The 243,270-nt window shown below is 48.2% G+C and overlaps 3 protein-coding genes and 1 non-coding gene across 14 annotated transcripts; all 4 read right to left on the reverse strand.

Annotated features, from left to right (window-relative positions):
* Nucleotides 1-5,564: 5,564 nt before the first annotated feature.
* LOC122456337 (meckelin-like) lies at nt 5,565-65,840 on the reverse strand. Its single transcript, XM_043495248.1, is given in 28 exon segments — nt 5,565-7,097; nt 7,571-7,713; nt 9,098-9,200; nt 10,753-10,848; nt 12,259-12,375; nt 12,701-12,817; nt 13,791-13,871; nt 14,397-14,537; nt 15,594-15,724; nt 18,699-18,801; nt 19,480-19,578; nt 20,459-20,557; nt 21,817-21,915; nt 22,482-22,538; nt 24,325-24,415; nt 25,578-25,695; nt 30,382-30,523; nt 31,202-31,267; nt 32,944-33,021; nt 33,458-33,530; nt 33,664-33,764; nt 36,805-36,870; nt 37,991-38,076; nt 38,660-38,898; nt 61,943-62,073; nt 62,950-63,053; nt 63,056-63,149; nt 65,556-65,840. Coding segments are annotated over 28 exon segments (3,141 nt in total). The 3' UTR covers nt 5,565-7,016.
* A 3,641-nt stretch (nt 65,841-69,481) lies between these two features.
* KIAA0513 (KIAA0513 ortholog) lies at nt 69,482-162,087 on the reverse strand. Of its 8 annotated transcripts, none has more exons than XM_043494888.1 (14): nt 161,974-162,049; nt 136,109-136,228; nt 101,741-102,272; nt 95,402-95,501; nt 94,867-94,940; nt 94,201-94,271; nt 91,547-91,754; nt 90,072-90,112; nt 89,392-89,479; nt 88,825-88,902; nt 80,954-80,983; nt 76,664-76,744; nt 75,577-75,671; nt 69,482-74,829 (listed from the first exon to the last, which is right to left on the reverse strand). In XM_043494888.1, exons 3-14 carry the CDS (start codon nt 102,082-102,084, stop codon nt 74,780-74,782), a joined length of 1,260 nt encoding a protein of 419 aa, XP_043350823.1. In that variant the 5' UTR covers nt 102,085-102,272; nt 136,109-136,228; nt 161,974-162,049; the 3' UTR covers nt 69,482-74,779. The 8 variants fall into 8 exon arrangements, with proteins under 8 accessions (XP_043350823.1, XP_043350820.1, XP_043350821.1 ...); XM_043494885.1 differs by lacking the exon at nt 161,974-162,049 and adding an exon at nt 157,102-157,150; XM_043494886.1 differs by lacking the exon at nt 136,109-136,228 and having other exon boundaries at nt 161,974-162,083.
* An 11,790-nt stretch (nt 162,088-173,877) lies between these two features.
* On the reverse strand, nt 173,878-220,607 carry FBXO31 (F-box protein 31). 4 transcript variants are annotated; one of them, XM_038368328.2, is made up of 10 exons: nt 220,250-220,606; nt 206,524-206,595; nt 202,617-202,703; nt 195,819-195,895; nt 194,134-194,301; nt 192,874-192,948; nt 190,816-190,925; nt 184,680-184,833; nt 183,188-183,561; nt 173,878-181,811 (listed from the first exon to the last, which is right to left on the reverse strand). In XM_038368328.2, exons 1-10 carry the CDS (start codon nt 220,581-220,583, stop codon nt 181,589-181,591), a joined length of 1,674 nt encoding a protein of 557 aa, XP_038224256.1. In that variant the 5' UTR covers nt 220,584-220,606; the 3' UTR covers nt 173,878-181,588. The 4 variants fall into 4 exon arrangements, with proteins under 4 accessions (XP_038224256.1, XP_043350818.1, XP_038224257.1 ...); XM_043494883.1 differs by lacking the exon at nt 194,134-194,301 and having other exon boundaries at nt 220,250-220,607; XM_038368329.2 differs by lacking the exon at nt 202,617-202,703 and having other exon boundaries at nt 220,250-220,605.
* Nucleotides 220,608-222,814: 2,207 nt separating this feature from the next.
* Nucleotides 222,815-222,887, reverse strand: TRNAM-CAU. The gene has a single exon. It is a non-coding gene; the product is annotated as a tRNA-Met (tRNA).
* Nucleotides 222,888-243,270: the final 20,383 nt, after the last annotated feature.

Genomic DNA, 243,270 nt, shown 5'->3' on the forward strand with positions numbered 1-243,270 from the left:
ACAACGTTAGACTTTACGGCAGGAAGTAAAATTGAAACTAGAGGAGAACGGGGGGTCAGCAGAAAATGGCTCCTTGACCCCAGTTCAGGACCTTGCTTAACTTTCAGCATGTGCCTAATTCCCATAGAGGTCAATGTAAAGGGGTAGATTTAAGCATTGTGCTAAAGTGCTTTCTCAAATCAGGGTCTCAAATTGGAATTTACCAACTACCCCTAATTTTCCAGAGTACGAGGGGGATCTTGACCTAGCGGATACTATCAGCACACTCAGTTTAACACCTCTTCTGGCAGGGTGGGGCACACTATCTAAACTGAACACAATGCATCTATGTGGAATTATCCCCTCCTCTCTCCGAATCACCACTCTCCCTTTTCTGTGGCTAGTCTGAAACAGTCTACAGGGTGCTAAGGGGAGTCAGAGCACTTAAAGCAGACCTCATCATGGTCCTTCACAAATCTTCTGTGCACTTCTGCTCCAGTATTTATGACACAGGAGAGTTCCATGCAGCGCTAAAGGATTCTGCTGCCCTGTGAACAGCTCTTCCTTGTGCAGAGCGTCTGACCCTGTGTCCTTGCTTGTTCTTCAGCTGGTTTTGGAGTGTCGGGTTTTAAATTTGTTTCCAACAGAGCCAGCTCACAGCAGAGCCCAGCGGTGGGCCGCTCCAGCAATAGTCACACAGTGAATCGGTGCACTGCAATTAAACTGGCCATTCCCTGCTCAACAGTTTTATGGTACAATAATTGCAAAATAATTCAGATAACAGAGGGAGATTAATCCCTATTTTACCTGCGCCTCAGTCACAAAATTCTCAGTGTTGTGTGCTGTATACTGAGCATAGCTATATTTAGGTATCAGTTTGTATGAGCTCAGCACCAGCCTGATTATTTGCCCTTTGTATTACAGCACCACCTAGAGGGCCCCCAATCAGGATCTGGGCCCATTGTGCTAGGTGCTGTATGTACAAATAGTAAGAGAATACCTGCCCTAAGGAGTTTACAATCTAAGTAGAGAGACAGACAGACACAGGGTGGGAGGGAAACTGAGGCACAGAGGACCTGTTTTGCTCAAGGTCATCTAGCAAGTCAGCAGCAAAGCTAGGAATAGGAATAGCTCAGTCTCCTGGTTCCCAGTCCAGTGCCCTTCCCAACAGAGACACAGCCTCCAAAGGGGGCCTTTGGGCAATACTTCAATACAACAATGAAGCAACACACTGAGAAGAAGAGAGGAGCCTGCAAAAGGAACAATCTAGCCTACACACTCCAATGGCATTTGACTAACTTAGGTCCTCAAGCAGCTTAAGTATCTTCTAGCACCAGGTATAATCCAAAGAGAAGAACACAGGACTCGAAGTAAGGGACATGAATGGATACGGCTTCAGACAGGTCTCTCAAGCTCTGTGATTCGATAGCCTCCCATGTGGCAGGGTGAAATCCAAGCTCCACGGATGTCAACAGGCGTTTTGAGCTAGCTAAGGTGCTCAGATACCAGGGTGAGGGGAAGAATAATGAGCGCAATGGACCCTGCTATAGTGATAATGCTATTGCTACCTGCCTCACAGAGGAGTTGGGAAGGTTAATTAGTGTTGAGAAGGTACTTTGACAAGAAAAAGTGCTAAATAAATGATAGTGTTCTTACCCTCATAGGCAACAGGCCACGTCCTATGGTTTTCTCAGTCCAATAATCTCACTAGGTATTTGCCTATATAAAACCCTCCACATTGAGCCAAGCATCAGTAAAGACATATCAGAGCAGCAAACCCTACCCTTCTCGGCACATGACTGGGGGCAGCATGTAATGGAGGCTCGGAGAGGCCCTCCCAAAACCTCATGCTGCCAGGGGGGGACTGTGGCAGATTTGGGGGCCCCAGAAAAATCTCCCCCCCACCACCATGGCCCCAGGGCACAGAGCTTTTCCAGCCTAGGGGCTGCAGACGGAAGGGGCTGTGGGCAGAACAGGGAAGGGGCAGAGGAGGGGTGGGGCTCCAGGTGCAGAGCTCCAGCCAGGGCCTCCACCACAGTCCTAGCTGAGAGCTCAACCCTGGCTGGGACCAAGCTCTCAGCCCCGCTTCATGGCCCTGACCAAGCTCTCAGCTGTCCCCTACTAGGACCATGAGGGGAGGGGCTGAGCTTTTAGGGTCCCCCCCCGCAGCTGGGCCCATGGGGGGCGGGGCTGAGAGCAGGGGTGGCCGCAGCTGGAAGAGGAAGGGCAGGGGCTAACTTCCCCAAGGGAGATCTTCACCCACCCCCCTGTGACTGGGCCCTACAATCTATGCTCCAATGCTTTGCCAAGCCTTAGAGAGCGCACATCATGCCACTTTCCTGACTGGGACATTGCTACTCTTACAGCACCTTGGGCGAGCCCTGAGCTGCTGAGTCATTTAGAATGAAGTAGAATACAGCTAGTGTCGTGTGCTAGCCCGTGGGCGCCAAGAATGGTAAGAGCTGACTGCACACAACAGCTAGGACCCTTAACACACAAACAACACACCAAAAAGACTTAACTAGGATCTAAGGAAACAGGTTAGAGAGTCACCCTCCACGTTACCTAAGCTTGCAAGAGTAACACTACGGGTCCTCCACCCAGTAAAAGGGGCCTGCATTATAGAGGGTCTTAGACCACACGCTTGCCCAATTAGCTTGGGAACCGCCCAGAGAAAGGTGGAGTCTCCTGTACGCTGCATGGCAAATACAATCCTCAGAATGCACGGACGACAACTCCCAGCATCTCCTGGGAGCGAGTAATATAAAAAGAGTGCAGGATAGTAGTAAGAAGGGTGAAGGCCTCAACTTGGCCATCCTCATGTGTGCCGCTGACCTGCTTTGTCTAATCTTCCCCTGCCCCAAGCAGTAGGGTTGGGGGTCACAGGACACTGAGCCGTTTGTAGCAGGCTGGCTGTGTGTCTGCATCAGTGGCATTTCCCTGCTGTTACTGTGCTGAAGTTTAGCCCTACTTTCCCTCTTTTAATATGTCCTCCCTGGTAATAAATCCCAGTTGTCATTAGTTACGCACCTCCACCCACGCTGAGCATGGTCTGGCATGAGATCCCTGCCCCAGGATAAAATTCAGGCTGTTCCCTTCAGCACCCCCCCAACCCACGCCTGCCAAGTGAGAACAGCTGCTATTTGATAGGAGAGCAAGAGTTCTGTTTGCAGCAGCTCTGATTGGTTGTTCAGCCCCAGGAGGCAGGGAGCTGGGGCAGACAGCCAATCAGAGGGCTTAATTTTCCAGTGGGCTGGAGCGTTCTTAGGAGCCCCTTTCAGAACCCAGGCACGTGGAACGGCCTCCCGGAGCACTGGCAGCACAATAAGCGATGCCCAAGGTGCCAGTGTGGCCAAGTGGCTAGAGCACTAGACTAGGACTCGGGAGACCTGGCTTCTATTCCTGGCCCTGCCACTGGTTTGCTGAGCGACCTCGGGCAAATCACAGCCCTACTCTGTGCCTCAGTTTCCCCATCTGTAAAACTGGGATAAGGCTTTCCTTTGTAAAGCCCTTTGAGATTCACAGACAAAAAGCAGGGCGGGCTGTGCCCAACTGACATCTGAGCAACCTTCAGAGGGGCGTTAAGTGCTGTGACTATCTCCTGTCATTCATTGCATTAGCCTTTTGTGCTGGATTCTGTGTCTGTCTGTCTGTCTATAATGGGGAGTCCCCTTTCTCCACTTGCTGGATGGGTGTTTGTTTTCCCCTGCTTTGTTAGTTGTGGCCAAACAGCCTTTTCGTCATGTGGGAGCCAGACTCAGCCAGCTGGGGGGTTTATGCATCTTACGAAATCTGTTATCCAGAGCACAGCGCTGTGTAGTGCAATGGGCTTCCTGAGCAACTGGAAGCAGGAATTCTGACCGGGGTGCTGCTCTGCACAGCCACTAAGCTTTATGGAGTACATCAGAATGGCCTCGTTGGGTCAGAGCAACGGTCCATCTAATCCAGGATCCTGTCTTGTGACTATGGCCAGTGCCAGATGCTTCAGAGGGAATGAATAGAACAGGACAATTATCGGTGAGCCATCCCCATCACCCAGTCCCAACTTCTGGCAGTCAGAGGTTTAGGGACACCCGGATCATGGGATTGTGTCCCTGATGATCGTGGCTAACAGCCATTGATAGATCTATCCTCCATCAATTTACGTAGTTTTTTTTTTTTTTTAACCCAGTTATACGTTTGGCCATCACAACATCCTATGGCAAGAAGCATGGGCGGCGCGTGAACCCCCCATGTGGGGAGGCTAGTCCTCCATCCCCACCCCTTCTGTCCAAGGCCCTGCCTTACCCTGCCCCTTCTCCCTCCCTTGCCTGCCAGAGCCCTGAGGGCCCCCCCCACAATAGCTAGAGGAGCCCTAGCCAAGCCACCCCGAGAACCGGCCCATCTCAGCCCTAGCCAACCCACCGGCCCGAGCTGAGCCCCTGCCAGCTTCAGGTGGTGAGGGGGAGCGAGGGTGTGGTCTCAAGGTGGAGCATGGGTGGGACCACAGCCTGGGTTAGGGGAGGCTTAGCCTTCCCTGGCCTATTGTATTCATCACCCATGGCAACAAGTTCCACAGGTTGCTATGCAATGGGTGAAGATTTACTTCCTTAGGTTTGTTTTCAACCTGCTTTGTTTTAAAATGTTGCCAATCTCCCTGGAAGTGGACAGGGGACATGGGGCTACACACATAGCCCATTTATTTACTGAATGTTATTTGCTTGTTTAGACCGCATTAGCAATAGAAAGCACCAGAACAGGTTTGAGAAGACCTGGGAGTGATCCTCAGCTCTGCCACTGACTCACTGAATGGCCTTGAGCACATCACCACTCCTATCCGTCTCCATTTCCCCATGTAAAATGGAAGGCAACTAGGCTCCCTATACAATGCATGGGGCGAGATGGGTGCTTAAGAACAGGATCCACCATATTTACATCTCGGGGGCGTATCTGAGGGGCTTTCACATGCTTGGGTGGAAGGTGACAGACATGCACAGCACTGGAGTATGGTTCTGTAATTAATGGGTTCTCCCTAGAATGACTGTTGGAAAGAATAAAGCAACCTTGAGAGGAAAACTCTGAAGTCATATTATGAAATCAAGTGATTTGAATGAGGTGAGCAGACTGGTGTTGGTTTACTCCTTCAGGAGCCTAGGATTGTCTACACAGGGCCATCCAGGAAAGTTAATCTGAATTAACTAAAGAGGTGAATTTGAAGTGAATTAGTTATACCTCACTAAACCCCATAATGAACACCCTGTTTCAGAATTAGCGTGTCCTTAATGCAGCATAGCTGAATTCACTGCCAGAGTGATTTAAATTAAACTGCATTAAAGCCACTTTAAATCTGAACAGAATCCATAAAGGGATTTAATGCAGTTTAATTAATCCACTTCAGATTCACCCCTTTAGTTAATTCAGATTAATTTTCCTAGATGTCCCTGTGTAGACAAGCCCATATTAGTAAGAGCTCTAATGTGGAGACCTGCTGAGCTTTTACTCTGTTGATGTAACCTTCACAAATTGGGGACTGTCTCATTCTGTACTCGTGAAATGGTGGTAGTGTTTTGAGACCATCAGTGAGGTTGTTAGTTTTTGTATTTTTTATTAAATGTAGTCACTGATTTAGAGAAATTTACAAGAGGCTTAAACCCAACATGTGGTTGTTTTAAAAAAATAAATGTTCCCAACAGCAAACACACTAAATCTTCATGTATTCAAACCAAAACAAAGTGAAACAAGCACAGATCCTTTGCAGGAGGCTGTTTGCTATAGCCGTGGGAATCACTGCCAATTTCAGCACTTGGTCTCTCTTCCAGTTCTCTTTGTCCTATAAACAGACAACACTTGCATCACAGCCCACATTGCTCTGGGATGGGCTGTTTCCTTCAGAAGTTTGGCTCCAGTGTAGGAAAGTGTCCCTATTCAGAAAAACACCTAAGCCTGTGTTTAATTTTAAGTGTGCCAGACTGTATCCCTCTGAACTTGGGCCTGTTGATGGGTTGGCACTGGAATCCACGTTGTCAGTGCAAAACCAGCTGGAATTCCTGCATTTTGGCTGTGAATCCTGAGACTTGGTCCAACCCTGGAATCAGAGCATGCGCTCCAGGTGGATCCCAAAGACAATGGCTGTGTGAAGTGAAATCAAAGCCCCGGCTTTAGCCTCAATCCTGCCCTGGAGGAATACAGGCTGTGTAACATAGCTGCTCTGTCTAATGCAGCTGCCCCTCTTTGTTTAAAGAAACAGCACTATGTAGAATACAAATGAAAGGAATAGAAAAGCCCAGAATGATGCTAGACACACATCTGCCTGCCTCCATTGGAGGTCAATAAACTATATTCTGCATAAGACTCGTGCCTACTGAAGGAAAGGACTGAGCTGGTGTTTGAATTAAGGTGGGGAGAGAGGATGTATGAGGTGGTCTGCAGTCCTGCGGTATATCAGACCCCATTGAGCCCGGCTTGTAAATTACATTTGGATTACCCTGCAGATTGCATCCATCGCCTGAGCTAAACAGAACCCACCAGAGAGCTGTGCAGCTTGGATGCATTGTGGAGACAGCACATGGATTACCATTCCCCTGCTCCTTTCAGATGTTTTCTGCTTCCTATTAAGAAACAAACAAAGCTGCTCCGTAAAACCAGGGTCAGCGTCAGAGGGTGGCCTTTTGTCTCCCAATTAAAAATATACAAGCACCAAAAATCCCGTGGGCGTGGGTGTCTTATTCTGATGGCTAAATAATAGAGCAGGGTTTGTTCAGCAGAAAGGAATCCTTCGGCTGTGAAATCAAAATACTCCTGGGAAACAACAAAGTGAGAAATAACAACAGTAGGGCTGCATGTTTCCTGGGCTGGTAGGAAGCACAGAGCTTTACTCACAGTAACTAGAGTGGAAAACTGCAGTGATCGCTCCATTCTCCCTTCACAGGCCAAGGACCAAGAAGGATCAAGGACTGCAAAGTCCTCGCTTCTAAAATTAGTTGTAGGGTCCTGGCATTCTTGCTTTGATGCTGGTACTGGGAAGAGGGGGGTAAGCGGCCACGGCATCCTATTCACCTCTAGATCAGAAACTGCTTCTCCACCAGCGTTTTTGCCGTCAGATTTCTCCTTCCAAGTGCATGCTGCAGCATCTTCACCAACTGAAAGCAAAACAGAGCATGTGGACAGCTGCAGACTCGGGCTAGCCAGAACCTGCCATGGCAGCACCATACAACTCCCACAGGCAGACCAAGCACTTTGAAGGATGCTGTTACACTGCAGCCCTCACAGAAATGAACAATCTGATCAGAAGCTATGTTTTGCCATCGATTCCCAGTGTGAAGTGATTCTGACAATTTAACATGGCTGAAATCAGCCCAGCAGGGGATACACAGCAATTGTGGAGGGGGGTTTCAGCTGGGATGGGTTTCTGAGCCACTTTTAGAGACGGGTCAAAAAACGGAGGTGCATAAATGCCCATGATGTAATTATCTTGATTGCCAGCACTTGTTGGATCACTGTGCAGGCAAATCACTAGCTGTGATTAGCCTATTTGCAAATAAGGGCAACATTTGGCCACCTACTCGTTGTAGAAAACCTAGCGCTTGGCAGTAGCACCTGCCGCAGGCTTTACCTTCTGAGCAACAAAGGTGATGACTGCAGCCAGCACAAAATTCTGCATTCCCAGGTCGACGACAGAGAAGAGCAGGGTGTGGAAGAGAAGCAAGGCCAGCTCGTTGTTGTAGAAGAGAGTCCTGCTGAACAAGGCACTGGCATCTGGGGGCAGGAAGAAGCTGCTTACAGCATGGACGACCGACGTCATGCCCACAGGCGGGTGCGTGACAGACCACGGTAGAGCCGTTAAACTCTGCTGAAGATACTGCTGAGGAGGACACCACGGGCATGGCCCTATACACAGAGCCTGCAGGCATGATCCCAGCCCTAGTAACAGCACAGGGCTAAATCCGCCCCACCGTGCTGCTCCTTCTGGACTGGGGAATACTTGATTTTTCCTGGGTGCATCTGGGGTGAAAGGAAGGCGGGGCAGGGTGGGAAGCACAGCTCCTGTGGTAAAAACAGGCTTGGTGCTGTCCATGGCTCTCCTTCCCCTCAGCTGGGGCAGAGGAGAGTGCCCCCTCTTGTCTCAATGCGATGGGAGCCCCCAGCTCCTGCCAGGACAGCACCCATTCCAGCAGGAGGTGAGAATGTTACGAAAGCTCTTGCTGTGTCTGAAACCACTGGCAGCTGGGGCAGGTCCTCCTCAAGCTGGGCCGCCCTTGGGCATAGCTGGGGGTCATGGCCTCATGCATGGAAGACAGGGCAGGTGGCTGAGTCAGCGAAAGTGGGCTCTGGAACTGCACAAAGGGAGCAGAATCCGACCAAGAGAGCCCAGCCCCTGTGTCGGCAGGAAGGTTTAAAGGCCCCTGTACTTTTGCAGGGCTCAAGTCCTACCTCTCAGATACAGCTAGTAGAGAGCAGAGGACTCAGTCCAGTAGAATGAGAGATGCTCAGACCTGGCAGCTGCAGGAGGAAGGGGGAGCTGAGTGACCCTGGGTAGTGAGGTCTTGGAGATCTTAGGAGCCATTTTCGTCCCTCCACTTGGGAATGAACATTTGAAGTCTACAGTGGGGCACGCTCTGCTCACCCCTTCCCAACAGGTGGAGGTCTGTCACCACATCTCCACCCAGGGCCAGCACTACCTGAATCAGCATGTGATGGATCCCAGTAGCAGCACAAAGTGCTGTGACCGAACAGCACGAGTGACTGGAAGGCCTAGGTCAGGGGTTCTCAAACTGGAGTTTTGGACCCCTCAGGGGGTCATGAGGTGATTACGTGGGGGGTTGCGAGCTCTCAAACTCCACCCCAAACTGTGCTTGCCTCCAGCATTTATAATGGTGTTAAATATATGAAAAAGGGTGTTTAATTTATTGGGGGGGGGGTCGCACTCAGAGGCTTGTTATGTGAAAGGGGTTGCCAGTAAATAAGTTTGAGACCCGCTGCCCTAGGTGATGAAATCAGGACATTTCCAGTTTGCATGGAGCAGCTAACCCCTGAGCATCCCAGCCTGCAGTCAGACCTTGCTGATGTCTGTCAGCAATTAGAGGACCAGGAGGATTCACATCTGAGTAAATAAGCTCCCAAGAAGAGCGCAGTGAGCTACCTGTATACAGAATGGACATGTCTACCGCTTCCTGGAACTCCATGTTCATGATGCGCTCTAGGAAGAACTTGTCCTTCACGATGTAGTCCATATCTCTGTATGACTGGGAGAGAAATGCTGGTGCTGTCAGTGGGGTTAGGAGAAGTAGTGATGCACATGGCAGCCTCACCATGGTGTCCAAATAGCTCAGTGGGCCAGAGAGAAGAACATAAGTATGGCCATACTGGGTCAGACCAATGGTCCATCTAGCTCAGAGCTCACCATCTTCCCAGAGAGCAGGGTTCCATTATGCTAGGCGCTGTACATGCAAACACACAGCAAGAGAAACAGTTCTGGCCCCCCGAAAGGTTACAGTCTCCCTAGACAGGGCAACAGGAGCATTCACCCCATTTTACAGGTGGGCAACTGGGACCATCGATCAAAGGTATTTAGGCTCCTAACCGCCTTTGAAATCAAAGGGAGTTAGGAGCCTAAACATCTTGGAGGATCTGACCCTAAGTGACTTGGCCAAGGTCACACAGGGAGTTCGTGACAAAGCTGGGAACTGAACCCCAGAACTCCTGGTCAATGCCTGATCGCTGACAGCATCCTCCCTCCCCCATTCAGGAAGTAGTGGTTCTGGGTAGATACCATGAGGGGATTCTTTGTCATTCCAAGAGTGACTGGGATCAGGAATGACAGGTTTCAGAGTAGCAGCCGTGTTAGTCTGTATTCGCAAAAAGAAAAGGAGGACTTGAGGCACCTTAGAGACTAACATTTATTTGAGCATAAGCTTTCGTGAGTAACAGCTCACTTCATGCATCCGATGAAGTGAGCTGTAGCTCACGAAAGCTTATGCTCAAATAAATTTGTTAGTCTCTAAGGTGCCACAAGTACTCCTTTTCTTTTTGGGATCAGGAACCATCTGCAGGGAAGGCAGCAGGGTGCTAGGGAATGGGCACTCCGACGTGTTTGGAGTTATTGTGTACAAAGTACACTGGGGCAGTTCCTACCATCAGGTCCATGCACACAATGCCCATGGGCTGCAGTGGGAGGCATAGTTGAGGGTGGGGTTTGGTCCCTGAACTGCAAATTTGATCAGATACTACCTACAAATCTAGTGGCTGCACCCCCGATCTGCTGCATGTGACTTGCTTCACAGCCTGCTGGGGGGCGGGGTCAGCTGAGCAAGAGGTTCCTTGGAGAGGTAGGCCCAGACTGGAGGCATTTAACCAACCCCCACCCCAGCTCTTTGGGCATTGGGACCTAAATTGGAGCCATGACCTCCAATTCCACCTTTGTTGGGGATGAGCAATCTGCTGGACTCAGTATCAGACACCAGACCTGGTGCTATGCCTGGTGTCCACAGCACCTATAAAACTTTTTGCTTTCATAAAGCACCGTTTATCGGATAATCTCAAAGCCCTTCATGAATATCAATTAATTAAGCCTCAGAACTCGCCTGTGAGAAAGGGACGATCATCCTCATTTTACAGCTGGGGAAACTGAGGCACAGAGCAGGGCAGCGACCTACCTAAGGTCACACAGTGAGTCAGCGACAGAGACTAAATGAACCCAGGAGTCCCAGTTCCCAGTCTCTTACTCCAACCACTAGTTCCCACTAAAATCTTAGGGTGGACATAACCACCTTTGGAAAAGGCAAATAATGGGCTCACGTGTTCAATGAATGAGCTGAGAAATCGATTCAAGGTATAATAACTCCTTAGTCTTTGCTCATGTAGGTCGACCCTGACTCTCTCGCCTCTCGGGCCCTGCAAAGAAAGTTCCCAGAAGCACTTTCAACTCACAGTGGGAGCCCAGGGAGCTCAGCTCTCTGCTTCTGAGGAAAAATAATTTGTTTTCATTCAAATTTTCACTTTGGCAGCAGGGATATTGGCTCAATTTTCACCTGCTGCTTTGGAGCCTTTGCTTTGCATGGCAGACACCCACAACTGAGGAGTTTTCAATTATGAACCACATATGCCAAGATGTAGTTACAAGCAGCTGGGCAGCCTGTAGTCCTTAAAGAAATGAAATCAAAGGGACTTTGTAAGCATGCACTTCAACTCAGGTGAGAGTGAGTGATGCTGGTGACAGGTGGAGCTGTGCAAAACTCATCCAATTGGGATCACAGAAGTTTGGGCAACTGTATTTGCTCATTTGATTGGATTCAAATGAACACAAACCTCAGCTAGCTAGCCAAGTTTTAGTGGTTTTGAGCATCAGAACCTGACTTGGGCAAGAACTTATCTGTCCCAAAGGTTCCTGCATCTGTGCACACTTTCAGTGTGTAACAAAGCATGACACCAGTGACACTTGCCTCGTTTGGGGTTTCCTTTAGAAAGGGTCCCAAGTCACAATTGTCGAGTCTGGAATGGATGGCTTTGGATAAGGGGCGTTTTTGGTTCAGATCATTACAGAGAGATGGGTCAGCTGCAAAATTCAGATCTGAACCATGGTTTGGATTTCAGCCTCCACCTAGGAAGTTCAGCTGTGTTTGGATCTGGCTGTAATGAACCATGGACGAATCCGGGACCTCCAGCACCAAAATCACAAAACCTTACACCACTTGGATTAAAGGAATAAGGCCCGGATCCTCAAAGGTATTTAGGCTCTTAATTTCCATTGAAATCAATTGGATGTGAAGAAGGGTTCCGCCATAAGGAAGATATGACCAGTTACTAATGCAGTGGCCAGTTATTAATGTGTTACAAAGTGTTTAGGTTTAGACCATCTCCAGTTGTGCTTTGAAAGTTGTGCACTGTTCTCTGTTAGGGTGTCTCCTGGAGCAGGGAGTTCAGAAATGAGGATGGAGAGATGAAGAGCAGTAAGAAGGTAAGATGCATTTGACAGCTGGAGACACAGTTAGGGTTCCAGGCCACTCCAACTATTCTCTAGCATCATGACTAACGAAGGGCTGGATTTATCATCCCCCCCCCCCCCTTTTTTTTTTTTTTTTTTAAAGGTGTGACTATACTGGAAAGGGTTCTGATTTTTTTTCCAACACCAGCCTTCACAATGGATCTGGTGATAACACTCACAGAACTCAACATCACTGCAGGTTTCTTCTGCTCCTGTCTGAGAAATCTCGAGAGCAGAGGATTGAAAACCAACCCGTGTAAAGAAAAGCATGAAAAAGCCAATAGTAAGGAGCCTAGCTAGCCCTGCAAAGGGAAAAATACCTCTGTCAAGGGCTGCATTATCTTGTCATACAGCTGCCTGGCTCTGTCTGTGAGAAGCACCTCGAAGGTCTGAATGTCAGAGTTGGCCTCCAGACCTCTTAGAGGACACAGGTTCTCTTGCCAAGGGAGACAACTGAAGTGTAATCAGGGAAAGGCAATAATACTGACTGGCATCTCCATAGGGACGTAGGTCCCAAGATCCCACAGTCCTCTACAGAGTGATTCCAGAATCTGTGCACAAGGATCACGTCACCCACCACTAAAGGCAAAGACGAAGGCCTCTGCATTACAGAAAACATAAATGAGGCAAGTACTGCCTCCTCTGGCCTTATGGTAAACCCTGCACTGGCCCCCCCAAGGATGGCAACCCTCCAGATGCAGAGACCAGCAGGGTCAAGAAGGAGTGACTAGGAAGTAAGGCCGAACAAGGCGGCTGGATTACCTCCTCTTTCCTGAGGCAGGCATGCATGGCATCCATGCCCACATCCGCCCGGCCGTGCACTCTCCGCCCATGGATGTAGAAGCTGTAGCATCCGTGCATCAGGATGAAGACAGACACCTGCAGGGATGGAGAATAGGACGTGGAGGATGAGAGGCTCATTACGTTTCTGGAGGTCAAGTGCAGAAATGTGCAGTGTGCACCAGACTCCTATGCTTCATGATGCCATGTCCCCCCTCTTCCAAACATGCATTGTCTGCGGTGCACACACTGAGCTGCTGGCAATCTATAGAGCAGACTTGGGTTACAGCCAATGCTTATACACTCAGAGCAGCTATTCATGGTAGTAAGTCAACCTGGAGCATGGGGAGTTGTGGCAGCAAAGGGAAGGAGAGCAGTTACTCACTCATTTCCTCCTCAACCTCAGATCTGTTCCAAATCGCTCGTTTTCATAGACCATTAGTATAAAGAAACCAAAAAGGCTTTCTGGGCGCATGGCAAATCCAAGAGTGAATGAAGATGCAGAGTGGGTTCCTAGCCATGCCACCAGTGCAGGGAGGAAGCACAGTGACCAGGCATAAGAAGAAAGCTGATACGTAGTATAGAGTACCTGGTGGGTGGGAGTCTTTACCCTGCACTACCCCCAGCCCTTTAGGGCCAGGCTGTCAGCTGGCCTCTGCTTTGTGCCAGCGTGAAATTTGTATGCACACCGAGCATGCACACCTGCATCCACAGGCATAACTGCCCAATGTGTGTGCACAGTGCAGGTTGCAAGGTGTGCAAATGTAAGGTCTGTGTGCACAGAGTGGTGCATACCCAGATTTTGCACACACACCCAAGGGAAGCCTGGCTGGAAATTGAGCCCTTTCCTAGTCGGGTGGAAAGTAAATTAGAATCTTAGAGTTCCTCTGTTTTAGTTAACGAGGGTGTTATTAGGGAGACAAAGAAACAACATTGTTTTACAATATAATTTGCATCTTAAACAGCTCCTCTTTAAATGTTCAGTTGGTGTAAATTTGGTGCAGCTCCATTGACTTTAGTGCAGGGGCTGGCTCAGCGCATATGATCTGTCACTAACCCAGGCAAGACTCACGTTGCTCATGGAACAGAGATCAAAGAACTGATGAATCTTGTCCTCCACAAACCGCTCGTAGATGCCTATGAAAACCACCACCTTCAGAAACAGCAACACACAGCTGCACTGTTGTGACTTAGCAGACATTTCACATAACACGTCCCGGGAAGCAAGACAATACAAAGTTTCCTTTCCTCTCTTCCTCCCACCTTTTCGGGAGCACTCATTTTTGTCCTTCACCGTGGCCCACGGGGGGTAACACTTTTGCTACCAGGCCACAAGTTCAAGTCCCACACTAATACATAGGCTCAAAGCCAGTGCTGACAGATGTTCCAGGGTTTTAGGCATTAATGCTAGATTGGATGATGACCCAATAAATCTTTTCCATTACTAATCTCCATCATTCGTGCCGTAGTGGAGGAGTGAAAGGATGAAATGCTAAACTCTTTTTCTGCCCATCTTTGGGCTGCCGAGGTGGAGATTAAACCCACACCCTTAGGAGAACTTTGATATCTGGCTGAGCCTCCCCTATCTCAAAAAGGGTCTGATCCTGAGTGCTCTTGGCTTCTTTCACACTCTAAATTTCCCCAAAACACTTTACCAACATGACAGGCAGAGCGTAACCTGTGCAATCCCCAGTGCCAGCCAGAGAGAAGCAGCAATCCCAAATCTAAGGATTGGGCTCCAGGCAGCCAGGTAAGTGTCAGCGCCAGGGTGCAGATCCAGGTTCAGGTCTTGTGTTGTGATGTTCTTTAAGCCCACAACCTGGAATAAAAATAGGTGAAGTAAATCAGAACCCCTACGTGAGATGAGTTCTCCAGGGGCTGCGAGGCCCCTAAACCCGTTGTAGGCATGAATAAACAATTGACCATGGCAAATCCTGAAAGGTTACAGTAAACCTGGACTGTTCCCTGAATTCCTAACCCTTCTGCAAAAGTCTCTAGCATATAAGGCATTCAGGTTCCAGGGTGATGGACAGGGCATAGAAAGGTTCCTGCTTCCTAAGCTCTTGGGACCAAATTTTCAACCAGCCTCTAAATCAGTGCCCACAATCTCATGCCCACAATTTTTTTCCCCCACATACAGAAACTCCCACATTGCTCTGCACAAATGGTGTGCATAATTAACTGCCCAATTTGCAAGTGTAAATGCTGTTTGGGTGCACAAATACAAGTCACTGCAGAGGCAAGAAATTGGAGGTGCAAAGGTAGAGATTGCTTCTGGAAAAGGACTTAACCAAGAAACGGGATTCTTCTCTCCCTTCCCAAATTTTGCCAGGCTCTGAACGGTCCATACCCAGAGTACCATGCTAGATAGAATCACAGTCCTTAAAAGGAGGCATTTAATAAACGACTATACACAACAGACACAATTAACCAGGCTTCCACAAAGCCTAAATTCTGGCTTTGTCTCCTTTCTACACCAGTGACCATAACCTGGTTGAATCTCTCTCTCTCCACAGCACACAGAGACATCTGGTGGCTGCATGCTATAATTGCAAGCCCATCTCATTCCACAGAGGGCCAGTCACGGAGATGCCGCATCATTACAGATGCTCAGACTGGCTGGGATTAAAATACAAAACATGTCTTATCCTCCCTGAACCCTTGCCCAAAGCTCAGTCGAAACCTCAAACGAGCCTCTAGTTCCCCTCCGTGATCAGAGCTGCAGACTGACACACAGAATGGTGGCAGTGCTTTTCCATGGTGTCACGTCCAGAATTATATCTGCAGAGCAGGCCAGGGACTATGGATGGGTCGGTGCCAGATCCCAGAGGTTACTTACTTCCTCCAGGTGTCTCTCTCCCCACCTCCCACGTACCTCCAGGAGCAGTAACACTGCGAACAGCTGAAGCGATGGATTCAATTTCCTATGAGTCTGGATCTCATTCCACTCATTGGCTATCAGGAAAGTTCTCCAAATACTCACAGAGGAAGTGGCCCTTTGCCCTCCTAAGGGGAAAACACCACACTGATTTCAATTTGCTTTATTTTAAAAACCGGCAGAGGCTCCTAGGACACAAAGCTCCGCACAGTTGGGTTTCCCTGAGCCTCACTTCCATTAATTTACCACTCTCGATATGAAATCGTTACAATCAGAGGTGAGCTAGCTCCCAAAATAGCCGCCTGCCAAGCTGCCACTGATTTCCCAGAAGTGCAGAGGATCTGGAAGTGCTTTATAAACACTAATTAGTCAAGTCAGCAGCAATGCAGCCCTGTGCTGTACAGCAGGGATTATCATGTTCTTCAAAAAATGGCCTCTCTTTCTGGGCTTTCGACACCTCGGGTGGGGAGGATTTTCAAAAGTTCCCAAGTCACTTGGGCACAAGTCAGTGGGATTGTGCTTCTAAATCCCTTCTGCCCAGATATTAAAAAGTATTTAGCCATTGCTGCAGTCAGGGCTGCACAGCCCCACAGAGGAACCAGGCTCCTTAATCTCTTTAGAAAATGAGACTTCAACATTGCAATGCTGAGTACAGCTTAGCATGGGGAGAGGGGGCTGAAATCCTGGCTGTGGAAGTCAATGGAAAAATTCTCATCGATTTTGGTAGGGTCAAGGTTTCACCCATGCTGAAACTGAGCACCTAAAAATGGAGGTAACCCCAAAGCAATTTCTGAAAATCTGACCCTAAGGGGTTGTCCACACTGCAGTCAGATGTGTAGCTAGCTTTGCTCTAGCTAGCTCGAGTAACACTGGCCATGAAGCTGTAGCAGCATGGGCAAGCTGCTCAGCACATACGTGGGGTCATAGAATATCAGGGTTGGAAGGGACCTCAGGAGGTCATCTAGTCCAATCCCCTGCTCAAAGCAGGACCAATCCCCAACTAAATCATCCCAGCCAGGGCTTTGTCAAGCCTGACCTTAAAAACCTCAAAGGAAGGAGATTCCACCACCTCCCTAGGTAACCCATTCCAGTGCTTCACCACCCTCCTAGTGAAAAAGTTTTTCCTAATATCCAACCTAAACCTCCCCCACTGCAACTTGAGACCATTACTCCTTGTTCTGTTATCTGCTACCACTGAGAACAGTCTAGATCCAGCCTCTTTGGAACCCCCTTTCAGGTAGTTGAAAGCAGCTATCAAATCCCCCCTCATTCTTCTCTTCCGCAGTTCCCTCAGCCTCTTCTCATAAATCATGTGTTCCAGTCCCCTAATCATTTTTGTTGCCTTCCGCTGGACGTTTTCCAAATCCTTCTTGTAGTGTGGGGCCCAAAACTGGACACAGTACTCCAGATGAGGCCTCACCAATGTCAAATAGAGGGGAAGGATCACATCCCTCAATCTGCTGGCAATGTCCCTACTTATACAGCCCAAAATGCCGTTAGCCTTCTTGGCAACAAGGGCACACTGTTGACTCATATCCAGCTTCTCGTCCACTGTAACCCTAGGTCCTTTTCTGCAGAACTGCTGCCGAGCCATTCGGTCCCTAGTCTGTAGCGGTGCACGGGATTCTTCCATCCTAAGTGCAGGATTCTGCACTTCTCCTTGTTGAATCTCATCAGATTTCTTTTGGCCCAATCCTCTAATTTGTCTAGGTCCCTCTGTATCCTATCCCTACCCTCCAGCGTATCTACCTCTCCTCCCAGGTTAGTGTCATCTGCAAACTTGCTGAGGGTGTAATCCACACCATCCTCCAGATGATTAATGACGATATCGAACAAAACCGGCCCCAGGACCAACCCTTGGGGCGCTCCACTTGATACCGGCTGCCAACTAGACATGGAGCCATTGGTCCAGGCGGGCTTGGACAGCCCGTGCTGCCAGGCTGTGATGCCGCAGCTTCACTGCTATTGTTTTTGGAGCTATTTAAATCAAAGCTGTACCTCTGACTGCAGTGTAGACACACCCTGAGTGACTTCACTTAGATGGCACAGTCACCCACCCAATCAGGAATCGAACCCAGGAGTCCTGACCCCTCTCCCCCAAGTCTCACTAGACCACTCCCCTCCCCTGCTTGCTAAGTGAAGAGGAGCCAATGAGCATTCCATTGATATTTCTGCAATGCTGATGTGTTATAAAATCCTTGAGCACTGAATCCTCAAGAGAGGAGCGGAAACGGCACACGTGCAGGGCTAGCCCTCTGTGTGCACGCGTCAGGGTAGCTGGTCCCTGTGCCAGCCCGTGCCAGAACAGATGCTCCCAATTTGGTCAGTTAAGAGGTGGGGCAGCACCTGGGGGGGTTATAAAGGAGCAGGGGAATCAGAGAGGGGAAGTCCTGATGAGAATCAGCGAGGAAAGGTCAGGGGACTGCAGGGGGTCTCTGGGGAAAGCTGCCGGGAGCTCTCTGCAGGCCCCCTCTGAAAGGAGGAGGAATGATCAGGAAGCCAGTGGAGGGGCTAGCCAGCTGTCCGTCCTGAGCCGGAGAGCCAAGGCCAGAGAAGGCCGAAGGCGGCAGAGAGGGATAGCGATGACTGCCGGCTCTCAGAGTGTGAGAGGGGTGAGCGAGGGGTGCCAGGGACGCTTGGTGGAGCCTGGACGCCAGGGGGCTGTAGTTGGTGTATTGCCTGGGTTATTATGGTGTTGGGACTTCTTATGTGCCTGCGGCTTTTTTCTATCATAATTAACCCCACAAGGGCCATTTGCACAAAGAAAGACTGTATGGACTATTTCCAGGGACTCAGTAGGAGAGAAACGGAGGCAGGTTTTCAACTGAACACCTGGTTGAAAAAGGACCCTCTCCAGCCCAGTGAAAATGAGGGAGTGAGTGAGGGTGGGGGAGAGCGAACGACAGAGGGAGGGGGGATGGAGTGAAAGGGGCGGGGCCTTGGAGACGGGCGGGGCAAGGGTGTTCGGTTTCATTTGGTCAGAAAATTAGCAACCCTAATTTATGCCATGGCCTGCTGCAGGAGGTAGCTCCAGTCAAGGCTGCTCTATGACAGGGTGGTTTATAAACACAGAGGGCACAGAGAGTGAAAGGTTGAATTGACCTGCCGGTGCTTTAAATGCTGGTTTCTCCTTTGGCTTTTCCCAGTCTATCAGGAAGATGGAGATTGTTAGCTGGCTGATCAGGAGATGAAGCAAGTCCACAGCCTGAAATGAGAGCAACCAGAAAGGTTTAGCTCATTACCGCACAGCCAGTCAGGATCGCAGTCTCACTCTAGCCAGGGCCGGTTCAGCCAAACCTGGGGACCCTCTGTGAAGCCATTTCTTTGGGGGGATGGGCTGCAAAATCCCAGGCCTTCTCCCACCTGCCCCAAACTGCTCATGAAAGAGAGGCAATCCATGGGGCAGACAGAGGTGCAGGCAACACAGACTAGGCAGGTAACTACTACAATGCTGTGGGAGGGTGTGTGGGGATGGAGCTCTGCATGCGCTGACTCGTGCACCAAAACGCAAGCCACCGGAGCACCAGAACTTCAACCAGCTGCGAAGCTCTGTGGCTGCAGGGCCAATAGCCTGTCTGAGCTGGCCCTGGCTTTAGCAAAGGGACCCCAGGAGCTGCCCAGAATCCCAAGCCAAAGGCCACAGCTAACAAACAGATAAGCTATGAGAACCTATGAGATCTCCTGAGAAGAGGCTGTTTCCAAGACTGTGGGCTTCAGACAGGCTGGAACTGCAAAGAAAACGGCATTTCCCAGGTATTTTGGCTTCTGACCTACTCTTAGGCGGGTTTTGAAACTTTTGAGACACGCTGTCCCACTGTCCCAGGCCGACCCCTTGCCCCGCAGCAGCCAGTTCTGCCCTCTCTCCACACGCTCTCCTGCTTACCTTTAACACAAAAGCACAGGACAAGTAGATAATAAAGTTGGTTTCTATTTGACTGCCTGCCGGGGGCACCATAACCTCAACCGCTGAAGACTGCTGACCCTGGGGATGGATTAAATGGAATTTAGACAGAAGGAGAAAAAATCTTGTCATTTCCTGCAGATCAAGGAAAATCTGGGGTCACACTCCACCCACAGGCAGAGAACTGCTGCTCTAGCCCACTGTGTAGATTCCCCAGTGCTTTGTCTGTCAGGTTTTTAATATCCCAAGCAACTGGGCTTCCATCACTTGCTGCGGGGAACCTTTCCACAGTCCAATTGATCTCCCTGGAGGAATGAGATGTCCCATTGTCTCTTTATTCTGAGCCTGCTTCAACCTGCAGCAATCTGGCTGGGCTTGATCCTGTGCTTTGGCACAGACTCTCCGTATCTCTGAAGACAGGCATATAAAAAATTCAGACTCTGAAGATTTAAAAAAAAAAAAAAAACAACAACACAGGAGTACTTGTGGCACCTTAAAGACTAACAAATTTATTTGAGCATAAGCTTTCATGGGCTATGTGACTTGATACCAGATCTATCAAGCACCAAGCCAGCCAGATCACAGTGAGCCCCAGAAGTAAGCCAAGAGGCTGAGTAGCTAGGGCAGGGGTTCTCAAACTTCACTGCAGCGTGACCCCTTTCTGATAACAAAAATTACTACATGATCCAGGAGGGGGGACCAAAGCCTGAGCTCACCCGAGCCCCACTACCCCGGGTTGGGAGGCCAAAGCTGAGCCCCAGGCGGTGGGACGTGGACCCTGGGTGATGGGGCTCAAGCTTTGGCTTTGGCCCGGGCCCCAGCAAGTCTTAGTCAGCCCTGGCGACCCCATTAAAATGGGGTCGCAACCCACTTTGGGGTCCTGACCCACAGTTTGAGAACCGCTGAGCTAGGAACTCGGGAAGGAACCAGGCAAAATGCACAAAGAAACACAGCGACTCACCTTGAAAACAATGAGCCAATAAATTCCCATCCCCAGGGCGACCATGAAGAAGGTGTTAGCCAGGGCCCCAACAAAGAAGGCAAAGAGCTTGACTAAAATCTGGGGAAGGAAAAAGAAAATGGACAAATATTGGGAGGAGAAAAACCTGTTACGTGTGTTGGCTTGCCCCTTGACCTTTGCCTTGGGGTCAACTGCTGGAACTTAGAATCCTTTTTACATCCAGAAGGATCCCAAAGAGCTTTACAGACCATGGGCCAATTCCAGCATGGATGTCAATGGGCCCAGCCCCCACTGACTTCAGCAGGAGCTGCGCCTGTTTTTGCCAGGGATGAGTGTGGTCCTAAATGCAGCAGTCACTCCCTCCAGTAGGAAACATGTGTTAGATCAAGCAATTCCCCCACTGTGTATCTGAAACTCCTAATCAATAGCAGAGCAGCTTTCAGATGGCTTAATGACATCATCTCGGAAGCTGCTGGATCAGCGACGCTAATGCAGCTATAGAATGGCCGTGTGGAGGGTTAATGCAGGTGCCTCTGTCCCAGAGTAATAGGGAGAAATTTCCCCTCTCTCTGGTGCTTTCCATCCAAGGATCTCAGACACTTTATAGACATTAATGACTGAAACCTCCGTCTTTATTTGGGGCTGGTGTTGTTATTCCCATTTTACAGAGGGCAAAAATGAGGCAGGGACTGGTTAGAACCAGGAGTAGAACCCAGTGTTCTAGTCCCCAGGCTTCTATTATACCCACAGCTTTGTGTATGGAGCTCTTAGCCCTGCCTTTGTGTCCATATGCACTGACTTTTAATCCCAGACCAAAGAGCAGCTCGAGGTGAGGTTTAAAGAGATTGATTCAGAGGAGAGGGGGGGAACCACAGGAAAGGGTAACCCCCCCAAACCCCAGAGAGATGCATGGAAACAGGGTGTGGAGCAGACCAGGAATGGATGTACACAGTGGAGGCAGGGGAAACATAATAGATGGACCTGAGCTCATGGAGTCTGAATAGAACAAAATCAGTGGAGCAGGGAAGGAGTCAGAAAGTAGAGGCTACTTTGAACTGATTCAGACCTGGATAGGAAGCTGGTGGAGTTGACCAAGGACATGGGTGTGATCCTGCTTTCTAATGACATACCAGTTGGGCTGAAGCATTTTAGACCTCTTAAAATCTAGCAAGTAAGGACGAAGGCAAGTAAAAACCATGAGATAAGGAATTTGCAATAGGCCAGTTGGGAATTGGGGAGACACTCCTAAGTATATTTGCAGTCTCAGAGTTGGGGTATCACCACATTCTGTCAATGTTCAGAAGGCAGCAATATGCAGTGTACAGGCACATATCTAACATTTATGATTTCTTCCTTACTATAAAGCTTATATTCTGAAGTCTAGACCTCCTCACCCAACTGCTGGTCTTCAGCAAGGCGTACAAGGCTGCCAGAGAGCCCAGGATGGCAAGCGCTATCTGTCAGAGAAAGAAGTTGTCATTCTTTCCAGAATTCAGAGGAGAAGGCAATCCATTGGAGGGATAGAGTCACATCTTCACCTGCTTAGGCTGAACACCCACTCTTCAGGCGGTCAGGCCTCATGGTAGAACGGTCCCTGTTCTGGCCTTAAAATCTATACATCTGTAAACAGGGTGACTAGATGGATACAAATCCAACCTTCACTGACTCATTAGTATACATGAGTCCTGTGCACATGAGAGTCATCGTTCCATATGATGTTCTGGAGGCTAAAATCTCTTCTTATACTGAAACTACTGCATTTTCAGGTTCCTGGCTTTCCCTCGTTGCTTATCATGGAGTCCAACCCAGATCCCCGTGGGACCTCATTTGGTGTCCTAACTGGGTGTCATGGCAGCCTCCTTTTTTATTTCTTGAAGGCTGAACACATGCAGCTCCCCAAGTCTTTCCACATCCATCATTCTCTTCATGCTCCAGAACAGCCTGGCTGTCTCCTCCAGGCACTTTCCAGCATCTGGATGACCTGTGGCCCAGAGTGCAACGTGTGCGAATGATTACTACTCACATCTGTGTCTTGCTGAGACGTTCCAGGACTGTTTGTATATGACACTGCAAACGATACCTGGAAGGGAAAGAAAGTGAGCAAGGGAGGCAGCAGCAAGGCAGTGTAGGACTAGAGCTTGAATTGACAACGCTGGCTGGGATTTCCAAAAGTGACGTATGATTTTGAGGGGGCCTCAATGGTGCAATTTTCAGAAATTGTTGCACATCTGTCCTCTGAAAATCAGCTGTGTTTAAGGTTTCACACCCCAGAAGTCACTAGTCACTTTGGAAATCATGACCCGTATGGGCTTTAACAACAATGGTGAGCATCACGGATGGTCCAGACCTGGAAACCTCAATACATTTGTCTATCCAGACAATGAACTTGCCTGGCAAAGTCCTTGTGGAAACAGGCTGCTGCCATTGCTCACAAAGACCTTGTCTACAGTGGCAAAAACATTACGCATAATTCACCCTAGTATTAGCAGCGGAAGAAAAGTATAAGCAGGACACAGGGGCTTTTACCAACATGTTGGCAGTATCTGCTCAGAACAAGATTAGACGCCAGTGTGGTAAACATTTCAGATTCTGCTTCTGCCCTGCCCCCAATATTGCATTGGCTACTGTTTGGGGAGCTGCCCGCCGGGAAATTATTTATTGTGTGTGTTTATGGTAGTGCCTAGAGCCTCCGACAGAGATTGGCGTACCAGGCACTGTGCAACCCCTAGGGAGAGACAGGCCCTGCCCCAGGGAACTTACAGTGTAGCTGGACAAGACGGACCAAGGGTTGGAGGGGGAATAGAGGTAGAGAGAGAAGTGAGTCACCCAAGATCACTGGTAGAGCCAGAAATAGAAGGCAGGTCTCCTGACTCCCAGTCCAGGGCTCTACCCACTAGACCATGGTGCTGATAGTTGCCAGGGCAGATGCATGCAGCCTTTGAGAAAGCTGATGGGTACAGTGAAATGTGCATGCCCCAGAAGATGGAATCAGTTGGCTGGTTGCCAGGTGTTTTTTCCTCCGGCAGGGTTAGACCATATATTCCCTCCTCCCCATCCCAGGTTGGTTACAGGGGTTCCAGACCCACTAATGTCACCAGCTGACGATTCGATGCTATGGTGATAGGTGCCCCATCTGTGGGATTTGTCACACAGCACTGGCAGGAGCGTATAGCATGTGATAATAGCTAAGCTGTCCCATGAATGAGGCACTTAGATGTCCGAGTGACCTAAACTGCACTGCTAATGAGTGTGGGCACAAAGAGACAGGCCCCATTAAGGCAGGGCTGAGAACTTGGCCCTTCAGAAGCAGCTGACCTCACAGGGCAGGCATCTTTCTCTGGCTAAAAGAAATGAGCAGCCTCTTCCAAAAAGGATGCCAGTGCTGCTTCAGAGACTGGCATGTGGGAAGCCCATGAGTGGCTGGTGACCCATTCATGCAGTGCCCCAAACCTGTCCGACCAGGTCCAGGTACACGCAGGAGATCCCCCAGTCTGAACAGCTTCAGCGCAGGTCTCCCATGCCTGTCCCAGAGCCACCACTGGTCTTAGCCTCTTAATGCACAACTGCACACAGCCCCAGCCGCCAGCCTCCCACGTGGCACAGAGGGTGAGTTTGTTACATTTCCTACCTGGCTGGCAAAGCGTGGGCTCGGGGAGAGGAGGTAGAATTGAACTCAGTCTCAACCCAGACAACATCCGAGCTCATTCCCAGCTCTAATTATCACCTGCTGAAACAACAGCTGCCAAGTGCTGGGGAACTCAAAGGAAAGTCAACCAGATCTTGTTGTTTCAGCTGCTTCGTTTCACATTATTTCTCTCCCTCTCTCCAGCTCCCGCCAAGGGAATCCTAGGGTGCCACAAACTTGCCTGCGTTGTTGCAGTGCTATCTTGCTTGGCATACTTCACTGTCAACAGGAAAGCAGACTGGTCTCCTGGGCTACTGGTTGGCAAGTCAACACTGCACAAGCCAGCGTAAGAGGGGAAAAAACAGAGAGGGGTTATCTGGGGGACAGAGCAAATAATTGAAGAGGCGAACAATGAATTTTAATGAAACCTCTGTAGGAAACGAGTGGAGGGAGTTGAGTTAATTGTGCAGAGCAGGATGGGGAGATTAGAATTCTTTTTGCACAGAAGATGGCGAGTCTCAGCAGGAGGGGAGACGCATAGATCATGATCTCCTTGGGGAGGGTGATAAAGGAGGCGCTAGCTATAAGTGGCAAGGAATACGCTAGAGAGGGGCTGGCTGGTTATAAACACCATCTCCTCTGGGCAAACCAGGCTGTCTGGGAACCCAGGCTTTGGTCTCGCCGATGGGGCGGTCGGCGGGCATTGCTGCAGAGCTGTCTGTTTTGATGATGAGGTTACACATACAAAAAGCTCAGCTGCGTTCTGCCAGCACTCCTGGGCACTACATTAATGCCAGGGTTGCTAGCCCTGTGTGGGTTCAAAATGCAGGTAGCTGGTCTGGTAGCTTGTGGGCACCAGGCACGGAGCTGTGCAAAATCCCCAGGTTAGGTAGAAGCAAAGTGCACTGAGACTGCCACAGAGCAGGCTGGGACTGTGTCCTGGGAGCCTACTGGTTGGTGGATCTCACCCAGTGCTTGGCTAGGGGCACTAATCACATTGCATGGGAGCAAACCAAGGCCTGGACACACATTCCACAAAGATGCTTTTATTGGTCATTACGTAGTAAGTGGGTCATATATGGTAGGACAGGTCCTCGCCCCTTGCCTCAGGGCTCTCTGGCTCCACCTAGCCGTGTGTCTCTCTCTGCCCACTAGCTGCGGACTCCCCCCTTGGGCGTGGAGCTACAAGTCCCAGCATTCTAATTAAAGGGCCAGTCCTTATATTTTAACCCACGGGATTCTGACACACTGCAGGGTTCAATCTCTTCCCGATGCCAGAGAAGAAAGATTATTGAACCACCTACCCTCCATCAGTTTCTCAATTCTTTGTGCTCCGGGGATTGCCCTCCTACAGAGCCAGCCCCGCTGCACCTAATTTTCCTGGAGAAACTCCTGTAACATCCCTTCTTTGTGACAAACGTGGGGGAACAAAAATTGATGGCAGTCAAAGAGGCTGAGCCGGTGACTACCCCAGTGGCCTGCCCATCCCTTTACCTTAGGAGCAGCCTTGCTGCCAACGTGACAGATGCTGGTTGATTGGATAGGTTCCCTTGCCTGCCCGAGAGCCCATCAACTAGAAAGAATCTTCTTAGCCTCTGAGACCTCAGGGAAACTGAAAGAAACATGCAGAGAGGAGGGTTAGCTGCATACACAGATGCACCATTTCTGGTAGCCAGGGCATTCAACCAAGATGCAATCTCAGAGAAGGGCTGCAAATGTAATGAGCACTAAGCTACCTATTTACAGAGACACCATAAATGCCAGCTAGCTGCACACCCAACATATGAAGAACCAGAGATGAGAACACACGTCTGCTCCAAGACAACTTGCACACCCTTATAACCAGCCCTATCACATCCCGCCTATCAGCCTGTTCACTGGTAATAAGACAACCACCTAGCTCTCAGCTAGGGCTTTTCATCAGTTGATGTCAAAGTGCTTTACAAAGGAGGTCAGTGTCATTATCCCCATTTTACAGATGGGAACATTGAGGCACAGAGAAGTGAAGAGACTTCCCCAAGGTCACCCAGGAGGCTAGCACCAGAGCCAGGAATAGAAAATGCAGGTCTCCTGAGTTCCAGTAATAGCAGAATTCCAGTCTAGCCCTCAGATGAAATGAGAATGGCACAATGTCCTGCTCTTTGGTAGCAATAAATTCTCTCTCCCTCTGACATTGGGATTAGTTTTCCTGATCTGTGGCTTTCAGGCTCATTCTTCAGGCACTTTGCATGCCTGCATAGCCCCTAGAGCAATCCCATAGGAGTCAATATAGACTCGCTGGAGTAAAATTCTAAACATGCTTAAGAGTTTGCAGGACTGAATTTGCTTTGGTTCTTTTTGCAGAACTTCATAAGGACAAATCCAAACCAAAATAAATCTAGTGAGGAAGCTGGTAACCAACCCAGGTTCCTTACCAGATATAAGAGGTAGACAATATTTAACATTGTTTTTTAAAATAAAACGCGTCTGTTTTCAAGTTCACAAACTTCAGCACAAAAGGTCACATTTGGTATGAGAATTTCTGCATTGCAAAACCAAACCAAACAAACCCCACCATTTTGACAAGTGGAACCCAAAATGCATTGCATTTGCTTGAGCAAAGAGTAGGATCTCTACCACTAGCTGGCCTTAATGTTACTTTGCACTCACTTAGCCCCTTACAAATGTTGTTATAACTATGCCAGATAGCCTCACTAGAAGGCAGGTATACATATTATCATCCCCCATTTACAGATGGGCAGTCTCTGCTTCAGAGGTATTAAGGGCAAGAGTTTCAGACTCCTCCAGGCACAAAAACAGAATAAAAAATGCACACACATTTGTGTGCCTAAATTGTGCACACATTTACCAAAATTTGCAAGAGCAAATATGCTAATTGTGCATGCAAGTGACTAGAAAGGCTGGAATTGATAAGTATGCCCCCATTTTTGCACAATGATGGGTCTGAAAATCCAGACCCGAGGGACTTGCCCAAGTTCTCACAAGTCAGTCTGCAGTGTAGATGTACCTATGTCAGTTCCATGATATTAGAGAGACAAGATGGGTGAGGTAATACCTTTTATTGGACCAACCAAGTCAGTATCAGAACCAGGATTACAATCTAGGTCTTTTGACTCTCAGTCCCATGGGCAGTGGGTGAACGTGCCACTAGGGGAGGCTAGCCTCCGACACCTCCCCCTCTGCCTGAGGCCCCCCCTCCCCTGCTGCCCCCCCTTGGCCAGAGCACACTTCCCCCACAACTGCTGCCCCCCCCAGCGCCGGGCAGGCGGGTAGTGCAGCTGGAGTGGCCTGAGTCCCAGCACACCCAGCCCTGGGCCTTGTGCACATTGGCCCCAGCCTGCCTGCCCCAGCCTCTCGGCCACAGAAGAGCGGGAAGGGAACTGGAAGTAGACAGGAGTGGGCTTTGTGGCGGACTGTGGGCAGGGCTACGCCAGGCTGTTTGGGGAAGCACCGCCTTTCCCTGCCTATGCTATCCTCCACCCATGCTCAGTCCTCTGGCTGAGGCACTAAACTACAGTGTCTCCAGGAAAATCACTTCACAAAAGTTTCCTGTTTGCAAAATAACGATAGGAAAAAATGATCAAATTGAGAAGATAAATCCTAAACACACCAGCATTGACCTAATGTATGAGAATCAGGCGTGATCTGAGCATGCAGTACAAGGATTGCGTAAGCAACCTGTGTATTGGTTCAAATGGCCAGCTAGCTATTTGCATGCCAATACCTAATTGGCATATGGTAATTGTGCATGCAAATTAGGCACCCAATTGGACACACATTTTTGTGAGAATAAATTGCATTTTAAAGGTTCTCAATTTGAATAGAGAAAAGTTTCACTAATTACACAGGGATGGCCTTTTTCACTGAGCAGCATCAGTTTTACAGCCAGCAGGAGACGATCTTCCAGACAATGGAGGCCAGTTTCAAATTCCAGGGGCACAAAGTGGGTCTGAAAAGTCTTTCCTACATCTATTTCAAGCAGATAAAGGTCTTAAGATTCATGATTCTGTTTTAAAAACACTAAAGGCTAACGAGCTGGAACATACTGCTGCCTCTCAATCACTCAATACACAAAGAAATAGGAAAGCCCTGGCTGGGATGATTTAACTGGGACTTGGTCCTGCTTTGAGCAGGGGGTTGGACTAGGTGACCTTCTGGGGTCCCTTCCAACCCTGATATTCTATGATTCTATGATTTGACAGGGAATAATCGATACAACAACCAACGTGACATGTCATCTGTGCATGAGAATGAAGTGTAAGGTCACCGGGTCAAGGCACAAAAGCAAGGGCCAATAGCCTGTGTGCTTGGGCCAGACACAAGCCTATGGGGATGCCAGCTGTACAGCGATAGCAAAAGAGCTTGAACAGCGGACCGTTCACTGCTGTACGATAGATCAGCTGCACAAGACTTGGCCATGTGGTGGAAGCAGCCCAGAATTAACTTGCCATCAGCATGGTCAGTGAAAACAGGGAACATTTCAACACATGGCTAATGACTATTTGCATCGACCTAACTATGTTGGTTTAAGCGCTATGCCTCTTGCGGAGGTGGAGTCAAGTCGGCGTAGCAGGTGAGTTACATAGGGATCAATATTTTAGTGTAGATGCTTACAGCAGAGATCCCCAAACTGTGGGGCACGCCCCGCTAGGAACATTCGGGGGGATGTGGTGGGGCCTGGGCCAGCCCTGACAGGGGGCGGGGAGAGAGCATCACCCAGCCTTGCCCCCAGCTCTGCTCTGGCCACAGCTCTGCTCCAGGCCCCGGCCATGGCTCCGTTCCCGGCCCCTGCCTCAGCCCACTTACCCCTGTCTGCCCCCAGCTCTTAGCCCCGGCTCGGGGGAGGGGGGTGGCATGGACAAGGGTAAGAGTGGGTGCAACCATGAAAAGTTTAGGGACCACTGGCTTACAGAGTTAGGTCAACCTAACTCTGTAGTATAGAAAACAGCTCAGTGAACTTAATCCTGTGCTTGAGGGTTTTGCTGAATCACGGCAATAGAGAGCCTGTCTCCTCTCTGCATCCAGGAGGTCTTTGTACTATCCTCATGCCAAATCTGTGATTAACTGCCCCCCTGCCCCCCCAGCTCCATACCAGCATTACCACTGTGTCCCTTCCGTGATCTGTTCACTAATAATCACAGTTACCTCTATGCAGCTACCACAGTGCAAGGTTAGTTGCTCAGCCAGCATCAGGAATGGGAGGTGTGAGCACCAAAGCCTTGGGGCTAATATTGGCATTATGGGTGACTAAATATCCCTGAGTTTGGGAAGGCTCGGTCCTGTCGTTAGCCGGTAAAAAACAGATCACACACTGAACAGTGGCTGTTACATTCTGTTCCCTGGCTCTATCAACGCACTTTGCACCCTGCAGGTTACAATAAGGACACAGGACAATGTCTCTTTTCATCACAGGAACCGTGCAGCAAGTAGCACCAAAGGCCTATGGGCAGATGATCACCTGAACTGAGCATTCAATTGCTGAGCACCAGCAGGGGGAGGAGAGTGTTCCACCATCGCCTTTTACGTGCAAAGTGTTTTTTTTTTTAAATGATGCTTTGCAAACACTGACAAATTGAGCCTTGTGGGGAAATTACCTTGCCCCCCCCCGTTTGCTCATCTGAGAAATGGGAATAAGACCAGCATGGTCATCAATGACTTTCAGGTGCCCATCTTGAGACAATTAGGTGTTAAGCAGCAACAGCTCCTCTCATCTTGAGTAAAAAGACAGGGTTCTAGGCATCTCGAGTTGGGTGCCCAAAACTGGAGGTACCCAGAATTAGAGCATTTTGGTCTAAGTGACTTGCCCGAAGCTACAGGGAATCGGGGCAGTGCCAGGATTAGATCTGCTGACTCAGAGTCCCATGCACTAACCACTACACCACACCACCTGTTTGTGAACTACAGAGCCCTTTGGATGGCCAGCTAACAGACTGCCATGATTGGCTGCACACTCTGGTACTTTATAATGCAAAACAACATCTGTTCAGTCTTTTTCCTGCAGATTTGCTGGATCCCTGCTCATTAAGAGCAGGACCGTGGAGCGTAAATGTCAAAGCAAACCAGGCAGTCTGAGCTAGGCCCATTGCCTTACAAGGATTCATTAGTCCTGCCTGAGCACTTGGCAGAACAGGTACTCGGCTAATGAGCTCCAGCACCGCTTCTCACTGTGGTTGGGAGTATCTGGGGATCCTTCCCAGCTAAACAGAAATATTAGGAGTCACAGAGAAATATTCAAAGCTGAGAAGCAAAAGAAAATCAAGACAGGGAAACCAACACTCTCGCCAATAGAGAATCTCACCCGGGCTATTCAGCTGCAACTGGGGATTCACTATAGGGACCGGCCACAGCCAGTTCCCCTTGTCATTGGAGAACTGCAGGAACATCTCATAAAAGACGGGCTCAGGGACTCGTCTCAGCAGGTTGGACACCTGTACAGTGCACTGTAAAATAAAACCATGACGATGCTATAACAAAGATGCTGTGTAATTAGCCCTCCTTTGCCCAGATGCAGCTTTATCTGCACCGCAGAGACTTGTTCCGTTTTTAAGCAGAAAAAGACCCTGTGATTTCCACTAACATTTACTGCCTGGGATTTGGGGGATATTCATCCCCTTATATTATGCTCTGGTCTCTATTGAAAGTCTTGCCCTCAGAGCAAAATTCTCCTTTCCTATGCAGTTCGGCTTGACGAGACTCATTCCCGGCCTGGGGATTCCTGGGACATAGGGAATGTCAAAGCCAGTCAGATAAACCACTCACCCAAGGACCCAGAGGGAATCTGTGTCAGGGCAGAGACTAGATTCCCAGATCCCCAGTGCTGGCATACAGACACAGACGTATTAAACTGCAGTATCTGACTGTAAAGACCAGGAAAAGATTGAGCATTATTTCAAAATTCTTTAACCCCAGGGGGCAGAAGAGTCTTGGGCGCAAGGGAGGAAAATAAATCACTAGCTCTGGATCTGGGAACCCAGTGACTTATCATGTAGTTTCATTGCAACGCCTCCATGCAATTACTGCTGCAAACAACCAGCCTAGCCCTCCCCACTGCATTTAGTGCAAACACACGGGAGGCGGGGCGGGAGCGGGGATGGCAGGAAGATGCAAATGTAACTTACAGACTGTTCGTAAGATGTCCCAAAGGAGTAGGCAGCACCGAGTGTACTCCGACGGTCTGCACAGAGCTAGCAGAGGGACAAGGAAAGGCACTGAGACCAAGCGGTGGGGACGTGCACCAGGGATTTCCAACCCTGCTTCCTGGGACACCTCTGCGCTCCTGGGCCCGTTGCTATGAGACCACCAGCTGTGTGTAGGCTCAGTGCTGTCACCAGCTGAGGAGACACCCTGAGCCAGATCCTGCATGCCATAGGGTGATCAGTGGTAGGGGTGGAGCCTCCCAGAAGCAGAAAGAGGGGAATGTGGGTAGGTGACGCATGTTTCAGTTGGGGGTTCACTTTCTCCCCTCGCTCTGGCCTCTATTATCCGCTTGGTGCGGACACCCAACGTGGTCCCATGAACGTTAAGAGGTGGTATGGAGAGTGATCAAACAGCCATATCAGTTAGAGCTGGAGCCTTCCCCACATCTTCCGGCCAACACAGGATTGTTCCCTGCTGCCAACTTTCTACTGCTTTATCCCATTGTAGTTTTAAAGGTCCCAGGCGATGGCACTTCCACCACTTCCCTTGTGAGATTGCCACAAGGACTGCTCACAGAGAGTCAGCTCCCACTTTCAGCCCATTACCCCTTAGATAGCTATCTTACAGAGCTCCTATTCCTGTAGTACCCAGGCATCTCACAATCCTTTCACTAAATTTAGCCCCACAACTCCTCCTTGGGAGGTAGGGTGGGGCTGCAATTCCCCATTTCACAGGTGGGGAACTGAAACAGAGAGAAGATTGCACCGGCAGTCTATGACAGAGGAGAGACCTGAACCCAGGTCTCCCAAGTCCTAGGTTAATGCCCCACCCACCCGACTATCTTCCTCTCTAGTGCAACTTCAATTCTCTTCTAGTTAAACTCCATTGTCCCAGCCTAACTAACCCCCCTTTAGTGTGACACCATTCAGACGTTTGCACTTACATGCCCCTTCGCCAGGCTGGACGTACTTTGTACTTGTGATCTGTGCTCAGCAGTTAGACTTTCCAGCTCCTGGATTATTTTTGTTGCTTCTCCAATTTATCATCAGTAACTGGTAATTATCTCCACAAGGCTGTATGAAGACAGCCCGTTCCCCCTCCGGTCTGTGGTGTGCAGCCCCTGCCTGTGCAGCCCCCTAAAGCTCTGCTGGCCCTCGCCCCTACCACATTGGGAATTCCTGTCTAATTTACTGCCCACTGTCACCTCTGCTGCTACATCCCTGCTTTCTGAGTTTGTCCCTCCCATTAAATATCTGTACCATGCTCCTAACCTCTCCAGGCCCCTTTTAACATCTCTGTCCTGATTGTAGCTCCTCCTAATTTAATTTGAACAGCAGTTTTCATCATTGTGCTGGTAACTCCCCCTTCTAGGTCTTTAATGAAGCTGTTGAATAAGAAGACCTCTAACACTAGCCCTTGGGATAACCCTGGAACACCTCCCCTCAACTTGATATGCTGATTTTTATCATCCCCTTTTGTTTATGATTCTTCAGCCACCTCGTTCTCACTGTGTCCATGCTCATGCCCCAGCCAATTTGAATTAAGGTGGCGAGCAAGATATCATGTAGGAATTATTACATGGTTGCGGAGACCCAGTGGTTCAAAAGGGGGCCACAGTTCCGATAACGTTGGTGGATCAGACTAAATTTCAGCCCCTAGTTCTAGCAATTGAATCCCAGCACTGGTTACATGTCACAGCAAGGAGAAAACAAAATTAACTCACCTGCAAAGTGCCACCTGTCACGTCCTCCCAGCTTAAGAAGTTTCCTTGGGCATCGTTCTTTACAAGCTTAAAATTGATCTGGTCGGGTGGGGAAGACAAAGTACAATCATCAAGTACAAAACTTTGCAGAAGAGCTTGGCTAGTCTAAGGTTTTTCCATGCCCAAGTGCAAGCAGATTTCATTTAGAACACCCTTTGTTTTAGCTAAGTGAAGGTTTAACAAGGAGCCTGTTCTGATCTCCCAGTTCAGCAAGATAAGTTTAGAGGAGCAGTCTCTCCTACAAAGAGAGGCAACTTGAGCTGTCCAGGACCCTGTGTGGACACGAAACAAGACCAGGAAAGGGTACAATACCCCAACCACTGCAGTTGAGGTTGAAAGTGAAGACAGGGAGGTTCTGAGAGATGGCAGGAATGGGACTGGGATTAATTAATAAAGAACATATGTATTATTTCTCATCTTTTAATTCATACCCATGGCTCTATATATGTCTGTCTGTGCATCAGCCGTGATTTACCTTGGAGTTCTTTCCAAAGGAAAGTGGAGGCAGCCCTGTGTTGCTATAAAATAGCTTCGGAAGGTTCTGGCTTCTGAAAAGAAAATCAAATCCTATTTGTCCATTAGATAGATAGATAGATAGATAGATAGATAGATAGATAGATAATGAACAGTGATAATCAGTAACAGCTTGTCACCTAGTTTTGCAGGCACAGTGGGACTCACTTAGCCTTTACATACAGGTCGTAGGCCCGGGTTTCCAAGGAGAAAGCGTTCAGAACAACCATGTTGGTTAGGAGCTCGCAGGCAGTCAGGTTGCAAGAGTTCTAGGGAGAGTGCAAATAAGGCAAGGTCGTAGCAAGAGAACAACGTGTGAGTTATCCCAGCACAATCCCTAGCATGGGCACAGTTACAGCTTATTCCCCTTCCCCTACAGGAATAGCTATACCAGCCTGAGCACCTTTACGCCTGTAAAGCTCAAGCAATATAACTCTTGTGTGGAGATGAGGCCTTCAACCTGCAGTTTCAGTCTAGGTGACTTTGCTTTTAAATTAAAAACATAAGAACGGCCATACTGGGTCGGATCAAATGTCCAGCTAGCCCAGTGTCCTGTCTTCTGACAGTGGCCAATGCCAGTGCCCCAGAGGGAATGAACAGAACAGGTAATCACCAAGTGATCCATCCCCAGTCACCCATTCCCAGCTTCTGGCAAACAGAGACTAGGGACACCATCCCTGCCCACCCTGGCTAATAGACATTGATGGACCTATCCTTCATGAACTTACCTAGTTCTTTTTTGAACCCTGTGATAGTGTTGGCCTTCACAACATCCTCTGACAAGGAGTTCCACAGGTTGACTGTCTGTTGGGTGAAGAAATACTTCCTTTTGTTGTTTTAAACCTGCTGCCTATTCATTTCATTTGGTGACCCTTAATTCTTGTGTTATGAGTAAAAAACAACACTTATTTACTTTCTCCACAGCAGTCCTATGATTTTATAGGCCACAATCATATCTCCCCCCCCTCCAGTCATCTCTTTTCCAAGCTGAGAAGTCCCAGTCTTATTAATCTCTCCTCGTATGGAAGCTGTTCCAGACCCCTTATTATTTTTGTTGCCCTTTTCTGAACCTTTTCCAATTCCAATACATCTTTTTTGAGATGGGGCGACCACCTCTGCACAGTGTATTCAAGATGTGGGCATACCATGGATTTATATAGTGGCAATATGATATTTTCTGTCCTATTATCTATCACTTTCTTAATGATTCCCAGGGTTCTGTTTGCTTTTTTGACAGCCACTGCACATTGAGTGGGTGTTTTCAGAGAACTATCCGCAGTGACTCCAAGATCCCTTTCGTGAATGGTAACAGCTAATTTAGACTCCATCATTTTAAATGTATAGTTGGGATTATGTTTTCCAATGTGCACAAAAACAGACAAAAAAAATCTCCATGGGAGAAAGAGTGCACCTGCCCGTCTGAGCACCTCCATCTTGGATCGCTTCAATCCCAGCCTGTCCCCTCTGTGCGCAAACTTCCTACATGCAAAAGAGAGCGCTTGGACAATAGAACCCTAGCTACAAACACTATCTCAGGAACTTATACAGCCCCTCACTGTAGTATCTGAGTGCCTCACAACATTTACCCTCCTAACACACTGTGTGGCAGGGCTGATATTCCCATTTTACAGGGGGCAAAATGAGGCACAGAGCAACTAAGTGATTTGCCCAAAGTCACACAGAAAGTCTGTGGCAAAGCAGGGAACTGAAGCCCAGGTCTCCTGAGTCCCACGCTAGGTCCCTAACCAGTAGACCATCCTTCCTCTCTAAAGGAGGTGATTGCAGAGCCATTGGCCATTATCTTTGAAAACTCATGGTGATCGGGGGAGGTCCTGGACGACTGGAAAAAAGCTAATGTAGTGCCCATCTTTAAAAAAAGGGAAGGAGGAGGATCCTGGGAACTACAGGCCAGTCAGCCTCAGCTCAGTCCCTGGAAAAATCATGGAGCAGGCCCTCAAGGAGTCAATTCTGAATCACTTAGAGGAGAGGAAAGTGATCAGGAACAGTCAGCATGGATGCACCAAGGACAAGTCATGCCTGACTAATCTAATTGCCTTCTATGATGAGATAACTAGCTCTGTGGATGAGGGGAAAGCAGTGGACGTGTTGTTCCTTGACTTTAGCAAAGCTTTTGACACAGTCTCCCACAGTATTCTTGCCAGCAAGTTAAAGAAGTAGGGGCTGAATGAATGGACTATAAGGTGAATAGAAAGCTGGCTAGATTGTCGGGCTCAACAGGTAGTGATCAATGGCTCACTGTCTAGTTGGCAGCCGGTATCAAGCGGAGTGCCTCAAGGGTTGGTCCTCGGGCCGGTTTTGTTCAATATCTTCATTAATGATCTGGAGGATGGTGTGGACTGTACCCTCAGCAAGTTTGCAGATGACACTAACCTGGGAGGAGAAGTAGATACGCTGGAGGGGAGGGAATAGGATACAGAGGGACCTAGACAAATTAGAGGATTGGGCCAAAAGAAATCTGATGAGATTCAACAAGGACAAGTGCAGAGTCCTGCACTTAGGACGGAAGAATCCCATGCACCGCTACAGACTAGGGACCGAATGGCTCGGCAGCAGTTCTGAAGAAAAGGACCTAGGGGTTACAGTGGATGAGAAGCTGGATATGAGTCAGCAGTGTGCCCTTGTTGCCAAGAAGGCCAATGGCATTTTGGGCTGTATAAGTAGGGGCATTGTCAGCAGATCGAGGGATGTGATCGTTGCCCTCTATTTGACATTGGTGAGGCCTCATCTGGAATACTGTGTCCAGTTTTGGGCCCCACGCTACAAGAAGGATGTGGAAAAATTGGAAAGAGTCTAGCGGAGGGCAACAAAAATGATTAGGGGACTGGAACACATGACTTATGAGGAGAGGCTGAGGGAACTGGGATTGTTTAGTCTGCGGAAGAGAAGAATGAGGGGGGGTTTGATAGCTGCTTTCAACTACCTGAAAGGGGGTTCCAAAGAGGATGGATCTAGACTGTTCTCAGTGGTAGCAGATGACAGAACGAGGAGTAATGGTCTCAAGTTGCAGTGGGGGAGATTTAGGTTGGATATTAGGAAAAACTTTTTCACTAGGAGGGTGGTGAAACTCTGGAATGCGTTACCTAGGGAGGTGGTGGAATCTCTTTCCTTAAAAGTTTTTAAGGTCAGGCTTGACAAAGCCCTGGCTGGGATGATTTAGTTGGAGATTGGTCCTGCTTTGAGCAGGGGGTTGGACTAGATACCTCCTGAGGTCCCTTCCAACCCTGATATTCTATGATTCTATGAAAGGGAGAGGAAACAGCTGAAGAGGGTAGCAGCAACATTACTTACATTACAAGCCAGAAAACTGCCGTCAAGGAAGGTGGCCTCCCAGAGCGAGATGGGCTGCCGGGAACTCTGCATGGAAGAGGATGTTCTGGCTGCAGAAGGGTCTTGGTTACACTGAGGGTCTGTCTACATGGCAGTCAGAGCTGTGACATGTCAGTTACATGCACAAGCTAGCTTTAGTCTAGCTCAGGGGTGGGCAAACTTTTTGGCCTGAGGGCCATATCAGGTTCCAAAACTTTATGGGGGGGCCGCGAGGGAAGGCTGTGCCTCCCCAAACAGCCTGGCCCCACCCCCTCCCACTCCCTGACTGCCCCCCTCAGAACCCCTGACCTATCCAACCCCGCCGCTCCTTGTCCCCTGACTGCCCCATCCCAGGACCCCCCCACCCTTAACTGCCCCCCGGGACCCCACCCCCATCCAATCCCCCCCTGCTCCCTATCCCCTGACTGCCCTGACCCCATCCACACCCCCACCCTGACAGACCCCCCGGGTCTCCCATACCTATCCAACCCCCCTGTACCCCTGTCCCTGACAGGCTCCCCGATACCTCACCCCCTACCCAACCCTGCTTGCTCCCTGTCCCCTGACTACACCCCCCTGATAGGCCCCCCCGGGACTCCCACACCTATCCAACCCCCCCATTCCCACCCCCGAAACCTCCATCCCATCCAACTGCCCCCTGCTCCCTGTCCCGACTGCCCCCTGGAACCCCCTGCGCCTTATCCAACTCGCCCCCTTACCATGCCGCTCAGAGCACCAGGACTGGCCACTGTGCTGCCGGGCAGGCGCTTGCAGCCCCACCACCCAGAGCGCTGGCGGCGCAGCAAACTGAGGCTGCAGGGCGGGGGACAGCAGGGGAGGGGCCAGGGGCGAGCCTCCCCCACTGAGAGCTCACGGGCCAGGCAGGAGGGTCCCGCAGGCCGCCCCACCTCCGGTCTAGCTGGATCGAACAACAATAGTGGAGAAGCAGCAGTAGCAGAGGGGAGCCAGTGGAGCACCTACCCAGGTTTCCGGGTGGGACCCCACAGCCAGTGCGGACCCCGGGCTGCCATGGCGTCACTGAGATGGTTACTGGAGCTAGCTAGAGCCAAGTTAGCTCCGGTATGTTGTCTACATGCACTGCACATCTCTGACTGCAATGCAGGCATACCAAGACGGGGGGGAAGGGCAGGCTGGAATCCCGATTTGCACCTCTGCAAGCATTGCACTCCACCGCCCGGCCCGTCACGTCCCGGCCATCAGCACAGACGCGTCACAGGCCCGGAAAACAGAGAGCTGCGGAAGGCAGGAGCTGGAGTTGCCAGGTTACCATGCGATCAGCTCTGGGAGCACCCAACGTTGTCTAAAGCATCCAAAATTGGGGCCTGCCCCTGCTCAGGTCTTCACTGTGGTAGGCCACACGGGCCCAGAGCAAGACTGGCGAGTCACTGGAGCTGTGGGGAACTCTGCTCATGACTTCACACCACTCCAGCATGCAGCCTCCAGCTGGCAGAGTCAATACAGACTGACCAGCATTAGCCAGAAGAGACTAAGGAGCACTGGGCTGAGCTGGCTTCATTTCCTCTACGATTGAAGCTCTTGCACTAACGTATGGCAGAAACGCATAGCCAGGGACACAGACAGGCTTTCCATTGGGCATGTGCTTTTTAAAGCAGACAGGCTCAAGTCACTACATTTGGATCTAGGTTTCAAAACACTCTCCCCACTCCGACAGGTCAGAGCTGGAGTTTTGGTTTGGCCCATTACAGAGCTGTGGGCCAGCTGCAAAATTCAGCTCTGAAGTTCTGGGGTGTTTGGCTCAGGGCCACCCTTAAATCAACCAGTTTTCAAGCATTCGGCATAGCCAGCTCCCACTCACCTGCAGGGCTTTTCACCAGATGCTCCCCACACAGGCTGCACTGAAACACCTCTGTGCCAAGGAACTGGCTGGGGCCACAGTTCCCTGTTGGGGTGGTACTGCTCTCCGTTTGGGCAGAGCAGCAAAGAGGGTAAAGCAGCCTGGCAGAGAGTAAACAGTAGCCCGCTAAAAAGCGAGACATTTTTTCTGAGCTCCAGCAGACATCTGCTGATCTTCCTTCCAAAACCCTTCGCCTCTTGCTGGCTGTATGTGTAGATAACAGCATCCATGGTTACCAGCACTGGCCACTTGTGTTACACAACAGAAAAGCTGTTTCATTCAGCATGTACCTAGGGTAACTGAAAAGACAGATGAGACTTCCCTCTTCTGTGAGTGCAGACTTGGGGACGGGAGGCTGAGAGCTGGAACTACCAACTCAAGGACAATCAGATCTTTGGGCCGGGCAGGGAAGCAAATAGCGGCAGTGCAATTTGCACAGTTAAACAGGCATGCAACCAGCACAACTAGGCACTAGGTGTCTGGGACAGATAAACAATGCAACAGCAGACTGCTATTGTAAGGATCTTAACAGAGTGGGTTTTTTTGTTGTTGCTGTTTTTAAAAAAAAATTTTTTTATTTATTTATTTTACAGGAAATGGGTTTAGTAAAAAGGCAAATGTAAAATCTGTATCTGCCTTGCCCTTTCCTTAGAATCTTGCATTTGCTTGTAACGTAGAGGAGAAGAATATCTCCTCTCTAAACAGTCTGTTCTCTGGCTTTAACCATTCAGTTACTTCACAGGTAGGGGATTTGTGTTTATTATTCCTCTCTGTAGGAAGGAATGTTGGAGGCTGCTGGAATATGACTATTAGAGCTAGTAGGGGACGTCAGAGGAAGCTGGGGGTGAGAAGAATATGGGGTATTCAGCTTGAGAATGGGACGGTTGCCTCTTTAAGAAGTCTGCCAGTCTGCAGAGACAGCAGCCAGTTTGTTCTCTCAGCTGCAGCAGTTTGTTACAGAGGTGGGACACACACACTGTACTCTCTCCTGGAGACTTTACTTTTGTTCTTTCTTGTTTTTATTAATCTAAGACTCAGGCAGTTCTGAAGGAGGGTACATATTCTGCTCTCTGTGTATCGAAGCATGAGCAGAGAGGCAGGCGACAGTAGTGGAAGTGAAGCTTAAAGAACAGGGAAACAGGAGAGTAATACAGAGAGAAGGCCAGACAAAGAAAGAGAGAAATGCAGAGTGTTACCAAGAGAAAGTGAAGGATCTGGAATAAATGCACCGATTCAGATTTGTTCAGGTGTACTCTGCCTTTATTGATCTATTTCATGAAGCAATAGCATTTACCGTATTAACACATCCTCCTCGAGACTCTTAAATATGAAATATTTATAATCTAGAGAGGTTGAGACCACATCTGCCCCTCAAGGTTCTTCCCCTTGAAACCTCCCTTGGTTTTCAGTTAGACTCACTCAGCCTCACTGACTGAAGGTAGGCTTATGGTCAGTTTAGTATATAAAGGTCCCAAAGCCTCTCTCTTTACCAGATGCTGGGCCAAATTCACCTCTGCCATGACTCCGAATGAAGCCAGTGGCATGGTGCCAGATGTATAATTGGCCCATTTCATTCAGTGTTGTCACTGCTGAATCAAATGAGGCACATTTGATGAGGTCCCCGCATTTGCCCAAAGCTGGAACATAAGTGCATAGACATGCAATTCCCTCAGCAGACACGTGGTGGGGCTACAAACCTATTAATATAGGACTGCTGCAAGATTAAAAGAAAAGGAGGACTTGTGGCCCCTTAGAGACAAACAAATTTATTTGAGCATAAGCTTTCGTGAGCTACAGCTCACTTCATCGGATGCAGTCGGTGGAAATGCATTCAGTGGAGCTGTAGCTCACGAAAGCTTATGCTCAAATAAATTTGTTAGTCTCTAAGGGGCCACAAGTCCTCCTTTTCTTTTTTGCGAATACAGACTAACACGGCTGCTACTCTGAAACCTGTCATTATGCAAGGATTAAAAGAGCAGCTCCACTCTCCTGCCTTCTGCCAGTACATTGGCCAGCAGCACGGCAGTACTGTGAATGCTGGTTTTGCAGTTCAATATTTACCGATGTCTTTGTGCCGAGCAAGTATTTCACCAACAGGACACTGACAAAAAGGCTACCGGTGAAATAAAGGTGATGGCGCTAGCTCTCAGACATTGCTGTTGGGGGGTCACTGGAGGCCTACAGAGTCACCCCACTCCCACCCCAAACCTCAGTACAGTATAAGAGGAGTTTCCCCAAAACTCTAAGGAAAGAAAGTGTGGCCCAGTGCCCAGGGTACCCGAACGGGAGTCGGGAGATTTGGAATCTAGCCCTGGCTCTGCCCCGGATCCACTGGGGGGGTCACCCACATCACTGTAAAATGGGGATCATCATAATTTAATGTTGGGATTATGGTAGTGCCTAAAGGGCCTGTCTGAGATCAGGGCCCCATGGTGCCAGACACTGCGTGCACGCACCCTGAAAAGCTTGCAATCTAAATAGACAAGACAGATAACAGATAAGCGAAAGGGAGTCTTTTGATCCCCATTTTACAGCTGGGGAAACTGAGGCACAGAGCAATTTAGTGACATCCTCAAGGTCACACAGGGAGTCTGTGGCCGAGACAGGAACTGAACCCAGATCTTCTGACTCCCAGTCCAACGATCAGGATTTCCTACCTTTTGCAAAGTGCTTTGAAGATGTACAGATGAAACACCTTTTATAAAGTACAAAGTGTTGTAACAGGAGAGCGCTTTCCTGGAAAAGTGCCTTTTCCTGTTCACCACTGTGGGGAGCAGCAGGACTAGGAGAGAGTACTAATAGTGATTTCTTACCCTTCCCTTCCCCACCTTCCATGCAGTGCAGAAGAAGAGGGGGATATGGCAATCCCCTTAAATGCAGAGTCAAACACTTATTTGATAATTGCCAGATCCAAGGGGATTGACACAGTGGAACTCATCCTAAAAGAGAGAGCCTGCAGTGTCCCAGGAGTGAAAGTACTTGGAAAGGCATTCGAAGAACGCAAATGACTGCTGATGAGTTTGAGACATAGGTAACTGTTAGGGATATGGGGGCAAATTCACTTTTTAACCCCAGGGAAGAATTTGGGCCATAATTTGTACCAAGGATCTCGGAACACTTAAACACCACTTTGCGCTTTTAGTTAAGCGTCACTACACCCCGGGGCATGTTGAGTATTACTAAGCCTATTTTACAGAAGAAGAAACTGAGGCATGGGAAGGGTAACTGATTTGATCCTGGGCACAGAGTGAGTCAGTGGCAGAAATGGGAATAGAACCCAGGAGTTCCCAGCTCTTAATGCTTTGCTCTAAATCACTAGACTATACTTGGGATGGAGCAGAATTCCACTGCCCCCATCCGTGATCTAAGCCAATTAGGGACGGAGGAATGGGGAAGTCACTTGATAAACCATCTATCCAATGCTTTTTCATCATCACACATAGCTCATGGCCTCCTGTGGATTACATTTTCCGCATTGTCCCTTTGCAAGGCGAGCAGGAGGGGCTGGTTCAGGGTACAGACGTATCTACTGTGGCAATGCTGCCCTCCATCTGGATAGTGAGATTGGCCTTTTCAGCCATCTTCTGGCAGTACTTGTACATGGATTTCTTGATCCACTCGGCTGTGTTGCGTTTTGGCTGGAAAAGGATGACATAGCATTTGTAAAGGAACAAGGCGGCCAGGGAGGATATAGGCAGATAACAGGATAACAACACCTAGGACGACATTCGCCATCTTCCTTCTGCTGGAGTGCAGGATAGGGGTGACGGCGAGCCAGATGACGAAGAAAATCATCATGGCGTAAGCAATGCCTTAGGCACCGTTGAAGTTGGCTGGCAGGGACTAGCTTTTCATAGCACATGCCAGGGCACAAAGCAAGGAAACACAGGTACCTATTAACAAAAGAGGAGCCAAGACCTGCATCTCCGTGGCATTCCAGGAGTATATGGGGCTCCCCCACTGGGTAAACTCTCCTGCCATCCAGGGGGTCTAGATAGACCCAAAGCATGCAGATGAGATACTGAATAAAGGGCCCCACTGCCATGATAATGAGATAGAGTCTCATCTGGAGCTTGCTTGGCCTCCCTACAGGACTTTCAAAGGAGCAGAGGTTCTGGACGGTCTTGGCAAGCATGCTGGAGAGGCAGAGAGCAAAGCTTATCCCAAACACCGGTTTCTGGAGTTTGCATTTCAGGCTGGTGGGTTCTCCTATGACCAAGAGAGTGCTGGAGAAAGTGCACAGGAAGCCTGCCATGTTGCAGTAGAATATGAACTCACCAGCAGTCTTGACAATGGGTGTGTCGCTATGCTGAATGTACACGACCAGGACTGAGATGGTGAGCAGCATCCCCAGGGCAGCCAAGCTCGCCAGGGATATGCTGATGGGTTCCAACCAGGACAGGTAGACACAGCTCTTTGGCCAGCATGACGTGTTTCCCCTTTCTGACCATTCGCTCAAAGGACAGGGCCAACGGTTCTGAACGGCTGGAAAGACAAGACAAGTCTCTCTGACCGAGCAAGGGTTCCCTCTGTACTAGCTAAGAGATGGGGACACTGAAACAGGCCTGAAAAGGCTGAGACCCCAAAGTCTTCTGCCGTCAAAGCAAACTGATGACCCCCGCTCTCATGTCAGCAGGGATTGGCCCAAACCAAACTCTTTAGACAAGCGATGGGACCTTGATCCTTCATTGTGGCCCCAAGTATGACTCTATTCATCAAGAGAAGGCCTATGGCACTCTGACCTGGTGGTATGACTCCTCCCCATCCCCCAAACCTGGTGACCAGTATCCATCAGTGCACACCACCAGAGGCACTGTATGGGTAAGCACCACCTCACCTTTACTCCTTGTGATATTACTGCAGTCCCAATACCTGTCCTTTTCTCCCCAGAATAAGCACGGTGGACTCTGCCAGTGATTCTTTAACAGGGAATTCCAACCAGCAATTACCCTCTGAGAGGGAAAACATCCCAGCTCATCTACTTCTGGTGCTGTTCTTGACCCTCCTTACATTCTGACTTCTCCTTGGTGCAAGTGTCTTCTTCTCTGCAGCTTCTGCTTGCAGGAACCATCTCCCTATATCTCTTCTCCCCAGTAACGCTCCATCTTATTTCAAGGCACATCTGAGACCATATCTTTTCACCTTTTTCCGCACCTCTTAAATTTTTCTGCCCCTCTGTTCTTCTTTAACTCTAATTGCTCTGTTCAGCATTTTAAGATTACATTGGGGAAGAAAACTAGTAGAGCCTCCCCTATGATAGTGCTTGGGGTGTGCTATAGACCACTAGGATCTAATTTGGATATGGATAGAGCCCTTTTTAATGTTTTTAATAAAGTAAATACTAATGGAAACTGTGTGATCATGGGAGACTAACTTCCCAGATATAGTCTGGAGGACCAGAGCTAGTAATAATAATAGGGCTCAGATTTTCCTCCATGCGATAGCTGATAGATTCCTTCATCAAGTAGCTGCTGAAGCAACTAGAGGGGATGCCATTTTAGATTTGGTTTTGGTGAGTAGTGAGGACCTCATAGAAGAAATGGTTGTAGGGGATAATCTTGGTTCAAGTGATCATGAGCTAATTCAGTTCAAACTGAATGGAAGGATTAACAAAAATAAATCTGCAGCTAGGATTTTTGATTTCAAAAGGACTGACTTTCAAAAATTAAGGAAATTAGTTAGGGAAGTGGATTGGACTGAAGAACTTATGGATCTAAAGGTAGAGGAGGCCTGGGATTACTTTAAATCAAAGCTGCAGAAGCTATTGGGAGCCTGTATCCCAAGAAAGGGGAAAAAATTCATAGGCAGGAGAGAAGGGCTACTAGGATGATCCGAGGAATGGAAAACTTGTCTTATCAAAGGAGACTCAAGGAGCTTGGCTTGTTTAGCCTAACTAAAAGAAGGTTGAGGGGAGATATGATTGCTCTCTATAAATATATCAGAGGGATAAATACCGGAGAGGGAGAGGAATTATTTAAGATCAGTACCAATGTGGACACAAGAACAAATGGATATAAACTGGCCACCAGGAAGTTTAGACTTGAAATTAGACGAAGGTTTCTAACCATCAGAGGAGTGAAGTTTTGGAATAGCCTTCCAAGGGAAGCAGCGGGGGCAAAAGATCTATCTGGCTTTAAGATTAAACTCGACAAGTTTATGGAGGAGATGGTATGATGGGATAATGTGATTTTGGTAATTAATTGATCTTTAAATATTCAGGGTAAATAGGCCTAATGCCCTGAGACGGGATATTAGATGGGTGGGATCTGAGTTACCCAGGAAAGAATTTTCTGTAGTATCTGGCTGGTGAATCTTGCCCATATGCTCAGGGTTTAGCTGATCGCCATATTTGGGGTCGGGAAGGAATTTTCCTCCAGGGCAGACTGGAAGAGGCCCTGGAGGTTTTTCGCCTTCCTCTGTAGCATGGGCATGGGTCACTTGAGGGAGGATTCTCTGCTCCTTGAAGTCTTTAAACCACGATTTGAGGACTTCAATAGCTCAGACATAGGTGAGGTTTTTCATAGGAGTAGGTGGGTGAGATTCTGTGGCCTGTGTTGTGCAGGAGGTCAGACTAGATGATCAGAATGGTCCCTGCTGACCTTAGTATCTATGAAAGAGACAAGTGCAAAGAAGGTGCATTACAGAAAGTAAAATTCTATTGGATTTATATTAATGGTTTAAATGTGGCAGGAGAAAAATAGAGAGCCCATTAAAAATACAGGTGGGAAAAAGCTCATCTATTGGAAACACAAGAATTAAGTAGGTACTTTGTCAAATCTGCATGCCAAGAAACCTGGCCTTACCCGAGCCGTCCCTGCTTCACACTTGTCACAGTTGTAGCAGCAGTTCAGAGAGAGAAAGTCATGGGGTTTCTTCCTCTGGCCAGGCTGACAGCTGCACAGACAGGACGAGCTCAGCACCTGTGTGAGAAACAGATAGCCACGGGGCAGCCTGGGGCTCCTGTGATGGGCACAGAGCCCTGTTTCCACCCACCAATCCCAGGCAACCAGGGGGCAGCCCATTTCTCTGAAGGTTTAATTAAGCCATTGGAATCATTGCTATGATGGGGCATAGAACTGGGTGTTAACAGAGCTGAACGGTCACCTGACAAATGCATAATCAGAGTGCACAACACACAGGATGAAATGGAATTACGTGCATTCCTTGGCTTGTCCCTGCAGAGCCAAGCACTCGAGTCCCTTTTTGCCCAGAAGGCTACTCGCACACCCCCCCCATTTTAACTGGCGCTAACTAGACCCACCTGCCAGCATGACTCAGATGTCATCACCCTGCATCCCAAAGCTGGGGTTTAGCACCTGACTTAGCTGAAGAGCCCTTGGTTCCTATACAGGGTCTGATAGTCTGTCACCCAACACAGTGACCCGTGTGGCACCGGGCTGGAAAACAAACAGGCTTTCCTTGGCAGGTCTGGAGTAGAAAATAACACTGCCCCCTCACCTCCCTTTGGCTGGTGTGGCGCGAACTGGTAGCATTCACTACTTGGAGGGTCAGGACTCCATCTTCTGAGACAGTCCAGGAGAAAATGTATAAGAGGTTCCAACTGGGTGGGATTAGAGGAGTGTAGTTGGAAAGAACAAAAGCTTCAAACTAGAGTACAGAGGGGAAGGAAATCATAGAATCATAGAAGATTAGGGTCAGAAGAGACCTCAGGAGGTCATCTAGTCCAACCCACAATGATCAGACATGCCAGAACAGACCAGAACAATAGCAATATTCAGGAACCACAACTTCTGGGCAGGAAGGAAGGAAGAATTTTAAGCTTCAATCTGAGTTATGCATCTTGTTCCTCTGTAACACAGGGCAGGGCTTATGGGAATCACATTTTGGTAAAAAACTGGAGCATCAGTTTAGTGTGTGAGCTGCTATGATATCTCAGCAATGGACACAAATTCAGATGGATTAGAAAGAAGATCTGGCTGGAAAATAATTCCAAACTTGAGATTTCACCTTTTTTTTTTAAATGGAGTTTCAAAGAAAAGGTTTTCTTACTTCAACCCTTTCTTTGAGCAACTCCGATAGAAAGATTGATCTTTTACCAGTGAACCATGTCCTGCCCTTGTAAATAGATATACTTGATGAGGTAATTGATACAGGCTGGTCAAAAATGTTTAGTCCAAACCATTTTTCAATAAAAAATTCATTTTTGATACAAGAAAAATTTTCACGAAAGCCACTGCTTTTCATGGAAAATTGTAACTGTTCATTGAAAAACTGAGCACCTGAAAACTGAAAAGTTTTTGGGTTTGAGCTGAAAAATGAAAAATTTTGATTTGAAAATGTCACCAAAAGAACTCCATGGGAATCGGCTGCATCACAGCCAGGGGCTCCAATGATGCACTGGAATAGCTCAGCAAGAGGGGATACTGTGGTGCATCATGGGTGATTTAGTCCAACCAGCAAGCCTAGCCCAGCCCATAGATGGGAAAGAGAAATCCAGACAAACTCCCATGAGATATCATGGTAACATTTACAAACTGAAATTTTTAACTTTTGGCTGAAAAATTCTAATTTTGATTTTTTGCTGAAAAGTAAATTTTTCTGCGGAGAAAAAAAAATCCACCCAGCTCTATTAATAGAGTCTGGATACTCTGTGTTTCACCCTCTTCTGCTAATTTGAGTGGCTTTTTTCTGGCATGCTAGTCTGATTTATACATTGGTTTAGATCCCCATGGCTGAACAGACTTGTACTTATCCTAAGGGCTGGGCTTATGTATTTTTTTACTTCTTTATGCTGCTTAAAGAAAGCCTGAAAACTGTTCTACTTTAGAAATGCAGGTCTTGTTTAACCTTCTTTACCTGGAAGACTGTGGACAACTGGAGTGCAAGTAGGTTTATAACATTAGAGGCAGCCAGGTGAGGGAAACATGATTAAAGGAGATGGGAAGTGATTTTTATCCAGAGTATTTAAGCTCTAAAACGGTCAATGCCTTTTTAAACTGAAATGCTTGAGGGAAAAGTTCTCCTTGTTTAACAGCCAGTGCCCAGCCAACTGAAAAAGTCCCCAGTCCACATCCCTGACACATCCAAGGAACCATCAAGCAAAAACAAGGAAGACAGAACTAATATTTCTAAACAAAGAACAGAAAATAAAAACTCCTAGCAAAATAAAAAGTTTTTAAAACAACCCATTTAAGTATTCGCTCTAAACATAAACTAAACAAGGGGACACAATACACTTTTCCCATTGCAGGTCACCTGTAAACAATAACCTGTATTTACCTGGGATTTAAAAGCATTAGAGTTTCCTATGTGGGCACAGAGAATTTTGTTGTCTCTGCAAAAGGCATTAAAGGCCAGCTGCAACTTGCTGAAGAAAGTGGCCAGCTGGTAGATTACATCATCTGATGCCAACCTATGAAGGCATGTAGCACATGCATAGATAGGCTCCTGAGTGCAGTTCTTTTCTTCAGAAGGAAGATGTACTTCCAGGAAGGGTAGATAGTTAAAGCAGATCTGGTGCTGCAGAGAGCTATTGATTTCACAGTGATAGCAAAGTTGTCTAAACATGTACTCAAGTGACTCCTCTCCAGAGTCCTGATGACCTAGCATTTGCAGGTATTCCAGGAACCCAGGGATAGTCCTAGCTCTCTTGTGCAGGGACATAATGCCATCATAGTGGTGAGGTACAGTAAAGAGTAATGGAGCTTGGGACCAGAAGCAACACCAAATCACTTGCTTTCCAGGGATACTTTCCACGAGTGACATCTCGCGAAAGTTACCACTATAGTCAAAAATGACCGTCACATTCCCCTTTGTCTTCATGATACTGCTGTGCAAGGCCACTGCGTTTGCAGAGCCCTGCTCATGCATCTCAAGGCAGAACTCATCCTTGTCCTTCTGGGTGAAATTTCTGGCTATGCCTAATATTTCCTTTTCATTGGTCTGGATGACACCGAGCACATTCCAGCCCAAGAACTGGGCGAGAGTCGTCTCAACAGCCCCTTCGCCATCCAACTCAACTTCCTTGCTGTAAATCATCAATTGGTCAAGAAGAACGAACACCTGCAACACAAGGTCCATTCTGCTTTAAGCGTGGCATATCCCTCACCTGGGTGTTCTTTCGTGACTAAAGCCAATAGGGGACCTGATCCTGGGAAGCACAGGAGGGCCAAGTTCTGCTTAGTTTATGAGATCTGATAAGATCGCCTGAGGTACAGTGGTATGGTTGCAAAGCCAAACATCCTTGGTGGATCAGCATTAAAGTCAATGGATTCCACCAGGGAAGTGGTCCAAGCATCACTGCTTTTTTTCCAGCCAGAACAAATTTATAAATTGTGACTGTGCACAAACAGCCGTGCACACACACACACACACACACACACCCTCGACACATAAACAGGAGTGCGTACATGCGGGCACACCCATCCACACACCCCGACACATACATGCACACACTGCCATGCGCATGCAAGCTTACCGTTGGCAAATACTCTGTAAAAGAGAAGACATTCCACTTATATCTCATGCTGTAAGTGGTGATGAGGGTGATGATTTGCTCCACTCCATTTTCATGGTTGGTCCAGATACGTTTGAGGTGGAAAAAGCTGCACGTGGGAGGCATTTCACAATGAGTAACAATTTTATAGCCCACACGGAGGTTGCTAACCAGAAACTGTGTCCTGGTTTGCAGAGCAAACCTTATTAACTGGGCCCAGATTAAGTCTTGCAAGCTGGGAAGAGAAAAAACAGTCAAGACAACATGGCACACTATGTACTATGTAGTAGATGCATCAGGATGGAATTGCATTGCACAGGTGCAAACAAATGGATCTGGGGCAAAAACTCGATCATGTGCTTCGCTATCTGCAGCCCATTCAGCATCATTACTAACCAGCTATGAACATCCAAGCACACAGGATCTGCACAATCCCATTTCTCTCCAGGCCATGGGGGGAGAATGATATGCTAACACTGGCATGAGAAGGCATGGAAAATTATCATTTATTATTTGTATTACAGTAGTACATAGGAGTTGCGGTCACAGACCAGGACTGCATTATGGTAGGGGCTGTACAAACAGAACAAAAAAACAATCCCTGCCCCAAAAGGCTTCCAATCTAAGGATTTAACAGGATTTCTGAGTTATAGCCATGATGTTGGTCTCTATTAGTCGTTCCATTATTAACCCTTGCTTGTGGGTGTTATGAGATCAGCTGCAAAAGGTCAATCCAAGACAAAGACACAGACTGTTTCCAGATGACATGTAGGAGCCATTGCTAAAATGTAAAGATTATTTAATCCTACTTATTTTGAATAAAAAGCTAGTAACAGTTTTGTTTAAAGGGCATCTGACACTATTCAGCAAGTCATTCTCCAGGGCTAAGAATGGGGGGAGTGCATTGGATTAAGATAGTACCGCTGTGGCTGGAACACATCCATTCCAACAGCATACAAATTGGATTCCCTCCTGCCTGTATGCGATTGGGATGTGCTGTAAAGCTAAGACAACCCTAGAGTAGCACTAAACTCATCAGCCAAAGAGAAAAATCTTGAAGATAAAACGGAGCTGGGAGACAAGCAAATGTAATGAATTAAACAACAACCTAACCGGCACTTGACCTGACATAGAAAGAGAAACAGACTTCAAATATCCCCAAGACATAGACGTTGCCCTCCTGTTCCCAGATTCCATCGCAATCTTGAACTGACTCTTGAGCAGAAACCAGGTGTGTGACAGCTAGCAGCAGAGCCCAGCCAGCGACGGACATCTTGCAAAGTGTCCTCTCCCAGATTCTCTCCTGGAGGCTACACAAATAGGGACCTCTGCCCCACAAGCCACAGAATTTAAATAAAGCACCTGACTCTTCCCACACGCTCTCGTCCGTCGCCCCCAGGTGGTCCCAGTGCTGGAGGCTTTAGTGGAAAAGATTTTTTAAAACTCCATAATGTTCTTAGTTTGGCGTAAATTCCCAACCTGCCCAGCTGGTGATTGTTGTGTGTTGAGGCATGAAAACATGTAGCAAGCTAGAATAGCTGCAGATTCATAGATTCTGAGGCCAACCCCCCCTCCCCTGCTGCAAACAGTCCACATCTGGGTTGCAGAAATCGAATCTGGGAAACCAAATTGGAAGCAAAACCTCGGTAGAAAACCCTGCTAGAAAATGCCTCTCTCGGCAGTCGAGGGGGTACAGTGCAGTGGTTGAGCCCCACTCACCCATAACAAACTCCCACCCCACCTTTACCCTGCATTCTGTGCATTTTGTAGTTTATGCAAACAGGAAACGTCCTGTTCCGGAGCTATCTCCTCCTGGTTCAAATGACCTGTAGCCTTCAGGCCATGCAAAAGAGTCGGGGAAGTGCTGGGAGAGCCATGATGAGGCCAGGGAGCGGAATAGCTCATCCCGAGCCATTTGCAAAAGGGCACAATTAGCAAAAAGGCAAATTCTGCGTTTAGCATTTTCAAAACAAAAATCTCTTCTCTGGATAGGTGCTGCTTCCAGAGAGGAACCTGCCGTCCCTGGTGCCTTCTTGCCCCAGATAGAGGGACCCCAGTGTATCTAAACCTTCCACCTCCTCAATGTGTGCATGGATCCTGCAGGATGATTCTGCCTGGCTCCTGTCTCCTTCCCCTGCCCAGCAGTGGCCGCATCTTATGCCTGAACACTTCACTCTCCCTCCCACCCAACGCACTGAGACTCATCTCCCTCGACCTGAGTGCCAAGCTAGAAGGCCTCATCTCCTCTCCCACCAAGCTGGGATCTTCATGTGCTCCGCTCACCTCTTCCTCACCACCAGCCCCACATCAGAGCATGGCACCTGTCCACCGGGGGCCTGACCCGAGAACCTCCTATCACGCCTTCAGAAGCTGGGCTTTCCTTAATGGGATTCACACCTTAGCACCTACCAGGACCTAAAGGGTTAATTGAAACATTCCTTGAATGAGGCAGACCGGACCAGGCATATAACTGAGACATGCTTATTGGGTTCTAATGCAAAGCCACCAGATTCATAGATATTAAGGTCAGAAGGGACCATTATGATCATCTAGTCTGACCTCCTGCACAATGCAGGCCACCGAATCTCACCCACCCACTCCTGCAATAAACCTCTCATCTATGTCTGAGCTACTGAAGTCCTCAAATCATGGTTTAAAGACTTCAAGGTGCAGAGAATCCTCCAGCAAGTGACCCGTGCCCCATGCTACAGAGGAAGGCGAAAAACGCCCAGAACCTCTTCCAATCTGCCCTGAAGGAAAATTCCTTCCTGACCCCAAATATGACGATCAGCTGAACCCTGAGCATGTGAGCTAGATTCACCAGCCAGATACTACAGAAAATTCTTTCCTGGGTAACTCAGATCCCACCCATCTAATATCCCATCTCAGGGCATTAGGCCTATTTACCCTGAATATTTAAAGATCAATTAATTACCAAAATCACATTATCCCATCATACCATCTCCTCCATAAACTTGTCGAGTTTAATCTTATAGATTCATAGATTCATAGATACTAAGGTCAGAAGGGACCATTCTGATCATCTAGTCCGACCTCCTGCACAGCGCAGGCCACAGAATCTCACCCACCCACTCCTATGAAAAACCTCACCCATGTCTGAGCTATTGAAGTCCTTAAATCATGGTTCAAAGACTTCAAGGAGCAGAGAAGCCTCCCTCAAGTCAACCATGCCCCATGCTACAGAGGAAGGCGAAAAACCTCCAGGGCCTCTCCAATCTGCCCTGGAGGAAAATTCCTTCCCGACCCCAAATATGGCAATCAGCTAAACCCTGAGCATATGGGCAAGATTCACCAGCCAGATACCCAGGAAAGAATTTTCTATAGTAACTCAGATCCCATCCATCTAATATCCCATCTCAGGGGATTTGGCCTATTTACCCTGAATATTTAAAGATCAATTACTTACCAAAATCCCATTATCCCATCATACCATCTCCTCCATAAACTTATCGAGTAGAATCTTAAAGCCAGATAGATCTTTTGCCCCCACTGCTTCCCTTGGAAGGCTATTCCAAAACTTCACTCCTCTGATGGTTAAAAACCTTAGTCTGATTTCAAGTCTAAACTTCCTGGTGGCCAGTTTATACCCATTTGTTCTTGTGTCCACATTGGTGCTGAGCTTAAATAATTCCTCTCCCTCTCCTATATTTATCCCTCTGATATATTTATAGAGAGCAATCATATCTCCCCTCAACCTTCTTTTAGTTAGGCTAAATAAGCCAAGCTCCTTAAGTCTCCTTTCATAAGACAAGTTTTCCATTCCTCGGATCATCCTAGTAGCTCTTCTCTGTACCTGCTCCAGTTTGAATTCATCCTTTTTAAACATGGGAGACCAGAACTGCACACAGTATTCTAGGTGAGGTCTCACCAGTGCCTTGTATAACGGTACTAAAACCTCCTTATCCCTACTGGAAATGCCTCTCCTGATGCATCCCAAAACCGCATTAGCTTTTTTCACAGCCGTATCACATTGGCAGCTCATAGTCATCCTATGATCAACCAATACTCCAAGGTCCTTCTCCTCTTCCGTTACTTCTAATTGATGCGTCCCCAACTTATAACTAAAATTCTTGTTATTAATCCCTAAATGCATAACCTTACACTTCTCACTATTAAATTTCATCCTATTACTATTACTCCAGTTTACAAGGTCATCCAGATCCTCCTGTATAATATCCCAATCCTTCTCCGAATTGGCAATACCTCCCAACTTTGTATCATCTGCAAACTTTATTAGCACACTCCCACTTTTTGTGCCAAGGTCAGTAATAAAAAGATTAAATAAGATTGGTGCCAAAACCGATCCCTGAGGAACTCCACTGGTAGCCTGCCTCCAGCCTGACAGTTCACCTTTCAGTAGGACCCGTTGCAGTCTCCCCTTTAACCAATTCCTTATTCACCTTTTGATGTTCATATTGATCCCCATCTTCTCCAATTTAACTAACAATTCCCCATGTGGCACGGTATCAAATGCCTTACTGAAATCTAGGTAAATTAGATCCACTTTTACAAAAAAGGAGATTAGGTTGGTTTGGCACAATCTACCTTTTGTAAAACCATGTTGTATTTTGTCCCATTTACCATTGACTTCAATGTCCTTAACTAATTTCTCCTTCAAAATTTTTTCCAAAGACCTTGCATACTACAGATGTCAAACTAACTGGCCTGTAGTTACCTGGATCACTTTTTTTTCCTTTCTTAAAAATAGGAACTATATTAGCAATTCTCCAATCATTCGGTACAATTCCTGAGTTTACAGATTCATTAAAAATTCTTGCTAATGGGCTTGCAATTTCAGGTGCAAATTCCTTTAATATTCTTGGATGGCGATTATCTGGGTCCCCCGATTTAGTCCCATTAAGATGTTTGAGTTTCGGTTCTACCTCAGATATGGTAATATCTACCTCCATATCCTCATTCCCATTTGTCATGCTACCATTATCCCTAAGATCCTCTTTAGCCTTATTAAAGACTGAGGCAAAGTATTTGTTTAGATATTGGGCCATGCCTAGATTATCTTTAACCTCCACTCCATTCTCAGTGTTTAGCGGCCCCACTTCTTTCTTAGTTTTCTTCTTATTTATATGGCTATAGAACCTTTTACTATTGGTTTTAATTTCCTTTGCAAGGTCCAACTCTACTCGACTTTTATCCTGTCTCACTTTATCCCTACATGTTCTGACCTCAATTAGGTAGCTTTCCTTGCTGATCCCCCCCCATCTTCCACTCCCTATATGCTTTCTGCTTCTTCTTAATCACCTCTCTAAGATGCTTGCTCATCCAGCTTGGTCTACAACTCCTTCCTATGAATTTTTTCCCCTTTCTTGGGATATAGGCTTCTGCAGCTTTGATTTAAAGTAATCCCAGGCCTCCTCTACCTTTAGATCCATAAGTTCTTCAGTCCAATCCACTTCCCTAACTAATTTCCTTAATTTTTGAAAGTCAGTCCTTTTGAAATCAAAAACTCTAGTTGCAGATTTATTTTTGTTAATCCTTCTGTTCAGTTTGAACTGAATTAGCTCATGATCACTTGAGCCAAGATTATCCCCTACAACCATTTCTTCTATGAGGTCCTCGCTACTCACCAAAATTAAATCTAAAATGGCATCCCCTCTAGTCGGTTCAGCAACTACTTGATGAAGGAATTCATCAGCTATCGCATCTAGGAAAATCTGAGCCCTATTATTATTACTAGCACTGGTCCTCCAGTCTATATCTGGGAAATTAAAGTCTCCCATGATTACGCAGTTTCCATTAGTATTTACTTTATTAAAAACATTAAAAAGGGCTCTATCCATATCCAAATTAGATCCCAGAGGTCTATAGCACACCCCAAGAACTATCGTAGGAGAGGCTTTACTAGTTATCTTCCCCAATGTAATTTTTGCCCAGACGGACTCTGTCTTATCCATTGCATCGCTTCTTATTTCTTTACATTTTACCTCATCATTGATATACAATGCTACTCCACCACCTTTACCTTTGTTTCTGTCTTTCCTAAACAGCACATTTGCTTCAATACCTGTAGTCCAGTCATGACTACTATTCCACCATGTTTCTGTTATCCCTATAATATCTGGTTTCACTTCCTGCACCAGTAGCTCTAGTTCGTCCACTTTGTTACCTAGGCTCCTTGCATTGGTGTACAAACATCTTAATTTTTGCTGTTTGGCCTCGCTCACATTTTGTACCCTATTAGGCACAGTCATTCTACAGCCAGTATAACCTATTAGGCTAGTATCCACACCGCCCTCGCTCCTTATATACATTCTCCTACCCACAGCTGTATCCTTTCTTACTTCGTCTTCTTCCCTCTCAATGCTAAAATCTGGCATGGAGATTACCTGGACATCTCCCATCCATCTCCCCCAAATTCCTAGTTTAAAGCTCTCTTTATCAGTTGTCATGTACGGTTTCATTGGCAAACTACCACCACTATTGGTCATTAATATTTTTGTGTGGCGTGTGTATGGGAACTGCCCAAGAGACCATACAAATGTGAAGAAAATGTGATGCTCAAATGTGTTTACCAGACAAAGGACAGGCCGTCGCCTCCAGCCAGGTGTCATCAAAGTCAACTAGCAATCACACGTCCAGTGGCCATTCAGTTGCATTTTAGCAAACACCAGCCAGGGAAGGAACTAGCATGGAATTTCCTTCACCAGCAGACTTCACGTCTCCAGTCTCATGGCCTCAATGAACTTTACTTTCAGGGGAAACCTTGAGAGGAATCTGTGAAAGGTTCCCCGCAGGGTGCCACTGAGCTCGCCTGATCCACCAGCCTGGGTTCTCTTTACGCTGTGTTGCTGTGACAGGTTCTCAAGCCCCCTTCCAGCACACACACAGGTAGGGACACACCCAGCGGCAATTTCACACAGAGGCTGAGATCAGCTCTGCATGGGAAAGCTCAGCTAGGGAACTGCCCAGCACTCAAGTGCACATCCCCTCTGGAGTGTAAGCCCAAAATTATATAGTCTTGCACTGCACAGAGAACTATACAGCATAAGCTCATAAAATTTGCTCCCTCCCTCAATGGGGAGGAAGTTATGCATAGCTTTTTGCCCCCCAGTTATGAATTCCACAAAATGGTTTAGAGAAAACAAAAACAAGTTTATTAACTAAAAAAAGATAGATTTTTAAGTGATTATAAGAGATAGCAAACAGATCAAAGCAGATTACCCAGCAAATAAAACAAACACAATATAAGCTTAAGATACTACAGAAACTGGTTACAAGTAGTAGTTTCTCACCCTAAAAGTTGTTTTAGGCAGATTGCAGAGGTTCTTGAAGGCAAGCTGCTCTTGCTTGCAGCTTAAACTCCACATATTTCCTTCACAGGCCAGACACCTTCCCAGCCTGGGCTCAGTCCTTCTCCCCCGCCAACCCCCTTGGTCTTTGTTTAGATGTTCACAACAGTCATCTTGGGCGGGGATTCAGTGAAGAACAAACCCTGATTATGTCACTCGCCTGCCTTAAATAGGTTTTACATATAGAAGGAATCTTGTTTTCCAGTGTGGTTCCCCTCCCCACAGTGGAAAAATACATGATCACATGACCCTGCAGTGTCAAAGCAGCCATGAATCCAAGGCCATTTATAGCATTCCAGGAAAGTGGGAGATTAGCATCTTCAAAGACCTATTGTTCTCCCTAATGGTCCACTGACTTGTTCCCAGCTAGCCAGCCAGACTGATTGCATTCTGTCTGATAGGTGTCTCCCAGGTGTAAACACTTTTGTAGTACAGCTGTATAGTCAATAGTCCTACCTTTAGATACAAAAATGATACATGGATATAAATAGGATAATCATATTCAGCAAATCATAACCTTTCCAATGATCTCACATGCCTTCTCTTGCATAAAACATACAAGTATGCTATAATCATATTATAACAATATTTCTATAAATAATATGGGGTGTAGAGTCACAGAATCAATTTCAAAGGTTCATTGGACTATAAAAGAGAGGGGCAAAGAATCCCAAGGTACCGTTCACCTAGAACAACAAAGGAACTGAGCACTTTGGACATAGTGGGAGGTCCCATCCAAGGAGGTGGGACGCCATCTTGCTGGAAGGCATGCAATAAGAATCTGCCCTTGAACCAAGACTGTAGTTTTGTAAAGCTTTGGTCTTTAGAAAAGTTTTGCACTTTGATTTGCTTGTAACCATTTCTAGCTCTATCCTTCATACCTGAACTCACTTAAAACCCTCTCTCTTTGTGCTAATAAACTTGTTTTACTTTTAATATAAACCAACCCAGTGCTGTGTTTGAACATTGAACCCCAGTTAAAGTGCTAAGCTGAGCAGCTGCTCTCTTTAGAGGAGCTATCAAACCTTATTGTTCCTCTGAATGATCCAGGAGAGGGCTGGACATTGCTGAGCACATGGTTTGGGGGGGAAATTCAGGGCTGGGAAGCACTGGGGGAGACCAGAGTGTGACTGTGGTGAAACAAGCAGGCTGCTGGATCCAGAGCTGTTGTCCAGGGTTGCTTATCACATAGCTACTCAGTGCAGGCTCGTATGGTGGATGGGAGCATCCAGGCAAGGGAGCTGCAGCAGCTGAGCATTTTAAGGCACCCAAGGGTACAGGGCAGGCATTGACCCCACCTCTCACTGGTCTGGACTGTACCCCAGAACGTGGCAGGGAGCTTGAAGCCTTGGCACTTATGGGGAAAAAACCCACTTCCCTTGTCAAGTGAGCACTTTTAATAATGAATCACTGAGACACAATAAATATGGAAGCCAGGATGCCAGTGATACAGTCACTTGGCAAGGTAGAGACACGTGTTAAGGAGCAAAATGGAGACCCCATTTCAGAACTGGCTCAGTTATAGTCAATATAAACAAACCCCTCGCGATTGTTCTGCAACCCAGTGAGCTTTCAGTTTGTCCCACACTCATGCGTACAATCCCCAGCCACAGAAATCAATGTTTTCTTGTCAGGGTAATCCAAAACACACTAGACTGCATCTGTGGAGAGCTCTTCTCTTTTGCCATTAAGTGAACTTTCCACTGCATCTCGCAGCCTGGTTTTCACCGTTGCTTCCCTCTTTAAGTTCCCTGCCTTTGTACAACAGATTTTCTCATAAGCAAAACGCCAAATAAGTGTCTATGCCCATGAGACTGCCCCACTGCAGGTCAGACCATAAAGGGCTAACGTGTGGCAAATCACTATGATTTAAATGAGCTGGTCCTATGAAGGATGCGTTTTAACCCGCGAGTGAATTTAGTGATCAGCTGGGAGCTTGCACTGGATTGTACAGCAGGGACTTAAACACTGAATTGTGACCCCAACCCCAGGGGTTCTCAATCAGGGGTATGTGTACCCCTAGGAGTACACAAAGATCTTCCAGGGGGCACATCAACTCATCTAGATATTTGCCTAGTTTTACAACTGGCTACATGAAAAGCATGAGCAAAGTGAGTACAAACTAAAATTTCATATAGACAAAATGAGAAAGTCAGCTATTTTTCAGTACTAGTGTGGCTGTGACACTTTTGTATTTTTGTGGCTGATTCTGTAAACAAGTAATTTTTAAGTGAGGTGAAACTTGGGGACAGGCAAGACAAATCAGACTCCTGAAAGGGGTACAGGAGTCTGGAAAGGTTGAGAATCACTGCACTACACTACACTACCAGTTCTCAACAAACGCCTCCTGTGACAAAGCGGGAAGTGTCTAATATGTTTCCGAGGCCTGTATGCGCCTCAGTTTCTCTCTGCACTTTGCTTTCTTAAAAGTGTTAAGTCTGCTCTTGGGGGCAGCACAAGTCACGAGGTGGAGGTGTTGTCTGGCTATCTGGGCCGCAGCGAGCAGGGTGATTAAGGAACCTACTGAAATCAACCCATATCAATGCAGAATCCCAGCGAGACAATGGAAAAGCCCCAGTGACCAAACATAGACACCTAAGAAACAACCAGGAAGGAGGTTCTCCTCCCGACCCCCAGCAGGGAAGCTGAGCAAAGACCACAGCTCAGGAACGAAGGACTGAGACGTCACCAGCAGAGGATAAAGGGTGGGTTTCCGGAGGAAGCAACTCTTTCCTGGGACTGACTAAGGATATCAAAGAGACAGAGCCTGAAATAGAGTTCGCTACAGCTTAGCTGGCGACTTGTCCATTCTGGCCAAGCCAGCACAAGGTCTGAACCTTTTATTTCTCTGCTAACCTAAGGACTTCCCGTGCTGTGTTCCATTTGACTAATAAACCCTCCTCTCTTTTGAAAAGGGTGTTTGGGGGCACTGCAAACACTGGCTGGGGTGCATTAGTCCCTGAAGAGTGGGCAAGTCTCTGCCAGGAGTCTATTCCAGTTGGACACGCTGGGCAGTGCTCAGGGCGTGAAGCAGGAGTGTTAGAGCTCAAGAGCTCAGCCTAGGAGGGGGTGAGGCTGTTGGGCCTACCCCAAAATTAGAGTGGGACTCCTTGGGGATCTGCACATGGCAGGGGTTCTCCAAGAGACTGTTTACAAGCTAGAGGGGGGTGGGTAGCACAGATCCTGCGGATCTGTGACACCACCCACCCCCAGACCTTCAACTATTTTCAGTAGCCATGGCACTGAATCAACCCCATGGACGCAAACAGCCCTGAACATGGGTGGATTTGTTACTATTTGCAACACCACCCACAGTCTCCAATGCAGGTAGGACCCCCACTGTGCTAGGTCCTGTACCCTGAGAGAGCCAACAAATCCCTGCCTCAGCACGCTGACAGTCTAACCAGGTAAGACAGACAAATGGCAAGAGAAAAGAAATACAGATGGGAAACTGAGGCACAGAGAAATGAACTTGCCCAAAGTCGCACAGCAAGAAGAAACCTGCATCAGCCAGTCACAGAGCCCAGGGCTCCAGTCTGAGCCCAAACAGCAAGGGTAGATTAAGGTAAGAGGCTGACCTGAGGGACAAGCTCTGAAGGGGTTGAATCCAAAATTTTCTATAGGAGCCTCCAAAATTTGTAAGCTCATTTTCCTCTCCCCCTCCCCTTGCTTTGGGGCTTGATGGATTTGTTTGGTTTGGACCAGGCTTTGCCTGAACCCAGCCCTGCAGGGGCCGTTATGCAGCAAAAGCAAGCAGAATTACAAACCATTTGAGCAATTAACACCCAGCATCCCCACATTCATTCCATCACCACCCCTTAGGCAGACATGTCCACGGTGGTGGTGCAGCGGTCCAGTTGGATGCTCAGATTGGCTTTACTAGCAATCTTTTGGCAGTACGCATACGTGGTTTTCTTGATCCACTCTGTAGTATTGTGATGCAGTCTGAACAACATAACGTAGCATCTCTGGAAAAACAGAAGGCCAGGACGCTGTAGGAAGACAGTGGGATAGACACGACGGCCACCATATCAACCATTCGCTCCTCTCCCGACTCCAGAGCTGGCATCATGCAGCAAAGAAAGTCACCATCATTAAGGAGATGCCCTGGGAGTTGCTGAAAATCATAGACAGGGAGTGGGTTTTGATGGCAGCTGTGAGGCAGCAGAAGGCCAGGGCACAGAGATACCCCATGCTGAAGGAGATGCCGATGCCTGTTTCATTGAAGCACTTGATAACCAAGTAATCTGTCTTCCTGGGGTAGGAACGCCTGACCCCAGGAGAGTCAAGGAGGAGCCACAGAAAGCAGATGATGCACTGTAGAGTGGGGAGGATGCCCAGAACAATCAGATAAAGGCTTGTCTGCAGCTTTGTCGGCCTTCCCACGGGAGTGGCGAAGGCAGCCAGAATCCGGACGCATTTGGCCAGGATGCTGGTGAGGCAGAGCGTGAAGCTCACCCTGAAGGCTGGCCGGCGAAGTTTGCCCTTCCAACCTGTTGGCTCCCCAATGAAGAGGAACACGCTGGCAAAGGAGCCCAGCAGGCGGGCCATATGGCAGTAAAATATAGGCCCCTCGGCAGCTTTGCCAGTTGGGGTGTCTATGTGCTTCACATAGAACGCCGTGACAGAAACAGTGAGGGCCATCCCCACTAGCGTTAGCATGATCAGCACAACGCTGGTGGGCTCGGACAAGAACAGCCTTCTTCCAGCAGCCTTCTTCTACACCACGGCCTTCTTCCAGGAGGAGGCCTGGCCCCCGTGAGACCTCTCATCCTGGGGACAAGACCAGCAGCTCTCCAAGGCTGGAATGCAAAACGACAAGCTGTTGAGGAGGCATGTTTTCCATGCACTACGTAGAGGACTCTTCCAGTTCATTATTACAATTACTGCCACTTATGCTCGCTCCCTGAGAGTCCTAGCCCCATCATCCTTCCAACTAGAAGGAATTCTCTCTGCAACCTGGTGGGGAAGCTCTAGAACAAAGGCTCCGAGACTTTTAAAACTAGAAGGCTCTTTAAGTCCATATTGAAATATCTAAATCAGTGGCCTGAGCTTAAGCCGACTAGATAGCAAGTGTGAAAAGTCGGGACAAAGGGTGGGGGGGTAATAGGAGCCTATATAAGAAAAAGGCCCAAATATCAGAACTGTCCCTATCAAATTGGAACATCTGGTCACCCTACCTGAGCTACTAAAAACTGCCGAGTCCCCAGCCACTCCCATTCGCCTCAGTTACACCAAGTCAATTGTGCAGTGCAATGAGTGAAAAGTGGCCTTCCAGACCCACGGAAAGGAGCAACTTGCATCCTGGAGCATGAGATCTGATCATCTGCACCTGCCAGTGTTTAGAATGGCTGTAGAATTACCCAGCCCTTTCACAAGCTAGCCAGCTTCTCAGCTTCTGGCAGGGCTCTAGGTTGCTCCTCAACTCAGGTAGGTGCCCACTGGGCCAGCAAGATAGACTTACCTGATCCATTGCTGTATGTCCCAGGGCTGCAAACCTCACATGCATAACAACAGTGCTGAGGCAAATCCGGGTGTAGCTTTTGCACTTCCCCTTGGCCACAGCCTCGGGAGCAATGAGAAGGCAGGATCTGCAATTCAAACACAGACAGGGTTGTGGGCAAAGGCTACTGGGAAACAACAGAGAGGCCTATTGCTGTATTGATGCAGGAGGATTTTCATCAGCAGTATCAGGAACTGTACATCCAAACCCACCAGCCCCTCTGGGGAACAGTTACCCCTTAGCCCGTCCAAGGAAGAGGTGGGAGCAACTGCCAGAGATGGGTCGGCGTCAGGAATCAGGATGTGTGGCAGAGCCAGTCTCCAGGAAGCCAGATGAGCGAAGCTGGCCTGTAGCAGGCTGCCTGATTGGTAAGAAGAGGCCGAAGACTAGCTCTTAAGCTCAGCAGCAGTTTGGCAGCTGCTCAAAGCATTTGCTCCCAGCTGAGAAAGTGTGTATGCTTGTTCCCTGCCCTGCCCCAGTCCAGCTCCTGCTCCGGACCCAGCCTTGTCTCCTGGATCCACTCTCTCCCTGCCCCAGGCCCCCTCACAGGGCTATATACCCAGCTGAGTCAGACGATTTCCCACACTTGCCTACCTGGCTCCTACAAGTTTCCTCCTTCCCCTCACTCCCTCTGTCTGAGTGGGACCTCCCAGGAGAAGGCCCAGTTCCAGTCTCTGGATCCAGTGCACGTTTCCTACCTCCCGTGTTTGCTCTCTGTGCGGAGGGAGCTGGGAGAGTGGGAGGCAGTGGCTAGGGGCTGGGATGTGGAGTCAGGATGGACGGGTTCCATCACGGGTCCTGTCACTTTGGTCAAGTCACTTGAAACTCTCTGGGCTGTAAGTTTCCCTGTCTGTGAAAGGTGGGCGAGGACCCTGACCCTCTCTTTGTGAGCAACATTGAAATCCTCCTACGAAAAGCTCAAGCAATGGCCTTTATTGCCACAGGTGAGAGCGGCTTCACTCACCCAGATGGCTCCCCCACCCCTCAGGCCCACAGTCCTTGCCACAGGGTCATAGCCGTCGGAGGCCGCTCTCTGCACATCTACCTCCAGCTGGGGGAGCTTCACTTATCAGTGACGTTCCAGTAGAAGACCTCAAAGGGGTTTGGATGGATGGGCGGGGGGGGGGGGGGGGGAGAATAGTGATCAAAGAGAAAATGCTCCAGCTGAAAAAGAGAGACAGAAACGAGAGCAGCTTGGACACCAGCTGCACAAAGCAAACAGAGCCAGAAGATACATCTGTGTGGACCAAAGATCCTACCGCAAGCAGAGGGAAACACGCTGGTTTGCTGCTCCTGCTAGTATTAGGGGATGTAAAGAATCAATGATCTTGAAGCATGGGCTTGGCCATTTAATTCCAGTGGCATCTTTGAGACTGTTTTGGTGGAAATACAGTCACAGCGGCACAATTCGTTGGACATTCTTGTTTGCCACATTCACAAATCTGACCAAAAAAAAAAAAAAAAAAAAATAAGTCAGCCAAATTAGTTTTACTGGGTTATATTTATAACAAGCATCATCATCTGCAATTTAGCACAGACGCTGCCAGGGGGCTCAGAATCAGCACTCTCAGTTGGCTGTTCCATGGCGTGGCTAAGAAACCAATTGTTAAAGGTTGTTTTGTAGTGTGAAATGGTACCTGTTCTCTATTGAAGTCAGAGCTGTTCTGTGGCTGGGATGGCGGGTAGTACTGAGATAGTTCTTCTATTGCTCTCGCTAGCTTTTGCATGAACAAATCCATGATGAAGATGACATCCAGATAGGCTAAGCAGTCCAGGCACAAATTGCACATGTTAATAGCTGGAGCTCCAAGGCAAATGTCTTGCTCATGGTGGCTTAAATTTGCAGCACTGGTGTTGACTGGCACAGGGTTATTGAAGTTCCTCCAGGGATGCTCTGAGCTGGGGTTGGCTGTGCACTGGTGACACACCTTGCAGAACAGATACCAGACGGTTGCATTTGCAGATCGGTGTGTATTCGTGTCCAGCAAATAGTCAAGAAACCCCAGGAACCAGGCAAGGCCTCTGGTGCAGAGACCACACTCCCTGGAAAACTTTATATTCTAACCCAACAAGTCCAAAAGTGACCCCATAGCAGCAGTGAATGATGTGTTTCTCCACAGTACGGTTTTCCTCTTGCCCTGCCCTTGACAGGTAATACAGAGCAGATTCGATTTGATTTTGAGGAGGAAATCTTATCGATCAGTTTCCGACCATCAAAGACCTCTGCTCTGTAAATTCGATGCATATCTCCCCTCGGTCGCTTTGTTCAAGGCCAGCAATGACATCCCTGAACTCTAACTCATACTGATGAATGAAGCCAACCACGTTCCACTGAAAAGCTTTCAGCAGTCCCAGGATGCTTGGCAAGGTGCCTCTGAAATTCATCTTTAGTGTGGAGCTGTAGATTTGAATCTGGGAAAGGTAAATTTCCACCTTAAAATAAAGTCTTGCATCAGTCGGACACTGAATTACAGCAACACTTCTGCTTCTCAAACTGGAGGCACCATGTCTGGCAAGAGGGGAGAGCAGAGAGGAGGGCTGTGACTACATAACCCACCATACACTGAAGGAGCCTAACTGTGGGGTATGATCCATGGCTCTGTATTGCACAGCACACTGCAGATGTGAACAGACCCGGACTTTTCACGCTGCCATCCATTGCTTAATTTGTAATGGAAGAGGTGCTAGGGCTCAAGCAAATTTTTTTTTTAAACTTTCATATGCCAAGCCAACAGGTGCCGGGGCTATGAGCTGCCAAGCCCTGGCACAAATTAAGCACTGCCACCATCAAACTTCCCACTTTTTCTCTTAAATTTACCAGTGCTGCCCTGGAGCAGCTGAGGGCTGGCAGAGCATGCTGGGTACTGCCTTGCAGACAAAGTCTCTCAGTGAGAGTAAAAGTCTCTCTGGCTTAAAAGGATGGGACTACAGAAATCATTAACTGGTCGATAGTGGAAACTGCCTCCCTTGTTCTCGGCAGAGTGGCAAAAGTTATGGTGACGGGACTTGATCATTGTGAAGTTATGGTGATTAATGGATAGAGAGATTGTGACAGAGAGGAGCAGGGCTGATCTAACAGCTATAAATCTGATGAGGTTTTTAAAGACAAAGCCATCTAGAATCACTTTCATTATTAATACTCAGGACCCCCCGACACAGGAGTACTGGGAAGCTCTTAATAGCTGTATTAGAGATGCAGTATAAACTCCACACAGCCCAGAGAAAGGGCATTCATTTTATCCCACAGGAGAGGAAAGCTGGGGCAGACCACAGTTCCCTGCTCTCAGGTTGTAAGTAATAGAGCTGGCATGTGCTCTGTAATTAATCTCTGGTGTTTAGTGGCTGAACATTAGAACTTGAGAACTTTATTGGCGCTCTTAAACTAATTACAGTAAAATCAGAATTAACACTGTGCAAGAGAGAAGCGGCAGTGGGCGGAAGACACTGCAGTAGGATTATCCGGGGGGGGGGGGGCGGGGTAGGGGGAAGGAGGGTACCATCCCTCCCAGTATCTGCTTGGCATACTTTCCTTCCTCTGCCTGCCGTTAATTGGCAGAGGCCACCACTCACCTGCAGCATGTTAACGAAGAGTGAGCGTGCTGGCTCCGTGCCTGCGAAGAAGATAGTCACAATGGTTTGTGCTCCTTCCCTGTGAGCCCTGTCCATTTCGTCGAGGATCTTCTCAGGGCAGCCCGGGGGCTGCTCGCAGTACGTAACCAGCTTATACCCCAAAGAGCCAGCCACATCTGGGCTGGCATGCTGCACGACAAACCTGAATGCCTGGGCAGGGACGCACAGCTGGAGACTGGGAATCAAAGCAAAACAGGCCACTGTGTAAGGCTGTGTAAAATCCATGCTGCGAATGACCTGGCAGATCTCATGGGGTGTGATTTCCACTGGTAAATACAGGCTTCCTAATATAGGACTCGTACTGATCTTTCCTTAAGAAGCTTTGCTTTTTCTTTCACAGGGCTGGTGTAACTGGGTCTTAGCTGCAATTTTAGGTCCTAATGAGGGTCTGGCCATGCTGGCTTCAGTGAAGACTAGCTGCCCCCGTACATGCCTGCCCGGGACCCTGGCTGAGTCCTCCAATTGCTAGGCCATGATGGGTCTAGCAGTGCGGGTGCAGCAGCATGTTGTTACCCGTTGCTAGTTAGTGTGGGTACGCCTGCCTGCATGGCAGCCAGACCTTCATCTGCAGGGTGGACATACCCTAGCAAGGGTTTGGCAGCATGGCTAGTCCAGTAAAACCAAATCATGGAGGCACAACTTATACTAGCAAAAGTTATTTTGCCGGTATGACTTATTACTAGTTCTCTGAACAAAATAATCAATAAGGAGGCAGGCTGGTTTAGTGGCTAGAACACCGGACTGGAATGCAGGAAATCTGGGTTCTATACCTGGCTCTTTCACTGGCCTGTTGGATAAGTCACATCTTTGCACCTGAGTTGCCCTATATTTATGGGGGTTAATGATACTGATCTTCTTTGTAAAGCACTAAGAGATCTACCAAAGACAAGTGCTGGAGGAGCCAGAGATTATTAACTGGCCAAAGGACTTTTTTCCGCAGCAAAACTAGAGCTTTTGCTGGCACAGCTACAGGAGATTTTTGCAAAAAGAAAAGGAGAACTTGTGGCACCTGAGAGACTAACAAATTTATTTGAGCATAAGCTTTCGTGAGCTACAGCTCACTTCATTGGATGCATTAAGTGAGCTGTAGCTCATGAAAGCTTATGCTCAAATAAATTTGTTAGTCTCTAAGGTGCCACCAGTTCTCCTTTTCTTTTTGCATATACAGACTAACACGGCTGCTACTCTGAAACCTGTCATTATGCAGGCGATTTTTGCACACTCCTAACAGACGTAGTTATGCCAGCAAAAACTTTTAAGTGTAAACCAGGCCTTTACGCACATATAAGAATGGCCATACTGGGTCAGGCCAAAGGTCCACCTAGCCCAGTATCCTGTTGTCCAACAGTGGCTAATGCCAGGTGCCCTAGAGGGAATGAACAGAACAGGTAATCATCAAGTGATCCATCCCACATTGCCCATTCCCAGCTTCTGGCAAACAGAGACTAGGGACACCATCCCTGCCCACTTTGGCTAATAGACATTGATGGACCTATCTTTCATGAACTTACCTAGTTCTTTTTTGAATCCTGTGATAGTCCTGGCCTTCACAACATCCTCTGACAAGGAGTTCCACAGGTTGACTCTGCGTTTGTGAAAAAAATACTTCCTTTTGTTTTAAACCTGCTGCCTATTAATTTCATTTGGTGACCCTTAGTTCTTGTGTTACGAGTAAAGAACACTTCCTTATTTACTTTCTCCACGCTGGTCATGATTTTATAGACCTTGATCATCTCCCCCCTTAGTCGTCTCTTTTCTAAGCTGAAAAGTCCCAGTCTTATTAATCTCTCCTCATACGGAAGCTGTTCCAGACCCCTTATTATTTTTGTTGCCCTTTTCTGAACCTTTTCCAATTCCAATACATCTTTTTTGAGATGGGGCAACCACATCTGCACAGAGTATTCAAGTGTAGGCGTACCATGGATTTATATAGTGGCAATATGATATTTTCTGTCCCAATATCTATCCCTTTCCTAATGATTCCCAACATCTGTTGGCTTTTTTGACGGCCGCTGCACATCGAGTGGATGTTTTCAGAGAACTATCCACGGTGAGTCTAAGTTCTCTTTCGTGAGTGGTAACAGCTAATTTAGACCCTATCATTTTATATGTATAGTTGAGTGGTGCCATTGACATCCTTGGTCAACGGCTGCGCTGATGTAGTCCTCAAATGCCTAAAATTAAGCATATGAGGAAGTTTTTTCACCACCATCACGCAGAACAGAGAGTATTGGGGGTCTGAGTTGAAAATGAGACATGATCCCCCACATTGTGTGGTTAAACTACCTCGCCTGACGCGTTACCAGTCAGCCCTGTCTACACTAGGAAGCTGACTCATTGCTGAGAATAATTAGCAGCAATAGTTCTTGAATACATGCTGAAATCTTTTTAATGTAAGATTCAGGGCAAGCCAGGTGCTAGCCCCTTGCAGGAAGCATTTTCCAAAATCTCACATCCTACACCAGTGGTGTGGGCAAGGGATTTTTCCCATTGACCCTAGCTCCAAACAGTTTTCAGCTCCAGTTCGATGAACATATTGCTGACATCTGTGATCACGTATGGGTAAGTCTCCTACTGGCTGAGGTGTTTAATGACACTAGCTCAAGTCACTTTCACTAACGTGCTACATTTTGCTCAGGTTCGCAGTGGGCAGATGCAATTCTAGTACTGGTGAAAGGAGCTGGCTTGATAACGCTGTTGTACACGTCGCCTATCCATGGAGCAGGGCTGCAGGCTTTTCCCTAGCCTGTCCTCCCAACACACCTTGGAGGAACCAATTCTAAGGGGAGAGGTTAGTTTTGTCTCAATAGCCCGTAACTCTCTGCAGAGACTGCCAGCAGCCCTGCGGTTGGTGTTGTGGACACCTATCTAGCAGGAAACAGTCCAAGAACAACTTGTTTCACACTAGACACTGAACAGTTGACAAAAAGGGAGGAGACTTGGCCAGCATGCACCCGTCAGGCTAGATTTGAACCAGTGACCTAGAAGTGCAGAACTTCTGTTCCCATTGGAAACCGTTTTCTTCCTGCCCACTCCCCCAGGAAATATTTTATAGCCCCACCATTCAGAGAAGAGGACAAGCTGCATCAGGTGTCTGGGCCCATGTGCACACACAGTGGTAGCTGGGGACTGTGGTGGGGACTTAAGCCTGGGGACTGAGATGGCTTACAAAGGAAAATCTTAAACTCAGTTTTGTTCTAGCCTATTGCATATGCAAAACATCATCTGGGAACTGATTTTACTGGCGAGGACAATTACCATTTTTACAGGCGGAGGGGGGGAGAGGTGGCAGATGTATGGAAACGATATGGAAATAGGTTTGCAAGGCTAGTTTTGCAGATTATTCCCCACATGGATACAGGAGTTTTAAATAAGCTTCCTGGGTTAGATTTGCTAAACGGCAGTGGGAATATGAAAGTTAAAGCCTATTATTCAAAGGAAATTATTTTTATATCTTAACATTGAATAATTGCTTTTTAAAATACAGCAAAGTGAAATGTCTTGGGGCTTCTACAGAATCCTGTCTCCATGGTGGGATCTTCAGGCCATTCTCATAAATATTCAGTGTAGGGAAAAAATAAAATCGGGCTTTGCTGCCTTTACAGCTCCAGGGCAAATGCTCATGCTTTAAAAAGGTCCAACAACATTATTGTTTGTAAAAAGTAGGTTAGCACAAGGAGAAGTGAGAAGGACTGAATGGAATGAGACATGGGGAAATATTGCAAATAATCAGATGGGGGAAAGATGGGGAGAATGGGAACATTGCTTCTGCATGCACTGATATTGCTACAAAAACTAAAACACTCATCACGCTTAATATACAGCGATGTGCTAAATGTAAAAGTTGATTGGGAACGGGGAGAAGGGGGGTTTAAAGACAATTTATTCTAATCCCTCACCACAGTCCAAAACAGGAATGCATTATTTAACCCCCTCAGTCTTCAGGCTTAAAATATTCTCAAACAAATCGTTAAACCAAGATCCCTTGGGAAATCAAGTCACATGATCCCAGTACAACACATCAATTGTCTAACCATCACCCTCAGCACATGATATGGCAGTAACAACGTTAAATACAGTGTCAAAGTCAAACTCAGACCAAATAAATAAATAAATATATATATATATATAATTATATTTATATAAAGAGTAAAATACAGCATTTGGAACCCCAATGGAAGCAAACATTTTGTAATGTGGGGCAATACATTTAAACATTTTCTTTGAATTTACATACAATTTTTTTAATTTTACATTTTTTAGAAAAAATACACGTGCATATAACATGTTTTCACTGCTAAACTTTTCTAGTGTTGGAAGAAAACAGCAGAATTCAGGAAAGAAAAAATAAGAGAGACGGACAGATTGAGATCAGACATACTGTACGCTACACTTTGGCGATCATCAGCTACCAACCAACTGCTGGAGCTGCCCCTGTGTCCATCAACCCACTAATAAGCAGAATAAAATTCTAAGTGCAGGCTACATTCCTATAGCAGTGATTTCTCCCCAAACAATGCAATTCTAGGCGAATACATCCCATACCAGCAATCCTTGGGAAAGCAAAACAATCACTGAATTTCAGTTAGGTGATGCAACCTTCAAATTCATCCCCTTTGGGAACCAGGACGGAGCAGTGCGCGTGCTCCCAATTCTCTTTGGCCTGGCTTTCCCCCAAGTTCAGTACCACATCTGCACAATTACAGATAAGCACATCCCACAAGAGTAATGCGTACAATTGAGATGCTTGGCCATGCTACACACTTCAGAACTAGGGGTTAAACCCCAGTGTATTTGCACAGATTGGAACCCTTCTCATTCCACCTCGGAGGTTTGCAATCATTCCTCGAGTGTCTCAAGAGATCTCAAAGGGCAAAAACAGGCCAATTTGTCAAACTCTCTCTCCCTGGGAAGGAAAAGCTCATTTCTGAAGCCTTAAGGCTGTCATAGTTTGTTTTTTTAAACAGGTGCTGCAGTTCCCAAGGCCAGTAATCACAGAGAGGGTTTGACTCAGCAGCTCCTTGCTATGGAGATGAGTCTCGCAACATTAAAATCCTCATCACTCCAACATGACCTTGCATGGTGCTGAGGGGCAGGATGTTACCCCCCAAGACATCGCTTTGAAGAAGAAAGGAGATAAAGTTCATAAACTAAAACAACGGATGGGAAAGGTCATTGGGGCTGGGGCTCCGAGCCAGCCAAGTGCTTTTATGTACAGTTTTAATCACGTGATGTCAGTAGGTCTAGTCATATGCTTAAAGTTTTGCCCTCGTATGGCTTGAGGGCGCCAGTGGCCCTGGCTAGTGGAATCAAGATCTCTCTCCAAACTGACTAGCTGGTCCACAGACAATGGTCTCCCAATTTAACTTCAGCAGGGAACCAAGCCTCTCTTCCAGCAGAGCACTCTGGAGATCCTGGAGCGGAGGTGTCCGCTCCCAATCTAACAACAAGCAAGGAGCTGACCTTTGTGTCCATATGCTGGACAGCCCCAGGAGAGGAGATACAGCCCCATGAGGCAGGCTGGCCATCTGTCATGGATGGCCACTGGATTGGGAGTGTCTACCTCTTTTCCAAGTGGGGACAAGGACCCTGCAAGGCTGGCATGACTCCCCTTTTACCTCCTCCTTAAGTGTCTCTGAAAGAGAGGGGTTACTGGGAAGCATCTGCAGGCTTTCTGGGAGCCTGACTGCCCCAGCTCTCCAGCATTCCACAGGGGAGGGAGTCTCAGGAGCCTCGCAAGAGAGCAGTGATCAGGGCCCTGTATTCCCCGGAGGTGTACTTGGCACAAAGCAGCTCTGACCTGAAAGGGCTGAGGTAGGGGATTGTGACAGTGGGCAAGTGCACTTGGAAACTGGGCTGTGGGTGTCAAGGGCATTAGCTAGATAGCATGGGCAAAGAGACGTGACTCTGGAAGGTGTGGGGAACACAGAGGGTTTTACTGCCTTGTGCTACTCAGCTGTTCCCACTTAATATTGCAAAAAAAACCCAAAAAACCCTAAAGCACATTCTCCTTAGACTGCTCTTGGATCTCTCTCATTTGCACATAGTCGTGGTTTCTGCCTTTTAACCCAGGACCAAAGCATGGACTTCTCCTATTAACACCATGACGAACAACAAGTCTTAGTAGTAAGTAACTGACGACAACATGGACACATCAAAACTGGCATGGATCGGAAGAAGCAGATCGACTGCATTTGCAACCTGCAGGAACAGGATCGCCCACCCCAGAGTTCATGAACACAATATTTGGTCTCATACCCAAAACCAAGTGCCACTGCTTCCGACACTCCAAGGAGACTTTAGCGCTTTTATAAACATCTATGTAGGATGTTTTTTTCATTTCCTGAGCATCAATCTATGATTACTGGCTTGCTTGGGGGCTAGGAATAATCACACAGCACACTTAAAAATCTCAACATGACTGGGAATATTCGCAGAGAGGTTACTCACGATGTTAAATACCATTCTATAGATTTAGGAAGTTACACTGCAGGGCCAACAAGTCAAGCGGCTGCATTAAAACAAACCTGCAACACTATGAATCTTACAGTACATAACTGACAGCACAGAGCAGCCCTGGACAAACATCCCTTGAAATGCAGGTTCATGTAAACACAGAAGTCAGCAACGGTAATACTTTTGAAGAGAGATGAAACACTGAACACACAGCAAGAGAGTCACCTGAACACCACAACGCAAGAAGCATTTCATTTTCTGGAGTAGACAACTGCACGATTTCTATTGGAAATTAGTGTGTGCTAGGCTATAAATTCTTATTTGACAGCCATAGAGCACGTGAAGGGGCTCACAGCTTGCCTGACTTTTGCATGTCTCTATGCCATGCTCCACAGCCTTTAACACGGGCTTCCAACATGCCTTATTTTCCCAAGGGAGAAGCAATCTCATTTCCCTTGCATAAGGCTTTTCTAGAAAAAATTCCAGTATTGATCTCTAAAGTCCCTGAGTTTTGCTACAAGTTTCCCATTTTTATCTAGCCATCTGCCCCTACCAAAAAAAAAAAGTTTGTATAATAAAGTCTGTGACCTCTTTTAAAGTCACTGGTATTATACCTGGATAATTCTAGTCACTCCATCCCTCTCTCAACACTTGACACCCAAGATTCACTGATGCACACTGCATGCCATACTGGTAACAAGGGACCCAGAAAGAAATGAAAGTCTGTGTACTCTGCTCTACTGATTACAATATATCCAGGGAGGCTGGAATCACTCAAGACCAGGAATAAAATGAGTATTTACACAAGGCCATTTCAGGATGGTTCATGAAGCTGATTGGTACGGGCGGGGTCAGGAAGGAGAACGGAGGATGATTAGATTGGTGGGAAAATAATAAGATTAATATTTCATTTCCACTTGGAACAAGAACAGCACAATCTGTATCATGGCACTGAGAAAGCCCAGAGGCCGAGTGACTCACTCGTATCCCGGAGGCGTACAGGTTGCACCTGAACGGGATGTGTTATTTAAAAGTACAGACAGACATGCAGCAGTCTGGTCCAGTATATCTGAAAGACTGGTGGCTGGAAGTGGTGGTTAACAGGAAAATTAACCCGGGTTTCTTTTGTATTAGGGAAAGTCACAAGGACATGCCATGCTCCAATCATTTTTGGGTTGCCTCCTGCCCCAGAGTTCCTCCCCTACCTGGGGGCCAGACTCTCACATCCCATATATTTCCATGTTCCAGCCTTGAACTACACTCCCCAGCTCCACCAAGCAAACTGACATGGCGTGAAGCTCTAGGGAAGAGGGCAGCTGCCATTGCGGAGCATCTCCCGGTGGGAAGGAGCCACCTGGAGGATTTTCAGAATTTAAAATCTGCAAGAGGAAAGGCAGAAGGGAGACAGTCGTCCTGCTGCTGCTTTACCATCTCTACTAACAGAACCCAAGCAAAGCAACCCCTCTCCTCCTCTCTCCAGCTAACGGCTGTGGACCACTACAGCTTCCCCTGAACAAGGCTGCCACCAGTCTATCCAGGGTACTAAGGAAGTTCCTTTATTTGCCCTCACACTGAAATGTACAAACGTCACCCGCATTCCTCTGAAACAAATACAGTAAAGTTCTCAAAGGGTCACCTTGGAAGAATTTTCGTATTAAAGGAGGGGGCTGGCTAGCCAGATACTGCATTTCTCTGACTGCAGCAAAAAGATCTGCATGAGTTTCTGTATGCCTGCTTATCACCCAGACCAAGAGGGACGTTTGCAGAGAGATAATGAAATGCACTTTGACACAAAATCAGACTACCGACATCAAAGATGCTGCAGCGGCTCCAAGATCAGTCTCCTACCCTTTACCAGAGTGGTCCCATCTGCCCAGATTTGGTCACTAAAGAATTCTCTCCCTCTCTAGCCCCAATAATGGAAGCAATCAACGTTTCCTTTTGAAAGGACTGTACAAACTGCAAGGGCATCAGCCCATCTCACTGCAGAACGGCAGGTCAAACCAGAAGAGGGGACAAATCGCTCTGATCTCAAGGCTGGTTCCTATTGCAGCAGCTGCTAATCTGCCAGAGCAAAAGGCATGGTGCAGCTGTCATGGATAAACTTTCAATGCATGATGCACCACAAGGAGGACACAGCTCTTGATCTCGGAGCTGGGGGCCTTAAAGTCCTGTTTTCACCTGGATTAGCCACTGGGTACCAACCTTCTAAAGTAACAAGCCCATAGCGCTACCATTTTACACCTTTACACCCAACCCCCCACCCTGCCTACAGTATCTTTTGACCTCATCTGCTGTTGGCTACTGCAGCAGTCACACACAGTTTTCAGCTGCATGGCCAGGGCAAGGCACCTCCTTGGAGCCTGGGATACAGCAATCCTGTCCTTCCCCCGAGCCCACACAGGGATCTTGAGCAGTTACTCCATATTACAGACAAAAACACCTCTTGGAATATTCAACTCGGACAATGTGACGGGGCTCTGGGATGAAGGAGCATCTGAAAAGGGTTGCTTTTGTTTGAGCTCCTATTTCTACAGGCTGCACGGCGCAGCACTAAGGTTTGCCGACAATCATGCAGGTTTATTGCGGTGGTTTTACGTAGCCCATCTTCAGTTGCAGGTGGTCTCCGAGGAGTCCTCCCACTACGCACCCACACCCACTGCCGCGCCTCTCCGCCTCTCTCGAAACGCCAGACACAGGCCAGATGGCTATTCGGCAGCCACTTGCTCAATGTGATCACTAAGCAGCTTGTTTTGCTCTGCAATCCAAAGAGAAAATGAGTTTGTGAGGACACGGTTTATTGTTCTGATAAGATGAAAGGAGAGGGAGAGTGGGTCACATATGTGGAGCAGATGCTGTCCTAAGGGCTCCGGGGACTCTTTAAATAAATCAAGGCAGTGACACAACTAGCAAGGTAGCAGCATTTTTGTTTTTTATTTGGTTTAGAAACTACTGGATGGTGAGTTTCCCCACATGAGTCTTGAACTGTAAACAAACCAATGATCCACACAGCTAGATTGGGAGCTGGTGTGAAGTGGCATCTCTCCACTGTAATCGCCTCGAGCTACATTAATAGACCCCAGCTGGGGCTCCAACCCCATTGAAATCAACAGCAACGTGCCCATTTGCACCAGCTGTGGATCTGGCCCTATTTACTCCAACAAAGCTGCAGCAGTTCACACCAGCAGGGAATCTGGGGCCATTAACTTCACTGGCGCTATAGCAATTGACCCCATCTGGGGGTCTGGCCCCATTGACTCCAATGGAGCGGCACTCCGAATCGGACCCATCTGGTATAGTAAGAAACGTGCCAAGCATTTCAGAAAGCGTCAGTGAAAATACGGTGAAATATTTGGAGTTTGCCATCGATTAGGAGGAGCCAGTGCTGGGAATGGAAGCCATCTTGGAATTCAATTACTTCCCCACCTCCTCCCCACCAGCCACGTTCCTTTCCTTCCAGGAGGTGGTGCTGGGCTCCAGCGCACAGCCCCCGTGCCTGCCCTACCTTCATCCAGGTTGCCGATCACGGCCTGCTTCTTCAGGAAGTCATTGCAGAGCTTCTTGCTTAGGCCGAATGCCAACATGTTGTGAGTGAAGGTGCTGGGGAAGAGGCGAGACACATGGCACGGGCACTGCAAAGAATCCCCTACCCTTCTCTCACGGGAAGCCCCGGCAGGACTGCACCACTCCCCATTCCTACTTCATTACATTAGCCAGCAGGGCCGGCCCCAACCGCAGAACTCAGCTTTGGGACTCCCCGCAAGGTAGTAGTGTTGTGATCGGACACCTGTACAGTCCAGGGGTTGGAACAGGCGTTGCGGGGGGAGGAGGGTTGGGTATACCCTGCCCTTCCCATATTGCTACATTGGGCAGGGGTCCTGGTCTGGAACAGGTGAAGCCCCCTGCTCTAGAGTCCAGCGTACAGCCCCTGATGGCTGCAAAGACCTCTCGTCTTCTCCACCAATCTGGGGGTGTCTGTTGAACTCTCCCTATTTCCCCCACCCGCCACAGCCATCAAGGTAACCCCTCGTTTCAGCCCCCAACTGACAAGAGTGACAAGGGCAAAGGGGAGGGTTCTTCCAATCCCAGCCTGAGCCACGCGCGAGAGGAACTTAGTGGATTTCTTCCCATCAAGGCTGGAGAATCCTCGTGTTTGCTCTTCGGAGGGGTTTGGCATGAGGAAGAGGGGCTGGAAAACCCTGGACACTAGAATCCTAGTTCTGAGTATCTTTATACAGATTTTAAAAAAAACACTACAGTGTTTTCCATGAATGGACAGTCTCAATACAGGAGCGACAGCATTCGGCTCCACCACCGAAGCTATTTAATCAAGGAAGGAAACACTAATGGCCCAGCAACCCCTTCACTTTGGCGTCAGTCTGTTCATCCCCTCGGGCAGACTGAATTTCCTGTCTTTGTTAGCAGAAAGAGACCCGACCCAAAGCCCTAAACCTGAATGCTCGGGCCCCGATCCAAGCTTCGCAGCTCCGTCCTCATCCATTTTTATTGAGATTTTGCCCATGACGACAACAGACAGGCTCCTTCTGGCCACCCAGATGCAGGTGTTATCAATCAATTAGCGCGTGCCTTACCCAAGCTGCCCAAAAGTGATGTTCTCGTTAAACCGTAGGCTGTCGTCACGCTCCTCTTGCGTCATATGACACCACTTCTCCCTGCAACCACAGGAAGAGATCTTATAGCGGGAAGTCACCGTGCAGCCTTCCCTCCCCACCCTCACATCCATCCATCTGCCGAGACCCTTGTAGGAACTGTGGAGCTGATGAAGAATAGATCACAGCAGCCTGGAGGAGATCACAGGTGCAGAACACCTGCCTCCTTGCCCTGCTCACCCTCTTCTGGGCAAACGGTTGAACCCTCCCCTAAGCTGGAGTTGGCAGATACTGTAGGTATTTACTGCAGTTGCGAGGGAAATCTGCACTACCTTGCTTTATTGTACACGAAAATGAGTCCCTACACTGATGGCAAAAGGGTGAGCTTGAGAGCAGGGACACATCAGCATGTGCCTTACACATGCAGCTCTGAAATCTGCCTTTAATGCCACTGTTATTGGGAATGGGTGGGTGGGTGGGAGGGGGTTTACCATCTGGGAGCTGCAGTCCCTGAAAGCAGGAGCCCAGAAGGTAAAGTATTTACCCACATCTCAGGACTGGTCTACATTCAAGCCTATGCTAGTTTAAAGGAGGCGGGGGGTTTCATGGATTTTGTTAATTTGGTGCAACATCTGTGTTTAGGCTGGGTTGGCTTCTAAAAATTAGATCCACTTAGCTACATGGCTCGGGGCTGTGAAAAATGTCATGCCCTGTGCGTCAGAGCTAGTTTGCCTTCACCCCCGCTGTTGATGTAGCTACCACCTCTTCTGGAGGTGGATTAACTACACTGATGGAAAAAACCCCTTCTGTGGACGTAGGAAGAGTCTACACTACAATGCCATGGCGGTGCTGCTGTGGCACAGACATGGGCTTAGAGCAGGACTCAATCAAAGTTCCCCCGCACTCTCCCACTAAAAAACAAGATGCAGAGAGATCTGGACTCCTGGATAACAAAAACAAGGGAAAAGGCGTCGGTTATGCCTCTTTTTCCATGGGCAGCAGTTACATGACTCAGTTGGGCAACTACTCGCTTTCGATGCTGCGCTCTGCGCTCCAGATCCGGCTGCATGGCATGTCACACTGGGCCATTGCGGGCGAGGTCCGATAGGCTTTGTGGACCGGCAATCATCAGATAGAAGGGAGCTGACGAATCAATGGAGTTTGATTCGAGGGCGTTTGACATAAGAGACGCAAGAGCCCTTCCCGTGAGGATTACCAAGGGCTCAGTATGCAATGCTAGCCATGTAGCCTGCATTTGCCAAGGAATATTTTGAGCTAGATGATGCATTCTCAGTTCGTCTCTGGCAATGTCACTGAAGTTTATTGCCATTGCAACTTCACTTTCAAAATAGTAAAGCTTTAAAACAGAATCTACACGTGTTGAATTCCCATTTGGGGGAACTGACAAAGCCTTGAAATAATGACAGATTTCAGAGTAGCAGCCGTGTTAGTCTGTATCCGCAAAAAGAACAGGAGTACTTGGGGCACCTTAGAGACTAACTAATGTATTTGATCATAAGCTTTCGTGAGCTACAGCCCACTTCATCGGATACATAAAATGGAACATATTCCTTTGAAGTGCAAGCGCCATGGGAGATGATACCCAACAGCACCGGCGGATCATCACCTTTTGGACTGTATTTTGAGCTCTTTACCCAACAAGTCTGCATCCACTCCCTTCTCTCATTAGTGAGAAGCGCAGAGAAAAACTGAGTGGATTGCCAGATTCAATTACCAAGAATACACACAGCATTTGTGTTCTTGCCGAGCATTTCATTATTGGAGAACGTTACATTATTCCCAGAAGCTAGCTGCAAGTCCATCTAGACATGTTTGATCAAATACAAATCAACCTATTGTATTTCGGTCATAGCCAGCACCTTTTTTATATGCTCCCTCTCACATATTGCCGTGAAAGATTACTGTGTGCATTCAAAACTAACGAACAGTAGGACATTGTGGGGCTCCCCATACAGATGTTTTACTAGTGGATCTTTCACAAAGCCACGATTATGCCAGGACACACTCATTCTAGGTATGTTAATTACACTCATGTAATACATGCATATGGGGAAGACCGGAGGTCAGGGTTTCAGACAGCCCTCTACTGAACAGAAGTCCGGTGGGGGTTTACATAAAAGGCTCAGAAGAGGATCAAGAAAAGGGAAGGAAAAAGGACCAGGAAGAAGAAATAACAGAGGAGAGACAAAAGGAGAATAAAAGGAACAGCACACAAATGTCCACTGCATGTTTAATTCTCCTGCACCCTACCTGGAGTTGGAGGTGCTGCTTCAATTGGAAATAGATGGTGGCCCCAGGGTATCTTTTCAGCAAATTCCATTGGGTCACCCTAACTAGAACAGGTGTCGATTCCTGCTAGGATTGGTGAATAGCCATAGTTATCTCAGACTGCTCCCAGGTAGGGCCCAATCCAGCAAGCCCTTCCTCATATGTTCACTTCTTGTTAGACAGCTTTGCAAGATTGGGCCTATAACCTGCAAGGGATTTAGCTGCTTCAGTGGAGTTTGTGTGGCCAAATTCTGTGCCATACTAGAATGTTTAGGTGTATGTTTAAAAGCACAGTCTGTCAGGGTCAGATTTTCACTATAGCAACCAAAATATGCACCTAAATCTGAAGGCTGCCAGGGGGTGGGGAGAGAAGAAAATCAGCAAGGTGCTTTGAACGCTGGAAGCAGAACTTGAAAGATCTCATTGTCCCAGTTACAGAGGAAGCGTATTTAGGTTTTTCTGCCCTCCTCGTATATTCTTGCTGAGAGAAAACAAGATCAAAGTGCCAAGAGAGATTCATGATACTTCTAGGTCTAGGGTTAGGAATAACATGTTTGCAAAGGAAAAAAATGTCTCTACTTAAGTACATGGATCTTTATACTGGCACAAAAGGCCACTGTAAAGATCCATTTGTTTCTTCACTTAATTCCTATTAGAAGGGCATATGGATTAGAGATTTGACTATATTAGTTAAAATGTACTAGGGAAAGGATATTTCTGCAAAATGAGCTTTGAATATTATAGCTCCTCAGCAGGGAAATGCACCAGCAAGCTCAGGATGTTGGACTACCGAGAACTCCAGGTCTCAGCAAGTGCACATCCAATTCTGGTCAGCAGTGTGATTTGTGATGCACGAGGGTTGAAGTTCACCCCACTCTGCATGCAACTGTGCATCAATAAAGTCCCCTTTAGTCTCGGCTCCGGGAATGGGTAAATTTCACAACAGGCAACTAATCTGAGCAGTGCTCTGCTTACACAAATCGAGTCGATTTCCTTCCCCTAACAGACACAAGCTGCGTTTTCAAGAAGTTATCTGTGAACTCCAAACAGTCCTTTTTTCAGTTAGGCTTTTTTTGTTGTCACTTAAAATGATTTGTTCCAGGATCAGACATCAAGATCTAAAATTTCTTTTTAAATCAAAATCTCTCCCCAGCCCCAAATTCCAGTCTCTTCTTGACTCTGATCCCCAATAGATCGTTTCTTGAACTTGTAAAGCTCAAGAACATAACTCTCAATGCAACTTACTAGCTTCCCCCCCATGGGCACTTTAAAAAACCAAACAAAAAAACCATTAATCACGATTTAAAGAAAAAATAAAAATAAATAAAAAGGCAAGATTTCAAACCAGCAAAACATCTTCACAACCTCAAAGCAACAGCAGTGTTGGAAACGCACTAAGGCAGGGGATCGAATATACCTTGATTCAGAACCACACAGCAGTCAGGAACTGAACGCGAAAAAAGCAACCCTCACCGGACCACACCATTTCACACAGTCAGTAGCAAAGGAAAAAATAAAATAAGGAAGAGAGGATAGAATGACATTCCCCATCTATGCTAGGAGACTCAGTTTGTGTCCAAAAACTGCCCATGAAACTGGAGCATCACACAGTTGCCAGTGTATGAAATGGCACCAAAGAACAGAAGTACAAACCATCAACTGCTCTATCCATCACGGACCTAATTCATTACCGAGACACCTCAATGCAGCGGCCTGTGATTAAGTTTTGTTTTAAAATCGACCAGATCTGAGGATTATGCATATAATTGTTTCCAGACAGTTTTCTTTTAGCTTCACTGATAGCTCGGTACCCATTTCCTGCAGGCAGAGCCAGATCTGAATTTGTGCCCATTTCTCATTTGAGCAGGTGGCATTTCTGAGCCCAACCTGCACCCGTGACATTTTACCATGGTGGCAAAGTTTGGACCTGAAGCGAGTCAATGCTACTGTAAAAATGCAACAAAGTAATGCGGACAGACACACCTCTTTTCCTCTTCCTCTCCAGTGTTCCCTCTGGAGTGGCAGCAGAAACAGGGTCAACAAAGGTTACATGTTAAAGATCATGCAAGATATATGGATGGAGAAAAAGAGAAGAACAGATGAAAGAAAGAAAAGTCATTATAGGCAGAGAGAAGAAAAAAGGATTTTTGTTATTTTTCTTTCCCCCTTGCAGGAAAATCGCCTTCCCGGTTATCTCAACTCTGCTCCTGCTCTTCCAAAGCAATTACCAAGTACAAAACCAAACATTCCTGCTACACGCCCCCAGCCGCCCTGGGGAAGGACTTTAGGAAGTTGTTGCTTTAGGGGTTTTCCTCCCCCAGAGGGCTGCGAAGTGAGAGATACAAACCCAACCTGGTGAGAAAAGGCGTTGACAAAAGCAGACTATCCCCTGGAGGCCTTTAAGAAAAGGAAGGACGGGGAAAGTGTCTCGCTACAGGGGCCCAGTGCGTCTTTCTTGCCTGGTCAGAGGGGATCAGTGACTACTGTGCCCATACAATGATCTCTCACTTCCATCTCAGGAGCAGGTGAACTGTGCATCAACAAAGTCCCATTTAGTCTCGGCCCTGGGAATGGGTTAATTTCACAACAGACAACTAATCTGAGCAGCGCTCTGCTTACACAAATTGAGTCGATTTCCTCGGGAAGCTCCCATCTATAAAGCAAGACTTTGGAGTCTAACACCGAAAGGAACCAGTATCTGGACACAAGATGTTTTTCTCCTCACCTTAAATCCCAAAGGGCCAAACGCCAAGGTCCTTAACTCAGACAAACTCCCATAAGCTTCAATGAGTCTGCTGCAGGGTACAACTACACTTGGAGGCGGAAGTGTGATTCCCAGCTTGAGGAGACAAACTCATGCTATCTGGATGTGTGGAGTTGCAGTGGCACGAGCTGCGGGATGAGCTAGCCGGCTTGAGTACGTACCTAGGGTCTCTGATGGGCACGTACTTGCGGTGGCTAACCCATTCCACTGCTCACGCTGCCATGGCTACCTTCTATTTTTAGCATGATGGCTCAGCGAGAGCTCGTGTGAGTTTATCTCCTCAAGCTGAGGATTGCAACCCCAGCTGCATGTATAGACACCCTCAGTCAGGACTTCAGAGTAGGCCAGACCCTAGGGAGTAACCAGGAGACCAGAACCCAGTCTGAACCAATGCCTGAGAAAATGAATGACATCAAGATAGCGCCTTTTCTTTGCCGAGCCAAACCTTAACTGAGTACTGACACTGTTGCTACCAAGGAATGCAATGGACTAGTTTAAACCATTTTCATGTTATGCACTGGAGACCATACAAAGAACTATATAATGTGGTGAGAGACTTGGTCTGAGCACTGGACTGGGAGCCAGGAGCTTGCAGGTTCTAATCCCATCCCTGACACAATCACTTCCCTCCACCTCAGTCTCCCAACCTGTACCACGGGGATGAGAATGCTTGCCTGCCTCCCAGGGATCTGCAAAGATTAATGTTTGTAAAATGCTTTGAGAATGAAGAGCCCAAGGTGTAATAAGAGGAATCTTGTCGTGCCTACAGAAATGCAGCTGTGATCTTTAAAGCACAGAGATCTTTAGAAACAGACCCCCACACCACAGGCCAGGCGAGAAGGGCTGTAAATCCTGAAGGGGTTTTACATCTGCATGTGACTTTTGCATGAAGTCCCTCCATAGCTCTGGGGAAAAGGACAGAAAGCCAGGGCCTGCTTTGATTGCTCAGATTCAATCGTCCATCACCATTATACGAAAGGAAGCTGCAGCATCACTGTGTCACGATTGCCTTTGCAATCCATTGCACACGTGAGATGCTGGAGGCATTCAATCCCGTAGGAGAAACCCTGAAATAGGTACATGCTCCTGCATTAATGATCACGGCTGGAAGACACTGCAGGTTCCTAGAACCAGTATTCAGATGGTATCAATCACTGGTTGCTATGATAAGAAGCTGCTGGTGAATCTCTTCTTGTGCCGTTCAGAGGTAATTCACCCTATTTTCATCTCATTTCTCTCTATGAAGCAGTGAGTGCCACGTCTGCATGCCACCTTACCTTGCATCCACATGGAGCAGGCAGAGCCGGAACCAAGCCTGTTGCTTCACCCCCTGATTTCTAACTTAAAAGGACTTGCAGTGGTTTTATTTTAGTTGCAGAGACTGTGCCGTCCCTGTCTGAAGGGCTGCAATCAGCAGATCTGACGGTTTCTGAGCTCTGCCAGGGCCAAGGTGTCTCAGCTGTTTGCATGCTAAATTTTGGAAACTGTGGCACGTGCAATGTGATCCTGGCAACCACTTGTTTTTGCATGGCATTCATCAGCCAACTGCACATCTGCAGCATGTTCACGGTCAACTACAGAAGTGCCTGGATAGAGAATGGGATCCAATTTAGGAACACACAATATTCTTTTCCAAGACAAAAAACTCACGTGCACTGTTCAGACTGCTTCATGTCTACAGAGTTCACCTGTTGGGGGATTTGGATCTCAAATGAATTTTTTTCCTTTTTGAAAAGAAGAAAACCCAGCTTGTCAGCTTTTTTATTTTAACTATATTCATGGACTCTCAGATTTTAAGTCCAGACAGGACAGGACAGGATCATCTAGCCTGATCTGCTTATATCACAGGCTATTCAATTTCACCCAGTTACACTTGCATTCTACCAAACAACTTGCATTTGGCTAAAGCTTATCCTCCGGAAAGGCATCCACTGTTCACTGGAAGACACCCAGAGATTCAGAAACCATCACTTCCCTTGGTAGTTTGTTCCCATAGTAAATCACCCTCACTGTTAAAAATTTGTGCCTAATTCCCATTTTGCATTGGTCTAGCTGCAGCTTCCTTAGGCCTTTCTCTACTGGATTAACGAGCCCTTTGGCACCCAGGAAGGCATTTATACACTGTAATCAAGTCATCTTTCAATCTTCTTTGTGATCAGCTTGACAGACTGACCTCTAAGTCTCTTACTGCAAGGCATTTGCTTCAGCTGTTGATTCTTTTTTGAGATGGTTCTCTGCACCCTCTCCAATTTTTTCAAACATCCTTTTTAAAATGCGATCATAATTGTGTGCCGTGTTCCAGTATCTGTCTCATCAGTGCCAGATACAGAGATAAAATCACGTCCCCAGAGCTACTCCCTACTCCCCTGTTTATACACTCATGGATAGCACCAGCCCTTTTTGCCAGAGCCTGGCACTGGGAACTCGTGTTCAGTTGCTTGTCCATTCTGACCCAGAAATCCTTCTGCGAGTCACTGCTTTCCGGGATACACTCCCCCATTCCGCAGGCCGACATTCCTTGTTCCTAGACTTTGCATTTGGCTGTATTAAAACACATTTTGTTTGAATGGGTCCAGTTTACCGACCGATCCAGATCTCTCTGTACAACTGCCCTCTCCTCATCCGTATTTGCCAATCTTTCCGTCATCTGAAAATTTTATCAAAAGCAATTTGATATTTACTGCTAGATCATTGACAAAAATATTCAATAGTGTCAAGCCTAATACTGCTGCCTGAGGAACCCCACTAGAAACACACCTTCTCAATGATTCATCACTGACAGCTGGTTTCTGAAATCTGTCAGTCAGTTCTTAATTTATTTAATGTGTGCTTCATTGATATTCTATAGTGCTAATTTATTAATCAGAATATCATGCAGTACCACATCAAACACCTTACAAAAGCCTAAATGTATTATCTACGCAATAATCTTTATCAACCAAATTTGTAATCTCAAAGAATTAAATCAGGCTTGTTTGACAAGATCTATTTCCCATGAAATCCTGCTGATTCGCATTAATTATATTCCTATCCTTTAATTCAATTCCATATCCACTTTTACATTATTTTGTCCAGGACTGATACCAGGTTAACTGGCCTGACCTGGGTCTTCGTGCTTGCCCTTTTTGAATACTACCACAACATTAGCATTCTCTCAATCTTTTGGAATTTCCCTGATATTACGTTTATTAAAAATCTAACAACAACAGTCCAGAAAATCTCCTCAGCCAACTCTTTTTAGGACTCTTGGGTGAAGTTATCTGGACCTGCTGATTGAAATATGTTTATGCCTCGTAGATGATGTTTAACATCCTCCTCAGGCACTAATGGAGTGGAAATAACTTTATCCTGCTGTCTGTCTGATTTGGGAATTTTCTTTGATCAGCCTAGGACTTATCTTGAAGTTTTCAGTGACAAAACTACTGCCCAGAGCTATAACCATAGGGTATGTTTACAGCATACCAAAGCTGCTTATGTCAGATACTATGTTCACCAGGGGAATCTCAGTCCCCAGGAGATGTGTGTAACACTAGAAGGTTCCTTACAGTAAAGTTTCAGTAGCAGAGTTTAGCATAGCATTTACAGAGCAGTAAGAATGAAGAGCTGGGTCTCCCAAGTGGTTACTAAGTTAATTCCAATAGGGGGATGACCTCTCTACTGGGGGAAAATTAACAAGGACTGCTGAGAAGCAACCGCTTTTAAAAAAAAAACTATGGGGACAAAGTAAGATGACTAAGCACAGCAGAGAAGAGTTTCCAAGAAGACTTAGATTCAAAATTCAATCCATTACCTCTGGATTCCTGTCTACAAACAGGAATGAGTGTCAAATGCACCTCTGGTGTAAGCAGGTGTAATGCATTCCCATCAAGTACCACATCTACAAACTTCAGGGCTCAATTTTGGCTTGAGTACTAGAAAAAGGGCCTTCACACTATCACTTATGTCTTGGACAGTCTCTAACCAATACCACAAACCAGGCTAAGTCATTCCTGCCTTACCCCGAGTTGGCAATGTACCCTGCTTTCACATACCCCATAGGAATCTCTGAATGACGCCCTAGCCCATGCTAGAAAGCACACATCCCTGCATAGCTGCTGAAACCCTGGAGACCCTTCATCAGAGCTGTGTGCGGGGAGAGCAAGATGGTAGTATTAACAGAACGCTACAAAGCTGTAGTGGGAATTAGCTCAGTTTGAGGCTTAATGACAGGTGCCATACATACCAAGAGTGCAACTTGTATCCTTCCCCATAACAGAAGGGGGGTGTGCGTGTGTGTGTGTGTGTGTGTGTGTGTGTCTCTCTCTCTCTCTCTCTCTCTCTCTCTCGGTACCAGTTACAGCACACATGCAAACACCCCACAGTACCCAGGCACTGACTGACTGGGAGCAGAGTTTATGTCTCACCTTCCAGCTGCCTTCTGACTAAGGTCAGTCACTAAAATACTGTGTCCATTTCTTAACATTTGACTTCTACAGTAGCCTGAGCCCTTCACCCCTCAGGAAGGGGAAACGCTTCGCAAACTACACGCGTGCACCAGAGAAACGCATGCAGCTCTGGGGTGGGCACCGCATGCTGCATAACAGCACGGGGAGATGTACCAGTAGGGGTCATTCGAGCTAAGACAGTAGGACAAGCCATTCCTCTCCCATGAATGAGCACCCTGCCTGTGGGGCGTGGACACGGGGGGTTAAGGTCTCACTCCCAATCAACACAGCATTCATTGTACATATGCCATGAAAGAATGAGGAGCTGAAACAAGAGTTGAAACTGCAGTTCCAGGGGGAATCTTGGAATTGCCAGCCTGAGGCTTAGATTCCCGAGCCTCCGCCCCTCCAGCCAGCATGACCATAGTTTGTCAAACACAGTAAGGTTTAGCCTTACGGGTCAGCTTGCTGCACAAGCAGCCACAGATGAAGATCCAGAAATGCCCTTGTGAACAACATCCTTGGGTCTAACTGGAATACTCAAAGCCTCTTTCGTAGAAACTTGACTCTACCATGGCCAATCACCCACTGGGTACCAGGTTTGAATGAAGGGATATTGATACAGAAGGGCTCAAACCAATGCAGAATGTTACTCTGAGTCTAGAGGGCTTCCCCTTGGCCTTCCTTGGAGCTGCTATAACAAAACCACACGATGCTTTCTGTTGATTTAGGACTGTCCTTTAATTAAAGCTAAAAGGTAAGCCACTGAACCTGATATTTTTACAGTGTCCCAAAGCAAGTTGCAGGACGTTGCTCATTTTAAATCTGCTCTCCCTGTTAGGATTTATATTTTCATTCAACAAGCCGTGCCCAGGCTCACATTACGCTGCTGGCCTTTCCTATCTTTCCAAAGGTGCCACATGAGACGCTGCAGCTTTTCACAACCTCAGCAATATTTGCAATACCCCAGTCACAGCTCAGAAAACGTATTAATTACAAATATGTTTTGTTTTTGGAGACAAGGAAAATCAGCCATCCGGTTAGCTCAGAATGGTATTCTCATCACAGAGCAGCTGCCAAAGGCACATGACCTTGCGAGACATTCGCTCCTGCTAATTTCATGCTTCATAAATGCAAGTTGTATTAATGTTCAGTAGGATCTTTTATTGGTCTGTGTTTAAAAAGTACTGAAAACATGCCAGTCTTTTCCAGTCCATCAGGGCACTTCATATCTGGTAAGTAGCTGAGTCCTAGATTGCAACACTTGGCATTTTTCAACCACAGATCTCAAAGCACTCTACAAAGGTAAGGAAGCATTGTCCCCGTTTCACAGGTATGGAAATTGTGGCAAAGAGCTGCTTCATCCAAGGTCACACACTGAGTCAGCGGAAGAGCAGGAACAGAAGACAGGTCTCCTGACTCCCAATCCAGTGCCTTATGCACATCACCATACTATCTTTCTTAAAGGGACACTGTCAGGTTAAAAAAAATTTCTTTTAAAGTAAGTGACCCCACCCTCTGTTATAAGCAACATTTCAGAAGACTAAGTCAGAGAGAATTTTAAAAAACAAAATTGATTCCTCGCCATTTATGAAGCTTATTTCAACATTTAATTGAGTAACTTGAAAGGTGAATTTCACTTCTCTTCTGAGTCGATTTCATTTCCACTTCTCCTCTGCCTGTACCATGCTGCCGCCACCCTTTCCCAACACTACAGAGGATTTTGCAATCCTAGCAATGAAACCTCCCATATAATTTTATCATTTCCCTCAAAGGTCTCTATTAACACAGCTCTCCCAAGACTTGCATTTAAAAGAGTAAATAAAACAGACAAAAAAACCTTACTAGATTTTGGACCCAAGCTCTGCGACTGTCTCTTTAAAAGCAATTAAAAACAAGAAAACCTCTGAGATCCCAAATCCTCAACAGGATAAATGTTTAGACTTAAATTACACATGCATCTATATTCAAAAAGAACACTGGAAAATGTATTATTTCCTTGGTTTAGCTGCCTAAACTCAAGCTCAGGGTTCTACTTCCGTAACACGCAAGGCAGAGCATTTCCCTGCAATCTGCTTCTGTTTCGGTAGATCAGGTCAACAGTGGCAGGGCGAAAGCAGGACCTTGGGTTCAGGTCTTGGCAGGTAAGTAAAAGGAGACTGATCATCATCTATTTGCTACACAAATGTAGCTGTTTCGGAGAGATGATTTCAATGGATTTCTCCTGTCCCAAAGGCACACGGCCTCTGTAACATCCATGGGAACTGCACAGCTGAACCCATCTAAGCCTATGGTAATCAAGCCCCTCTATGCGCTGCCAAGTGCAGAGAAAGGGCCTTCAGAGAGAACGCCTGGAGAAGGGGACAGGCTCCTTTCACTGTACTCCTCCCCCATAACGCTCCACCTGGGATTCCAAGCACCTCAGACCTTCACGCAGTTCATTTCTAGCATTAGCCATGGCAACTGCCTTCGCAGTGCAGCAGGATTTAAACTGCTATCCGTTGGGTGGACTTCTCAGCAAACAGCTGCAGTGGGAAGGGTCTAACCTGTCATCTCCACTGTTGGTGGGGCTGGGGAGTTTGAGAGAGTGAAGCATGGGCAGTTTTCCCCCTGCCTTCCAGCTCTCCCTTGCCAAGGGCAGCCAGGATTTAATGTTCACGCCCTACCTGGTGGTGGGAGATCTCTTCCTCCGCTCGCAATGGACAGCATCGAAAAAGGCTGCGTTCCAAAATCTCAGGGTGTGCCTACAAAACATGGAGAAGGCATTGGAGACCGCGTGTTGCATGGGAGAACAAGGCCGCCACCCCAGCAGCCCCTCCGAGCGACCGCGTTCGTTACGGGATCCTGCCGAAGTGCCTTCCACACAGATCCAGCCTTTGGCTTCTATGCACACAGCATGCAGCAAACAGAAGTCAGCTTTACTGAGCTGTTTTGGGGGGTTTTGGTCAATGGCTGCATTGACAGATCTCACTGGGGGGGTAAGGAGAAGGCAGAGTCAACTTTGCATGTGTAAAGAATAGAATACTTGGATCAGGTACATGGCTGAGTTATGGGGAACAGTAGCATGTCACTCAGCCAGCATGGCAGGACCAGCGCTGGGCACTGCTCTCCGAGCAGCACAGGGCCTCGGTTCCCCCTCATATTGCTGGTGCTGTGCAAGTGGATGCTAATGCCAGCTGACTCAGAGGCACCAGGCACAGCGTTCCAGCTGAAGGTGGATAACCAGTCTTTACCAGATAGGCTGCTGCTTCAGATGCATATATAAATAGATCTTCTCTCCCTTCTTCTCCTCTTCCTCCTCCTCGGGGCTGTACAAGGAAACTGTCGGGAAGCAGAGTTGCACATCAAGGCTGTGAGGCGGCTGATCTGTACGAACACAAACTTAGCACTGCTCAGCTACTCATCCCACCCCCCAAGCAGCCACCCCGAAGTATCGAGGAAAAAAAAGTCCACTCAGACCATCCCCAACGGTCTTTGTTTTTCGTCCTCATGGCTGCTACTTGAGCTAAAGGAGCAGGTCCATTAGCTCAGGGGTAGTAACAGACTCAAACCTCTATATGGGGAAGCACCACACTGTGTGCGTGTGCAGGTTATATTCAGCACCACAAAGCACCATACTGTGTGCGTGTGCAGGTTACATTCAGCATCCAAAAGATGCTACTGTGCAACAGGAGATGCTCCTGCGCTGAACAATGGATTGGAAAAAACTTCCTCTGGTTTCTCTGCAGCTTCCTGAAGTGCCTCTGCAAACCGCACTGAGAAGTTGTCAGTCATTCCCCATGGCAATTTCACATTCCCAGTCACTTTACATGATGCTGGCTGTGCCAGGGCATTTCACACCGTGTCTGTGCCCCATCCTAAGGTCCTGGGGATCCCTTTGCTAAAGCCATTGGTTTGCGGCCGCGCTGCTTACCTGTCTTCCGCAGCTTCTCCTTCGGTTTGTCTTCCCCCTCCCTACAGCAAAGAAACCGTGCCAGTCAGCTCCGCCCTCTCAGAAAGCGATGCCCTACAGCAGCCAGCTCCCGCTCCTATCAGCCCACATAACTAACCCATTCAGCCTGCTGGCATCCAACTCCCCCATCACAGCCACTAGGGCGAGACGCAGTGGTGAGACAAGAGGCTGACTGAGAGGTGCTAGCCATGGCCAAAGTACACTGGAGCCCTTGGGAGAGCTTCTCCCAGTAATTTCATGCCCAAGCAGGCTATTTCCCCAGAATGTCTCCCAGTGCTTTGCAGCCCCACTTGCCTCTCTGAAGTAGGCAAGCATATTATCCCCATTCTGCAGATTGGAAAAACAACCAAGGCTGGCTGATTTGCCCAACGTCACCCAGGGAGTCCGTGGCAGAGCCAAGAATGCAATCCAGCTCTCCTGACTTCCGGTCCCATGACTAACCATGGGAGAACACTCTGGCATCACCACCCTTGCAGAGTTGGGGCGATCAGTCAGGAAGCCCCTGGAGGGTTGTTACCCTTCTCTTTGTGTTGGGCGTTCTCACACTTTCATAGAATCATAGAATATCAGGGCTGGAAGGGACCTCAGGAGGTCACCTAGTCCAACCCCCTGCTCAAAGCAGGACCAATCCCCAGTTTTTGGCCCAGATCCCTAAATGGCCTCCTCAAGGATTGAACTCTCAACCCTGTGTTTAGCAGGCCAGTGCTCAAACCACTGAGCTATCCCTCCCCACACGGAGGGAGTCGCATCTAAATGGAGAGGGTGTCTTGGGGACACCTGCATGCCTATTCATGATCACATGGGCCTCCTTCCTTCGCTTCCATTGGTGGTCAAACATCACCTCCCTGGCGTTTAGTGCATTTGTAGTTTAAGGAACTTTACGGGCTGGAAATGAGGCGCAGCTGACAGCAGCATGTGGCCTGCCAAATCTCTTCCACACACTGGCACGTTCTCTCTGGGTTGTTGATGGTCTACAGAGCAGTTTGCGAACCACTGCTCTACGCCCAAAGAAATCCAGCTCCAGAGACCACCTGTCTCAGCACGCAGATAAGGACGGACATCCAGGTCTCACTCCAGAGAAGCCCACATAATGTTAAGAGCTACAACTGGGGAGCCTGAATTAGGAGCTCTCACAGATCTAGGGCCCTTGTGCTGGATGGAAGCATACCTATCCATGTGTCTGTCTTAGGCTCTAGTGACTGAAGAGCTGGGTGAACATGCTAGAGAGAAGATAAAGCCCTGACAGGTAATGGAGGTCCTCCTTTAGCCATCTGAATAGACGCACCTGATTTCAGGAGAGGAGGTCGTCTGTTCTATCCCAGATAGCACGCGCATGCATCTGGTTGACAGTCATGCGGTTGGCACGGCCTGTTTGTCCAGCCCACAGCACCCGTCCCCTACACAGGGCATTAGAACGCTGCTGCAGCAATACTCACTCGCTTTTTTTGCCCATGGGTCCCTTGAGCTTGGTTTCCAGCCCCCCGAAGAAGCCCTTCACATTCTCAGTCTTCGCTGATGTGTTCTTCAAGAGTCGCTCGGCAATGTCTTTTTTCTCAGCCAGCCAGCTGTTTGCTGACTTCAGGTACGAGTCGATACTCCCCATGGGCTTCTCCTTAGCCTCTGAGGGCAGCACCTGGGCTTTACCTACAAGAGAAATGGGAGGTTTCTAGAAATGGCTCTTTTAAGGGATCCCAGGATAACTAAATCTCGGCTGCTCCCTACTGCAAAGGTGGCTGCACAGCTTTAGCTACAAGCGCCTCAAGTCCTTAACTCCCAAAAAGGGGACAAAGACGCCAAGTTTTTAGCCACATGGAGACTAAACCAACACGGCAAATCCCCCGCGTCAGCATCTCTGCCTCGCCGGGATGAATCCTTCGCTTTAAAGCCAACAGCGTGTGCATGATGGCCAGCATCTCCTGAACCAATAGGTGGTGGCAGACAGACTGCCGAGGAGTTTGGCATCCTCATAGCTAGAGAGCAGAGAGATTCTCTTGGCTGCTACAAGAACAGTCAGAGGGGCAACAGTCACTCGATTTGCAGCGGAGGCTCTGGGGGTGCTGGGACGTCACTGGTCTGAGATCTAGAGCAGTGGTTCCAGATGACTGTGCCCCTTTCAGGAGTCTGATTTGTCTTGCGTACCCCCAAGTTCCACCACACATAAAATCTTGAGCTTCAGCCCTGAGTGGTGCGGCTCGGGCTTTGGCTTTCTGCCCTGGGCCCCAGCGAGTCTAACACTGGCCCTGGCGACCCCATTAAAAAACGAATTTGCCCACAGTTGGAGAACTGCTGATACAGTATATAGAGCAGTATAAACAAATCTTTGTCTGTAAGAAATTTTAGTTTGTGCTAACTTCACTACTGCTTTTTAGGTAGCCTGTTGTAAAGCTAGGCAAGTATCTAGATGAGTTGATGTGCCCCCTGGAAGATCTCTCTGTACTCCCGGGGCTACATGTACCCCTCTCGTTGAGAACCACTGATCTTGAGGAACATTCTTTTCAGCAACCCACCAGATATTTTATGAATGCCATTTCCCCTCTCCTCCACATTCTCCACTAAGAGATAAGCCCCTCACTCTCCAGCCCCTACATTGCTCAGGGTCTCCCAATAGGCTCCCCATCTATTTCCTTTAGTCCTTTGGGACAAACTAATCACCATCTCACTGTGCTACAAGGCCGCATCACTCCACTCTCTAAGACAGTTTAATAGTATTCTCTAGCTGGCAGAGAGACAGGAACAGCGATTCAGAGAAACTCAGCAATTAAAAGAAGCTGGCCCCAGTCATGGAAAGAAAGAAAGAAAAAAAAAAAAAAGCTGTCACTGGACATTGATATCTTATTTGAAAAGCTCCAAGCTCACCAGAATCAGAGGAGCCCGGGTTCCTAACAGGGGGAACCGTTGAGCCTCATGAGTCCATTTTAACCTGAGCTCGCAAACTTTGAAATGGAGCAAACTCAATCGTGCAGCACTGCCATGACCCCATCACGCTGCGCTGAGCTGATGACTCTGGCCTTAGAATGTGTGTGTTTCCTGGCCAAACACACAGGAACGGGGACACTCTAATAATAAAGGAGAGATGTTTACCGCAGCCAGATTCCCCTTCTACTGCGGGTAGAGAAAGCTTGCGCCGCAGACCCAGGTTTCAATATTTATCTATCATGGCTCTCAGTGTCCCAACAGCCAAGCACTACTGTAATACCAGATGACATCTCTTCTGTTGACTAGACAAGGACACACTGAAGTTTCTCCCCCCTTGGGCACTTGTGGTAAGACATTGAGCACCAAGGGGTTTAAAACAGCCGTGAGCTGCCAGACTGGGACATCTGGAGCACACATGATACACTGAGAAACATGCTCCCCTCTCTCTGCATATATATAACTCACAGTAGCATTAATGACAGTCATGCACAGGAAGAGAGGGAAGACCCCCTCAATGCCATAACAACGTCAGGCTCCCAAACACTGCTCTGCTCATGCCAGTGACTGCGATACCAACTCCACCTCTGCGCTGGGCATTTGGGGCAGGAGCAGCACACGCAGCCAGAGAAACATGGACAAGGAGAGAGAGAAGTGAGGAAGCTCCTGTTTTTTTAATGGACACAATTTTCTGTTGAAAATAGCTCCGAAGGCTGAAGAGTTCCCTGTTTAACAGTGCGTTGGATTTAGACCAAGATTTTCAGAAGTGACTAGTGATTGGGAGTGCCTCAGTTTCTGGGCATCCAGAGACCCAGGAAGGAGGCCTGATTTTAAGGAGGTCCTGAGGCCCCCCCACTCTGAAAAATCAAGCCGCTGAAGTGTCTCAAGTTTGCTACCCACAAATCACTAGTTAATTTTGAAAACTTTGACCTTTAGTTTTTTAAACTTTAGTTAGAAAATTCAGCAGATACCATTCTCAGTGACTGCTTCCCAATCTCAAATCAAGCAGATGTTTCCCCTTGGGATTAGGGACGTCATCCTAGAGCCAGCTGTGCCCCTCCGAGTGAATACACATCTGTTCTAACAACCCACCCTCACACTTATTCTGCGAGTCATTTCAAGACCCTCGCTCCTTCAGCCAAAATGAGAAAGGCACCCATGCGCACAAGCCGCTTACCGATGTGATAGTAAGTGAAACACATGGTCATTAGATTTTTGGCAGGACCAAAGTCATCCATCTGGTGACATCTGAAATGGGTGGGGGAAGAGACACATAGGGAATTAGCAGCCACATCTATAGCAGCATAGCAGAACTGGCAGATACCCAGAGGTACTAGATGTTTTGGTACCAGGCCACCTCTGCCATAGTGTCCGCTTAACCATACTCGCCATCCCCTTACTGTAGATCCCATTTGAGAAATGTCAGACTGACCCATCTGCTCAGAGCCCCACCCACCCCCGCATTACCTTCTCTAAATCCTCCTACCGACCAAGGACCAGCTCCCCACACTGCTTTACACTAAATCAGACACTCCACTTCCAAGCAGCACCATGCATTCACACTGGAGATGTTGCCAACTGACACGTGGCCTTCAAAGCAATTTTGGTGCAATACAGCTGGCTCAAAAGGTGCTTCCAGAGACGTTGCTCTGCAGTTCAAATGGGGACAGACAGCTGTTCAGTTAGCACCGATTGCTGACTTTCTACTTAGCTGAGGCTGGTCTCCTGGAACTAGGTGGCGTGGAAGCAAAGCATCCCTCTGATGGCTTGGTGAGTAGATTACAAGAGGGCTCAGTTGTAAAAAAGGAAAATCAACCCTGCTTTGATATCTGCTATTACTTACTCGAACAGCACCACCGCGAAGGACTGCACCAGCCGATAAAAAGTCTGCTCTGAGATGCACTTGGAGTTACAGCGCTGCAAAGACAAACAAAGCCGACACGCCAGTGTTAGAACTGCTTCCTCTCCATTGCTACTGAGAGCACAAGCTTCGAAGAACTGACATGAGTGCTCCCAGAGAATTCGCCACGGTGGTTGGTTTGACTGCATGGAATTTTACTTGGGAGCTGGGAGGGGTTTTGATGAGTTATTTTGATTTTTTTTTTTTTTTAAATGAAACTGACTGCTTCTCTCTAACATTCCACTGCCCGGTGATTGATACAGTCACATTTTTAATGCAATTCAAAACATACATCTCTTTGCCCCCAGCTCTCCCCACTGAGATTAGGCACATTCTCCAAACACACCACTATGCTGTTCTAACAGACGTCCCGGAGACCCACCCTCCTGCACAAACTGTCCCCATCACCAGAGCCAGGCACCCTCAACTGCTTTGACACAGAGGAGTTAGCATCTGGCAGCTGTTATCCCCTGCTCACCTGAGCACTGACATATCTTGCAAACCACTCCCTGCCTTTTCCGTTCTCTCCACTGCACAGCTCCCCAAACTTGGCCTTCTCTTCTTGGTCCAGGTCCTCCCTGGAACGGACAAGAAATCAAACACGCTTTAAATTCCCTTCCTGTGCTGAGCTGCTCAGAGAATCCCTGCAGCCTGTGAAAAAAGCAGAGGTATTCGGAGAGCCAGGAGCAGACCCTTGGAGGAAAGAATCCACGAGTTCTATCAAGGACACGATCAATCAATGACACAGTTGTATCAGCAGGACTACACGAACGGGACACATCTCTATTGTCACGCACATACCTGCTGCTCAGACTGCTTCTTGGCCTCTCCATTCTGCTCCTGGTCTTCACTAGATGCAATACGTCTTGGGGGCGGGGGGGTGGTGGCAATTTTTTTTCAGCGTATCACAAATCACCGAGGGTATGTCTACACTGCAACATGAGCCCAAGCTTAAGTCTAATCCTCCTTGAGAGTATTCTGCAATTGCTCTAACTCAGGGCTCAGACGCAGGGTCCCAGGACCCTGCAGGGCTGGAGGGTCCAAGCTCGAGTTAAGCCGGGACCCAGGGTTCGAGTCCTATTGCTTTGCAATGTAGACGTAGCCCCGCTTGACTCCGGTCCTGGGAGTCAGCCGGAAGTATCCCACAATTCCATGGGACAGATTCCTTAGTCCTCTCTATCCCAACAATCTGCAATGCACTCTATTGAAAACGGAAGCCACCCCCCACGCTTTGCACATGGCAGCAGCTCAGGTTGGCATCGACCCATTCTCTTCTGATCACCAATCTGCAAGCATGCTGCCAGAGAGCCGCCTGGGTTTGCAATGCGGAGCAAACCCATCAAGCCTTCTACTGCTTCCTGGTAACATGCAGGGTGGGCAGTGTCTTCCCACAGTGCACCACGTCCAAGGGCTAGGGCGGCCACATTTCGGTGGCTAGGGACTCAGACATGGTTACTTTAACTCAGGTCTGCGCACGTCAGTGTGGACACCAGAGCCCTAGGTTCAAGCACAGATTAGAAGAAATGTAGGGTTAAAATACAATGTCTATGTTCAAGCCCAGGGTTCCCTAACACAGGCCAGCTGACTTGAGTCCCACTAACCTGGGCTTACATTGCAGTGTAGACATACCCGGAGTTGCACATTTATCTTGCAGTAACCCCTAGATTACTGACTTTTTGCTAAACAAACAATGTACAAATACATGGTAAAGATACAGTCCCTGCTCCAAGGAGGTTACACTGGCAATACGGATTAATGAAAAGACACGAGCGGTGGATGAATATTTCTCACCAACGCAGGGAAAGGAGGTATCGTGTGATTATTACACTTATTGGTTTACCTGCTGACAGACACCATGACTATTAATATAGCATCAGAGGCAGTACGTGGCATTTTACGAGAGTCGCAAGACATGCTGTCTGGCCAAGAGCTCTTGGACAACTCCTAAATCATTTCAAATGGGCACATCACCTTCCTTAGCCAGGGAAGGGCTGAGAGAGGTACCAGAATTTCTTTACACACCGTAAGCAGAGTATAAAGTGCTCTGTGGTGGAAGTAAGAGGTGAGACACCCCCGCGCAATACAGCAGCTGAAACACAGGGAAGAAGCTGTTAATGAAAATCAGGCAGGGGATAACCAACACCAGCCATGCACAAGAGTCTCTCTGCTTGGAACCGAGATGGCTGCCTGGAAGGGGGAGTGGGCAAAGCAGCATTGCTTAGTGGGAGCGTGATGCATTTTAATTGGGGCCTCTTTGGAGAACAGTTTTAATTTAGTTTTAAAAAAACCCCAAAGCAAACAGTAATTGGGACTGTGAGAAGCTGAGGTTTCTGCTCCGGGTTTGGATGATAGAGCATTGCAGTTCGCAGGCAATAGCACTTGTAAACAAGATAGAAACATTACAGATCTCAGGGGCTTCTCTAGTGCCAAAAAAAAAAAGAGTGTTTCTTAGAGAAAAGAATAACCAGGACAGAGGCAGCCAAGTTGGTTTTCTCCTCTGCGAGTGCTCAGACTTGCCAGGAACCTTTTGAAAGCGAAACGAGAGCTCTGCTCTCAAGAGCTATTCACTCAGCAACTCAGCTAGGGCAAAACCTTCACCCAAAACAGAAAGGGAGCTTCTCCCTGCATCGCAGGGATGAGGAACACCTGCTCTCTCGGCCTCCCGGTTTGCGCTCTTCACACACACAGTGCCCGGGGAGACTAGTGCATTGACCAGTACTGCAGGAGTCGACTGGTTCACTGGAACCTCAGGGTAACCTCATGTGAGTGAGAGTGCAAGGTGGTAACTGACCCGCAAGCTAGCCGGAAACAGACTGACTGCACATTTAGAGTTCCTCCCCTCAGGAAGGGCAATGCACCCGACCTCCATTGCCAAGTGTTACCTAGAGAGTTTTAGCTGGACTGTAGACTCAGACTCAGACATTAAGGACAGAAGGGACCATTCTGATCATCTAGTCTGACCTCCTGCACAATGCAGGCCACCGAATCTCACCCACCCACTCCTGCAATAAACCTCTCACCTATGTCTGAGCTATTGAAGTCCACAAATCATGGTTTAAAGACTTCAAGGTGCAGAGAATCCTCCAGCAAGTGACCTGTCCCCACACTGCAGAGGAAGGGGAAAAACCCCCAGGGCCTCTGCCAATCTGCCCTGGAGGAAAATTCCTTCCCAACCCCAAACATGGCGATCAGCTGAACCCTGAGCATGTGGGCAAGATTCACCAGCCAGATACCCAGGAAAGAATTCTCTGTTGTAACTCCGATCCCACCCCATCTAACATCCTATTCACAGGCCATTGGGCCTATTTACCATGAATAGTTAAAGATCAATTAATTGCCAAAATCACGTTACCCCATCATATCATCTCCTCCATAAACTTATTGAGTTCTATCTGGCTTCAAGTTTAATCTTTTCCCCCACCGCTTCCCTTGGAAGGCTGTTCCAGAACTTCACTCCTCTGATGGATTCTGCCTCTGCTAGGTTCACAAAGTCATTCTGAGACCCTGGGTTTAGTAACCGCTGGTGCACTTTATTCTCAGGCTTGTTCCCACCACTATTTCACCACATACAAGTAACCCTTCACCATCTGCAGGCAGGAGGAAGGGGAGAGCTACCTCCCTGCTTCCATTCTCTCTCTGCCTTTTCCCTTTCCTCCTGCTCTCCCCTGGCTTCCTTCCCCTTAGACTTTTATGCAGCCCCAGGCTAATAAGGTAGCAGCTGTCTCTGCATCCCCAATTAGGGTCAGGTTATCTCAAGCCCACTCTAATTTGTTCACCTAAGGAGGAGCAGGCATGACAGAAGGCTGACTCTGCAACCCTTTGCCCTGCACCCTGTCACAAGGACTCAAACCTTCCCTAGCTCCCATCACTCTTAAATTTTTTCGACACTACAGAAGTGAGCTGGGCATGCCAGATGCAGCCTCAAGCTTTGGTTCAACAGGTAAAGGGGTCAATGTCCCTAGCCGCTAGACAGCTTCTAGGGCACAGTTACTGCACTGCTTGCTGCAATGGGCCTAGTCCCTCAACACCAGCAAGACAATCACGTTTAACCCGGTCCAAACTGGAGTTTATATTCCCCAGGCATATGTACTCCCAGGAGCCCTGGGTATTGGGGAAATGAAAAAAGATTCATGACATCAATACTAAAAATTCTGGTCAGTTTCCATTTGAGACAGACAGAGAGACAGAGTCCTCAGCTTGGATCTGGGACTCCTCTGCAAGGAGAGACAAGGAGAGGGACCAACTTCTGTTGGTGGAAGACAGAAGCTTCCGAGCTCCACAGAGCTCTTCTTCAGGTCTAGGAAAGGTAGTCCTAGCGACTCAGTTAATACAAGGTGGAACACCTTGCATCTGCCCCCAGTCTGTCTGTTGCATCCATCTGCTGTCTCTTGTCTTAAGCTACGGCTACACTAGCCCTTTTGTCGGTAAAACGTATATCGTTCAGGAGTGTGAAAAAACACCTCCGACTGACAGAAGTACTGGTGTGGACAGGGCTATGTAGGGAGGTGGTTAAATTATGCAGACGGGAGAGCTCTTCCCTGTCGGCATAGAGTGGCTACCCAGGAAGCCTTACAGTGGTGCAGCTCCATCAGGATAGCTGTGCCGCTGTAAGGTCTCTAGTGTAGACACTGCCTTTTTGTCCTGTGTTTGTACAGCACCTAGCACAATGGGGCCTGGTCTAGGATTGGGGCTGCTAGATACTACAGTAATGTAAACAAATAATAAAATGCTCGCTTCGGCCACTTTATTACCTATCACCTTCAGGAAGCATCAGGTAGAAAGGACAGGCCTCTGTGACCCCTACAGTCTGGATCCCACACGCCCTGTCCCATACACCTTTCAGGATTTATCCGCACTGAACATTACCTCCCCAGCCCAGAGGGACACAGGAAGTGGGCCAGTTTCTCCTGTACAATTGACACGATGGAGGAGGCTCCATCTGCCACCCCTGATCCCTCCAGCAGCTCCAATCCCCTGTCCAAGGAGCATTTTGTCCCAGACAGCCCCCTAGCTGTGCTCTGAATCCTTCCAGCTGCCCTAGAGCAACTCCTCGCTCTCCCTTCCAGCCTGCATCCAGCTCAGCGGTTCAGCAAAGCTGCTTTGGCAGTCTCATGTTACCACGCACCCCGCATCCAGCACAATCCCCAGGTGTGGTAACCTCCGAGTTGGGCTGCTTTATGGTCGTGCTGACAGGCGGCCCTGTTCCCTTTCCCTGCTTCGAGCTGCTTTTTTGCTCTCAAGATGAAGGAAGGAGCAGAGTGCTGATTTCCAGAGCAGAAATTCCACAGCAACGACTGAATCACCCCGAGCAAAACAATCAGCTCTGCCTATTGCTTCCCACCAGACGATCTGCTCAATCACACTGGATGCACACACGTTAAACCGGAATATTACACAGACCGAAACAAGTATGCCTTGCTGTCGGGATCAAAGGGCCAGAGGCATCTGTCGCTGACAAACAGCAAACAGACCCCCACATGCGTTGTATCCCCTGACATTTGGATTAGTGAGAAAGCCTATATCAGAGCCTGGGCAGCGCGGAGATCTGCAGCAGGGCGAAAACGGAGTGCGGTACACAGCCCCTCCGGCTCCAGACACAGACTCATCATAACTAGATGCAGAAAGCTCCCCCCGGTCCTCTCTGCCAACCCCCTTCACTCCCGGATCCTACACCCGGCTAAGTAGAGTGATTGAATCTGGCAGCCGGGCCCGCAGTAAGTCAGCACCGTGGGCAGGCAATCAGAGGGGGACGTGCCATTCCAGGCATCGCCGGCCGAGGAAGAGCCGCACGCGGGGGACACGCTTGATGCCTCAGCGGCTCCAGCATATGGCAAGACACAATGTCAAAGGCCATTTCCCTGAAGCCACCCAAATCCAGGTATTTAGCACAGCTTCACTGGTCAGCCGCCTTCCTCTTCTACATGGCTCTATGCTACAGCGGCAGGTATAGGGGCTGCCTAGACAGCGTCAATACCAGACGTGTCAATTCCACCCTTCCTTTTCTGGGTACATGCAACACAGCCACATGCATATATGGCTAGAGCAGGACCGCGCACAGAGGCAATGCCTGAATTCGGACATGCTCTGGATGCCCCATACCATTCCCCGGCTGTCATCCCCCAACTCGTTCATTATCTCGCTTCATGACCCATTCTCTTTGTATGGGAGGAACAGAGCACTGGGAAGCATGTGTGAGGGCATGCACCCCTAGGCCATGCAGCACAGAAAAAGGCCAGCATGTGAAGGCAAGGAGGGGAAACAAGAAGTCAGGTTAATTTCAGCCCTGTTGGGAGGAGGACGGGAACTTGCAGAACCTGGTCTCCCTCTGCATGGCTACCGCCCTTTCCGTCGGAGGGTCTTCAAGCGCTTTACAAGCATGAGTGAATTTAGCCTCAACCTCTCATCCCCACTCATGAGATAAGGAACTATCCCATTTTACAGAAAGATGAAACGGAGGTACAGAGAAGGAAAGGGACTTGCCCCAGGTCACAGAGGGAGTCAGTGGCAGAAGCAGGAGTAAGTTGATCTTGGCCTCCTGAATCCCAGTCTCTAGTTCCTCTAACACTGTGTGGAGGGGAAAATCTACATTTGCCAAATGCAGAAGGGGGGAGAATTTAAGCTTTGAAAAAGGGCGAACAGAGAAAAGTCATGTCAGTGAAAGTTCCTCTGGAGGAGGGAGCAGCTTCATTATTCCACACAACCTCCCAGCATGCACCTCTGCACAGGGCAACCCCCACCCGGCCTGGCTCAGTCAACCCTGCCTATCCCAGCATGCACCTCTGCAGAGGGCAACCCCCACCAGGCCTGGCTCACTCACCCTCCACTGAAGATCTTCTCCACGTACTGCCTCATGAACTCCCGGCGCTCCACCATCACCTCATCCTTGGCCGACTCCGTGCTCTGGTTGGACGAGAAGGACTCATTGGACGAGGAGCGGCGGTAGTTGTTCCAGCTGCGGTGGCTGGGCGAATCCCCCATGTCGTTCTCACTGTCGGCCGACTCCGTGGTGTCACTCTCCTCTCCTACAGCTGCCGGGTCCTCCAGTACCCCATTGCCACTGGAGGGTTGAGGGGGTGAGGGAGGGGACTCAACGGGGACGAAGGCAGGGGGTTCGGAATCAAAGTCAATGAGGTTCCCCACCGGAACGTCGGTGGCCTCCATGGCTTGTAGAACGGGCGTGCAGGGGGCAGGTACCAGGGCGGGAGGCTGCTTTACTGTGACTCGATTTCCCTTTCGCCCGTCACTGAGATTTCAAGGCCATCTGCAGCTCAGTGTGTCAAAGACGCTCCTAGGAGAAGCCGGCTAGAGCTGGCAAGTCCCCTCAAGGTTCCAGGCTATCAAGAAGGCATCTGAAAGGCAAGATACAACCACCACTGAAAGGACAGCCCAGGGAATTGGCATCATGGAGCCACTCGGTGGGGTCATGACAGCCCCAGCCAGAGCAGCAGCAGGCCCAGAACCTTCCATCCCCATTTATCCTCTCAGTGACTGACACTTATTCAGCCACTTCCCACTCTCCTCCACCAACAATGATTGCTAGCAGGACAGGGAGACCATGACTGGCACCAGTGCTGGCTTTGCAGCATTTATTAATGACATTTAAACAAACAAACCAACCCACCTATCGGGCAGTTGCAGCTTTTCCCCCAATTAGCCCATTTCGCCTGTTAATTTAATGAGCTCAGGCGTTGCTGGCTTTTTGCCACCTTGCTTTATGCGTTAAATCATAGAATATCTGGGTTGGAAGAGACGTCAGGAGGTCATCTAGTCCAAGCCCCTGCTCAAAGCAGGGCCAACCCCAACTAAGTCACCCCAGCCAAGGCTTTGTCAAGCCAGGCCTCTAAGGATGGAGATTCCACCGCCTCCCTAGGTAACCCATTCCAGTGTTTCACCACCCTCCTAGTGAAACGGTGTTTCGTAATATCCAACTGAGACCTCCCGCACTGCAACTTGAGACCACTGCTCCTTGTTCTGTCATCTGCCACCACTGAGAACAGCTGAGCTCCAGCCTCTTTGGAACCCCCCTTCAGACAGCTGAAGCTGCTATCAAATCCCCCCTCACTCTTCTCTTCTGCAGACTAAACCCCCGTTCCCTCAGTCTCTCCTCACAAGTCATGTGCCCCAGCCCCCTGATCATTTTTGTTGCCCTCCGTTGGACTCTCTCCAATTTGTCCACATCCCTTTTGTAGTGGGGGGACCAAAACTGGCCATAATACTCCAGGTGTGGCCTCACCAGGGCCTCCACCCCCGGACTGTTTACTGGGTTGCGACAGGCCATAAACATTTACAAAGGGGTCATGAGCACAAAAAGGTTGAGAACCTGCAATAAAACGTATTACCCTGCCCACCTTGTCTCTCCAATATCTGGGAGCAACAACTACACTGCACAATAGCAAAGTAGACAGATTTTACTCTCAATTAGCTTTCTCAGAAATGTATTTAGGGCAGGGTGGGATCTGATCCTGGGAGGTGCTCAGCACCTGTGGTTCCCATTGACTCGTCTGAGAGCCAGGAGAGCTCAGCACCATACAAGACCAGACCTTCTTTTGATGAGTCCAGGAAACAAGTCACTAACTTTGATTTGCTAAGGGTAACAACGAAGCTGAGCGAAACCAGGCATGGCACAAGTGCCAGAAGGGAGCTGGGAAAGGACACACTGACCTCTGTGGTGGTACACGGGGATGGGGAAGGAATACTGAGTAACTCACGTCTCAGCGTGCAGCACAGACAGTGCCTGTTTCAGACACACAGGAACAGGGTCTGAACGATCAACTTCATGGACAGATTTATCAACGTAAGGTTAATTTTTAGCACTGACTGATACAAGCCGGGTTGTCTTTGATCTTCATGGCGTTTCGCAGACATTTAACCAGTCCTCAGCTCTGCAGCAGGTATTCTAATCCCTGCTTTCCAGCCAGTGAAACCAAGGCACAGAGAGGTCATTTGACATGCCCGAGGCTGGACAGTGAGTCAGCGTCAGAGCTGAATTCAGTAGGTGCTCATTCCCAGTCCTGCATCTGGCCTGCATACCTCTCCGTCCGCCATTGATTTCTGTCACAGGAACGGGGCGGGGGTGGGGGGGGGGGAAGAACAGGCTTTTAATTACCATGCTGGCTGATTCACTCACCTTAATTCTTAGACCCAAAGGGTTACAGCTAATTCTGATGGGCAGGGGGCTCTGGGGAGAAAGTTCAGGCAGCAGCAAAGGCTATTACAGCCAACCAGTACCTGTCCTGGGAGGAATGGAGCCCTCATCTAACCTAAACGGGGCTGGGCTGATCAGTGCCTGTCCCTCTTAGCAGACTGGGAAAAGCCTCTCACTGAAATCTAAGGCCAAGGTGGGAAGGAGCGTCAGAGAGCTCCCGTCTCTTTGTAACACTTCTGGGGAGGGGCGGATGTGCTGGCCACACAGCACTTTGCTTTTCAGTCTAAAAAGACAGAGGGGAGTGCTCCTCCTGGGTAAGGGGAGCTCCTGTACAAGGCCTCAGGAGCTCAGAAATACCCTGCTGGTGCTTGTCGCAGTTCCACTATCTACCAGCAGGCATCACTGCATGGGGGCGGAGGGGGCAGAGAGAAAGATAATCCTAATCTAAGCAATACAAGCTTTACCAGTGAACCAACAGACTGAAGTCTTGTCTACACAGGAATGTGGCAATGGTTCAATTTAAATCAGTTTTTAAACCAATTTAGTTAAACTGGTGCAGTTGATATGGACATTCCTATTTTGGTTTAAGAGTGGCTTATTTCAGTTTAGCTTCACCTGTTCCCAACTGATTTACGCTGACCTGGAAAAATTCACTTTCAAACCCAAACGAGAGTGCGTCTACATAGGGGTTTTAATCGGTTCAACTGAATCAGTGTAAATTCACATCTTAGGTTAAACTGGTGCAACCTTCTTCTGTAGACAAGGCCTAAGCCTCCTGGAGCATTTGTTTTGGGATATGGGTGCGTGGCACCTCTCTGCATTTCTCCCTGAAACTCTTGGTCAATCCAACTCTCACCAACTCTTGGGAGTGTCTTCCCACTGACTGCAGCAGGCATTGGAGCAGACCCTTAAGGAGTAGCAAGGAGTAATGGCCCCTTAGAAAGATGACAGGTGAGGGGAGAATCCCTCCTGATGGCAGAAATGTCACAGAGGCCTCAGCCCTTCCCTGGAGAGTCAGGGAGAAAGCAGGGCCATGTTATGCCTTCCTAGAGATGGATGAACCACACAGCCAACCTGCCATCACCCCCCTATTGCAGAGATGCAAGGAATCCCTCCTGAAAAATGAGGGAGACAAAGCTCTACCAGGGACTGAGATCTGAAAAGTTCTACAGTCTCCCCTCTTCAAAGTATTGGTTTCGGGCTCTCGCTGCCCTCCCAAACTGGGCACGTATGCACACGCTCTCTCTAAAACTCCATCAGACAGCGGATGCTGAATGGACTAAGCAGAGCTTGTTCCCAGCAGTGCACCAAGCGAAGGATTGCCCTGCAGAAAGACCTTCCGCATCAGAGACAAAGCAGCAGCTTCATTCCCAAGGAGCTAGTTTGACCCAAAGGAGAGAAACAGACAGCAGAGAATGCATTCTGACAAGCAAACCAAGTACGAACAGAAAAGCTGCAGCAGCGAGAGAGACAGACCCCGCAACCCAGATCAACAGGAGCAAGTACGACCCACCCATCCTGATATACATCATGCGCAACACCCCGCGGACCACGTGCAGAGCTAGAAAAGGCAATCACAGAAATCCCTGCAATCCGCCTTAGTCCAGACACCCCCCCCCAGTGCCCGCCAACCCCGAGAGAATAAAAGCATTTATTTTTAAAAGTACTGTTGTTACTAATCCTATGTATTGTGGGTAGCATTTAAGGATCAACCAAGAATGGGTCCCAGCACTGTGCTAGGCGCTGTACAGACCCAAACTACAAGACAATCCCAACCCCTGCCCTGAACAGTTTACAATTGAAATAGACAAGACAGAAGCAGCTAGGGGACTGGGGTATAACACAAGCAGAGTGAATGACACGATGGCAAATAGCATGTTGGTGTCACAATTGTTCTCCTGGGGGTAGGAACTAGTGGAGCCAGCGCATAACTAGAGCGCACATCACACTCTTTCACTGTTTTAACTCTGGCCTTACCACACTGTGCTTTTCCTCACCTCTGTTTATCAGAATTACTTGCTGCATCCATCTAATTTAGATTAATAAATCCAGAGTTGGACTGGGCTGGTTGAACAAGATGGTACCTTCCCCGGGGGATGAGTTTTGTATGCCAGAACCTCAGCTTTCACTATAATTATAATACATATAATTATGAGAGATTTTTCCGAAGATAACGAGAGGATTTAGCCACGCAACCCCTGTTAAAATAAATGGTTGTCTTTGAAAATCTCAACCTAAAGTCTCTAGCACGCATAGGTAATGCGATGCTCTTGGATGGGTCACCAGCAATGAGGATCAAACCTTGGATCTCAGGATCTAAATACATGAGCCACTACTGCCAGAGCTAAAGAACCAGGCTCCTCAGTTCAAAGGCTGGAGCAGACGTGAACAGCTGGTCCCGAACTAGCCCCTCAAGGTATGCGTGCACAGCAGCTGGGAGCATGCTGCGAAGCCCAGGCAGACAGACAGGTGCTAGCCCTGAAAATAGTGGTGTGGCCATGGCAGCGTGGGCAGCAATCCCTCCCGAACCCCTGGATATGTCCTTGGGCAGCTAGCCCAAACCACCCTGGACACGCTGCTATTTTTTAGCGTGCTTGCTCGAGCAGAGCCAGCCTGTCTGTCTTCCCGTGCTGTGAAGAACCCTCTTGAGAGTGGTACAGAAAGACCCTAAGGGGAGAGGGGAGCATGCTGCACTACGTTAGAGCCCAGACCCCAAGATCATAGAATCATAGAATATCAGGGTTGGAAGGGACCTCAGGAGGGTATCTAGTCCAACCCCCTGCTCAAAGCAGGACCAATCTCCAACTAAATCATCCCAGCCAGGGCTTTCTCAAGCCTGACCTTAAAAACGTCTAAGGAAGGAGATTCCATCACCTCCCTAGGTAACCCCTTCCAGTGCTTCACCATCCTCCTAGTGAAAAAGTGTTTCCTAATATCCAACCTAAACCTCCCCCACTGCAACTTGAGACCATTACTCCTTGTTCTGTTATCTGCTACCACTGAGAACAATCTAGATCCATCCTCTTTGGAACCCCCTTTCAAGTAGCTGAAAGCAGCTATCAAACCCCCCCTCATTCTTCTCTTCCACAGACTAAACAATCCCAGTTCCCTCAGCCTCTCCTCATAAGTCATGTGTTCCAGTCTCCTAATCATTTTTGTTGCCCTCCATTGGACTCTTTCCAATTTTTCCACGTCCTTCTTGTAGCGTGGGGCCCAAAACTGGACACAGTACTCCAGATGAGGCCTCACTAATGTCGGATAGAGGGTAACGATCACGTCCCTCGATCTGCTGGCAATGCCCCTACTTATACAGCCCAAAATGCCATTGGCCTTCTTGGCAACAAGGGCACACTGTTGACTCATATCCATATACATCGTCCACTGTAACCCCTATGTCCTTTTCTGCAGAACTGCTGCCGAGCCATTTGGTCCCTAGTCTGTAGCGGTGCATGGGATTCTTCCGTCCTAAGTGCAGGATTCTGCACTTCTCCTTGTTGAATCTCATCAGATTTCTTTTGGCCCAATCCTCTAATTTGTCTAGGTCCCTCTGTATCCTATTCCCTACCCTCCAGCGTATCTACCTCTCCTCCCAGGTTAGTGTCATCTGCAAACTTACTGAGGGTACAGTCCACACCATCCTCCAGATCATTAATGAAGATATTGAACAAAACCAGCCCGAGGACCGACCCTTGGGGCACTCCGCTTGATACTGGCTGCCAACTAGAGATGGAGCTATTGATCACTACCTGTTGAGCCCGACAATCTAGCCAACTTTCTATCCACCTTATAGTCCATTCATCCAGTCCATACTACTTTAACTTGCTGGCAAGAATACTGCGGGAGACTGTCACAAGCTTTGCTAAAGTCAAGGAACAACACGTCCACTGCTTTCCCCTCATCCACAGAGCCAGTTATGTCGTCATAGAAGGCAATTAGATTAGTCAGGCATGACTTGCCCTTGGTGAATCCATGCTGACTGTTCCTGATCACTTTCGTCTCCTGTAAGATGAGCTCTGTGGAGTTTGAAAGCTGTCATGGAACCGACTAATATCCTGGGATCGACACAGCTATAACAACACTGCAAACAACAACAAGGGGGTGTACATCTGTGCTGTTCCCCCCCACATTGGGCCCCAGGAGCAGGGATCTACCCTTTTAACTGTCTCTAAAGTCGGGTCTGGCATGTATAAATTAAACAAATTACAGTAAGCAGTGTTAGCATCTGTGATTAGTTTGCAGCTACTGCAAGACCTCTTGTGAAATGTCTGTCTGAGGTACTTATACGGTCCCCATTACAGCTCACAAACTTGAACGCATTTATCCTCATACACCTCTGTGAGGCAGGGGAGTGCTATTATCCCCCTTGCACAGATGGAAAATAGGCACAGAGGAGCTAAGTGACTTGTCCAAGGTCACACAGGGAGTCTGTGGCAAGAGCATGGAACTGAACAGCACCCTAACCACTGGACCATCCTTCCTCTCTGTCATGTTGATGTAAACTCCATTGAAGTTCCAGTAGCAGGAAGAACTTGCCGTTAAATATGCAGGAACTCTCACCGAGTCTTCCTGGCTCGGTTTTTCAGGGACCAGCTAACTCTGGGGAGCAGGTGCCATAAAATGCATTAGTGCCACTCCCAGTAACCACTAAACGCTTCCCAAGTGGCAGAGATACCTGTGTGAAGAGCCAATGTATTAAGAGCACTGATGATGCACCAGCAAGGTTACAGGCCAAAGCCCAGACTCTCTTACAAATGTGGGGGAGGGAGAGCACCACATTCCCAATGACACAACTAACAGCCTGTCCCTCCCCATGGGTCCAGGTCTGCCCACCTAGTCACCCGGAGTTGCACAGGAAAAACCGCGCCATTAAACGTTGTCGTCTCCCAAATCAGCAGAGCAAATTTTTTACCAAACTGCTGTGATTTGTTTTAGCTGATTGCCGGCAGGAATGTGGAGTGGGGACTCCTGCCTATTGGCTGGGCTTGGGTCCTTCTCTGATCTGCCTTCTCCTGCAGAGGAAAGGGGAAACCGCTTGCTGGCGTCCCATCCCCAGAGGGTCCCAGTCTCCAGGCGGTGGGAGAGAGAGCCATTAGCTGAATCCCTTTTCCTGCTGATCAGCCGCTGGCCAATCCCATTTCTTAACTGGGAAGAACAGGGACTTGCTCTTTTAAAGCTCCGGGGGGTGGGGGAAAGATTCTCATACCTCTTTGCCAACGAGTAACGTCAATCTGATCATCGTGATCAATTCCTGGCTCAAAGATGGCTGCCTCTCCCTTTCCGTCATTAACCCAACGCAGCAGGCCACCACCTTGGCCATGCATCTCATCCCGTCGGTCAAGGAGAAAGCTTCCAGACGTGGGGTTCTCTTCTGGCGTGCAGAACATCGCCATGACCGAGAGCAGTACAAAGGGCAGACGGCGCCATCTCCTGCCCTCCATTCTTAAAGGGCTCTCGTCATCGAGGTCACCAACTAACTCCAATCGCCTCCAGCACAGACACTGCTGTCCACATTGGTTAGGTTCCTCCAAAAGGCTCCCCACAAAGAGATTCCTCTCTGCCCCCCATGTGGCATTCCCTCCTCCTGCCTGCCCCATTCTACACACCCAAACACTTCCCTGATCCAATCCCCAGCCCTGCCCTGCCCTCGACATACACGGCATGTCTACACTGCAAGACGGGGGCATTCTTAACTCAGGTTAACAGCAGTGCAGACACGGCGGCAAATTAGCTTTTAACGCGGGTTAGCAGCTCGAGCTCAAGCCTATAGACTAGGCTGAGGTTGAATTTGAGTTGCTAACCTGAGTTAAAAGCTGAGTTGTCACATCTTCACTGTTATTTTAATCCACGCTACCTAACCCTAGTGAAAGGGTGGACATAACCCAAAAGCGAGAGAAGACTCCAGGGGCAAGTTTTCAATTGCCCTTCCCCCCAGTAGGATCCATCTGTGTACACACTGTTGCTATTAATCAGGAGCAACGAAAAACCACTGGGGAGGAGAGAATTTCTGTTTCTTGGGCACACAGACCCATCCAAGAAGCCCCAGCCAAAAGCAGAAGGGACAGGCTATGGGGGAAGAGACTGGCTACCTGTCCATTATAAACACCGTTCTGTACAGAGAGCCTTTGGTCCCACCCACTCAGCTACACCAGCTGCTCAGCAGCTACACCCAGTAATCTGCTAATTGCATGGCCCATAATAAGCGCCTTCACAGTGCTGCTGTTTCAGGGGGCATCAGACAGCAGCTGCTGGAGCCACCAAGATGGTCGTCCCCCGCACCCAATCCCTCTGCTTTAATGGTCTGCCCCAAACCCAGGACAGCTCCCCACCTGCTTCGACAAAGGCGGCTACAGCAGGCTCTCCTCTGAGCTAGGACAGCGCTGCTCCAACAGGCAGATTACCATCAGACACACACAAGGTCTCTCCACCAGCCTCAGAGACGCCGGGAGCGAGCCGCGGACTCAGACCTGGCCTTTCTGCATAGCAGTGTAGAGCTCGAGTTCTAGTCACACCATTGAGCACTTGGTTTACCGTGGACTATTCCACACAATCCCACACTGTATTTTAACAGGCTCGGAGCATGTAACACATTAACTAGAGACAGGCCAGGATACAAACTCTAAACAGCCCCAAGCGTTGCACCTGAGTTCTGTGACTTATGCCCGTCTCTCCCCACAGAGATGTGCCATAATTTTACATGCTCAGGTTACATTATCAAAACCGGCTGTTTTTAATTGCCCGCCCCCGCCCCAGTCACATGCAAACATTCCTACCAAAAAGGACACAGGAGGTAGCCCAGCGTAACACAAAGGACAATCTAAAGGCTGCGATTTGCTTTGCTTTATTAGATTTCTATTCCCCAGAACGGCACACTAGGAATTAAACTGACAAGGCAACCCGGCCATGAATAAAGCCAGGCTTCTTTCCCTCCGACATGCACAGCATCTCAAACCACAAGACAAGGGCAGCGTTCGGTTGAGAGACATCCCCCACTCTGCAAAAGGTTGTTTTACTTTGGAGATCCACTTTCCTGTACTGGGAGAAGCAAATATACCCTATTCACAGGTTAACTCTGCTCACCCGGCACACATTCCATAGGCTTTCCAGACCTCGTCTGCCAATTTCCAAAGACATTGGGCCAAGAGTTTCAGAAGCGACTACTGTTTTTGGGTGCCCAGCTTTAGACCCCTGAAAGGGGCCTGACATTCAATGAGCAGGCGTGCAGCCAAAATTGCTAGATACCCACCAAAAGCAGAGTTCAAGGGTCAGTTTCCCCACCTTCAGGAGTTAATGACTGAAAAGACCTACAATCAAGTGCAGAATCCAGGCAGAAGTTCTGCAGTAGGATGTTAACAGCATCAATTGTTCTGCGGAAAGACTGAATTCTGAAAACAAGACTTGGAAAAAGATTGGAAACGTGTGTGTCCAGAGTAACCACATTCAGCCACTGAGCTTGGATATTATGCTCTGTTTTAAAAATATGCTTTTTATTTCAATCTTTAATGGAATAAAAGCTCTTGGAGAGCAACAGCATCTCTCCCCCAGTAAAAATAGATGGGCATCGGGCCACTCAATGAAAGCCAGTAACTCACTAATTCAATTTAATATGTAGGAAACCTCCATGCAAAGGATCAACAAAAATGCATTGCAGAACGCTGAGCCAAAGACCAAATTTTATTCAGTATACATGCAAGCCTGAGACATGGCCTCTTAGAGAGGTAGCTGCTTAATGAGGATGAGGTTAGAAAAGGAAGATCACAGCTATTTATTTAGGTTTTTAAAACATCCATCCAACTCTGTTTTGCTCCCATTTAGCTGCACTTCCTGGAACACGACAGCTACACATTAAGAGCACTTTTCAATCTCAGCACAATTATTCTCAGACAGACTGATCAATAGGGTCTTCTGCACCAGCCTACACTCTGAGTCCTATCAATCCTGTACGATGCAGATCAGAAAGGCATGCAAAGATTCCTAGCATTGAGCAAGTACAGCTTAGGGACAGAGATAGTCATGTTTGGGAATTCTGAGCATTAAGAAAAAAAAAAAAAAAGCAAAGATCCCTCATTTTGACACTGTTCAGCTTTAAACCACTGAAAAGGTTCATACCACATGGCTGGAAATGCACAACCAGTAGCCTAGCACTATCCCAGTGCCATTCATCTCTCTCTCTCACACACACACACTAGCAGGACTCTCCTCTTAAACAGCTCCCTGTAACAAACAGCTGTGTAGAACACTTCCCTGAGAACTGGTTAATGCAAAATCTCACTACATTAGACATCATTATCTGCTTCTCAGCAGGATAAAGATCCTATGATAGTACCCAGGGCAGTGCCAGGCTTCTCCTTGGGAGAAGTCAGGCCTATAAAGAACCGAATGGATCATCTAGTGCAAGACGCTACATTTAATTCAAGTTTTCCTGCAAAACACTGTAACAGGCTAACAAACGTTCGTCTAGAACAGGGGTGGGCAAAATACAGTCGTGGGCCAGATCTGGCCCGTCTAACATTTCTGTCCAGCCCACCAGGCTCTTTGGCTGCCCCCTCGTGATCTTCAGGCTGCTAAAAGTCCTGTGGAGCAGCGGGACGCTCAGGCAGGCTGCCTGCCTACACCACTCCCAGAAGTGGCTGGCTGCTGCTGGCATGTCTCTGTGCACCCCTGGCCGGGGCGGGGGAGGGAGAAGAGGAGGGGGGTTCTGCGTGCTGCCATCACTCCCAGCACCGTCCTCACAGCTCCCTTTGGCTGGTTTGCTGCGGGGGCCGTGCTTGAGGACACGGGCAGCGCACAGAGACCTGCTGGCCCCCTCCCGCAAAGGGCGTCAGAGACGTCCCAGCAGCAGCCGGCCGCAGCTGCTTCCAGGAGCGGCATGGGGCCACAGCAGGCAGGCAGCTTCCCTGAGACCTGCTGTGCTCCCAGCAGGGAGCCGCCTGTGGTAAACGCCTCCCAGCCAGAACCTGCACCCCAATTCCCTGCCCCAGTCCAGAGCCCCTGCCTGCACCAAACTCCCTCCCAGAGCCCACACCCCTCACCTTCACCCCAACACTCTGCACCAGCCAGAGCTTCCTCCTGTACCCAAACTCCCTCCCAGACCCCGCACCCTCTCCATTAATATAGTAGAAATGTGCTGCCCGTGATAACTTACCACAATTCGTGGAATGGTCCCCCTGTGAAAATTATTGCCCACTCTTGGTCTAGAACATACTTCCACACACCTACTGTCAGATGGCGTTGATGTTATCTCCAGTGAATGGGCTAAGTTGGAATCTGCTGAATCAACTGAGGCAAGGTGGCTTGTTCCCCTGCCTGGACATAGAAGTGGAAGTGACCTTCTGGGGAGAAAGGATCTAGTGTGTGGGCTGGGCAGTCCTAAGGGAGGATCCATAGGAGCAATCAAGCCGGGAAAGCGGCCGGGAAAAAAGGTTTGAGCTGAATATTGTTAAAACTGTGCATTAAGAAAAACAAACTTGTGGAGGACGTGGTGAATTTCTACCGTACATGGCTTGAAGTCTCTGGGAGTAGGCTCAGAAAAGTACGTGCCCACAGAAAGCCAATAAAGATTTTTAATTGCTCACTGGGTATCTAACTACTGTTCTTTCATAAAATGTCATTAAGCAACAAAAGAAGTTTTTCTACATTTCTAGCTGCTCTGAATTTGTGCCTAAATCATGTTTTGAAAAAACAGGCCATCCCAAACACTCAGGAAAGGTCCCTTCCTAGCACTGCTCAGCACTTTCACTGTAGGATCTTGAAGGACTTTACAAACATGAATTAAACCTTAGCTCCCTCATAATGGAGGAGAGCACACCAGCTCCACAGATGAAAACAGAGGCAAAGAAGTGAATGAACTTGCTTCCATGAAGCACTGAAAGTCAGTAGCAGAACCAGGAATCAAAAGTCAAGAGTCTTGTCTTCTATTTCCCTGCTCCTACCTTTAGGGTATGTTTCCCTCCTTCCCCCCATCACCAATAATTCCATGGACAAATTTAGATCAAACCAGACACGTTCCACAACTTCCAAAATACATCTGGGAACAGCAGAGCCTGTGGATTCAGAGGCACATGGTTCTTTTCAACTGGATTATGATTCCCATTCCGAGTTCAGTAGTGAATGGAAATGGAAAGGGACTTCGCAACTGGCTCATTTACAGGAGTATGAAACAGATTCTTGGAGTTTATCATATCTGTTAGGGACTGCAATTTCAGGGCTACTTTCTAAACAAAAAAATTACACAATTCAACTAGCCAAACAAGGTCAGTGGTACATATAGCTGGCTGCAAACCTGCTTGGGGAGCAAGTGAACACCCAGGAGTACATCTGCCTCCTCAGAGGCAGAGGGAAGTTGAAACCCAAGAGTGAAATAGCAGCAGCAGAGAAATAGTTGGCTGGAGCAGACTGTAAATTCAGCTGCCTTGGGCCTGTGGGTTTCACCACATAAGAGGATTTTCTAATCGCAGCTGACATTCTAAAGCAGTTTGCTTTATTATTAGAGTACCCTGAAGGCGAAAGGAAATGGGCATCTTTTCCAAGTGCTTTCAGGTTCAGGTTGATGACTTTGCAATACAGCAGTGCATGGTGGGCCTGACCTAACCGCTGTTCTGAGTGGGCTAATGGAAGTTGCATCTTAAACCCTTACTATATAAATTAAAGTTAACAGGGAAGATGCAGCATTGACATTCATCCATTTCTAGTTTAAAGGGACCCTCACTGTCTTAACCACTTTTTTTTTAAACTGCCTTTGCTATGTTAATCACCCCAATTATCAAAACAAAAAAAAAAAAAAAAAAAAAAGGAAGTGGAATGACTTTTGATTGTTGACGCAGTTTATCTTTTTGCCCCTCTCAGCTTGGGCAATGGAAAGAGACAGGCTGTGGTCATTTACTGGACAATTACACTCCCTTTGGAGCATTGTGCCAGGGCAGGAGTACCAGGATAGCCAAGCTGCTTAAACACATTCCAAGGGGAACAATGTACTTTTAAATACACCGATGCCAACCTTAAGGTTTGGGAATGGCCTAGTTCCATTAATCAGGCTAAGTATGACCAGTGGTGGCCTTTTAAACCAAGTGGGATAAGTTAGCTCAAACCTTTACGTGCCCAGCTAACCACAGATGTAGCCTGCCCGTCTTTAAGACAACACCACATCCAGGGGGCCAATGAAAAGCAAGCCACTGGAGCTGTCCAGTGTGCTGTTTCTCCATTTCAGTTTCCAGCACTCCCTCCCTCATGAGCCCCAGTCCAGGTTCCAGTCCATATGTGAATCAGTGACTAGCGACCAGGCCCTCGTATTCTCTAGAGCTGAACATGCCCTGGAGAGCGAGATTACACCTGGCTCCCCCAACAGGGTCAATGGTGCACACTAACTGCAAGGCCAGCGTAAGGTGTATGGGAGAGGAGAAGGTGCAGGGCCTTCTTCTGTGGATTCTACTTTTCCCAGCATAGCTACTGGGAAGGCAGATGCAGTGCCACCTTCTCCACGTGATAGTGGGTCTCCCCCCATCCCCAGAAGGACCATCACTAAGGTAAGTGGGTAGCTCAGTATCCACCACCAGTGACCCCTCGGCCAAGATTGCAACAGCGGTGCAAATTCCGGTGTACGATACAATTCCCCCCCACACCCATTTTAAAGACAAAGAACAGCACATGAACCCTGGGACGTGAACCAAATTTCATCCCAACATCTGATACCAGGGATCCTTCTCCATCTAAAAGGGTGTCATAAATATAAAGGGAAGGGTAAACACCTTTAAATCCCTCCTGGCCAGAGGAAAAACTCTTTCACCTGTAAAAGGTTAAGAAGTTAAGATAACCTTGCTGGCACCTGACCAAAATGACCAATGAGGAGACAAGATACTTTCAAAGCTGGAGGAGTGGTGGGGGGGAACAAAGGGCTCTCTCTGTCTGTGTGATGCTTTTGCCTGGACCAGAGCAGGAATGGAGGTCAGAACTCCTGTAAAGAGTTAGTAAGCAATCTATTTAGATATGCGTTAGATTCTGTTTTGTTTAAATGGCTGATAAAATAAAGTTGTGCTGAATGGAATGTATATTCCTGTTTTTGTGTCTTTTTGTAACTTAAGGTTTTGCCTAGAGGGATTCTCTATGTTTTGAATCTGATTACCCTGTAAGGTATTTACCATCCTGATTTTACAGAGGTGATTCTTTTTACTTTTTCTTCTATTAAAATTCTTCTTTTAAGAACCTGATTGCTTTTCATTGTTCTTAAGATCCAAAGGTTTGGGTCTGTGTTCACCTATGCAAATTGGTGAGGATTTTTTAATCAAGCCTTCCCCAAGAAAGGGGGTGTAGTGCTTGGGAGGATGGGGGGGAAGAGACGTTTCCAAGTGGGCACTTCCCCTGTTATTATTGTTAGACACTTTGGTGGTGGCAGCTTTTAACTTAAGCTGGTAAGAATAAGCTTAGGGGGTCTTTCATGCAGGTCCCCACATCTGTACCCTAGAGTTCAGAGTGGGGAAGGAACCTTGACAAAGGGCATCAAAGCTGTTTAATTCAGGTTGTACCATTCCCCTCCCTAATGAGGGCTAACATTAAAACGGGGGGGAGGAATAGCTCAGTGGTTTGAGCATTGGTGTGCTAAACCCAGGGTTGTGAGTTCAATCCTTGAGGGGCCACTTAGGGATCTGGGGCAAAAATTGGGGATTGGTCCTGCTTTGAGCAGAGGGTTGGACTAGATGATCTCCTGAGGTCCCTTCCAACCCTGATATTCTATGATTCTACTGCTCCGAGCCACCATGCAATTAAAACTTCTGGTTGCCTCCCATCTGCAGGCAGAAAACAATACATCCAGAGGAGAATATGCTCCCTTTAGAAGCTAGTAAAATCTAGAGAGGGGATATTGCAATAAAACCATGGGAGAAGAACGGTTCTGAGTTATCCTGAAAGGCAGGCTTTGGGAGCAGAGAGCGCTTGAAAAGAATCCAAGTGAAGACAGACCAGGGAAGGAGACTCAGACTTCATAGATTCGTAGAGTGTAAAGCCAGAAAGCACCATTAAATCATTTAGTCTGACCTCCTCTATATCAAAGGCCATAGAATTTCAACCAGTACCCCTGTAAAACTTGTGTTTTATTCAAACGTCTCATCCAGAATTGGATACGAGTGGGAGCTTTTATATCCGTTCTAACAAGGCCTATGCTACTGATCAATTGCTTTTCTGGCATAAGAACTTTAAGATCAGAGTTTATGGAGTAAATCTTGGTCGTTGAGAGCACAGAAAGCCAGAAGAATGCCTGACAGCTCTTTAACGATGATGAAATTTCCGAAAGGCCAATGCTAGATCTGACTGCATCCATTTGTCTACTGATACACTGCTGGAGAGGAAATTGCATCAAAGAATGAAGAAAAAATGCCAACATCTGTGGATTTCCTAATCAAGCATGACATGAAATATACCCCAGCTCTCTCAGCAGCAGCTCATAATAAGACTTTTGCTAATCCAACACCGCAGCTCGGGGGGGGGGGGGTACAGTACAATGTAATGCATGGAAGTGATGATATAAATACAGGTGTTGCAATAACCCTGTGCATTTCGTGAGATTAAAGTATCGTCAGCTCTCAAATGCACAACGTTTGTCAAGTGCCTTATGCTGGAGTTGGTACCAAAAGATAAAAGCAAAGGTAGGTTTCTTAGTACAGTGCCTAGCACAATGAGGTCTTGCTCCGTGAGTGGGGGTCCCCTAGGTGCTACTGCTATACAAACAGCAACAGGCTTTGCCCCTGGCAAAGTAGAGCCTAACAGACACGGAGAAGGTCAGATGTATTGGGTGACCCAGAAGAAGGGGTTAAGAGAGAACATTACATTTGACCGATGAAGGGTTTGGCAGTGTGGGCCACATCAGAGAGGAGAGTCACTCTAGGAGGATCTGACAGAGGACAGGGTGGAGGCAGGCATGCTGGAGTTGGAGTGACTTCCCACGGCTAGTGGTTCCATGCAGGGATGCACAGAGGAGAGAGCTGGGAAGGAAACAAAGGAGGCCTGCAGGCTGGTATCATTGCTGGGAGGGGGGGGGAGCAGAGGCAGGGGGATGCAATGGGAAAGCAAATCTGAATGCAGCCCAGGCAGAGCTGTGCAGATCCTTGAGTGGCAGGCAAAGGGAGTGAGCGAGTGGATGGGTTCAAAGAGCACAGTGCTTAAATCAGAGCAACAGGCCAGAAGGTAATTTTATAAGTTCCACTTTGGATGATGGTGACTTGGAATTTCCCGGCTCCTAATTCTGTGCTCAGTACATACTTTTCCGACGTAGACATGGCCTTTTCTGTCAGACACTTTCACTCCCGCAGCTACACCAGACGCAATTACCCACTTTGAAACTTTACGGATTGTGACAATCGCTCTGCGACAGCTGTGAGCGGGAGGAGACTTCTGGGCCTGCATATGCAAATGAGCAGGACACAGCCCAGTACCCCAAATGAAGACCAAGTCATCCATGAAGTACAGAACCAACTTTAATGTTATAACAAAAGAGAAAAGGGAACTGAACAAAAACAAACTCATTCAGTAGCCCAGCAGGAAGACAAAGAAACCAGGATTTAAAACCACTGGCTGGAAAACCGTCAGAGGAGCAGGATTAGAGAGGAAAGTGATGCAGATGCCACGGTAATGCTAGCAACCAGGAGATTAAGTTCCTTTTAATTATCATTTTCCCCCCAATGGAAGGAAGTGTAGCTTAGAAACTCATTTACAAAAACAGCACAATCCATTTTTAAAAAGTTAAAGGACAAGGCTTCTTGGCCAATATATCAATTATAAAATGGAACCCAAGGCTCAGTCTCCACAGATTTTAAAAAAAGGAGATTATCTAGGGTGTTCAACTTAGTTACAGCAGCTTGGTTTGATCCGCGTAGGACAGGACACAACCTTAAAAAAGGATGCGTTTTAGACCAGCTAGAGACGACTGGGTTTAACATCCAGGGCTGAACTGTTTAGATTGCAGAGAGAGGAAACCGAGTCACCCTGCCAAGGTCACACAGATCAAGGACATAGGTAACACATGAGAAAGCCAAAGGAAATTCTGCATAACAAGTGTCGGCAGCAGAGAAGTGGGTCTCCTGAGAGGACCAACATCCGCTGCAAGGTTCTGAGAGTAAGGAAATAAAACAATCACTGACATGACCTTCACACTCAACAAGAGCCTTCATACCTGGCTTGCACACAGAAGGTCAGCACCAGGCCTATGCACCGATTATCATTGACAGCCACAGTCTTAAATGGTGCACAGGCCTCATGCAGGCCCTTTGCGCAGGGTAGATTTAAGAACGAATGACACTGAGGAGGTTTTTTCCTGAAGCCCTCAGGTAAATGGATTAAGCCGCTCCAGAACTGGGTTAGAGGCTTTAGGCCTAGCAGTACACACAGCCAACCCAGGCATCAGCAAGCAGAAGATAACTTCGTGTGTAAGACCCTCCTTGCAGCCAGTGGACCCAGAGAGAGTGGTCTGCACCTCTCAGCAACTTGCTGGTGGTGCTTTCCTAGCAATTGATCTCTCTCCCCGCTAGGAATTTCTTCAGGTCCCTGTTGAATACGGAGTCAAAACAAACAGCAGATCCATGTTAATATGCACCAGTGACAGCAGAAGTCCCTTTGCGAAGCCCTGAATTTTGTAAACCCACTACTGTATGTGATGCTGTCTAAGATGGAGATGGTTCCACTCCCAACTCTGCCAACAACTCGTTCTGCAACTTTGGGACAAATCCCTTATTCTCTGTGCTGCATTTTACTGTCGGTAAAATGAGGCTAAAGGCCCAAATATTCAAGAGAAATTATGGTCCGTGCACAGCCTTGACCCTTGTGCCCAAGTCAGGGCTGGTGTGCACTAACCTTAATTCTCTCAGCTTCACGGATTGCTTTTGAAGATGCAAGACAACACTTCTGTACCTCGCAGGAGAGTCTGTGTGGGTTAGTACAGCATTTTGCGATCCTCATATAAAGACGTTGCAGGAACTCAGAGTATATTATTCTGAAGAGCTCTGGTACTACAATGGAAATATGAAGAGCAGAGCAGGGCACTGGATGCTTCATGGCCCTGGAACCTGAAACACACACTGCGCTACAGGTCGGTGCGAGGCAAGGAGCTTGTGAAAGATTAGCGGGCAGATTAACGCAGCCCAGCTACAGAATTGTCAAACACAACTACAGCGAGGCTTCAGCATCAGACAAGAGAGAAAACTGCCCCCGTCTCATCACAATTAGCATCTGCGATTTAAGCAGCTGCTTTTGCTCCCCATCTGCGTTTGTTTAAAAGGCCACTTGACCCCGCCCACCAATGTCCCTTCTTATCACTGGAATTATAAACTTGAGTCATCCCTTCTGTGCGGGTGCAATTTGCATAATTATGACATTGGAACCCACACTTACATCTGCAAGCTCCATGGAGACCAAGTTCCAGCCCTGAAGTCAGAGGCTATTAAAAGTTGTAATTAAAATGAAGCAACTTTTTGCTGCTTTCTTCACACGTACAAAACAGCCACAATAGCAGCTTGGACCCATGCTCTCCCCAACCACTGATGCAGCCAGCTGGCAATCTCCTGGCGAGTAAATATTCCTTCAGATATCTGCAGCGCTCCTCACTTTGCATCTACAAGAAGAGAAACACTATCTTCTCCAGTTTACAGTGGATAGCAAGCAGATGCTCAATATGTAGGGATTTTCAGCCTTGGGCACATGCAAAAACATGCATGCCCTCATGACGCAATTCCTGCAACTGTGCTAACAACTGTGGTAGACGTGCAAACAAAGAAAACATAGCGCATCATCAGGCTGAGCCTATTCAGCCTTGGCAGAACTCTGAATCATTCTGTTGCAAGTTTTCAGCACTGACTGGAGAGATGTGTCTAAGCACGGAAAGGGGCAGCGTGGTCTAGTGCAGTGTTTCTCCACGCCCTGGCGCCGGTCCCTGAACTCTCCCTGACACAGATTAGGAAGGCAACAAGCCGGTCCCTGATATTAAAAAACATTGTCTAAGTAGACTAAAAGCATGGACTAGCAGTCTGAGTTCTACCACCAGCTCCGCCACTGATGCGTCACCTCCCTGTGCCTCAGTTTCCAAATTGTAAAATGGGGACATTTACTTGCTTCACGGGAGGGCAATCTACGCTGTGCCACTGATTTTCTGTACTCTTGTTGCTGGTTACAAAGATCGGCTCGGGCCAGCTTTCTCCCTTGAAACACGCCTTCCCCTCCTACTGGACCCGGCAGTGACATCCGAATCCTAGAATCGGAGCAATTCCCTCTGGAGGGCATCACGATGTCACAGGACTCGCTGACAGATCAGGCAAGAGGAGAACACAAACAGTTTAAGGCCCGATTCTCTACCTAAAACTTAGGTCTATCTAGCTAAGTCGCTTGGGGTTGTGAAAAATTTCATAGTCTGAGCACCACAGTTAGGTCGACCTAACTCCTCGCATAGAGATGGCTGGGTCAATGGACTCCTTCTGTCGACCTAGTTATCGCTTCTTGGAAAGCCGTATTACCTATGATGATGGAAAAACTCCTCGTGTCATTGTAGGAAGTGTCCACCTTGCAGTGGCACAGCTGCAGCATAGACATACCCATAGAATAAAGGGCCAAACAAAGGGAGGTCTTACACCGGGCAGCATTTCTCTGCCTGTCACACAACAACTTTTGGACGGAACTCTGCACCCGATCAGTTCCAAAATTCCAGGGAACGTTCTAGGCGTCCATGGGAGAATATTGGTGAAAATCAGAAAACTGGCAAGGGGGAAATGAGGGACACATGGAGCTCCTGGCATTCGGTTAGCAGGCTCAGTAGTTTCAACCGGGTCTGTAACTATCTACAGATCAAAGAACCGGTTGATGGCGCCATTCCAACCTGGCGCGCTTCCCAGGACACAGTTTAACATGTTGACACCCTAAATGACTTACCTCCCAGACAGACAGACAGAAAAGAAAGAAGAATGGTGGGGCAAGGGGGACACACAGAGCCCTGATACAGCGGGGAAATGGGAGACCAGGGTATGGGGGACAAGGATGCAGAACCCTTGCCATGGTAGGGAAGAAGGGAACAGGAGGCCCAGGAAATGGGAAGGGGGAATAAGGGGGCACAGAGAGCTCTTGGCATGGAGGTTCAGTGGGAGACAATGGTATTGGGGGAGAAGGACATGGGGGACACAGAGCTCGCTCCATGGCGGGAAAGAGCGGGATGGGGTACCCAGAGATCCTGCTATATAGGGGAGGAGGCACACTGAGCTCCTTGCAGGAGGAAGAAGGTGGGGGGGTTGCAGGGATTCCCTGACAGAGCGGGACTGGAGGTGGTGTCCAGAGAGCTTTAGAGAAGGGTGAGGAAGTGAGGGATTCAAGGAGCCCCAGGTGTGTACAATGGGCCCAACCAACGGAAGCAACAAAGCGTGGACCCTCTAGTAATGATATCATCTAACTCTGTGGGGCAAAGCAAGTCTTTATGCATGATGCCGACATGCAGGCAAAGCCAGGAGAGAGGGACATAAAAGGTTCACAATCCATTTAAACCCTGGTCTACATTTAAAAATCAGATTAGACCTAGCTTCTTTGCTCTCTGAGCACCGTACTTAGGTCGCTTAACCCCCTGGTTTAGACACGGCTAGGTCAACAGAAGCACCATTCTCTCAACCTAGCAACTGCCTCTCGGAGAGATGAATTAACTTCATCAACACAGCAGCATCTACACTGCGGCACTACCGCAGCACAACTGCAGAACCAGAACGGTGCTGCTATAGTGTAGACATGGCCTAAAAGGTCCCCGTGCAACCTCCCCAAATGGGTAGATCATCTTCAGGAAACCCAACATTTCCTTTCACTCTTGCTCTCATTAGCACCATCTGTGAATAAATCAGAGACATTAAACTGAATTCCTTTCTCCACAGGCACTCTCCCCTTCCCCACGTAATCGAATCTTCATTCCAAATTTACTGAACACACATTTTAATCATTTAAAATTAAAAGAAACAGTTCTGCTCATACCTAATACTCCTGGTGCCTCCTGTGTGACTTACAGTACCCCCAAGTCCAACCATTCACCTCCCAGCAAAGCCCAATGACAGCAGGAAGAGGGACCTTGTCAGAAGCTAAGGCCTGATCTACACTGAAGAATTAGGTCAACAAAGCTATGTTGGTCAGGGATGTGAAAAAGCTACACCCGACTGGCATAGTTATGCCGACCTAACCCCCAGTGCAGACAGCTGTGTCGATGGAAAAATGCTTCCACAGATGTAGCCACAGTCCTTTGGGGAGGTGGTGTTCCTACAGAGATAGGAAAGCCCCTTCCTCCATTCCAGACTGTCTCCTCCATGGGCTTATGCCAGCATAGCTATGCCTATATGGTCTCCACAGACCAGAGACAGCCTAAATAGTTGCAGAAAAGTCAGTACAGCATCTCCCCCAGCTGCGTCAGAACTACCCTGCCTCATTTCTCCTGCATCCCATCAACCCCTCTTCCTTTCCTGCAGTACACCCTCATTGCAAGTAATTGCACTCCTTAGAGTAAAGGGAGGAACAAACAGAGCCTGAGACCCAGAGGCAAGAGCCAATTATGTCAATGACCTGCCATCATTTACTTCTGACAAGTAAAACTCTCTGAATTGCAAAGGAAATCAACAGTCCATCACCAGTCAGTCTCAGGCCCTAGCAGCCATTAAAAGACACATATTTAGTCTTTCTGCCGTGATGAGCTATATCCCCATCTACGCCAGAAACGAAAATGTTTAAGGAATGTGATCAGGCTAAATACTGGGGACCAAATTCTGCTTGTACACCAGTGTAAATCTGGAGTAACTCCATTGGCTCCTGCAGGTTTATACTGGTGTGAGCACACAGAATTTGGCCCAATGCCCCAAAAACCTTGTCTATGTCACCAACAGCCCTCTAAATCATTAAAACTGGAAGGCTTCATACACTAACTTACTTGTCACTATTAATTCTGTTTGCGGATGCTTGCTCTCAGACAATAAAATAGAAATTCAATCAATTCCGGTTTGTTTTTTGGTCTATTTCCCACTACCAACATATGGCTGCAATGCTTGGGTTGCAGACACTACAGAGATCATTTACTGACTTAAAAAAAAAAATGTGCTTCCCCGGAGTTAAAAAAAAATTAATAAAATTATGAAGGTTTTATAAAACCCTTCCCTCAAAATTTTGGGGCTGAACCAAACCTGAAAGCAACTGTTTAAATAAATGTACCTACATAATATAATATACATACAAAACACCAAACAATTTTTCAAACAATGTTTAAAAATTACAGAACCTGTCACTATTTCATAACTGTGCTAGTAGGTCTGCAGGAAGATGCTCTTTTGATATTTCACAGGCCTGGGAAGTACAGGAAGACATTGGCAATCCAGCTCACCATTGGAAGGCAAAAGGAGAAGTGGCAATCGCAGTAAGAATTCCTAGCTCTTATCTCGCACTTTCCATGAGTAGACCTCAAAGCACTTCACAAAGAAGGTCAGTATCATTGTCTCCATTTCACAGATGGGGAAACTGAGGCACGGGTAGACTCATTACTGTTCACTGTAAACTCAACTCTGTTCCTTTTCTTTTTAAGGGTGACCCAGGCCACCTCTTTTAAAGACATAACTAATTCAACCTTGAAAATTAAAGCGGATTTGATTTTTTAAAGAAGAGAGCTATGCTGCAGTTCTGCAAGAATCTTGCTTTCCTTGTGCATCCCAACCACACCATTTCCATTATGTCAACACCAGATATCAGATGCCAGCTTATTTTATTATATTAAAAAAACCACAAATTAAACATCTCTTAAAGGGACAGGCTCTTCAAGAGCACCATTTAGACAACCTTTTCCACTGCACTGAAAGTTTTCCCTTTAAAATTCCATCCAGCAGGACACATTTTTCAGCATTCAGAGGAGCTATTAGATGAAGCCAGATATTTGTGGTACCTTTTTTTTTGGGGGGGGAGACAGAAGCCCAGATTGACCTCGCTAAGCCATTTGATGACCCAGCTACTTTAATAGTTACAGCCCCTCAAATGAAAATATTTTTAACAAGCTTTTAACGCATGAGAGCTCTCAGAAGTAAGCTCAGGCATTGACTAATTTGAACTGCTGCCTCCAGCCTTTTATTGAGTTACTGGGATATTACTCCAAGAAGAAGCTAATCAGCAAAGCTGGAAGCCTGTCACTGAAGCACAATTCTGCCAATGCCTCGGGATAAGATTTCAGATCACGAGTTTCCCACGCCTGGCCTGTCAGTGCACAAAAGTACCGCTCAACCAGGGAGAGGAGAGAGAGAGAGAGAAGCTGTAATGGACTGCTCCACACTGCACCAATGGGGTTTGAAGGGAGTGCAATCCAGCCATCTGCAGCCCACTGCATTAGTACAATGAGAAGATATTAAAGGGACAAGGATGTTTTGCAAGGGGGATCCCCAGTGGATAGAGAACAGAGGAAAATCTCACACATACCCTGAACCAAATAATTCAGACCACTCTGCAAATGCTGTGCTTCTCAAGTAAAAACCAAGATCTCTACAGTTCCAGGCTGTCCCCCATGTGACAGGCTCTAAGGCAGAGGCTGCCCCTGCTTTGGCACTCAGTCATTTCCCTTCCTTATCACCTCACCTAGATTTTACCTGTGGTGAATAAGTCTCAAAGCGCCTTTGTTCCCTGGGCTGTTCTGCTTGTTCAGTGACAGATTATCAGCGCTCAGAGAGGCTCTTATCTGACTTCACAGGAGCAAGGGGGACTGGGGAACAAGCAGTGGAACACCATGGATAATCTTGAAGAAGCTGCAATCCCTCTCTCAGGAGCTCACATGCACCTAATCCTGCCCCCCTCCCGCCCCCACGCACACCCCTCTCATCTCCTTTCCCCAGGCCTGCCCAGCACTCATTGCATGTCAGCTCAAAGAGGAAGGAAGGTGTATGGGGTGGGTGGGGAAGAACGGGGGGGGGGGGTTGTGCAATTTTGACATGGTTCACATCAGTGGGTTTCTGTTCCCAAGCACAGCACACTCCAGACAACAACACAACTCAACTCCCCAACAGCAAACCTCAAAGAGAACAAAACACAAAGCAGGGGCATTGCCTCTCTGCAAAACTAACCAAGCTACACTGGTCAGAATCGGCAGCGGTTTACCTCTTCCACTCAGGAATCTGAGAACCGAAGCAATATACTTATAGGGCATCATCTCGCATGCTGGGCTTAGATGGTGTACTGATGGACAGCATGCCAACCCTTTAACCAGACAGATAGTCCCACTATGAATAAAGCATTTCATGCATCTTTAAGTTTAGCAAAAGTTAAAATAAATATCTCCGGCTCTCTGGTGATCACATTTGAAAGCAATGCAATTACTGTAACTACCGCGGATCATAAATTACCTGCTTTGCCACTTGCCTGGTGATCCGCGTCAGGAAAATGAAGAGGAGACAGGGAGAAACGTCCAACTCTAAGCAGCTGTTGAGAGGGGAGGAGGGAACAATCCAACAGCAAGGGGTAGATACTCAGCGCAGTGCGCAAAGCAATTCAGCACGCACCAGCCTGCAGCCACCAGAGCTGCGTGTGTCTGTGAATCCTCGTGCATCTGTCTCCACATCAGCCACACGCGTGCACACCCACGCGCACCCTGCTGATCACGATAGGCTCTTGTCAGTTTCCCCACCCCCAGCGTTCCAATTAGCAAGTGGCACACAACATTCACTGACTCAGCTAATAATTTCTCTCTTTCACTTAAAGGTCAAACGCCGAGGGATTTTTTTTTAATAATGCTGTTTTCTGAGCAGAGAACAAGCAGCACATCCCAGAGTTACCAAAAGGCTTTGACATTTTAATTCCATCAAAGCAGTAAATGGGGGGACTTCAAGGGGTCTGAAAGCATTTCCCCACCCCCAGCAAGGGGCTATGTGAATTGTGCGTCACTAACAAGCCGAGAACCCACCCACCATCCTCCGCAAAGCACTAAAGTGAGAGATTAGCGGACAGAGAGTTTTATTCTTCCCTCTACAACAACATTTACACCTCCCTGTGGGGGGGTGGGGTAGGGTGGAGATGGAAATGTGGATTCAAAAGAACAAGTGAAAGGGTGGGACCCTTGAAACGAGCAGAAATGGCGCATCCAAAGTTTGAAATGTTGAGTTTTTTCTTTGAAAAATCACCACTCTTCCCAGCCCGCTGTAGAAACAATCGGTGCAGAGTAGTTCCACAGCAGGGGTATGTGACCACTCTGCCCTTCCTACCCCATGCAGCAGGGAAGAGGTCCTAGAAAGGAGAAGGCTGAGAATCTCTGCAACGTAGCAAACCCTGCATTGGACAGAAGTAACACTGCACCATCTAGGAGCCTGTTTTATTGTATTTATAAAGAAGCAGGATATCAGGGAGGCTTTACTGTTGAAGCACTATTTTGCTCCAATACAATAGCTAGCCCCTTCACTTCCATTTTTTCTTCTAGCATCTTCCTTCTCTTTCTATTGGTGTTCTTTGCTCTCTATTCCCACAGAACAGTACAGCAGCTGCACAGAGTTTTGTGGTCACTAGCAAGCAATAAACATGGCTACTGAACTGACTTCACAGATCTCCGCAAAAGCCCCACTCTGCCACCAGCTCCTATTACAAGGGAGAACCTCTTCTCTCGCCACAGGATTAGGACTTTGTACTAATTAGAGCTGCAGCCACTAGAGGGCGACACAAACACTATCCAATCGAGGGCAGTGAATCATGTAGCACTAACGAGTTCCATCCTTGCACTTGGAGAGCCGTCTCGAGCCCTGTCCTCATTGAGAGTAAAATCATGCTAGCTGTGCCTGTGTGTAAAGCTGTAGCTCACAAAAGCTTATGCTCTAATAAATTTGTTAGTCTCTAAGGTGCCACAAGTACTCCTTTTCTTTTTGCGAATACAGACTAACACGGCTGCTACTCTGAAACCTGTGTGTAAAGTAGTACCATTCTTCTCCCAGGGAAGAGACTGAGGACAGCACGTATTCCTCCACCCCAGCACTGGCAGCTGAATCCTAACACGGGAGCAGCTGGGACATTTGTAACTCTTCTTTCTAGAGTAAAATTCTTGAAGTCTCCCAAGAGGTAGGGAGTGAAAGCAGCACAACTCTCATCCCCCATCTCACTGGACAGGACACTATGCCAAATCCCAGATCTAAAGGCCATCTGATTGTCCACTCAACCAAGGGATCCGGAGGGAGAATTGTTCATGAGCTGTAAATACATTTGATCAAAATCACTGGGGGAGACACACGTAGGCCCTGTTGGTCCAGCTAGATTTCCTTAGAAATTTCCTACAGATCCTCAGCAACCAGCTGTGCTTTAAAGCACATTGCTCTCTTAGCAACCTGCTCAGCACGGCTGCTCTCAGCTGTCCTAGAGCTTAGCCTCGAGGAGCGAGAGATGACTCAGTATCAAGCCCAAGATCTTACATACACACTGATGTATGCAAGCCACTTATTAGGGCGCCTTACACTTCCCCCTCTCTGTATCTGATTCACAGAGGATGCCAGTCTGATACAGCCTCCAGGCTCTTCCGCTCAAGCGGTAGACATTCCTGCTTTCAGCTGTGGTGGCTCCCAGTGTCAAACAAGATGACAGCTGTTATGGAAGCGCTTCAAAAGGCCACAGCCCTGTTTAATACACCTTCTGCCAAAGCCTCATCCTTGATGTAGAGGGCATTCAGCACTGCAATTAGCATCACTCTCATGATGGAGGGCCTCTCACTGCCACCCAGCCCCACATCAAAGCAAACATGATCCTCTATAAGGCTTTCCAGTAATCCTGTGTATTGAACTCCAGCGTAAGGTAACCTCTGTTCTGAGAGCTCAGACACCCTTCTAATGCATGTTTTTAAAAGGCACCTTGCTACTGCACATGATGCGGCATGGGGCTTGAAGTTACTGATCCAGAGATGCATATTTTTTCCACCCTAAAATGCTTTTTTTAAAAAGAAATATCACGCATGTGAACTTGGCCAGTAGTTCCAAGCAAAAAACCAAATGTGTCAGTAATTTACTACGTTCCACTGATTAAAATGATCATAATTAACTTGTCCATTGCAAAGACCATTTAAAAAAATTATCTAAACCCAAAGCTTTTATATAACAAAGCTATACAACCACACCTTATCTTAGTTACGCCCCTCCCCCCCACATCCCACTTTTGTCTGTGATCACTTCTTTTCAGGTGTTAACTTTCATTGTAAGATATTTGATGCCCAGATAGCAGATCCCAGTTTAATCTCAGTTCTGCTGCTGTAAATCCACAGCAACTTCAAACCGAGTGACCCCAGATTTGCATCAGAGTCACACAGATCAGAGTCTGGCCCCATGTCTTATTTGTTCCGTGAACTGCTATTCATGTTCAAGGCACTGTATCAGTGCACACATCAATCCATCTGTGTTCTTTCTCCATGACACTGCAGAGCCACCAGCCAGTAGCAGAAGGAATAACGGTATTTATTTCAACAAAGGATATTTCAATCGCTTTCCCCCCCCCCCAACTTTGACATTTCATCCCTAAAATCATTAGTTTCTTCCAAAAAGGAAATAAAGAGCCAACAGCCCAGTCAACCTAATGTCCCATGCATACCTGCAGGAACAGGTGAGGAACCTGAGCTGTCCATCTCTACTGTGTATCAAGCTTGGTTATTAGTACAGAGATAGAAGAGATTCCATAGCGAGTTACAGAAATATATTTGCAGCCAGAAGTTCCCCTCCCAATTCCTTCTCACGTTAAGCCTTACCTTGAAAACAACTGCATGGAAAATAAAACAGACTTATCCGCCATTCGCTAATCCGTGGTGTATTTGAATCCAGAGGATTACTCAACATCTGACAGCCCCGGCAACTATAAACTCACTGGGGCATGTGGGAGATTATTTCTGGCAATGTTTTCTTCCCCCACCTCCTCCCCAAACTCTGAAGTAGGCTCAGGAAGGGGGCAGGCAGCAAAAGAGAAAAATCCCAAACCATACCAGATTACAAAAACTAAGATGTGATTCTGTGAGACAGCACAGCTAACATTTCAATTCTACAGCATTGCTGGATGTGCCAGAAGGAACTAGACAATGGAAGGAACACTAATTTCATACTAGACGTCCTTGGAAGGAACAACGTGGACCTATGATACCTTGAGATAAAAACAAGATGTATTTTTTTATTCCAGGCTTGTTACAACTTGTACACCCTTCCTGCTAAAAACACGTCACAGGAAGAGTGCCCTCAGGCCCTTTGCAGCATCTTGCAGGGTCACGTCATCTTTGTGATCTTATTTCCATATGAGGATCAGCTACTTTTCTGCTATTAAATAGGCTGCACCATGCAAACAAAATTCAAGGTTCACAGTGCCTGTCTGTCCAAAGTTACTGAACAAACTATACGCTTAGGAATCCCTTGCAGCCACTTCTAGGGTAGAACATTACAGCAGTTTCACAGCACAAAGGAACACTACATGAGTGTTTCAGGCTGGAAATGAAGGGTACTTTGGTTGAAAGCATAGGGAGACGGTAGATTGGCAGTTTGTATTTACCCACATTGGAATTTGGTCAAGGGCACTGGGGATAACCCCCGGTTCTTGCCAAAAAAGACCCTGGGGACTTCAGCTTCAACCAGCGTACAGGACTTTGGCTTTGATGACTCCTCCAAAACAGCAGCAGCAGCCCAGGTATCAGAGCTCCGAGAGAAAAGTAACACCTAGAGAATGAACCAGCTCCACTTCCCGAGTCTCCCATCCAAGTACCAGCCCAGCCTGATCAGGCTTAGTGTAGGAGATCTGATGAGGTCACCAGTGGCGAGGTGCAATTCTGCAGTGCAAGTCCTTTTCAATTAGGTGCAAGACAAGCCATTAAGTCGTCACAACAAGGCCCAATGAGCCAAGAAAAAGACAAGCTTTTCCTAAACTCTAAACTCAAACAATTATGGCACTGTCCTAATGAGTCCTGGTGGATTAGTGCAGCATTTGAGCCTACTCCATGGAACGGGGCACAACTGGATGACCATAGAAGACCCTTCCAACTCAATCATCTAGGAGCTGAAGAGCCCTCCAAATGGATCGGTAACGAGCTAAGCGATGGAGCTGATCACCTCTAGGTGACTCATTCAAATACAGCCTGTGTTAGTAATAACTAGACATCATTTGCTGGTCAATGGCCGGCCGGAGGACTTTGTGAAATGAATTAGTGATCTAAATTCATTGCCCAATGGGCAAATCTCACACGTCACCACGACCACCAGCGGGCACTTTCACTCACAACTCAACAAAGAGCACAACCGTTTGCATGGGCCTGGAGACCTCACCATTGTTAGAGCTGAGGCATGTCACAGTACGCTGCATGAGGAAGCTTGCACTGCTGCCATCGTCTGTGTGCACATTTTGGGGGGTTCACGGAAGGCTCCAGTTTCCAGGGCCAACAATACAGTGATTAATTAAGTTTGTTTTTCTGTGTGTTCACAATTAATACATAAGGAGTAAAAAAGAAAGTCCCCCTCTGCTACAACTATGCTTTTGACAGCAGAACAAGAGAGTCCTCAGCATTCAAACAGATTTGTGTGTATATTTTACACTTCATTTTGTTGCCTCTATAGGCTGCTCGCTAATGAAGATTCTGGGGGTGGGTTTAGTCTGTCATACTCAACAAGCAACCTACTTTTTTTGTACAATGACAGCAAGGAAGAGTTCCAAGAAAAGGCATGATCCACGTCTGCCTTCAATGGCCAAGTTCACATCTTTCAATGCTGGTTCAAGAGCACAGAGCGGGAGAGAAAGAGGAGGAACTGATTAAGAGCCGTCGGAACAGCCAGATGCACTTCAGTTGCAGAGGAGTCAGCTAGCAGGGGATCTGCACAGGACCTCTTCCATACAGGTTACCCTAAGCACTGCTAATTTAGGTCGCATGCCCCCTAGGAGAATGAGAAGCATATTTCCTTGCCGTGAGGCAGTGTGAGAGAGGCTTCGGGACAGCCTGCCCCACGAAACATCAGGATTTCCACATGAAAGATGTGACGCTAACCCCTGTTGCAACAAACCACAGGCGATACAAGAGGGCAAAATACCCATGAGTCTGCACCACTGGATTTAGTAAAATCCATACCCCCCTCTGCTCAATACTTCACCCGGCTCGACAGTGAACGACTGAGTGCTTCAATAAAGGACTGAAAAACGGGCCTTACCTGAAGAGGCCCATGTTGCCTGGGCTGACCTCAGCACATCTCCAAAGAGAAAGTCTAGCTACACCAAAGTGGAGCTGCTCTGAGTTCTGAACCCAGTTGTTTGCAGGTATGATGTGATTTTAGCACAGATAACCCCCTTAAGTGGCAAGGGCCCTGGACAGTTCCAAATCTGCACAGGGCTGAACACACCAATGGCATCCGAACATAATGCTGAGAACCTGCACATGCTGGCTGCTGCATCACTGCAGGACCCTTGACTCAACTTGGGTTCATTAGCTGACTGCTCAATACATAATTTGTAAAGTGACAGCATCAAGTTAAGCACCAAATTATACTCACCCTAAAGTCCAGGAGACTTTTTTAGAAGTAAAAGAGAAAGGAACATGTTAATCTTTCTACACATTCCACTTCATGGAGAGTTTTAAAGGAAACAAAATATAAAATATTTGGCAGTACCACCCTTATGGATTAAAACCAACTGGAGATGACAAGCCCTGACTCAACATTGGAAAGCCATTGGTCTCTAATGTGCCCATCCCTGTGGTATTCCGGATGCCAATTTAACATCTCCCAGGCTATATGCAAACATACATAAACACCCATTGCAATAGTGTGTTACAATGTGATTACACTGCCAGTCAGGAGGGGCACTCTTAAAAAAATAATCAAGATATGCCATTGTTCCACCATATCCCTCCAGAAAACTCTCCTAATACAAAGTATGTCTGTGGAATTAAGCTGGCATCTCCCTCACCAAATGACCCTAGTTACATAGACTCACTGGGAGGCCTTAGGAAAGTCCCTTAGCTTAGCTTCCTTCTATCGCTGTTTTGACATCTTTTAAGTGGGGTAACAGCACCTCCTTGTACCATAGGGAACTGTGGAGGCATTATTTAAAATTGCTAAAGCCCACAGATTCTTGGAAGAAGGTGTTACAGAAACGTTGCCATGCATGATAGTCAATTGCATTATCTTGCCAGCCGACTACAGTGTATTGCACTGCGGGTTCATGGGGTCTGAAATGAGAATGATGTGATACATGAACAGCAAGAGTAATACAAAAGGTGTTTTGGTACCTGTCATTCCTGGAAAGGCTCCCTATTTGGGTGGTAGGGAAGTAGTGAAAACTGCAAGCAGCAAACTGCTGATAGTCCTCTACTAGCATTTGTGAACACAGCCATATTGTATGCATGGCGCTTAGGAAAATGGCTAGCATCTTTCTGCCACTATCATGCTCCTCACCCATATTATGCCTGTATGTGTGGCACAGTTTATTTTTGAATTAGGATATGCAGAACAAAATTATAAATTAGATCCCACCTAGTGCATTGTTCCGTCAGTGCAACGTTCTTCTCTACTGTATGTTTTGACCAGAGTCTGGAATAATTTTAAAATGTGCCAAGCAATGGAGCTTCCATCATTTCTCATGGGAGGTTAGCCCACAAGCTAATAGATCTCACCACCAAGGAAGCTCTTCTTCATAGTTTGTAAATTTCCCTTTTCTTAAATGTACTCCTAGTTGTTCTTCCTTTTATCATGGCAAATTCCTCTCTCTCTGGGATTCACAGCCCTTTCAAGATTTTCATTCTTCTACCCTGAGATCTCTGCCCCCAGATTGCTGTCAGTTGTGCACACAACTACCAGATTGATGTGTAATTGCACACACAAATTAGGTATTGAGTATGCATGTGTGCACCTTAACTGTTTGAAAACCAGGCTCATGGTTCAGTGCTGGAACTAGGGGTGCTACCACATCGCCAACTTGAAGTGGTTTCCACCATACACAGGGTTTACAGTTTGGTTCAATGGCTCTCAGTACCCCCACTATACAAGTTGTTCCAGCATCCCTAGGCTCATGCTAGATAGTCAACTATGCAAAACCACCTCCAGCCTTTGCAAAGAAAAGTTTTACACACACACACACACACACACACACAATGCATATAAAGCTAGAAAGTGCACATATTTATTCAAGTGCTAGTATTCTTGTAATATTAACTGCTTTACAAAGGAGAACTTTCCCCATTCCCAAAGATTTTTCTCTATTATGAACAGCTGTCGTACAGCATACATGAAAAGATCAGCAAGTGACTCATCCGTCTTAATCAAGTTAGGATGAAAGCATTACATTTACCATCAGCCTCCACACAACCTGCAGAGTGCAAAGTTATAACAAACAAGAGGGAAATGGCTAATCCCATTCATAACACATTTTGGTACACATACGCAAACTTGCTTAGATGTCATCTAACACAATAACGTACTCATGGATTTTAATCAGCTGCCAAATTTAAGACACTCATCACATGTTGCATTTACATTGTAAAACAGATCACATCAATTCCTCTATCTAGGTTGCTTTTTTGTACATCAACATTACATTCCTCTCTATTTGCACAATGCAGAATCTGTAGACTGCCTTCATCCAAGTCAACAGCAGCCATTCCCACAGCCCAGAAGCAATTGCCCGGGCTAACTGAGTTGGAAAGATGCATCTCAGTGCTAAGAATTAAGCACACCTTGGAAGTCTGTGGTAATATTTAATATCAGGAGAAACACAAAAGCTGCTCTTCTTTCTCTTCTTTGCACTAACATATCAGTTACCTCTCCCAGAAGCTGTTCCATTTGCTAATGGACTCAGATGCTTCAACATGAATGAAAGACATCACAGTGAGGTTGGAAGGGGAAAGAGAATGTAACAAACAAGAAAGCTTGGGATAGGATCGTGACACAGGCAGACCTGGTGCCAGCTTATGCCAAGGCTCCTAGGGCTCACTGAAAACTGACAAATGCTCAGCTAGAAAGCAGTCTGGCTCCCCATGTGTTAGCATTGTTAAAATAGATATTAAGTTTATAAGAATGTGTTGAATGTTTAGACTTTATGAAATGCTTGTAAATTGCTGCATGCATTATTTCACTTACAATATCTGTATCTTATGTTATAATATAATATTTCAGTCTTTGCTCTGAAACTGGAAAACCCCCCCGCCCAGTCAGGAGAGAAGCATTACCAAGTGTGAAATACTAGTTTACGACAAGAGATGTCATCTTCTGCCCAACAAAACAAGGCCTATACACATCAGACAAGCTACTGTGGAACATCAGTAGGCAGAAGACTTTGATTGCTTTCCTCACACCATGAAGAGGGGACGTGCACAAAAGCTCATCCCATCACAGTTTGAACTCAAAAGGAAGGGAATAAAAATTCCTGTCAAGGAGAAATCATCATCACTGGGCCGCTTGGAATTTGGAGAGGGCAAAATTTTAAGCATAAGCAAGGGATCCCCAAGCTGTTTCGCTTTAGTTAGCTCTAAAGGACACATAGAGCTTGCGTATCATAGCAACTATTACATTTTTGGAACCTAAGACTGTAGCTCATTTTTGTGGATAGGTTTACCTGCTTTAACCTTGTAAATAATTCTTTTTCCTACTTCACAAATCTTTAGTTTATTACAGACTGGCTACAAGTGTTGTCTTGGGATCTAAGGCACAATTTCCTGGGGAAAGTGACTGGTGCTTTGGGACTGGAGTGACCTGAATCTTGCTGTGGTTTTTGGTGTAAGGGACAATGCATCACCAAGGCAAGCTTGCCTGGGTGGCAAGATAGATGGAGTGCCCAAGGGGACCGTCTGTGACTCCATGTTAAGGCTTGAGGAGTTCAGATTTGGTACTTGGTTATTGAAATCTAAGCCTAGACCACACAACCAGTTTGGAGATGGTGACCTGTTTCCTGACAGTCTGCCCTGAGGTTGGAACCCACAGTCGAGAGTCACTGCAGACGGTTTAACAAGGATCTCCCACCATCCTTAATTCATCCCTGTTTTTGCTGCAGGTATTCCAGGTATCTGAGAGAGCAGATAAGCTTGTATATCAATGTTCTCGACACGAGAGCATGCTGACAACTTACCGGCAGCGTTGAAATGACAAGACTAGAAGCTCTTTGGGGCAGGAACGATCTTTCTGTTCTGCGTTTGTACAGCATCTAGCACGATGAGTTCCTGGCCCACGACTGGCCTTCCTTGCAGTGCTACCACAATACAAAAAAAAGGATAAAAGCAGGGGATTTGAGTGTTTCTATTCTAGGAGAGCATGGGGGTGTAATTAATTCTCTTTTGCTGCGGAAGCAAATGATGCCACAATCAAAATTATGGCTTCAGGAGGCAAAAGCAGCAAGTGGGGTACAGGTATGTAGCAACAAACCTGGTTTCCATGCGTGGGGTCTCAGTGATATCACAACGGCAGAGAAATGCAGGAACAAGGAAACATTAGCAGGGCTGTTTCTCAGCAAAGCTTTCTTTAAAGCAATCTAAGAAGTATCAGTAGCTCCTTAGCAATAAGGAGCTTGCCTCTGAAAGCTTTAGACAGGGATATGCAGTGCAGTCGTAGCCATGTCAGTGAGGTCATATCTTTTATTGGAACAGCTACTGTTAGAGAGAGAGCGAGCGAGAGAGAGAGAAAAGCTTTTGAGGCACACCCAGATCTTTCTCTCTCACAACAGAAGCTGGTAAAGTAAAAGATAATACTTCACTCAACTTGTGCCTCTTATAGGCAGCAAACCATGCAGCAAATGTGCAAGGAGATTTAGTTACTGCGCATCAACAGCAAATTCAGGGAAAGAAATGAAGCCAACTTTGATCAATATAAAACTTCGACAGCTGAGATGGCCCTGCCAGTCAAAGAGATACCTAGAAAAGCAGGCAGCTTACTGCATAATTAAATGCATGGAGTAGCATGTGCTAAAGCATAAGGGTTGTACTGGCAAGTGACAACTTGTCCTTATCTTAGTGCTGCTTGTCACAGAGACAGGTCTCACTCCATTGGTTACAAAGACATTAATTGAGGTCTCTAGATGCTGTATCTTAGCCTTTCAACTGTCAAAAAAGGCCTCATTTAAACATAACTTTCCAGAGGGGTAGGTGAGTATGAGGTTTAAGTACAGCTTGTAAAGATCCTCCGAGTTCCTTGAATGAAGAGTGTTATATAAAGTATTATTAATCACCCTTTATCACTTATTATAAAGGCAGGAAAACATGGCCACAGCAAAGGGAAATACCCTCAGATTGTCTAACCTAGTGGCTCTCAACCAGGGGTATGTGTACCCCTGTGGGGTACACAGAAGTCTTCCAGGGGGTACATCAACTCATCGAGATATTTGCCTAGTTTTACAACAGGCTACATAAAAAGCACATGCAAAGTCAGTACAAACAAAAATTTCCTACAGATGACTTGTTTATACTGCTCTATACACCAAAATGTAAGTACAATATTTATAGTCCAATTGTTTTATTTTATAATTATATGGAAACATGAGAAAGTCAGCCATTTTTCAGTAATAGTACGCCGTGGCATTTTTATATCTGATTTTGTAAGCAAGTTGTTAAGTGAGGTGAGACTTGCGGGGACATGAGACAAATCAGACTCCTGAAAGGGACACAGTAATCTGGAGAGGTTGAGAGCCACTGGTTTAACCCACTATTTCTCAACCAGAGGGATGCAACGCTCAGGGATGAAGGGTCACATAAGATGGGGGGAGGATTTGCAAGGTTTTATTACACGCTAAAGCAAAGAGACTCACTCCCTGTACACCCTGACCTTTCCAGGTCAAGTATTCTCAGTCAACCTCTCCAAACACACATGCAAATAAATTACACTGTTAATATTGATAACATTTTTTACTCTTATAGTAAATGTAAGAGGATGACAAACATTTTACTTACAGAAAGGGTTACCACCTGAACAGGCTGAGAAACAGTGATCTACACTATGGCACTGATGCTATTCTTCCAAATAATATAGTGCTGGGGCTAAACTCTTTAACAGGCACATTAAAACGGAGCGAGACAGGCTAAGTAGTATATGACAGTGATGTCAAGGACCTGATTTTCAGAAGCGCTGAGCATCTATAGTTTCAATGGGGGTTGTGGGTGCTCAGCACCTATGAAAAATATCAGGCCTTGCATCATTACCTAAATGTTATACAACAGAAGCAGATGGTAGGAGCAGAATCTATCAGTGGGTTAGTATGCTAGGCTCCTTGGGGTAGAGAACTTCTACATCTGTAAAGCTAAACCACACAAAAATTAAGCTCTTCTTCATGAGTTACAGTATATGGCATATAAATATGTAGAAAAGGAAATTTAATTTACGATTTCCTTAAGCAATCTCTGTGCACAGACTGGAAGGAAAAAATCCCTTTTCCTTCCATAAATATGAAGACATTTCTGAAAATTATTAAGCAAGTTACTTTTGCTCATTTCATTCCATTTTTATTCAGTAAGGAGTTGTTTTGTTTTGGGCTTTTTTGGCCAAAACACAAAGCAAAACAAGGAAGTCGGACTTAATACTAAAAAGCTACACACTACTTATTAGGCACAGGCAATGGATCAATAATGTAATGCTGCACTTGGACGGTCTTAGAATGCTTTACAAAAATGGCTTGGAACTACCTCTATTTTATAAAGGTGAAGCAGAGAGTTTAAATGACTTTCCCAAGGTCACATGATGAGTCAGTGACAGAGCTTGGACTGGGACCCAGGTCTCATATCTTCAACCCCAAGACGATACTGCCTCTCTAGTGTATTACATCCTGGACTCAACTCCTGTTTAGGTCACAACGACAACACATACAAAAGTGAAAGTGAGATAGGTGGCACTAACCTGGTCTCTGTTCAGGCAAACTTCAGAAGCATCATACAATTTGAGGCAAGTAGGGTACATGCTCAGAAGTAGTCCAGGTCCCCAGTGGGGGAATGCAAGTTAAGACTGAAGGTCATGAGAAGACCAGGACCAAAGCAGAAGGGGATGCCGAGGGGCAGGATTGAAGAGCACTGGCAGAGCCAGTAGGCTAGGAAGCCTGGAAGGACCAGTAAGTGCTGCAGGTCAAAACCAAAGAAACTGACACACTGGATGAGACCAACCATCCATCTAGACCAGTGGTTCTCAACCAGGAGTCCAAGGCCCCCTGGGGGGCCGTGAGCTGGTTTGAGGGGGGTCCACCAAGCACAGCAGGCTTTAAGACTCGCTAGGGCCCAGGGCAGAAAGCTGAAGCCCCACCATGCCGGACTGCAGCCTGGGGCCCTGAGCTCCAGCACCTGGAGCTGAAGCCTGAGCAATTTAGTTTTGTGGTGCCCCCTGCGGCATGGGCCCCGGGCAATTATCCTGCTTCCTATCCTTAATGCCAGCTGTAGATTTTATATGGAGAAAAACAATTGTTGTGGTACAAGTGGGCTATGGAGTTTTTATAGCATGTTGGGGGGGGGTAGATGCTCAGAAAGAAAAAGATTGAAAAACCCTGATCTAGGCCATGCACCTCTGCCTTCAGACAGCCCCAGATGAACTACCCAACCCAGGACTGTCTAGAATCAGTGCAATTATTCCTTCATTCTTCTGGGCACAAAGTTCATTCACAGAGATCAAGGGCTTGAACCTCAGAAGGATTTTACAAAACCTAGCACAATTAAAATGTTTTCCTTCAGTTCCTAAAAAAAAATCCAGAGTTTGCTGTTCCGATTTGAACATCTTCCTGCAGACTCTGAAACCCATACCCAGGGGCCCTGTGCACAGGACAATCAGAAAGTGAAACTGACAAGTAAATAAATGAGGCTGTTTATTTTTGAACTGCCCAGCCTGAAGTACAGGTTAGGGGTTTGTAAGATTCTTTTCATACTCATAAGCTAAACTATGACGAGCAAAGGAAAGGCAATGCTTTGCATCTGTGCTTTTAAAATTGCCTCCCTTAAAAACCTGAATCACTGGCTAAAAAGTCTGATGGCGTTTTCAGAAGGATTGCATTGCACATTTTTATAAACTGAACTTTTCAGAGGTGCTAGGGTCTCACTGACTCCTGTGAACGATGCCAAGAGCTCAACCCTTTTGAAAATCAGACCATTTACTTCCCGACCTAAATATGGGCCTTAGAGTCTCATTTTTAAAGCATTGATCTAACAGAAAGCCAGCATTCGCCCCAGCTGTTCGAAACGCCTACTATTTATCTCACTGACGTCTAGTTTTGAATGTAATGGGGCTTCTGTTTCAGGATTCTTCCTAAACATTCTCTGGCTTGTTTTACATTCCAGACGAAGGCAGGCAGGGAGGCTGGAAGCAAGTAGCTCTGCTGTCCATCAGCTGCCTAGCCTGAGGGATGGGAATCATCAAGGAACATTATATCAGATTAACAATGAAGCAAGGGCAATTTCATGTTTAATAACAATGGGACTGAACAGTCTTTGCTCACAGGATTCAAGGCAAAAAAAAACAAACCACCTTTTAATCTGGGGTAAGTAATTAACCGCTAAGCAATGCCCAGAAGACAGGGTCTGGTGCTACAAAACACAGAGCACAACTCCTCCAGAAGTCAATAGGAGGCGAGCATGCTCACCGCTTTCCAGGATTGAGCTTTTACTGAGGATATGCTTTTAAAAGACCCACTCTGGAGCTACGGGCAGTGATACAAACTTTACCACTGGCCCAGTCAGCTGAGGCAAGTCAAAGACCAGAATCTAGTTTCACCCTGGTCCACCAGAAACGCACCAGTCATCTTGGATTAAATAAAAAGCAGCTTTAAGGACACATCTCACCCAACAATCTTGAGCCCTGCGAGCCTGAGTCAGCTGACCCACAGCCATGCCATGGCTCTCTGATTGCAGTGGAGTCTAAGAGTCTAACGCAGGGGGATCTAATTCAAGTCCCTTATTGCCCTAGGGCTGGCAGGGGACTGGGAATGCTACAGAGGTAGTGGCTGAAAAGGGAAGGAGAAAATGGAAACTTTGCATCATTCCTGCAACCCCCTCCTCTCAAGTGAATGGCCGGCTCTGGAAGCAGCTACGTTCACCTCTCCTGAGCCAAGACTGTGTAAAGCCAGGGTCTCTGTGAGCATAGGACCTAGGCAGAGTACAAATAGAGGAGGGAGTGGCCCCCAGCCCACTGGGAACTAGGCAGACCAGTGGTCCCCAACGCGGTGCCCGCGGGTGCCATGGCACCCATCGTGGCATTTATGTGCACCCGCTTACTGAGAAGGGAGCACTTCTGCCGGACCACCCGCCGCCGAGGAGCACGGCTGCCGGACAATCAGACGCCAAAGCTGGTCATCCGGCACCCGCCACACTCTCCTGGGAACATGAATATACTATAGCAACAGAAAAGTTGGGGACCACTGAGGTAGACCATCAAACAGCCATGGGATGGTGTTACTCTCAGGTCAGCACCACACTGATTTCCCCAGCACAAAGTATAATGCTCTCATCAGCTATTTATCTATTTTCCAATTATAACAGACAGCAATAGCTACCGTTTCTCTGGTTTTATAAAGCTGAATCACATGGAGGACAACAGCCCCAGCAAAGATTAGTAAAATATATTCCTCAAATCAGTAAGTGTCACTAGGCCCATGTGTTAGAATTAAGAGCTAGGCAAACAGCAGCAGAACATACGCATAAACGTACCAGGTAAAGTTTCCTAACAGCGACATCTGCCTGGCTAATGAACAGTCTGCCAAGGGAAGTGATGGAAATGCCAGACTTAAAATTGGGCTGGACAAAGCATTAGAAAAGGTCTTGTGGGGAACTATCCCACCCTGGCCAAGGAATGGACTAGATGGGACCTGATAGAGATTAAAAAGATTGATCCTCCATGGAAATCAGGATAAGTTTGCACCGGGTTTACAATGGTGCCACAGGTGCCCTGGCGCCAGGCCCACGCTCAACAGGGGCCTGTCAGCCGGCCAGGGGCTGCACTTCACTTGCACTGCCAGCCGAAGGGCCACCGCAGGCTGGCTCCTCTCCTCTCCAGTCCCTCCCCTGTGCTCCTCTTTGCTGTCCGGCCACCCCAGGTATCCCTGCCCCATCCTGTCCCATCTCCTCCGCCCACTCGGCTGGGGGGTTCTCGGGGGTCATCTCCCACCAGGGTCTGCCTGCCCCACTCCCCAGCGTGGCTCTGGGTGGTCTTGCTCCGCCCGCCACCTCCCGGGGCTGAGCCGCCCGGGACCAGTGCAGGGGCCGGGTCATTCTCAGCCAGCATGGAGGCCTGGGGGGGCTCGTCTGGGCCCCAGGCAAGGGGGTTCTGAGGAATCCAGGCCTGGGCAGGCCCCTCCCACTCTGATCCTTGACCGGCCCCAGCTGTGATGCTGGCTCAGCCCAGACAAGGCCAATAGCCCTCGCCCAGCAGGCCGGTGAGCGTGGCTGGGGGCAGACAGGGCGGGGGCAGTGGGTCTCTGGGGGTAGCACTGGGCAGTGGGGGTCTGTGTGAGATATTCCTGGGCCCCAGGGGGAATGAAAACAGCCCAGGTCCCCCTCCTGCAGCGTTCTTTGTTTCCCTGCAGAAAGTGAAGGAGGAACAGGGCGGTGCAATTGGGAATGTTCATGGCATAGTTTGGGGGCACTGCCCCCAAATAGAGGCAAGGGGTGTGGGCCACATAGGGTGCGAGGTCACATGCCACTCCCATCCCCCCAATTTCTGTGAACGCAGAGCTGCACAGCCTGGCTAAAAAGAGAAGATGCTGCCCAGCTCCCTGGACTGCAGCTGGTCACCACCCTCTGGGTCCTAGTGCTGCATGCCATCCTTCATTTTCTCCAGGAACTCCTCACTTAAAGCTGTAGCTCTGTTCCTGAAAAATGCGACTTTAAGTGAAAAGATGTTAAGCGAATCCAATTTCCCCATAAGAATGAATGTAAATGGGGCGGGGGGGTTAGGTACAGGGAAAAAAGGTTTTTGCCATACAGTCCAGTACTATAGTTGGGAGGTGCCCCCGCCTCACCCCACACAGGCACAGCCCACTGGCACAGGAGACAATGAGGCAGGCAAGGCGGCTGACGGTGCTGTAGGCTCGAAGCACATTGTGCAGCAGGAGCGGCAGCTTCCCCTACTCTGCAAGCACCAGGGGTGGGGGGGCTCAATCCTCAGCCTGCCCACTCCACCCTTTCCCCCAAACCCCCACCCTTAACCCGCCTCTTCTTCCTCCCCTCATCCCCCTTTATTCTACATGCCACATCCTGGTTCCTCCTCCCTCCCGCCCACGGCAATCAGCTGGTTTGCAACGTTCAGGGGGCAGGAGAATGGGGGAGGAGCGAGGACACAGCGCGCAGGCTCCCCCTCCCTCCCCTGCCTTCTGCCCGCGGCAGGATTGTGGTGTTCAGGAGGCAGGGGAGGGAGGGGAAGCCTGCGCGCCATGTCCTCACTCCTCCCTCCTGAACGCCGCAAGCCAACTGATTGCCGCAGGCAGGAGGCGGGGGAAGGAGTGGGAGGACGCTGATCCGCAGGGTCTGCCATTGGGGGGGAGCACTGGGAGGGACATGGCGGGGCGTAGGAGCTGATGGGGGACTGCCAGTTGTGGACAAAGCAGGCAGCCAAACGATGTTATAGCGAAGCATTGCACAACTTTAAATGGAGCATGTTCTGTAATGGAGCAGGGACGTAAAATCAAAACAACGTTAAGCGAGATGACATTAAGTGTGGAGTTACTGTACAACAGTGAGTGCCCGCTGTGGGGCAGGGCAGGGGGAAAGAGGCTGTGGGGAAAGAAGGGGGTGGGATGCAGAGGGGAAGGGGCATGGGACAGGGAAGAGAAGGGGACAAGGGAAGCGGAGGCAGGGGAGAAGGAAGGGGGTGGGATGGGGAGGAGATGGAGCAGTGGGGAAGGGGAAGAGAAGAGGTTAGGGGGCCCAGCATGCAGGTCCCTTGGCAGCAGCTGGGGCTCCCCGTTAAGCAGGCCCATCAAACCCTCATCCTGACATGTCCAACCTTCCCTGCATCTGTACCACCCCAATGAGCCCCCCCCAGACACCCTCAGCAGGTTGCGATGCAAAAGAGGAGCTGCAGGCCATGACAGAAGGTGAGTAAAGCCACATACTGACCAGCAGCTGCAGAACACACCTAATCAGGGCCATGGGCAAAGGACAGACAGGACAGGCTTTATCGGAACAAGGAGAATCCCAGAAGGGCAATTTCTCCTTGGGAGACGTGCCAGGGGTATTTTAACAGCAGCGCAATTCAGATGACAATCAGACTGTGCCCTGTATTGTCGAATTCACACTTGGCCACTGTGATATGAGCATCTGTGATCTTTAGGCTCAACGGCAGCAGCACACTGTATCTAGGAAGAGAAAACTGACTCAGAAATAGCTCGACACTTGATTCAAAACAGAGCAGCCACCCTGCTATTAACACAGGTTGGCAAATGCACACCCCAGTCCTTTGCTTATTACTTTGGCTCCCTGCTGAACACTGGGTTCAGTCCTCTAAAGCGCTCTGTGGGGTTGACTTGAGCTGTCTAAACACGATAGCCTCTCGACACCCCCACAAGCACCATCTCCCTCCCCATTTGTCTTATGGAAGCACTCAGAGACCCACCACAGTGCGCTCTATGCAGTCCCCAATACTCAGGGCCTAAGAAACCGTCAACCTCAAGGGTGAGAGTGGAGAGAGCTCTGGTCATCAGCTAGCCTAACGAGCGCAGAATTCTCTTTCATGGGGGATCGAAATGATCATGAATCTCGCCACTTTCAAGCAAAAGGCAAAAACTCCCTTTCTAGCCTTCCTACCACAAGACAGACAATCCCATGATGGAGGGACTGAAGGGAAAGAAGACAAAGATCCTCATTAAAATAGCTTTTGTAAGCCCACAATGATGAGCATGGTAGAAATGCCCTAAGCTTAAAATGAAAAAAGGATCAGTTCACAGTGACAAGACAGGAAAAGTTACCTTCTTTTATACAGTAATTTTGTTGGTCTGAAGTTAATACCCGCTGTATTAATTCTGTTGTGATGAAGCCGGTCAGGCATGCAGGATATCACACAGACAAATGCTGCTGCAAGGAATGTTTGGCTTTGGTGGAGTTATCACCTGTGCTCCAGGAGGAAATAGGTCACTTCCTGCCATGCAAATGAAAGCAGTTTTTTCTCCTTCCTTCCAATGTTCCCTCCCTGCACATATGTTTTTGTCTTGCAGGCTCTCTGGGTCATAGTCCATATCTACTGGTGTGTTCACACAGCACCTAGCCCAAAGAGTCCTCCATCCCAACTGGGGTCAGTGGATGCTACTGTAACATCAATGTTACAGAATGATTTAATAATACACTGGTCAAACACACGTCTCTGAAACTAATAACCTCCACACAATGGGAAACATCTAACGTTTGCCAAAGTTTATAGGCTGTTACTTTTACGATCAGCTATAAAGAGGCAACTCACTCAACAAAGAGAAAAGAGCAAATGCCACAGGAGAGGGATGCCTATTAACAGACACTGCTCAGCTCATTAATAGAAGAGAACAGCTGATAACTCCACAGACTGCAGCAGCTCAGACAGATGCTAAAAAGAACTCGGCAAGATCCCAGTGGTGCATTCGGGATAGAAGGGTTGCTTTCTCTACATGCACAAGATTACATCTTTGCTAGTTCTTTTCACTTCTTCTCACCACCCTGACACTTTCTGTAAGTGTGAAGTTCACATGAATCATGAAAAGGCTTTGCTCCTGCCTTTGCTGCCTGAAGTCTATGTAAGCAAGAAGGGGAACTTGCCAATGCTTTAACCACACCGACGGCAGGCACTGGATCAACGACTGTCGGGGTCACAATGAACTCCTCACTACACGTGTACATGCAAACTGTTGCAGGCTTTCCTGCATCTCCAACTGGCAGGAGACTGTCTCGGATGAGGGGACTGAGGCACCATGATCCAGTATCTCATTACCTCCAGATAAAAGTACTGCAAACCTCTTTCCGTGTGCAGCCATCACACAGCAACTGAAGTCGCTGGAGAGCACGGAAGCAATGACGGGCCAATGCAAACACTTCATACCCGCCCTCCGTGACATATCACTGACTCCCTGTTTGCTTCAGAAATGAACTCAATGGCTTGGCCTTTGAATCCTTGTTAATGAGACCATAAGCTCTTTAGGGCAGGGAATTTTTGTTCTGTGTTTCTACAGCACCTAGCACAAAGGGCGCCTGGCCCATGGCCAGGCTCCTAAGCGTAGGTGCCAATACAAATACACTACAACTGGTTCTACCCTGCTAAGTCCTTAGAATGGGACCTGGCTACTCGGAGACTCTCTCAACCTCCCCAACAACCATACACCATTGCGACAATCCTGTGGAGAGCAGAGATCCAGGTGTAGACCACCAGATACCCGGAGCACAGCCTCTGCGAGTGGACTCCTGGAGTGGAACTCCTCCCCAGATTTGATTGTGTTCAGCTGAATGCAGTCTAACCGCAGGAATGATGGTCATCAAAAGAACATTGCACATGCACATCCCTGAAGCTCCAGGGAACAGACAAAAGCACACCCTTTCATGGACTGTACCAAGCCCAATAATCTGTGTTGGGCTAACGTGTATCTTCCAGAAAGACATCCAGATCTTGATCTGAAGACATCAAGAGATGGAAAATTCACCACCTCCCTTGCTAGTTTGTTCCCTTGGTCTATCACCCTCCCTGCTAAAAAAACTGGACCTAATTTCTAATTTGAATTTGGCTGACTTCATGCCATTGATTCTTGTTCTGCCCTTCTCTGCTAGATTAAACATCCCTTTAATTTAGTACCTGGTATCTTCTTTCAGTGAAGGTACTTATATACTGTAATCATCTCTTCACTGGAATCTTTATATTCCCTCTTCCCCCATATGCATCGTTCCATGCTAAGGCCTGATCCTGGCAAGCTGCTTTGTACGTGGGCAGAAACCTGTGGAGTGGCCTGCAGGATTGGAACCTACTGAAATATCCTCAGCAAGAGATTTCCACTGCAGTTTTCATTACAGGTAACCCAACTCCCATAAGTATCAAACTCTGCCTTGTTCAACTTTCTCTGAACCTTTAGCTTCTTTCGGCAGTTCACAAGGGTTATTTGTCCCATCTACTGAACTGCCCATCTCGGAGGACAGCTAGCAGATTGTGTACAGCACATTGTGTCATCTGCAATTCATATGCGTGCTTTTAAAAAATCTACACACCAATAACCCCTCCACATAAACAGTTTACAGGGATCACTTTTGCTTCCCAACTAACCTTGAACAACAGAGCACCATGAATAATTCAAAAGACAGCTGTCAAAATAAACAATAAACAAAGTGAATGTATGATGCATTTCCTGCTTTTTTCATTGCTTGTTCAGTGACAGATTGCAAATTGCCATTAACTTGCAATAAAAGTCCCAGCTATTACAGAGAAGTCACTAATGTTGTATGATTAGTCCCTGCTGCAGAACTGCAGCCAGGGCTAACCCCATTATGGACCAGTGGCTAGGCTACCAGCTTAGAACTTGGAAGACTGCCCATGACCCCCATGTGATGGCAGAATGGGTACACGTTTTAGAAGCTCTTTGGGGACAGGGACTGTCAATATTTTTAAGGGGCCTATCCAGCACGCTGCTAGCACTAAACAAATACTAACCGCATCAACCAATTTGCAATGCTCCAGGATAGCTCAGAATTCCACTAGCTTGACTATGCTGTGGTAAACCTGCATCTTTAGGCGGAGCATTAACGAACAATACAGCAGATGCGAGGTCTATAGACTAATCTCTGCACAGCCTCCAGCGCAGGGCTTTCAAAAGAAATTATCCAGTGAAACAATGGGAACTTTATTTCTCTGACAGTTAGTGATCTTAATGCTTTCAACACAGGCAAGCTGCAGATTCACGATCAGGAGCCAGGACCCACCTGGTCTTGCGTCCGGAAAGGTTTTGTTCTACACAAATGGAGGGTTGTTTTTTCCTGCAGCGCAAAACAGCAAGAAGAACGTCCGACAGTTCAAAGGCACAGAACAGAAGAAACGCGGATAACCACCATTAGCTGGCGGAGGGTGGATGAGGCTCGCTCGGCAAAGCTTGCTACTGCATCGTTCTTACCTACTTCACCTCCTCTGTTCTTAAAATTTGCCCTGCAGCTCTAGATGGGCTGCCAGAGTATTTTTCAGTCCTGCTAGGAGTGCTGATCTCATTCAAAGGGTGACAGGCTGCAGCAATGTATTCCAACCATTGGATAGTCTAGTTACTAGGCTAGGATTTGATCCAGTGACAACTCACACGGGGGGGGGGGGGGGGGGGGGGTTGGTGGGAATATTAACAGAGCTGCTACTCCAAACGCCTACACTTTTTTTTTTTTTTAATTCAAGCGTCACAGCTCTTGCGTATAATGTATTTTTTTTAATAAATTTTATAACGGTTTGATATAAATCTGTTTCCCTACAATAAGGGGATGGGAATTAACCTGATGAAAACCTCTCTCTTTATCAGCAATGCCTCAGGGCACGCTAACCTAATCCAAAGAACATAATTTGACGCTGTTTCTATATTGAAAAAAAGCCTCCAGCATCTGCACAGTGATAGCAATGCTAGAAATTACAGGCCAAGGTAATAGACAGGTATACTGGGTTACATGCTTACAGTCAGACTATATGTATTTGAATAGCAAAACATCTTAACCCGCACATCCTTCAACATCCGAGACTTTTATTAGTCTTATATTGAGGGGTCGGGTAACCTTTCCACTATCCGTCACAAATACAAATACAAACTAGGTTAGTACCTGTTAAAAAGTCCTTACCATCTAATGGCTATCTGCTGGCCTGGGAGACATAAATTGGTGGGATTCAAAACAGAAGTTGCTGTCGCAAACGCCAGTATTGCCATCATCACCCTTCCTGGCATGGAAAGTGAATTATACAAGGTCAGGTTGATGGGGCAGCCTGAGGGAGGTTTGCACTGTCCTTTCTGCACCTGTTCTGTGCAGGAGGAAAGGAATTCAGATTCTAGAGCTGCCAAACAGGCTAGTAATGTCACTCAGTTTTAAAGTATTTGGGGAAGAGGAAAAAAAATCTTGGTAAACAATTTAATCTGCCTGTCCCTTGGCATCTGAAGCTATGTCAGTCCAGCAGAATTAATCTGACAGTTCTCTCTGTTGGTTTCATAGACAAGAAAAAAGAAACCATTTCATGCAAGATTTTGCACAGCGTGAAACTTGACTGGCCAAACCACTATACTGCTTCAAGAACAAACCGGTTTTTCTTCAGCAAATATCTCACTTCTCTTCAACAAGATCTCGTGCTGGCATTCCTGTCACTTCCTTCTTCTGGGAGAGATACACAACAGGCATTAAGAAAAGGAGGACTTGTGGCACCTTAGAGACTAAAATTTATTTGAGCATAAGCTTGCTGATACACTGCACTCTGCACGATTTAAAGCTTCCCTTTCCCTGCACGACACAATTGGCTTTCAAAATCAAGACTTGGCATCTTGCTTTAAAACTTCATATGCCCAATTAAATAACATTTCCAAATTAACAAGGCCAGATTCATCCCTAGGGTAAGCTCCATTGGCTGCAAGGGAGTTTAAACCAGACAGTGGACCAAACGCATCTCTACCAGCATGCCATGCCCACCATCAAATAATAGGTTTGTTATAAATTAAAAAGATGAGGGGCATACTGCCCAGTGACTAGGATTCTAGAGACCTGTGTTGTATTCCCAGCTGCCAGCCACCTACCGCGAGACAACAGGCAAGCCACTTCACCACTTTCTGCCTCCCTATGCCCTGCCAATCTTTGCCTGTCCCATCTATTTAGAACAGAGGTGGGTAAACTATGGCCCACGGGCCATATCCAGCCCACGGGACCCTCCTGCCCAGCCCCTGGCCCAGGAGGCTAGCCCCCGGGCCCTCCCCTGCTGTTCCCCCTCCCCCCACAGCCTCAGCACTCCATGCTGCCAGTGTAGCGTATTAAACTGCTCCGAGTAGGAAGGTGCTACTGGTAGCAGTTACGGAGAGTGATTTACTACACTACACCGGCGCAATGCTCTGGGCGGCTGGGCAACACTCCGGCCACCGGTGCTCTGTGCTGCACAGTTAGGGGGCAGGGAGGGTTGGATAGAGGGCAGGGGAGTTCAGGGTGGTGGTCAGGGGTGTGAACGGGGTCGGGGAGGTCAGAGGGCAGGGAACGGGGGGTTGAATGGGGGCAGTGGTCCCAGTGGGGGTCAGTCAGGAAGGAGAGGGGGGTTGGATGGGGCGGTGGGGGGCAGTCGGGGACAGGAGTTCCGGGGGCCGTCACGGAGCAGGGGTGGATGGTGTAGGAGTCCTGGGGGGGCAGTCAGGGAACGGGGGGGTTGGATGGGGCAGAAGTCCCGCCAAGGGGGGTGGCCATCAGGCGGTGAGAAGCAAGGGGGGGGTGGGGGCCCAGGCACAGCCTCCTCTAACCGGCCCTCCATATAATTTCCAAAACCCAATGTGGCCCTCAGGCCAAAAAATTTGCCTGCCCCTGATTTAGAGTGTAACCTCTTCGGGACAACAACCCTCTATCACAGGGGTGGTCAAACCGCTGCTCGTGGCTCTTTTGCAGTTGAAGTGCATCTCGGGGGGCTCCCCCTCCATCCTCCACCTACCAGACTGCGGGGGGGAGCTCAGGGCTTCTATCCTGCAGGGGGGTGATGAGGCTAGGAGGCTTCTGCCAGAGATGACTGGTGCCTGCTTGGGAGGGGGGGTTAAAGCCCCCTCCCCATTTGAGTCAAAGCCCCCCTCTTATCCTCAATGGCCGCTCCCTGTAACTTTCAGGTGTTAGCTCCACATGGAGAGGCAAACAGCTGGGAGATGAAGGGAGGAGCTGCTGCTTTAGCTCCAAGGGGAGAGGCAACAGCAAAAGCAGTGGCTCTCCCTTCAGCTCCCAGCTGTTGGCTGTCATGCAGGGAAGCAGCCCTGCAATACCATAAGACTGAGCAGGGCCAGCAAACCCTGGCAAAAATCTGGGGGAGGGAGGTCTTGGGGCTTCAGCCCCGGCAGGCGCACCCTACACGGCTGAAGCCCAGAGTCCCGGCAGGCACACTCCGGATCTCAAACTTCTGAAGATAGTCATATGCAGCTTGGAGGGTCAATAAGTTTGGCCACCCTTGGTCTATGGTGTCATTTCACATCATCCAGCACAAGGATGCCCCAATCACTGTTGGGGACAACCAGTGGTCTAGTTGCAGAGAACTGATAAAGTCCTGGGTTCAGCATGAAGCAAAGGACCTTTCAGTAGAGGGAAATAAGAGAAAGGATGCAGAAAATGTGTATAAACAACTAAAACAGAAGCCAAAAGGAATTGCTTTTCTTCAGATTAGTAGCTCCAAAGCGACTACACTTCTCTTAGGAAAAAAACCCACCCTATCTGCAGTCCTGCTTTACTCATTTTAACAATCTATTATTAATGCCCTTGTCTCTAATGAACCATGCTGCGGCACTCGGATTTAATATTTGAAAACCACTTGGCCCAGGAGCAAAGGGAGCAACCTCTCCAAAGAACATTTCCTTCCAGATTTGTCAAACTCTCATAAACAAACTCGGCAGGAAGAATTGTTTTATCATCACGATTTCACACAGGCAACAGTTTTCTAAATAATTGGGGAAAGTGACTTTTTTTTGTTGAGAACACTTCAGAACAAGGTGTTTCTATGTTCCCGTCACTTAGAAAAAGGTGAAATTCACCCACACAACTAAGTGTTCAAGAGAGACCGCCCAGGACTAGAACAATAAGAGAGCTGCAGGGCAGAATTCAGGTGCATTGGCAAAGCTGTGGGGTCCCATAGAATATCAGGGACCTCAGGAGGTCACCCAGTCCAACCCCCTGCTCAAAGCAGGACTAATCCCCAATTTTTGCCCCAGATCCCTAAATGGCCCCCTCAAGGATTGAACTCACAACCCTGGGTTTAGCAGGCCAATGCTCAAACCACCGAGCTATCCCTCCGGCAAAGCCAGTTCCTTCGAGCCGGAGTTGAAGCAACCTAAGGATTCCCAGGAGAATTAAGTCTATAGTCCTCCGCTCTACCATACATACTGCAAGGTGATAAGTTCCCTTGGCTCCCATATAGATTCAGTAAGAGTTGAGAGTGCCGATCGCCTGAGAGGAGGCACCCAGCTTCCCTAAGGATTAGCCATTGTGGGAATCAAAGACCAGAAGTGCAGAGATGCAACAAGTGGGAACTGAGGTGCATCCGCAGAGAGAGATGAAGACCTGCATAGCTCCTGCCCATGTTATACTTGTCCAAAGCCAACAACAGGGACCTCATTTCCATAAGCACTCATCCTGTGAGATGTTTTATAAAAACAACCTCAATACACTTTGAACAACATCAGTCTAAGCATCTGTGACACACTATCTCAGGGGAACATTCTGCACCCCCATGTTCATCCTTATAATATGGTTGTGTGGTATCCAATGCAAAAGTCTGTCACATCAGGTGTCTGACTGAGCATTGTTGTAATAGTAATGTTATAGGTTGTAATTTCATGTATATAGTTATGAGGCTGAAAATGTGTCCTCATGGCTTAAACACAAGACCGGGTACAAACTCTCCAAGAGCAGAGGGGCAGTTCACAACTCATCAGGGTATATATGGGACAAAGCCAGCCCAGCCTCACAGGAACAAAGGACACTGGCCTAGGCAGCAACAAAGGATCTGTTGGACTCTCGAGTCATCCCCTTCCTCCCCACCTTCCCTTGGTCAGTCAGGAACTCTGATGAGGTAATGCTCATCTGACTCTGAACAGGGGGAGGGCAAAGCCAAGAGGGTGGAAAGAACATGTTAAAAGGGAGAGACATTTGACATGCTCTTCCTCTCTCTTCCACCTCCATCTACAGACACCACCACCAAGCGACTGAAGTGCTGATCGAAGGGGAGAGCCTGGCTGAAGGGCAACCAGCCAACCTGTGGTGAGGAGCATCTAAGTTTGTAAGGGCACTGAAAGTGTTAAGATCAGCTTAGAATGAGTTTTGCTTTTATTTCATTTGACCAGATCCAACTTCTTGTGCTTTGATTTATAATCACTTAAAATCTATCTTTTGGAGTTAATAAATTTATTTGTTTATTCTACCTGAAGCAGCGTGTTTGGTTTGAAACATATCAGAGACTCCCCTTGGGATAACAAGCCTGGTGCATATCACTTTCTTTGTTAAACCGATGAACTCATATAAACTTACAGCGTCCTGCGAGCATAACTGGACACTGCAAGACAGCGGTTCTAGGGTTGTGTCTGGGACAGGCAATATTGGCTAGTGTCATTCAGTTGCACAATCCAAGCAGCTTACATGCCAGAGGCTGTGTGAACAGCCCAGGAGTGGGGGTTCTCACAGCAGAGCAGGGCAAGGCTGGCTCCCAGAGTCAAGGATTGGACACACCTAGCAGACCACCGGTCCAGATAACACCAGAGCAACGTCAGTGTTTCTAAATTATTCTGACCATACACAGATAAACAGTTGCGAAATGAAGTCACAGAACCTTAACATAAACAGCAATATTCTGATGTCAGAAACATTAACGAAGCATCATTTTATTTTTTCAGATAACTCCTGTTACTCTAATTATACAGCACAGTATGTGCAAACAGCATGTCTATACAGTTGTAACTGTATATGTATCTAAAATCCACATGACAGGTCTATTTCAGAGACATTCCCCCTGGCTCTGTGAAAGCACAAGTCACAATACAACTGTCTCGTGACACCACTGCAGGGCAAGGCACGGCACTTTCATGTCAGCATTCCAGAGCTTAAGAACATTCAACTAATCAAGCAATTTGCCCATCTGAGTCTCCCTTAACCACTTCCAAGTAAAGGCTTAACCAAGCTGAGAAGGAAGTATTTGTTATTGTCACTGTACATCACGCCTTAGGGCTTGATCCTGCAAGCTGTTCTACGGGGGAAACCCGTACACCTGCACTGAGTCCCAGTGGAGTCAATAGAACTCAGTACAGGCATTCAGGGATATCTCAGATTGCAGTGCCAAGGCTTAAGATATTAAATTCTCTAGAGCAGAAGCCCTGTTTCTTTCTGCAGACAACACTTAGCAGAATGGGTCCCCAATTCTGATCGATACTCCTGGGGGAACCATAAAATAAAAGAACCACCAACATGCATCAGTCCCTAACAGCTGTGGAGCCTAAATCCACCCCTTCTCTCTCTATCCCACCCTGCACAAACTGTACTCCTCTTCCCGCCCCTCCAGAACACTTCCACAAAATTCAACCCTGAAGAGCAGGCAAACTTTCCAACCAACGCTCCCTCCCCCTTTCCAGTCCACACTCACAGCAGTTGTAGGACTACCTATCAGTTCAATAGCAGCATCGCTGGCACGTATTACACTATTTTAAAAAAATGCAAGTTACAAGACTTTAACATGACAGCTTCTCCTGAAGTCATTTCCACAAGATTCAGACCTAGTCTACACTTAAGTTTTGCCACTCTAGCCAACCAGAAAGCCCCTGCTAGTGTAGATGTAGCTTAGACCTGAGGCGGGGGGAGAAGACGACCAAAAAAAAAAAAAAAAACAAAACACCACCACACACACGCAAAAAGTGCTCTTCCTGGTATAGCTTATACCAATTACCCAAGAAAACTAAAGCTATGTCTACACTAGGAGTGCTTTGCCAGCATAGGACTCTGGCATAGTGCATCAGCAAAGCATTACCTAGCGTAGGTGTTTTTGCATTTTTGGTGGTATCACTTATTCCAGATTCCCCCCACACACACTCCCCAAGTGAAATACACCATACAACAAAGGTGCAGTTTTGCCAATATATTTGCGTCTACACTAGGGCTTTTTCCAGTATAAGTGTCATAAAAAAAGCACTCAGCCCAGATTACTGCTAAATATTAGGGCTGTAGATTAATCACAGTTAACTCACACAATTAACTAAAAAAAACCTAACTGCAATTAAAAAAATGAATCGCAATTAATCGCACTGTTAAACAACAGAATACCAACTGAAATTTATTAAATATTTTGGACGTTTTTCAACATTTTCAAATATATTGATTTCTATTACAACACCGAATACAAAGTGTACAGTGCTCACTTTATATTTTTTTATTACAAATATTTGCACTGTGATAAAAAATACTATTTTTCAATTCACCTCATACAAGTAGTGTCGTGCAATCTCTATCATGAAAGTGTAAATTACAAATGTAGATTTTTTGTTACGTAACTGCACTCAAAAACAAAACAATGGAAAACTTTAGAGCCTACAAGTCCACTCAGTCCTACTTCTCGTTCAGCCAATTGCTACAACAAACAAGTTTGTTTACATTGATCGGAGATAATGCTGCCTGCTTATTTACAATGTCACCTGAAAGTGAGAACAGCTGTTCACATGGCACAGTTGTAGCTGGCACTGTAAGGTATTTACGTACCAGATATGCTAAACATTCATATGCCCCTTCATGTTTCGGCCACCATTCCAGAGGACATAGTTCCATACTGATGATGCTTGTTAAAAAAAAATTATGCACTAAATTTGTGACTGAACTCCTTGGAGGAGAATTGTGTGTCTCCAGTTCTGTTTTACCTGCATTCTGCCATATATTTCATGTTACAGCAGTCTCGGATGATGACCCAGCACATGTTCATTTTAAAAACACTTTCACAGCAGATTTGACAAAATGCAAAGAAGGTACCAATGTGAGATTTCTACAGATAGATACAGCACTCGATCCAAGGTTTAAGAATCTGAAGTGCCTTCGAAAATCTGAGAGGGACGAGGTATGGAATATGCTTTCAGAACTTTAAAAAGAGCAACACTCCAATGCGGAAACTACAGAACCTGAACCACCAAAAAAGAAAATCAATCTTCTGCTGGTGGCGTCTGACTCAGATGATGAACATGCATCAGTCAACTCTGTTTTGGATTGTTATCGAGCAGAACCTGTCATCAGCACAGAAGCATGTATCCTGGAGTGGTGGCTGAAGCATGAAGGGACATATGAATCTTTAGCATATCTCGCACATAAATACCTTGCAACACCAGCTACAACAGTCCCATAACACCTGTTCTCACTTTCAAGTGATATTGTAAACATGAAGCAGGCAGCATCATCTCCTGCAAATTGTAATCAAGTTTGTTTGTCTGAGTGATTGACTGAAGTAGGACTGAGTGGACTTCTAGGTTCTAAAGTTACACTGTTTTATTTTTGAATGCAGTTACTTTTTTGTACATAATTCTACATTTGTAAGTTCAACTTTCATTATAAAGAGATTACACTACAGTACTTGTATTACTGAATTGAAATATATTATTTCTTTTGTTTTTTTACAGTGCAAATATTTGTAATCAAAAACAAATATAAAGTGAGTACTGTACACTTTGTAGTCTGTGTTGTAACTGAAATCAATATATTTGAAAAAGTAGAAAACATCAAAAAATATTTAAATGATATTCTATTATTGTTTAATCACGCAATTGATTTTTTTTAATCGCATGACAGCCCTACTAAATATCTCAGAACTATAAGTTGTAGCATCTGGGATCCTCCCTTTACCGCCTCCTACAGAAAGTTGTCAGAGCATGGAACTAACAGAGAGAAGATCCGATCATCTGGACAGTCAGAGGTATTTTGTAAGAATTAAGAGTAATTAGGAATGAAAGGTCTTTGTGAAAACAAAGCCACAGTTGTGTGGTGCCAAAAGGCTAGTTATGGCTAATTTATTTTTTTAGAAAGCTTCTTACCTAAAAATAAATTGAATGTCACTGTGCTAAACCTGGAAACTCTTTGTCAAGGTTCCTTCCACACTCTGAACTCTAGGGTACAGATGTGGGGACCTGCATCAAAGACCCCCTAAGCTTATTCTTAGCAGTTTAGGTTAAAAACTTCTCCAAGGTATAAACTTTGCCTTGTCCTTAAACCCTATGCTGCCACCACCAAGCGTGTTAAACAAAGAACGGGGAAAGAGACCACTTGGAGACATCTTCCCCCAAAATATCCCCCCAAGCCCATCACCCCCTTTCCTGGGGAAGGCTTGATAAAAATCCTCACCAATTTGTACAGGTGAACACAGATCCAAACCCTTGGATCTTAAGAACAATGAAAAATCAATCAGATTCTTAAAACAAGAATTTTAATTGAAGAAAAGGTAAAAGAATCACCTCTGTAAAATCAGGATGGTAAATACCTTACAGGGTAGTCAGCTTCAAAACATAGTGAATCCCTTTAGGCAAAACCTGAAGTTACAAAGACACAAAAACAGGAATATACATTCCATTCAGCACAGCTTATTTTACCAGCCATTAAACAAAAGGAAATCAAACGCATTTCTAGCTAGCTTACTTACTAACTAACAGAAGTTCTGAGACTGCATTCCTGATCTGTTCCCGGCAAAAGCATCACGCAGACAGACGAACCCTTTGTTTCCCCCTCCCCACTCCCAATTTTAAAGTATCTTGTCTCCTCATTGGTCATTTTGGTCAGGTGCCAGCGAGCTTATTTTAGCTTCTTAACCCTCTAACAAGTGAAAGGGCTTTGCTTCTGGCCAGGAGGGATTTTTATAGTACTGTATACAGAAAGGTGGTTACCCTTCCCTTTATTTTTATGACACTCTTAAATATGAATCTGCCTCCAGTCTGGGTCTATTACATGAGAATCCAGTGACACACCGGATTTTACTGTATCAAATCAAGCACTGATTCATACGAGGAAACCGCATGCAAATCCCCTCTAGAAGAGAGTACACAGCTAAAGGTGTGTGTACATTGCAACTGGGATTGAGGCTCTCAGGGTGGGAAGACAGAACCCGACTGAGGCACAAGCGAGCATGCTAAAATGAGCAATATGGATGTGGCAACACGGGCTCTCAAGCCCACCCAACCGCCGGGATAGGAGCTCAAGTGAGCTAGTCAGAGTCTCCCCTGGAGCCAGGAGGCCCACACTATTTTTAGCGCACTGCCTCAAGCCCTACTGGTGCAAGTCTGTTCATCTGGGCTGGGAGAGTCACTCCCAGCTGCCACGCAAACATCCCCTAAGGGTACACCAACTTTGCATTCAAACCTTGTTTGAATTTAGCACTTGTACCCACCATTAAATTGCTGTAGTGCTGGTAGTCACTGGGGAAACCCACTTTCTGTGGCTTGCTACCCAGGAAGAAACCTCTCTCTCTAATAGAAGTGTCTAGCTATGAACAGCACCCGTTTCCATGGGGCTCTGTAATATTGTATGCCATGTTAGACCCCCCACCTCCGTTCCAGGGGACAGTCATCTCCAGCGCAGCTAACCGGGTGGAGAAGTGTGAAGAAACACAGAGACCCACAAGGTCCAGTTCCTGCTTTCCTAAATTTCAGAGTAGCAGCCGTGTTAGTCTGTATTCGCAAAAAGAAAAGGAGTACTTGTGGCACCTTAGAGACTAACAAATTTATTAGAGCATAAGCTTTCGTGAGCTACAGCTCACTTCATCGGATGCATTTGGTGGAAAAAACAGAGGAGAGATTTATATACACACACACAGAGAACATGAAACAATGGGTTTATCATACACACTGTAAGGAGAGTGATCACTTAAGATAAGCCATCACCAACAGCAGGGGGGGGAAGGAGGAAAACCTTTCATGGTGACAAGCAGGTAGGCTAATTCCAGCAGTTAACAAGAATATCAGAGGAACAGTGGGGGGTGGGGTGGGAGGGAGAAATACCATGGGGAAATAGTTTTACTTTGTGTAATGACTCATCCATTCCCAGTCTCTATTCAAGCCTAAGTTAATTGTATCCAGTTTGCAAATTAATTCCAATTCAGCAGTCTCTCGTTGGAGTCTGTTTTTGAAGCTTTTTTGTTGAAGTATAGCCACTCTTAGGTCTGTGATCGAGTGACCAGAGAGATTGAAGTGTTCTCCAACTGGTTTTTGAATGTTATAATTCTTGACGTCTGATTTGTGTCCATTCATTCTTTTACGTAGAGACTGTCCAGTTTGGCCAATGTACATGGCAGAGGGGCATTGCTGGCACATGATGGCATATATCACATTGGTAGATGTGCAGGTGAACGAGCCTCTGATAGTGTGGCTGATGTGATTAGGCCCTATGATGGTATCCCCTGAATAGATATGTGGACAGAGTTGGCAACGGGCTTTGTTGCAAGGATAGGTTCCTGGGTTAGTGGTTCTGTTGTGTGGTGTGTGCTTGCTGGTGAGTATTTGCTTCAGATTGGGGGGCTGTCTGTAAGCAAGGACTGGTCTGTCTCCCAAGATCTGAGAGAGCGATGGCTCGTCCTTCAGGATAGGTTGTAGATCCTTGATGATGCGTTGGAGAGGTTTTAGTTGGGGGCTGAAGGTGATGGCTAGTGGCGTTCTGTTGTTTTCTTTATTGGGCCTGTCCTGTAGTAGGTGACTTCTGGGTACTCTTCTGGCTCTGTCAATCTGTTTCTTCACTTCAGCAGGTGGGTATTGTAGTTGTAGGAATGCATGATAGAGATCTTGTAGGTGTTTGTCTCTGTCTGAGGGGTTGGAGCAAATGCGGTTATATCGTAGCGCTTGGCTGTAGACAATGGATCGAGTGGTATGACCAACATTCCACACAAAGATGGACTACAAGCCGTCAGGAACAGTATCCCCGATACTGTCACGGCTAACCTAGTGGCAGAACTTTGTGACTTTGTCCTGACCCATAACTATTTCACATTTGGTGACAATGTATACCTTCAAATCAGCGGCACTGCGATGGGTACCCGCATGGCCCCACAGTATGCCAACATTTTTATGGCTGACTTAGAACAACGCTTCCTCAGCTCTCGTCCCCTAATGCCCCTACTCTACTTGCGCTACATTGATGACATCTTCATCATCTGGACCCATGGAAAAGAAGCTCTTGAGGAATTCCACCATGATTTCAACAGTTTCCATCCCACCATCAACCTCAGCCTGGACCAGTCCACACAAGAGATCCACTTCCTGGACACTACGGTGCTAATAAGCGATGGTCACATAAATACCACCCTATATCGGAAACCTACTGACCGCTATTCCTACCTACATGCCTCTAGCTTTCATCCAGATCATACCACTCGATCCATTGTCTACAGCCAAGCGCTACGATATAACCGCATTTGCTCCAACCCCTCAGACAGAGACAAACACCTACAAGATCTCTATCATGCATTCCTACAACTACAATACCCACCTGCTGAAGTGAAGAAACAGATTGACAGAGCCAGAAGAGTACCCAGAAGTCACCTACTACAGGACAGGCCCAACAAAGAAAACAACAGAACGCCACTAGCCATCACCTTCAGCCCCCAACTAAAACCTCTCCAACGCATCATCAAGGATCTACAACCTATCCTGAAGGACGAGCCATCGCTCTCTCAGATCTTGGGAGACAGACCAGTCCTTGCTTACAGACAGCCCCCCAATCTGAAGCAAATACTCACCAGCAAGCACACACCACACAACAGAACCACTAACCCAGGAACCTATCCTTGCAACAAAGCCCGTTGCCAACTCTGTCCACATATCTATTCAGGGGATACCATCATAGGGCCTAATCACATCAGCCACACTATCAGAGGCTCGTTCACCTGCGCATCTACCAATGTGATATATGCCATCATGTGCCAGCAATGCCCCTCTGCCATGTACATTGGCCAAACTGGACAGTCTCTACGCAAAAGAATGAATGGACACAAATCAGACGTCAAGAATTATAACATTCAAAAACCAGTTGGAGAACACTTCAATCTCTCTGGTCACTCGATCACAGACCTAAGAGTGGCTATACTTCAACAAAAAAGCTTCAAAAACAGACTCCAACGAGAGACTGCTGAATTGGAATTAATTTGCAAACTGGATACAATTAACTTAGGCTTGAATAGAGACTGGGAATGGATGAGTCATTACACAAAGTAAAACTATTTCCCCATGGTATTTCTCCCTCCCACCCCACCCCCCACTGTTCCTCTGATATTCTTGTTAACTGCTGGAATTAGCCTACCTTGCTTGTCACCATGAAAGGTTTTCCTCCTTTCCCCCCCCGCTGCTGGTGATGGCTTATCTTAAGTGATCACTCTCCTTACAGTGTGTATGATAAACCCATTGTTTCATGTTCTCTGTGTGTGTGTATATAAATCTCTCCTCTGTTTTTTCCACCAAATGCATCCGATGAAGTGAGCTGTAGCTCACGAAAGCTTACGCTCTAATAAATTTGTTAGTCTCTAAGGTGCCACAAGTACTCCTTTTCTTTTTGCTTTCCTAAAGTTTGCCTAGACAACTACAGGGCACATCACCTGCACCCAGTGCCCCGCTCTCCCCAACCCAAGGGACTGGAGGCTACACACGCCTCTGGTTCCAACTGCAAGCTGGCCCTGCCCCCCCAACTCCGTGCAAGCCATTCCAGAGCAGGGACAAGGGGGCCACACCCCCACCTGCCCCCGGGACATGCTTCGGTCTGCCCCGCGGGGATGAGGGTGCACAAGCGTCCAACCACCCCGCAATCACCCTGCCCAGATTCCCCGGGTCGCCTGCCCATCACCTCCCGGCGGCATGATGCAGTCACCGGGGAGCCACCACACGGCCACCGGCACCGTGCAAAGGGCTCCCGCTGCCGGGGCCCGGCGCACAGCTCGACACCGGCGTCCAAGGCGCCTGCCCGGGGGGGGAGACCCTTGAAAATCCTCCCCACACCCTGCTACCGCCCCCCAGCTTCCCCCCCATGCACAGGACCCCCCCCGTGCACAGCGCCCCCAGCTTCCCCCCCGTGCACAGCGGCCCCCCGTGCACAGCGCCCCCAGCTTCCCCCCCGTGCACAGGACCCCCCCCGTGCACAGCGCCCCCAGCTTCCCCCCCGTGCACAGGACCCCCCCCCGTGCACAGCGCCCCCAGCTTCCCCCCCGTGCACAGGACCCCCCCGTGCACAGCGCCCCCAGCTTCCCCCCCGTGCACAGGACCCCCCGTGCACAGCGCCCCGGACTCCCCGCCGTGCACAGAGCTCCCCAGCTTCCCCCCGTGCACAGGACCCCCCCCCGTGCACAACGCCCCCGAGGTCCCTGCGCCCCTCGCTCGCTCACCCGTGCATCCACCTAGGCCCGGCCTCCGCGCGCCGCTCGCAGCGCCAGCACCGCGCAGCCTCCGAGCCTGGGGCCGCGGGCAGCGAATCAGCCGCCACGTGAGATGGGCGGGGCGGAGGAGGGCGCGCTCAGATGGAGGCGGGGCTTCCCCATGAGGGGCGGGGCTTCGGCTTCCCTCGTCTGCCCCCCGCCAGGCGGGAGCTGTTCGCTCGGGGCTCCCTGCTCCCCCCCCCCCCCGCGCAGGGTGCCCCACCCCCACCCCAGCTCCGCCCCACGGGCTCCCCCCACCCTCCTCTCAGCCCCACAAGGCTCCCCCCACCCCATCTGAGCCCTGCCTCACTCCAGGGCTCTCCACACCCCCCTCTCAGCCCCACAGTGCCCCACGGGCTCCCCCCCCCGCCGATATCAGCCCTGTCTCACCCTAGGGCTCCCCCCATCTCAGCCCCACAGGCTCTCCCGACCCCATCTCAGCCCCGCCTTGCCCCAGGGCTCCCCCCACCCTCATCTCAGCCCCACAGGCTCCCCCAACCCCATCTCAGCCCTTCCTTGCCCCAAGGCTCTCCCCACTTTCACCCCACAGGCTCCCCCTGTCTCAGCCCCGCCTTGCCCCAGGGCTCCCCCCACCCTCATCTCAGCCCCACAATGCCCCACAGGCTCCCCCAACCCCATCTCAGCCCTTCCTTGCCCCAAGGCTCTCCCCACTTTCACCCCACAGGCTCCCCCTATCTCAGCCCCGCCTTGCCCCAGGGCTCCCCCACCCTCATCTCAGCCCCACAATGCCCCACAGGCTCCCCCAACCCCATCTCAGCCCTTCCTTGCCCCAAGGCTCTCCCCACTTTCACCCCACAGGCTCCCCCTATCTCAGCCCTGCCTTGCCCCAGGGCTCCCCCCACCCTCATCTCAGCCCCACAATGCCCCACAGGCTCCCCCCACCCCATCTCAGCCCTTCCTTGCCCCAAGGCTCTCCCCACTTTCACCCCACAGGCTCCCCCTGTCTCAGCCCCGCCTTGCCCCAGGGCTCCCCCCACCCTCATCTCAGCCCCACAATGCCCCACAGGCTCCCCCAACCCCATCTCAGCCCTTCCTTGCCCCAAGGCTCTCCCCACTTTCACCCCACAGGCTCCCCCTATCTCAGCCCCGCCTTGCCCCAGGGCTCCCCCCACCCTCATCTCAGCCCCACAATGCCCCACAGGCTCCCCCAACCCCATCTCAGCCCTTCCTTGCCCCAAGGCTCTCCCCACTTTCACCCCACAGGCTCCCCCTGTCTCAGCCCCGCCTTGCCCCAGGGCTCCCCCCACCCTCATCTCAGCCCCACAATGCCCCACAGGCTCCCCCAACCCCATCTCAGCCCTTCCTTGCCCCAAGGCTCTCCCCACTTTCACCCCACAGGCTCCCCCTATCTCAGCCCCGCCTTGCCCCAGGGCTCCCCCCACCCTCATCTCAGCCCCACAATGCCCCACAGGCTCCCCCAACCCCATCTCAGCCCTTCCTTGCCCCAAGGCTCTCCCCACTTTCACCCCACAGGCTCCCCCTGTCTCAGCCCCGCCTTGCCCCAGGGCTCCCCCCACCCTCATCTCAGCCCCACAATGCCCCACAGGCTCCCCCAACCCCATCTCAGCCCTTCCTTGCCCCAAGGCTCTCCCCACTTTCACCCCACAGGCTCCCCCTGTCTCAGCCCCGCCTTGCCCCAGGGCGCCCCCCACCCTCATCTCAGCCCCACAATGCCCCACAGGCTCCCCCAACCCCATCTCAGCCCTTCCTTGCCCCAAGGCTCTCCCCACTTTCACCCCACAGGCTCCCCCTATCTCAGCCCCGCCTTGCCCCAGGGCTCCCCCCACCCTCCTCTCAGCCCCACAATGCCCCACAGGCTCCCCCAACCCCATCTCAGCCCTTCCTTGCCCCAAGGCTCTCCCCACTTTCACCCCACAGGCTCCCCCTGTCTCAGCCCCGCCTTGCCCCAGGGCTCCCCCCACCCTCATCTCAGCCCCACAATGCCCCACAGGCTCCCCCAACCCCATCTCAGCCCTTCCTTGCCCCAAGGCTCTCCCCACTTTCACCCCACAGGCTCCCCCTGTCTCAGCCCCGCCTTGCCCCAGGGCTCCCCCCACCCTCATCTCAGCCCCACAATGCCCCACAGGCTCCCCCAACCCCATCTCAGCCCTTCCTTGCCCCAAGGCTCTCCCCACTTTCACCCCACAGGCTCCCCCTATCTCAGCCCCGCCTTGCCCCAGGGCTCCCCCCACCCTCATCTCAGCCCCACAATGCCCCACAGGCTCCCCCAACCCCATCTCAGCCCTTCCTTGCCCCAAGGCTCTCCCCACTTTCACCCCACAGGCTCCCCCTGTCTCAGCCCCCCCGTGCCCCAGGGCTCCCCCCACCCGCATCTCAGCCCCACAATGCCCCACAGGCTCCTCCAACCCCATCTCAGCCCTTCCTTGCCCCAAGGCTCTCCCCACTTTCACCCCACAGGCTCCCCCGGTCTCAGCCCCGCCTTGCCCCAGGGCGCCCCCCACCCACATCTCAGCCCCACAATGCCCCACAGGCTCCCCCAACCCCATCTCAGCCCTTCCTTGCCCCAAGGCTCTCCCCACTTTCACCCCACAGGCTCCCCCTATCTCAGCCCCGCCTTGCCCCAGGGCTCCCCCCACCCTCATCTCAGCCCCACAATGCCCCACAGGCTCCCCCAACCCCATCTCAGCCCTTCCTTGCCCCAAGGCTCTCCCCACTTTCACCCCACAGGCTCCCCCTATCTCAGCCCTGCCTTGCCCCAGGGCTCCCCCCATCCCCATCTCAGCACACCAGGGACTCCCCCCATCCCAGCTCTGCAGCACCTCAAGGGCTCCCCCATCCCCATCTCAGCCCTGCCTTGCTATGCCCCAGGGGTTCCCCTACTGCCCTGCAGCACTACAGGAGGTCCCTGCTTCCCTCCCCTTTCTGCCCCGGCATCAGACCCACGCTGATTACAAATACTGGTCTCCCCACTCTGCTCCCTGCTGTAGCTTTATCCACACCCGCGTCCCCGTCTCACTGGTTGGGGCCTATGCTGCAGTGTTACAGGCCTTACACTGCTCAGTTATAGAGTTTAGCTTCACCGGCTTATTGAAAATCTAGATTCAGGTGAAGTAAGATCAACATGCCAGCACTCCCTCCTCTTTTCTGTAATTCAGTACACCTTGCTGTAGCTTTTAAAGTGAGATAAGCAAAGGCCATTGGCACCGGAGAACTAGAAACAGGTTGTTCTGAGCTTTATTTATTTTATTAAGAACTCCTTTAGCAGATTCTGCTCAGAAAAGTGCTTCTTGCTTTTCCAAACAAAACCAGGCTTTGCTAGTTGGTCCCTGTGTTTAGAGAAGCATTCTGAGAGTTCAACCTGACAACTTGTTCATCAGTGGATCGCAAATGTAGTCCCTAGAATTTCTTCTTCCCTGCGTAGTAAACATTTTTCTAAATGTTCACTATTTTAATTAAGGGATGGCTGGCTGCTTAAAAAGCAGAGAACTAAAGTTTCTTACCCATCATTAATACCTGAGATGATCAGATTTTTATTGAAACAACTACTTTTTTGTGTAGATTACAAAGTTGTCTTAAAAAAAATAAGCAGGATGCATGCCTATGGAGCACTATATAAATAAATATCTAATTTACTGTTCCCCCATTGATACTGGGGGTGGGGCACTACTCTTCCTACTGCATTCATCTTGGACACTAAAAATAGATGTCAGTTTCACTTTCTGGATCTGATGGTCTAATAGCTCAGTGTAACGTTTGGGTTGCAAGCACACGTGGGGAAATTTAAACCACCAAAAAACATTTCATGGAAACATTTTTGGTAATTGGATTTTGTAAGAGCTCTTATATCAGCTACATTTTAGAGCTAAATTACCTTCCAATGTCCATTTAAAGTATTGAACATAGCATGACGTTTGTTCAGTTTTACTCTTGTGCAAGCTATTCTGGTTTAGTCAGTTTGCTCTCTCTATGCAGCTGGATACATTTGATTATATCATTTCTCCTTCAAATTGGTAAACATTAAGACCAAGTCTGCAAAAGGTATGTACAGCAGTGCTCAACCTGCCCCATTTTCTGAATCCTCTACATTGGCAGTTTGTAGAGAGAGCTACAGGCAGATTCCACAGCTTCTCTTTTGATTTACCAGTATGGGTTTTGATGCTTATAAGCCAATAGAAATGGCGATGAAGCAATTCAGCGTACAGCCCTAGGTGCATTCGTCTTGCTTAAAGTCTCTACCACACAGTGTTCTCTGTATTTTAGGAGTGCAATAATAAATATATTGCGCATGCAGGAAAGATTAGATTAAGCCTGTGTCTATAATCCTGTAATTCCATCCTGCTGCTCAGAGTCTGACACTCATTTTCTAGCCGTGAAATGGAAAACTGTAAAATGGAATTGCCCAAGAAGTGGCGTCTACCACCCACCCATGGCATTAAAAAAAAATATCCACCCCAGTAACTGGCCTGTGTACTAAACCCAAACACTAACCCAGGTATGACACTTCTTGGAATACCCAGAAGTGTGAGTCACCTTGTTACCACCTGCCTTCAACATGAGGGAGGCTGGCCTGTACCAGCTGGTTGTTAGCTCCCTAATTCAACCAGCCCATCCACCTCTTTAAACACTCTCCTCTGGGCTATGCCATCCCTGCCTTGCAGCTTGACAATAGATGCACCCCAGCTCTCAAGTCCCTTCAAAAAGAATCCCCCTGTGGTGTCCAACTCCTGATAACTGGATACGCACAGAAATCCCACATCCTCTTGTTCCCAAAGGAGCAGTGTCCCGCAGTTTACCAGTTTTACCTTAGCCCACCACTCCTGTATTGCACACAGCGCCCAAGTTCAATGATAGTAAAACAAAACAAAATTTATTGAAGAATTTTGGGGCCCAGCCCCATGGGACAGAAGCCACCCACAGGGCCTCCCTTCAGCGTGGGGTGGAGTGTGGGGAGGGCTTGTTCTCCAAAAGACACCCACCCACAGGGCCTGCCTTCAGTGGTTTTCACCCTTAGTTTCATGCTACTTGCAAAAAGAAAAGGAGTACTTGTGGCACCTTAGAGACTAACAAATTTATTAGAGCATAAGCTTTCGTGAGCTACAGCTCACTGCATTCGATGAAGTGAGCTGTAGCTCACGAAAACTTATGCTCTAATAAATTTGTTAGTCTCCAAGGTGCCACAAGTCCTCCTTTTCTTTTTGCGAATACAGACTAACACGGCTGCTACTCTGAAACCTTTCATGCTACTTGTGAGCGTTCTTAAACTCGTCTCCAAGGTAATATTTTTGGAGGGGGGGGGGATCAGTTCCAGATTTTGCCCCAAGCCTGCCAAAACCTTGATTCGTTATCGGTCAGGAGGCAGGTTGGTTGGGGAGAAGGCGCAGCTTGAGCATCCTGCTCTGTTGGAGTCTGCTTAGGCTCCTAGAAATATTTAGTTTACATGCTGCATGCTCAGACACTTATTGCGATCTAGTGTTTTGTAACACGTTAGCTAATGATCTAATAAGCAACACGCTCAATACACAGGCACTGGCAGAGTCCTTACTGTATTGTCTCATAAGCCTCATCACAAGTAGTGCGCTCTCTCGTTGGCGGAAAGCTCTAGGTCCCTGTGGCACGGCTTCCTGCACAAGACCAGCATGCTATGCTCCCAGAAGCACTGAATTCATGCTGTGGGCCTCAGTCTTGGAGCACCTGTTGTTGCAGCTGGAGCACGGGGAGTCTGCAAAAGCCAGTTGTTGAGGATATCGGTCTTTGTCAGGGTTGATTCTGGAATGACATTCAGATCAGGGCTTTGAGACAGACTGGAGTAGCCTGGGGAACAGCACAGCTGCCACCTGGGTCAACTTGGGCTCAGAAGCCAACTCAAGATCCCCGTCTACCCGTCCCCACAAAGAACCTGGAGGTTATTGCTGTGAGCAGGGAGCTGGCTGTGCTGATCTCAGAGCGCCCCCTGCTGGTTTATCTGAACAATTATTGCAACAGCTGCCTCTGGAAGCCTTCCAAGGCCAAATTCTTACTCTGTTACACAGGATTAAATTTGAACCAACTACATTAACATCAATGAAGTCACTCTGGATTTACACAAGTGGAACAAAAAGGCAGTTGGTCCTCACGCCCTAGTAGAGCCATTGGCAGGCCAGAGAACAAAGGGCTTTTTATCTTATAATTTACATTTATGTTTTTCAACTGGCTTTTTAATGCTAGTCAATAGGCAGCCTGAGGGCCAAGTCCAGACCACCCAGATGCTTTTGAATGGACCCCAAAAATCTTATTTACTTATTGTTTTTTTAATCATTATTTTCTCTGGAGTCTGGACTTTGAGTATACCTTGACCAATAAATTTGGGCCTTGACAAAAAATAATTGACTACCCCAGCCTCAGAGAGTTAATTATTGGGTTGAAATGCCACAAGATCTGATTTTCTCATTGTACTTTAGTCCATGCATGGTGGAAATACCCTGGGAAGATCATATTTCATATTATTTTGTCCCTGAGGCAAACCAAAAAGCCCATGAAAACCAAATACAGTAGAACCCAGTGATGCTGAAACTAGGGACACTGCTGCACCCTTGGCTTGAAGTACTAATAACAAACAAATACATGGTTTCCATCATCAGCACCCCCACCCTAAAAATTGTTCCAGTACCCCTGGTAGAACCCAAGAGCAGTGGAAGCACCCTAAACGTGGGGGGGGCCCACAGGCACGTGAACCGTGGCCATGTCCCCTGTGCTGCACCACCCCCATGGCCTCACCCTCACACCGCCCCTTTGCCCCTGCCCCCCCTCACGTGCTGCCTCTCCCACCTGCGACTCTCCCCCAGTTTGCTCCTCTCCGCCCCCTCCCCCTTGTTGCTTGCCCTTACGGCCCATAAAAAGTAGGAGGTCTTAGGAGGCCATGGCCCCTTCTCTCCCCTAACCCCCATTCCGGCACCTCTGGTAGAACCCCATTTATCTGACCCCTCCATTATCTGAACAAACAGCACACAGGGCCAGAAGGGAATGATCTGTGACCGCTAGATGGCCCATTCTCCAGATTATCTGAATTTTTGATTATCCAATCTGGCCCGGGGTCCCAGTTACATTGGATAAGCAGGATTCTGCTGTACAAAGGTAGAAGCAGATTTATGGGGATTTTCTGAGCGGTGAGAACACGCAGCCCTAAGGCCTGATTCTGTTATAGAGAGGGATTCTTGGTCATGCTTAGAAAAGGGACAGACTCCCAACGAATGCAATACTGCAGGTCAGGGTTGAAGTGCAAAAGCACATCTGTTTAAGGGAGCCATTAGTCAGGATTACGGTGCATTGACAAAGTTGTAGGGGAGGGACACGTCTGCAGTAGCTGGGGGACGGTCTTACAGGTTAGAACGGCAGCGTATCAGCAGAGCTGCATGGAGGGCCCGTGACTGGATTAGCAGGGATAAGACATCAGCAGAGCTGTGTGGGGAGCCCCAGGCTGGAATGACAGAGTTCTGAGAATTGGGGCTGGGTGGTGTAGGGAGAACTCGTACCACACCTGTTTGCACTGTTTTTGATTACAGACAGCACTAACTGTGCCTCATTTTCACAACCAGGTTCACACACAATTGCCTTTTCATTCCTCAAGGAATGAGATCCTTTTCAACGCACAGCTGAACCTGGGAACTGCAACCTGTTTCCACCTGTATCTCCAAGGAGAAGTTGAGCGCAAGTTGCAAACAGGATGACGACACGTAACCGAGGCAGTTCTCTTTCAGATGCCCCTTCTTCTGCTTCCACTCTGCCAGCCTCTCCACCTTTTCCACTAGGTCTAGTTTGCTTCCAGGGAACGCTGTGTCTCAGGAGCTGAGTCAAGAGCTTTGCTTGGGCTTGTATGTCTCTGGGTTGAAAGCATCCTTCAGGCTACACGTGGCTTTTCTTCCCCCATTGCTAATGCAGAGGAAAGGCACTAACAACCCTAGGGGCAGAGCAATGAAAAAACATGAAGTTCACGGACCTCGATTCCTTGTCTTTAAAGCTCTTCACGAACCCTCGTGGAAGTCATTGAAACCCAGGAGGGGAACAGCTCAGTGTGCATCATCTCCTGAGGGGCAGCGAATCCTCAGACTTTACTGTCATTTTCATGGAGTTTTTTTTAAATGCTCCCCCCATTTTCTAACCTGCTCTTGTGGATTCTGGTGCTTTCACAGCCCAGATCGGCTGCGCTTACATCCAGAACCAACTTACTGCAAAACCTAGGGGGCTTTTTGCACTCCATGGACGAAACCTCCCCACGGCCCTTAAAACAGGTCGGAGAAGACGTGTCATGCCTCAGAGCAGGAACAAATTCCCCATTTTGAGTCTTGTTCCGGTAAAAATCTCTGGGAGAGGAAATGCTGCTGCTGTCTGTGTCTGCCCTAGGTACCTGCATCACTCATCATGGCCAGAATTCTGGTTAGCTCTAGGCTAACCCGATAGCAAGTGTCAAAAATTGGGACAGGAGGTGGGGGGCGTAATAGGTGCCTATGTGAGAAAGACCCAAAAATCAGGACTGTCCCTATAAAATTGGGACATCTGGTCACCCTAGGTAGCTCGCACTGGGACTTATAAATGGTGTATTCATAAGACAAAAGAGCCCCACTCCTGCCAGCCTTACTCAGCTGCTCCAGCTGACACCTCTGGGCCTTCTTCATGAAGAAGAGGTCCAGGCTCGGAGTTCATAGATCCCAAGGCCAGAAGGGACCATTCTGATCATCCACCCTGACCCCCTGTGTAGAACAGGCCAGAGAATGTCCCCAAAACAATTCCCAGAGCAGATCTTTTAGAAAACACATCCCATCTTTATTTAAAAATGGTCAATGATGGAGAATCCACCACAACCCTTGGTAAATCCTTCCAATGATTAATTATCCTCACCAGGAAAAAATTACACCTCATTTCCAGTCTGAACGTGTCTCACTTCAATTTCCAGCCATTGGATGGTGTTAGATCTTTCTCTGCTAGATTGAAGACCCCATTATTAAATACTTGTTCACCATGCTGATACTTAAAGACTGATCAAATCATCCCTTACTCTTCTCTTTGTGAGGCCCAATGAGCTCAACAATTTTAGGTTATCACTAGAAGGCACGTTTTCTAATCCTTTAATTCTAGTAGCTCGTCTTTGAACCCTCTCCAATCAATCAACATCCTTCTTGAATTGTGGGCTTCAGAAAGCAACGAAGAATTTGCATGACAAAGATGAGACAAACAGAAAGAACCATCCCAAACAAAACAACGCAGTTGGCTGCCTATAGAGGTCTAATGCTTTAGGAGGAAACAAACAGTAAAAGCAGCCACTAAGCCAATGTGGAACGCTTTTGTGTTGATAGCAATCACCTTCTCACAGAAAAAGCTGAACCCTTTGGTCCCTCCTTATGGTTACTACATTTACAACTGTACACGTGAAGGGCCTTTTTCTTTCATGATAACAGCCAGTAATAAATCACATCTCCAAGAGCTTTTATACCTTTGACAGACAGAAAAAAACCCAACGTCACAGAAATGTAGGCCTGGAAGGGACCTTGAGGGGTTGCCAGGTCTGACCAAAGGAACCTGTCTGTTCTGGAAGTTCATGCCTGGACCAAAGCCATATTCTCTATTCTTGGGCAGCTGGCACAGGCTGTGCGTGTCTCTCTGTCTGTAGCTCACCCAGCACCATCCCCAACCTCTGAGCAGTGTGAGCTGGTCCTTCCTCTCAAAGTAGCAGCAAATCAGATGTCTAGTGAGGAGCATTTAAATGTCAACATCACTAATCTGTTCCTCGTGGCAAGGAAGGAGAAGGAAGGGGCACAGCAAGGAATGGCTCATTTTGGTGTCACAGGTGGCTGGTGTTTGGGAGATACCACCACTTACTTCTATTACTCACTGAGGGGGTCTCTCTAGAAGGAGGTCAATTAAGCTTAAAGAACCGCTTGATGAAATCTGGAATATCTACACTAGCCCATGTGAGAAGTGTCTCCTTTCAGCAATTCACATCGATGGAACTTTGTCCCACCCCCCCCTTGGGGTTTATTATACTTTCTGGGGCTGGGAGAGCAGGAGTCACATTGCAGCCTAGACTTTGCAACCATTCAGAAAACATTTCGGGGTAGAGTACAGATTGATCATGGCCAGGACTCATCCTGGCTAAATATCCAGAACAGCACTGCCCAGGACAGGATGTGGGGGATGGCATTGGGAGTGTACACCATTCACCGTTACCGAGGGACTTCCATGGTGGCCCCAGACACCAAGAGAAAGGCACAACTCTAGAGGAGAGAATCTGAACTCATGGCCCTTCTATTCAAGGGCAGTGCTTGTTTCTCTAAGATACCATGTGAATACACTAATCAGAGAGTCAGTCACCAAGGCCTATGAGAAAACAACAGTTTTCAGAGGAGAACTGTCCAAACAGAGGTGCTAAACTTCTTAGAGTGCCATAATTTGAAATACTTCCAAACTGGTCAATCAGTAGGAGATTGTAGGGGCAGTTCATGACAATTTCATGGGGGCCAGAGGCACAGATTTTCCATAGCTCTACACCAAAAATAGTTTAAATATCAGAAAATGTAATGAGCAACTCATTGTTGGGCGACTGGATTGAAGTTACCCCTTGACCAAATGACCTGACATTTCTGCCACAAACTCTGTCCTGCCCTTGTTGTTGCATACCAGTTTTCAAGACAATTTCCCCTGTGCACATGGATTTTAGAGCCCTTTGAAAATTAAACACAGTTCCTTATTGGGCACCCTGTAGCTGAGGAACCCCTGGATCAAATGACCCCAGAGTTGCATCACTATTAGCTATGCTAGAGTGCTTTGAAGGATCGTCCGTTAAACCAGAAGCTTTGCTCTTGTGGCAAATCTCCCCAAAGAAGGCCCTGCAGAGTGTAACCTGTGTGCATAACATGTGCTCAGAAAGCTGCCCTAGGCAGGACTTGAACTGTATGTGAGCGTCGCTCAGGTTCAAGGGCCACAGCCTGGCATCTTAAGTCACCCTTTTACTCTGACCTCAAGCTACCTGCCAACATTCTGGCTTGCGGCAGAGCTCCTGTCCTGCTGAAGACGAGCAAATGATTCACACGTCAGCTTAACCTGAGCCCCACTGGAGATTCAACTTTTGTCCTGAATAACTTTGAAAATGTTGCTTCTCCAAAAGAACGGTAGGGTCTGGAAACCAGCTGAGATCAAACCTGAGTGGATGTTATCAGTGTGGCAATGATCTGAAGCCTTGTTTGTACCCCAGTAGGTGCAAAAAGACATCAGAATGGTAAAAGGTTGATGTTGTGCAATAGTAAGGGGATGGTAACTTGGTACTCTTCACTCAAATGAGCCCAAATTTGAACCAGAAATCCCACCATAACCCCCAGTGAGGCAAAGCAAATTTCAACATAAATTTGAGTACGCATGTGGATTTTAGAGCAGTTAGGGAAAAAAGTCAGCAGTTCAATAGTATGCTATTCTTAACCTTTATATTGTAGTGCTACAGCCCCCACAGTATTCCCTTAACAAGACAGAGGTCCATGTTTACACTCCTATAAGTCTTACCATTTTGAAACTCTTTCTAAAGAGCAAATTTTAATTCCAAACCAAAATACATACTGTAGACTTACATTTTCAAGAGTTTTGGATGCTTTAAGGCACCTTTTGAAAATCAGGCCCCATTCAAAGCACTGATAACCTATCCTCTGAAAATCAGGTGCCTTTAAAAAGGTGTCTCAAACTAGGCACCCACAAAATCAGTAGTCACTCCTGAAAGTTTAGGCACTAAACAAATTTTACGGATCTCCTTGCATCAACTCCTTCATCCCTCATCTGAGCCCAAGGGAAATTCACACGTTGGGGTAACAACTTTCAGACCATTAAAATGTGCTGAATGTGCAACAGCCACATTTCTGTGGAAAAAACAGACAAGACAGTTCACAAAATTTTTGTTTTTATTATTTTAAATTGGAAAAGGCTCCTTGGGTAATCATGATAGGTGTAAAAGTCTCACACACACACACACACACACACACTTTGTTCACACAACTTTCTACCCGATACTTGGGATGCAGTGGGCAAGCGCTGCAAAATCACTGCTGTCTTTTGCAGAACAATCCCTTTCCTCCCCAAATCATATACAAGCAGAGGCACAAAATCCCCCTCCGCCCCCACCAAAGGACACAAACTGGGACAGGTGCATTGTTTAAACTACAGTTCTGATTTTTCATGTTAATGTTCGTAGCATAAGAGGTTTAAGTGCCAGAAAGGGAGGCTCAAGCAGCATTTCAGAAAGAAAGTTCACCTTTCCTCTCTCTGCTACCATTTGTAGAAGGCAGATAGCTGGTGTATTACTTATATCGTGTCATAGGATGCACATAGCACTTTACAAATACTTAAGATGACAATGGTATTGACACCAGATATGAACCTCAATCTGAAAGGCCAGGTGGAGACTGTAGTCTGTGCCATATGAAATTGTTAATGAAGGATACACACAGGAATAAGGGAAAAAACTATTTCGGGGAAGGAAGGGGGGGAGAAAAAAAAATCAACCAACAAAGAGCATATTGCTTTGATAAAGCAAATGAACACCTAATTTAAGTACTTTTTTGTCAAGATTGAAAATTAGAGTGCAACCCAAACAAAAAACCCCATACGTAATTACACATTTTAATTTAGCACACACACAAAAATCAGTTGCACTCACATTTACATAAGTTACCTCATTCTTCCACTCCACAAACTGATCTCAAGTATCTTGTACGTTCCACTGCTTGTCTGCCCTGGACCACAAATACCAACATGCAATCCTGTGGCAGCTGGACAGAATGAAAGAAGTTTGGCCATGTGAGTAGCCGTCTATACACACAAAATAATATATTATCTTCTAAGCTAGCAATCTGAGATCAAACAGCCCCATTTCAACACATGAAGCCAGCACTTGCATTATGATCAGTGATTAGTTTTAAATAAAAAAATGCTACTTAAATTAAAAGAGTCATCCAGTAAAGTAAAAATTGAGCCCGTTTCATTTTTCTCCAGCTGTTTACTTCTCCACAGCAAGTCTTCTATAAAAGTTACCTCCTTTCCCCTATCATTTCCTAAGGAGCTGCATCTCTTCCCTTAATACCTCGTGCCAGAATTGCTGCAGCCACACTGTTCAGAACAGACAGCAACTGGAGGGGAAAGTGGATACCCAAAGCTACACATTTGCATTCTCCCTAAGTAAACAGAACTTTACACGTCTATCTGGCCTGCCAAAAATCTTCTGTACCAGTGCAGAGTCCTGTCGGGTCACAGCAATTTACAGCTAAAAAAAATTCCAGCCCAACACATGGACATCTTACTTGTTACAGGTTCTATGAAGTTTGCTGGATGTGATATTGAGCTAGAAATAAACCCACATTCAGGAAAGTCTCCAAGAGTGTGACAGTTTCCAGCTGCTTCATGGGCATCTCTGATTCCTAATGTTCATGCACTATCCTGAGTGTGCTTCCATGGAAATACCTGTTAGAGGATGCTGAACCAGGGTTTATCCGGTAGCTGCTAGGTTACGTTGCAGTGCAGACTGCAGGGGTTTGGTTTATGTATTCCTCGGCGCTATTGCCAGCAGAGCATTCCTAGACCAACAGACTGACCAGCCGGAGTCTATTTCCTGTCCGCGTACTGGGCACTTTCCCCAAAGGCTTTCCATTGTTACAGAAGAGACACAGGGTGCCTTAAGTCTCCATCTCAGCGTCCTCTAACAGGTGTTTCCCCTCAAGCACCACTCACAGGACAGTGCATGAACACTGGGAAACGGAGATGCCCCCAAAAAGGTGGGAACTCTGTCGCACCCTAGAAGATGCAAACTCCACCACACGGTTCCTCATCTTGGGCCAGCTCAGACACGCAGACCCCTCCCAAAGACAAGTGCCTTCACCCCAGAGGAACACAGACCCTGGAAACATGGTACCACCCCCCACGCAATGACAATTCTTCAACTAACCCACAAGACGGGCCCATCAACCTCCCGATACCAAGTGACAGGATTCCACACACTTGAAATGCACTTATGCTATGCAACACTGCTAATTAGAGAAAACCCTTCCCACAACCACATGCTTCCGCACTCCAGATTTCACTATGCCACTGTAGCACAGGTGATTATTGGTATTACCACAGTATCTAGGAGCCCCAGTCATGGAGCAGGACCCCACCGTGCTAGGCACTGTACGAACACGGAACACGCTTACTTCCCCTGCCGCAGATTCAGACGCCTCTGAGAAGTTCTCTTGTGCTACCAGCCACAAAAGCTGACCCTGCTTTTATACAAGCTCCCCACAGGTGAAGCAGAGGGTTGGCGGAGGCATTTGGAGCCACTCAGAGAGGGCCCAATCCTGCAAGCATTCTGGGCATGAGCCAAAACCCACTGATGTCAATGGAAGTCTTTCCATTGACTCCAATGGGCTTTGGATCAGTCCCCACATAAGCACAGAGGGCTTGCAGCAGCAGCCCTTAGTTTTTGGTAAAATACTTGGAGATCATTGGCTTGGAGGGACTAGACTAGTGCAGAGTCCTGTTAATGCAGGGTAAAATATTATCTTGACCTGGACTAAAAGCAAGGGGCCTACTGAACAGGGGGAAGAGCCTGGAGTAAGACTATCCCCTCACTGCCAGTGATCAGTTCAGGTGGAGAGACCAGTAAGTTTTTCATGCTGATCTACAGTACAGAGTGGTCATGCCATCATTTAAATACTTTTAAACAGGAGTTTCACCCCCCAGTTTTCAAGGGCACAACAGACCATATTCCGTCTGCAAGTGACTGGTCTAGCACAAGCATCAGCACTGCTTTGCTATGACGCAAGCACCGTAACACTCGGGAGATGATGCCTAGCGAGAGGCTTCCCCTACCAGGAGTGACGCTGTTTTCCAATTGTTATAAAAACCGTTGTCAGGGATCAACCCTATCCACAGCTTTACGATTTCACAGTGATACAAACACCTCCATCACTCAGCCACCCCGGCCTCATCAGTGGCATTCCCTTTCAGGTGGACAGGAAGTGCAGCATTACAAAAGGGAGGGCTCTGTGGGGTCAGTTCTCATTCTGAAGAGCGCTACAGTAGCTCTGTATTGAGGTCTATCCTCAAATGCATCAGCATTACAAACTGCTGTACATTGGCGCTGGATGCATCGTTACACACAGTGGCGTACGGTAAAAAAAAGTGGGTAAATAACCTAAACTAAACTCCATATTCCCCAAACGAGAAGGGGGGTAAACTGCATTTCCCCAGGACTACGCCACTGGTCACACGTCAGTTTTACCAACCCAGATGTCACCTGCCTCTGCTGAAAGTTGTGGGGGGTGGAACCCTGCTGCATAAAGCTCTCATGAGAGAAACTTAGTCTGCCAGGTGCAACAGCCATGTTCTGTTGTGGTTTCCCACACTCAGCTTTCACACAAGCAGAGGGTCTCGCTGGGCCCCATCTGCAGTAAGTGGCATTCTCCAGAGGGGAAAAAAAAACTTGATTAGTCACTGGCTATGTTGCCAGTAGGACTCAGGAAGCTGGCAGGGTACAGGATATAAAATCTCATCCTCCAGGACACATTACTGCCTGCAGGAATTAGTACAGCCAGACTAGACCTCTGACACAATTACTTGTGCACGCTCTCATGGGAGTAGCCACTATGTCTATGGCCAGACCCCTCCATGACTGGCAAGACACCGCTTAAAATTACCACTGCACCAATGAGACTGCACCACTGAACCTGCTGATTTTTTTTGTATAGCTTTCACTAACAAAGTGCCCCTCCTCTCTCTCTGCCCTTCTGCAGCCTGACTCTGAAAGCTGTTGTGTCAAACTCTTCATGGCAGCTTTTCTTTATTCTACCTTTCCCTGAAAAACATGGGTACACCTTGGTCCAAAGGCCCCTATACAGACTGTAACATGGGATGCCACTGCTCCCCAGAGGTGAAGTACCAATTTCCATGGCTTCAGACCTCTGCCAACTTTCCATTCACACAGGGCCAAATCAAAGGAAATTCGCTTCTGAAATGTCAGAAGATTTAAGGGTTTTTTTGGGCATGAGCCCAGATTCCAGTCACTGTCTTTCCAGCAAGAGAATAAAAACCACGATGTGCCAGTTCGGCAGGTACGTTCTGACACTGAAGTTAGTTGGGCACCCTATAAATGAAAGGAGCTTCTAAAAGGGCAGAGCAATCTCTGAAAAGGTGCTGCAGCACATGCATGTCTCTGCACAGCCCTCTCACTGGTTGAGGAGCTCGCTATCGTGCCAAGCACATCTCGAGTTCAAAGGGCATCCATGGAAGAACTCAAAAGCTTCCATTAAAATATTATGTGGACACACGCTCCAAGGGGGGCATTGTGCCAGTCTGAAGATCAGACACTGCTGGGCAAGTGCTGACAGCCTAACAAGAGGACTCTAACACAAGCATCAAGACCATATTTCTGAAAAGCCCCCCCCCAACCCCCATCTTCCACTGCATGATGTCCTGGGGCCCACAGATTACAAAAGCAGGGTTCCCCCCCCCAACTCCGCAGCCAGACTTAGAAATACGGGGCAGTCTAAGCGGCAATCACGACCCATGACATCATTTTAATAAATCTTGGTGTACACATTATCTTTACACATTCTCCCAACTGGGTACATAACACACAAGGGATTGGTTCTACTCGGAGATAGCTACCGAGTCAATATAAGGGTCTATGTTTGTATTTACATGATTGATGGAACAACTCCAAAGGAGTCACGAGTCTCTCAGGTCAAGTGCCCATATTGTATTAAATGCATGTTCATTTTTAAGTGCTACTGTAGAAACAATTCAGGAAAGTCTGTCAAAACTTTAAGGGCCAGATTTTTGATTTGCATATGTAAATTAGGGCAGTTATGGACACATTTTTGCCTTAGAAATTAGACCTGAAAATGGCTGCTTAAATGCCTACCGCACAACTCACACCTGCAGACACCCAATTAGCCTGCAAAATTGCACCTGCAATAGCCAGTGCTTCTTTTTGCTTGTGCATTTGCACAGGTGCAGCTCTGAGCGTCTGGTGTGAAGGACACAAAGGAAATTCAGAACTAAGGTTGAGAAGCTGGTTTTAGCCTGTGCCCACGCACCAAAGACCAGAGCAATAAACACCCTGCCAGCATTCCACAGCCTTAGCAATGGTGTGAGACAAAAGCTAATTCTCCCTCCCGCAGGGGTAGAAAGAGGCACAGCCCCTCAAGCTACATTGAGCCTGCCTCGTTTGTATAGGTTATCCAAACGAACACTACTAACATTCCAGAGGCCCTCTGACTCTGATGTATACCTCGGTATGGTTCATGCTACAGACAACTGGGTAGGAAGGGAAGGAGAAGTGCCCAGAATTTATCTGATGCACATAGATTCATGCAACTTGATATGACAGGGATTAGTTCCATGAGTGACACAACCTGCTGCTCTCTGAGCCACTGAGGGACACCACTGTTCACGTGCAGCTCAGGAAGGGAATGATGTGAAGGCTGAAATCGGAGAAGCAGCAACAAAACTGCAACAGGAGGGAATAAGTTTCCTGTTATCAGTGAAATCAGCCAATAAGCTACTCTCTCCCACAAAAGCAGCACAAAACCATCCCACCCAACTGCGCATGTATTACTGCTTACAAACAGAGGTCTGGAGGGTCAGAGGTGGAAAGGGGGAGAACTTGTAAGACAAGGAGTTGTCCCACAGATGGAGGCGCTCTGATGGGGGTTGAAAGACGCAATCTTTAACAGTCTTCCTCCTCTCCAAAAGGGATTGAGAAAAAGAGGACACAAATTTCACTTGGAGTCAAGCCTTTCCTTATATCCCCATTCCCACAATCTGCCCCAAAAGAAGCTGTTGGGGAGATCGCTTCTATAATAGCTGACAAGTGATCAATAGCAGGAGAGATGTTAAAATGCACAGAGTTATCCATCAGCTGCCTCACAGCTGCGGTTCTCCCAGCCCCTGATCCCAGGCTCAAGGCAAAGAGATGGAGGAAACTGGAAAAGGAAGGCAGTTCCCTTGATATGTTACACCTCTACTCCTTCATTCAGTTGCGGATTCCTGCGTCTCTTTCTACCCAAGACTGATGAGAACAAAAGCGTCTGGAAAACTTGTGATCAGTGGATGAGAGATATGGGGCTCGAACCATAATCCTTCTGCTGCACAGTTACCTACTGTCAGCTACCAGTCACTTTAACAGGTCTCCGAGGCAAGCAGCTCCTTTGCTTTTGAAGCAGAACACTGCCAAGTAGGAGATGGTGGTTGGAATTCTGGACTCCTTCCCACCTACGTGCACCTTCCAGCAGAGCTCAGATAGCTATGTTAAGAGTAGCTATGGGAAATTAAGAGCAAAAGCTTCCTGAGATAGCAGCAGTGATTGTGATTTGGGACAAGACAGGAGTGAGGGGGTGTCACTAGAAGAGAAATCTGTGTTAGGTAGGAGAAAGAATACAAGAACCCTGAAGTACGGGGACAGGGGAAGCCATCAGAGACAGAAGTCTACAGGGGCCACTGAAAAATAAACAAAACATTCCCAGTGAAGTGTCAGTAAAGCTGCTGAGAGGCACCAGAATGAACCACAGCACCATGGAATTCCTAACCGCTTCCTTTACACTGCCCAGGGGGAAACAACACATCACAAGCACTGGCCTAGCCAGAAATCACATTTCACAGCGGCTGCCATCCAGCGAGTGTGCAGAGGTGACAGTCAGAAATTCACCATATTTAGAGGATTTTTAGTTCTTTAAAATGAGAACTTTAAAAGTCTTTAAAAAGAGCCACTTAAAATGAGTTAAAACTACAGAAGACTCTCCTCCAATCTGAACTGGTTTTGTTTGGAGTTCCATACTGGGGCCCTATAAAGGGAGCCATGATTCCCCCTTGGCCTCTAGTCAGAATCAGACTAGAGTCCAAGAGGGCCATGGGGGCAGCGAGCTCTGGGAGGAAGCATGAGGCTACCTGTGGAGCTGTTTGCAGTGGAAATCCCTTCTCTTACTGTTGAATCCCACTTTGATTCCCAAACCAAAGGCAGAGCTACCTCAGGCCTGTTTTTCCATCAAGGCTACATTATAAGGAAGGGCCCTGGAGGGGGCGAAACACACATTAGTCATTTTTGAGCCACGCAATGAATTGGCAGAAAATTTGCAGGTGGAGGTGTGGGGTTTTTGGGGGGTGATCAATCTTCAAATTGTTAGATTGGGCCGGTTGCAGGAAAGATTTAACATGATACTTCACTGAAGGGTTTGCCTTCTGCAGGGATGTGCCAATGGCTAGAGCAGACAGCACGCATACAACACTTCCGCTATATCGATTTACACATTCCTCAACATTGGCCTCAAAGGAATTTTGTTCTGATACATTCTTTTAAAAATACAAGCATGCTCATTTCCCTCCTGTGTAGGTCCCCTCTCACTATGCAGAGCTGTGTCGCAGGCTATATAGAAAGTACTGCCAGGGAGCAGTGTGGGGATTCTGTTTATATTCTAACAGGGATGTGTAGATTTTGGCAAAAAGGCCTTATTGAAAAGTGCATGCTTTTGTTCAGAGGTACCACAGGCAAGGGTTCTGTCCTTGGCAGGAGAGAGCAGAAGCTTTCTTCGCAATCCCTCCTCTGTCCACTAGGGGCCGCTTGTCAAGTAGTCATCGACTGAATGTTTTTGAGCATTTCATCGAAGGCCTCTCGGGACGGCGCTGCGGCATTCTGGAAAGAGACCTTGATCCTGCTGTAGAGGCTGAAGGATTTCAGCTCCAGCCAGATGAACCCGAAACGATCATCGTCAAAGAGAATGAAGATGCCTGGCGTTCGCTCAGGGCTGGTGAAGCCATGTCCGGCAATGAGCCCCGTGCCATAGAAACTACAGAGAGGGAGAGAAGCAGGAAAAACAACAACATGAACTGCATTATTGTGGCAGCTTAAGATGAATTTACTGTACCAGAGCAAACGTGAGGTCCATCTAGACCAGCCACCAGCGGCTAGGACCTGATGGTTCGGAGGAAAATCAACCCCCCCCAGAATGCACCTGAGTAGATGTGCCATGCTGCACAAAGGGGGAGTTTTACCTGCTGACTTTGAAGCAATCAGTTCACGCCCTGCAGCATGAAGTGCCATTGCCTCCATCTTCACAAGCATGAGAACAATGCTAAAAACAAACACTCACCTGCTCCTTTAAGTGCAGCTACTGTATCTGACTAAGCTAAGGATCGGGACATGGAAGCTAACCTAACATCCCTGCAGCTATACACACGAGGATTTGTCTTCAGTTTCAAGGATCACACCAGACTAAACAAAGGCTGATAAGGCCGGGGGCATGAGACCTGCGTAACCAGGCCACATTCTGGCTGTGGAGGAAAGGTGGGTAAAGTTCAGTGCCAAGTCCTTCGCATGCAGTGAGAAGGGCACATCTGAACAGTATGTTGCTTCTTGTTTGGAATCTGGCCTTTGTGGATTCATGGAATGACCCGCTGCGAGTTAATTAGCACAGATGTTTGGCTGAGGATCATTTCTGTTTGGATCCAGACTCTTTCCCCCCACCCCTTCGTTTAGCAAGGTGCCTCACTGAAGACAGCACCCCCACTATCTGAAAATAAATCATGCTGCAAGCTGCTCTGCATCCCCACAGATCCCATTCATTGAGGGTGCTAAGCATTTTGCAGGATTCGGCCCAAAGCGCACAAGCCCTGAAGCAGAGTCAGAGGGAAAGGGCAGCACACTCCCATGGTCTTGAGAGACAAATATGATGCACAGGTAGGAAGGACCCAGCTAGGGAGGATCCTGAGGAACAGGGAGAAAAGGGGCAAGTGGCTCATGGAGAAACAGAGCAATAAAGGTAAAATACAGGAAGGATTATGCCCCAGGGCACGATCGGGGCAGGATCTGCAGGGGAGGCGAGATAGAGACAACCCTCCCGCCTCTGCTTGCTATCTGCCAGGAGGTAAAAGGAGCAAAGGAGATTGCACTAGATGGAGCCATAGATGAAGTACTGATAAGAAATGGTAAACTCAGACTGAGCACTGGAGCAGGGGGTATCATGCTTTGGGTATCAATGCAGAAAGGCTCTGGGGGGTTTTCATCCCTATGTTTTCCCCTGGGGTTCAGGCTGGATGTCCTGTCTGGGCAGGGGAGGGGCGACGAGGGAGCGGTGCTAATAACTGGGCCTCTTTCTGAGCAGGTCTCAGTTGCTTGCGTGCGGGCAGGGTGCGTGGGAAAGGCCGATTAACCAGGTTCATTTACCACATCCGGCAGGTCCGGGGATAGTCCTCATTCCTCGATATGACTCCCACGGGCAGCACAAAGGGCTGTGAGGTCGGCACCGACTCATGGGCTGCTGCTGCCCCCTCAGCCTCAGTCCCCTCAGCCCCAGCGTCATCCCTCTGCGCAGGCTGCTCGGATTGCTGTGAGTCGCTCTGTTGGGAGCGGCCCTCCTCTTCGTCCTGCCCTTCCTCCTCCTGCTGCTGCTGCTGCTCCCGGCGCACCTGCTCCTGCACCTCCAGGACGATGCGGGAGAGCTCATTGAAGTTGCGCAGGTTCTCGATGTCAGGGAGCTGGATGGGGTGCGCCAGGTCGATCTCCACTGTCTGCTGGCCAGCTGGGATATTGGGATCTCCCTGCAGCAAGGAACAGAACCACACTTCAGGACACCACAGAACAGAGCTCATGCCAAAAGCTCAGACATCAGTACCCCTGCAGCTGGCCAGCAAGTTCCCTCCACCCTGGCAATGCCCAGTTCCACAACAGCACACCCTGCTTGTCAATTAAAAGGTCCCACCCAAATCCCAGCAGCACATGGCCTTGGACCTGCCTGCATCGCCCCTGCACCTGGGATATGGCACCAAGGCCCAGCCTGTATGTAGAGACTTTATCAGAACAGATGGGACAAACTGAGTGACGTGTCAGGGTGGGCCCCTGGTTGAAAGGGATGGCTGCTAGCGTCTGTGAGGGGCAGGGGAAATCTCAGATACAGGAAATCTGCTCCGAGAAGCACATAACCAGATGTTCCCACAGAATGGAATGGTGGGAGGAAGGCAGTCTGGATTCAAAAGCATTTCACAGGCCGGCAGAAGCTCTGCACGATAGGATTTCGCTGCTGCACAGGGAGAAGACAAGACAGATAGTAGCCCAGCATTCTGGAAAATCCTAGCATTGGACTCTTTGCCTAGATGGCATTTCCCCAAAGGCAGAGAACAGCCAGACTAATGAGTGTCCCCCCCCAAAGGAAATTGTACGTTCTCCTACATAACAATGAATTTGTTCCCACCAATTCCCTAGGTAAGATGGCTCTGCTGTGACAAAGTTATTATACCCTTCTCTAAGTTACTTATCTGACCCCAGTCACCATAGTATTGAGCACTTTATTCTCACAGCATCCCAGTGCTATTATCCCCATTTTACAGATAGGAAACTGAGGCACAAGTCTGTGTAATACCCAGACCCCTAAACCCCAGCAAAGTCAACGGAAGCCAGGAGTCCAAATCTGGGCCTTAGTGACTTGTCCAAGGTCACACAGGGTCGAGCAGCTAATGGAACCCAGGTCTCCCAGATCCTAGGCTTGTTCCCCAACCATTGCATCATCCCTCCCTAACCCAGACAATCACCTCTATCACACAGATCCCTGACACAAGAGAAAGCAATAAGGGCTGCAGTTTACTACCCTGGTTCCAAGGCAGTTGGAATCCGTCAGGGAGCGAAGGAGAGAGGAAAAGAAAAACAAAAACAAACCACTCACGGTTATTTTAGTCCCTTTGGCTTTCTTCCCATGAAAACTCAGCATGACAATCTCCAGGCCGTGGCTCCCATAAGTTCCCTTGAAGAGGCCCGGCTTTAAGAGATCATCAGCACTGCTAGGAGGGAGGTAGATGCGTCGGTATGTCAAGCAGTTGCTGCAGAACAGAAGCTGGTCAGGCCGTTTACAAGAGAACAACACGATATTGATTCTTCGCCAAGAACTTAGGCTACCCTCCACTCCCCTTGCCTGCCTTGGGTCTTCTAAAGAGGTTTGTTAACAAAAGGGGCAAGGTCTTTACTTTCTGGAATTTTAAAAAGCACTCAAGATTTTGTATAGCACACATCCACCTACCCCACCTCTCCCAACCCCCTTTCCCCACCTCCATTTGGCTAAGAGATCTGTCAATCTGCAAAGGCTGTACTTGTACCTAAGCAACAGCATGTCAACCCACCCCTATTTCTGGCAGCACTAGAGAAACCCAAGGTGAGTGGAGTCTATTTAAATATCTGTTGAAGCAATTAGCTTCTGATAGCTTTGAAAATGACATTTACTGCTAGTTGCTACATTCCCAGAAGCTGGCACTGTGTAATTTGTGTTTAGCGCAGTATAAAGCATATTTCCTGCTAAAAAAAAAAAAAAAAATATAATCAGCAGATGGCCTGTAGGGATCATTGATATTCACACCATTTTAAAATTCAGTAAGATACATTTATTCATGTCTGAACATTGGTGACATCACAGCAGACCTTTTGGAAGCCTTCTCAAACCATTGCTAACTTCGAACACTCAGCAGCTGCTGCACATCCTCTTTCTATCTCCTCACTGGTTGTCCCCTATGACGACGACAACCCATCACCATTCCTTCCATGATCATTTTATCAGGGTTATTTTAATCTCTATGCCTGATGCAACCCAAGTACATAAGTTTGCGCCTGTTGATTTCGAAGAGGAGGGGCAACTTCTCTCCAATAGTATTTCCATCATAAACATTTGTGCTTTCCATCCAGAAGATATGCAAGAGTCTTCGCCAGCACCACATCTCAAAAGCTTCCATTTTCTTCTTGTCAGCAACATCAGTTTCCCATGATTCACAATCATAGGTCGCTATTGAGAAAATTAAGCTTTTCACAAGTTCAACCTTTGTATATTGAGACACCATAGTTTTTCGAAACTTTTGTAAGGGAGGCCACTGCTGACAGAGTGGCCCTCGTCGTCTTCTGATTTCGTTGGAACAGCTTTCTTGATTGGATATATATGATCCCAGATAGTTTAATTCATCTAGTGCCTCTACAACTTGACTTAATCGTGCTGTCCATGTGCATTCCATTTTTGTTAATCACATCAATGTGCATGCATTTCATTTTCACCTCATTCAGGGATAGTCTATATTAAAAACAGACTCCAACATTCCTTGCAATGGTTAAGAGGTGTCTACCAATAGGAATCTCAGCTTCATCCACTTTGTCAAAACCTCCCAAGGCTTATCTCATAGCAAGTTGTGTACACATGCTGAAAAGGCTTGGGGACAGAAGACACATACTTGACTCTCACCCTGTCCAGTGTAAAACCAGTTGCTATCACCTGCAGCTGTTCGCACTCTGGCCTGCTGTTGACAGTAGAGACTTGCAATGAGTTCAATTAGATGCTCTGGAATCCCCATGTCTGTTGGAATCCTCCGAGGATAGTCAGGTCGAAGGGAATCGAACACTTTAGAGTCGTCAACGAAACACGACTAGTGGGAGATTATACTTCCTGCACTTTTCAATAATGCAACAGATGTTCTCAATTTGATCATGCATGCCTCATCCCTCTCTAAAATCATCCTGTTGTGATGGAAGTTCTGCTTTTATCTTTTGCTTTGTGCAATCCTGGATTATCTAGAGCAAAACTTGGCTTGTGTGTGACAACAAGATGATACTATTCTTATTACACTTGTATAATCTCTCTTTGGTAAGGGCAGAAAGATTGGATTCCTTTTGTCCAGCCAATTTCTAGTCATCCACACAGCACTGCAAATTTACCACAAGATCAATACTGCAGTCACCAATCACTTCAACAGTTTTGCTGGTACACTATCTACCCATGGTGCTTTCCTTGGCTTCGCTTTCACAATAGCATGCACGATTTGTTCTCCCAGGATCGATGGCTCCACCTCCATACTCTCCTTTCTGTTGTCCTGTATTACAAGTGGCTCTAAGGAGGGATACAGATTGGCACAATAATATCTCCACTGACATTTGATAACATCACCTTCAGTGAGGGTTCCACCATCATGATCTCTTATTGTATTTGATGACAGGGAAAATTTTTGCAAGTCTAACCACTCTAAACATCTCTTTCATTTCCTCTTTGTGGCTCTGTGCATTTTGCCCTTCTGTATTTGCTCGTCTCATCTAATCTGCTTTTGGAGGTGTCTGCTTGGTTCTTTGTACTCACACCTTCGTTTTTCAGTCTCTAAGCCATTCTTTTTCACTCTACATTGTTATTCTGCCAGCTCAAACATCATCTCTGTCAGCCACACTGCGATCCAATGCTGACTTTTCAGAATGTGCGCTTTGGCAGCTTTGAGCACTAGTTTTCATTTTATTGTGCCAATGCCTCAAACCTGTTCTGGACAGAAGTCCTATAGTTTTCGTTGATTCTGGACAGATCCAAACGTAGTAGACCTGCCAAACATCTTATCTTTCAAGTTTTCATTTTATGTTTGAGGCTAATAGCTGACTGCCTGAGCCACACAGTCTGCACTCAGGAAAGTCTTTATCCATTAGACCATGATGCTTCTCAGAGGCTTCCAGGGCTGTGAGGCACCTTGCTACCACCTCCCTTTGTCTGTGCCTGCTATGGGTCAGTTCCAACACCATCAGCCTCTGACAACACAAGCACTGCCCTCCAAGTCTCCGTAGGCACTACTCTCTCTTCACAGGTCAACGAGAGGCATACACCAACCCTCAAGTCCTTGATGCACTGGACATTTACAGAATTCTCAGATCCTCTGTTCCCAAAAGAAACAGGACACCTCAGCTTACCAGATACACTACAGAACTCGGCTCTGCTTAGATTTGCACTTAGATTTGTTGGCAGCTAAAGCAAGTTTAACAGAGAACAGAGATTCAAATTACTGGAAAGAAAGGGTTACATATAAAACACAATCGTAGCTTGCATACTAGAGCCTAAACTTAACTCACAAGATGCCCTGCTGTCTAACTGTGACCCTAAGAGCCACTGGCAGAGGGCCCACTGTAGTGTAACTCATATCAGGCCTGACATACTCATTACACTCAACATATTGAAGTCACAGCGTGTCTAAAAGGCATACCACATACCATATGTAACATACCACCCATACACTCATACACCCATACATACCATAGGCTTATCTGTGATCACTCTCCTTACAGTGTGTATGATAAACCCATTGTTTCATGTTCTCTGTGTGTGTGTATATAAATCTCTCCTCTGTTTTTTCCACCAAATGCATCCGATGAAGTGAGCTGTAGCTCACGAAAGCTTATGCTCTAATAAATTTGTTAGTCTCTAAGGTGCCACCGGTACTCCTTTTCTTTTTGCGAATACAGACTAACACGGCTGCTACTCTGACACCCATACACTGGTGACCCACTGGTCACAGAAATCATTGTGTGATGTAAGTATGGGTAGTGCACTAAGAGTAATGTGTGGGAGCTGGAAATATGTTCTTAAAATGCCTTTCAGGGGCAGTGTGTATGTGGAGCCTATCCTAGGCAAAGGAATGTGGATTCTGCTGTCTGACTGGAGGCAAAGGACAATGGAAGTTTCTTTCCATATCCAGTAAACAAAGCCAACAAGCAGCAGTTTAGTAAGAACACCGGAGGACAAAGTCTGCACCCCAGAACAACTTCCAGGCTCTTGAGGCACAGACAATGGGTAATATAAAGGGAGCAATTAGACATTGAGTTCTCTGTCACTTGGGGAACAGCACCATTTATTCTGTGAACAGTGGCTCCCCTGCCCTGGAGGACTGGAGATGCTGGTAACTTTATGTGAGTAAGAAAACTGCTTAGGCCAAGACTGAAACTTGCTACGATTAAGCTTTAGTCACTAGAAAGCATGCTTTGTTTAGTCTGTAACCATACCTCTCTTTCTCTTGCTTGGTATCACTTAGATCTCTGTCCTTTGTTGTTAAAAGAAAAGGAGTACTTGTGGCACCTTAGAGACTAACAAATTTATTAGAGCATAAGCTTTCGTGAGCTACAGTTCACTTCATCGGATGCATCCGATGAAGTGAACTGTAGCTCACGAAAGCTTATGCTCTAATAAATTTGTTAGTCTCTAAGGTGCCACAAGTACTCCTTTTCTTTTTGCGAATACAGACTAACACGGCTGCTACTCTGAAACCTGTCATTTGTTGTTAAACTTACTCTTGTTTTATTACAAAACCCTCAGTGCTGTGTGTTAAAGTGAAGCGTGAGTCTTCAGGCTGACCAACAGGCTGATGTGTGCTCGGTCTCTTTGGAGGCAGCAAATCTAATAATTTCCATGTGTCCAGCGAGAGGGTCTGCATACTGCAGAGACATCTCTGGGGGAACTCAGATTGTTACCTGCAAGGCAAGTAGCATCTTGAAGAGTTTGCTGGCAAGGTAGACAGGCTTGTGTGTCCTGGAACCGATACAGCTTAGTGGCAGCAAAGCTCTCACTTGCTGAGAAAGAGGGGTAATAAGCGGTTCACAGCCCTGGATGTCCTGAGCAGGATGTCACACTAATGAAATCTATCTTACCCAAATTCTTCTCCCAGAGTTTCTCCTGGCTGTGATCCTTTTTAATGAAACAAGCCCACTGTCAACTTACCTCCTAGGTGAAAGATGCAGACTGAATTTCTGTAGCTGCAGTTATAGTCCGAAAAATCCATTGTTTTCACTTGCAAACAGGATAAACCTGCTTGTGTTTTCCTATCTGTAATTTCCCCTGGAGACTTTGCAATCACTTGATTAGCATTTCGCTCAGAGTGTAAATATCCCCTGTAAATACTTCACAATGAAGTATACAATACTCAATTTACATGAAGACAGACAAACTTCTGCCTGAAAGAAACTTGTTTACCACTTCTGGTGGCTGGCCCCAACTCTCAGACCTTATAAAGATGATTTCCAGCATATGCGTACACACACCCCTTACATATTATCTGTACATACATTTTGCCATGACAATGATGACCAGTGTGACACAGGCTTTCAGTAGAGACCTTACACAACACTGTGGTGAACTAGTACGTAGATCCCAAACCCAGGGGATCTCTGAAAGCCTTACTCACCCAGTGTCCTCTAGTAGTCAGCACCAAGAGCCCCCTGAGACAAACACTCAATCTCCTTCATTGCTGCATTGTTACCTAGTCAGTTTGGTTCCTAGCCATACTGTCAGGTGACATCCACGTGCATAACGTCTAGGGTGTTGGGTGAAGACTGTGTTTGTAAGGACCAACTGATTACAGCAGCAGAATTCAACTAACCCCCTTCCCCTCTCCTTTTGTAAGCCCAGACCATTGTTTCCAATTACTTCTTTATGAGAACTTCCAGCTCCAACTTTCACATTCAGGTCCTCAATCACAGGGGAGATCTCTTTGCTTGGCATTTTAATGAGCATCTTCCAAAGCCGTTCACAGAATCCTGTGCTGGGGACTGCACCTTGCTGTGGTGGGAAGGCTTGTACAATTTTAAGATCACACAAAATCAAATGACCCAAAGCCATCTGCTGGGCACACAGCTATTCCAAGTAACTGTATGGCCTATCACTGTGTCCCCCTGCTGCATCTTACCTTTCACTATGCTTACAGGAAGGAACTGTCTTACCATGCGTTTGTACAGTGCTCAGTGAAACAGGGCCCAATCCAAATTAAGGTCCTGGGGTACTATCATAATCCAGATAATGGACCTGATGAGAACTATTACATACATTCATTTTCTGTGCAGAAAATACCACCCTCTCTACAATCACAGCAGAGGCCCCTAAAACAGGAGTCTGTGGAAGGAAAAAGATCCATTCACATTTGTTGCAACAAGGTTATCAGTTAACAAGGAAGACCGATCCAACAATACAGCAGTGTACTGGGCCAAGGTCAGATGCCCCTAACCCCGATGTTTAGGAAAGAGCTAGGTCTCCTTACTCGTATTGGCTGGTGTAGATGAACTTCATCAAGATGAGCTCTTGCATGTGCTCATGGAAGATATCCTCCAGAGTCCGGCCCCATTCTTCCCTCAGCCACGTCCGGAATTCCTGCAGCGCACACAGAGGAGAGACATGTAAAACCAATGAGCCACTCGCAGTCAATTTATAATTGGGACGGTGCCTTAGCTACACAGCATCACTCTTGGCCTTGCAACAAAATTCACGTAGACGGTCAGCAAGGAAAAAGCCCATGTGCCCAGCTGGTTATGGAAACAAAAATACCTACTACTTTATACAGTCCTTCTCATCCCCCGCCCTCACAGCCCTTCATGAAAGGGGAGCAGGACCACTACCCCCATGTGAATGACAAAGAAACTGGAGCACAGAGTGGAAGTGACTTGTCAGACTGGGAATGGGACCCCAAGTCCTTGTTGTCTCGGTCCTGACCCCTTCCTCTGGATCATGCTACATGGTGTATTGATCATCAGAAAGGAGGAAGGCTCAAAAACACTAAAAGATTGAAGAAAATAAAATTACATTGACTTGTAGAATTTGTGCTTCTAAATCCTTCAGGGGTTCTGGGAAACCTGTCTCAACAACAGCTCTGAGCAATCTCTGAAAAGCTACTACTTTAAGGTGAGTTACAATTTCATAACAGCATCCCTACTGAAGATATCAGCCTCTCAAGTGATCATCTGAACCTGCGTTTTTTACCTTCTAAATACAGAACCACCAGTTACCACACTCTCTCACACTTCCCAACACACTGTTTCCAAAGGACTGTATGCAAATTATTCATCTGCTATGGAACTGACCAAAAACTTACCTCTGCAATACATCAGTCCTCTACCAGTAAATCACTGGGGGGAAGGGTTGGTTTTTTAGCTTCACAGATGGAACAGTTTGAAGTATGAAAACTCAGTCAGATTTTATCTAGATGGACTCCTAACTGAACTTCTCAGCAATGAGCATCCCTACACTGTGCAGCAGTTAACAGAGATGCTCTCTCATGACACATCTGCTTTTTCCTCTTGACAGGCAGAGCTGTTGTATTTAATTATATTACTCCTGCACTGCTAACCAAGGTTTTAATCCCTCATCTCAGCAGACAGGCAGTAAAAGGAGCAGCTCTTACCATAATTACAAGAAAACAAGGCACACAAGCATGACTGATATTTAATATCGTGCCTGTTTGTGACAGGCCTAACTTCACACAGGTCTCAGCACCCTGTGAGAGCTGTGAAGAACATGAAGACTGCTTGCCTTATTCCAGACTTGGCCGCTGAACCGCAACTCGAGGGGTCTGACATGGCATAGAAAGAACAAGGACACTGTGGTCCAAATCTTGCCACGTGCTGAGAAGCGAGTGGGGAGCTGAGGATTGCTCATTTTCTTGTAACCTTGGCACACAGACAGAAACGGTCCTTCTCGCACTCCGTTGTGTTTGGCTATTGCAGCACATATGGTGCGACAAAGCAACCAATAGTGCTCCAATATTACAGATGTCTCCCAACAAGGTGGCTGTATAGTCTGAGTACTGAGCTGGTCCACTGAACTGGAGTCGGAAGCCAAGCCTTACCCAGTAGCAGAAGAGGTTCCTTTGGATCGTGCAATACACAACACAAATATGCATGTGATGATTTTCAAAGGGCAGGCCAAGGGCCAAGTGCAGTCCGTACCTGACGGTCTCCCTGCATCAGCAGGAGGAGGATAAATTTGGTCCGCTACAAGTTTTACCAAGGGCAAATTCAAACCACAAGTTATTTCTATCCATTAGAAAAGCCCCAAGGACAGAAATTGCCACTCATCAGCCAGCTTTGTTTTTTCCCCCAATACCTGTAAAATTACACACAAGTGGGCACCTTAGGAGTCGTATCCCAGTTCCCATCATGACCACCCGGTGACCACCATGGTGACCACCACGATCACAAAGATTTGAGACCTGACAGTAACACCACACCCAGCTGTGCCTCACGAACACAGTTAACCCCAGTGTATTTAGATGGATAGGCAAGTGACAGACTCTTTCCGGCCAGGCTGGAAGGGACGCTGTTACCTCTTGCCTTCCTCCTGACATTCGATGGTGATCTGTCTGGTTGCACTTCGTGGAGAACTCGTCCTTCTTTACGATCTGCAGTTATTGGGGAGGAGAGCTCAAGTTAGCAGCAGACTGATGTAGCAATGTAACAAAGGCTGCGTCAAACAGAATCCTAATGCAACACACTGGATGGCAAGATTTACACAGTTTGCCAACCCCTCCAGGTTGCACTGATGAGGCAGTGGGACTCCACAGGTGATGGCTAGAGATAATGGAGACAAAGGCTGAAGCACTTGATGCAGCAGCTCCATGCTCCGAGGAAAGGGAGCGAGTTGGCGTCATTCCAAGGGAGATTCCCAATGTCAAGCTGCCTTCTGCATTTAAGCCTCTTGTTTCAAGGAGCAGGATCTCCCCTAGAATTTGTTCTTTAAACATCTCACCTACCCCATGGCTTATCCCAAGTACCCTCCCCAAGGCCCCTACCTGGGATGACAGGTCACTTGGACACGTCAGTGCATGGGACCATTTATATACACTCCTTCCCTTGACTCCCCCACCATACTTTATAACTGGTGCCCCCACGCTGGTTGATCCATCCTCTCCAATGCAGGGGCACTAACTGAAAGCAAGGCCTCAATGTGCTTATCAGCCTCGAGATCAGAACTGACCAAGAGATGGCCTAAATCAGTGGCTCTCAACTTTTCCAGACTACTGTGCCCCTTTCAGGAGTCTGATTTGTCTTGTGTACCCCCAAGTTTCACCTCAATAAAAAACTACTTGCTTACAAAATCAGCCATAAAAATGCAAAAAAAGTGTCATAGCACAGAATTGCTGACATTCTCATTTTTACGATATAATTATAAATCAATTGGAATGTAAATATTGTACTTGCGTTTCAGTGTATAGTATATAGAGCAGTATAAATAAGTCATCGTCTGTATGAAATTTTAATTTGTTCTGACTTTGCTAGTGTTTTTTAGGTAGCTTTTTGTAAAACTAGATGAGTTGAAGTATCCCCTGGGGTACATGTACCCCTGGTTAAGAACCACGGGCCTAAACAATCCCTTGCAGTCACTAAAGGAAAGCCAATTGAGCAGATGCACAGAGAAAAGCCTTGCACGTGACCCATCACAGTAGTGACATCACATTCTCAACCACTGGGTACTTTTGTTTACAGGCCCAGGGAATACAAACTCTTCCTCAGTGCCTGGTGCCCAGGTTAAGCAGCCAGACTCACCTGTGTATGGGGAGGGGAGGGAGGCACAGGCTGGAGCTCACCTGGATATGGCCATTGTGGGGCCCCTTGTGGCCGTACATACACTCGACAGTCGCACTTTTCCTCTCCATTAAGTGAATCCGGAAAAGGGGCTTGAACCTCATTGGGTCATCCACGTGAGGGTCATGAGGGGGCAAGTACATCCAGCCAATGATAAACAAGCCATCTACCTGTGAAGAGGTGGGAGAAGCAAATGGAGTCAATGCTCCCCTGTCCTTCATTCATTGGACAGCAGCTGTTACCTCAGCCCCAGAACCTGTACAGTTAGGGAGCAAGGTGGCTCTCCTGCAGGACACTGAGGAGCTGTTCTCATCAATCAATCAGATGCATTTCCAGTGCTAGATAGCTGCTTTCCGATGCCCAGATCCCAGCCCAAATAGACACAGTGCAGCCTCTGTGAGGGGGAAGAATCTCCCTTTATAGGGCTTTGTTTCATGGGATAAAGCATTCACGTCTATTACTGCAAGCAGCTTGGTGCCAGATATGCATTGGGCTCTGGAGAGCGAGATTATGCTGAGGCTAGTCAAGCTTTAATTGGTTTGTGATGAGCTCATGCTGCCAGTGATTCTCTTACAGGGAGGACTTCTAGTTTCCATAATTATGTCTGGCTTTTGGATGATGAATTGTTGTGCGCTATTACTCACTGCCAGTAAGGAAAGCAATGATCCCCTTCACTTGCTAAGACACATGAAAGAGCCAGCCTTTCTTCCTGAAAACCTCATTGAATTCTCACCCCACAAAGGTAAAGTGGCTTTGAAGAGCAAATATTCTGTAATGGAGATTTCTCCTGAAGACCCAAGGAGAGATCAGCATTGCGGTCTCTCTTTACAATCTAACAGTATTGAACAACTAAACCGGTGGAACTCATTGCCAGGGGACGTGATGGCAAAAATCATAACTGGGTTAAAAAAATACAACTAGATAAGTTCCTGGAGGATAGGTCCATTGATGGCTATTAGCCAAGATGGTCAGGGATGCAGTGCCATGCTTGGGGTGACTCTAAACATAGGAATGCCAGAAGCCATGAATGAGAGACGGGGTAGATCACTCTGAAACTGCCCTTCCCATGTACACTCCCCGTGGAACTCTGGTACGGTCACACTGCTACAGCCAGATGCTCTTGATATCATGCTCTGGAACACATACTTCTACAAGAGAGCCTTGGGCTCAAAGGTTAACCAACTCAATGGGTTTAGTATGTTAAACTGGCCAACCCATGATCCTTGGTGCAGAGGATATCAGAAGGCATCAGGCAAGCCTCTATCCTCAGCCTCTCAAAGTAATCCCAATAATCCTAAATCCAGAGAAGCAAATGACATTCAGCAGCTCTTCTGCTTCTCCAGACTTGGTCTCACTGTGGTCCTAACCCAAAGCTCACTGAAGTGAGTGGAAACATTTCCATTGAATTCAATGGCTTTGGATCAGGCCCAGCCAGTATCATTATGTCTGATGTATTGCTCTTCAGGGACTAGTCACTCTGCAGGTAAACGTATCACGTACTGTGGCAACGAGGCTATGAGGCAGCCAAGTGACCTGCATATGGGGCATCTTAACCAAACTCTTCCTAATGCAACGCAGCGAACACCAACTTATGCCAAAGGCAGAAGCATAAAAGTTTTAAAGGAGCTTGTATGAAATTGTTGCCAGAAACTGATGCAATAAACCTCTAGCACATCTCTGTACTCACCACCACGTTCAGCAGTCCCCCATATGGCCCAATGTCCGGCTGCCATAGTCCCAAGATGTGTCGGTATTGATGCAGCACTAGGGAATAGGAGACAAAAGCAAGACATTTCACAATGAACGCAGCAAGAGGGATTTGAGGGGAGAGGAGGAGGCTGCCATAAAACTGCACAGGTTGTCGACTGACACCCCTTCAAACAGGGTCCTTACTGGGGTTGGGAGAGAGAATTCCAGTTCTCCCAAACCCAGGGAGAGGGGCCAATTCTGAAGACTTTCAAAAAGCTGTCATATGAAGCCTACTGCAAACGCACACTATTCTCCTACACAGCTTCATGCCCAGCTGGGAGCAGTGGTAAGAGCTAGCTTTTCAAGGATTTACAAAGGCAGAGATCCAAGGACTCAACTAGCAAATAACTTTCCATCAGAAAATCCTCTCATTGAGATCTGTCGATAGGCATCACATGCTCTGCTTGGAGCCTACAAGTGCAGGCTATCCACTTCCCTGATCACAAGTAAGATGCTCTCAACACCAGACACCTCCGATTTCATAAAGGTGTGAATGCAGGGGGATCCAGAACATACAAGTAGGGGAGAGCAGGGAAAGCAAACAGCGTTCACTTTAAGAGACCATCCCCTTCTTGTCCTACCAGACAGACGCACCCCCATGCTTCCACTTAAGCACCTGATCCTCGTCAGATTCAACTAAGTCAGATTCAACTCGTCATCTTCACTAAGATGACAACTGGCAGCACACATACCACATAGCTCCTGAGCATAGCATCCAATGACCAGGCGACATTACAGATTCGACACATACAGAAGACCTTGAAGAAATCTCAGTAGGTTACTGCATTTCAACGTTTCCTCAAAACTGCTCCCAAGCATCATGTACTGTAGCATATCTTGTACTTTGGATCCCCATCTCGGAGCTAGTTAAGATTTAAATCCTATGGAAAAAGGGGGCAGAAGTAGGTAAGTTTTCCACAAATTGCAAACACAGGTGATTCTTTGAACACCAATACATACAGCCTGCTGCAGACAGGAGTCATAAGGAACTGAAGGTGTCCACTACATCATACGCCTGCCTTCCGTGGAGAATACAGAGGCTGTTCATCTCAGATTCTAAACATAAGCATCAGCTGACCCATAATATGAAAGTACATTTAATGGCCTGACATGAACAAAGGACATAGGACCTGAAGGGACCTCCTGGGTCAGCACGTCCAGCCCTCTCCATCGCAGGTAACCATGTCATCATAGGAGTAGAGAGGTTATTGTACCTCTGTATTTGGCACTGGTATGGCCACAGCTGGAATCCTGCGTAAAGTTCTGGTGTTCACAATTGAAGGATGTTGATAAACTGGAGAGGGTTCAGAGAAGAGCCATGAGAATGATTAAGGGATTAGAAAACCTGCCTGATAGTGATAGACCCAAGGAGCTCAACCTATGTAGTTTAACAAAGAGACCAGTAAGAGGTGACTTGATCTTTAAGTATCTACATGGAAAACAAATATTTTATAATGGACTCTTCAGCCGAGCAGAGAAAGGTCTAACACGATCCAACGGCTGGAAGTTGAAGCTAGACAAATTCAGACTGGAAATTTTTAATTTAACCAGGCCAGACTGAGCTGGAGTGAATCCTGTTACTGGAAGAGTTTAAGCCCAAAGTGGATGTGTTAAAAAGTAATTGGAAAGCACTAAACAAGAATATTTTCATTATTTAAATGCCACAGCAAAGAGGTGTATTTGGGATCAAGGACACTGCCAAGGGCTGTTTAAATGCCCAACAGCCCCATGCTAGGGAAGAACTGGAAAGCGACAGGAGAAATAAGAAGTAGGAATGATTGGCCCAATTTCACTCAGCCCATGGAGTCAAACTAATAGCAAACTGCATGAAGGATAAAAAGTGGATCAGATTTAAAATAGTTTAAGTGCAGTTACTATGCACATACCGTTTAATACACAAGAAACCCCACTCACTGATACCTGCCTCCTCCACCCTGTTTGTGTTCACAGCTGATAAATGCCAGTGGCTTTTAAAATTAGAACTGAAAACCTGACGTTAAGCTGTTGAATGCAGACAGCGCTGAACTGGAAGAAGAAAAGCTCTTCCATTAGAACCATCTTCCGGGCTAATGCTCCAAACAACAAACAGTCTTGTCTTTATGCCAGACTTTTAAATATAAGAAAGTGCCTGTTCAAAAGAGGAGAGACTTGTACTGAACAGGGTTCATAAACTTGGTTTCTGGGTAATCAGCCAGCTACAGATTAGTTCAAGGAAGGCCACATTTGTTTAGGGAAAGTGGCTGAGTCACAGCAACATCCAGATCAGTGAGTCTGACACAATCAACCTTGAACTTCGATTCAAATCTGTTCAGCCTTCCAATGGCAGGCGAATCTAACTGAGCAGTCAGAGGCTTAAATGCCCTTCTCTTGCCAGAATGTGAACAGCTTTTTAACAGCTGTTCAGAGCCAGAAAACTCCCTGATCAGCTGAATGTGAATAGACTGTTGCCAGACAGACCCTGCAACCTGAGCAGCATTGAAAACTAACTGCAGTCTCCCCACCCCTTCCCTGAAACTTGCTAACAACCCCCTTTGGAGGCAGGTAAAGTGTCTCAGGTGGACAGCAGATGGTCTTCATCTCGGGGGGGAGGGGGTGTTTGTATTTTCTCCAGGAAAATGCTAACCTTTGGGCTTCTTACCATGATAGCTTAATTTCAGACTGTGAGCAGCGCTGCAATTCCCAAGCCTCAGGCAGCTCAGCAGGTGCATTCCCTGCAGTCAAGACCTGGCTAGTTACAGCTCTGATGCCCACAAATGAGGGAGATTAGGGATGACCCTGCCAGCTCTCCCCCGATTCTGGATGGAAGCACCACACCTCTCTCCTTTCCAATGGGCTCCTCTCCTCTCTTTGTGCCTCCAAAGAGGTGGGGAAGATAGAGATGCTCCCTAAGAAGGGGTCCCTTTGGGATATAGGCCCTTTTCCCCATCAAGGGGATCTGTGTAGGGATTTCCTTCTGGTGGTCCTGAGCCAGGTTCAGCTTTTCTGGCTCCAGTGCCTGCTGCCCCTGGTCAGGAGAGGTTACCTCTAATAGGGTGATGGATGTGTCCAGTCTCAGCAGCTCATTCAGGTAGCCAACAAGGGGTGGCCAATTAGCATGAACTGTGGCAATGTCTGCAACAGAGGGCTTGTCTACACAGGGACGCTATTGTGAAGTGAGCTAGAGTGCGAGTTTAAAGCAGGATAGCTATTCCCTCATGTCGACAAACCCACGGATGCATCTGCTGGAAACTGACCATGACCCACCATTCACAGGGCCCTCAGGCAGCCATCGATAGGAGGCCATTTGAAAAAGGGATTGTATCCAGTTGGGGAAGGGGCAGGAGGAGGCACAGTCCCCCAGCTTCCTTAGGAGGGAAGTTTGCTTTGGCAAGCTCCAGTATCAGTGTTATCCAACTATGGTCAGATAGGAGAAATACAGAGAACACTACTAAGCCCATCCAATGCAATTCAACCAAGCGAGATCTATGCAGCTAGGACATGCCAGAGAGAGAACAGCACAGAGATGCCGTTATAGCCCTGGAGATATTCTTCAGAAGGGGAGGGGAACGCTTCAGATGCCATGAACATTAACTAAATATTCTCTCATCACCAGAATCTGGCTTCTACCACCTGATGACTAAACACAAATACTGCAGATTTCACTGAAAACTCCAATCTCCAGAGTGAGGGGAGGGGAAAAAATGAAAGGAAGCTAAATCAATGACCCATCACAGCTGCGTCTACAATTCTTTAAGGCTCACCCACAGAGGAAACAGGCATCAGACTTCGGTCATTTGGGAGGGTGGGGGGATAACCAAGAAATTCACCATTGCGGAAACGGCCTGAAACGCAACTTCAGAGCTGCTGAAAACACCACACTCGCTATATCAGTTATTCACTAAATCAGTAAAGCTCTTCTGATTCCTGCTGGGCAGCTTGGCGTCCCCGTTTCACTTCCTTCCAGGTGGAGAACTGGGCTGGTGGGTGCATCAGAGGGTCCAACTCAGACACGATATCGCCACAGGTTCCTGTTATGAAACAGTCACTGCTTTGCCAGGCTACTTCACTCATCCTAGTTCATGCTGAAGTCATCAGCTCCAGGGCTGGTTCAAACCCTCTTTGGCTGGCTCAAACGCAAGGGCTCCCTTTAAGGCTTTAGTGCAGGTGAGTCCATAGCATCCACACCACATTAGCACATGCATGAAACCGCATTTCCAAGCACCAGTGAGTTAGTATCTCCATCCTGCATTATCCTCCTCTGCAAAATAACCATGCTATCATCCCCAGACTGACAGCAGAGGTGGCTTTATACATACCCCCAAGGACAAAGCAAAACTGGTTTTTCACTCGAGTTCATTCATTAGATCAAAGTCCCACCATGTTCCAGACCCAGAACATTAGACTCTTGGGCCTTGCTATTCTTCCCTTGATACATTAATCATGGTGAGAGTTATATACACTCATGGAGAAAGGACTGTTTGTTGGGCATAGCTGCTCCATTGGAGAGTATATCACAGGCTCTGAAATACTATGGAGACCTGCTCTCTTTAGAGCTGTTTGCAGCGCAGGCCATGGAAAGGTATTCTGGCATACTGGGAAGTGTGCTAACAGAGCACAGGATGGTACTGGGACTCTCATATTTTGCAACAATAAAGGCTGAATTTGTAATTTTCCAATAGCACAAGGAAGGCACCTGATTTGGATAAAGTGACATAAATCACATCATTCAGATCAAGTCTGAGTATGGCAAGCAGGAGTCTAGAGTCTCCGTAGATCTATTCAGGTTCTTATACTGCATCCCTCACCATGGTATCAGAACACACTCTCCATTAAAAGCAAAGGTGGCCATAGACTAACTAGGCTTGGCAAAACACCGGGGGGGAGGCGGAGGGGTGAGAGAGAGGTTAGTTTTGGTTTTTTGTTTGTCTTTTTTGACTTATCAATATTTTTAAGATTCTTTTTATTTTTCATCTGTTTAAATTTTCACAGCCGTGCAAAATTTTGGGTTTTAAGCATTTTTCATCGAATTAAATTTTCAGTCACCAGAAATTATGGGAAGGGTCGGACAATCTTTCTTTAATGACAATAGATGTCGAGATTCAAAAAGCTACACAAAGTTCACACAAAATGTCATCACATGTCAAAAACAGAGAGAGAGTAAATATCGTTCAGTCAAACTAAGCAGCCTTTTTTCTTACTTTGCCTATCTGTAAATTTCTATCAGCATCATTCGTTTTCATTCGTTGGCGTGCATATGGTAGATCGTTTACCAATAAAACATTAACCTTTCCAAGCCTAACTGCAGCACAGAACTTGGGGTCACATTTGGACTGCAGGCTGCACTAGAAGGCACCAAGGTAAAGGTGATAGTTGTATTGCCTATGAGCAAATTGCCCTAATGTATTGCCTGTGAGCAAACCATAGCTGATTACTCCAGGGTAACTCAGTATTTTCAGTAAGCTACATACACCCAAGGAAACTCTAGTTTAAAGGTCCCATAAGTAGCGGAATCATGGAGCTTTCTAGCATAAATTTTGATTCCTAAACAGGTTCAGATTTTCAGAGTGTACATAAGCGGAGACCCCCAGTGCTCATTCACACACTGGCAGAGTTCACATTCTATCAAGGTTACATTTCAGGAGCTCTCCCTACAGAAAGGAGATAGGTCTATCAGTGGCTATTAGCCAAGATGATCTGGGATGTAAACCCATGCTCTGAGTCCCTAAACCTCTGACTGCCAAAAGCTGGAACTGGATGACAGAGGATGGATCACTCAATAATTGCCCTGTTCCAGTCATTCCCTCTGAAGCATCTGGCACTGGGCACTGTCCAAAGACAGGACACTGGGCTAGACAGTGTCATTGTCTGACCCAGTATGGCCACTCTTATGAAACTTCCCTTTGTTAGGATTAAATAAAAATCCTGAAGTCCACAGTGTTTTTTATTTTATTGGGGGGAGGGAGCAAGAAGGAATTCCCCTCTGTAAATGACATGCCTCCAGCAGTGATACCTGGGCTGCTGAAGTCCAGTGATCTCCCACCTACATACCAGAGAGAGGGGGACTACAGTTCAGAGAAATCTATGGGAAAGTTTCAGAACTGACAACACTTAAACTCATCCAGAGGGATGAATAAAGGGGATGTATCTGCTCACACCCAAGAAAAAGCTAACTGGTAACACCCATGTTCCTAGTTTTGTCTATCTAGGGAAGTGGTTTCTCAGCTTGTGGACCAGTCAGCACACAGCAGTGGACCATGTGACATCCTCAGGGCCAGACAGGTACTATTGGATGCGACCCACAATGGTAAACAGGTTGAGAACCGCTGATTAGAGTCTGTTAGTGTCATTTCTGGAGCTGGATGGAATTGGCCCCAAGAGCAATGCAAGCAGCTCTTCTCCTTTCCCTAATGGCAAGCTGGAATTCGTTATCTCCACCGTACACCCAAGCCCACTGCCCTCAAAAGCATCTGCTACCTATGCCTAGTTAGTTTCCACCAGCGAAAACCATGGATAGGATGCTCTCCTAACCCCTAGCACTTCACCAGAGGGGTGAATACTATTATCCTTATGTTACAACTATCTAAGGTATCACCTTAGAGAGTCAGAACAAAGTGCATGAGAACCAAGTCACAGGAAAGCTTTGGTGACAGCTCTCCTTATTCTGCCCCCGAAATAGTGGCTTGCACTAACTTCACACACCATGCAGCACCTCTTGTGAGTTCAGTGAAGAAAGCATTTGCTAATGGGAGGTACGTACGGCAGGTGTAAACATCTCTGTACTCCATGTGTTCGTAGTCGGGAAGGATTTTCATAAAACGCCCCGACTTCACTCGTGGATTTATACCTGGACAGACACAGCAAGGTAAGTACCAGAGAAGTTGATTCCCCTCTGACCATCACATAACGTTCATCTGAACCAACCAGACAGGAAGGTCAAGTTCCTTGTTGATTTAAGGCGCACTTCTTCAGCCCCCAGCCCAGATCAGCCACTCAGAAGAATTCGGCACATTTTATGATTCCCTCGTAAGTTATCGATGTCACCAAACAAATTCTGAGTGGAGTCTGCGCGTATCTCAGTCTATGCAGGACAAGAGCAACCAAAGGCTTTTTCCTCTTCAATCCAGCTAATTGTTTTCGAAACACCATCTAGCATCTGTTTCATTATGCCCTCTAAGATCTTGGGTTTGGCTTTGTTCCCAATTGTCTTAGTGTTGCATGTAGAATAGAACAAACATTCATCGTTTGCACCTTCAAGCCTGAATTCTGCCAACAGTTCAAATAAATTTTGCTGTAACTAAGAAGTTCTACATGACACTAGAGAACAAGGACATAGCACCAGGCAATTCTTTCAGGAAAGCTGAGCAGGAAAGCACCAGTAGGTTTGTAAACAGAGATGTCTGCTGAATCTAAATGGAATGCAAGCCAAGGATTTCATATCCCTGCAAACCAGGGTAAGGTTCAGGAAAGAAAGAATGAGCTGACAAGTGTTCTGACTCCGCTGAAGTCTGGAGAAATGGCACAGGTCAGGATTCAGATTGCCAGATGCGTGGCAAGAGATTATTTACAAACAAAATAGAGTCTATAGCATGCTTTCTACCAGTAAAACACTATGTTCTAAGGTGCTAAATGCTCACCAAGGACCTATTCCAGTGGAAGGGGACTAAAGATGTTAAACATATTAAGAGGTGCTTTTGTAATGCCGACAGACCCCAGTCATTGGCGGGATCAAACCGGGGACCTCTGGAGCTTAGTGCATGAGCCTCTACTGCATGAGCTAAAAGCCAACTGACTGTTAGCTAAGGCTGTAGAGCAGACTCATTTTATCTCTCTCTAAGTGGTCTCAGTGCCACCAGATGGGACAGAATACCATACCTAGAAGGTGTGTGGGTTACACTTCGAAGTGTAAAGAATCAGTGGGAAAAGCTGCAAAAACAGGACCATATCAGGTACATGATTAATAGATAGTTTGTAACTATAATACCACTCTGGCTATGAGAAAAGCCACACTGCACAGCAAAGAAGGGCCTGAAATGACTGAGGTTCCCTTACACACATTCGAGTTCCCCTGCGTGGTCTCCTAGGGAGGTAAGTGGTACCATTCCCATTTTACAGATAGGGAAACTGAAGCATGGGGAGGTGAAGTTACTTGGGTCAAGGCCACACTGCAACCGTCTCAGAGCCTGGATCAGAATTCAGGACTCCTGGCTCCCAACACGAGGTTAAATGCAGAAGGCCACCACCACCTCTGACAGTCAGATAAAGCACAAGGTCCACTTGAAAGGAACCAGACATCCTGGGACCAGCAAAGCGCACTCAGGACTCTCACTCTGGTGATGTACGAAGACAAATGCTTTCATTTTTAACAAGCTGAGTCCGGCTTCTTGTAAAGGGCTGTGGAACTGTAGACCAACCACTAGAGCCAATGGTTTGTCATTGCTGATTTCCTAAAGATTCTGGGTTGTTCCATCCCCTGCTAGACTAATTCAGCATACGCCTTTGGGACCCATGAAATGCCTGGGTCCCTTGATTTTGGTGGCAAGGACAGACCAATTCACTACTGTGGGGCTTGTGTCATCCAGGCTGCTGCTGGGGTTGTCACAAGCACTCTCCCAGCTGGTATCTGCAGCTGAACCAGCTCCTGTGTTAAACAGCCAAGGTAGCTTCTGACCCGTTAGCATGAGAGGCAGCTTGATCTTGCTAAGTAGGGAACTCCTATATTCAAATACCAGTTTGGGGTTAAGTCCCTAATCTTCCCCTTCCTTCCACACCCCCGTAAAATGGGGATGAAACTCACCTACCTTCCAGGGAGCTTGTGCTGACCAAGGAGTTTGTGTCTGTAAAGCACTCACATGCAAGTGACAACACTCATCATAACACATGCACTGCAGCTGCTTATTTGGAGTTGTGTCCTGAAAACAAGTTGTGACGCTGTATGGAATCTGGGGGACACTTGAGATATTATGAATATCAATATTGCAAAATTGTAATGAGTTATGCCAGATAGGCCAAGTAAGGTATCTGAAAAAATGTTATAATTTGCAGATATGATAATCTCACTTTTGTGTTTGTATTACGAGTTATAGATATGTCTGTATTTCAAACTTGTGCTATGTTTCGGGTGACACCTACAGACAGTTTGGCATCAGCACTGCCAAGTCTGCTTGATGGCCCATTAAGGACCATCAGCTGCACAACTGACCCATTGGGAGAAGGCGGATACACCTTATGACTCAGCAAGGCACACATGGACATGCCTGCCTATGGACAGAACTCAAAGGCTTTCAAGCCATGTGCTGGGCAGCTTGTGTTTCAAACAAAAGAAGTGCAGGCCGCATGGCAAAAGACTGTAAAAGGTAGCTCCCCTTCTCCATTTTGTCTTCAATCCTGCTTCTTACTTCTGGAGGAACTTTGCTACGAACGGAAGCTCTGAACAAAGGACTGAATGACCCATCCAAGCTGTGGATGTATTCCAGAAGGACTTTCAAGCCAGCAAACTCACCAATACTGCTAGGAACCTGATATATGGACTTCGAAGTCTTTGTATGTATGTGACTGTTTTACCATCTCTCTCTCTCTTTTTTTCTTTATAATAAACCTTTAGTTTTGGACACTAAAGGACTGGCTGGCAGCATGGTATATTGGATAAGATCCAAACGTATACTGACCTGGTAACATGTCTGACCCTTTGGGGTCAAAAGAACATTCTGTATATGTGAGCAGAGTTATTTTAAATAACTTCTCACTGAACTGGACCTAGGTGCTGATGGGGAGCCAGAATGCAATAAAGGGGGCTGTGAGATTCCTTTTTTGCTTCTTGATAACCAGTGTGGGGGATGAGAAGCACAGTTTGAGACTGATTGGGGAGTTTAACTTCAGTGTTACCCACCAGTCTTGGGAATATCTGCTCTCCATTTTGCAATCTGCCCTGACCTTGGCATTTCCAGTGAGGGCTGCCCCAAGCACCACGGGTTACACAAATGTTGGCACTTCTGTACAGACCCAGCATGGTCGGGTCCCCCTTCTCCTGCACAAGGTGGTTTGGAATGCAGGGGGCGGGGTGACGAGAGTAAAGGAACAGATAACCTCCCCATTCCCTTCTGTGTCAAGTTGCAATAGGTGTTCCACAGAGAATCATTGCCCTGACCTTCCCCTAAGGGGAAGCCCAGGCACAGTGGAGTTATGGTGGACAGAAGTTGCTTACACTGGGGGAAAGGAGTCAAACATTGTTTCAGAGGACCATACAAAGATAAAGCCTGCTCTGATGAATACAGGTTACCCACTGGCCAGAAAGGGGCAAACCAAACAGCTGAAGGTACTTTTGCAATCCTACTGACAGATTAAAAACTGTCGTCAGATTTGGGTGAGCGGTTACCAGTTACTAAACACACTAGCCACAAACTAATACCTATTTTCAGAAACCCTCAGACTCTGTAGTTTCTTCCAATCAAAGGGGTATGGGAGAGGCAACAGCGATTCTTGATATCTGTCTGGCATTAAAATGGTGTGGTAGTCAGACTCATTACAGCTTTAGAAATGAAATCTCTGCCACAAAACAGAGTCTGTGTTTCAAATGCCCAGGATAAAGATTCAGTGCAAATTTACTTTTAAAAATGGAACTAAACAAGAATGGGAGCATACAGACCTGCACTGACTTCATCACTTACGTTTGGCATAGACATCTCGACAGGACACTCCTGTGATCTCCAGTTTCCGTAAGTTCTCGCAGACACCATACTCTGCAATGACAGACAGAAAGGGGTTAAGAAGTAATAAAATGAGTGACTGTGTAAAAAGGTTTGGGCTGTCCACAGAGCTCCAGGATACCTACAACTGCAGCAAGAATTTAGGCAGCTTTAAATTCAATCCAATGTATTTTATTTAAAAGTACAATCTTGCAAATTGCTGTATTTGTTAAAAAATATTCTTGTTGCTGTTTTCCAGAAGTAGTAGAGGAAAGTTGGATGGCATTCTTTTCCAGACTAGATTCTCAGATTCCCTAGTACATTTTACAAGTGATGGCTACTTGCAATATATTGTGGCAACTCCTTGCTGATAAATTACGGACACTTACACCTAGAATCGGTGGCGGCATGAAGTGGGGAAAATGACCCATCCAAACTGGGAATCTTTGTCAGTACAGCAAACCATCATTGCAACCAGGAGTTATTCACTCCTACTAATTTGTCCTACAAGTAAGAGTGTTTATTAAGACTCATGGAAAATGGCCATATTTCAGAGTACTGAAAGATCTATAGCTAAGATTATTTTAAAAGAATAAGTCTGTTTCATAGCTCCAAATTGTTAAGAGAATGTAATGTGTCTGCACGTACAATTACACTTGCAAACAAATCAGATTGAAATTGGTCCATTCTTTGCAGATGCCTTTAACTGTTTTGTTTTCAATGCATTCTATTAGTGATGCAGGGATCTTAAAAGCCTTTTCAAAATTTTAAAAGCAACTTTAAAGCAGGAAATGAGAGACTTCAGTGCAGGTTCAGAAGGCAAGCATTAAACTTTAATTCTTAAAAATATAGCAGACAAGTACCAGCAAATAATTCAATGAAAGAAATCCTGTAACACCAAGGGAAGAGGGAAAAACATATCAAACAGCAACAAAAATAGAGCTTAGTGCCAAACGCAAATCAGTCCTCAGCAGGGAAAATCCACACACTGAAAACCTCAAATGCACCTCTGAAAAATCAGACACCAGCTTCCTTTAGCAGAAGATTAAAGAACCTGATAGCTCCCTGCATCTGCTAGATATCTGATACCAAGTCTGCCCTTAAAGAACCCCAGGGAAGCCATCTGATCTGAAACCCACCCTCACACAAGGGACAGTGTCGATCAAGCTTCCTTTAATTTATAATTAACTATTGCTGCTTGTTACTGGTATCTATTCCTAATAACTTGCTCTGTACTCTGATTTGAATTATAGGCCAAATGAGAGAAAGCAGACATCCGCCTGGCTCAACTCAATCATGCTCTTACTATTTATATGGTCTATGTACATATATGTTTGGCTAGGGTATGTAATGTAGCTTGACAAAGCACACACAAGACATACACTTGTTTTGTAAGGTTGACTTGGGTTACTGCAGGAATGATAGTGAACAATCTCTTGCTATGAGAAGCCAGTTGAATAAAGACAGGAAGGGGACAAGAGGGAAAAAACACAGATTTCCCCTCCCTAAAAACTTCTACTGGTGTCAGTGGGAGCTTGCCACTGACATCAGCAAGAGCAGGACGAAGCCCTAGTTGTTTAGGATGCGAGATGGGGAGGAAGTACAATTAGCTAGTGAGTAATCAGCAAAGCTTCCAGGAATGCAATTCCAGCCAAGCACAAAACAAGCTATTTAGTGCTGGGCTAGAGCCAACTGAAAGTATGCAGCAATTTTGCAGATCTGTGAAATCAAAGCTATATTCAAAGCTGGAAATTTGGACCCACCCTGTGGGAAATGCTGAGTATCAGATGTTTTAGAAATGTGTGCCAAGTAATGGAAAAGAACACTACAAGAGGTGGGGCTGCGGGTTGCAAGTTGAAGGACTAAACTTTGGCTGAACTAAGGACTAATGAGATAAGCAGCACCTGAGAGTCTTTACCACCACAAGATAATGGAACCCAAAGATAAGAATGATGAGAACATTGGGTGATACACAACAGAAAAGGAATAAACAAGTGCTGTATATATATGGCTGTGGGAAGGGAAATAAAGTGCTTTTTACCAGCAACTGTGTCAGTTGTCCTGTAAGCCAGCCTGCTAGCAGCAACAAATGGTGACCCCGACGTGATAGAATTCTGTGAATTTGGTACCACGGACAGAGGAAGAAATAGCAGGGACCGCCTGCCGGTGTCCTCCCTTTGGTGAGGAACCGGGACGCCCAAGAGGCGGGGGAGCTCCCACTGAAAGGTGAGTGGCAGGGAATCTCTCTCATAATGGGAACGGCAGCATCAGCAGATGAGCAGGCCGTGTTTAAGGTCTTAAGCAATCTGCTTAATAACCAGGGAGAAAAATTTTCCCCAGAAGCTCTTCAAAAATTGCTTCGGTGGGGAAAGCGACGGGGTATCCTGGTTAATGCAAAGAATGTGTTTGGACTCCTCCGTGTGGAAAACAGTGGGGAAGACCTGTGGGACTCTGTGGTGGGTCGGAAATAAAGAAGCGGCTGCCTTGAGCCCTATCTGGCGGACTGTTCATGGAGCTGTTACCACCGCAGCGCTCAGGCAGGGGGCGCGTATTGCCTTACTCGAGGCATTAGAATCCTCACGATACGGGGCCTTCACGGTAGGAAGCGAAAGACTTTTTTGGTAAAAACAAACCGCCTAATGATTCCTTTGGCGCCATTGGACCCCAGTGAGGTACCGTTGCCCTTGAAGGATGACGACTCAGATCGGGGCGAACCAATGGCCGTGGATCAGCCTGTGTCGGGGGAATCGTCATCGGGCAATCCAGAGAACCCGTTACAAGGGGGGTCAGGATTGCCGCCCGCGGTTGTGCCATCAGCCCCTCCCCGACACGTTCGGATTATTGACTTGCCTAAAACTGTAGAGTTTGATAACTTGACGCAGGACCAGATAATTCGGTGGTTATATAAGTAAGGTATTGCAGCTCAACAGATGATGGATGAGCTGGATAGAAAGGAAAACAGACCGCAAGGATCGTCACAATCGCATTTGTTGCAACAGCTTCAAGAGCACGGCATACCTAACCCCTCATGTTTGCCCCATATTTGTAGGTTGTGTGGGTATTATGGTTGTACGGAGCACCTCACTCCCGAGGGAGAGTTGCGACCGACAGCAGAGGAAGAATATCGCAAAATTTATGCCCCCGCTACGCAACCGGTTCAACCAAAAGTGAAACCTCCGCCACCTACGTGTTCTTCAATTGGACGAGGGCAAGAAGAACGGGGGACGGGGGTGATTTGGAGGGATGGGGAGGAGGAGTGGGATCTCCTGACCCAATTAAGCGCTGGCATGGATTGATAAAGGATGCTATAATTGAAGGGGAATTTTTGGATGCCATGCCGGCTACTTTCCCGGTATCGGTATCAAGGGAGGGGGTTAAATCTTGGGTGCCGTTAGACTGGAAATTGATGAGGGAGGCTCAGAAAGCTATTGTGGCGTACGGCTTGAAAAATCCGTATGTACAAGCGTTATTAGAACAAATATTCTCGGGGCAAGCGATGTGTCCCTTTGACGCCCAGAAATTTGCAGACATGTTGTTAACACCCACACAGAGATTATTATGGAAGGATTCATGGAGAAAAAAGGCTGAGCATGCGGCAGTGCTTAATTTAGATAGACCCCGGGACGACCCTCTCCAGGTAGCATCAATAGACATGTTGTTGGGACAGGGGCGATTTGAAGAGCCTCAGCTACAGGCGCGATTGGTATCCCAAATATTACAACAGTCTCAGCTTCTAGCATTGGAGGCATTCAAAGATTTGGGCACCCCTTCACCTCCCTATTTAAAAGTCACGCAGGGAGTGGGCGAATCTTTTGCCCTCTTTTTGGACCGCCTAAGGACGGCATTGGATAGGGCCCCTAATTTAACACCAGACGCCAGATCAGCATTGGGGGTAGATTTAGCCCTTCAAAATGCTAACCCCACGTGTAAGAAGATTTTGGTGACTTTACCAAAATCGGCCTCTCTAGTCGACATGATTGAAGCCTGCACTCGTGCCCCCTTGGTGGAGGAGGAGGATAAGGCAAAGATTCATGCACGCGCCTTGGCGGTAGCCTTAAATACCTCCAAGTCAAATTGGCGTAGAGAAAGGGAGGGGGCGTGCTATTAGTGTGGAAAGATGGGTCATTTAAAACGGTATTGCCCCAAGAAAAGAGGTCAGACTAAAGCTCCTTTTTTGTATTTGGGACTTCGGATCACTGACTGCACCGTACGCCCCCAGCAGTTGAAAATCTCTCCTCATGTGCGCACACTGTATGATGCACAGAAACTGCTAGGTGAACTGCAATGGCTTTGCCCCCTTTGTGGCATCACAAATCAGGATATAACTCCTCTTCTTCCTTTATTAGAAGGGGGGAGAGCCCCTGGAGAACAAGGTCCCGCGCTTGGAGGGGAAGCATCAGAGAAGGTTGTGCTTGTGGCCATATCCTGTTTATTTCCAGAATGAGGATGTGGGTTATCGATATTGTTATAGTGTTATTGCTTGGGTTACAGGGGGGACTCCTTGTACCCCTACGCATGCAAATGACGTATAACCTATGGGAAGGTCTAGCACTGATAGCCAATGTCACACACTTTTGTTTGTCTAATTCTGCGGCAGCCGGGGAACTACTGGGCACTTGTCTTGTGCCCATATGTCATCATCCCGAAGAAACTGGCAGTCACACCATGCTTGCAGCTTATGCCAATTTGTCGTCACAGTATTCGAATATGGCAAATTGGGGCCCCGCCAATTACTCCTTGCCCCCTGGGGCCCTATCTTGACATACCCCGTACCCAGCCGGGGCAGATAATGTAACGTGTGCGCGAGTGGTTAATTGCACATGCGCAAAGGTACCCATGGGCTGCCAAACCGTAAGTGCCCCCCTTTTGAATTGTACTAATGCGGTTAATGTTTCTTTTAATTATGGACATATTTTGCCGTCTGGTTGGTTTTTTTACCTGTGGCGAACGAACCTTTAGTTATATTCCTGCCAATCTAAGTCATAATACCTTGTGTTGTCTTAGCCGAATGACCCTTTTGTTGCCCGGAAAGAATCAGCAGCGAAATCGGCGAAGCACGGCCCTGCAAAATACGTGTTCCGCCAATGTTACCTTATATAGTCACTCAGAATATTTGGCTTCGCTGAATGCTGTTGCAGGCATTCCTGGCTTTGCAACTTATTATACGGTGCAAACTTTGAATGCATTAGCTTGTTTTGCTGTTAAAGCGCTTAATGCTATATTACAGGCAATTGCTCTTTTAAGTATGGAACAACAGGAATTAAGAGATGCCATTTTAGATAATCGAGCTGCGATTGATTTTCTATTGCTTAAGCATCCCTGGTGTTGCTATTATGGAAAATGCTTTTAATCTAGAGAAATCAGTGTGTTGAGTATTGAACAGTTTAATCTAATTTTTGAAATATTAACTGAGTTATTAATCGATGTAGATAGCATTTGCCATGCAGTTTTATATAATAGTGCTGCGAGTGAATTTTTGTTATTAGCACATGGACACGGATGTGAAGATTTTGAGGGTATGTGTTGTGTTAATTTGTCAGATCATTCTCACTCTGTTCATGAATTATTTGCAAAATTAGAACACAATATGGATAACATCATTACAGCACACTTTTATTAATTGGTATCTGTATTGGTATAATTTGTTTGTGTGGTCCATATATAGTTCAATGTATGTGTTGGGGAATGTCACGGACGATTCAAGCTGCTTTTAAACAAAAAGGGGGAGATGTGGGAAATGCTGAGTATCAGATGTTTTAGAAATGTGTGCCAAGTAATGGAAAAGAACACTACAAGAGGCGGGGCTGCGGGTGGCAAGTTGAAGGACTAAACTTTGGCTGAACTAAGGACTAATGAGATAAGCAGCACCTGAGAGTCTTTACCACCACAAGATAATGGAACCCAAAGATAAGAATGATGAGAACATTGGGTGATAAACAACAGAAAAGGAATAAACAAGTGCTGTATATATATGGCTGTGGGAAGGGAAATAAAGTGCTTTTTACCAGCAACTGTGTCAGTTGTCCTGTAAGCCAGCCTGCTAGCAGCAACACCACCCCACAAACAAGCCCACTCTATCAAACATTATACTGCTTTTAATGCGAGCCTGTGTCTTGTTTGGTAATAATATCAGGGACAGGTTAAAAGGCTTTTGCAGCTGATCTGTGATTCAGGAAATTACAGGCTTTCAGGAGAGGTGAGAAGCAACATTGACACAGCCTGTAGCTTGGAGAACAGCTGGTTCTTATACTAAAGAAGAACTTCACCTGCCTACAAAGCCAGCAAGGGGGCCGCTAATGTCAGCTGCACACTTTCTGCAGCAAGTGATGCAGCTAGATTAAATTGTATACTGTCATCTGAAGTCACAGACTGCACTGGAAAAAAAAACAAACCATGCAGGGATGTCACAGGTCCAGCTGAGAGCCTCTTTTGGCCACTCTCCAGATTGCTATGTGGGGATGCCACCGCTGAATCCTGCAGGTGTTTTAAGCCCCTGAAGTCTGAACAGAGTCCAGGTACTGCCACTGTCTTAAGGTCTCTAGGTGCATTCTTAGGGTGCGGATCTTCTCTTTGGCACACCCTGCAACAACTGTAATCACATGGCCCCCTGCCCAGCCCTCAGGACCAGTGCTGAACCCTCAGACTATCCCTATAGCTTAAACTCGCCCTTTCCATGAACCCCAGTAATAACTTAATAGAATCAATCAGAATTCCTAAGTTCTACATAGGTTCCCCAAATCATCACAAGACAATTCTGCCCAAATGACATTTTTTGTTTTGTTCTTTATTAGTCAGGATATTTGTGTGCTAACATTCTCTCTTCCTCATCAGGTCACCTGCTCCTGATGTCCCAAAATTCTCAAATGCTCCTCATTGTAGTATCAAAGAGGTACCAATCCAGTCTGAACTTGTGAAAACACTGATTGTTATGCACAGAAATCAGGACATAAATTGAAAAAAATCATCCAATGGAACAAAGATCCTGGTTTCTAACAAGTGGCCTTATTAAACAGCAGGAGACAGAGAGACTACCTAAAAGCAGAACTATCACTAGATCTGGTGTATTTCACAAGTTTCACAGTTTGGGTTTAACTGGATCTTTCCCAAAAGAGTCAGCATCTTCTCAAACATTAGCAACTTCCTAAAAACAATTCCAGTGTGATTAATTTTATTGCCATTTGACATTAGCCACACAAGTCCTGCAAGAATTTCATCTTGTTTGCTAGCAAGAATGTAATGCTAGCTGGTGAAATTCCTATAAGTCATAATCCTGGTCTCCTCAGTGATCTAAACTACAACCAAAAGCCCATACCGGCTTTGCTTAACTGTGGATAGATAGAACACTTGAGTTTTTTCTTAAAGGGCTGTCATGGTGATGAAAGGTATGAAATTACAGATTGTGAGGACCGAACTCCCCTACCACTCCCACATCAAAATCCCAACAATTATTAAATGCAAGAAAGCTTGCCAGTGCATGGACAACACTCTTGATTCTTGATGTTAGAAAGGACAAAGGGGAGGTTAAACTAATACAAGAGCTACGTAATGCTGCAATTCAGCTACAGAAAAAAAAAATACTGTTTTGCTTTCCCTGACAATCAAATGGGAGGTTTCCGGTAAATCCTGCTTTGCTGCAATTAAGGCTCTTTTAAAGACAAATTCTCAATGCACCAGTTCACCGAGGAAATTAAATATTTAAAATGTTCTAAAGTGTTACTATAGATGGAAATTCACAACCACAGTGAGAGTAGCTGCTCATAATCCTGCTTCAAAAGGAAGGATAGAACTTGTTTATGAAATACTCATTCTACTAGCTGGGAAGGTTATTTTCTTACGTTAACAGACAGGACTCGGAAGAGTTACTCAACACATGGCAAATATACCGGCGTTGCCATGCCCTGTGGAATTTAAAGTATTAAACAGTGCAGTGTTTATTATGGCCTGCACTTAAGCGTAACCTTGTCAGCTTCCTAGTTTACACATTTGTAAGTGCAGCATACTATATCTTTTGTTTTCATATAATGCTCTCTTCCCTTCCTGGTTTCACTCCACCTGCTCGTCTATAATAGATTATGGTACATCTTATTCTGCAATTTTCTGTTTGCACTTCTCCTCCCCCCAGTTAGATCCCTTTCTGCATCTTATGTTCTCTACTCTTCCTACAACAACTAAATTTTTCCTACAGTAAAGAATTGGAATTGCAGCAGGTATTCCACTACTCTCCTGAAAAGTCATGAAGTGCTTTTCAAGCAAGTCTTTCGTAGCGAGCAAGGAAACAGGCAAGGTAATGTTATATTTTTTGTGTTAAAAAAAAAAAAAATTTGTGAACCTAAAGAACCAAGGACACCAAACTTCATTCTCCACTTTTATACCACACGAAGGCTAATTGTTACTAGCAACTAAGTCTTTTAATTCCATGCCTACATAAGCACAACATTAGCAGCCTGAAAAACTGTATATAAGTTTCAGAGTAGAAGCCGTGTTAGTCTGTATTTGCAAAAAGAAAAGGAGGACTTGTGGCACCTTAGAAACTAACATTTATTTGAGCACAAGCTTTCGTGAGCTACAGCTCACTTCATCTGATGCATTCAGTGGCAAATACAGTGGGGAGATGTATATACCCATTGTTTCATGTTCTCTGTGTATTACCATACATACTGTAACCAGAGTGATCACTTAAGGTGAGCTATTACCAGCAGGAGAGCGGGGGGGGGGGTGGAGGGGGAACCTTTTGTAGTGATAATCAAGGTGGGCCATTTCCAGCAGTTGACAAGAACGTCTAAGAAACAGTGGGGGGTGGGAATAAACATGGGGAAATAGTTTTACTCTGTGTAATGACTCATCCACTCCCAGTCTCTATTCAAGCCTAAGTTAATTGTATCCAGTTTGCAAATTAATTCCAATTCAGCAGTCTCTCACTGGAGTCTGTTTTTGAAGGTTTTTTTGTTGAAGGATAGCCACTCTCAGGTCTGTAATCGAGTGACCAGAGAGATTGAAGTGTTCTCCAACTGGTTTTTGAATGTTATAGTTCTTGACGTCTGATGTGTGCCCATTCATTCTTTTACGTAGAGACTGTCCAGTTTGACCAATGTACATGGCAGAGGGGCATTGCTGGCACATGATGGCATATATCACATTGGTAGATGTGCAGGTGAACGAGCCTCCGATGGTGTGGTTGATGTGACTAGGCCCTCTGATCGTGTCCCCCGAATAGAGATGTGGACAGAGTTGGCAACGGGCTTTGTTGCAAGGATAGGTTCCTGAGTTAGTGGTTCTGTTGTGTGGTGTGTGGTTGCTGGTGAGTATTTGCTTCAGGTTGAGGGGCTGTCTGTAAGCAAGGATTGGACTGTCTCCCAAGATCTGTGAGAGTGATGGGTCGTCCTTCAGGATAGGTTGTAGATCCTTGATGATGCGTTGGAGAGGTTTTAGTTGGGGGCTGAAGGTGATGGCTAGTGGCGTTCTGTTATTTTCTTTGTTGGGCCTGTCCTGTAGTAGGTGACTTCTGGGTACTCTTCTGGCTCTGTCAATCTGTTTCTTCACTTCAGCAGGTGGGTACTGTAGTTGTAAGAATGCATGATAGAGATCTTGTGTTTGTCTATGTCTGAGGGGTCGGAGCAAATGCGGTTGTATCGTAGAGCTTGGCTGTAGACAATGGATCACGTGGCGTGGTCTGGATGAAAGCTGGAGGCACGTAGATAGGAATAGCGGTCAGTAGGTTTCCGGTATTGTGTGGTGTTTATGTGACCATCGCTTATTAGCACCGTAGTGTCCAGGAAGTGGATCTCTTGTGTGGACTGGTCCAGGCTGAGGTTGATGGTGGGACGGAAATTGTTGAAATCATGGTGGAATTCCTCAAGGGCTTCTTTTCCATGGGTCCAGATGATGAAGGTGTGATCAATGTAGCGCAAGTAGAGTAGAGGTATTAGGGGACAAGAGCTGAGGAAGCGTTGTTCTAAGTCAGCAATAAAAAGGTAGGCATATGTGGGGCCATGCGGGTACCCACAGCAGTGCTGCTGATTTGAAGGTATACATTGTCCCCAAATGTGAAATAGTTACGGGTGAGGACAAAGTCACCAAGTTCAGGCACCAGGTTTGCCGTGACATTATCGGGGATACTGTTCCTGACGGCTTGTAGTCCATCTTTGTGTGGAATGTTGGTGTAGAGGGCTTCTACATCCATAGTGGTCAGGATGGTGTTGAGAAGTGGCTGTAGGTCTAGCATGGATGCACAGACCATGGCCAGGCCAGGCACGTTATTCAGCACACAATCAGAGGGGGTCAGTGAAAAACATTTTGCACTGGGAATGGGGAGACCTGGCTTCTATTCACAGCTCTAGATCACTCCCCCACTCTTCCACCCCCCATACAACTCAGCTTCCACATCTGTAGAACAGATACCTACCCTTGTAAAGTGTTCTGAGATCTACAGCAGACTAATCCACAGGTGCTAAATGTAACACAAAACCTGCCCCATGATGACTATTTAACAATTTATATTTTCTCCCCAACCCCGTTTCAACAAAAACAAAATGTTAGAGTATTTTAATTTATGAATTCTAGATCTGGTTACTATGATCCATCAGTGAAATTTCCTAGACAAGTGACCTGATGTGGTTTTATTTCAATATAAAACTGGTGACCTCTTAAATTACAAGCATATATGGTCATGAGTTAATCAAGGAAAGTCAAGTCAAAAGCCAAAGTGCATAGGAAAGCGATTGCAACACTCCTCTTGCCAAACAAGCAGGTCAGAGAAACATTTATCCCAAACAGTCAGAATGATAAAAGGGCATCATCCCAAAAGTAGCTGCTGGCTACAAACATTGCAAAACTAGCTCATGTTTCCCCATGTTCATTCTCCAATTTCAGAGCCACAGCCAAAAGCAATTGTGTGTAGCCTGAAGGGGAAGATCCCCCCTACTCAAAATACTGCTCCAGTGACGGCAATAAAATTGAGTCTGTCTGCAATCACACTAAACCAAGGTGTCAAAACTCATTTGGTTGAGAGGGCTGATTTACATTTTTAATTAGAGACTATGGCTACAAAGTTAGGGCTGTTTATAACCCTTGATCCACAGCAGTTATCTCATGACAAAAGCAAGTATGCACAAAAATTAAGGGTAAACAAAAAAATTATGTAGCACAGCAGTATTCAGCATCTCTTAGCAGAGAGAATGTTAAAAGCACTTGCACAACCACCTGTCCCTTGTTTAGTTGGGCGCTTGTGTATGCACAAGTGATAACCACACAAGCAACCAAGAAGGCAGACTTGCACAACTAATCAGGAAGTAGAGATCTGTGATGTGCTCAGTGGCTTCAGAGTTAATGTGTTACTGTTAGGAATAGGAGCTTGTTATTGAATTGAATTCACCCTTTGCTCTATTTCTAGAGCCTTATAATTTCACAAAAATTATACTTTTCTGCCTAAACTGTCATAGGCTAGCTCTCAGCCTAAACTGAAGCTTATTTGTATAGATCACACCTAACTAGGAGTCTGTCTTCCCTTTTCGATGTTTGAAAGTCGTGCAACCTTATACTCACTACTACATGGAGACAACATGCGAAGATGCAGAGCTCCAGATACACATACATGGACATGAGTCCAACATGGCTACAACGCTGCATGGAACACCACACATTTCCAAGCAGCTGGTTTATTCCTATGATTAGGAATTCAATTAAACCCAGAGCGTGTTTATTTGAATGTATATTCTCATATACAAGGAGAGCATTACTTGAATATATGCAATGGTACTACTAAGAAGAGACCAGGAGATGGTGAAGTAATGACCCTAATACAGAGTTATCAATGAGATTTTATACTTGTGCAGTCTGAAAATTCAATATTACGGTTCCCACACTATTGGTAAAAGCCACATTACATCTACAAAGATGAAATAATTGACATTATATACAGCATCACAAAATGCTAGACACAGCACATGAACAGGGCCAAATTACAGTTTCTGGGGAAACCATAACTAGATTTCCTAAAAGAAGAGTTTAAAGTCTAATTCCTAAGGTCATAGTTACAGTGCTGTGAGAACTTCATGAACTCCTCAGGAGGAGACTGACTCTTATCTGTCTAAAGCACCGTGCATGCTTTTGGTATAGGAAGTGCTCCAATAGACTGGACTAGGGGGTCGATCTAATTCAGCATCTTATCTCTGACAGTGGCTGGAACCAGATGCTTAAGAGAAAACAAGGAACTGTAATGGACAGTTATGCAATACTAATGTGTCGGTAGAAATAGTTTCTTTCTACACCTTGCCAGTTACTGTTTGGTTTATGCCCTGAAGGGAAGGGTTGTTATATACAAAAGTTTTCAATCCTGTCTAATGCAACTGTGAATGCTTTTATCATACATAGTAGTCTCATTTTCCTTTGAATGCTAAGTTCTTGGTCTCAATGATACATACTGAAAGTAAGATTCCCAGATCATTTATGAACTGTGTAAAGAAACATACTTCCTTGTATCAGTTTTAAATCTAGTTTCTTTTAATATTATCAAGTGTCTCTTTGTATTATAAGAAAGAGCAAGTGGCATTGTATAAAACGAATACCAGTTATACTCGTATGTGAGAACTTTGCCAAGGCCACAACACACAAAAAACACACCCTTATGACCTAGAAGAAATTTGTGTGTGAAATTTACCAATACAGGTATAGATTCTTCTTGCCCACTCTTATAATGACAACTAAAAAGTGGATAGTACATTTTTTGCCCCCCTTCTCCCCACAAAAATTATAACCCTGGGCAAGAAGGATCATGCTAGGCTGAAAAAACAGCTTGTAACTTCTTGGGAACAGTCTTCACTGCTTTGTGCAATCCATGGGTTTTCAACAGTTCTGACAAGCACTCTCAGCTGCCCTCAAGTGCAGATAAGGAACCATCCATCCCCTGCAGCCATGGATGCTATCCTTAATGCATCTGAGCACTATCTTTCTGTTTGATGACACCGAGTGCAGCTACCTAGCGTGCTCAGACACTCCAACTAGATGCACTCGCTGGCATATCCAAAATGTTAATCTATATCTATGACATCATAGCTGGCTGCAAATGCACCACATAGCAAGAGATGTGATGGGTACCATGCTGGGAGAAGCAGAAGCAAGTTAGGCAATTCGGAGGATGTCAGGGCAACTGGGTTAGCAGACAGGGGACAGGCAGTGGGGTGCCTGTTAAGCAAAGGGCAAGGAGTAAAAAGCATGCATTACATTTTGGTATAACAGGACTGTGGCTCTGAAGATGGACATGTCACTGAATATGCAGCAGGGTGTCTCTATAGGGGATGTGGTAGGGAGATGCCCCAGGAAGAGAGGGTTGGCACCCAGACTGACCCACTCACCAGCACCAACCAAACGACACATATAGGGGTTCCTAACCCAGGCCCAGCAGCTAGTGTCAGCACCCCACCTCCCCCTACACTACATCCCAGGGTGCCCCTACTTCACCCCCAGGCCCCTACCCTCCTCAGCTGTCCACCCCCAGAGACCACCTTCCCCCCATGCTTCTCTGTCCCGGTGGGCCTTTTCCAGAGCCTCACACCTGCAGCATCAGCCCTGGGCCGTGTCCCCATGGGGACCCCTCACCCCCAGCGCCCCTTCCCCGGGTCTGACCCATCCAGTGTCCCCATGGGGACCCCTCGCCCCCAGCGCCCCTTCCCCGGGTCTGGCCCATGTACCACCCGCCAGCCCCAGGCGGTACCTTCCCGGCAGCGCCGCCGCCAGATAGTGTCGGTGCGGAGGATGCGGCGGAAGGTGCTGCAGACCCGGGCCAGGCTGGGCAGGTCGGTGCCGGGCAGGGAGCCGAAGATCTGCACCAGGAGCTCGGGGGGCAGCTCCAGCAGGGAGAGCGGGGCCCGGGCGGCCGGGGCCGGAGCCTGCCCTTGTCCCAGCCGGGCTCCCTCGATCCGCTCCTCCTCAGCGTCCGTGTCGGGCTCGCTGTCAGCCGGGCCCTCCCGCCGCTGCTCCCGCTGCGCCCCGCGCCGCCGGCAGCCCCGCGACGGCCCCACCCCACACAGCCGCGCGCACACCGCCATGACCGGCCGGCGACTGGCGGAGGGCGGCAGCCGGCCGCGGCCCGCACGCGCCGGGCCCGCCCGCCAGCGGGCTCAGCCAATCACCACCCGCGCTGGGGAGCTGACCTCGGCGCGCCACAGACGGCGACACGCCCCTTACCGGCGTAACCACGCCCCCGGTCACTTTTGCCGAGCCTACAAACTGTCTCCGCCACGCCCACTCGCCGCATGACACGCCCACAACCAGCGACCCCGCCCAGCGAGCGGGAGACCACGCCCCCTTGTTCAAACTCAAAAAAAGAACAGGAGGGACTTGTGGCCCCTGAGAGACGAACACATTTATTGGAGCATAAGCTGTAGCTCACGAATAAATGTGTTCGCCTCTCGGGGGCCACAAGTCCTCCTGTTCTTTTTGCGAATACAGACTAACACGGCTGCTGCTCTGAAACCTGTTCAAACTAAGTCCTCGTTGCCCCCTGGGGTCCACGAGAGCCCGCCCCGGGGGTAACCCGGCCCCTCCCCCTGGGGTCCACGAGAGCCCACCCCGGGGTAACGCGGCCCCGGCCCCTCCCCCTGGGGTCTACGAGAGCCCGCCCCGGGGTAACGTGGCCCCTCCCCCCCTGGGGTCTACGAGAGCCCGCCCCGGGGTAACGCGGCCCCTCCCCCCCTGGGGTCTACGAGAGCCCGCCCCGGGGTAACGCGGCCCCTCCCCCCCTGGGGTCTACGAGAGCCCGCCCCGGGGGTAACCCGGCCCCTCCCCCCTTGGGGTCTACGAGAGCCCGCCCCGGGGGTAACGCGGCCCCGGCCCCTCCCCCCTTGGGGTCTACGAGAGCCCGCCCCGGGGGTAACCCGGCCCCTCCCCCTGGGGTCCACGAGAGCCCGCCCCGGGGGTAACCCGGCCCCTCCCCCTGGGGTCCACGAGAGCCCACCCCGGGGTAACGCGGCCCCGGCCCCTCCCCCTGGGGTCTACGAGAGCCCGCCCCGGGGTAACGTGGCCCCTCCCCCCCTGGGGTCTACGAGAGCCCGCCCCGGGGTAACGCGGCCCCTCCCCCCCTGGGGTCTACGAGAGCCCGCCCCGGGGGTAACCCGGCCCCTCCCCCCTTGGGGTCTACGAGAGCCCGCCCCGGGGTAACGTGGCCCCTCCCCCCTGGGGTCTACGAGAGCCCGCCCCGGGGGTAACCCGGCCCCTCCCCCCTTGGGGTCTACGAGAGCCCGCCCCGGGGTAACCCGGCCCCTCCCCCCCTGGGGTCTACGAGAGCCCGCCCCGGGGTAACGCGGCCCCGGCCCCTCCCCCTGGGGTCTACGAGAGCCCGCCCCGGGGGTAACCCGGCCCCTCCCCCCCTGGGGTCTACGAGAGCCCGCCCCGGGGTAACCCGGCCCCTCCCCCCCTGGGGTCTACGAGAGCCCGCCCCGGGGGTGACGCGGCCCCTCCCCCTGGGGTCCACGAGAGCCCGCCCCATCTGTTATGGACCTGGACCCGCTCACGTCGTGGGGGTGGACCGAGGGCAGAGGGAAGCCCCCCGGATTCCGTTTGAAAGTTTCCTTGCCCCATTTGGTCATAAACATAAGCCCAGGCGCTGAGGACTAAGCCCTGCAGCCCCCAGGCACCACATGCACGGCCCCCGGCAAGGACAGCCTTGGCAGGCCTGTGCCCCCGGAGCTTCCCCCTGCCTCCAGGGCCAGGAGCCGAACACGCCCTGCTGACTTCGGCAAGCTCCGCACTGCCCCTCTGCAGCAGGGGGCGAACTCAGGGGAACTTCTGTATTACCCCAGGGTGCCACCCCCCGCCGCAGCCGGGGCCAGCGACCGCTCTGCGCCCCGGCTGGTTGCATCTCCCCACTTTAGCAGCTCGCCCCGAGGGCCAGCGGCTAGCTCGGTCCAGCCGCGTTGCGGGGTGGGAGCTGTCTGCCTCCTCCCCTGACTCTTGCGCCCCGGTTTACGCTAGAAACTTCCGTCGGTATAAGCAGGGTGCTCTGGGGTGCGGGAAACCCGGATCCCTCTGCACTGGATTTCACCAGCGCCTCCGGATCCTGCCACCCACCCTTTGCAACAGTCTCTGCGGGGCCTGTTCGCTGCTTGGAAAGCAGGGAGGTAGGGCCGCTGCCTTGCTGCTCTCCTGTCCTTCCTCCCGACAGTGCAAAAGCTCTTGCTATCGCCTCTCCTCTGCCTGCCGGTAAGGAGGAGCAGTCTTGCTCGCCCCCGCGGCATAACAAATATAACAGCCAGGAGAGGGGGGAGGAAAAAACTCCGGCTGCCCCGTGTGAGGATCGAACTCACGACCTTCAGATTATGAGACTGACGCGCTACCTACTGCGCTAACGAGGCTCCTTGAGAAACGAGCTTTCAAAAAGTCTTTTTAGTCTTTTCCCCCTAATGGTGGTTGGTGTTGGAATATTAATATCTTTTGCTGACTTAGTACACGGGATCTCCAGTGACCCTAAAGAACAGCACTGAAACGCTGGGAGGGGGTTCTGCTTTTGCAGATGACTTTTTTGCGAAGAATCCTTTTTTCTTTCGTAATGCAGGCATTTAAACATTTTTTGCTACTTAAAGGAGGGCTGTGGGGGCTCAGGAATATCTGGGCAGCTGCACTCTGCAGAGAAGAAACACAGTGCTTCAGGATACCTATTAATATTATTTGCAAGGAAACAAGGTGGTTTCCATCTAAACGTTAACAATTACAACGAATCGTATGTTTGCTTCACCTCAAGAAGTGTCAGTATTAGATTTTGAGCTCTCTGAAGTAGGAATAACCTTTGCAGTAGTTTTTGGTATAGTGCTTAGTACAATAGGAACTATAGAGGGAAATCCTAGCCCCATTGACATCAATGGAACTTTTGCCATTGACTTCAATGGAGCCAAGATTTCTCCCCTAATTGGGGTCTTTCAGAGCTGACAATAAATAAAAAAATAATAATAACCCACACTTAATATACTGGATCATTATATCCTCACCCTATAAATTAATGGCTGGAGGTGCCCTAGATGGAGAAATAACAGTTACTTCCATAATGCTGCCATCTCCCCCATGCTCATTTACAAACAAAACACTTGTGGCACCTTAGAGACTAACAAATTTATTAGAGCATAAGCTTTCGTGAGCTACAGCTCACGATGAAGTGCGCTGTAGCTCACGAAAGCTTATGCTCTAATAAATTTGTTAGTCTCTAAGGTGCCACAAGTACTCCTTTTCTTTTTGCGAATACAGACTAACACGGCTGCTACTCTGAAACAAAACACTAGCTCAAGAACTCAACCAAAATGCAACTGGTCTGTGAGCAGGCAGGAGTGAGTGGGATTGCTGGACATTTTGCTAGCAGGAGGCGGATGCTCTGTTGACGGGAGCTATTGTGGAGGATAAAAGAAAAGGAGTACTTGTGGCACCTTAGAGACTAACAACTCAAATACGCCTGGAACATGCATTTCGTTTTTGGTTGCATGCTCCTGCGTCAGACGCTGAAGGGGCAGCTTCTCTGTGAGCTTGTCTGTGAAATAAGACCAACATTTTCAAAAGTAGCCATTGATTTTGGGTGCCCATCTTGAAAGTTTTGGGCTTGATTTTCAGATAAGCTGAGCCCCCACAGCTCTGATTTCAATGCATGGCAGCTGCGGGTGCTGTGAACTTCTGAAAGTCAGGCCCAAGGGGATGTTACATTGAACACCCAGAGCCTGAATCACCCCAAACCAGTATCCACTTTTGGAAATGTGGCTGCACGGGAAGCATAAGAGGGATGGAGGAGCCAAACATCTGTTTTCTATATGGATCAAATCACATGGCCCTCTTGGTTCATCATTCTACCCTCCGGTCCCCACACAGAAGCACATAAGAGTTCTGGTGCTGCTAGTCTAGAGGAGTTTGTAGCCACTATGTAGCCTGTAAGGGTCAGTGGGTACACCCAAAAAAAAGCAGCAAAGGGACAGATGGCCTGGACTCGGGGACTAAAACAAAGGATATCTTTGTGACATTACTCCATGCTGAAATTTTGCAGTACAAGACTGATAAGTCCTTCCTCCTTTGTTTTTTCTGGGTTTGCCTCTATTTTCTTCTCTCTCTCTCTCCTCTGACCCTGCTCCCTACTATATCCCTACCCTGTCACCCCTGACCCCCACAGTCTCCCTGCCTCTGATATAACCTTATCCTCAACAATCCCTTGGCTACAAGGAGTTATCCATCACTCAGTGATCAGAGCTGCTGCTTTCTCCCAAGTCTTTTGATAACTGGGCTTTTCATCAATGAAAGCACCTTCCTTTAGTTTCACCCCCTGAAGCTGTTCAAACCAGCAGAAGGCAGGCTGGTCCCTGGTGATGCCAGGTGGCTTCTTATGAGCTGAGGCAGAAGAAGGCAAGGGAGAGAGAGGAAATGACTCACTAACAAAGAGGTGCAAAAAGAAAAGGAGGACTTGTGGCACCTTAGAGACTAACAATTTTATTTGAGCATAAGCTTTCGTGAGCTACAGCTCACTTCATCAGATGCAACCGATGAAGCTCACAAAAGCTTATGCTCAAATAAAATTGTTAGTCTCTAAGGTGCCACAAGTACTCCTTTTCTTTTTGCGAATACAGACTAACACGGCTGCTACTCTGAAACCTAACAAAGAGGTGGTGGCTGTCTCCACTCTGCATTTGTTTCACCTGATAGGTAGCCTGGCTTAGGGATATGCGCATGGAACTGGGAGCCAGGAATACATGAGTGCTCATCTCACTCTGGGCTGTATGCAAAACCCAGTGAAGTCAATGGCAGGCAGTAGGCTTTAGACAAGGCCCTATGTGATCTTGGACCAGTCATTTGGCCTCCCTATCTGTTTAAAATATAAGGATTTTAAATCCTCCCCATTGGGATGGGGGATCGAAGACTGCAGCTAAAGATACAAAGTGCTCCATCAACGCTAAGGATGACTGTTGTCTTCCCACGTGGATGCAGTGGTGGTTTGAAACACCAGGGACCCATGCCTTTGCAACGCACAGGATAGGAGTAACTCCCATTGAAGTCACCCCAGGATCCAAGACCTAGCTGGAGGGTCTTGTGATGTTGTCCACTCGGAGCTCCAGTTGGCAAGCGAATCAGGTGACAGCTCCTCATGTTGGTACAGGCAGAGAGGAAGTATGGGGATGGGCCAAGGAGATGGGAGTAATGGGGGCAAGTTGGATCAGGTGTAGAATCAGAACCCTTATATTTGAATCTCCTCAGCACCTCCTCTGGAGGCTTAACTCCCTGCTGTCAGATTATCAAACAGACATTCCTTGCTCTGTTATCTAAGGCCCCTTACCTGAATGCTATCGTCCTTACTTTTCCTGGCAGGGGTAAGGATAAATATGCTGTATTATTCACTAACATTGCTCACATTCTCTCTGGTACTACCAAGTACTTGAACATCCTGAATGCCTGGCACAAAAGTTACTGCCGCGTTCTGGAGTAATAGCCCCTAATGCTTCAGTTTCAGTATTACAGATTGCAGTGCTTGGAGCTGTTACTGTGGTGCCTTTGAATAAGGGATGTACTGAAAGGTGAAACATGTACATTTAATTTCTCTCTAGCAATAAAGGGCCTGATATAGCTCCCACTGAAGTCAGTTAAAGTCTTTCCATAGACTTTAAAGGGCTTTGAATCAGGCCCTAAATTGATGGCCCCATTTTCTGGAATCCTGCAGGGTTTTACACCTTCCCTGGCTCTGGGACAGGATGTGCTGCCACCTGATGGCACAACTGGCCAATTATAATCTGAATAACTATGCCAGAGGATTGTTTATTTGCCAGTTGGCAAGAGAAAGAGGAGGACTGTAAGTCAGGAAGAGACAAACAAGTTTCAGAGTAGCAGCCGTGTTAGTCTGTATTCGCAAAAAGAAAAGGAGTACCTGTGGCCCCTTAGAGACTAACCAGTTTATCTGAGCATAAGCTTTCGTGAGCTACCGCTGTAGCTCACGAAAGCTTATGCTCAAATAAATTGGTTAGTCTCTAAGGGGCCACAAGTACTCCTTTTCTTTTTACAGACAAACAAGTCCTCTTTGAAACCCCTGCTCTCCACAATGATTGTAACAGTGCATCTCATGGTGTAAGCCTGCACTGCAGTTTCTGCCTTGTATTATGTGGCCTTGGGGAAAGGATTCTTTGGAGAACCGCCATTTATGGCTCATCACTCCAGACTAGGAATACATCCTCAAGGACTGTACAGTTTTGTTTTTTACATCTTGATTTCAGATGTTCCTCATATTCTGGGAAATAGCTTTTTATCCTCCTGATTTTAGCAATCACCACCTTTTGCTATTCTAGCGGGAATCTGATCTCATCAGACCTTACAGGATAAGCTGGTCAATGTGCAGATGCAGATCTCCAAGGAAAACCCAGAGTGCTGCAGAAATTGCAGTTGATGACTCAGTGGCTATTTTCTCTTTGCATCAATGCTGAGCCAAATGCCATTGCATGGTGCAATGGGTTGCTGAACTTATGGAGGTGCTGTTTGTCCAATGAGCTGTAAGACTGATTGATCACCTGTGGTCCTAATCATGTGCAGTCATTAAAGACTGTGGCAATCTCACAAGCAAAGGGTTGTTATTTCTGGTGTCTTGGCCAGATTCCAGTCTGAGTAATTACATTCTGCCTGTCTAAATCCTCTAGCAGGTTCAGTTCTGGGAAGCATTATGTAGTGTTTAGATCACGGGGCTGGGAGTCAGGTGCTCTAGGTTCTATTATTGGCTATACTACAGAGTAACAGTTGTGTACTTTTGGCCTAGTCATGAACCTGTCCATACCTCAGCTTCTTAATCTGTAAAATGAGAACGATATTTACCCACCACACAGACAGTTGTGAGACTTAATTATTATTTGTAAAGAGCTGGGAGATCCTTGAATTCAAGGTGTACTAAACAGAGTGGAAAATATTATTATGCCAAGACATTATTTCCACAAACCCACACATACAGAGTATACAGTTTATCATGCTTGCAAAGGGAATGTGGCTCCTTTGGGATGACCAGAGCTATATAAATGTAAATTATTCTTTCCCAGATGCCAATGATCAGCTGACTCACAGTATTTTCACAGAAAACAACTTCATCTTCAAAAGTGATTTTTGAGGCCAAGAAACATTTGCTCAAGCACCAGCACCATTAACTGATGTCAATATATGTGGTACCGGGGAGCAGTGCTTTTTGTGCTAAATTCTCTGCAGAGCCAGCTTGGGGAGCACAAAGCATTGCTGTTTTGCACTCCTCAGAAGAATTGCTATTGCTTTTTTTTATTCCTAATTCCTTGCTGAGCAAATGCAAAAGTTAATGGGGCAGAGGATTTCCAAGAAGAAATTTAAACTCCTGAGGATTTTCCTCACAGGATTATAACAATTTTAAGGCAAACGTAAGGGCTACAGTTCTCAACAGAACTGTTCTAAATGATCACAAACACTAGCTGTCTCAATCCCGGTACCAGAAAATCTGTATAAATTGGGAATGGCTGTACCTTTGTATTCAATATATTCAAGACGGTCAATGAGCTTTGACTAATGTAAAAGGTCAGGTTTAGATCAATAAAAACACTAGATAATTCACAAACATTCAGAGACTCTCTCACCAGCTGCATCTGTTACCCTGCTTTTTCCTGTTCACACTAGTTAGCTGAACTTTCTCTTTCTTTTGGGGAGGGAGGGTGGGGAAAGGGAAGCGAAGGAGAGGAAGAAACAAATTGCCACATTTTTTCTGAGCCAGGATGTTGGTTAGAAAGTAAACCACACTGTAGTGACCAGCAATAGAGTGCAATAGTTTCCTTCCCTTCATTTTATGGATTTTCACCTGTAAAGTTGTTTAATGTTTTTCCCCTCAATGTGTGTGGATTTAATGTTGGTGTCAGGTGCTGACCTGACAACTCTGGAGACTAACATCCTCTATTTAGCAATAGTAGAAGTTCAGTTCTTAGAGCAAAGGAATAAACTTCTCCCATACAGTATAAAACCCCTTTAAGCACCAGGGAAGTTTGGAATGGGTTTGTAATTCTAATTGTGAAATATATTTCAATGCGCTGTCACTAAGCTCGTATGGAAATGTGATGGAGTCCTGGGAGGTGAGCTTTCCTCAGGCAACCGCCATGAAAGACCTGCTTGATTTAAAGGAGGGAGTTAGCCACTGCTTCCCAGCTTGGGTTTTGTGAAAGTAGACTATACACAGAGATTTTTTGTTTTAAGGTAGTAACTGTAATTCAAATGTCAAGAATATTGATTCAAAAGGTGCCCCTCCAAGTCTGCAGTGGTGATGGACTATCCTAAGAACATAAAAACACCATACTATGTTAGACGAGTGGGCCATCTAGCCCAGTATCCTGTCTTCTGGCAGCAGCTGGTGCCAGATGCTTCAGAGGAAATAAACAAAACAGGGTAATTTCCAGTGTTCCATCCCCTGTCATCCAGTCCCAGCTTCTGGCAATTTGAGGTTTAGGGGCACCCAGAGCATACGGTTGCGTCCCAGATCATCTTGGCTAATAGCCATTGATGGATCTATCCTCCATGAACTTGTCCAATTAATTTTTAACCTAGTTATACAGTTAGCCTTCACAACATCCCCTGGCAATGAGTTCCACAGGTTGACTGTGTGTTGTGTGAAGTACTTTTTGTTATATTTGTCCTAGTCAAAGATTTAGCAAACCATTCTGGAGGACAGCAGCCAAGAGTTTAACAAGAAGAGGCTTGTGATAAGGCGATTCCTCTGGGTAGGTGAGTCTGGGGGAAAGATTCCTCCTGGACAGTACTGGGAGGAGGGTGGCCCAGTCAAATGCTTGAGGAATGGTTTATTCTACAGCAGAGAAAGCTGGTTTACAAGGGTAAGGGGAGACTGGAAAGCCATAACTGAAGGCACAAGGGCAGATTATGTGTTGGCCCAGACAGTTCTGCTGGGATGGAAAAGCAGACAGCATCCTCCTGAAACAACTAGGTTTTCTCCAGAGAGGGCATGTTGAAGAGAGAGCAGTGGGGCAGGACACTGAGTGAGTTTCCTGGAGGAGAGTGTGCTATCATCTAAAGAACTGGCTAGATGACTATTTACAGAGTGCTAGTGTGAGCCCCATTAGCCTAAGTCTATAGACCTGGGCTGGGAGGCTCACCCCAAAGTGTAGTGTAGATGTTCCCTCATAGATTCATAGATACTAAGGTCAGAAGGGACCATTCTGATCATCTAGTCCGACCTCCTGCCCAGCGCAGGCCACAGAATCTCACCCACCCTCTCCTACGAAAAACCTCACCTATGTCTGAGCTATTGAAGTCCTCAAATCATGGTTTAAAGACTTCAAGGAGCAGAGAAGCCTCCCTCAAGTCAACCATGCCCCATGCTACAGAGGAAGGCAAAAAACCTCCAGGGCCTCTCCAATCTGCCCTGGAGGAAAATTCCTTCCTGACCCCAAATATGGCGATCAGCTAAACCCTGAACATATGGGCAAGATTCACCAGCCAGATACTACAGAAAATTCTTTCCTGGGTAACTCAGATCCCATCCAACTAATATCCCATCTCAGGGGATTAGGCCTATTTACCCTGAATATTTAAAGATCAACTACTTACCAAAATCACATTATCCCATCATACCATCTCCTCCATAAACTTATCGAGTAGAATCTTAAAACCAGATAGATCTTTTTCCCCCACTGCTTCCCTTGGGAGGCTATTCCAAAACGTCACTCCTCTGATGGTTAGAAACCTTCGTCTAATTTCAAGTCTAAACTTCCTGGTGGCCAGTTTATACCCATTTGTTCTTGTGTCCACATTGGTGCTGAGCTTAAATAATTCCTCTCCCTCTCCTGTATTTATCCCTCTGATATATTTATAGAGAGCAATCATATCTCCCCTCAACCTTCTTTTAGTTAGGCTAAACAAGCCAAGCTCCTTAAGTCTCCTTTCAGAAGCCAGTTTATCATTACTGATGTGTGATAATCACTTTCTAAGGGAGAAAGATTGTGGACTCTGACCTATGGCTGGTTGGATAAAGGTGGAGGTAGGTGGCTATTCTCTGCCATTCTAGCGTCTTTAAAGTAAATATATTATTGCTCTAAAAAGAGGGCAGGTAAGGAATTGTACAGGATCAGCTTTTTCCCAGCAGCAGATCCCAACAGGGAAAATATTCCCTCGTCTAATGAGATCTGATATTGTATAGCAGACAGGTAAAAGTGTTTTTTGCTGTGTCAGTATTGGTTCACTTTGCTTGTATGGTCCCTGTAGCCTTTGAGACTCAGTCGATGGAATCTGTGTCAGTTGGAAGCAAAGCTAATACATAAGGTCTCTCACAGGACTGAAATATTCTGCTGCAGTCTACAGAAAAGAAAGTCTTGGCATAGGATTCGCCGAATGTGGGCCTCTGTAATCCTGCACAGAGCTGCCTTCTAACAAACGACACCATGGCCAATGCCTAGTGTGCTCTATTTCAGGTTTGACAGCTCGTTTGACCTGGTGACATAGGAATGGGAATCAGAGCTAGGGCCTAGGCTGAGCTCTGCCACTGACCTGCAGAGTAGGGTAAGTCACCTCACCTCTCTGTCCTTTATTGCCCCATCTGTTAAGTGGAGATAACCATACCCCTTTCTGTAAAGTGCATTAAGATCTGTGTGTTAAAAGCGTTATATGGGCCAGATTTTCAAAAGTGCTCTTCTCCCATTCAGGCACCAAATCAATACTCCAATTTTAAAAAGAGCTCTGCACCCACTAACTCCCTCTGAGAATAGTAAGAGTTCCTGGGTGCTGATTACTTTTGGACAGCTGGCCCCCAAAGTGCTAGTGGAATTGGTATTTCCTATACCGCTGCCTGCAGTCCCTGAGAGAACAGCAATTCAGAGAATATCGTGAATTCTAATTCTGTGTAATGTCTAAAGCTAAGGATGATTTTTCTTATTCAGAGATGAAGTGGCTACAACAGTGAGCCACTTGCTGTGAACAGGTTTTAAAAGCTGTCTCTTTTAAAAGAGATCTCCCTAGTCTTCAGTCAGTGGGCAGAGGGGTCAAACATAGATTGTATTCCTGTAGTTTCGGTTTTAAATGCACACCAACCTCCCTCATGATGATCAGCCATCTTGTTTCAGCTGCTCTTCTCTGTATGATAGGTGGAAACATTATAGACCTCAGGGCTGTCTTTCTCAGAGCAGTCAGTCACATTTTATAGTGATCTCATCCTATGATTATATAGCTACCGGAAATACTTGGCCTTGAATCATAAGGTGCTTACTGAGCCTTTCTTTCAAAATGAGAACAGGGCATCCTGTAATTTTAATTTATATTTCCTTTCTAGAAACTGTAACCATGCTACAAGTAATCACCAACTCATCAACCAATTGATTCAGGGATCCCCAATGTACTGAAGTATTCGCATCTTGTTCAGAATGTTGTCTGACTGGCTGCAGAAGGAGCACTGACTTTAATGCACAATCATGGCAAGGTCATGGGTCACCCTGACAGCTTATAGTATGGGATAAGGCAGTTAAAATTAAAAACAGTTTGACTTTAGCAGAGGCTGGTGGCTGGGCAGGCATAAATGAAAACTGGGTTTGCAACTGAAATTGTCTGGGTACTGCTACAGTTCTAACAAGTTTGATACATTGATATGGCTTGGTCCAAGTTTCACAATGAAGATTTGTCTAGACTAGGATTTAAAGGTGTCAGACGGACTTACTTAGCTGTACCTAATACAGTTCTCTAGGTGAGGCACAGCAATTGTATGCTAGCAATTGCAGCTGAACACGTGAGATACCATTGCAGTTCCTTAAACCAGATTTACACTGCAGACCTATATCAGTATAACTACGTTGTTCAAGGGTGTGAAAAATCCGTCCCCTGAGCGACATAGTTATACGGACCTAACCCCCTGTGCAGACAGCGCTATGTTGATGGGAGAGCTTCTCCTGCCAACATAGCTACCGCCTCTCAGGGAGGTAGATTAACTGTGCTGATGGGAGAAGTTCTCCCATCGGCATAGAAGTGTCTTCACTAAAGTGCTACAGGTGCAGCTGTATCACTGTACATGGAGATAAGCCCTTAATGTAGATAAAGCCTAAATGCACCATGGAAATACTGAATCATGCAACTTGCTTATGCTTAAAATACACTGCTTCCAGACCTTAAAGTCTCCTACACCTTGTCCCCCCACCCCTCCATCTCCTTGACAAGCTAAACTGTTTTTATGCAGTCTGTGTTAATAGGAATAAATAAAAATACATATTAACTGAGCTGGGGTCAATGCTAAAGCTATGAGAAGGCAAATTTTGTGATAAATTCCTGTGTTCAATTCTACAAACAAAATAGTCCCTTAGAAGTAAACTTTTCTTGGTTCCATCCCACCCCAGAAGAGGATGTATTTTGGAAACTTAGGCAAAAATGGGTCAGCTGTTTTGTGTTATAAGACTAGGGGAAATACACTTATTTTTGCTTTGTATTATAAATCAAATACCCTGAAGATTGTTCTGACTTGGTAAGTGGCTGTTCTCTCAGAAGCAGAAAACCTCTTGGCAGGGGACAGGACTCAACAGCCCTGGGGCTCACTTCCAGTTTGTTTTAGGTTCCTAAAAACTCTTGCTTCAGGATTTCAGCCGGCCACTTGCAGAGGTCTGGAAAGGATTCTCCCTCCCCTATATCTTCTATGTGTTTGGGTTGTATTTGTTTATTTTTTAAAACCCTCTGAAGCATACGATGGCCATGGCTGGAGAAGGGACATTGGACAGGGAGAGCCAAGGCTCTGAGGTGGCACTGAGCATTCTTTCTCCTGGTGCTTCCCTGTCTGGTTCTTGCTCACATATCACCGTATGTGGGTCAGGAAAGAATTTCACCCTGGGTCAGATTGGCAGTGACCTTGGGAGCGGAGGGGTTATTTGTTTGTTTTTGCCTTCCTTTGCAGCAAGTGCGTACAGGTCACTTGCCAGGATTCTCTGGGTATATCTCAATCATTTCCCTATCATTGCAGGGGGCCTCAGGCAATGGTGCAGTCCAGTCGCTCCTATTCTCTGCCTATGGCACATAATAGTGTAGTCTCCCATGGGCTGTAATACTGTGGTCTAATTTCAGTTGTTGGGTTTAGTGTGTGTGCAGGTGTTGGGGTGGTGTGGGTGACCTGGATGGCCTGTGATATACAGGTCAAAGTAGATGATTGGGCCGCGGGGGGGGGGGGGGTCCTTGCAACCTTAAACTTAAATAATGCCATTGATGGTGTTTTGATACAGTTGTGGGGACACAACCCATATTACCAAGCCTGATTGGGACTGGGATTGTTGCTTAATGTCATAAGAACATGAGAACGGCCAGACAGGGGTCAGACCAAAGGTCCATCTAGTCCAGTGTCCTGTCTTATGACAGAGGCCAATGCCGGGCGACCTAGAGGGAATGAACAGAACAGGTCATCATCAACTGATCCATCCTGTCACCCATTCCCAGCTTCTGGAAAACAGAGACTAGCGGCACCATCCCTGCCCATCCTGGCTAATAGCCATTGATGGACCTATTTAGTTCTTTTTTTGAATCCTGTGATAGTCTTGGCCTTCACAACATCCTCTGGCAAGGAGTTCCACAGGTTGACTGTGTGTTGTATGAAGAAAATACTTCCTTTTGTTTGTTTTAAACCTGCTGCCTATTAATTTCATTTGGTGGCCCCTAGTTCTTGTGTTATGAGAAAGAGTAAATAACACTTCCTTATTTATTTTCTCCACACCAGTCATGACTTTATAGACCTTGATCATACCCCTTCCCCCTTAGTCATCTCTTTTCCAAGATGAAAAGTCCCAGTCTTATTAATCTCTCCTCACATGGTAGTCATTCCATACCCCTAATCATTTTTGTTGTCCTTTTCCAATTCCAATATATCTTTTTTTAAATGGGATGACCACAGCTGCACGCAGTATTCAAGATGTGAGCATACCATGGATTTATATAGAGGCAAGATGATATTTTCTGTTTTATTATATATCCATTTCTTAATGATTCCCAACATTCTGTTAGATTTTTTGACGGCCGCTGCACATTGAGTGGATGTTTTCAGAGAACTATCCACGGTGACTCCAAGATCTCTTTCTTGAGTGGTAACAGCAAATTTGGACCTCATCGTTTTATATGTATAATTGGGATTATGTTTTCCAATGTGCATTACTTTGCATTTATCAACATTCTTCATGTCTCTAAGAAAAGAGAAGTCTCAAATTCTTCAGTAAAGACCCTTTCTTGCTTGTTTTATCAAAAAAGAAAAGGAGTACTTGTGGCACCTTAGAGACTAACAAATTTATTTGAGCATAAGCTTTTGTGAGCTACAGCTCACTTCATCGGATGCCATGGGCATTTGTTAGTCTCTAAGGTGCCACAAGTACTCCTTTTCTTTTTTGCGAATACAGACTAACACGGCTGCTACTCTGAAACTTGCTTGTTTTATGTAATCAACCACCCTTAGGCAAAGGGTCTGGGAAAGACAAAATAATGGCTAGATGTGAGGACTGCTGATCAGGTTTCTCATAATAGCATCTGCATTTTAATGGTGCCATTTAGGTTGTGCAATTTACACCTGCTCTGTGAGATGTGGTGACTGTGTGCGTGTGGTGGGGTGGGGTAGGGATGAGCAGATGACCTCTGAAGAGGTGAATTGAATGGGGAGGAGTGAATTGTTTTAGCTGTTGTTTAGCTGCAGGAGATGCCCTTATAGACTGGGAAACAAACTGAAGCTAGACCCAGAAGCTGTGTGTATACAAGTATTTATTCCTATTCTCGTGCTACCACAGTGCTAGTGTGAGAGACACCATCTCTGCTAGCAAGGGATCGAACCTGGGAGGGACCTCTAGGGTTGAAAGCACGAGTCTCACTAGTTATAAAGACATAAAGAGCCAGGCTCAGTAACTAGGGGCCGTAACAAACCCATATCCTATCTTGATCAGATATAGAGGAGGACAAGTAATCACACAATGCTTAAACCGCCAGTGTCTGGTCTCTACTGTTCTAGCACAAATAGAGCTGCAATGGTTGGAAACTTAAGGGTGATGATAACATAGACAAAGTACGAGTGGTCCCCATATGGTACAATTAAACTCATCTTGGGGCATCCAGTTACAGTATTTGCTGAACCCAGCAACATGGCTGGGCTTTGCAAGTGTAGGCCTGTGGGAGGAAATTACATGGAGGGGGCTATGGTTGTCATGGGGATATTTAGATGGGAGTGGGAATACCAAGTGCTGGCATTTGGTGGTTGGTATGACCACAAACTGTCCCCTGGCATTAGTGTGGTGCTGGGAGGTGCTATATGTGGCAGTTGTGACACCGGTGGAGACATCACACAAAGAGGTTGGCATGATGCTGGTGGGGGTATCATGGGAGTGGCTGTGGCTGGCATGGGTGTGGTGAGCAGGTAGCACGCGGGGGCTCCATTGTCTATGTGGGGGGAGTGGCTGAGGTTGGTATAGCAGTGTGTGGGGAGCTGCTGAGAAGGCATGGGGTGTGAGGGAGGATGATGGGGGGCATCGGGGGAGGGGGGGAGAGGCCGTGGCCTTGCCAGGCTCATGGGATGAGTTGTCCCCATACACTAGGCTTATGGCTGGTGAGGGGCATATTGTGATGGAGGTGTGGGGAGGCTGGGGCTGGTGAGGGGGTATGGGGGGCTGGCGAGGGGGCTGTGAAGGGAGTATTGGGATGGAGGCGGGGGAGGCTGGGGCAGGGAGTGCGAGGGGTTGGTGAGGGGGCTGTGAGGGGAGTATTGGGATGGAGGCGGGGGGCTGGGGCTGGTGAGGGGGTGCGGGGGGCTGGCGAGGGGGCTCTGAGGGGAGTATTGGGATGGAGGCGGGGGAGGCTGGGGCTGGTGAGGGGGTACGGGGGGGCTGGCAAGGGGGCTGTGAGGGGAGTATTGGGATGGAGGCGGGGGAGGCTGGGGCAGGGGGTGCGGGGGGTTGGCAAGGGGGCTATGAGGGGAGTATTGTGATGGAGGTGGGGGGAAGCTGGCGCTGGTGACGGGGTACGGGGGGCTGGCAAGGGGGCTGTGAGGGGAGTATTGGGATGGAGATGGGGGAGGCTGGGGTTGGTGAGGGGGTACGGGGGGCTGGCAAGGGGGCTGTGAGGGGAGTATTGGGATGGAGGCGGGGGAGCTGGGGCTGGTGAGGGGGTACGGGGGGCTGGCGAGGGGGCTGTGAGGGGAGTATTGTGATGGAGGCGGGGGGAGGCCTGGGCTGGTGAGGGGGTACAAGGGGCTGTGAGGGGATATTGGGATGGAGGTGGGGGGGCTGGAGCTGGTGGGGGGGTACAAGGGGCTGTGAGGGGATATTGGGATGGAGGCGGGGGGGCTGGGGCTGGTGAGGGGGTGCGGGGGGCTGGCGAGGGGGCTGTGAGGGGAGTATTGGGATGGAGGCGGGGGAGCTGGGGCTGGTGAGGGGGTACGGGGGGGCTGGCGAGGGGGCTGTGAGGGGAGTATTGTGATGGAGGCGGGGGAGGCCTGGGCTGGTGAGGGGGTACAAGGGGCTGTGAGGGGATATTGGGATGGAGGTGGGGGGGCTGGAGCTGGTGGGGGGGTACAAGGGGCTGTGAGGGGATATTGGGATGGAGGCGGGGGGCTGGGGCTGGTGAGGGGGGTGCGGGGGGCTGGCGAGGGGGCTGTGAGGGGATATTGGGATGGAGGCGGGGGGCTGGGGCTGGTGGGGGGTGCGGGGGCTGGCGAGGGGGCTGTGAGGGGATATTGGGATGGAGGCGGGGGGCTGGGGCTGGTGAGGGGGCACGGGGGGGCTGGCGAGGGGGCTGTGAGGGGATATTGGGATGGAGGCGGGGGGCTGGGGCTGGTGGGGGGTGCGGGGGCTGGCGAGGGGGCTGTGAGGGGATATTGGGATGGAGGCGGGGGGCTGGGGCTGGTGGGGGGTGCGGGGGCTGGCGAGGGGGCTGTGAGGGGATATTGGGATGGAGGCGGGGGGCTGGGGCTGGTGAGGGGGCACGGGGGGGCTGGCGAGGGGGCTGTGAGGGGATATTGGGATGGAGGCGGGGGGCTGGGGCTGGTGGGGGGTGCGGGGGCTGGCGAGGGGGCTGTGAGGGGATATTGGGATGGAGGCGGGGGGCTGGGGCTGGTGGGGGGTGCGGGGGCTGGCGAGGGGGCTGTGAGGGGATATTGGGATGGAGGCGGGGGGCTGGGGCTGGTGAGGGGGCACGGGGGGGCTGGCGAGGGGGCTGTGAGGGGATATTGGGATGGAGGCGGGGGGCTGGGGCTGGTGAGGGGGCACGGGGGGGCTGGCGAGGGGGCTGTGAGGGGATATTGGGATGGAGGCGGGGGGGCTGGGGCTGGTGAGGGGGCACGGGGGGGCTGGCGAGGGGGCTGTGAGGGGATATTGGGATGGAGGCGGGGGGCTGGGGCTGGTGAGGGGGCACGGGGGGGGGCTGGCGAGGGGGCTGTGAGGGGATATTGGGATGGAGGCGGGGGGGCTGGGGCTGGTGAGGGGGCACGGGGGGGCTGGCGAGGGGGCTGTGAGGGGATATTGGGATGGAGGCGGGGGGCTGGGGCTGGTGAGGGGGCACGGGGGGGGCTGGCGAGGGGGCTGTGAGGGGATATTGGGATGGAGGCGGGGGGGCTGGGGCTGGTGAGGGGGCACGGGGGGGCTGGCGAGGGGGCTGTGAGGGGATATTGGGATGGAGGCGGGGGGCTGGGGCTGGTGAGGGGGTGCCGGGGGGGCTGGCGAGGGGGCTGTGAGGGGATATTGGGATGGAGGCGGGGGGGCTGGGGCTGGTGAGGGGGCACGGGGGGGGCTGGCGAGGGGGCTGTGAGGGGATATTGGGATGGAGGCGGGGGGCTGGGGCTGGTGAGGGGGCACGGGGGGGCTGGCGAGGGGGCTGTGAGGGGATATTGGGATGGAGGCGGGGGGCTGGGGCTGGTGAGGGTGCACGGGGGGGCTGGCGAGGGGGCTGTGAGGGGATATTGGGATGGAGGCGGGGGGCTGGGGCTGGTGGGGGGGTGCGGGGGCTGGCGAGGGGGCTGTGAGGGGATATTGGGATGGAGGCGGGGGGCTGGGGCTGGTGGGGGGTGCGGGGGGCTGGCGAGGGGGCTGTGAGGGGATATTGGGATGGAGGCGGGGGGCTGGGGCTGGTGAGGGGGCACGGGGGGGCTGGCGAGGGGGCTGTGAGGGGATATTGGGATGGAGGCGGGGGGCTGGGGCTGGTGAGGGGGCGGGGGGCTGGCGAGGGGGCTGTGAGGGGATATTGGGATGGAGGCGGGGGGCTGGGGCTGGTGGGGGGGGCACGGGGGGGCTGGCGAGGGGGCTGTGAGGGGATATTGGGATGGAGGCGGGGGGGCTGGGGCTGGTGAGGGGGCACGGGGGGGCTGGCGAGGGGGCTGTGAGGGGATATTGGGATGGAGGCGGGGGGCTGGGGCTGGTGAGGGGGCACGGGGGGGCTGGCGAGGGGGCTGTGAGGGGATATTGGGATGGAGGCGGGGGGCTGGGGCTGGTGAGGGGGCACGGGGGGGGCTGGCGAGGGGGCTGTGAGGGGATATTGGGATGGAGGCGGGGGGCTGGGGCTGGTGAGGGGGCACGGGGGGGCTGGCGAGGGGGCTGTGAGGGGATATTGGGATGGAGGCGGGGGGCTGGGGCTGGTGAGGGGGCACGGGGGGGGCTGGCGAGGGGGCTGTGAGGGGATATTGGGATGGAGGCGGGGGGCTGGGGCTGGTGAGGGGGCACGGGGGGGCTGGCGAGGGGGCTGTGAGGGGATATTGGGATGGAGGCGGGGGGCTGGGGCTGGGGAGGGGGCACGGGGGGGCTGGCGAGGGGGCTGTGAGGGGATATTGGGATGGAGGCGGGGGGCTGGGGCTGGTGAGGGGGCACGGGGGCTGGCGAGGGGGCTGTGAGGGGATATTGGGATGGAGGCGGGGGGCTGGGGCTTGTGGGGGGTGCGGGGGCTGGCGAGGGGGCTGTGAGGGGATATTGGGATGGAGGCGGGGGGCTGGGGCTGGTGAGGGGGCACTGGGGGGCTGGCGAGGGGGCTGTGAGGGGATATTGGGATGGAGGCGGGGGGCTGGGGCTGGTAGGGGCACGGGGGGGCTGGCGAGGGGGCTGTGAGGGGAATTGGGATGGAGGCGGGGGGCTGGGGTGGTGGGGGGCGGCGGGGCTGGCGAGGGGGCTGTGAGGGGATATTGGGCTGGAGGCGGGGGGCTGGGGCTGGTGAGGGGGCACGGGGGGGCTGGCGAGGGGGCTGTGAGGGGTATTGGGATGGAGCGGCGGGGGGCTGGGGGCTGGTGAGGGGGCCCCGGGGGGGCTGGCGAGGGGGCTGTGAGGGGATATGGGATGGAGGCGGGGGGCTGGGGCTGGTGAGGGGGCACGGGGGGGCTGGCGAGGGGGCTGTGAGGGGATATTGGGATGGAGGCGGGGGGTGGGGCTGGTGAGGGGGCACGGGGGGCTGGCGAGGGGGCTGTGAGGGGATATTGGGATGGAGGCGGGGGGGCTGGGGCTGGTGAGGGGGCACGGGGGGGCTGGCGAGGGGGCTGTGAGGGGATATTGGGATGGAGGCGGGGGGCTGGGGCTGGTCGGGGGCGCGGGGGCTGGCGAGGGGGCTGTGAGGGGATATTGGGATGGAGGCGGGGGGCTGGGGCTGGTGAGGGGGCACGGGGGGGCTGGCGAGGGGGCTGTGAGGGGATATTGGGATGGAGGCAGGGGGCTGGGGCTGGTGAGGGGGCACGGGGGGGCTGGCGAGGGGGCTGTGAGGGGATATTGGGATGGAGGCGGGGGGCTGGGGCTGGTGAGGGGGCACGGGGGGGCTGGCGAGGGGGCTGTGAGGGGATATTGGGATGGAGGCGGGGGGCTGGGGCTGGTGAGGGGGGCGGGGGCTGGCGAGGGGGCTGTGAGGGGATATTGGGATGGAGGCGGGGGGCTGGGGCTGGTGAGGGGGCACGGGGGGGCTGGCGAGGGGCTGTGAGGGGATATTGGGATGGAGGCGGGGGCTGGGGCTGGTGAGGGGCACGGGGGGGGTGGCGAGGGGGCTGTGAGGGGATATTGGGATGGAGGCGGGGGGCTGGGGCTGGTGGGGGGGGGGGGGGGCTGGCGAGGGGGCTGTGAGGGGGATATTGGGATGGAGGCGGGGGGCTGGGGCTGGTGGGGGGTGCGGGGGGCTGGCGAGGGGGCTGTGAGGGGATATTGGGATGGAGGCGGGGGGGGGCTGGGGCTGGTGAGGGGGCACGGGGGGGGCTGGCGAGGGGGCTGTGAGGGGAGATTGGGATGGAGGCGGGGGGCTGGGGCTGGTGAGGGGGCACGGGGGGGCTGGCGAGGGGGCTGTGAGGGGATATTGGGATGGAGGCGGGGGGCTGGGGCTGGTGGGGGGTGCGGGGGCTGGCGAGGGGGCTGTGAGGGGATATTGGGATGGAGGCGGGGGGCTGGGCTGGTGGGGGGTGCGGGGGCTGGTGAGGGGGCTGTGAGGGGATATTGGGATGGAGGCGGGGGGCTGGGGCTGGTTGAGGGGCGGGGGGGCTGGCGAGGGGGCTGTGAGGGGATATTGGGATGGAGGCGGGGGGCTGGGGCTGGTGGGGGAGTGCGGGGGGTGGCGAGGGGGCTGTGAGGGGATATTGGGATGGAGGCGGGGGGCTGGGGCTGGTGAGGGGGGCCCGGGGGGCTGGCGAGGGGGCTGTGAGGGGATATTGGGATGGAGGCGGGGGGGCTGGGGCTGGTGAGGGGGCACGGGGGGGCTGGCGAGGGGGCTGTGAGGGGATATTGGGATGGAGGCGGGGGGATGGGGCTGGTGAGGGGGCACGGGGGGGCTGGCGAGGGGGCTGTGAGGGGATATTGGGATGGAGGCGGGGGGCTGGGGCTGGTGAGGGGGCACGGGGGGGCTGGCGAGGGGGCTGTGAGGGGATATTGGGATGGAGGCGGGGGGCTGGGGCTGGTGAGGGGGCACGGGGGGGCTGGCGAGGGGGCTGTGAGGGGATATTGGGATGGAGGGCGGGGGCTGGGGCTGGTGAGGGGGCACGGGGGGCTGGCGAGGGGGCTGTGAGGGGATATTGGGATGGAGGCGGGGGGCTGGGGCTGGTGAGGGGGCACGGGGGGGCTGGCGAGGGGGCTGTGAGGGGATATTGGGATGGAGGCGGGGGGCTGGGGCTGGTGAGGGGGCACGGGGGGGCTGGCGAGGGGGCTGTGAGGGGATATTGGGATGGAGGCGGGGGGCTGGGGCTGGTGAGGGGGTGCGGGGGGGCTGGCGAGGGGGCTGTGAGGGGATATTGGGATGGAGGCGGGGGGGCTGGGGCTGGTGAGGGGGCACGGGGGGGCTGGCGAGGGGGCTGTGAGGGGATATTGGGATGGAGGCGGGGGGCTGGGGCTGGGTGAGGGGGCACGGGGGGGCTGGCGAGGGGGCTGTGAGGGGATATTGGGATGGAGGCGGGGGGCTGGGGCTGGTGGGGGGTGCGGGGGCTGGCGAGGGGGCTGTGAGGGGATATTGGGATGGAGGCGGGGGGCTGGGGCTGGTGGGGGGTGCGGGGGGCTGGCGAGGGGGCTGTGAGGGGATATTGGGATGGAGGCGGGGGGCTGGGGCTGGTGAGGGGGCACGGGGGGGCTGGCGAGGGGGCTGTGAGGGGATATTGGGATGGAGGCGGGGGGCTGGGGCTGGTGAGGGGGCACGGGGGGGCTGGCGAGGGGGCTGTGAGGGGATATTGGGAGGGAGGCGGGGGGCTGGGGCTGGTGGGGGGTGCGGGGGCTGGCGAGGGGGCTGTGAGGGGATATTGGGATGGAGGCGGGGGGCTGGGGCTGGTGAGGGGGCACGGGGGGGCTGGCGATGGGGCTGTGAGGGGATATTGGGATGGAGGCGGGGGGCTGGGGCTGGTGAGGGGGCACGGGGGGGCTGGCGAGGGGGCTGTGAGGGGATATTGGGATGGAGGCGGGGGGCTGGGGCTGGTGAGGGGGCACGGGGGGGCTGGCGAGGGGGCTGTGAGGGGATATTGGGATGGAGGCGGGGGGCTGGGGCTGGTGAGGGGGCGCGGGGGGGCTGGCGAGGGGGCTGTGAGGGGATATTGGGATGGAGGCGGGGGGCTGGGGCTGGTGAGGGGGCACGGGGGGGCTGGCGAGGGGGCTGTGAGGGGATATTGGGATGGAGGCGGGGGGCTGGGGCTGGTGAGGGGGCACGGGGGGGCTGGCGAGGGGGCTGTGAGGGGATATTGGGATGGAGGCGGGGGGCTGGGGCTGGTGGGGGGTGCGGGGGCTGGCGAGGGGGCTGTGAGGGGATATTGGGATGGAGGCGGGGGGCTGGGGCTGGTGAGGGGGCACGGGGGGGCTGGCGAGGGGGCTGTGAGGGGATATTGGGATGGAGGCGGGGGGCTGGGGCTGGTGAGGGGGCACGGGGGGGCTGGCGAGGGGGCTGTGAGGGGATATTGGGATGGAGGCGGGGGGCTGGGGCTGGTGGGGGGTGCGGGGGCTGGCGAGGGGGCTGTGAGGGGATATTGGGATGGAGGCGGGGGGCTGGGGCTGGTGAGGGGGCACGGGGGGGCTGGCGAGGGGGCTGTGAGGGGATATTGGGATGGAGGCGGGGGGCTGGGGCTGGTGAGGGGGCACGGGGGGGCTGGCGAGGGGGCTGTGAGGGGATATTGGGATGGAGGCGGGGGGCTGGGGCTGGTGGGGGGTGCGGGGGCTGGCGAGGGGGCTGTGAGGGGATATTGGGATGGAGGCGGGGGGCTGGAGCTGGTGGGGGGGTACAAGGGGCTGTGAGGGGATATTGGGATGGAGGCGGGGGGGCTGGGGCTGGTGAGGGGTGCGGGGGCTGGCGAGGGGGCTGTGAGGGGAGTATTGGGATGGAGAT

The sequence above is a fragment of the Dermochelys coriacea genome, chromosome 12 (genome assembly GCF_009764565.3).
Source record: "Dermochelys coriacea isolate rDerCor1 chromosome 12, rDerCor1.pri.v4, whole genome shotgun sequence".
Lineage (NCBI taxonomy): Eukaryota > Metazoa > Chordata > Testudines > Dermochelyidae > Dermochelys > Dermochelys coriacea.

What these genes read in the sequence shown, in the direction of transcription:
- FBXO31 (XM_038368328.2), bottom strand. Translation starts at nt 220,583, where the DNA reads ATGGCGGTGTGCGCGCGGCTGTGTGGGGTGGGGCCGTCGCGGGGCTGC. An exon ending in ATCTACACCAGCCAATACGA is followed by an intron (nt 184,834 to 190,815) that starts GTAAGGAGACCT and finishes TCTGTTCTGCAG; the next exon opens with CAACTGCTTGACATACCGAC. An exon ending in CCCCGGACCTGCCGGATGTG is followed by an intron (nt 181,812 to 183,187) that starts GTAAATGAACCT and finishes CCCTCTCTGTAG; the next exon opens with TTTCTATGGCACGGGGCTCA.
- KIAA0513 (XM_043494886.1), bottom strand. Translation starts at nt 102,084, where the DNA reads ATGGAGGCCACCGACGTTCCGGTGGGGAACCTCATTGACTTTGATTCC. An exon ending in CCCATGGGCAAAAAAAGCGA is followed by an intron (nt 90,113 to 91,546) that starts GTGAGTATTGCT and finishes TCTTTGCTGTAG; the next exon opens with GGAGGGGGAAGACAAACCGA. An exon ending in AAGAGATCTCCCACCACCAG is followed by an intron (nt 80,984 to 88,824) that starts GTAGGGCGTGAA and finishes CTGCCACTCCAG; the next exon opens with AGGGAACACTGGAGAGGAAG.